The sequence below is a fragment of the Phycodurus eques genome, chromosome 14 (assembly GCF_024500275.1).
Source record: "Phycodurus eques isolate BA_2022a chromosome 14, UOR_Pequ_1.1, whole genome shotgun sequence".
In the NCBI taxonomy this organism is placed as follows: Eukaryota; Metazoa; Chordata; class Actinopteri; order Syngnathiformes; family Syngnathidae; genus Phycodurus; species Phycodurus eques.
This window is the reverse complement of record NC_084538.1, coordinates 5,509,747-5,750,619: the sequence shown is the minus strand read 5'-3', so window position 1 is coordinate 5,750,619 and position 240,873 is coordinate 5,509,747. Positions and strand designations below refer to the sequence as shown.

General features: G+C 42.0%; 12 protein-coding genes across 17 annotated transcripts in view; 7 read left to right on the top strand and 5 right to left on the bottom strand.

Moving 5' to 3' along the window:
* Positions 1 to 60,053: 60,053 nt before the first annotated feature.
* Positions 60,054 to 131,085, top strand: LOC133412606 (heparan-sulfate 6-O-sulfotransferase 1-A-like). 2 transcript variants are annotated; one of them, XM_061696056.1, is made up of 4 exons: positions 60,054 to 60,769; positions 124,872 to 125,094; positions 126,899 to 127,147; positions 128,188 to 131,085. In XM_061696056.1, the coding sequence occupies exons 1-4, from the start codon at positions 60,270 to 60,272 to the stop codon at positions 128,503 to 128,505; spliced, it is 1,290 nt and encodes a 429-aa protein (XP_061552040.1). In that variant the 5' UTR covers positions 60,054 to 60,269; the 3' UTR covers positions 128,506 to 131,085. The 2 variants fall into 2 exon arrangements, with proteins under 2 accessions (XP_061552040.1, XP_061552039.1); XM_061696055.1 differs by having other exon boundaries at positions 124,869 to 125,094.
* Positions 131,086 to 139,175: 8,090 nt separating this feature from the next.
* LOC133413162 (tandem C2 domains nuclear protein) lies at positions 139,176 to 151,805 on the bottom strand. Its single transcript, XM_061697176.1, has 12 exons — positions 151,727 to 151,805; positions 150,710 to 150,781; positions 149,865 to 150,050; positions 148,180 to 148,350; positions 147,731 to 147,795; positions 147,568 to 147,637; positions 146,483 to 146,577; positions 145,905 to 146,021; positions 145,115 to 145,306; positions 141,906 to 142,020; positions 141,631 to 141,833; positions 139,176 to 140,272 (listed from the first exon to the last, which is right to left on the bottom strand). Exons 2-12 carry the CDS (start codon positions 150,777 to 150,779, stop codon positions 140,168 to 140,170), a joined length of 1,389 nt encoding a protein of 462 aa, XP_061553160.1. The 5' UTR covers positions 150,780 to 150,781; positions 151,727 to 151,805; the 3' UTR covers positions 139,176 to 140,167.
* A 1,521-nt stretch (positions 151,806 to 153,326) lies between these two features.
* fbln5 (fibulin 5) lies at positions 153,327 to 162,487 on the bottom strand. The gene is made up of 11 exons (XM_061695650.1): positions 162,332 to 162,487; positions 162,185 to 162,239; positions 161,298 to 161,346; positions 160,671 to 161,036; positions 157,470 to 157,592; positions 156,752 to 156,868; positions 156,348 to 156,464; positions 155,024 to 155,146; positions 154,796 to 154,922; positions 154,517 to 154,712; positions 153,327 to 153,771 (listed from the first exon to the last, which is right to left on the bottom strand). The coding sequence occupies exons 1-11, from the start codon at positions 162,382 to 162,384 to the stop codon at positions 153,610 to 153,612; spliced, it is 1,488 nt and encodes a 495-aa protein (XP_061551634.1). The 5' UTR covers positions 162,385 to 162,487; the 3' UTR covers positions 153,327 to 153,609.
* A 137-nt stretch (positions 162,488 to 162,624) lies between these two features.
* Positions 162,625 to 181,538, bottom strand: trip11 (thyroid hormone receptor interactor 11). 2 transcript variants are annotated; one of them, XM_061695648.1, is made up of 20 exons: positions 181,106 to 181,538; positions 180,507 to 180,583; positions 179,117 to 179,227; positions 178,431 to 178,739; positions 177,493 to 177,561; positions 177,226 to 177,391; positions 176,530 to 176,906; positions 176,350 to 176,448; positions 175,847 to 176,050; positions 173,166 to 174,665; positions 171,169 to 172,479; positions 170,734 to 170,874; positions 170,057 to 170,250; positions 169,808 to 169,971; positions 168,735 to 168,838; positions 168,557 to 168,656; positions 167,790 to 167,871; positions 166,817 to 166,931; positions 165,282 to 165,404; positions 162,625 to 164,933 (listed from the first exon to the last, which is right to left on the bottom strand). In XM_061695648.1, the coding sequence occupies exons 1-20, from the start codon at positions 181,242 to 181,244 to the stop codon at positions 164,604 to 164,606; spliced, it is 5,715 nt and encodes a 1,904-aa protein (XP_061551632.1). In that variant the 5' UTR covers positions 181,245 to 181,538; the 3' UTR covers positions 162,625 to 164,603. The 2 variants fall into 2 exon arrangements, with proteins under 2 accessions (XP_061551632.1, XP_061551633.1); XM_061695649.1 differs by lacking the exons at positions 162,625 to 164,933; positions 165,282 to 165,404; positions 166,817 to 166,931 and having other exon boundaries at positions 167,821 to 167,909.
* Positions 181,539 to 182,557: 1,019 nt separating this feature from the next.
* On the bottom strand, positions 182,558 to 191,849 carry golga5 (golgin A5). 2 transcript variants are annotated; one of them, XM_061696063.1, is made up of 14 exons: positions 191,666 to 191,849; positions 190,536 to 190,618; positions 189,421 to 190,041; positions 187,848 to 188,054; positions 187,015 to 187,234; positions 186,796 to 186,919; positions 186,492 to 186,695; positions 185,654 to 185,824; positions 185,119 to 185,247; positions 184,939 to 185,037; positions 183,794 to 184,019; positions 183,614 to 183,713; positions 183,456 to 183,519; positions 182,558 to 182,920 (listed from the first exon to the last, which is right to left on the bottom strand). In XM_061696063.1, exons 3-14 carry the CDS (start codon positions 190,031 to 190,033, stop codon positions 182,840 to 182,842), a joined length of 2,238 nt encoding a protein of 745 aa, XP_061552047.1. In that variant the 5' UTR covers positions 190,034 to 190,041; positions 190,536 to 190,618; positions 191,666 to 191,849; the 3' UTR covers positions 182,558 to 182,839. The 2 variants fall into 2 exon arrangements, with proteins under 2 accessions (XP_061552047.1, XP_061552045.1); XM_061696061.1 differs by lacking the exon at positions 190,536 to 190,618.
* Positions 191,850 to 192,105: 256 nt separating this feature from the next.
* On the bottom strand, positions 192,106 to 206,863 carry rtf1 (RTF1 homolog, Paf1/RNA polymerase II complex component). The gene is made up of 18 exons (XM_061696785.1): positions 206,677 to 206,863; positions 204,108 to 204,218; positions 203,862 to 204,012; positions 202,235 to 202,436; positions 200,370 to 200,487; positions 199,304 to 199,415; positions 197,526 to 197,670; positions 197,267 to 197,444; positions 196,778 to 196,860; positions 195,884 to 195,971; positions 195,690 to 195,797; positions 195,516 to 195,593; positions 194,898 to 195,019; positions 194,765 to 194,822; positions 194,608 to 194,685; positions 194,406 to 194,507; positions 193,220 to 193,334; positions 192,106 to 193,120 (listed from the first exon to the last, which is right to left on the bottom strand). The coding sequence occupies exons 1-18, from the start codon at positions 206,758 to 206,760 to the stop codon at positions 193,014 to 193,016; spliced, it is 2,040 nt and encodes a 679-aa protein (XP_061552769.1). The 5' UTR covers positions 206,761 to 206,863; the 3' UTR covers positions 192,106 to 193,013.
* A 282-nt stretch (positions 206,864 to 207,145) lies between these two features.
* ndufaf1 (NADH:ubiquinone oxidoreductase complex assembly factor 1) lies at positions 207,146 to 210,846 on the top strand. Its single transcript, XM_061696467.1, has 5 exons — positions 207,146 to 207,878; positions 208,446 to 208,947; positions 209,358 to 209,543; positions 209,616 to 209,690; positions 210,387 to 210,846. Exons 1-5 carry the CDS (start codon positions 207,862 to 207,864, stop codon positions 210,525 to 210,527), a joined length of 921 nt encoding a protein of 306 aa, XP_061552451.1. The 5' UTR covers positions 207,146 to 207,861; the 3' UTR covers positions 210,528 to 210,846.
* A 476-nt stretch (positions 210,847 to 211,322) lies between these two features.
* On the top strand, positions 211,323 to 213,144 carry nenf (neudesin neurotrophic factor). The gene is made up of 4 exons (XM_061696562.1): positions 211,323 to 211,495; positions 211,574 to 211,634; positions 212,498 to 212,601; positions 212,808 to 213,144. Exons 1-4 carry the CDS (start codon positions 211,349 to 211,351, stop codon positions 212,982 to 212,984), a joined length of 489 nt encoding a protein of 162 aa, XP_061552546.1. The 5' UTR covers positions 211,323 to 211,348; the 3' UTR covers positions 212,985 to 213,144.
* A 103-nt stretch (positions 213,145 to 213,247) lies between these two features.
* ezra (ezrin a) lies at positions 213,248 to 224,616 on the top strand. Of its 3 annotated transcripts, none has more exons than XM_061696560.1 (14): positions 213,248 to 213,327; positions 213,585 to 213,618; positions 214,470 to 214,606; positions 215,651 to 215,734; positions 216,280 to 216,375; positions 217,022 to 217,296; positions 217,369 to 217,452; positions 218,269 to 218,415; positions 219,009 to 219,105; positions 220,361 to 220,655; positions 221,855 to 222,015; positions 222,095 to 222,187; positions 222,397 to 222,639; positions 224,010 to 224,616. In XM_061696560.1, the coding sequence occupies exons 2-14, from the start codon at positions 213,600 to 213,602 to the stop codon at positions 224,172 to 224,174; spliced, it is 1,896 nt and encodes a 631-aa protein (XP_061552544.1). In that variant the 5' UTR covers positions 213,248 to 213,327; positions 213,585 to 213,599; the 3' UTR covers positions 224,175 to 224,616. The 3 variants fall into 3 exon arrangements, with proteins under 3 accessions (XP_061552544.1, XP_061552543.1, XP_061552545.1); XM_061696559.1 differs by having other exon boundaries at positions 213,585 to 213,821; positions 214,402 to 214,606; XM_061696561.1 differs by lacking the exons at positions 213,248 to 213,327; positions 213,585 to 213,618; positions 214,470 to 214,606; positions 216,280 to 216,375; positions 217,022 to 217,296 and having other exon boundaries at positions 215,676 to 215,734.
* A 2,002-nt stretch (positions 224,617 to 226,618) lies between these two features.
* kcnk3b (potassium channel, subfamily K, member 3b) lies at positions 226,619 to 229,864 on the top strand. The gene is made up of 2 exons (XM_061696622.1): positions 226,619 to 226,901; positions 229,020 to 229,864. Exons 1-2 carry the CDS (start codon positions 226,619 to 226,621, stop codon positions 229,862 to 229,864), a joined length of 1,128 nt encoding a protein of 375 aa, XP_061552606.1.
* A 3,187-nt stretch (positions 229,865 to 233,051) lies between these two features.
* On the top strand, positions 233,052 to 237,931 carry marc1 (mitochondrial amidoxime reducing component 1). The gene is made up of 7 exons (XM_061696263.1): positions 233,052 to 233,330; positions 234,578 to 234,748; positions 234,844 to 235,006; positions 235,873 to 236,016; positions 236,132 to 236,193; positions 236,268 to 236,339; positions 237,657 to 237,931. Exons 1-7 carry the CDS (start codon positions 233,068 to 233,070, stop codon positions 237,781 to 237,783), a joined length of 1,002 nt encoding a protein of 333 aa, XP_061552247.1. The 5' UTR covers positions 233,052 to 233,067; the 3' UTR covers positions 237,784 to 237,931.
* A 1,412-nt stretch (positions 237,932 to 239,343) lies between these two features.
* stx11a (syntaxin 11a) overlaps positions 239,344 to 240,873 on the top strand; it is a 5,163-nt gene continuing 3,633 nt past the window's right edge. The window contains exons 1-2 of the mRNA XM_061696286.1: positions 239,344 to 239,364; positions 239,452 to 239,562. The gene's annotated coding sequence lies outside the window, so the exon portion shown is untranslated. The remainder of the gene's footprint in view (positions 239,365 to 239,451; positions 239,563 to 240,873) is intronic.

The following is a 240,873-nucleotide window of genomic DNA, read 5'->3' as shown; positions in this document are numbered from 1 at the left end:
ACTGTTTTTAGTCTGTGACGGAGTGATCTTCAGAGAACTGAAACGAGGCCCTCCGACGATAAGAATAAGAGTAGTGTGCGTGTCGGTGTATACCGGCATTGGGGGAGGTTCTGAGGCTCATTAGTTGATTAAGCGATGAGACCGTCTTCTCTTCTGGGCTGTCTTTAATTCGCTCGACTGGAAAAAAAAAAAGAAGTAATTAATCGCCAACTTCCAGGACCTCTCGGGGGCAGCCCCTAAACAATAAAGAAGCTTTTATTGAGGAAAATCTCTCCACCGGCTAAACGTCTCAGGGATTAAACCTGAGAACAAAACAATCCGAACTGAGTTTCCCCCCCCCCCCCCCCCGTTTTTGCCAGGCTTCACTTGCACTGGAAGAAGGGTTTGTCATTTGTACAGAGGATGAGACAACTCTTTTCAGGAGATGAAAGGAGGGGTGGGGAAATAAAACAAATGGGTGTTGCGTAATTGCTCAAGATGAATACAAGAGAGTGCAGTGGATGGGAAGTGAAATACATATAAGTATATATATATATACATACACACACACATATATATATATATATATATATATATATATATATATATATATATATATATATATATAAATTAAATGTATGTATTAATTCATTAAAAAAAAAAAAGCCCCATTTTCTGCTTCAATTAAATGGGCATTGTGCTGTTCCTTCTGGTGTGTGTGCCATGACCACCCAGTACGGTATAGAGTATAATACAGACATATATCACAGGTCCTCAGGAAACTGCCGTAATACTAGTTGTTCTTCGCAGAGGATAAAGAATATGGTAAATGGATTGCACTTATATAGTTCTTTAACTACGTTGTGCAAACGTTAAGGAATGTGGTTGCTTCAAATACACAATCTGTAATTCTCTTTGATTTGTTTAGTTGTCCAGTAAACCTCAACTGGGAAGAAGTGATCACTATCTGCCAAATTGCTGCTGGTTGTTAAGCATCCACAGTATCTCTCATCTTGTTCAAATGGCGACTACAGCTATTTTCATGAAAGCCTTGTAAAGGGTTTATAGGGGAAGCTTCTTGACAGAGGAACGGAACAGTGGGACGAGCGAAAGGACGTTGTCATTTCAGTCAGAGTAGATAACGACCAACAACGCCCCGTGAAATCGAGACCGCTTCGTTATCCTTTCACTTCCCACCCGCCCGCGACGTGCATCACTTTACACTTGCACAGCTCTTCAAGTTACACGGCTGATAAGGACATCGCAACACACACTAACTAGTGGATGAACACCTGCGAGATTGCCCGTACTGTGTGTGGTTACACTCATTTTTTTGGGGGGGGGGGCAAGTATATTTGAGATAAACGATGACCAGTCATCAGTCATCAACTCAAGTCATTCAAGAGATACTCAACTTGTATAAGTTTCCGTTTACAGACAACCAATAAGCAGAATTTTGACACGAAGGACGGAGCCCTTGACTGATATTAGCACACTATCGTTCAGCATTTTAGGTTTCACAATGACTATTTTTTTTCCCCTTTTAACAGCTTAAGTGCGTATAGGTGTTTGCATGGGATAACAAAAAAAAAAAAAAAAACGAAATGGCTTCTGTATGGAGAAAGATTTCTGAAAACAAAGAAAAAGAAAAACTACTGAAGCCAGATGAGCAGCTACAAAAATAAAAGGGAATTCAAACAAAATAAAACAGGATATCTATTTTTAAATTTGCGTATAACAATTGTGAATTCTAACACAAAATAAACATTTTTTAAAAATGACATGCAAACTGTTTTTTTTTTCTTGAGTGTTCAAGTAAAATTCTGTTCATAAGACTGTAAAATGAATGGGATACAAAAGGGGAATTCAAACAATGAAGCTAGTTTTATTTTTTAATGATTTTCTTTTCAAATTCAAACAAAAACAGTTTTTAAAAATTGATTGTAAAAAAGGTGAAAAAAAGGGGTAGGAAACGGTTTATTAAAATGGGAATACAAAGGTCAATTCAAACAAAAACAATTAAAATAACAAGGGAAGTCAAACAATATTGATTTTTGTAAATAGTAGTGTAAAAAGAAGAGTTAAACAATGAAAATAATATAAAAATATATAGGTGAATGCAAACAAAACATGAAAAACTTTGGTCTAAAAAGATTCTCATCCCTGTTCAAAATGGTAAACCATCAAGCGCTCACTGACAATGAAAGAGTAAGCATTAAAGCACTTTGTGAGGCTCTGTGCTTTCTTCGCGACAGACGGTCTCGTACATTTGTTAAGCAATGTCCGTGTTCTGCGTAAACGTGCGCGTGCATCCATATGGGTGGCGTTTCCTTGGATACGCTTACAGGTTTGTAGCGCTCCATTAGAGATCAATGGAATCTCCGCTCCTAATTCCTTCTGTCAAGACGGCTGTGATCCTTATCTGCTGTGTGGAGGATGTAGTCAAAGCCGCTTCATCCTACCACACGCACGCAAACACACACACACACACACACACACACACACACACACACATGCACGTGCACCCGCAAGCATGTATGCGCGACGAGGCCCGCTCGCCCCGTTGTGAGGATTCTTGCAGCGCAAAGACATTCTTCCAGCGTTCGGGTGCGAGAGTGAATGCAGCCGATATACCGCCTGGGAAAATACAGAACATTAAAGCTCAGGTCTCTCAGGACCAGTCCGTTCACATCACTTCTATGAGCGCTATTCTGATCTGGCGCTTGTATCCGTGCGTTTTACGTCAACAGTGCGAAACGCTTTCTTCGTATTGTACCACTTGTCCTAAAAACCAGAAGCATTTTATCAACTTAATTGAAAGTGTCAGAACATACAAAAGAATCAAACATGAGGAAAGAAGCCAGGGTAGAAAACACAAACTGCGCACAGGACGACCAGAGCCTGGAATCGAACCCCCGACCTCAGAGCTGTGAGGCCAATATGCTAACCACTGGCTCGTTTTCCTCCGTTTTAAAAACAGTCATTCAACTTTACAACTCCAACTCAGCTTGCCTCTGAAACGACACCGCTGCGACTCGTCGATGACCCGCGTTGCAAAAGAAAAACGGCAAATTATGAGCGTTTTAAGCCGCCTTTGTAATTAGCCAACTCTTACGCTCCATCCTCGGACGTCTTGGATGAACCCAGATGAACTCGGACGATGGCTTTCTTTCATGTCTGCGTCTGTTCTCGGCACAGAGAAAACAACAACAAAAAAAAACAAAAAAAAACCCCACCGGAATTAAGAGTTGGAATGTCTCCGCAATGGCGGCGCCGGAGGATCTTTGCGGTTGATTACCAGCTAATCCTTATTATTAGGGATTTAAGCATTATCCCAGTGTTATTCAGCAGGTTAATTGCTGAGAGCGGAGAATATTAAGTTAGATAGGGAAGCACGCACAAGTACTATTAGGAAGAAAAGATATTGTGCATTCTACTTGATTGCAACACAAAAAAGATTTACTTTTGTAAAGACGCGCTAATTAACATGGAGTAATATTACATCATCAAGAAACAGTCTTTAAGAAGCCGTGTCTGAAAACACACAAGAAGTCTGCCATTTTGCTTTGAATCCAGCCCCCAAACTCTGTTTCTCTTAGCAACTGGAAATTTGGAAAAGATGTCCATGATGAGTAGAGCCACGAGAAAGTCTTAACCTGTGCCTGTGAAGAAGCAGGAAGTCTGCCATTTTGCTTTGAATATGAGCATTACGGTTAGCTCGCACCCCCGAGAGCGTTTTTAAAAATCCGGCCTCAATAACCCATGTCCATAAAGACGCAGGAAGTCTGCCATTTTAGTTGGAAGTGGCCATTTTACAGCCATTTCCAGGGGTCCATCAAAAACGGACTCCTGCTAGAGATTATGTCTAATCGCTACCGAGACAGATCGGCAATGCTAAATTGGGAAGATTTGGGGGTTCGGTCGATGCGTGTGGGAATAACGTTGTCATTAACAGACTGACTATAGTCTTGCGCCATGCTTTGTTCCGCCTCCGCGGCTATTCTTTCTCTCACACTGAAGGCTGACTTCATTGAAGGCGCCAGTTGTCTCCTTTTAATTTCAGGGCAGGCTAATGTCGTTAATAATGTATGGATATTTGAATTAGAACCCGTCCCTGGGTCTCGCTGTACTGTAAACGGTATCGATCGTCCCTTAATAAAGATTTTAATAGCATTGATGTGTGTGTGCGTGTGTGTGTCTGTGTGCGCGCACGCGTGTGCTTGTGTGAGGCAAATATGAACATTTCAAATCGAGCCAAAGTCATTAGGAAAGAATAACGCTGAGCTGACAAACAGCCAGTGGCATGTTTGCCTAAGGGACCCTTCTTTCCCTAATGTGTTTTATATTTAATACAGAGCAGCTGCGAGATTGATATGTCTCCATAAACCTTATCCATTGTTTTGCCATTGTGCTGGAGTACTAGAAATAGTATCTGGTCGTACCTGCTTTAGCCAATGAAAAAGCATCAAGCGCGAGTGGACCGTTTCTGAGCCCAGTACGTGTGGATCTCCAACTTCAGGTACGACAGGATCCGGTCACCTTGGTAAGGAGGCAAAATACATTCGAGAGAAGTTTAAGGGCAGCAGGACAACAGGTGCGGCAGAAAGAAATGGAGACGCCACAGCAACAGGGTAAGCTACACTTAGCATGTGTGCGTATTTTTGTCATTTCGAGCCATGTATCGTCAAATATTACAACGCCGAATGTTCTCGACCAATGAGTGAGCAGATGTGGTTGTAACGTACCTGCTCAGCACTCAGCAGCACGGCTGACCGAGTACTATTACTACTACTACGTTTGCCAGTATGAAGCCGGTATTTTTGGACCTGCGATTAGCCTGGTGCTATGAAAACAGGTCCCCTTGCTAAGGAGATCAAATGTAAACAGAGCGCTACAGCAAAGTGGAGACTGTGGAGTACAATAGCTTAGCAACAAGGTAAGGTAACATTACTAAAGTACTGGCTCTGGCCAATTGAAAGTAGACCTCAGGAGCCCAGCACACTTAAAACTCACCCATAAGACAAGGTCAACATTCTAAGGAGGCAAATTGTATCCAAGAGGAGACTAAGGGCAGCAATTTTTTGGGAAATTGCAAGCCGGGGGGCATGTGAAGCCTTAAAAGAGCCGCTTCGCTATGCAGAAGAATTAGTACTTGGCGGCACACGGCAAAATAGGACAACATGCAAACATCACACAGGCAAATCGAACAAGTGCACATTCGACCATTACAGCAGCCGAGGATGAACGAGCGGAAAACGCTGCATACCAAGCAGGTGGGAACAGATGGCGACCTCAGGGCTAAACACACCCCGAGGACCTGTCTGGATGTGCGCGTTTATTTGCATGTGTTATGTGGGGCATGTGGCAAAAACAGCAAAATGATCAAGTGTCATGTTTCTTAAAGGGGAGATAGAGATTTAAATAGAATAACAACAATAATAATAATGAGTGACTATTGGGGCGGGGGGAGGGGGGGGGGGGGTGTCTGCCATCTCTGGCCCAGTCTTGATTTTTGAGAAGCCGCCATGCATGAGGAAATAGTGAGCGTGCAGCCTCACACTGACCTGTTAACTTGGGTTTCAGGAGCTTTGCTGAAACTATGGCAGAAATAATAGACCCGCTACCTTACTGGGTTTGTTGCTGCAAAGTTGTGGGGGATTCCTCTCCCCTCACCGTTTGGGCAGCTGGTTGCTTTCTAATTGGCAATTTCTTAAATGTTTGAATACCAAAGAGAAGGTTGATAGATGGAGTGAGGGAAGACCTGAGGGCAGTCGGTGTTGGAGAGGAGGATGCAGGAGATGGGATTACATGTTTTGCTTGCATATTACGTTGTAAGGTGACCTTGGGTGACATGAAAAGCGCCTCGAAATGAAATGACTTATTCTTATTATCATTAAGAAGTATCAGATTTAGTGATATTTTAAGCGGGTTACCCGAGCATGTAGGTGTTCGATTGTGCATCACGTACCGCTGTCCATTTTTAGCATCCCTTGTCGTATATTGAAAATGACAATTGACGCGCACTGTACTTCTTACAGGGTTACGTCACTGAGAAATAATATAATAAATAGGTTTTTTTGGTGGTTTTATTGGGATTTGATGCAGAGACGCAAAGAAACTGTACTCATGAAGAAGCCATGAATAAAGATCTGTTTCAGATGCAAATCGCGAGAATCACAGCAACGACACAAAAGAAGTAAACACTCCTTTAAAGATTGTCAACTTCCTATCTAAGTTGGGCTTGTTTTGGTTCTGAATGTGGAGATGTGGAATCTATTCGTTTACAGGGCTGCGGCGGGCCGCCTGAAAAATGACATTCCATTCCATTATTGGCTTTTTCGCCTTCAACGGAAAGCTGTGCTGCAGCAGGTTTTCCTGAAATAACTCCAACAGTACGGTTTGGTTTTAGCATGTTAAATGAATAAAAAGAATGTCAAAGTAACCCTCGTACCCTTTGAATTAAAAACACCCGTGGACTAAACAGTTTCATTTTGAAGAAGAAGAAGAAGGGAAAGAAAAACCACACACACAGCTCATACAAAGAAAAAATTAAAAAGAATTGCAAGCATTACAATATGCAATAAGAACAGAAATGATTGGCACTGTAGTATGCAGTACTGTAGGTCTCATTCGCAACATTACACATATTAGAATCAGAATCAGAATCATCTTTATTTTGCCAAGTATGTCCCAAAAAAAAAACACACACAAGGAAATTAGCCTGTAAATATCCACAATTTCAGATGCTGTACATATTTAGTGTATTATAATCCATCACTGTATCATATATCACTCTCATTAATATTATCCTTCCCTCTTTGCACATACGATATATTATATACAACAACATGCAACGTCAATAAGCAGTTTTTTTCTTGCTTAGAAATTCTAAGAATAAAATGTCATTTAATTACACTTTAATGGGTGCTCTTGTTGCTGTTCTCAATTTGTTGGTTGTTTCTACATTATTATTTCTAGAAACTTCATGACTTTCTCAGAAAACTTTTGCCGTGCAGCGATCGATGCCAGGCACTTGTGGTCATGGTTCTTCCGCACGCTCCTGAAATGAATACGTTGTAGCCATTTCACAAAGCTTCCCAAATGTTCCATAGAAGTAAATGTTAAGGAGAAATGGAACGGATTGGAATAGCATTGAAAATAAGTCAAATAAAAACAAATAGAAACATTGTTGGTCATTTAATGAGGTGGTTGGCTGCCAAAACTAATGAAATACAAGGAAAATAAAACAGGCTAATCTGGCTCGAACACAGTGCCTTTGAGTTAAGTTATAGCATAACAACACACCTCCGACTCAAACTTTGAAGGGATTTAGGCATTGTAGCATTTTTACCGCTGGAGCGCGACATGACCCGGCAGCTAATTGCTCGTAATGAGGAGTCGCTCTGGTGCTAAAACATCCAAAGTAACGTCACGGTGACCCCACAAGCACGGAAGAGCCTGGTCGGAAGATGTCGTTAAACCTGCAGGGAAAAGGTCGGATTGTTTTACAAGGCAAACATTTCGAATCCGATGAACAGCTCCAGAAGTGCTCCATACAATTTTCACGGAACTGAACTGGGGAGAGAGAAAAAAATAATAATGACAATCACCTATTCAATCATGCCCCCACCTAAAATATGAACATAAGCAAATGCTTTACTGAACAATCAGCCAAACACGGCGACTGCTTACACCCTAATTATCCATGTTGACTAAAGCCTCTTTTCTAGCCGTCACAAACCTTTTCTTAATTCAATCAATTGGCACACCGTGCACAGTCAGTGTTTACACCGCATATTAATCGGCTCCTTCCCCCCCCCTCTCCGACAGATGCTCCTCTCCGCTCTTAGCGAGGCGTTTATCCGCGCGAGCGTGAAGCGTGTTTCTGCGCACATGTTCGGGCTGAACTGAACATCCTCTGTCTCAAAGGAATCCTACTGATCCTATTTGCGGAGGAGGCGAAGTAAAACTTTTATCAGGTGCGAGCAGCATCGGCCGCTGTGAGCTGAAGTCAGCCGCCGGCCATGTTTTTTTTGTTTCATTTGGATGAGGTTTGTCTAAGCGGCGCAACTGAACATATATGTGACCTCGGCGGCCAAACGTCCAAGATGACAGAATATAAAAGAGACACACCAGACAAAAAAAAAATAAATGATTCGGCAAAGAGAATTTAATTGCAGAATTTGGATTATTTTGAATTTGTTTTTTTAAATGAATAACTGCATTACTTTAATTACATTTACAATGAAAGAATAATTCAGAATGAATAGAAAAATGACTAGTTAAGAATTGAATAGTGGATTATAGATGCAATTACATTTTAATGAAAATTTTAGCCCTTTTTCCTTGATCCCATATGAAGAATGAAAGTCCTGAGTCTACGACAACGACAATATTTATTGTCGAATATACACTATTTGCCACGATGGCAATTCAATGAATGTAATTGTGAAAGAATCTTAATCTGTGTACATACAGTATTAAGTTGATATATTCTGACGTTACGATACCTCAAGTTTTGATTTATGACATGAATTCTGACCCCTGAATTAAAAAAAAGGAATTTCTTCAAATATGAGAACTTCTGATACTTGCATTGGATCCCATTAGATTAGCTAATGTTGGATATCAACTAGATCGCCTCCCAGAGCTTGATGCACAGAATAACGTTTCAGATATACTGCTAAAATAGTAATGCGGCCTCTCATTTGAGGCTAGTTGTTTACGCGGGCTCACTTGTGCTTGAGGTGTATGAGGTCACATGATAGTTACCTAACCTACCGTCCTTGATCTCACGCTGTCCTCTCCCTCATCTCCCTCCTGCCCCTAACCCACAAATGACCTTTGCTGCTGACAGACGGACAGATGAGTCCACTCCGGCTTCTCCGTGTAGGTGTCACAGCCGTGACGGAATGCAAGAAAGACTGATGAGCGGATCACGTACATACGGGAACAGCGGGAACGCTCACATCAGCAGAGTGGGAAATGTAAAGTGTTGGAAAAGTAGAGAGTGAGAATTGTAAGATTGAAAAATACTGATTTATATTCCCCGTATAATGAGAATTGGTAAAAAAAACAAAAAACAGCTCCGTCGTTTCATTTTAATTTTATTTGAAATCTTGCCTTTGAGAATTACTGAAAATCTAACGATGTTAACACACAACGCATGGAAAACAAATGTCCTAGATGAGCTGAGCATTTGGAATTCTGAAGAAGGGGGTGTGGATTGTGGAAATAGTTTCAGAGATGTTCCGAACGAGCTGAACAGTTCCAAGTTGGATTGGTTCTCATTGGTTGAAAATTGTGGAAGGAGGAGCTAAAAATCTAAAATGGCTCTTAATTTGAGAACTACTTCATGGAAAATGTATAACACTGATCAAAATTAGGACTGGTGGAATGTGAACAATAATATCCAAGAGGTCCTGATTGAGTTAAACAGATTGAAGGTGGAATGTTTTAAAAAGGTGGAAACATGTGGGAGAAGATAAATGTGTATTATGACTCACAATTTGGGAAATGCTAGTGTGAAACTGTGGTATTCTAAAATAGTGGAAATTATTGGAATGTGAAAAATTGTTCCCAAAATGTCTTGAAGGGGCTGAACAGTTTGACGATGGAGTAGTTTGAATCGGTTGAGAAATGTGCAAGGATTAGGTGGAAATTGTAAAGCGTCTGCATTCATTTGGGAATTTTGGCTTGGGAAATGTGGAATACTAAAACAATGGTGATTGGGGTAAAGCAATACTAGTTTCATAAATGTTCTGAGCGAGCTGAACAGTATCCATTTGGATTGATTGGAATTGTTTGAAAAACGTGGAAGGAGGAGCTAAATATGTTTTAAAAAATAAATCAATAAAAACAATCTATTTTGGGAATTTTTGTGTGCAAATGTGGAATTGCAAAGTGGAAATTATTATCAGTATGAAAGAGGCTTAGTTTCGACAAATGTTCCCGTTTAGTTATTGTATATCCTCTTCCATTAGATTGTCAAATCAATATCTCATTTTCCGCTTCTCCTGCTCCGCTCCCCCCAAAAACATCTTTTGCTCCTGAACACCCCCACCCCAACCCCTCCACTCTGACAGAGAGACTTCATCAGCACTTTAAGGAAAAACACGCTTTTGCTCCCTGGGAGTGACAAGAAAGGACGACGCCGAGCCCATATTTACATTTCAGCCAATAGACGATTCACTCATGTGTTTGAGCGACCTTGTAAAGTCAGTAATCTCTGCTTCACAATGAATAAATACATAAACAATGACACTCACCAATCCAAAGCGACTCCAAGGAGAGGGAGGAAGGGAGGTGTGGCGCGGCGCATTAGGGTGAATCCGATTTTGCGTTAATTTGCTGATAAGTAATTGCATTTTCGTGTGGTCGCGACTGCAGTAATGGCAACGTCTATACTGCACTTGTACGCGCGGCTAACGATCAACGCGTCCCAGCTGGTGAGCTGTGTGTTGGCCACACTGGACAGTGAACCCCGCCATCATCAATAGTTTAAACCATAAATACTGTCAAACTCAACATAAAACAAAGAGAATTACACGTGTTTAATTAAACCACATATCTTTTCTTACAGAAAGTCTTCTAGCTTAATGCTAACAACACAAAACGCCACAGACAGGCTAATAAAACTAGCATCGATGTGGTTATTTTGAACCTTTAAAACAACTTAATTTTGAACATTAGAGGTAGCAGCAAGCAAACAGAACATTCAGCAATACCCACTGGCATATATTCCTTATCATTTGCGAAAAACGACTCATATTATTGCAGCACATTTGTGTCGGTCTTCTGTGTTTTATCATCAGGGGCAAAGACGATAATGACAAAGGGGCCGTCAACTATGATCCCGACACAATTCAAACATCTCTCACCGCCTAACTGAAGACAAGCGGAAATAAATCTGAAATTGTTTCACATTTAATACCTGGAATTGTTACCTTTGCTTACTTTAGGCAAAACAGCATTCGTCTATAGCCTAAAATCAGCCTCAAGGCTATAGCAGTTAGCATGGTGAGAGTCAGCTGTTATTCCTGAAATCAATCTAATTAATCTATTTGAACCCTTACTAAGGAGAGAAACTAAACGATTTGTTGGCATGGCCGCCATGGGCTTGTCCACAGGTGCGTGACATCACAGGAAAATGATCAGTACCCTGCAGTGGGTTGCCAGGTTTGCGCAAATGAAACCAAAAAAAATACTTTTCTTGAAAGAAAACGGCACACTATGATTCCTTAGTAGTTCGTGTCAGTCAAGTCAGCTCTTTCATAAATGAAGCCAAGCAAATTGAACATCATAAAATGATCGACTCCGTCTTTGAGTCAAGCCATGTGACTCGAGTGCCCCACCTCTGACCACTACAATGCAGAACATGTACAGACAAAGCGGAAAAACACAAGCGTTCAGGTTGTCAACTTGATGTTTTATTCAGAAATCAGTTAAAATCTTTGGTGATGTATACACATGCTATACAAACAGCTCGGGGCCCCACACACCACATAAAGACAAAGGCCAAGAGGGAGCCATTTGCAATTTGGGGCATCAATAAAAATGCAAATAGCGGGGAAAGCATTTATCAGCCGCTGACAAAGGAGGTGTCATGGCGGCGCTCACAGACAGATGGAGCGTGCGGAGAAGTCTTTATCGCCACAAATGTGGAAATGAGCAGTGCTTTTTATTCCCATAAGATATTGGACATTTCTCACCATGGCAGCAACACACGTGAACATACTGAGCTTGTGTGGCGCAAAAGCGAGGTCAATAAATTACCTGCAAAAGTGACTCTTCCACAAAGTGATGGTTAAAAGTGGCAGCACTGCTGGAATATTTGGTTTGAAAACTATGAAATCACTTTCTAAGAACTGATTGACTCCTGTTGTGCATGTTGAATGCACTCAATTTTACTGAAGAACTTGCTTTCCTGTGAAATACTGAAGAAATAGTTTTCTGCAAACTGCTTCACATCTGTGTTGCATGGCCTCCGACATTTTAGCACACTTTTACTGTGTATTCAGTTTACACAGAAGATTTTGCTTTCCTGTGATTACTGAACTAATATCTAAGAATCCAACCTTCATTTCTGAGAACCGCTTCACATCTGTGTTGCATGGAGTCAGCCATGACACCAGAGAACTGCTATTCCAGCCCAGGACTATGTACTCGCATTGACTGCTTGAATTGAAAATGCTTGCTTTCCTGTGAATCACCAGGGGCGGAGCTAAGTGGCCAGGTGGCCACCCTAGACTGAAAGATGGCCACCCTATTGTCCCTCCCACCTCTACTGTTACTGGTCTATTCTACTAAACCAATGACTTTTGAAGAACTTGAAGGGCGAGAAGTTACGTCTTCCATCCCACAGGAGTTCCTTGTTCCGGTTCCCAAGCGGCTTGAGAAACTGGTGGCTAATGCTGGCGCCCATATCGAATTTGAAATAACTCCATGCGATACACTTTCTTCTCATGTTCATTTCTTGTAAGAATTATAGTTCAGAAATAAATGACTCGTACTTTTCAATCACCCGGTACATGTAGATTTGCTGATAAAACATGAAAAAGACTGTCACTAAGCTGATGTTACTACCGCACCGTTGATGCTAGTTCCCTAAGCTCGTCTATGGCGTTTACCATGATGTGTTAGTGTTAAGCTAGCAGACTCGCGTTAGACAGTTACAGTACGTGGCTTGGTTCAAGTTAAGTCGAGGTACCACTGTATTTCATTGTATAACCACTCCAAAAAAAAAAAAGATTTGCTTTCCTGCGAATCACTGAATGAATATTTTGTTGTCAAACCACCATTTCTGAGAACTGCTTCCCATCGGTGTTGCATGGAGACCCACCAGCTTCAGGAAACTGTAAACTGCTTTTATTATATATGACCCCCCCCCACCTTTCAAAAAAAAAAGAAAAAAAGAAATAGGAAACAAAATACACTGCTATTATTCTGAACACAAGTGCACTTCCTATTCCTGCATCCTCGTGGCGAATCCGTGACTACTTGGCTCCGCCGCAGCTGCAACAATTTACGGTGCAGAGAGCAGCTGGGTGAGCCCAGCAGGACTTGGCGGAAGATGCATTAGCAAGCATGTGAAGCGAGCGAGAAGCACTTTTTCTTTTCCCTGACTTGGTTTTTCCACGCTCGCTGACTGTGCCTGCCAGCCGAGTAAGTGCACAGGTAAGCATCCATCTTATTGGTGCAGACTCTGATGGAAGAGGCTCCAGATCGACTTTGGCGTGTTGCTCATTGATTGGCTTTTCTTGTCGTTGCCTCGCGCCCTCAGCTAAACTTCACCGTCAATCGCCCGTTGAGCAAGTTCCCGCAACGTTTGGGTGTTCTCGCACTCTTTTTGGTGAGCTTTCGTGGCTTATCGAGATGTGACTGACAACGAACGTCAACTTTGAAAACATTCCGAAAGAGCGACCCTTTTGACACATTGTGGTGTGTAAACTGTCTTCAAACGCTTTTCTTGTAAATCACAGAACTAGTATTTTGCTAGCCACCGCCACCGCCGTTTCTTAGTCATTCTTCACATCTGTGTTGCATGGAGTCCATCAACTTCTGTGACATTTTTATTGTCTAAACCGAAAAATGCTTGCTTTCCTGTGATTCACCGAACCAATATTTAGTTGTCGAACGACCATTTCTGAGAACAGCTTCACATCTGTATTGCATGGAATCAACAGACTTCTGGCACACTAACTGTTCTGACACTTTTTGGTGTACAACCTTTTGTGCCTTATCAAGGCATGAATGACAAACAACAAACGCCAACTTTAAAAACGTTCCAAGGGTGACTCCCTTTCTCAAGGCAGACTTGGAGGACTCTTGAACCACAATACTCACAGGCATATATTGTTTATCTTCGGTGCAAAAAAAAAAAAACACTCACTGAGAATACTGGTGGCACTTCTTCTTTTATATCTGTATCCTATATATATTATTACATGCATTAACATAATAGATACAGTTTTGAGTATGACCCGGTAGACTTAACTACACCCACAATAATAAACATATAAGGTAACGTCAAACAAAGTGTAAAAAAATAAGCATTTTATTTAAGAAAAGCATCAAAATAAGCATTTTATTTTTTTACATCGCACACAAGTGAATAAAGAAGCCAACCAATGACATGATACGATATGATTCGTTCCAATACACTAGACTACGATAAGTTATGATACGACGTGTTGCAATGTGTTGTGGGAAAAATGATGACGCGTATACGTCATGTTGCGACAACTTATGAAACGTTTCGTTGCAGTGCGTTGCCACGTGTTCCGATATGATACTTTGGGATTGTGTTACATCATGATTTTATGCAATGTGTTTTATGCTTTTCTTGTTCTTTTTGGATTGCTTTTTATGCAAATTTTTTAAGATATTTTACACGATTTTTTTGTGTGCAAATTTAAGGCATATTCCACCTTTAAATTTCTGGTAGGTTTCCCAATTATGTGACTTTTGGGGCATTAAACGAATATCTCGCAGTCTGTGCCAATCCAAATTGAGCACTGATATCTCACCATATTACAAATATTCTTGCTATTATGGGTGAATTTACATTGTGCGAGTGTACTTAATATTGTATATTTTCCTCCCTGTGGTCACAGTGATGCCGCAGCATGCGAGTGAATGATGACTCAGTTTATATGGATTTGATTGCAGCCTAGAAAGCAGGCTGCATTCTCAGGCTGCCAGCAAGCAACAACATTTTACTCCCTCTTTCCTCATCTCGGTGTTCCTCACTCTCTTAATGCTTCCCCCTTTCCAATTCCAACAAAAGTATTTATTTATTTGTTTCCTGCCGCCCCCGTTCTCCCTCGTTCCCTCTCCGATTTCCCTGGAAACCTAGCCGCATCTGCGGACGTTTTCCAACTTGAACACCCACTTTCTATATCTACATCCAAACATGCGGGCCTGCACGCATAAACCTGATTATTTGATGTAGCCTACCTGGGAATTATGTGCAAATTCAATTATTTCTTTTACGGGAACTCCCAGTCCGTGAGTATGTTGCAACAGACGTTTATGAAACTAAATTAATTATCTGTGCCAGTTCCCACAGGACTGCAGAAAGAGGGGTGGGGGGGAGAAGAAGAAAAAACGCAAACACCTCATCGCAGATTTGTACAGGAGATTGGAACATAGGTCCCATGTGACGCGCAGCCATCCTCATCTGTGTATATGTGTGTGTGTGTGTGTGTGTGTGTGTGTGTGTGTGTGTTTGTGTGTGTCACTGCGCTCTCACGGGGTGATATATTAACACTCACTCTTAGTCTATGCGCTAAAATGTTGATTTTTCTTTGTCTTTTTTTTTTTTTTTTTTTTTTTTACCCTGGAGCTGTTACGCAAACTGGCCGCGCAACATCATACTTGATTTCAGATATTAAAATTGTGGTTGAATTCAGAGACAAAAGCAGACATCTCATTTGTTGTGAATTGAGTTTTTCAAATTCGAGTTCCAGTTAAAGTGAATAATTGTGATTTGGAGTCTAAGCTAATATTAATGAATCAATTAAGAGGCTAATTTGGAAAAATAATCTTCAGTCTTTCAAAGAGGTCTTTGATTGCATTTAATCGCAAAACTCCAACTAACTCTAACTCCAAGACAATAATTTGCTTAAAAAACAGACAAGTCCAAAAATTTCACATAAATAAAAGATTACACTAAAACAGTATGCCCGCGACCCTGGTTAGAATAAGCTGTACGGAAAATGAATGAATGAAATACTATGCATTCAGTTTTGTGGATAAAAAATAACAGGTGAGTGCACTAAAACTACAGCGTCTTCAACTAACCCTTAACCCTAACTCAAACCAATCCTTAATCCTAGCCCTTCACAGGGAGAGACAAGTCACATTGCTAGCACAGAGTCAGTTACAATATCTTTTTTCGTTGCAGCCATCGAGTTCATGTCGACCAACTTGACTGCGACCAACATTGGTGAAGGCTTCCTTGTAGAATCTGCAGCCCTGATCACTAATACCAACCTCACCGTTCTGACGAGTTTCACGACACCATCAATTGAGCAATCATCATATTTTGCGGTCACTTTCAAGGACAATCGAAGCTATATAAGTAGCGAGGTAAGTGAGAAAAACAGCCACAGGGGTTTCCACGCGTCGACAAGAGGTTCTAGCCACCGGCTAGCTTGTGAGCTAATAGGCTTGTGCCTGAGTTTTAACTTGCACCAATTAACCACTAGTCTTTCAAGTTCTTATATAGTGGAGAGGCGTGAACTCATGCCAAATGCCGAAGTGCGTCATTCAGTGCCCTTTTAGCCACACCATAGGTTTTTAACTAATATCCGTTTTAGTCATTAGAATAAAATATTGGACAGTTTGTCAAAAGTGACCATGATAGAGCCAAAAGGTACAATCTGATATAAACAGTATATATTGGATACTTTTTAAGAGCTAAGGTTGGCATTGACAAAATCAGACAAAAATCCACACCCTTGTGAAGTTTCCTTAAATTTGCATAAACACATCTTAAATAGTTAAAAACAAACAAACAAAAAAAAAGGAAGCGAGGTAGACACAAATGGCCAGCGTAGACCCTAAAGGGTTAATGGGTCAATATGAATGTGTCAGCCCATTCCCGGAAAAAAAAAGTTCACTTCCATAGACTTTGACAAGCTCAGCAGCCATCATCCACTCCTACTGTTCCAGAAATAGTCCAGCATCCCGTTCGGTGGCGTCTCAACGTGATGCACGAGGTTAAGTACAAAGACGGTTGATGCTGACGGTGCCTGGAAAGTGGGTGGCTATGGGGGGAGAGGTTAGCGGAGTGGGTGTTCCCAGTGATTCATACAAGCTGGTCCCGCTTTCCATGTCAAGAACATCTCTCTACGCCTGTGTTGGGGAGTTCAAAGTTATCGATTTGGCCCGAAATGCTCACTCGGAGGAGGTTTTCACATACCTGGCCCACCATCCTGTTTTTTTTTTCGTTTGTTGTTTTTTCCCTCATTTTCATTTTTTATCAAAGTAGGATATCACAGAAGGAATCAAACTCTCCTCCTTGTAGCATTGTGTTTCTTGAGATGGGTCTCACCATAATTATTGGATTTTTCCACAGTCAAAAAGTTATCTATTCTTACTTGATTTCTAACTACCTGGTAATAGTCTTGACTTGGTATAAGCTCCTCAAAGTCTTGGTCTTGACTTGGTCCCAATGCCTCAAAGTGTCTGTCTTGACTTGGCCTCAAACTGCATTGGTCGGAGCTCTTCAAAGTATTGGCGATTGATTTAGTCTCTTGGTCTTGGATCCTTAAAATGTTGGTCTTGACTCTGTCTCAGGCACTCGGACTTGGTCTTAACTCTGTCGAAAGCTCTCAAAGTCTTGGGGCTCTAATTTCACAGATGGCGCAGCTGCGCTTCAGTGTAAAAACTGCCGCATCTTAATTTTCATGCAAGCGCAAGACTCCCTGCAAGTGTTTGCCAACTTGGCAGACCCTGAGACCCTGTTTAAGTTTTGATGTATATGATCTAACGCGATTTTGGTGAATTTAATCAGGGCACATACAGGAAGATAGACACGCAAGCTCCTCAGACGTCTGGGGGATAACAGACTTATTTCAAGAGAGGGCATCCAACCCTCTTAATCATCATAGAAATCAATTCACTGAACAGATTATTATTATTATTGGTATCACATTTTTAAAATCATCCCATGTACTGGATGGAACGCAGCGGCGGGGGTGGAAATGAGCAATCATCGGAGGAGATATAGATACATGAGGTCCGTGGTCATATTAAACTCGCCAGCGATTTTCATCAGTTCATTCAGTGTTTAATAAGACTATCCGTTCAATGCTTCAGTCATGCATGCATAAGCTACGTCCTCTTCAGCATTAACGTTGGCTGCGAACATGCAGAGAGCAGAGCAGACGTCCCCCTTTTAAATGTGCTGCGAGTACGCCAGGCTACCAAACTACCAAAACCAGGTCGAACCTGCCTCCTCGCCAAACGCAGAGCTGGATCTAATAGAGCACTTGGTCGCAACCTGCCTTGGTCTTAAGTCTTGATTTGTCTTGACTTAGTCTCAACCATTCAAATCTAAAATCCTAAAAATCTTTGCCTTGGATCCTTAAAGTCTTGGTCTTGACCTGGTCCCAATGCCTCAAAGTCTTGGTCTTGACTTGGTCTCACTGGCTTATGCAAAGCACAACTCGTTTGTGGGTTTGGGCACATAAGAGCGTTCCTACAAGTCCAGATATACAGGATTTAACGTGGATCGTAATTCAAGTAGAAAGAAAAGTCGTAGTATTGCCTTTAAGCCTGCTCATCTGGCAATCTCCCCACTTTTGTGTTACGCCTGATTGGCCGCATAACCCATGTGACTACATCACAAGAAATACGCTGATGATTGGCCAATTGGCCCACGTGACCGAAATACTGCTGAATTGGAAGTGGAAATAATGTAGACACAATGCCGGCTGCTCTGGATTTTTCAACTAGATTACATAAGGGTCATATGCTAATCGTGCATTCAAGATTTTTGTGTTTAAGGGAATTTGCGTTAACGCATTAGTAACACCTTTATTTCGACAGCCCTCATACACAGTATGTATATGTTAGTGCCCTTCCAGCGAAAACCCCACCAGTCGCCACGAATCTCAACTCTTCAGAGTCTTGGTGTTGGATCATTGAGGTTTTGGTCCTGACTTGGCCTCCACCAATATACAAGTTCTGGTCTTGACTTTGGCTCAGGTCCTCAAAATATAGTCTTGAATCTGGGAAAAAGTTCAATTCAGCTGGAAATTTGCTCAATCACAGGAGATGTTTGCAAACCTGTTTTTTTTTTTCTCTATTAGAGTGGGGTCTCACAGAAGGAACCGCACTTTCCTTCTTGGAGCATTTTAGTACTTTTAAGACCGTTTTTCCCAGGGTATCGGTCTTGAGACCTGCATTGGTCTAAGTATTGACGAGGTTATCCCATCGTATTCTTGGTCTTTAACCCTATCTCAAAACCTCCCAACCCCTTAACTCAGTCGTAACTTCTCACAGTGTTAGTCTTGACTTGATCTCGGCTCATCGAAGTCTTGGTCCTGACTTGGTCTCAGCATCTCAAAGCTTTTGTCTTAACTTGATCTCAAGCCCTCAAAGTCTTGGTCTTGACTCAGTCTCAAGCTTTCAAAGTTTTGTTTTCAGTCTCCTGTGAACTTTACAACACCACCTCCTTGTTCGTCATAGGGTGTTTCCTCAACCTCTGATGGCATTTTTTCCCCTCTTCTGTAGTCCTCTTTTCAAGGTCTTCCATTCAGCATGTGAGATAATGAATGGTCCAGTCAAGTGGTGAGGGGCGGGGCTGCCAGGATCACAGTTTATGGACACCCATGCTCTGTCTGTGAGAGAAAGGTAATTTCACGCTTGACGGAACAGACTCCAGTCCCAATGTTGTCTCTATGATTAATTAGGCTTTTTAACAGGAACAAACCCAGAGCCAGGTGAAGATGTTAATTTTCTTACCGTTATGCAGACAATATAGTCACAGGGCAGTTTAACACACACGCACACGCACAAGCACACGTACACATGCAGTACAAATCTAGCTGTAAATGAGCAAGATTTTGCAGTGCTGTGGACAAGAAAGTCTGCAAAAAGTTCACAAAGTTATGACTTTTTACCTTGAGGTAGTCTTCTTAAACAATTTACATGGGTCAATGACATCATTATACAAATACAGTGGAAGCTCTTAAGTCAAATGCATGTGCAACGATGTATCACATCGTTACGTATTGTAACGCATGACATTGTAACAAAGCATATTGTCAGTAGTGTATTGTAAGGTAGCATATCGTAACGTAACGCATCGTATCGTGGCATATTGAAACATAGCATATCGTAACGTAGTGTATCGTAACGTACTTTATCGTATAATGTATTAAATGATCACATACTATAATGTATCGACTTGTATTGTAATGTAGCGGCGTGTATTGTAATGCACCGTAACTTAGCATAACAAAACGTAATGTAGCGTATTATAATATTGCGCATCGTAAACACACCGTAAAGTAGCTTATGTCATAGCTTATGTAATGTAGCATATCTTTACGTCCATCCATCCATTATCTGCACCGCTTATCCTCACTTGGGTCGCGGGCGTGCTGGAGCCTATCCCGGCTGACTCTGGGCGAGAGGTGGGGTACACCCTGAACTGGTTGATTCTGATTCTGCATCATACTATATACTATTATTGTGGAAAATAAAAAGAGCGGCACAGCGGCGGAAGGAAGTGGGCGGGGGCTAGGGGTTGACGGGGGTCAATGCTATATTAGAACGCAGCCAAACTGGTGCAGCACACACACACACACACACACACACAAACACACGCACACATGACTCATCCACTCACAATCATTATTATATAACCCCAACCTATATCTGCCTGGCTTTGTGGGTTCCATCGGAAACAGGGAAATTGACCTTGATGGATTCTTTGGCTACTTTTTCTTATTTTTCCAGTTTGTGTCACTGATTGACGAGAGTCAATCAAATTTATCAGATGTATTGCATTGTAACAACATCTGCACCACAGCTAGTAAATAGACCTAACGTTAGCAGCATAACATTAGAATGCAATGACTATACAGAATGCTATTCAGACGCATCATTATTGTAGAAAAAATATAAGTACTCATCTTGGAGCAGACCAAGTGTACCTATTGATTCTTGATGGCTTCAACTGAGCAGTTATCAGAGTTAGTTTTGGTTTTTGGACTGCATCCAAGTTCTGAGGTTCTGGGTGCCAATCCCATCTGTCCTGTGCGGTTTGCATGTTTTCTCTGTGCTTTTTTTCCAGGTAATCTTGCATGCTATGTTCACTGCACTCTCTAAATTGTCCATAGGGAATATGAGTGTAAATGCTTATTGGAAACTGGCAGGAACTGGAACACACTGTTGTCTACGCCAATCCAGAGCTTCCCAAATGTGCTCAATGGGTGACATGTATGGTGAGTATTGCTGACCATTCAAGAACCAAAATAATAAAATCATACTTGCGTTTCTTGTCCATAACATACACCTGCCCATACCATAATGCCATTGCCACCATGGGCCACTCCATACACAACATTGACAACAGAAAACTGCCCTGGACAGGGAAAACCGTGATTCATTCGTGAAGCGAATGCCACACAAAAGAACCAGACGCCATCGAAGGCGAGTATTTTGCCCACTCAAATCCATTACAAAGACTTATTGCGGATCCCAATGAGGACGACAAGCATGTGGATGAGGCTTTCTGACAGTTTGTACGGATCTTATTTGGTTAGACAAAACGATTGTGGCGGGTCGCAGATGATCTTGGAGACTGATGGATAAGGTAGTCTTGGGCTGGTGTTGTTCCATGTGGTGGATGCACTGCAAAATTTTCTAAAACGCCTTATGGTAGAGAAATGAACGTTGAATTCACGGGCAACAGCTCCGATTGTACGCTGCCTCAAAACTTGCAACATTTATGACATTGTGCTGTGTGATAAAACTGCTTATTTTAGAGTGGCCTTTAATTGTAGGCAACCTAAGGCACATCTACATATGCAGTAATCTAATCAGCATCTTGACATGCCACAAATGAGCTGGCTGGATCGGCAAAGTAGAGGTGCTCTGCAACAAATATTTAGACATATGTGAACAATATTTTCATATCATGAAAAATGGGCGCAAAAACAAAAGCGTTGCAGTTATATTTTTGTTCAGTGTCGATAGATAGATAGATAGATAGATAGATAGATAGATAGATAGATAGATAGATAGATAGATAGATAGATAGATAGATAGATAGATAGATAGATAGATAGATAGATAGATAGATAGATAGATAGATAGATAGATAGATAGATGTTAGAAGTACAGTGTGGTATGATCTTGATCATGAGCCTGTTCCCAAAGTCAGTTGATATTGGCTCCAGTTCGGGACAGTGCTGTGATTGGCCAGTACAGCTGACTAACTCCCGTTTACGCCATATATCATTCTGGAATAATCCAGCACTTGCAAAAGTGTTGGGGATGGCATCTTCGCCGGGGCGCCGAGGCTTTCTCCCCCGGAACTCTCCACAAAGGTATTCAGACGCAAAACACATCTTCCTTATCTGCGGCCCGCTCCTAACAAGCACATAATTGCTAATATCTTTGCTGAGCCGGAGAAGGAACACCCCAGAGACGAGCTATGTATATACAGCCTGATGGAGAGATAAGAGCGCGTTGCCATAGAAACTAAGATTTCTTCATGTGTTGGAGTGTGCGGCGCGCGCACACACACACACACACACACACACCCGCAGAGAAACTACTTAAAAAGTTTGTTTGCTTTTCTTTTCTACTCTACAGGCAAGATGAATGCGGCTAACATTGTTTTGAATAAAACGCGGAGCTAAATGAGTGCAGTAAAAGATGTTTGTTTACATATTCAGTGAAAAATGAGGAGTTTTAAGCACTTTTTAGGATATCTTTATTTTGACTGGCCCCATTTCAACTCTTTTGCTAACCAAAACAGGAGCATCTACAAACATATACAAAACAGTCTCTCAGTTAAATATAATCAGGTAGACTGGTTCATGAGCTGTTCATTTCCAGAGATACTGGTGGTGTGAATGTGAGTGCGCATGGTTGTTTGTTTGTATGTGCCCTGCGATTGGCTGGCAACCAGTTCAGGGTGTACCCCGCCTCCTGCCCGATGACAGCTGGGATTGGCTCCAGCACGCCCGCGACCCTAGTGAGGAGAAGCGGCTCAGAAAATGGATGGATATTGTATTACGGAAATGTGATGTGGTATGCTTTGGGTCATGAGATGTTTCTTTCCACAGACAGATATGTTGGAAACATGACTTGGTAGGCTTTGAATCAGGAGCTGTTCCTTTCCATATTTCAATTTCTTTTAAAATTTCTCTTTGTAGGTGTCCGTCTTTCTTTTAAATGTATCTGCACTATCTATTGAAAGGATTCTAGACAGACAAGTAATTGTAGATAACAGGTGGAAAAGAAATGCAATCTGAATTAACATAAATTAATATCCCAAAGAGGGCTCTTTATTGAATTTGTGATCTGTGTGATTTGTAAGTGCATTACCAGCTGTGTGTAATGTGTGTGATGTAAGGGAGGTAAGGCCATTAGTTGCAAATCCTTATTTTGAAATTCACAACCCTACTTTAATTTAATAAATGAGAAAACACACAGTTGTGCTCATATGTTTGCTTACCCCGGCAGAATTTGTAAGATGAGTACAATTCTTTGAAGGAAACATGAAGGGCCAGCCATTGTATTTTAATGGGATTCAAATTAAACTGTCAAGCATTTCAGAAAAGCATTATCATTTAACAAAACAAAGAAATTAATGATGGTTGGTCAGTCATATTTAAAAAAAACATTTTACAAATTCTGCCAGCGTATGTAAACTGACGAGCACAAGTGTACACATACACTATGCAGTCATACGGAACCCCTGTCATACTGGAATGAAAGTGTAGGCTACACCTTTTTCATAACCTCTCGGTGGCGGTGGCATATTGGAATGAAGGTGTGCACCTTTCTCCTAACCTCTAGGTGCCGGTGGCATATTGGAATGAAAGTGTACAACTTTTTCATAACCTCTAGATGGCGGCATACATTTATAAAATGCAAATGTTTTTTTTATTTTCCCCAATACCGATGTGTAACGCGCACTATTGGCTTTTGACTAGTTTTCCAGAAAAAAATGTGCATTATAAACGTGAAATTACGGTACTCGTTTCCACTAAATGTGGTTACTTATATACTTATTTACATATGCTTGTACAGGTACATCTCAATATTAAATAATATAATATTAAAAACATCATGAAATATTTCACTGTGCTCTACATGTGTTTCACTTTGAATTGACCTACCTAATTAAATTAAGCATTTGACACCATTCTAATTTATTAAGATGTACCTGTATATACAATATATTCGGATTACTGTTAATTTCAACCCATTCCTGTTCATTAAGTTCTCTGAATTGTTTTGTTCCCCTCTCATGCAGGGGGAATTCATTTAAAGGTATGACGACTCACCTGTTATTAATTAATGCCTGTCAAGGTGCAATACATCTTGGTTAACAAATGTGTGTCGCAGGGGTTCAGGACGTGTGTATGCGTGTGCGTGTGTTGTCCTCATTGCGACTGGTTCACCTTCCTGTCATCTTGAGCAGTGCGCCAAAGCGGGAGGCGTATATGTGCATGGCTAATGTAATTCCACTTCACCAGATGGCCCAGCTTTTCTGCAAAAGAAAAAAAAAAAAAAAAAAAAAAAAACACCTCTTTTTTTGAAACTCATCCACTCCCTCATTCCTCCTAAGTCTTGTTCCCCCTCTCTCTCTTCTTCTGCACCATTCTTTAATTCCTTTTTTAAAATCTCTCTCCCCTTTTCCCCCCTCATACGTAACTTCTCGTATTTTTCAGTGGAGGAGACTTTTCAGTCCTTCTTCCTTTCCCAGGCTGACTTGTGATCTTAAGCGACTGCTCTTTATCATTGCTCAATGATTCGGATTCTGACACAGCATTTGGGGCTCCTGTTCTGGAATAGTGATGGATCAGTCATATAGACTTTATGGCAGGTGTTAGACTGACATGTTTCCTGCTCTCTGCTGTAAATAAGAAGCGAGAGGGAAACAGTTGGTGTGACCCAGTGCAAGGTCTGACCAGGTTTGAAACCCGGAAAGATGGCAGTGAAATGATAATCAATAGACGCCGCCCTCAAATTGACGCGTCGCTTGAACCGTGTAGAAAAGAATTTAAATAACTGACAAAGTGTAATCATTGCAACACGGTGGATATGCAGATTAGATTCAACTCTAAACTGTCCATAGGTGTGAATGTGAGTGTGAATGTTTTTATTTTATGTGAGCTCCGATGGGCTGGCAACCATTCTAGGGTGTACACCGCTCACCCAAAATTAGCTGGGATAGGCTGATAATAGTAATGAAAGAATAATGCAATGAATTGATTTCTACAATGATTAAGAGGGTCGAATAAGTCCTGTCATCCACCACACATCCGTGGAGCTCATGTGTCTGCCTGCATGAGCCCCGATCAAATTCACCCAAATTTGCGTTAGATCAAAACTCAGACAAGGTCTCTGTAGGCACAAGTTTAGATGGATTTTTGTTTTGAATTGTCTGTCAGTGTGAATGTTAGTGGGATTGTTGTTCATTTGTTTGTGCCCTGCAGTTGGCCATTCGGCTCACACAAGGAGGACGCAAAAGAAAAGGACGGATGAAGTGTAATTGTCTTCATTCATCAAAGCGATCATTCACGTACGGAAGTTAAAAACTGCTGAGCCCATTGCTGTTGCTAACCGAAACAGCATCACCAAGTGAAGCACATTATCAGTCAGAGTCATTCTCGCTTACATTTTTTGGCAATTATGTCTTTGCTGACTACAGTCTTTCCTCGGCACTTCGCGCTTCACACTTCAGTGCTTCGCGGGTTTTTCCCAAATATGTTTTAAAAAAGAATTCATCCAAAAATACAAATGAAAAAATACAGCCATATCGGCAGCCATATTGCGGAAAGACGCGTTGTTTCATGTTGATGCGCGAGAGAGAAAGTTTCCCTGCATGCCAAACAAAGAGATGAGTTGACTCAGAGGCTTTGTACATGCCTGTACTGTACTGTACTGTACATGCCACGGGCACTCATATAACTTTTTTGGGATCGGTTAAGCCCTTACAATGCCGCCTAAGCGCTGTGCCCCTGCGGGGTGCCCGAGAGGAAGAAGAAGATGATGACCATCAGCGAAAAAGTGAACCTTTTAGATATGATCAAAGAGGGCAGTTCTCGTGAGACACAGCCGCATGCTGACAACGCTGCCAGTTATGGTCTCAACTTTGCGACACCTGCCCTTGGTCTCCTCTCGGGTAAAATGGGTCTCCTTATGCTGAGAAGTACAAACAGGAGAGGCTCGTTCTCCTCTGTTGTTCCCTTCTCTTTGTAAGAGTGTCTCATTCAATGCGGTGCGGTGTAAACAGTTTTTTTCGAATTCATCCGCACAATACTGGCGATGGGGTATCTCATAACCAAATTTGGCCATAGTACGTGCTGACAACACTTGTATTAATAGAAGCCCCATGGATATTTTTTCAGTGGGGGAAGCATTTTTGGCAGAAAGTGACCAGTCGCTTGCCAAGGAATGCAATTCCCATTTCCCATGAAACTTTTCACATCTTTGGAATTAAAACTTTAGAGCCAAAAAAAAAAAAACCCTCTTATTTTGAAGCATAAGAGGAGAACTTTGTACTTGTAATAATGCTATGCTGTCATTCGCTTGTTATTTGCTAAAGCTATGTACTTTATCATCATGTAACTAAACAGAATCTAAAGAATAAAACATTTTCTGTTTCAATTTAATGGACTTTATTCTTCTTCTGGTGTGTGCGTCATGGTCACCTGGGTGCAGTATAATATAGAGACACGGATGTGATTGTATTTTAAGGTACAAAGACTTTAAGTTACATGTATTTGGAACTGAAAAAATTGTACTTTAACATTAAATCAATTTATGAAGACCTAGGAATTATTACCACTCCATTTTCTACATGAGTATAATATTTCTCAAAATTATTCTTAGTCCCCACCTCCTCAACGTTTTGTGTATTTTTTCACGTTCAAATTCATCCAGTGGGCCGGATTGTACCCCCTAGCGGGACAGTTTTGGCCCACATGCCATATGTTTGACACCCCTGCCTTCAAGGGTTGTAACATCGCGACGCCGATGCTATTCATTAGCCCATCTATGGCGTATTGCTCATATCTTGAAAAACTCTGATCTCAAGGCACAACTGTATTATCCGTAAAATAATGCCATGTTGTAAGCTCGTTCATGGCTGAAGCAATGCTGCGGTGCCCTGCTTGAAATCCATTTTTTTCCCCGTCTTCTTGTTGGGTTTTTGCCGCATACGGAAGATGTTATTCCGGCCTTTTATCTTCCCTTCAGTGCGTTGACTCTCCTCTTATTAGAACAACACATCACATCTGGAGGCGTCAGCACAGGGTCAGCAGTGCGAGCTTTGCACAATACCTGCAATAAAGAATACACTGATTTATTGCTGTAAATATACCTTTCCAGTAATGTAGATCTCTTCTTTTTCACTCCTCTTGTTCGCAATTCCCTCCTTGGATATTTGGGCTTATTTTATACAGCGTGCAGTGTGTGAAGACGCTCCGCACACACGATTGCTGGAAGAAGAATGATGCCAGAAGAAACACACTTTACACAGTTGACATGTTAGACGTGATGTGCTACGCTTTGGATCATCAGTTGTTCACTTCCACTGACAGATGTTAGTTCTACATAATGATGTTGATTCTACAGCATGATGTGGTATGATTTGGATCATGAGCCGTTCCTTTCCATAAATAGACAGCTAGCAATACACACGTCTCCATTGTGCATTACACTTATTGCTGCACATGCGCACCCACCCACACACAAGCGCACGCACACACACGGAGGAATCTATCGAATCGCAGCATCATGCACCTGGAGACACATCAACCTTTTTAATATTCTCTCATATAATAGGATAATGGTGTCAGTGACCTCAGTTGCCTGAGGCTCTCGGGGGGCTTTATGGAGATGAAACAAAGTGGTTTACATCATCCTCGTGACCCGTCAAGTGTATTACGCTTTTGTTGTTTTAGACTATGTGATATGTAACCTTGTGTTGAGGAGTTATGATGTTTTTATACAAAGCTTCACACATGACAAGGGGAATTTTTTTGGGTGGCCACAAATTACATACAATGTGTGCACAAAACACTACTTAGTGGCCATGAAGTAGGTATAATGCGCATTCAAAATACAAATTAACAATTTTAAAATCATTCCTGGACAGTGGGCTCAACAAATCTTCTCTAGTAATGGGAAGACATGAGTGTCATCAAGTATTGCAGTTTCTTAGTGCAGGTGTCCTTCATTTGCTTACTCAGATGTCCAATTTGTTCACGGGAACAATATTAAACCCACAAATTATTACTTTACTTATTATGTGGTCACAAACTAGCATTTGTTTTGCACACAATACACCTACATCGTGGCCACAACTGCTTTTTTTTTTTTTTTTACCCCTTTGTCATGTCTGGGGCTTTCTTTCAAGCCAGTTTACCTGAACTGCAAAACAAAAATACAAGCACACTGCCTCTCTGGGTTTTTCCCTCCTGACGTGTGTGAGAATGAGATTTTTTTTCCCCCTCCTCCTCTTTTCCCTCTGCTACATAGTTTCAGGCTATTATAGAAGCAACGCTACCCAGGGGAGGGAGGCATTATGATGGTTGGAAAGGCCCCCCCCCCCCCCCCAGCGCACCATGGGCAGTGCGTCTCCATTCAGGCCGCCATCTACGTGCATGCAGGCAATGACATTTTTTTGAAGACAAGTCAGTCAATATCACCATAAGGTCCACATGAGACGTGTCCATTTCACACCAAAAAAGCTACATGAATGAACCAGTCACAATTGCTCAGTAAACTGCAGTAATATTAGTCATTCTTCGCAGAGGATAAAGAATGTATTTCTCTGAATGTTAGAATGTGTGTCTCCATGCGTTGCTCCACCTTTTGGGTTAAAATGTCCGTTGTTTAAGGGGTTAAAACACCACAATACTGATGCTATTCGTTAGCCCGACCATGGTGTTTCCCATTGTGTGTTAGCATTAAGTTAGCGGCAAAGTTATGGGGCTATTTTAAGTGCACATGTAACTCTCTTCGTTTTATGTTTCGTTTGACAGAAAACTTCAGTTGGGAGTTGCCATAAACAGCTGGCAGGTCAAAGCAAAACAAACATCCAAACAATCGCTTGAATTTCGAAAATCATCACTCGTGTCTCGAGGCACAACTGTATTTGCTTTTTTGGGGGGGCTGGGAAAAAAAATTGTCCAAGTCAGATAAGTCAACCACAAAAATTGATCAATGCAGAAATGTTGTTAATAAAAACATATTTGTGCCACCTGCAACCAATTTGCCCAGACCGGAACTATGTTTGGTCATTGTCCATGTTTACCACATGGACATTTGTTGCAGACGGACGCGTGTGGGGCCAGTGAAAAACATGATAGAGGAGCGTGTGTAAGTGATTTTTAAGACAGTGTTAGAGACTGTATGTAATGTACAAATAACATGACGTATACATGAGCTGAATGGTAGTTAGTGTTTTTAGATTTCAAATTGTAATCGCTAGCACATTCATGCTAATCGCAATTGCTACCCGTTTAGCATGGGCTAATTTGTAGTCTCAAATTCTGTACAAAGAATTCATACCATACACTCGTTACCAACACATGCATTTTAAGGATAGAAGTCCATATCTCATAAATGTTATGATGTACTGTATGTTAGGAGTTACAAAAAAAAAAAGAAATATTTGAATTATTATTTTTTTTTTTTATGGGGGGGGGGGGGGGTGATAACTTGATGGATCAGTCAATTGGATAGTCAATTCAAAAAAGATTAGATAGTGAAAGGCCTACTTTTTTCCCCTCCAAATATTTTGTTGATTATCTCGTCAAATTATGACGATCACTTGAAAGGAGCTGAAAACAGTTACAGTGGGACAGTAGAGTATCCTCTGGACCAATCTATGTTTTGCTAGGTAATCCAGATGAATCGACAATCCACACTTTGCAGCCAAAACATTTTCATTTTGTCACACTTTGTCACTTTCATTTGTTTGCTGTGAGCAATGAGCACACATTTGTATAAACAGCTGGGAAAATGTGCTCCCACTCTTTGTAGGCTCTGAACTGTAGAGGGTATAATTCATCACGAACATGACAAATTACTTCGGGTGCTGTTGAGGACTGAAGTGGTCGTCCGCACTGATGTGTGTGTGCGTGTGTGTGTGTGTGTACGTGTGTGTGTTTGTGCGTGCGTGCGACTTTGCCCACTTCAGGGGACACTTTGCACGAAAGAATAAGTAAATGGGGACAAATGATGCTCTAGCTAGGTTGGGTACTATTTTATTTGAAGTAAAACTAAACATAAAACAAAGAGCATTCCATGTGTATTTAACCAAACTACCAAACTAAAGGCAAATAACATCATAGTAATCGTGTGAGTTGCACAATTTACGTGTTGTTCTTCAAACTCTGGAGCTACAAGTGCGTAAATGATCCTAACTACTCATTAAACCCATTACACTCTTGTCTTTATACAATCGGTAATAACTGTAAAGACATACAACAGTTCCGACGCGTTCACAAATTCATACATATTCATTCCTTGTCTCAGAAATAACGGCATTTATTTTCCTGTCTACTATTGTGCGAATGCAAAATGGCTGCCTCATCCTGGCACTTCAGCTCACAGATCCCTCTAGTGTAGTGCAACAACATGAGGCTTTCTCCAGTGGCATTAACGGTAAAGACAGCGTGAGTGACAAAGAAGGACCGTTTGTAAAAAAGGAAATCTGAAGACAGCAAGATGCATTTGTGCTAGTTGTCATGGAAAAGGCATATTAAGTAATGGAAGAAAAATCCAATATATCCAGAAATTTATTTAGCATCTAGCACAGTAAAGACATTTTGGCATTAAAACAAAACAACATTGAAATACTTTAGAATATTTTTTTATAGAAACTGACATTTTGATCCATATTGATTGCCAATAATTCAAATACTCATATCAGTAAAATAAATAGATTTTCAAAAGGAAATTCAGTGGGCCATGATGTTTGATCATGTTATTGATCAAATCATATGGAAATGGCCCATTTGATGTAAAATAACTTTTCGTAACAGAGCTTATTTCATTGTAAAAATAGTTTTTTTCCCACCTTTCTCGTAAAACTTTTGCCCGTATTAATATAAATTATTTGCAACAAGTAACGATGCCTCCCCCCACCTCTTTCTCTGTTTCTCATGACACTTATATGTATGAATAGGTTACTCCTTTTTTGGCTTTTTGTCTCTCATAATATTTTGCTTTTTTTCCTCTTAATGTTATGTCGTTACTCTCAAACTTTTTACATTTTGTGTCTGATACAATTTGACTTTATTCCCCCAATATTTAGTTTTTGATCTCAAAGAATAATGTTTTCTCAAAACAATGCAACTTGATTCCATGAAAATGAGGTGCAAAGCACAGTACAGTAATATATTGGTACAAAAAAAAAAAAAAGAAAAGAAGTGTGTTTCGACCTTACGGAATAGTTTTTATAACAGAGTAGTAACAGAGTACCGATTAGCTCATCAATTAATATTTTTTGAAAGTGAGTGTGAAATGTTCCCAAACTTTCAACATTCTCTGTCTTCTACGGACTCTTTCCCGCTGGCTCGCTACCATGGTGGCAACTTATTTTTACTGTACACGGAGTGGCGCGTGCAGTAACTTTAGACCGTGTGGGAAAACGATCCCTGCGAAGCTTCCGGGCAGAGAGTTGACTTCAACCTGGTTGTGTAATCGAATTATTCAAGTTATTTGTTGCAGCCGTTGCTTGTGTTTGACTTTTGTCAGTAATCCCTTTGACATTTTCGACAATTCTATGCTTCCTACTTCTTGGGAACGGGCACATTTTGCATTGCTTTGAGCCCATGCATAATATGATCGTGTTCTGTGTATTTGTCAGCTTGTTTTAAAGGCCAATGACGTTATCTGATATGTAGTAACTAGGACAGGTGTGCCTTGTTTGTGTTTCCACTGCAATTTTCATTACATCCTTATTATCCAGTGCTGAGCTTTGCTAAGACTTGTATGTATTTCTGCGTGTGTGTGCATATTTGGTTCCATGCGGGCATGTTATTGAGCTCAAAAGGCAAGCAGGAGCCACAGACAAATGCATGATAAGGGATCTTTTGTGAAACACATAAGCAAGCACTTACACTGCAGTATTATGTTTTTCACGGTGAGTTAGTAAAAAAAAAAAAAAAAAAAAAAATTGACAGACATGGAATTATTTGAACTGTACTGGGTGTGTACAAATCAAGGCCGGGTCAAATGATATCCACGCTATACCTTGATTTAATGTATTGAGATGAGGAGAAAGAAATTTAGGTAAATATCACAGTTTCACAACATCATCTCGCGTTTAAGGAGAACATTGTTGGAAGAACGCAAATAGCTCAGGCATGTTAGCAGCAATGTGCATTCAATGTAGACTACTACATATAAAGATTTTTGTTTTCTTTTTTGGGGGAGGGGGGGGGGGGTAAATCTGTTGTGAAGATTTTGGGCTACAATGTCATGTTTTCACAAGTGATGCTGTACCTAGGCTATTTATCACGAGCGCCTGTGTTACGGGAAGTAACTGCTTAAGATCACACTGCCAGCTTGTTAAAATGGCATATAAGAAAACTAGCACTCTATAATATCGTACTTTATTAAAACATACAGTCATGACATTATAAACAGAATGTGAAAATGTTTTTTTACAACAATTTTAGCTTCGGTTCAACAGGTTCTTCAGGTGCACACACCCTGTATCTACTATCCATCCATCCATCCATTTTCTGAGCCGCTTCTCCTCACAAGGGTCGCGGGCGTGCTGGAGCCCATCCCAGCTATCATCGGGCAGGAGGCGGGGTACACCTTGAAATGGTTGCCAGCCACTCGCAAGGCACATACAAACAAACAATCATTCGCACTCACATTCACACCTACGGGCAATTTAGAGTTGTCAATTAACCTGACCTACCATGCATGTTTTTGGGATGTGGGAGGAAACCGGAGTGCCCGGAGAAAACCCACGCAGGCACGGGGGAGAACATGCAAATTCCACACAGGCGGGGCCGGTGATTGAACCCCACTCCTCAGAACTGTGAGGCAGACGCTCTAACCAGTCATCCACCGTGCCGCTCCTGTATCTATTGCTATTGCTGCTGAAACAATGTAAAGTTATGTGGTTGTTTTAAATACAAAACACCTAATTCTTTGTTTTGTGTTTAGTAAGCTTCAACTGGGAGAAAAAAAGCAAAGTAAGAAAAAACAAATAAGAACACAATTTTCGCGCTGTCATAAGGGTGAATTTTGCCAATTTGCCCGATAATACTGTCATCTGTGACTTTTCCTACTACAAAGAATGCTGTCCAAGGGGTTGAGACAGTACATTATTATTACCACAGATAAATGTAGAACTCTACAAATGCTAAGAGGCGTCCAGCGGACCTGTGCAGCCGTTGGCAAACAAATAGATTCAACACACAATCAAATGGACATGAATTGTCAGAGAGCAACTTCTACAGGAACGCTCCTTTATGGCGCCACAAAGCTGCTACAAATGCACTGAAGGAGGGAAAAACCCATCAGCAGCAATCACTTTATCACACAGGCCGGGGAAGGAGCAAAAAACAAAAAGAAAAAAAAAAGGTCTGGAGCAAAAGAGGATAGGCAGAATGGAGCAGAATCGATATTCCAATACTCCCTTGTCTGCTCCGCTGGCCCCCGATGTTATCCCGCATCATTGCAGAGGACACAGAGAAGACAAATGAGTACGGTGTCGGGGAAAAACATAGGGCCAGGTTGGACCAGTGGAATTGGGGGGGGGGGGGCAATGGGGACACAAGATGTACTGTACGTGGCTAATATTAGCACTGACAGTGACAGTGTCTTTCCACACATGATGGCACGAGATTGAGACACAAGTCCAATTTGCACTAAAGATCCTGGATTTCAGTAAGAGGGGGAGGGGGGGGGGGGATCAGCCTGCAAGGTGGGATGCAAGCAAAAATGACAGACAATACAAAGTGCATCTCAAAAGAGAATACTGTGAGGAAACTTTCCCAGTTGAAGTTTACTGTCAAATTAAACATAAAACCAAGAGAATTGCACGTGTATTTAAGACTAAGCCTCCTGCTAGCTTAATGCTAATACACAATACAAAATGCCACAGGCAGGGTAACGAATAGCATCTATGTGGCGGTAGTCACACATACCGACAGTCACAGGTATATTATATTTATGCGAAAAAAATGAACTGTAAGTACGGTAACAAAGTATTTGTACTGAATTATTTTTACTTTTTATACTTTGCACCACTGGAAACAATGACAACATACTGTATTTGCTTCAAGGAGTACTAAACCCCAAAATATTTTAAACAAGAATACATGGTTTTAGGTATTCTTCAATAAATACATGCTGCATGTCTTTTATCAGCTGTGTATCAGCGTTGGCACGAAATTACCCTGCCTGCTCCAAACCCTCAAGGGATGCACAAGCGCACCGCGGCAAACGCAGTCACATCACTTCCTCGCGGTAGTCATACAGGCATTATAGGGAAGGCCGTACTGAATATGTGGGGACTCACAGAGTGACGAGCGCGTTTCAAACAAAAAGGTGGCAGAATAATGAATGGTTGTTTGTTTATACGTGCCCTGCGATTGGCTGACGACCAGTTCAGGGTGTACCTCGCCTCTTGCCCACAGTCAGCTGGGATAGCTTCCAGCACGAGGATAAGCAGTACGGAAAATTGATGGATGGATGGATGGAATAAGTCAAAGGGGGAGAAGCGGGACAAACATTCCCTTTGTAGCACAAAGGTCCCTCTGTTGTTTTTTTTGATCTGTGCTGGCTTCAAAGTGACTGTTTTTTTTATTCCTGGCAGCAGCAGTCCCTCTGTTGCCTTATCACACATGTCTCTCTCTTTCTCCCAGACAGAAAGACAGACAGCAGCAGCACGGCCCTGCGACAGCCACGTTTGGACAAATTAGATTTCAGCTCGAACAAAGTGGAGGCAGAAGAAGGGTGGGCATTGTGAACGAGACAGTTTGGAGAACTCAAACATAAGTGACGTAGAGATAACAGACGGCAAACGCAATTTAAGACCTCCACGATATTTACATCTTTCGTCTGGCAATAAAATATAAAATTTGACCAGACACCTTCGTACTTTATTGACATTGCAAGATCACAGGCGCAATTTGTTGGCCCGTGAACTTGCGATAAGATTTATTGAAGCTCACATGCGTGTAATTAGAAGTTATTGAAATGTAAGGTCCCTGTAGTCAAAATATTGCTGCCAAGTCAATATCGAGAGCACAGCTCAGAGCAGCACACATAAAATGAGAAGAAATGAGCAGAAAAAGCTTGGTGGGTGGATGGACTACTAATGAAAGGAAAACACAAACGACGTAGCTAACCCAAATGGTCCGCAATCAACTACCTAACCTTAATCCTAACTAAACGCTAGCGTCACTAACTCCAACCCGAATGGTCAACAATCAACTACAACAGTCACTAACTAATGGTCAACAATCAAGTACTACAGTAGTGTCCATTCTGTGTTAGCATTAAGCTAGTAGACGTTTGTCATTTGCTTAAAAAGAAAATGTGTACAACAAAAGCAAAAACAACAATCAGCCTACGAGCATTGCTCACTCTCACAAGCATATTTACTGAATGTAAGAACCAAAAGAAGACAGACAAGTCGTACTTTAACCCCCAAATCCAAACCAAAAACCATGACCCTAAAACCTATGCAAACCCGAAAACAGATCCCTTAAAAGTCACCACAAAATAAGCCACTACCCTTACCTAACCAAAAACCCAAGTCTTAACCCAAACACCTAAACCTAACCCCAAACCTTAATTCCACCCCCGGAATCCCTACCAATATCCTTGACCATAATCCAAACCTCAACTCTTACTCTAAGGGTTTACACTAACTCCAACCCCAACTCTTAACCCTCCCACAAAAGCCTATCACTAACCCAAACTCCAAACCCTAACTCCACTAGCCCCGAAACTTAACCTGAGCCCGACACCTAACTCCAACCACTAACCCATTTGTCTTGTTACGTTTTCGGTGGGGTTCTCCATTCTGAAAGATCTTTATCTCCATATTTCCACTGCTGAATCATTCATTTTTCAATGGTCCACAACACACAGATATGCCCACCAACAATTGTGACTTCAACAGTTTAAGATTGAAGACGAGACCACTCTCTACCCGTCTCAGATCATAACTCAGCCTTTTTTTTTTTTAATGTTTTTTTTTTTTTATATACCTTCACAAGTTTTAAAATGGAGTGCCTTTCCACTGTCTCTGCTGTCACATACCATCTATCCAGTTATTTTCGAAAAGACTAGATGTGAGACCTGAAATTGCCTTCATTTGTGATCGTGGCTCTGTGACATTTACCGCAATATTGGACTAATTATCAAACAGCATTTGGACAGGTGTTAGTGATTTCCAAAGAATTAAGAACGTGGGCTGAATTTGGAAAAGCACAATGGCCATGAAAGACAGGGATGCAAATGATCTTGACTGCTCTTAAAAGGAACACATATCACATCACACGAGACTTTGAAATCGAGCGTGGCAACTAGAATGCAAGAAGATTTCTCGACGTGATGTGGAGTAATTGATTCCCTGTATTCCAATCAGCGTGGATGCCTGAGTAAAACTGTTGTAAACAGGAAGCGGGCTCACGCACACTTCCTTTAATGAGACCGCCACACGCGCACACATGCACACACCATTATTGTTGCGTGATGGTAGTTAGCTGCATTGCCAACCTTTCCCGCGGCCGTCTTTCCATCTCTCTTTGCCGAGCAAGGGGAGGGTCAGGGAGTGCGTCTATGTCCTTGCCGCAGATTATAATGAACAACCTGCTATGATGTCCCAGAAATAAGGCAGGTGTGGTCGACACAGTGGCTGCGAGGTATGCGAAATGATGTTACTGCTTTCAAACAAATAGCTGTTGCACATACAGTACAGTGGTACCTTGAGTTACAAATTTGTTCCGTGACCTAGCTTGTAACTCAATTCGCCCATCAAAAAAATTATTTTTTTTTTTAATAAAGAAAAACATAGTATTACATTGTATAAAAATGTAATTCAAGACAAGGTAAAGAAATAAGGTGGAACGGTGCGTGACTGATTAGCACATCTGCCTCGCAGTTCTGAGGACCGGGGTTCAAATCCCGGCCCCGCCTGTGTGGAGTTTGCATGTTCTCCCCGTGCCTGCGTGGGGTTTCTCCAGGTACTCCGGTTTCCTCCCACATACCAAAAACATGCACGGTAGGTTGATTGAAGACTCTAAATTGCCCATAGGTGTGAATGCGAGTACGAATGGTTGTTTGTTTATATGTGCTCTGCGATTGGCTGGCGACCAGTTCAAGGTGTACCCCGCCTCTCACCTGAAGATAGCTGGGATAGGCTCCATCACGCCCGCGACCCTAGTGAGGATAAGCGGTACAGAAAATGGATGGATGGTAAAGAAGTGAACTTTTTTTTTTTTCAAAGCCTAATTATGTCCGTTGGGATAAGCCGGAAGTCAAAACAACTGTGTGCCTTTAAGGGTCGTAGCCTAGCGAGTGACATCAGGAACGTAACCGGTTGGTCTCTGTGCACCTGTGCCTCCAGTATCCCTAAATAAACCTTACGAGGGAGGCTGAGGTGTGTAATCCCCCTGTAGTTGGAACATACTTACCGTTCCCTTCTAATCAAAAAGGGGGACTACCACCCCGGCCCGCCAATCTATAGGCACTGTCCCCGATGTCCATGTGATGCTGCAGAGGCATGTCAACCAGGACAGCCCCACAACATCCAGAGCCTCTAGGAACTCCAGGCGTATCTCATCCACCCCCGAGGTCCTGTGAAAGGAGGGCCCACCTCAGAGTCCAAAGACTGGTTCCCCATAGGAAAGCATGGCAGTGGAATTGAGGGGGTCTTTGATGTATTCTCCCTACTGACTCACAACAGGTCAGTAGCGCCTCATCCCCACTGTACACAATGTTGATGGTGAACTGCTTCCTTGATGGTAGACCAGAATTTCCTCAAAGTCGTCCGGAGGTCATTCTCCATGGCCTCACTGAACTCCTCCCACACACACACACAGAAAGCTTTTGCCTCAGTGACCACCAAAGCTGCTTTCAACTTGGCCTGCCAGTATCAATCAGCTGCCTTCGGAGTCCCACAGGCCAAAAAGGCCCAACAGGACTCATTCTTCAATTCACACAATTCGGAAAAAGTGAAGTGCTGTGAATGCTTTGTGGATGCACCTGTACTATATAATATGATGCAATATGTAAATATTGTTATCACATACTTTCAATATATTTCAAATATTTCTTTTTCAAATTAAAAACATAATGAAAATTAGGAAATCATTAAATTTGAGGAACAAAATGGGAAGTGCAATAAATCATAAGTCATACGGCACTGAAAAGTTGACTTCCTTCTGGAGTTTGGCAAAAAATGTCATAAATACCAAATGTTTAAAAAAAAAAAAAAGGAGTGACTAACTCAGTTTCACGGTTACTAACACCGGACACACAAATATGAGTATAATTGGTTGGTGTTTTTTTTGTTAATTGGTTGAATTTTCCAGATTTTGTGGGTGGGGCCAAAACACAGCTCCATGACATCACAGGGCTGGGGCGTATACGTTCTAGCACGAGTTCCCTCCCCCACTTTGTCAGTACGAAGTGACATCATTTCCTTTGGCTGCTCAGCTGTGTTTAGATTCCATAACAAGGCCCATTTACCACTTGCAGTTAGCAAACTAACGATGGCTGCACCCCGAAAATGAGTCTTCGCTGGATGCTTCAATTTACAGAACAGCTTGGTGATGTGTTTTTAAGCTCCCCCCCCAAAAACGTAAGGAAGTAAAAAAGCGATGGATTGACTTTTTAAAGACATGCAGATGGCGAGCTGAACATCAACACCACCAGCCTACTATGCAGGGCGCATTTTACGACGGATAGTTTTGTGAACTTTCACCAGAGTCAACATGGCTTCGTGGGTCACTTGATACGAGTGAATTGGGCAGTGCCAACCGTCTAGCAACCTGGGCTACCTCCTACCGTCCAGCTGTCGTCAGGTGCCATGTTCGGGTGTGGCATTATGTCACCAACAAGGAGGGTAAGTTGACTTGTGTGCTTATTTTTATGATTATAGTCCACAATAACCATACAATCGTACAATATATACACCATACAATATATATATTTTACATCGTATACGCGATCAGCCCCCTCAGTACGTTTGATTCCTTGAGGCGCATCCATTCGACACGCCCACAGCGTCTGAGAGCTGAGAGGTGGCCCTTATTGTTCAAGTTTTGAAATCTGATTTTATATACTCGGCGATTTTGTTTTATTCATTCAAATTTGGTAGGCTTGTTAACAATGCTCTTTTCCGTGGTGTGTCGAATTTACATGCCATTTTTTGGGGCCTGCTTAGTGCCACTTTAACAAGAAATCAGAGAAAATGATGACCAACTGTTGCATAGAAGTTCTTCTTTATTGACAATCAGCAGTTTTTGTTAAAGTGTAAAATCCTACAATGAATCATGTTGGTCAAAAATCCATTTCAAAAAACATCTAAACAGCTACAAAATAGAACCACTTAAAATACTTTGATAGTCTCATTTTGTACTTCTTTACTACACCACTAAACTGAAACTATAACTAAGGCTAGTTTATGGCCTTGGTGCTGAGATCCATTTTTTTTTTTTTTTTAGAGCTGTGAAGGAGTGGGTAACAATGAACCCTATCAACGAAAGATCCCAGGTTTGATTCCCCGAACTGGTAGCTAAAGGGGTATTGTCACATTTGGGGTTTAGAGCCTCTCCTGGAGGCGATTGAGCCACAGGGGAAGTGGGCAAGAATGCAACCTGTGACCAAGGCGGTCTAGGATTGATGGGGTTTGAACAGGGGAATTGGTATTTTTGGGGTCTAGACCCCAATGCTAGCTAGTGACCCATCAATCCCAGCTTTGATTCCCCCAACTGGGGTTCCAATGGGAATAACTATTCTGTGGGGTTCAGACACTCTACTTGAGGTGAATGACGCATGGGAGAGTGGGCAAGAATGTAGTCTGTAACCAAAAGGTTCCAGCTTTGACTCCCTAGACCATATATGTCAAACTCAGGCCCAGGGGCCAAATTTGTCCCAGTTTTTTATTTTGGCCCACCGTGAAATTGACTTTGACACCCCTGCCCGAGACTAACACATACAGGGTCATCTGCATTCTGGGTATCCAAACCCCATTTCCCGGTTACTTTGTGGCATGCAACCTGTGGCCAAAGAGTTCCAGGTTTGATCCACCTGACAAGTGTTGGCCTGTAACCCTTGAATCCCATCTTTGATTGACTGGCATTCACGAGGAAGTCTGTATTTTTGGGTTTTCCAAACGCTGATCCTGAGGTGGGGAGTGACTTGTGAACGAGTAAATATGGCCTGAGGCTCCTAGGCCATCTTTGTTTTGGTATGTGACAAACTGGTCTCACATTGATGTGACATATTCAAACTGCACAGTGATGCAAAAGCTCATACTCTCTAAGACATTGGGCCACAGAATAATTTGCGGGCGAGTGGGGCGCTTTATGATAAATAATGTCTTCATGACGGGCTGATGATGTAATGTCGAATCATCATCTCGCACCAAGCATTTTGAACCTGTTTAAAATGGCAGCAACAGGGGCCGCTTAGCCACCCATCAGCCTTCTCCTGTCGCTGCCTTTGCCTGGAAAAGCGTTTCACGGTGTTTCTTCAGAGATGCGTCAGGAACCCCCCCCCCAACCCTCCCTCCATCCCTCCCCCAAGATCCTCCACCGTCACACACAGACAGTCTTGGCTCTGGCTGCTACTTTTATAGAAAGGTGTTTTCAACCAAATTCCAGAAAAGTTTGCTTCTTCAAAAAGTGTCGCGCTACACTTTGCGAGGCACTTGGCACCTTTGCCGGTTTGAAACGAATAGCTGCTGCATATATGCAGCTATTAAATAACTAGAATATGTACTGTATATGTGACGGCGTATAAACAATTTAGCAATACCCATCACTCTAGGACAGTGTTTGGAAAACGTTTTTCACTAAGTGCCACTTCAAAAAATACTTTTCTCTTCAAAGTGCTCCATTCCCATGGAAACGGCTTCTCCATTCCGAGCGATTACTGGCTAGTTCTTCCCATTCTGTCCGGTTGATGTTGTATGCGTTCATGTTCCGTTTCTGGGGGTCTTTGAAACATTTGCTATGCCACACGGGTCAGCTTCAACCGCTCCGCCATTAGATGGCGACAGGAAACTTCGCAACATCCGACCGCCATTCAGTAAAAGTGAAAGTGCAGGTAATGCTACCTTCATACAAATGCTCTTCCCACCAAATTCCATAAAATCTCACTCCTGCCAAAAAGCATCACTCTACATTGCGAAGCACGCAGCCGCCTTTACTGGTAGAATCCAGGTGAAATTGCGTCCCAACAACTAATTTACATTTCTAGCACCAATTAGGCGGCCAATAAGGGGGATGCCTGGAGCGATGGCGGCGTTGTTAGAAAGTGATGAAAGAAAAAGGGTATGAATATTTTAGTCCATTGGAAGTCATTTCCTCATTGCAGAGTCATCTGGGCTGTCACTGCATGTGTGTCTGCGTGCGCGTGTGTGTGTGTGTGTGTGTGTGTGAGATCGGCTTTGCATGGTGATGAGTCCACATGGGGGTGGTTGAGTGTTGACATGCAGAGCACAACAACGGCATAATGAATGCATGCGGGATCCCACGTTCAAACACGGCAAACTGTTTACTCTTCTGGCAGACAGTGTTCCCTCTCTGATGTTCAAATTTCCGTGGCCCGAGCAGGTGCATGCTACCGAGCTGTGAGGCACACCATCTCATTTAGGCCTCAGCAAGAAGCAGTGGTGGCAAAAGTACTCATACACTGTACTTGGGTAAAACAAGAATCTGATTGAAGTGCTGTACTTAAGTTAAAAAAAAAAAAAAAAAAAAAAAGTACAGACTGAAATGTGAAAAAGACAGAATTTTTTTAAAACCAAGAGCTCAACTTTTATGCATCAAAATAACGTGTTCTCATAGTGTTCCTAAAGTAGAATAACACAAAATGCTAAACGAGCTATTGATAACAACTGAAAAAGCACACATTTTTCAGATAAAACAGAACTTTTTAATGCCAACACAATCCATTCGTCACAAATTATCCTTGCAGCCGACAACATTAAACAATTCTCTGAAATAAGACCATTAATGGGGAATATGTTGCCGACTGTGACCCACTTTTAGAAATGTTAAAGAAAATATTTTGTTTAAAAATAGTCTCTGCAAACACATTTACAGTATATATTACTAAAGGCCATTTTAAATGAGTCTGACATACCGCCAAAAGCATATTACTAGCCATGACGTCCACTAGCCAGAAGGAGAGGCTGTATTTGATTGCAGAGCAAACTAGTGGCTAGAGCGCGAGGCAGTTGCACTTCATGTTGCTTACCAAATATATTCCGTGTGGGAACTTAGTACACCTCAGTACTGTACCGGAAAAATCCAACTAAGAATACAAGTCATTTCTTACATGACGTCCGCGACCCGCTCAAAATGGGCCCGCGACCCACCAGTTGATAATCACGTTTTTACGTTGTGATGTCATCTGTGCAGGTTGTATGGGGGAGAAAGCGCATTTATCAGTTTGCACATGCAGGTGGTAAAAGTAAAAAGTCATCAGAAAAATAAATCCTCAAGGACAGATAAATACAAACTGAAAAAATCGAATGAAGTGCAGTAACATTACCTCCCACCACTCGCAAGAAGCCCACGGCTGCTGTGGCGTCTCCTTGCGAGGTTCCCCTGTCTGGGTTGAACCCACGTGGGAGGAAATCGCCAGCCACGTCGCACTTCCAGGCGAGTCATCGGAGGCATCAAAGAGAGTTGCTAGCCCGGGGATTTTTATACTGCAGACTCACATTAGCATAGCCAGGTGTGTGTTTGTGTGCATGCTAATCAACATCCAGCAGGGATACTTGCTGTGAGGTTTTGTGTGTGTGTGTGAGACGGGGGCATACCCAGTGCTTTGGTTTACTTGTATCGTGACCATCATCTGCAAAATGACACACAGACTGCAGTTCCGCAAACAGTGTCCGAGGGGCATTTATTTAAAGTTATTATAGTTTTTTTTTTTTTTTTTCCCCCACACAATCTAAAACGATATGCGGTGTCTGACCCCTTACATACTGTTCATTTTCCTCACTTCAAAATTGAATAGCTTGTCTGAAATGAATTAATAGATGAGTACACTAATGCTTAATCAATGTTTCAGAGTACAGGCGAAGTTCTTTTCCCCATTTGCTATGTTGCAGGTACAGTGGTGCCTTTAGCAACAAATTAAACACAATAGTTTTATTGGTTCCGTGACCACACTCGTAACTCAAAACACTCATACCTCCCCCCCAAAACTATATGGGTTAATAACATGTCTGTGACAAGCTTTTGGCAAAATACCTCAAGGATCAAGAGTTTCAGACATATTTTGACAGCATACTTCCTGCCATAGTGGAATTGGCTCATTTTAGGACCGGATCTGTCTCAGCCAGCCCTCATCGCGCCCCACATGCTGCTCGGCCATTGGCTTTCATTACCATGATGACCGGGGTGAAAATACCACATGGAGTATGCGGTCAGAAAGCAAATGCGGTTTATGCTGGTTTGGTGAGCAACAGAGTTCAAATGGGCACAACAGCAGACTTTAATATAGCATCTGTGAATTGAGTTACAGTTAGTACCCATTCTATTCGCGATGGTCTATTCGATAGAGGTGTTTATTTGTTTGAAGTGGATCCAACAACAAACTAGACTGCGTTTCTTATTTGGGGGGAAACGGCAAGCTTAATAAGAGTATAGTTTGTGCTATATTCACTTGTCCTCGTCTATTTCATATTTCACATGATGTGAAAATTGTGAACAATGACGCACGCGGGCGCGCACACTCACACACACACACACACACACGCGCACACACACACACCGTATTTATGACAGTACGGGAGTGCCAAGAGGATATTGGACTTTCTCTTGGGTTATCAGTATTTCCATCCTGATTGATGGCCTTTATTATAATTATTTATTGAAAGGCTGGGGAATGGGATAATTAGAAAAAGGTCTGTGAGGGAGAGAAAAGTGCTGATCTGGTGGGAATTCTGCAGGAGATAACCGGAAAGCATAAGGTGAGGAAGTTCATGGATCTCTTCTGAATTTGGTGTCAGCGGACAAAGGGATGGGGGAGGAAGAGTGGAATCTGAAATCCATAATCACTGCTAATGGCATACTAATGACATGAGTGCTCGCTATACAACACAATGAGGGAAGGAAGGACATTGCTGCCATTTGAAGTTACCTTAAGGAGGAGGGGGAAACTCGAAAATACATCTCAAAAGTCGCATTAAACTCACGAGAGCACAGTTCAGTGAGCAAAGTCAAATTCAGCGGGATTTCCTTTTTGCAGAGTTTTTACCCCATGAAGAATGGGGTGTTAAGCTGCTCTTCAAAAAAAAAACAAAAAAAACCTATCATGTCATAAAGTGTAAAACATATGGTGGGTTCATTTTCTGTTCAGCTTTTTGGTAGGAGGGGATGACTAAAAATCAGCAGCGGGTCAATTTGATCCTTTTTAAAACATGTATTTTTAAAATGTAAAAAAATAAAAAAAAAAAGGTTATTTGAAAAGTGCAAAACATTAAAATAACGTATTCATTTTCAGTTTCTTTTTTGGGGATGACCAAACTTTTAAATTGTTTCTATTTTAATGCAAAAATAAAAACAACCCAGAAGCTTATAATATTAAAAGTGTCAGTCATTAAGTGTGACATGGTTTCATATATAATTTCACCCATGTATTTTTAATGCAAGAAAATGTGGCTTATGTCCAAAGATCATTAAACAAAGGAAAAAAGTCTTCGGTGTTGATCGTTTTCTATGGGGAAACCATGACAACAAAGTATACGTGACCGCAACAATCAACCGACACAGACTGAACGAAAGCGGGGCACTAAATACAAACAAACTGAGGCGTCAACGACTCACACCTGGACAAGACTCCAGTGGCTGGAGGAAGCTGATTGATTGTCTGACACAAGGAAAAGGGATGATGGGAATAGGTGGAAACGAAAACCTAACGAGTTGACAAGACGTGAGCAAGGGACACGGAAAATCATGACACAACATCTAAACTAAGTCAACAAAAACAATGATCATGGCCTATTTTGGGTGACTAAACATATGTAGTGGGTCAAACGGAGCCGGATGTTAAATTATTGTCAAAAGTGTAAAACAATCTAACATGGGTTAATTATTTTTCTGTTCCTTCTCATTGTCTATCCCATCTGATTTTGGATCACACACACACAAAAAGCAGCAGCGGGTCAAATTGACCTGTTTAAAAAAAAAAAAAAAAAAAAAAAAAAAAAAAAGAAGCTTATAAGGTCAAAAGTGAACATCAGCAGCGGGTCACGGTGACCCATGAACATTTTTGTCTGCCAAAGAAAAACTGGTGAAAAAGAAAAATATAGTAAACCCCCACCAATTCACAAATGAACATATGTGAGCAGATCAGCTACTCGCTAATTTTCCTGTACAAGATAACTAAATCTATACAGTGAAAAATGCACCCATTCACGCCTATCCAGGTTGGATTGTATTTTACAAAACTAAAATAAGCAAAGCGTAGTATGACACTTTCGCAAAGGTAGCTCACTTTTCAGTACCAGAGGAGAATCTCTGAAATACAGACCACGTTTCAACTCGACTGCTTCCACGTTTATTATTGAGCCGACGTGCCGTACATACACCGCTCTCCGGCAATTTACCGACACGAGTAGCGAGTCATGAGTATTAATGACGGAATCATAAAATCAGAGTAATGCAGTTGTCACGGCCGACTCGCCGAGCGTCGATTGATGTTACCGGCCTCCCCTGTTCATCGCGTGGAACTGAGAAAAGATGCTGTTATTGCGGTCCAACAGTCCAATGGCGTCGCAAGATTAGGTGCATCTGCACACATACTGCATAACGTGTGAAAGGTTATGCCTTTTACAAAGTGAATGATGCATAGTTTTAGATATAAGGTATCGCACTATTCACGGGGTCAGGGACCGAGACCAGACAGGAATATCACAAATTTGCAGATAATGAGCAACATCCCTAAACGTGGTCATAATTGACTACAATAAAGGCTTAAACCCTAAATAGACCCCAAACCGCGATCCCCAAAAACTTCAATATTATTTTAAACAAATTTTAAAACATTAACTTTAAAAATAAATGTGGGTGATCGGTTCAAAAAAAGTAACCGGGGGGGGGTGTCGAGCAAAAACACTGCAAATAAAGAGAAAATTTAGAGGCACGCACTATAAATTGGCTTATAAATTAAATGTTCACAATTCCTCGCATTTTCACGGTTCACTTAAATACTTTGACAACAAAATGCAGAAACTGCAGTATTGTAAATTCACATTTTATTTTGCAAGCTTTGACTACACGCGAACATGATAAACAACTTATACAGCTTAAAGTCCCATTAAAGTGAAAATAAATGTCTTTTAAATTTGACGACGCAGAGAAGTTTGGTTGTTAACAACCCCGCCAAATTCAAACGATTATAAAAATCGGCAAGTATATAAAATGAAGCTCCAAAACCTTTTTTTGCGCCACGTCCCGGTTTCATGTTAAGACATACAGTATTTTGGACGGGCCGGCAAAGAAACAAATAAAAACAAATGATTACAAATATTACTCACCGTTACGCTGAATGTAGTTGTTGAGTAGGCACGAGTAGGCGGGTTTTTCAGCCAACAGTTTTCTTATGTTCTACAAAAAAACCGAGTGAGTGAGTGTGGGATGGCGATTCGCCCATGGGGTTCACGGTCTTGCGGTAAATAAGGTAACCCAAAAAATTCAAAACAGCTCTCAGTATGACAATAATAAATGGACAACATAATGACGAATAATGAAAGTCATCATGTCAATGACATCGCACAAGGTTAGCAGTAATGTAACGTCACAACTGTTTGGAAAATTGGACTTAACGGCTCCGCACAGTGCAGCTCTCGCCTGCTCCGTTTTGATACGACTTTGACAAATATCCCTAACGTTCAGCTTAAACCTAATTAAAGCCTTGTATTTCAATGTCACTTTTATTCAAACTTCACAAAGAATTATAGCGACAAGTGTTCTAAAGTTTTCCATTTCATCAAGACCACTTTTTTTGTCTGCAGCAACTCTGTCACAAAATGTCTTACCTCGGTTCTGAATTTACAGTTCACCAGCCACTCCGGTTTCCTCCCACATCCCAAAAACATGCATGGTAGGTTCATTGAAGACTCTAAATTGCCCGTAGGTTCAGGGTGTACCCCGCCTCCTGCCCGATGATAGCTGGGATAGGCTCCAGCATGCCCTCGAGCGACAATAGTGAGGAGAAGCGGCTCAGAAAATGGATGGAACATAATTGTTGCTGTGCTTTTACTTCCAGAAAAAAATGGTTTGTCTATTGTTTTGACTTGGATAAAGATCGGATTACACTTTGACCAATTTATGCAGTAATGCGGGTCATTTCAAAGCGTTCGCATACGTTTTTACGGCAACTATACATTAATTTCAACCAAACTGTGACCACCTGACCTTAACCTCGGTCGCGATAAATGTGCTTACCTTAGTTGGGACCACGTTTTTTTTTTTTTTTGTCAGTCCCCAATTGCCTGGCGCGAGTTGTGCCCGAAATTGGTCAAACAAACACTCACACACACACGACATATTATCATTTAATGTGGCTGTGGCACCAAGGGTTGCGCAATTATGTAGGCAGGTTATACATTTTCCTGACATTTATTAAAGCATATTTGAGCAGAGACCTGGGCAACGCGCTACATAACAATTACTCACTCTGTATACATTACACGAAAGTGACATTATTTTTCCAGTTGATAGTTTGTGCATTATTCACAGCTCTTCATTTTTTCCACATATTATGTTAGAGTCTTGGTCCAAAATGTAATAAAGAAATGATACCTTTTATACATTGTACACTCAGCAGCCAATTATGACAACATGCAACACAGAATGTCCAGCCAACAAGGAAACACAGTCTTCTTATATCTGCACGGGTTAATATATTAACACATAGCAGCTGTTCTGAGTGTAATAATTTCTCAGGGTGTGTTTAACATTTTAAAAGCCACACGTTTTCACAAGGCTTTTTCTTTTTCCCTCTTACAATTGGAATTAGAATGTTGTTATATAATTAAGTATATACTGTCGTATATAACTGTATATAGTATTATTATTTTTTCATGTGCCCACAAGACCTTTACTGCACTGAAAGTAAAGTGCAGTTCTTCTCTATCCTGCTTTGTGTAGTTATTTCGATGCTTTAATTAATTCCTGTCACACTTGCTTGGTGTACATAAGTACTTTAAATGTTTGGTCATTTAAGTACTGACATAAAATGACAGAGAACATGAAAACCTTTTTTTTTTTTTTTTTTTTTTTTAAATAACCAAAATAGGGAAAGAAGTGACATAAATGGGCCTGCTGGAATTTGATAGAACCTCGGACTCCAGCCTGTGTGAGACAGCACATATAAAGCTAATCTCGTTATGAAATGAAGTTTCCTCAGTGGAAATAAAGAGGCTCATTTGCTTCATCTACAGGGGCATCGCTGTTTTTGAATATTTCCCTATTACTTTCATAATGAAAAAGTGTCGCTTGCTGTTTAATAATGTGATCTTTGAGAGACTGGAGACATGCACACAATGCTAAAATTAGAACAGGGTCTTGGCACTTTCCTTTTCTCACTGCATTCAGAATAAACAATATTTCAGTGAAACAATTTCCTTTGGAATAGGAAGGTTACAATGGTGATACATGGTACATAACAACTATAAATTATTTATTGTTGTGCAGTTTAAAATAAGATTGACCACAAATCCCCCCCCCAAAATTGCCCAGGTTAAAATAGCAGTACTGCAAATCTCCCCAAAAGTTGCCCTCATTTTAAGTGTGTTTGTCTATTGCCGTAGATCCCTGCAAAATTGCGCTGGCTAAAACAAGATTAATGTAAAGCCCCCAGAAGTTGCTTAGGTTATAAGAACATTGCTGTAATGCCTCCAAAAGTTTCACTGGTGAAAATGTTACTGCATGTGCCCCAAACGTTGCACATGTTAGACTACCGTCATTCCCCCTAAATTTGTACTGGTTAAAATATGACTACCACAAGTCCTCCAAAGGTTATGCTGATAAAAATAAGACGACCGTATTTGACTCTAAGGTTTCTCTGGGCAAAACATGACTTCTGTAAGCCTTCCCTAATGTTGCATTGGTTAAACTACTACGCTATAACCCCCAAAATCTGCCCTGTTTCAAATAAGACTACCGCTACAGTTGCGCAGGTTGAAATGAGACTACCAGATAGCCCCCCCCCCCCCCCAAATGTTGCACAGATGAAAATAACGTATGTCCTCCAAAGGTTGTGCTGACGGAAATAAGACATCCTGTACATCCTGCCATAACTGCACAGGTCAAAATAAGACGACACTAAATCCCTCAGAAGTCGTGCAAGTAAAAATAAAACCACCGTGAATCACCCCAAAATAGCGCAGTTAAACGCAAGATTACTGTAAATCTCCCCAAAATTGCACCGGGAAAAATATGATTACCATAAATTATCCATAGATTGTGCTGGTAAAGATAGTAATAATAATGATAGCCGTAAATCCCCTCCACAACTGTGCAGTTAAAATGAAGACTACCCAAAATCCCTCAAAATCTTAAACTGAGATTACTGTAAATCCCCCCCCCCCCCCCCAAAATCGCATGGGTTAAAATACCTTAAATCACATTGTTGTGCTATCAGACGACATTACATTTCTCAAAGGTTGTGCAGGTTAAAGTAAGATTCCTGTAAAGCCATGATCGCTTGGCCACGATATCGCCAGCATTTCTCAAGAGTCATCCAGCACGAAGACTCCACCATCATGACCGCCAGACCTGTCAGCCCACGGTAGACGGTCACTATAAATTGGTAGTAACGACTCACACGGACAGGCAGCCAATTTTCTCTTTGTGCAACAGCTTTTAAAAAGCGAGCACAATGAAACACCTGAGCGCAGCGCAGGGTGGTAAAAATGGGCGAGATGGCTCGAAATAGATTGCCATTCATTTAGCAAGATGAGAAATGAAACAAGGAAATAAGGCCCCTTTAAGCAGAACCAGAGGCCTTTGAGCGTGTGTGTGCGAGGAAAATGAAATGTTTTTTTTGTACTTGGCACGTTCTCATGCTGTGGGGGGGTAGCAGAGGACAGGATGAAGACAAATTTAAAATGCAGCAAAGAAATGAGATGAATCAGTGTAGGGGTGTTTCTCCACCCCCCCTCTCTCTAATTTGAAGTTTATTATATAAACAGGTTTATCCAGAAGCTGAGTGGAGAGAGAAGAAGGATTTTTTTTAATAGTAATGAAAATAATAATCGGGGTGAATTTAAATTCTCAATCTCCAAATTGGTCCAGAAGAACTTTCCAAGGCCGGAGGGTCCCTGAGCCAACCTCAGCGTGACGCTTATTGTATGGTCCCGTTCAAACAGATCAGCGCAGAGTTATGACCTGACTAAACTAAGATGATAAGATGATTAAATATCTAATTCACTTTAGATCATTAACTTTAATCTGCTTATACTTGGGAGGCAGAGGAGGACAGTGTATGGGATGGGGCAGGAGGGGGGAAAGGGGATTCCAGGATTCCTTTTTATTATCCGTTGCAGACATTTTTCTTTAATTGATCGCATCAACATTGAAAGTTGGAATATCCTTTATGAATTGTTTTCTGTCCATCTGCTTCTAGGTTTGCTCTGCAGATAAGTGGAGGGTGTTCCAGATACAGTAAGCCTTCATGAATGGAGCCTGCACTCCATCTATCAAAAATACTCATATCAGATTTCCTAAAAAAAAAAAAAAAAAAAAAAAAAAAAGGGGGTTTTGCCAAGAGGCAACAATAAGTCCATGTAGAATAATTCTTAATGTATCTATTTGGTCATTTTTACGTGGACTTCCAGAACAGGACTTCCAGAACAGAAGGATTCTTATGTCCTCCGGGCCAAAGAAAAAAAAAAAAAAAAAAAAAAAAAAGACTGTCTGGATTGTTATCATGGCAAAGTTCAAAAGCCAGCATCTGTGATAGTATGGGCGCGTGTAAGTGCCCATGGAATGAGTAACTTGCAATTCTGTGCAGGCACCATTAGTGCTGAAAGGTAAATACAGGTTTTTGGAGCAACATATGCTGCCAGGCAAGCAATGTCTTTTTCAGGGACGCTCCTGCTTTTAGCAAGGCAATGCCAAGCCACATTCTACACGTGTTACAACAGCGTGGCTTTATAGTAAAAGAGTACTAGACTGGGCTGCCAGCAGTCCAGACCTGTCTCCCATTGCACATGTGTGGCATATTATGAAGCGCAAAATACAACAAGGGAGACCTCAGACTGTTGAGCAACCGAAGTTGTACATCAAGCAAGAATGGGAAATAATTCACCTACAAAGCAAAAATCGCTCTCCTCAGTTCCCAAACACTTATTGAGTGTTAAAAGAAAAGGTAATATAAAGCAGTGTCCCATCTTTTTGGGAATGTGTTGCAGGCATCAAATTCAAAATGAGTGAATATTTGCCCCCCCCAAAAAAGTTGTAAAAATAAAGCTTATCAGTTTGAACAAGAAATATCTTATCTTTGGAGTGTATTCATTTGAATATAGTTTGAAAAGAATTTGCAAATCATTGTATTCTATTTCTATTTAAATTTTAAACGTCTCAACAGAAATAAAACAATTTCAATAAAAACAAATAATACATATAGATGAACATGGTTGTAGATATCTCGAGTCAAATATCTTAAGTGATAAAATAAATGTGGGAAATGCAGTGGGCCATTATATAGTGCTCAATATCAATTTTCTTTGTCAGCATTTGCCTGCGGATCTGCAAGTTGCTACAAATGCAAGCGGCCTCAAATAACCAAAGCTCATTGTTTGAACAGCGTGCAATTGGATCTCGCGCCTGTGCGTACCGCTCCTTGGACGACGAAGACTGGCTAATGGAAGTAACCTCACATTTTCTATCTTGCCTTTCCTTGCCCTCCCCTTCTTTCTCACTTTTCATTTCCACTACCTTCCTTCTTTGCCGTCCATTGGAAGGCACTAGGCACCAGGTTCTACCACAGAGAAATCCACGCCAGCCAGTCCAAAAGGGACATCAGAATTACGGGTCTGTTGTGGCTTCTACCTCGAAATTCTAGCTTTTTGTCTCATCCCGCCACCCTTTTCTCCCCTCCAGCTCAACATCCACCTCATGTCACTCGTGCCGTATTGGCGTGATTTGATGGAAAATACAACTTTGTTCCATAGATAGCACCGGTATCTGGCTGGACGACTGTCTCCTTGCCATTAGTAGATGGAAGATTGTCACAGTAGCTCGTGTTTCATGGGAGCAACCGATGAGTGGCGAGATAAAGTGCACCTTAAGGGTGGTTTTTCCCTGAGGGATTGATTCCAAGGTAACCTTAGAGAAGCGTTGTCTCGTTCTTCTCAAAGTGCAGTGGATCTTTGCAATCCGTTTCAGGACCGACCAATTTGTTTGGATTTTCAGAGATATGTTCAAGACCCACCGGCAATAGCTGAAAAGCCATGATATAGAGACAATATCATTTTTGGGATGGCTTAAAATTGACCTCCCACACGCTTTTTAAACAAATTATAAAATATTATTCAACACATGATAGAAAATAAAATAAGCATAAAATGTACAGAAAATTATAAATATTTTAATCATAAAATAATTACCTTAATCCTTGTCCTTTTTCGAACAAAGTTTTAAATCATTTTACAAGGCAAGCCCAACTCACATTAAATCTGGGCTTGCAGCAGTCAGCAGACTTATTCAAAATTTCCGCAGGATTTTCCCCCTCATTCTACTATGCAGCCTCCCCCCGTTATAACAATTCATGGCAGTTTTTATTTTAATTTTAATTTTATTTTTTTTGGAGTGATGCGCATCTGTCTGTCTGTCGCAGAAATCCCCATTATATCCCAGAAATCGTCTACTTAATGCAATTGTTGATAGGGACCGAGCCCTGCCGTGAATAGCAGAAATTCACGTCCCCAAAAAGCCCAAAAGGTATGTCATTGCCTATAGATGCCACGAGATGGCAGCAAAGGGCATTCTTCTACAAGACAAGGCTACGGCCTGACTAAAAGAAGTTCCTCTCCTTGTTTAAGCATAATTACTTGGCCGCAAAAATGGTGCGAAAGCAATATTTTTCTATTAGACCTGGTTTTGCTTGAGCACAGCAATAAATAGGTATGTTTTACAGTGAATAACAAAAGATAGTTTCCCCCAAAAATCTGAATAGGGCAATTCGCAAAAGCTGAACCGCAAATATACAAGGATTCACAGTATGTGGCTTTTTGGTCCCCAATTGAAGTGTGGGCAGGTACTCCCGAGACCTAACCATATGAAAACAAACATTAAAAATTCAATTTGCTATTATACTCTACAGTATATGCCCTTTAAACAGTCACTTTTCAATAATATGTCCCCTCTAAAGATGCTCTCTTTACAGGTATTTCCTTAGCTGGTCTTCAACTATAATCTTGGAATGTCAATTTTACATAAGAAACATTTTTACAACAAATTCATCAAGCCTGCATAATCCCCACAAATCAATAGTGCCTCAACGGCCAGACAACAGTAGACAGTGGCTATGTGCAGCGTTTTAAATACAGTACCACCTTAATCATTAAAAACACATGATAATCCAATTCCCCCAGTGGCCGCTGGCCGATGCATTTTTAATCCCTCATGTCTGCGTGAGAGAGAATTAAACGTAAAAGCCGACACGCCCGTCGAAAACATATGTCCTCTGGCAGAAACAAGTTCAAAGGTCAACTTGTCACTGGAAAAATAACAAGGCATGAGAGAAAAGTCCTCTACGGCTACACAAACACAGAGGAATGCTCCAAGCAACATAACACAAATGACACGAAGGGGAGGGCTCGACCCCGAGGGGATGAACTTTGGTGAGCGTTGTTCAAATGCAACATAATAGATGGGTGAAAAAGTACCGATGGAATGATTTCACTTCAACTTGGAGAAAAAAATAAAATCAAATAAAAAGGATAGAATGTGTGAAGAAGTAAACAAAATCAAAGTGAAAATTCATTCCTGGAATGAAGCCTTTTAAAAGGCAAATACAATGATTGTTCCCAAAGTTGAAACAATGTTTGGCGGAACATAATGTTCCCCTCATTACTCTGATACCACCCCACATCGATTGACCAGCATCACTCTTCATGTAGAGCCACAAACTGTAGATGATGTTTCAAATGAAAATAAAAAAGTTGAAATTATTCGATTCCCATACTGGGCTGTTCTACTGGTGAAAACGAATTACAGTGCATACCAGGGACATATGGTTAATCATCGGTGCGACCCTAGTGAGGATAAGCGCTACAGAGAACGGACGGGTGGGTAGACAATTTGAACTGTAATACAATGAACAAAAATCACATCTACTGTAGGGATACTGCAATGAGTTTGGTGCACGGCCTTCAGTGACTTAATACACCACTTAATAACACCATCAGGTCACAAAAAGAATGTACAAAAATGTATAACTGTGTGTGGCAATAAAGAAGATAGTCATTCCCCATAGTTTAGGATGAATGTCATGATGACTAAAGCAAGAAATACAGTTAGCTTTATCTTCCAATACATCATCTCCAAACCTCTATAGTCACTGTTGTGTATAAAGTAAAATATAGCAGTTCACAATCAATGTTTATCGAATAACATGACAAAAACGTCAACATTTTAAATAAAATATATCGTACTCACTTAAGATGCTGATGGAGACACAGCAGACCTTTCTTTCCTCTTGTCTGTCTAACTGGGCTTTAACTTGTCAAATCAAACACTGTTGGAGGAGGCGTGCCCAGAAAACCTTTCACCTTTCACTGGAACCGGATGCAAGCGATACCATGGCAACAACAGGTTGTTGTCAAACAATGGAACGTTGCGGCAATGTTGGGGAAAAAAAGAACAAAAAGAGGGAATAAAATCGTGCCGTGTCATTGGGTGCTCGGGAGAGGACGTACTGTATAGGGCTATCCGTTCAAGGATTTCTTCAGGTATGTTCACGTACTTTTAATACGATACGGCCCACAAGCAGGCAATAAAATGTTGTGTAGCCGAGCAAGCTAGTGCTAACACTAAAGTTTGTACATCAACACGCCAGCGTTCTGTCGAATCATGCGCTAAAGCTTCGGTAAACATTAGTTTGTGCGCCAAAAGAAATGGCGACCAAGTACAGTTTGTTGACAACGGCAAGCATGGGAGGAAATAGGCAATCCTATTGGTCGATGGCAAGGTGCGCTGTCGGAGAGTTGTGGTTGATGTGTCATTCTACACAGAATATGTCCCCCAAAAAAAATCAAACATGCTAGACTTCTCATTTTGGCGTCGTAGGACTATCGTAAGGCCAAATCGTTGGTTGTGGATTATGTCACACTACAAGAAGTTTTGTCATTCCCGACAAATTATGTCGGGCCCAGTCTGGGAAATCACCTGCGATAGCAAATTGTGCCAAAATCCCTGCTGAAATCCTATAATCTTATGTAGGCATAAATTGTAATTGTAGGTCAGTGCTTTTGATAGTGTCTAGGCCAGCAGCGAAAGCTCTGAAGGCCATCACGCACACCACTGGTATACTGGAAAGGAAAAAATATTTTGAGTGACTATTACAAGCAGGAAAAAGGTGAGCTAGCCAGAGGAGGATATACTGTATACAGGTGTGTGTGTGTGTGTATATATATATATATATATATATGCACATTCCAAACATTTTGGCTGTTTTTTGGTTGCTGGAACAAATTACATTCATTGTGAACACTGACAGATTTCCATTCATTTCAATGGGGAAAGATGATTTTAGATGCAAGTGGTCACAGAATGACTTAAACTCGCATCGCAAGGCACCACCGCACTATTTAAAGTAGGCATCAAACAAGTAGAGATGGCATCAGTGGTTGAAGCCGAGCAGCGCGCTCCCTTTTTGCCTCAATTGCTTCAAGAGTGGCGATTAATCAATTCCACACCATCAAATTAATCTACAAATCGATTATCATGCTTATCCTTCATTTGAAATACTGCTTGAAAAAAGAGCAAAAGAAGACAGGCAGTGTGTGTGTAAATATAGCAAGAACAGGCAAAAGATACTGTGAATCTCCAAGCTGCTGGAAACTGGATGAAAAACCTCATTATGCAGAGGCAATAATAAACTGCTACTGATGATACACTAACTTCTATTTCTCTATAGTGGAGCCAGAGGGCGAGGCAGCCCGTGACATCCGTCTTCTTTAAGCAACGTGCCTCATTATGGCGCAACGCATAGCGGTGAACAATACACAAAACAACTCCCACACACTTAATATTCTGAGCCACTTCTTCTGTGTCTTCCCAACACAGCGAGAAGTCTTTGGTGATGCCAGGGGCGAGGCACAAAGTCGTAATCGCGAGTGTGTTTAACAGCGACTGTGACAGGCAGATGCTGCTTCACTGTAAGTAAAGCACAAAAAATAAGAGTGGCAATTATTCCAGACCACCTCGAGCCACAAGGCTCTCCGATCATGTCGGAATTACCTGCAGAAAGAGTTCTCACAGTGTGGTACGAGTACCAGTAGTGGTACGTGGGCTCTCACTAGAGGGGGACAACTACATCATGAGAAAAAAAATGTTCTATATTGTGCCATCATCATTACGGTTGAGCTGGGCCTTTTCCAGCTGACTTTAAGAAAGAGAGGCGAGGTACACCCGCAACTGGTCGACAACCAGTGTGGGGTAATTCCAGTATGAGAGTATAATTTAGCCCACAATATTTTGAAACAGTGACTATTTGTTTTAGAACTATTATGTTTTCAAGAAAAGCAGAACCATCATATAATTAAGCAATATCACACGGGAGGGAGTCATGTTGCACTGTAAACAGTATATCATGGCTGTGATTTGGTCATAGGCATGAGGCTACAGGCAGATACTACACGCGCCGTCTATTAACCGTAATAAATGACAACAGATGATTTGTTTACGTAAGCATTTATTCAGCTCTGCCAACACGAATAGTTCTGCAACTGTTTCCATTAATAGTGCAACCAGTGAAATACGAGTCTGTCAACAAGCTGATGAACAAGCTAGCTAGCTGGTGGTGACGCGAGGATAACTTGACGGTGTAATGTTGTGCCTTTTTTTTTTTTTTTTTTTTTTTTTTTTAAATTAAGGCCTCCCGTTTTCGCCATCTTTATGCACCTTATACAAGATATCAACACTGTGTGTTGTTTTAACATTAAGTACATTTTTATTGTTGCTGTGTGTCGTGTTCTTTGCATCGCTGAATCACGGGTTTTTCAAGAGCTGAGGGTCGTTTTGATAACGGTGAACAACCTGAAGTAAGTCCGGGTAAAGCTTTATCACTCTCAAAAGCAGCCGCTCAATCCATCTTTTGTTGGCGAGTTCCAGAGTCCCAGTGCAGCCGTACGGAGGAACTTTCACACGCTTTGCGAAAACGCCTGCTCTAGCAGTTTGTTGTTTTCACCAGTGGTGGCAGTCGCAGGCTTTCCGCTGCGTGGTTTGTCAAGAAGACCCTATTTCTAGAAAATGTCCATGAGTAGTGTAAATTGTGCCAGCACGGTGAACGACTGGTTAGCACATCTGCCTCACAGTTCTGAGGACCAGGGTTCGAATCCCAGCCCCGCCTATGTGGTGTTTGCGTGTTCTCCCCGTGCCTGGGTGGGTGGGTTTTCTCCGGGCACTCTGGTTTCCTCCCATATCCCAAAACCTTTTGTGGTAGGTTGATTGAAGACACTAAATTGCCCATAGGTGTGACTGTGAGTGCGAATGGTTGTTTGTTTCTTTGTGCCCTGCGATTGGAGACAGAAAAACCTCTTGCCAGGCGGTAATTTTGCAAAGCTGCTACAATGTCATTGGGAGAGCCATGGACAAGGGAATGAATGATGATAGGCTTACAAAAACTGAAAGGTCTGCGCTATCAAATGCCGATGGCCTCACATCTGTCTGAATGATGCCTAAAACGAAATAGAAAATAGGAATCGTATATTGACTTTTGGGACAGCGATACTAAAATTAATCATTGACAGAAACTGTGTTGTTCGCCTCTTTGGAGGCAATCCCCCTGACTTCTTATTAAAATAATAATAATAATACATTGATTTTACATAGGGCAGTGGTTCACAAATGTTTCACATACCACCTCAAAAAAGACTTGGCTTTTAAAGTATCAACGAATTATATTTATTATAGTAACATTATGCACATTTTAATCATTAACCTTGCTCTTAAGTATAGGAGAAAATAAAGTGTACTTAATGTTTGAACTCAAATGCACCATACGCAAGTTTGTTTTTAATGTTTAAAAATAAATAGTTCTTAAAGATGAAATACAAATGCATGATACTGTACTTTAAAGTCAAATATAACGGAACTGCTCTTCCAAATTTACTGTCCTAGAATTAAAAAAAAAAAAAGGTCTAAACAGAATTTATGCATAGCTACAAGCTTTTATTCTAATATGTTTGATTGTTTTGCATGTTTTAAATGTTGTCAATTTTATTTATATTTAATTCAGTGATTTATTTTTTTTATTTTTTTGCACTTACCACACGAGCACAGGTGTCAAACTGGTGGCCCGGGGGCCAGATCCGGCCCACCACATCCTTGCAAATTTTGTTGTAGTGTAATGACGTTCAGATATTGCAAAAAAAATGTTGGTACCAACCCCCAATTGAAAAGAAATGTAATATTTGAAAAACATGTTTTTATAGGCTTCCGATTTCGAAACTAGTTATTTGTCAATTTATTGTGTATACTGTATATGCTTATATGAGATGATAAGTCATTTATATGGGTTCACAGTCGTAACGACTCTCCAAGGGAAGTCATAAATAATTAGTTTGACACTCCTGCACTAGAGGAAGCCCGTTTACCACGACTGGTACTCTTACCACACTTCAAGAATCACTGATATAGGGCTTTTCTCGATTTGGAGAAACTACTTACAACTAAAATGTGACAGAATTTCTATTCGTATTGTTCTGATGAATAAAGATCATTCAGTTACAGCAGAAAACTGCATGAATCAGGATTGTTTGCTCCACTGCTTCTGCTTCTGCGCAGTACATGAGTGGGAAACGGGGCTGCTGTCCACTTCAAAATCTTGATAAATCCTTGTGTGTGTATATATATATATATATATATATATATATATATATATATATATATATATATATATATATATATATATATATATATATATACGGAACTGCAGTCCGACCCCCACTCCTGCATCGCGCCCACAGTGGACGAACGCCCAAGGACGAAGCAAAAGCGAGGCAAGTGTGTGTGTGTGTGTGTGTGTGTGTGTGTGTAATATGTATATATACACAACACCACCACAAAATGCCGACTCTTAACCGGTCCGCGGTGCAAGGAAGGTTGGGGGACACTGCCTTAGAGGGCCGGTATGACTGGGAAAACCATATAAATGTTTGACTTGCCTCATCATATTATTACATATACTCAACAAATTGATGGATAGCTAGTTTTAAAATCAGAAGTCAAGGGGAATAGTTTGATGAGCTATGGTTCAAGTTACTGTAAAAAGGGGATTGGTAACCAAAACAAAAAATCCTTGACTATAACTATTAAAAATGTTGGTACAGATTTTAGCAAGAATCACGGACGGTGACGCACATGATTTTCATTCGTGGGCCACATAAAATGATGTGGAGGGCCAGATCTGCCCCCCCGAGCCTTGAGTTTGAAACCCGTGATCTATACGATTCCTGCCATTGGCTGGTGAACAGTTTAATCCAAATGTGTCATTTTGGAAGCGTCTTTCCAGGTTGGCTAAGTAGAACGGGGGCGGTCTGCCTTGTGAGCCAATGAGAGCAGAGAGAGAGAGAGCGAGAGAGAGCGAGAGAGAGATAGAGAGAGAGAGAGAGAGAGCGAGAGAGAGAGAGCGAGAGAGAGAGAGCGAGAGAGCGAGAGAGAGAGAGAGAGAGAGAGAGAGGTTGCAAAAGGCTAGGGGCAGAAGGGAGTCCTCGCTTCATCCGGGACCACAGCTCCATGGTGATGCGACGAGCCTGTTGTGTCTGTCGGACGTCCATGCGAAATCAAGTAAGCCTGGGGAGGGTCGCTTGCCTGTCGGAGTAGGAGGAGGCTGGGGGGTGGGAAGGTGGTCTCGGCTTTTTCTTCTTTTTTTGTTGTTGTTGTTTTTTTTTTTTTGTGGAGTTTACAATGCGCCTTTCACACGCGCCACGCCGCGAACGATGAGACAAGTTCGCCGGACGTTTCGACGCTCCGCGAGCACCTCTTGATTCCCTGCAAAGCGAGTCTCGGTGAGACGGCGACGGCGGTCCTGGTAGCCGTGGGCGGGCATGAAGAAGCCGAGCGCCCCGCTCACCGGGAAACGGTAGCGTACTGCGGGCACCGCAACTGCACAGGAACATGGTCGAGAGGAGCAGCAAATTCTTGTTGATCGTGGTCGGATCCGTGTGTTTTATGCTGATTCTCTATCAGTACGTGGCGCCCGGGGTCATCAATTTCGGCTCGCCGCACGGCTACTTCGCCGAAGAGGACGAGGGGGACATCTTCCCCACGCCGGACCCGCACTACGTCAAGAAGTACTTCTTCCCGGTGCGGGAGCTGGAGCGGACCGTCGACTTCCAAATCAAGGGGGAGGACGTGATCGTGTTCCTGCACATCCAGAAGACCGGCGGGACTACGTTCGGCCGCCACCTGGTGCAGAATGTCCGCCTGGAGGTGCCGTGCGACTGCCGGCCGGGCCAGAAGAAGTGTACCTGTTATCGGCCCAACCGCAAGGAGACCTGGCTCTTCTCGCGCTTCTCCACCGGCTGGAGCTGCGGCTTGCACGCCGACTGGACCGAGCTAACTAACTGCGTGCCCGGGGTTCTCAACAAGAAGGAGAGCAAGCAAAAAAATCTAAGGTAAAAACAACAACAACAACGCATTTTAAAAGATGCCTTGCAGGTATTTACCATGATTGCATCGGTGCGACTTTTGAACCCGATGGGGCTTATGCTGATCATTTATCATAGACGAGCACCAATCGGTAGTTGAATTGAAATTCTTCAGCATTTTCCTCCCCTAACACCTTCCAAAATAATATTCACACTGGAACAAAAGGTCCAAATATAAGTGCTGCGATTCAAATCAAATCAACTGATTGTTATGACTGGGTGTGGTGGCATCATTTTAAATAAAGGAGTGGTGAAGATTTGGTGAGTTAAGCACTTGAATTCAAATGATAACAAACATGCCCCCCCCCCTTCTTTTTAATGTAGCCTGTTTGGGGGGGGGGGGGGGAATGCAAAAAGTCAAAACACATGCTACGATTACAATCAAGCGACTGTTGATGGCGTCCTTTCAAGTAACGGAGTGGAGAAGATGTAGCAATTTAAGTAGTGTAATTGGCACAACAGCTAACCATTATGCAGTCATTGTTGTTGTTTCCCAGCTTCTTACTGGAGCTTATTACGCAAAGAAACAGTATTGGACTGCTACAAATGGTCCGAATATGTGGTGCTATTCAAATCGAACCAAGCAACTGTTAGGTGTGGGTGTGGTAGCATCATTTCAAATAAAAGAGTGGCAAGAAATGCTGACGTAAGTAATTGGACTGAAATAATAGCAAACAAATTTGCATTGTTTGTGCTGTTTTCCATCTTTTTCCTGGAGACTGTTTAACAAAAGAACCACGACAAAGGCCCAAATATGTTTTGCTATTCAAAGCGAATCAGTCAACTGTTATGACAAATAAAGGAGTGGCGAGAATATGCTGTAATTGTTTGATAATGGCTCCCTTGAGAGGCGAATTATGATTGGCATTTTAATAGTGCGGGGGGAGCTGTCACAAACGTAATCCCCCGCCCCTCGAGCCGCCACAGTTGTTGATGGGGGGGGCCAATGTTGCGGGCGTGGGGAGATGCAGTCGTCTGTGTCCCATCCCACTGATAGATAATAATCTCGACGTGTTCCAGACCTATTGACAGTCGAATCAACTTCCATGTCAGCGCACCCCCCTTTGTGCTGAAAAGGATTCTCCTGTCGTGGGGTGCTTCTTTTGTGTAGCAGTTGGTATTTTATTTGGGGGGGGGGGGTGATAGGACAAAGGGGAACCTGAGAAAGTGTCCTGTCTGTGTACTTCGTAGCCAAACTAAAACGTCCCGGCTGCTCCGCTTCCCAGGGCCTTCCCCCAAAAAGTGGGGGATCAGGACTGGGTGAGGCAGCCAGGGGTGCAAGAGAGAGGGAGGAATGGGGGGAGTTGCCCCTGCAGGGGTTTGGCTCTGCTCTAATCCGGGTGATTATTACTGCTGACACACACACACACACTGGTATTCGCTGCTGGCGTCAGTCTGTTCCCACCCCCAACCTCCACGCCGGGTGGAGGTGATAACGCGTCCAAGCTGCGATATCAGCGTGGACGCAGGGTAATTGGGCTCTCATTCCTTTGCTGTTTTTTTTTTTTTTTTTTTTTGAGAGAAGATGCTGGAGTTGAGAGCTATAGCGCCTATTAGTTGCGAATAAAGCAAGGTACACCTAGGCTGACAACTGGGCCAAATTTGCGCTGTTTCCCTCTCGTGATCAAAGCCCGATTATTGGCTGTCCCACAAAGCTGTCCTGATCGATTATCCTGTGATGTTAGGCGTGTCGAGTGTTTTTTTTTGTTTTGTTTTTTTTTCTCTTCAATGATCTGCTTGAGGAAACGATTACGGCCAACAAACATAACCGTTAAACCTGTTCAATACCTACGATGGCAAGTTACCAGATAAAGCTGGTACACACATACTGACAAATAGGTGGAATTTGACCATTTCCCCTCTCGCAATCAAAGTCAGCAAAAGTCGGATTATTGGATGTCAAAGATGATCCTGAGTGATTATCCTATGGTGTTGTTGGGTGTGTTAAAATAGATTTTTCATTCCCGATCCGCTCAGAAAACAGTCGGGTACACCCATACCGACGAATGTGAGCATTTTTCCCGTTGTTGCAGTGAAAGTCACCAAATAGAAGAGTTTTAGATGTGTCTCAAAGATCATCCTGAGCGATTATCATGTGGGATGTGCGAAGGGTGATATTTATTTAATTTATTTATTCCCCTCCCACTGACATTTGTAAATGTTAAACCTGTTCAATATATATAATGGCAAGTTACCGGATAAAATGGGTACATAGATACTGACAATCGAGCCAAAGTTGAGCATTTTCCGTCCTTGTGATCAAAGTCAGTAAAGGGCTGATATATCAGATGTCTCTTAATGACTAAGACCGATTTTCCATCTGCGCTCTGCCCGGAAAACAGTCAGGGCCGACAATCGTAAATGTTAAACGTGGTCAATATTTACGATGGCAAATCCTTGTGTGTGTGTGGTCAACACCAAGTTCGGTGGAACAACGGACTCTGTGATTGTGAAACAAAACGATAGCCTTCAAGTCTTCAAGCGATTGTCGGGGGAGATATCGTTGTGTGTGGTTTGTGCTGTTTTAGTCATCTTGTGTACACCACACACTATAAGAGCAGGAATAACACACATGGGGATTTTTTTGGGGGGGGTTAAAAATCAATTGAGATTAAGGCTGCGCAGTATATGTGGTCGATAGTATAGATTTGGCCGATGGTGTAGATTAAGACTGTGATTGTGAAAATGGCTTCAAGCATGTCTGACCACGGAGCTGGAGGAGATGACAGCTGCCCACGTGCGTCTGAGTCTAACGGTCCCCCATCCTCCCGGCTTTCCCGGGCTGTTCAGAACTACCGGGGGAATACTAGACGCTAAGCTAACAGGCTCCGGTGGCACAGTACACTTTTAACAGAAGTTTGGCATTAGAGCAGGAAATTATCAACTATTACAGTAAATTGGCAAGGAAATTAATGTCTATAGAGGAAAATAATACAACAGCTACTCAGTAAGCACACGTCCGAAAACCGTAAATGAATTTATACCGTGATGTGAATTTTAGGCCGTATCTCCCAATCCTAGTTACTATGTTAAAATCTGCACACAGGTACCCCACTTAACGTGGGGACGTAAGCCTAACGCTGCTCATTAAGCATGATTCCGTCTAACGGGAAGACAAAGTGAATTCTGGCAAGTGCACTTGCAGCACTTTCTTTTCCCCTTTTCTTTGCCTTTTTTAACCTCCAGCAAGGAGGTTACGCTGCTACGTTTGAGATTTCACCCTGGATTCATTAATGAGTCAACATTTGTCATTTGTCACATGCTATACCCTAACAACACGCTGTGAAATTAACCCCGGTTTACCCCTCAATGTTAATGAAATAATACGCTTTCCCCAACTTGGGGTTGTGACCATTTTTGGCTCAATTGTTGGGTCAATTACAACCCCAATTCCAATGAAGTTGGGACCTTGTGTTAAACATAAATAAAAACAGAATACATGTTCAACCTATATTTAATTGAATACACTACAAAGACTAGATATTTAATGTTCCAACTGATAAACTTGATTGTTTTTAGCAAATAATCATTAATTTAGAATTGTATGGTTGCAAGACGTTCCAAAAAAGCTGCGACAGGTGGCAAAAAAAGAATGAGAAAGTTGAGGAATGCTCATCAAACATGTTTGGAACATCCCACAGGTGAACAGGCTCATTGGGAACAGGTGGGTGCCATGATTGGGTATAAAAGGAACTTCCCTGGGCGGCACGGTGGGCGACTGGCTAGAGCGTCAGCCTCACAGTTCTGACGACCCGGGTTCAATCCCCGGCCCCGCCTGTGTGGAGTTTGCATGTTCTCCCCGTGGCTGCGTGGGTTTTCTCCGGGCACTCCGGTTTCCTCCCACATCCCAAAAAAAAAACATGCATTAATTGGAGACTCTAAATTGCCCGTAGGTGTGAATGTGAGTGCAAATGGTTGTTTGTTTCTGTGTGCCCTGCGATTGGCTGGCAACCAGTTCAGGGTGTACCCCGCCTCCTGCCCGATGACAGCTGGGATTGGCTCCAGCACGCCCGCGACCCTAGTGAAGAGAAGCGGCTCAGAAAAGGGATTGATGGATGGAACTTCCCTGAATTGCTCAGTCATTCACAAGCAAAGATGGGGCGAGGTTCACTTCTTTGTGAACAAGTGCGTGAGAAAATAGTCGAACAGTTTAAGGACAATGTTCCTCAACATACAACTGCAAAGAATTTAGGGAGTTCATCATCTACGGTCCATAATATCATCAAAAGGTTCAGAGAATCTGGAGAAATCACTGCATGTAAGCGGCAAGGCCGAAAACCAACATTGACTGCCCGTGACCTTCGATCCCTCAGGCGGCACGTGTTTGGAACTGCATCAAAAACCGACATCAATGTGGAAAGGGTATCACCATATGGGCTCAGGAACACTTCAGAAAACCAATGTCAGTAAATACAGTTCGGCGCTACATCCGTAAGTGCAACTTGAAACTCTACTATGCAAAGCAAAAGCCATTTGTCAACAACACACAGAAACGAAAAAAAAAAATCATTTTTAGTTTATCCCATTAGTACAGTTTTCCACATGTATGCAGGATCAGAAGCTGTAAAGGTTGTCGCTTGTTTTTCACCCATCGGCACCTTTCTGGTTTTTATGTTGTTTACACCTCTAGCTAGCAAAAATGCACTCCTCACAGTAGAGTTGCACAATTAATAAAATTTTAATCGTGATCGTGATTTTGGCTGCCACGATTAAATGAGCCTGATCATTGCTGATTTAAAATAGAAAAAAAATATATATATATTTTTTTTTCTTTATGCATATGTTTAAAATGCAGGCACTGCTAATCCGCCAGCCACCAGGGGGCGATCGTATGGTTAAGGCTTCATTAAGGGCCAGCACCGCGCTCCGTGGCCAACTTTAAAAAATACATTACTGTTTTTGCTTCCATTAAGTTGCAATTCCTGATTGCACTTTATAATAGCATATTTAATCAGTTAAACTCCTGCAGTTTCTGTTTAATGTTTAAATCTCTTCGCGGCCTACCCAATGAGGTTTCGTCTCACCTTTTCATCAATATTACATTACTGTCGTGACTGTCGTCACTATCTGAAGTTTGAAAGTTAAAATGGCAGTTTAACATGGGTGTGTTTTTATTTACACATATGGCAGTGAAATGCCCTCAAATCTGGTTGTAATTTGCCGTGCTTCTGTCTGGTCTTATTACTCTTTGTTCTCAAATCTGGATCTGGATGAAAGTCTTAACTGAACTTTCAAGATTGTCGATCAAAGCTTTTTGCAGGTGAGCTAGCCTCAGCCTGAGTGCCCGTGTTGTCCACATGTGCGTCAGTCCACGCATGTTTGTTTGCACTCTTGCAGTAACTTTCGTCTCCAGGGCAGTGACACCAGTGTGATAGAGGCCTGGGCGAAAGTGCGACAAAGAGTGTGCTTGTTTACAGGCATTTCTCTGCAGTGTCAGCATACTGTAGTTCTCGGCTCATCTGTCCGTATGCTATATGTTTGCCGCGGCAGGCGTTAAACAGCCTCTAGCCTTTTTCTCTTGCTCAAAGTGCTTGAGAGGTGCGAGAGGTGGCAATAGTACTCGCACAATGTCATGGACGGGGAATATCGAATATCGTTTGTGTATCATCATCGTTAATGATCCCTGGTTCACGTTCCTCGTTTTTTTCTGCCCTATAAGTCCCCCAAATTTTAATCATTCAAGTTCTTAACCACCGTGGACTTAAACCCTCTGTCTTATTTTTACGTTGCTTCGTCAACTGTGAAGATTGAAACAAGTTTTTTGACCAAGTAAGGAGAAGTACAGACAAGGAGTAAGGAGTAAAAGCGAAAAGTCTTCATAAAAATACTCAAGTAAAGTGCAGAAACAAAGTATTTGTACGTTGTTACTTCCCACCACTGGGAGCTGCCTTGTTAACCACCAGACCGATCCAGAAGAAGCCGCAGTTCCTTTTTCGCCGACGCCGCTTTCTCATCCGGCTGTCAGTGTTGATTTTACACATAACCTTTTAGACGCTGCAGAAATAACATGGATCAGAGCCATCTCCGTTAGTCGGACGGGGGTGCAACCCACTAAAGAAGCCAACTTTAGTGTTTACAAAAAAAAAGGCCCTCAAGGAAAAAAGAATGATCAATGCTGGGAAAGCTGCAGCTGACAGTATTTTGTGTTTTTATTTGACGGTATAACCGACATTTGCTGAAATGTAGGCTATTTATTTTCAGGGCCTGCGCACGAGGCAGTGTAAAGGCCCTCTTGGAATTCCTGTTATTATTTTTCAGACAAATGAATCTGCTTGCTGGGGGGCTCAACATGCCCAAATTCTTTTTTTCCAGCGAGTGTATCCTGGTGAAAATGCAAAACTCACTCAGGAGTGCACCCTATAAATTAGCCCCATCACACCAGTTTTGATTTTCATTTGTTGGAGAATTTACTGCTTGTGGTTTGCAGTTTCATTTTAAAATGTCATTTTGCCAAAACATAAGCAGCAACTATTAATATTGCACTTGCCTAAAAAGAAGACTTAAGCTGTAATGTACTTCATTTGAGTATCTGTCATTTATTGAAGAATTTACTACTTGAAGTTTACATTTTGTTTTTGTTAATGTCATCTATGTATCCAACTGGGATTTTTGGGTTAGGCTAGTGAGGATCTAGGTATCTTGTAGTACCTATTTGCAGGCTGGCCGGTTGGCAGCAGAAGACGGGCGGCGTGACATTTGCGAGATTGTCCGAAGCCAGCATTGATCCGCTGCCTATTGAAGTTGTTACAATGACGACCTTTAAGAGCTTTATTATTTATTGATTTCTCAGGACGTGTGTCTCCCTTTCTCTCTCTTTCTGTGTGTGCGTGTGCACGTCGCCGGAGAACGAGTCTCTGAAAGGAAACTGGGATGAGTGTTCTTCGCATTCAGCAAATGCGTATTAGACTTGGTTTTGGGGTCTGGCGACAAGTGTGTGAAGCGATTAAGCAGGGATGAACGGGGAGGCTGGCCGCCTCCTTGATCACCGGCTGATGTGCACATAAGCGGCGGCATTATGGAACACGAACACGCTTACAATTCCTCCTCCCCAAACCCGCGGGTTCGACCGGCATACATCTCGCTCCAGCCAGCTAACGAACACCTGTAACCCATTGACATACGATTAGGCCTGAGCCGCTATCAGATTCTGACGCTATGATGACCGTGAGCAAAAATATTGCAATTCTACGCTATTGCAAACACAACTCTAAAATGTATTATTTTGAATTATTAAATTTTTTTCTGTTGGTTGTGCTCTAGGTACATTAGTACACGTACAAAGAAAACAATGTATTTTTTGGAAATAAGATAAAAAAAAAAATAAAAAAAACAGTAGCCAAACAGTAAAAATACTTATCAGACAATGAGGAACTACGTCTGCATTTCGTGGTTTTGTCAAGTAATGTCAGAGTGGAAACGAACTGATGTTAGCCATGCTAGCTAGCTAGTTGTCTGCCTCGTTAGCGAGTCTACAGTATTGATTTCACCAATTGTAGACATGCTAACTATTGTAGCTGGTTGCAAACATTCATTTCAAGACTGCGTTATACTAATGTATTAAAGTTCCCTTGAATTTTGTTGAGGAGTGATGGGTGGCATGCTCGTAAATGTGATATTGTCTTGGAAGTAGTGCCCCGTCTAGCAGTTACTCTTTTTTTTTATTTTTTTTATTTTTTATTTTTTTATTTATTTATTTTTTTTTTAACTTTTGCATATCATTCCTCTACAAAGCTGCAGCACCGGAAAAATTCCCAAAAGAGCCAACTTTTCTGACAAGTGGAAAAATCATCGGGCTCGCACTAACAATGGGAGGGGCAGGGGTCGTGTCACTTTCTCTGCACTCAAAAAAACCAAAATAATAATAACACTTTTAAACCATCAATCCATCTAACTTTTTAAAACCACGGTCTACCTTGAAATCGGTACCTGGCCGATGCGTACATACGATGTATTTTTAATTTGCTTAAGGAGCTTCCTGTCAAATTAGCCACACTTTTCCGACGGCGAATACCATCTGTCCCGTGCATCTCACGCCTGTCTGTGTTTAATCCCGGCGTGTCTTCGTAAAGATAGGACAGGGCTAATTTTACTTCCCTCCAATCGTAGCCTGTTCCTCCACCTCCTTTTCTTCATCTTCACCCGCCTCTTTCTCGCTGCCACCATCCCTCCATGGTGGTGTCACTCCCTAATCAAACAGCAGGCCTGCTTTCCGCTCGGTGGCTTTATGGCCGGGAGGGGGCTTTTTTTTTTTTTTTCTTCTCTTTGCCCCGCTATCTCCTTCTTTCACGTTTCTCCCTCTTCCTCCCGAGCGTGGCTAGCGCATTACAGGAAATGTCTTTTTCATGGAAGATTTGCCGCAATTTCCAAAATGGCTGCGTTGCCTAATGGACAACCGACTTGGTTCTAATGAACGATTACATGTGCGAGTGTGCGGCGTGGGAGGAGGACGGCGAGGAGACGGAGGAGAATGAAGAAGAGGAGGCCTGTCAGGGAATGATTGAATATAAAAGCCGGAGGGCTGAAAATGTTTAGTTTCATTGGCGGGGAGGGGGCTAGTCAATTAGCACGCTTGTCAAGCAGTGGGCATTACTCTTCTTTCAATGGGTCTGTTTTGGATTCTCAGCACAAATCACCGCACTCTGCCTGTGTGTGTCGTTGCATGGTTCCATCAGCATGGCGGCATATCCCGGAATCCAGATGAACTCCAAGAAAGGGGCCACAGCTGATTGGCACGGTGCGTGTTGTTTGTGTGTGTGTACAGTGCGCGTGCGCGCTCACATGTATCCGGGCGGGTCGGTGTTAATCCAATCAGATTAGCCGCCTATAAGCGCCGGCGGGCCAGCCGCTTCCAAAGCCGGTTTACGTCCACTCATCCCGCGAGTGCGCCGCATTCCGGCGTCGCCCAACCCAAACGTTCCCCGCATCCGGTCAAGCAGTCAATCCATGCAGGTTTCACCGCAACCAAATTAGGATTGGCTGGTTTCACCACCGTAACCTGCTTTTTGTAGCCGTTTCATGGTGATAAATGTTTTTTTTGTCTGATTAACAGCCTCTAATCCTAGTCTCATGATGGCATGGCATTCCGGAGTAATTCTCGTTTCCCATTATAGAAATTCCCACTAATCGGTCAGGGCCAATGCTAGGGCTAATCAATGGAGGTTTAGCCGGCTAGATGAGCCTAGTCAGATTAAAATCGCGGGGAAAATAATCAGTACGGTGTTGATTTAAGGAATTATGTCATCCAAGACCCCAAAACGGTTTGTAATTGCCTATAGAAGCCACAAGATGGTGATAAAACACTTTTTTATCAAAAACAGGACAAAAACAGTGAATAGGAAAGTTTTTCAGTGAATAACGGAGGATAGTTTCCCATAAAAATCTGTAAATAGGCGAATGCTGACCCGTGAATACCCGCGATTTCGTTGTACAGTGGCACCCCGACTTCCCAGTTTTCAAAGTTACGAGCCGTTACTCAGTTGATAAAATCGCCTCGGTGCCCTACATATCATTCATGACAGACAGGGGCGTAGCATCAGATTCTGGGCCCTCGTACAGCACCTTCGTTGCGACTCAGAGCGGAGAGAGTGAATTGATTTTTCAGGATTTTGAAGCCTCAATTTGTATGCTTATTTATTTTTTTTAAATTTTTTTTAAAATATATTTAACATTTGTCAGGGCTTCATTCACCGTCATATTTATTTTCACATTACAGGGACTTAAATGTAAAATGAGAACTAATAGTCTGAAGAAATTCATCCTTTTCAAACTGGGTCAAAATCTCACGTCCCTAAACAGGGTGCTGATCCAAGGTTTGGAAACCACTGTGCTAAAGCAATACATTAATCCATTAAAAAAAAGCAGTGGATAATTTAATAGAGACCCCTTGGTGGTCGTTGAGGCCAACACCACTCAGCCACTGGCTCTACAAGTGTCATGTTCTCACATTGTAGTCAAAAGAATGGTCGTGACATGAAAGGGTGAGATAAGGCCTCCCGTGTTCCTGCCTGTCTATAGCTTGAGGCGAGCGTTGACAGGCAACACCGCTGCTGCTTCGTCTCCAGGAGTTCAACTCCGGTTCAGCCTAGGGTCACTGCAACGTGCCTACTCGCACTTTCGGGAGCGCGTAAAAGCTCAAGAATGGATGCTGGCGCCGGGGGCCCCTCTTTTTGGCTAAACATTCCAGGTTTTATTTTGACTCTGCAGCCATTTTGCGGCCCACGGCGTGTGAAGTGGGATGACTAAAAATTAATTGCCAGTGCTGGAAAATTTGTGTAGCGAGATTTATTATTAAAATAAGGTAACAAAAAATAATAATTAAATAAAGAAATCTGGTACGTGCTGGCTGTGACCTACATGTGACAACAATCTCCCATAATCTTCATACCTCCCATTTCCCACAACAGCGGTTCTTAAACTTTATACACCTAGTGCTACCCCCCCACACCCCGAAAAAAACAACTTCAATATACTTTAAATAGTGGTTCAATTCTATTGCACGTAAACGTTAATAAAAGGTGTGCCCAAATAAATGTTTAAAACAAACAGCTCTTAAATATTAAAATCAAATGTATTGAACTTAAAAGATAACTCCATCCCAACTGTGCAATGGGCAGATTGAAACAAAATTCCCACGGCTTGAAAAAAGTGTTTAGAGAGCTACATAAATGGTTTTCCTTTGGAGAATAAAGTCACAAAACTGATCGAAAGACGACAAGAAAACAGGTTAGGGAGATGGTGAAGTGTTACTGACAAGTACTGGCTGTGTCCTACATGTGAAAACAACTTTCTGTATTCTACATATGTCTAGGCTTAAGTCCAGAGTCCACGTGACAGTTAAAATAGAAAAGTTTGGACATCTCTTGTACATTGGGAATAGTTCTGTGCAATAGGAACAAATATAAAATATAGGTACGGTGGGTAGGGAAAGTATTCAGACCCCCTTACAATTTTCACTCTTTGTTATATTGCAGGCATTTGCTAAAATCATTTAAGTTATCCCCCCCCCCCCCCCCCCTCATTCATGTACACACAGCACCCCATATTGACAGAGAAAAACAGAATTGTTGTCATTTTTGCAGATTTATTAAAAAAAAGAAAAACTGAAATATCACACAGAAGCACCCTTTTGAGCTTGTACAGCCATGAGTCTTTTTGGGAATGATGCAACAAGTTTTTCACACGTGGATTTGGGGATCCTCTGCCATTCCTCCTTGCAGATCCTCTCCAGTTCGGTCAGGTTGGATGGTGAACATTGGTGGACAGCCATTTTCAGGTCTCTCCAAAGATGCTCAATTGGGTTTAAGTCAGGGCTCTGGCTGAGCCAATCAAGAACAGTCACGGAGTTGTTCTGAAGCCACTCCTTTGTTATTTTAGCTGTGTGCTTAGGGTCATTGTCTCGTTGGAAGGTGAACCTTCGGCCCAGTCTGAGGTCCTGAGCACTCTGGAGAAGGTTTTCGTCCAGGATATCCCTGTACTTAGGTGAATTGAAGACTCTAAATTGCCCATAGGTGTCAATGTGAGTGCGAATGATTGTTTGTTTATATGTGTCCTGCGATTGGCGGGCAAGGAGTTCAGGGTGTACCCTGCCTCCAGCCTGATGATAGCTGGGATAGGCTCCAGCGCTCCCGCGACCCTTGTGAGGGTAAGCGGCTCAGATAATGGATGGATGGATGGCTATCCCTGTACTTGGCCGCATTCATCTTTCCTTCGACTGCAACCAGTCGTCCTGTCCATGCAGCTGAAAAACACCCCCACAGCATGACTCTGCCACCACCATGCTTTACTGTTGGGACTGTATTGGACAGGTGATGAGCAGTGCCTGGTTTTCTCCACACATGCCGCTTAGAATTAAGGCCAAAAAGTTCTATCTTGGTCTCATCAGACCAGAGAATCTTATTTCTCACCATCTTGGAATCCTTCAGGTGTTTTTTAGCAAACTTTCATGTGTCTTGCATTGAGCAAAGGCTTCGTCGGGCCACTCTACCATGAAGCCCCTACTGGTGGAGGGCTGCAGTGATGATAGACTTTCTAGAACTTTCTCCCATCTCCCGACTGCATCTCTGGAGCTCAGCCACAGTGAATTTTATGCACACAAGTTTGTCAGCTGGTTTTGAAGGCCCTGGTTTACCCGGCCATTGTTTCTCTGTCTGAACCCTGGCGGCACCATGTAAAAGGACTACGTAGATAAGAGACAAAGCTGAAATAAGAGATGAAGAAGAAAGTAGAGTCGTGTTGATGCATACAGTATACGAGTAGCTATGTAGATGCTTTTTTAGTGCTGTGTGCTGAGCTGTAAATGAAGTGAATAAAAAGACTGCCTCTTGAGAACAGGTAGCCCAGTGAGCGACGGCCGGCTCGAGCGACCCAATTAAACTGTGACAGCTTTTATTGGCGGATGATTTGGCTCGTGTGTCGGTGAAGAATGCAGCGAGCAGCGAGAACTAATGTGAAGTAAAGGGGGTGAAAGAATTGCGTAGCTTCGTGTTGTTGAACCGCGCTGTCAACGTGCCACCATCCCGCTCCGGTCAACTTGAGCTAAGGTCACCATTGATTTCCCTCCCCCGAGTGATTGCAACGACGGGAGCAAGCCCAAGAATCAGCTCGGCCTTTGGCAGGGTTATCTCCAGTCGACCTCCCAGCCCTTGCCATTGATAAGTCGTTATGGAGCTGCATGGCTTTTTCATTGATTGATAAGCCTTGAATGACACGGACACAGAGCAAAGCCTTACTCTGAGACTGATGCGCCCAACAAAGCCGAAAGACAGAGCGAGAGAGAGAGAGGGTGTCAGAAAAAAAAACGAGAGTGACTTGTAATCATTGCGCAGCATCACTGACTCGCTGTGTCACCCTGTCTCTTTCGCCCGGGCCAGTTGGCCCTCAAACGTCCACCCCCGCCTCGCACGTCCGCGGCTCGTGGAAAAATAACCCATGATTAGCAGACATTTCTATGGCCCGTAATGAGGGGGTGCTTCGCGGCTCCTCCAACAGGATTAGCCTCTATTGATTAGACTAGCCTAGCATTGGCCTCACAAGTGAAAATGGTGGGGGGTGGCATTTCTATAAATGGGTAATGAGTGGTGCTGCGGAATGCTACGCCATGACATGAGAATGGGATTAGGGGCTATTAATCAGACAAGAGGCTCGCACAAGTCATTAGACGGCCCGGCGGCAAAGTCAGTGCATCTGTGGGATGATTCCTGCGTTCTAAATTGGTTTTGGCCGTGTTGTTGTCATCCGCTGTCTTGCTACAAATCGCCCCTGAAAGTCTTTTAATACCCTACCCCGTGATGCCTCGTTCCTTGATGGCACCCCTTGTCCTTTCCAGTCATCCTCTTCAAAGACAGTGCAGAGCAGAGACCCGCATAGTCGTGCAGCTTGCAGGCGCATCACGTATAATATTAATAGTATCCATCCATCCGTGCATTTTCTTTACAGGTGAGATGAAGCCTATCCCAGCAGACTTTGGGGAAAAAGGTGGGATAGACCCTCAGCCAGTCGCCAGCCAATCATAGGGCAATGGACCGTATATATGCACAGCAACGCATTCAGCATGTTTGGTGGCCGGAAGTTAACACGCCACCGTACCCCAAACGTGGAAGCGTTGCGTGGATAGAGTCCATATCCAGATCGCCATGGCATTTAGATAAAGAAGCTTTTGGGTTTACAATCACACCAATGGACAATTTTAAGTTTTCAAAGTGCAAACGTACATGCATGTTTTTGTAATGTGGGAGGAAGCCGGAGTACTCTGAGAAAACCCACAAAAACATAAAATTAAGATTAACAAACAATACTTTAATGGACTACCGTAGGCACTGTTTGCTGGGGAAAAGACTGGTTGGTGATTGGTGATCAACCAGGAAGTGAGTGTACGACAGTGCTAGCCTAGAGCTACACTTAGAGGGATAAAGAGGGTTCGTTGTTGTAGTTGTCGTAGGTTAGGGCCGCCAGCAACCTGTTTTAGTTTCCAAATTAAAAGAAGCAGCCTGTTAGTGCCTCTGTTGGGAAGCTACAATATTTAGTAGCTAGATACATAAGTTGTAGAATCTAAAATCAGAGCAGGACCAGATATATTTTTCTTGACAACAGCCTGAAAAACCAAGGCAGGACTGTGCTGCCCAGAGTTTCCAGGAACGATCCGCCTTTTCCAATGCTGTCTTTTCTTGAACTGGTTGGTGTTGAAGTCCATGCACGATGCGATCCGGGACCTTGTCGACGTCTTGGTCCGAGGTCCTCTCGTTATTCGCCAAAAAATTCAACACATCGTTTACCGCTTGCGGGCGTTTGTGAATAAAAGTGTCTATTCATGAAGCAGAAGCTGTCTTTCCTCGATGGCCAGAGAAGGCATGTGAACTAAAAGGGAGAAGGCTGACAAGCGTGTTAATTGAATTGTGGGAAAAATGCAAATCCCATATTGCCTCTTTGAGATAGTGGGAGGAGTTTTAACTGATAGGGGATGCTATCTTTTAGCAAATGAATGATTGTGTTGTTTCAGTATCCCTCCATGCCTCACCCAATTTTTTCTTTTCTTTTACTCTTTCCACGCCGTTTTCTGCCCATCACGCTGTCGCCAGATGCAAGAGTTTTTTTTCCCACAGTAAAAGCTTTGGTTGCGATGCCATTCATAGAAAGACAACGATGGGGGGGGGGTAGATTTTCATTCTGCTGCACTTGTCTGTGTCGCTTCAGGGCAGAGCCTGTGCAGATCACCACAGCTTAGCCTCTCAAGCTTGCCTTTTTTATGTTGTGCATTCAGGCAGTGGTCACATGCACTATGGTGTCTGTCATGTCCTTCACAAATCATTACGATGTTTTGAGGCATGCGTTTTAGGTAAACCACAGGGCTAAAAGTGGCCGCTGCAGCCGCGTTACTTGTGCAAAATCCTTGTCCAAAGTTTTGATTCAGAAAAATGACTAACTGAAGAGTATATCTGTCTTCTGTAGTCCCTGTTTGTTTTTTGTTGCGCCACATTTGGTAACCACGGAATGGTGTATAAGTCTGGCCTATTGTCCTTGTTCATAGTAACATTTTAAAAATATACCTACCAAAATAGTGCGTTGGTTTCAATTGACCCTTATTGAATTTACGGCCATCTAATTTCAGTGTGGCATGCTTTGCTACTTATTAAGATAGCTAGCAGATGATTGCAAGTTCTGTAAACGTCGGTCCCCAACCTTTTTTGTGCGAAGGACTGTAGTATAAACAAATAAAAACAAATGATTAAAAATGAGGGTTAAGAGCAAGTCAGTAGCAGATTACTGAACTGAACTGACATTTTGAGTATAGCTATGTCCTGTTTTTATAGATATTTACAGTTTTACTTTATGATCCTGTCAAACAAAATGTTAATCCAGCAATCTTTTTTTTTATCCGTCTAAAAATAAATATGTTGACATGGGATTTTGTTGTTTATTTTTACGATGTCAGAAAGCAACAATGCTCAGGGATATGTCGTCGTCTATGGATTTGGCTTCCTTATGATTGACATCTACATTACCAAATGTTAACTGTTACATTGTTTCCACAGTGTATCAAATCGCAACACTCCCAGCCTGAAACGAATCCTATCGAACCGTTCCACTCTTAAAGACAGTTTTTTTATTATTATTATTTTTTTTTTATTTTTTTAATCGCACCCCGTGTAGCTAGAATACTGTATGTATTAAATCAACCTCATGCCAGAGATTTCCAATCCTAGTGTGAAAGTATCTTGAGCGTATTAGGCCAGGCCAGTCCACAGTAACGAACATGGGACTTTCACCCCGTTGAATGAGGGTCATTGTTAACGCTAATCCAGTTATGGTATTCTTAGTGTCTTCACCTCTTTGTCCCTCTCTGATCTGTCTCCTCACCCGACACGGATCCTCGAGATCGTAAATATATATTTTTTTAACCTCACCTCTGCTAACCCATTCTTTCCTTCTCTCCCATCGTGTCTTTCTTTTCTTTTCTTTTTTTAACCGCTGTCAAAAACCGCCTCATCCGTCGACCGCCTTCGCCACCGCTGTCATTTTGGGTTCCCAGCGTGTGTCTGCTTCCTCCAGAGAGAGGAAGTGATGTGCCAGGAAGTGCTTTTATCCGGCGGTGATCTGATCCGATGTGAGATTGAAGTCTTCGCCTGCTTGCCCACGGGGAAGCACATGACGAAGAGGCGTCCACCTCACAACCCCACACCCTTCATTTTTCTTTTAAATATCCAACAGACAGAACAAGTATGGCAGCCTTCTGGTGACGGCTACATTACTAAAGCAGTACTAATTACCTGCTACAAAATGATGATATGTTATCGTTTTCTTTAGCGGTAATTGATCAATACACAGGTGTCAAATATCAATATTATAGTAGCAACGTGACAAGATCTGTCAAAATATGGAGTCTGGTTGGAACAGCCACTTTAACCAGAGTACAACGCACCAATAATTCTGAATATCGAAAGATTGGGAAATTGTTTTATTTTCCTTTTTACAGGAAGGTTTTTGTGCGATATCACCTATAGAAAGTAGAAAATCTTGTCAAAAACGCCTCCAAATTAGTGTAAAACAGTAACTCTTCCTTTTTTTTTTCTCATCATATCTCCTCGGCCCTTTCCTTTCATCTGCTACTTGCAGAACTCCTTCTCTGATTTTCAATGTATAAACGTACATGCATGGTTTTCTAACGTGGGAGGAAGTCGGAGTACTTGGAGAAAACCCGCACAAGTGCAGAGAACATGCAAACTCCACACGGGAAGGCAGAGATTCAAGGAACTCAGCAGTCTGAGGTCGATGTGCAAACCACACCTATCATACTGCTGCAAGGCAATAGTATTAGTAAAAAGAAAACAAAATTTGGAGTTATAAACAATGCCGTAATGGACTGCCATAGGCACTGCACTGTATGCTGGGTGAAACAGTGACTGGTGATTGGTGGTGAAGTGAGGAATTGAGTGATGAAGAGGGTTTATTGTTGTATTTGTCGTCAGTTATTGCCGCCAGCAACCTGTGGTGATTTCCAAATAAAAAGCAGGCTGCTGTCAGTGCCTCTGTCGGGAAGCTACAATATTTAGAGGCTAAGTACATAAGTTATAGATACTAGAATCGGAGCAGGACCAGACATATTTGTCTTGACAACAACTTTATTAAATCCAGGTTTTGGGTCAGTTCGAAGGTCGTCGTCGTGCTGGTCAAGTTGGGTAGCTGTACTAATGGGTGAAATAGCCGGGTATTCAAATATGGAAAAAAGAAGGAAGGACTCTCTTGCCCAGAGTTTCCAGGAATGATGCTCCTTTTCCCATGCCATCTTTTTTTGGACTGGTAGGTGTAGAAGTCCATGCACGATGTTATCCGTGAGATTGTCAGCAACTCCTCCGAAGTAGTGTAAAACAGTGGAACTTATTTTTTTTCTCAACATATCTCCTCGACCCTTTGTGAATCTCAGTATTGTCCTCATTTACTTGTCAACACCCCTTCTCTAAACGACTAGAATTGTTTTTTTTTAATATGCATACGGTTTTCTTGAACAATGAATTAACACAAAATGTTAATTACCTTGTTTGTGTTGTCAGACTTGCACAAATGAAATTTTATTTCTTACGACCTGCGTAAGTCCACTTAAACTTTAGCTTTTAAAAACAAATGTGATGACTGTGACAATAATAGATTTTAGATTTGTGTTTCTAAATTTAATCTAATTACTGTCATTTGTGTGCTGTTTCAAACTCTTAGCTGCAAAACAGTTTTTTCCTGGCCCAGAAATCGGTATTTGGAAAGTTCGGCCGGGTATAACATTTTTTTTACTGTATTCTTCGCAACTGGTTTTATTCAATGCATTTCCCTTCTTCAATTACATTTATATTGTGATAAATCACAGATGATTTTCTTCCACTAGGTCAATCATCGCTCAGTCGATGTAAAGCGATATTATCGGTATGTTTCATTGTTGCAATAGGGTATCACGAGTTACTCGGCCATTCCACATCCTAAACTAGAAGTTTACATGGCAGACTTGATTTGTATGTGTCCCGACAGTTTTGTATTATCGACCAAAGCATCTGCGAGCGAAAACAAACCTCCACCCGCTCCCGTTTTCTGAGGCACAAAGCGCCCTTCTACATGACTAAACTCTTGATAAATCACAGGTCAAGTCTAAGGAATCGATAAAGGTTATATGAATCTTTCACAATTTGCCTTGGGTTGCCCTAACAAGCACATAGATTGTCTATTTAGGATTTTAATAGGAAAGGAAACCCCCATCCCTCTGAGAATAGACTATTTTCCCAAGCCAGTGTAGGATCTATCATCGGAGAGGCTTCTGTGTATTCTGGTCCAAACGCGATGATGCTAATTCCTATGCATCCACCGCTCATACGATTCATTCCAGAGCCGTGTATCTATCTATCTATCTATCTGTCTATCTATCCATCTATCCATCCATCCATCCATCCATCCATCCATCCATCCATCCATCCCTCCCTCTATACTGCTTATCCTCACTGGGGTGAGCTGGAGCTTATCCCAGCTGGCTTTGGGCAAGAGGTGGAGTTCAACCTGAACTGTTTGCCACCCAAAAGCAAGGCACATATAGGCAAACAACCACTCACACTGACTTTCACACTTACAATTTAGAGTAGTGATTCTCAAAGTGTGGTATGTGTACCACTAGTGCTACGCGGGCTCCCTTTAGTTGTACGCGATAGTGTCCCTGAATTAAACGTTCAAACTGTTTAAATGATACAGTGTCTTAAACTTTTTAATCCAGTACAGGAGGACATTTGTGAAGTAGAGTTCAGTTGTATTTAACTTGTAAGTACACTAAATTTGCATTTCATCTTTAAGAACTGTTTGTTTTTACACTATTTAGGTGTGTAATGTTAAAACTGTGCATAATATTAAAGTGGATTACAATTATTTTAAATACTGTATACTGTACTTTTTAATAACTAAATCTGAATGAATGCTTTTTTCCTGGTATGAAAACTATTGGAGTGTTTGCCCATATTGTCCTGGCTATGGAAATGTCCCGCCTGGTCATGTTTAGCTTCCTGGGGGTGACGGTGGGCTAATTCACTATATAGCAAGTATGATCATGTCCGTGCATAATCTACCGTCTCCATTTATGGAATGTGTGTTAATAATCCTAATAATCTACTAACAGCTAACTATGCGGTGTATTTAGATCCTTATTATTTGTATTTCTTTTTTTTTTTTTTGCTTTGTAGATTCCTTCGTCAATTTTAAAACCGAAAGAACCATCCCTCTGAATCCCGTCAATACAACTGCCACGCTACATATTTATATAACGTATCTATGTATTTCCATCCATGTCACTGGTGTCATTCTCTGACAGATAGCTTCCAAATAGCAGTTTTTAGCCAACACAACTTTCCAGACAATGGCCTCTAGGCAAATGCTTTTAAATCAATCTGGAAAGAGTGAATGCACATGCCAAACTGTTATTAGATGTGGCGGAGTCGCTTTGAGGCAATGTGCAAAAAATTATCAAGTGTGATTATTGTGACACATAGCTGAGTCATTTGCTATAAAATAGAAGTGTAGACGAGGACCCTAACTAGTTCATTTTGAAATTCTGCTCTTTGACTTGTGTAGTAAATCAATTGTGTGGTCATCTATGGATAATCGTATCATGTGCAAAGTATTAGGTGATGGGATATGTCACAGGGTTGTGTATTCCTGTGGGATCTCTTCCTTAATTTAACTTGGACATTTTTTTTGGGGGGGGGGGGACTATTTTAGACATTGTAGTATGTAATGTAATCTGAGATCAATTTTGCACCAACACTTTTAGGGCTTACATCAAAGTCTTGTTCTGGACTCAGTCAAGACCAAACCTTTGAGGGCTTGAGACTGAGTCCAGACCAAGACTTTAATGACATTGAAGGGTTGAGACTGAGTCGAGCAGGTTAAGCCTCATAAGGCCTCTACATTTAGTAAAGGTTATTCCAGGTCAGCAGCGTGATCCTGGAACAAATTAGTTCCCTTTCCTGCGGGGTAAAAATTAGTTTGTGTTTAAACCCTTCTTTTTTGTGCAAGTAGACCTTTTTATATAGTTCTCTGCTTCAGCTAACGTATGAAGAACAATAAAACCAACAATAATACTGAAAGGCAGAAGAAATTAAGATGCGGTGGCTTGGTTGTGGAATGTGTTTTGAAAATGCACCCCAGAAGCATTGTATTGATTTGGTGCTCACAACAAAGAACTGTGGGGGGTATCTGAAACCCCTCAAAAGCCAAAAAGCTCCAGGCGGTTCCTACAGACCATCAAGGGTTCGTTCCAGAAAGTCAGGCAAGCAGGACTTGGGCTGCTCCCCTCCCTCCCCCATCTCACGTTCGTGATTCTGGCCTTTTTGCATGTTGAGCGCCACGATGCAAATACTCTGAGGCACTCATGCAAAATTGCACTTTCCTCCCACACACACTCTTTGCAGTGCCTCGCTGACTTTATGGATGTTCACTGTTTGACATTTTCTCTTGTTGAATATATACAGCCCCCGCCCCACCCTTCTGCCGTTATTCGCATCCTCCCCTTCCGTCCTTTCGCTCTCTGTTTCTGCCGTCTTTTGTGCGGCATCCCTTAACGCTTGACCGGCCGTGCCTGGAGTCTTGACTTCAAAGAGCCACTTTATTCATCAGTCACTCATCGGAGAAAGAGCAGGCCGCTAAAAGAGAGGGAGGGGATGGAGATTGAGTGTATTAAAAAAAACGAGGTGGGGGATAAGTGTATGAAAATGGGGCACGAGAGTGCGAAAGAGAATCTGCATTTGACCGCTGGGGACCTGTGCAGTCAAAAGAGCCAAAAAAGGCTAAGTTGGGACCAAGACTTTAAGGGGTTACGACCATGTTGCGACCAAGACTGTGACGGGACCCAGACTTTGGGGGGTGAAGACCAAGACTTTGAAAGCTTGAGAACGTGAAAACCCAAGGCGTGGAGGGCTTTGATCCGTGTTGAGACTCATAATTGAGAGGGTGAGACCAAGTCCAGACCAAGACTTTGAGAAGGTGAGTCCGAGTTGAGACCAAGGCTTAAGACAGTATATTGGACTTTAAGGTTTAAGGAAGGACTTCAGACCAAGTATAGACAAAGACTTCGTGGGGTTGAGACCAAGATTTTGAAAGATTCAGACCAAGACCGAGGGGTTGAGACTGAGACTATGAGGCCCGACGACAGCCGAAACCTCCAAATATCCCACTTTCTTTTTCTTTTCACCCACATCCCCTTTCAGCTTGTGTTCCCTATTATTGGGCAGACAATCTAACGCTCGGTGAATTCTGCTTTACAATGATAGAGCCCTCATCGAAGCATCCAAACGCCACGTCGCTATGAATGCTTGGCCACCACGAGACACCTTGATATCGCCAAGGACCAATCAGAGCAAAGCTGTTTTCCCTATTTAAATTTCAATAACAGCGATCCAATCAGAGCAAAGCTTATTTCCATATCTAATATGAATGACAAATCCGGCCGTGTCAAATGCCGGGCGCAAAAGACCAACTAGAATACGAATGGCGAATCGTAGGCATTTTCAACTCAAATAATCTTGGAAACTCGATAGGACATCAAAGGTGACGAAAATGAAAAACGGTTGGCATGGGAAATTTGAGGGGTTGAGACAGAGTCGAGAAATGTATGAATAGTCAACGAAAGAAAAAGGATCTTCTCCTTGACTACAGGGAAACTCTGCAGGAAGGGGGGGAAAAAAATAAAATAAATGTTTTCAAAGGTTTTGACCTTAGTGGTGTTTGCTGATAACGTGATCCCTCCTCCTTTTCTGACTATCCTCTTTCCATCTCATCTTCCCATTCTCTCTCACAACAAAGCCTTGCAGTAATCTGCGCCTGCCTGTTTTTGGCACGGCCTTCTAAAATCTCACCTTTTGTGTTCACTGACATTCTCACTCCCCTTTTTTTTTTTTTTTTTTTTTTTTTTATCCCCTTGCCACATATCGCTGCTTTTCTCAGATGGCTTGCTAGTTTTCAGGTCATTGGGAATCGCTGTTGTGTCCCCTCTCAGCTGGAGTCCTACTCGTACTCAGAAAACAGAAATGTCACCTTCGCGCTGTGCGTGAAATGCGGTCAGTCAGCTAGCGAAAGATGCCTTGTTTATACCTGCGCCTGATTTTCCGGAGGGAAATGTTCTTTATTGCTCTGTGGAAGTCCGCATCAATGTACGAATACAGATTCTTATATTTGGGAGCAAACATCGAATTCATTTCTCTCTTCATTTTTTTCTTTTCATTTTTTTTTTCATTTCTCTTTTGGTTTGCTTCCCACAGAGACCAGGTGTTTTAAGATCAGTTGAATTTGCACCAAATTTTGTGTACAAGACATTACGAGGTCAATGTTCCATAATATGCGCCCTTTAAAGAAAGAAACGGCTGAACCCTTACACCTTGTGCTCACTTCGAGCCGCCTACTTTGGCCATGCGCCAGCAGCCACGAGAACCATCGACATGGCGCAGCTGTGCATGAATCACAGGTCTTAATTGAGCTGTAGAGGTGTGGAGTAGTTAATGAAACACCTTGTTCTTTTTTTTATTCAATTGCCAGTGACAACCCATCTGTACGTTTGCTCATCTTTGCGGTCGCGCATGCAAACACTGTAATGAGACTTTGACGGTTTGAGCCTGATTCGTGACCAGGACTTTGAGAGCTTGAGACCAAGACTACAACAAGTTGTGATCCAGTTGAGACCAATACTTTGAGGGGTTGAGACGAAAACAAGACTTTGACGGGTCAAGTCCGAGTTGAGAGCAAGACTTTGAGAGGACCAAACCAACTCAAGACCAAGACTTTGAGGGGTCAAGGCTAGGGGTTGAACGACTTGACATTTTTTGTTGTTGACAGTAAGGGAGACCAGTCGAGTGGACTTTGACTAATCGATGATGTCATTATTTTCTTTTTCAGTCTCAACGCTATGTGCGTGCTAATTAAAAACAAAACAAAACAAAACAAAAAAAAGCCCCTGTGCTCAATTGCTCACTCACTCACGCTCCCTTTCCTCCCTGCACAGACCACTCTCCTTAGACTTGTATTTGAATGTAATTTCTTTAAATGCATCAAATTTGCTAACCTGTCACTCTTTCAACTTTTTGACGATACCGTTCAGCTATTTTTTTTTTTTTTCACTTTGTAGATTAGTTCTCTTTGTTTTATTTATTTCTATTGTGCCCGGTGGTGGATATCAAGAATAACTAGCAAGTGGAGCAGTTGAGTTATTTTTTTATTTCTATTGTGCAAGTAAGCGAGTGGCGTGGATGTATTTTGGGCGTGTGCCTTAGCCTGTGCTTGCGGTAGACCTTTTTTGACTTTTTGGATTGTTTGTAGTTCTGTTGATTTCCTTTGTGCAAGTCCTTTTGCATATATATATGTATATATAAATAACACACACAAGAGGGGGCATTATTGTGCCTGTTTAAAACTTGCACATATTCACTCTATTATCATCATAACCTGGTTTACAGTCATACATCACACGTTCATTTGCTTTGCAGCTGTCCTCTTTTTCCCTGTTCTGCCATTAATTTATGCTTTCAGCAATTCCAGGCTTTTTTTGCCGTTTCAAGGCACAGACTTCTTTCCCACAGACTTCTGAGGGGAGGACTTGTGTTGCTGGAGAGGCAGGCTTTGGCATGCAGACAACGGGCTTTTTAGATCACACAACAGGCAAGAAGTCAAAATGCGTCAAATATTTAGAATACGCTTTTATGAGCGCAGGCTCCACGAAGTTCCAGAAAAAGGGCCACCCCGCACGGCGTTTGCTAAAAATTAACATTTTTGTTTTTTGTTCTGGGGGAATCGGGCGCTCGGCGCCCTCGCAGTGTGCCGCTTTCTCGTTAAATTTGCCTTTTAAAGGCAGAGAAAGCCACAGAGACAAACGGAATGTCATAAATAATGGCCTGCTGAGCTATTAATTGTATAAGCTCGACCTGTTTTTGCTTAATCAGAACAAAACATGAATGCCGCGTCTGTGTATACGTTGTATTTGTCAAATTCTATGTCAATGTGAGAAATTTTGTCTCGTTTGTTTAACTGGGTTAAGCTAAAAAAAAAAACTACGTAGCCGATTTCCATAATATTACTTACAAAGGGGGGGAACATGAGCTGAGGAAGAAATTACCTATTGAAGAAGATCTGGGTAAAATTAGGATAGAGGAATTATTTTGATTCAGCAATCTTTCAGTCACAATGGAACTACTCCCGCCAAAGTAACTCCCTCTTTTTAAGTACGTGTAATTTATTTCTGAACTATAATTCTTGCAAGAAATGAACATGAGAAGAAAGAGTTTTATCTAAAATTCGATATGGGCGCCAGCATTAGCCACCAGTTTCTCAAGCCGCCTGGGAACCGCATTAACGGATTTCACAAGGAACTCTTGTGGGATGGAAGACATAACTTCTTGTATTTGCCCTTCAAGTTCTTCCAAAGTCGCTGGTTTGGTAAAATAGACTTGCTCCTTTAATCATGGAACATACACAAACAAATTGAGAAAAATATTACAACATGAATAAATTCTAAGTATTTCAAAATAGGTAGTTACTTTTCATTCACCCTGTACAAATAGTAGAGTCCCTCTACTAATTGTACAGGGTGAAAATGAAACGTTTGATACCACTTTAAAATACAGTACATTGTGCATTGTCAGTTTTCCTATGCCGTAGATGATTTGGTTTTAAATTAAGTTTTGTCCAAATTTTACCCAGTTTTTGTACCAAAAAAAAAAGCGATCTTTCGCGAGCCACCTGACCACATCTCGCACAAAGAGGGCCATGCAGCTGCGTATGAGCAGGACTCCAGCTGAGAGGGGACACAATAGCGATTCCCAATGACCTGAAAACTAGCGAGTCACCTGAGAAAAGTGGCCAAAATGTTAATACATTGAACCTGACTGAGATTTAAAAAAAAAAAAAAAAAAAAAAAAAAAAAAAAAAAAGAGAATACACTGTTGTGACGACGCTGGTGTGTGTTACCATCTGCAACTCACAAAAATACCAATTGCTACTTTCCTCTTAGGCATTTTTGTTGCTTTTTTGGTTCACAGATGCATAGAAAATGATTGCTCGTGACACAAAGCAAGAACATCTACCGATGGACGGCTCGTAACAAAACAAAAACCTCTAAAGCTAAAATCGGTTCAAACGAAATTGGGTCACTCGTAAGGTCAAGGTAACACGTACAGTCAGTAAATGTAAAGGAATTGGCCTAAATGTTGCAATACTTGGTTGTTTAGTAAATACTTTGAAGTGAGCCGCATCTTTTTCCAGGCTAACCTGCCGGCTGCTGCGTTACCTTAATAGAACCCTCGCATTTTAATGCATCGATGCATATGCATGGCGTTACACGCGTCTGTTGTCAGCCTGTCTTTTGATAAATTTAACGTTGATGGGGGAGAATAAAAGACCCCCCACCCCCACCCCACCCTCGCCGCCGCTTGCTCACCTTCCACCGCACACGCATGCGAACATGGAGGAAATATGCTTCCTGACAGCTTTGGACTGCTGAGGGCGTCTCGCGGGAACGCCGACCCCACGGAATTTGAGATGCCATTTCTCATCTTTTTCCTTCCCTCTCTTCGTCTCACCATGTCTTACCTTTGCCCCCACCCCCCTCCACACACACACACATTCCCTCCCTTCCCACTGTTGTCATCTCCTTCGCATCTTCTCCCGTCCGTCTGATGGAAGGCGACAGATGCCAGCAGGCTTCTATCAGGCATGGCACACACCCGCTCGCTTGTCTTTCGCGCCTCCCCTCCGTTTGTTGCCTCTCGGTGCAATTTCATTCGTCCCTCCTCCCCACCGGTTTTACTTGAGTCGACATCTGAAAAGCAGCTGACTCCCACCTGGAGGAAGATTTGCCTATTAAAATGAAACCAGCATTACGTTCTCCAACAAAACATTCTCAAAATAATAAATACAACATAAACAAGAAACAGCTTCAATCGTTTATTTTTAGCGCTGATATTTACGTTGGTGCGATTGGTATCAAGCTAAACAAGTGACATACACTAGCCAGAGGTTGAGCTGCACTGTGCTTGATTACCGAGAGGCAGAGTTACACTTCCTGTCCTTGACCTAATATGTTTGGGTGCCGGTAAGCCTCGGTACCATTATTAAAAAAATAAAAAATAAAATAAAATAAATTCAAAAATCTGTATACAAATACTGAGTACTGTACTGTTACACCCCGGTTAATTACCACAAGGTTTTGCAGATATGTCGCATTTGGAAGAAGAAAATCTGTTACAATCTGCTTCCATTAAAGGGAATTTTTCAAGTAAAACAACAACACACTTTATTATGTTAAAAACTGTCTGTATAAACCTGACGATAGTACATCAAGCGTGACCGACGAGGTTTCAATCATTTTCGTCGTATACTCATAGCTGGTCACTGGCACACGCTGCATTCTTGGAACTGTTGACCCGTTACCTTGGGATTCAGGAGCTTTGTTGAAACTGTGCTGAAAGATCGACAATCGAAATAGAAAAAACAACAACTGGGCAATACTGTAAGACTAGCAAAAAAGCTCTCAGGCAGCTGAGTATTCACAAGCAGCGCAAAATTAACAATTCTGCATGGCAGGTGCGTCGATCACATCTTTTTGAATTGTAAATGATTGTACATTCCCAAAAATGGGGGTGGGGGTGGGGGGGTCATTGATGTAATGCTACATTCAAAGTTTTAAAACTGCCAACTCTCCTTTACGTCAGTGCCTACCGATGCCGGCAGGCTTCTGTCAGGCGCTGGCACACATCCGCTCGCTTCTCTTTCGCACCTCCCATCCGTATGTCACCCCCCCCCCCCCCCCCCCCCCCCGGCCTCAGTTTTACTTGGATCGCCATCTGAAAATCGGGTGCCTCCCACCTGGCGGAAGATTTGGAAAGAGACGAAAGGGGCGTTTGGGAATCATTCCTCTGTGCTGTTTTTCTCTCCTACCTGTCCATCTGCTGGGCTCATCCAAGGGAGGCAGGGAGCACTTGCTGTGTGTTTCTCTTTTCCCCCAGAGCTCTCATCCATTTATAATGACATGTCAAGCCATCCTCACCGCCAACAACAACACCACCCTCTCAACACTTTTATTTATTTTATTTTTACACAGTCATGGATTTTGGCACGTTGTCCCAGCATGTCATGTTTACCTCACCTGCCAGTTTATACACCTGTCTGTTTGCTGCCCTCCCCGTTGTACCTTTTGTTTACTAAATAGGTCGTCTTTTTTGTCCTGGCCTGCCGTGCGTTGCTTTGCCAGTCTGCAAGGAACTGACCAATGCCTGTTGTCGCCAAGGTTCTGGCTATTTGCACACGGATTACACCGATCTACAGGAAATTATTCTTAAACCACCCTTGTTTTCTTCTATTTCTTGTTAATTCTAATGCCCGGTACCACTAAAGGTATATTACCTGAAGAATACAATGAAAAGATAACACGGAATGCCTCAAAGCAGTGTTTTTAGCAGTTTAATGCCATAGCTATTCCTTTAAGAACCTGATTTTGGTTATTATCAAGAAAACCATGGGAAATGGCTTTTAAATAAAACTCCTCTGAGCTATTTTTGTTGTCATCATTATATTTGTCCAAACAAATGTACCCTTTAGTTGTACAAGGCATTAAAATGAACAAGAAACTGAAGAAACAAGGGGGGTCTAATATTTGTTTTTCCATGACTGTATTTCTTTTTTATTTTTAAAAAGTTTCACTGCAAGTTTCCCAAATACACACATTGCCACGAGTGCGTGAACACGTAATTTAGCACCCGTTATTGGGGATCTTAGTAAATCAGACCCTCACTGGGGGTGGAGGCGAACAACTTCTCGTCGTTTATTCCTCTCATACAGTTTGTATGAGCATTCCAGTCTTGGATTTGCACTTAAAAAGCAAACCTTTTTTTACGTTTGACGTTTTGCCCGCCCCCTCATCAACGTGCCTCGTTATTTACCCTCCATGTTATCTTTCTTTCCTCTTTTTCATGGTCGCCCACCACCGCCGCCTTTCTCTTGAACCTCTTCCGCAACAGGTAAGACCTTTTTTTTTTTGTCTTGCTTGTTTATCTTTGTGCTTTTTCACACACTTTCTCTAGGCGCTACGCATACACACACGCACACTTTGATGATTTCACATGCACTCACAGTCTGAGATCTCACGCACAGTCAAAATGCAAGTGTTGATTTGCGAAGCTAGTTAAACGTTAGCTCGACTTTTTGACGGGCCGAAGGTCTGCGTGTCGTTATTTGTTCTCCCCAGCAGAGTGTTTGTGTGTGTTTGCTCTCCCCCTGTTGGGACGTCTGTGTTATTCCAGGCGGGATTTGGCTTTGTCCTTCTTTCCTTCCTTCCTTTCATTCTTGCTGCTTGTGGGCCCTGTTTGTAATCTTGTGAATTAATTTTTTTATTATTTTTTCTGCTGGCAGCTTCTATCCTTCTGTCACTTGGCTCTTCCTTGCAGCTTTGCTAACCAACACCTGTTTGGACATGTGTAAATGTCTGTAAGTTGGTGGTGCCTTGAGATATGAGTTTGATTTGTTCCATGAACACTCTGGTAACTCATAACTATTGCATACCAAATCATATTTTTCCATTGAAATTAATGGAATGCATTTAAAAAAAATGTTTTTTAAAAAAGACAAACATTTTTGTATTTTTTGTTTTAATGAGGGAAAATAGCACTCTATAATATTGTACTATTACAGTACTATTAACTTACTATTGTAACGTACAGTATTGATATAATTAAATAGAATGTACCGAATTAAACTGTTTTTGTCACACTTTTTGCTTCAATTCAATGGAGATTATGCTGCTCGTCTCGTTTTAGTCTTTCAGTAATTTGCATATCGTTAACCCAATAGCATACATGTTAAATACCAATGCGCTTGCTAAAGATGTTGATTTTTTTTTTTTTTAATAAATTATTTGGGGTATTTTACATTTTTTTTTTTTTTTTCTTTAAATATGATTTTGTTTTTCTTTGTCTGTGTCGATTGCCAGTCATCCAGGTCATGGTAATCCGCAAAGGTTGAATCGAGGCAACTGGACTCTTCGTTTGTTCAATTTATTATTATTTTTTTTCTTGTTTTCCAAAAACTTTCAAAAATAACTGTTAGGTCAATGGTATTTAAAAAAAAAAAAAAAAAAAACACGAGCAATAATCTTAATGCCAGAATTCATGTATTGGCCTCTCTTGAAGGTGTATAAATTAGGATTGTTCTCCTATGGCGAAAGTTTGCGCATTCCTACTTTCTTTTTGTGCCTCCCTAAGCCCCCAATTGTACATGCTTATTATGTCAAGGAGAATTTGGGCCTAGTTTTGCATCAAGTGCCTGAGATAAATGGGAGATCAGATTTGGACACTATTGCTCCTGGAAATGTTAGAAATCCATATTTTTGAGTTAGCATTGATTCTGATTGATGCATCGTTTCTCCTTGTGCCATTTATCATTTGTTTTTAATCTCATCTCTTGCTTCTTGCACTTTTCCCTTTCACAATCTGTGCAAAGTATGTCCTTGCAGAGACCGGCATCCTGCTTCCTCCCACACAACTTTGTGTGTGTGTGTCTGTATACAGTCATCTGTCTGGATGTGTTTTTGTGTTTGTCTTTGTTCTCTGACGCATGGGAAGGGGTCCCACTGATGTTGTCGTCAAAGTCTGTTTCTTCCTTCTAAGGAGCAAACAATCTTAGACAAAACAGCGCAGCTTCAAGCACAACTTCGTTCTGAGTTTCGATGTTTTCCGCTTTAAAACAATATCACGGCCAACCGGGAAAACCGTGGTGCATTGAACGCATGGGTCGGAAGAGACGCTACCGCACAAATGGAGGACAAAGAGGGTAGCTCCTGTATCTAGTTGTCCAGGGAGAGACATTTTTATTCGTGTAGAGACTGAGGGCAAGGAGCTAATGGAGCATTGCAGCAAAGTGGAGATTCAGGAGTACGTGGGGCCCATATTTAATATTCCATCTTAAATAAACATGTATATTTATAGGATGCCGTTTGATGAGCATACCTGCTAATAGATGGATGCATTTGATATAGCTCTTCTTTTCTTTTGTCAGTCAACTCTACCCATAATGCTAGGTAACGTGTGGTCTCCTTTTTTTTGGTTCATGTATGAACAAATAGGTGCTGAGCAACAGGTCTTAAAAAGTTCCAGTTTGAATAAACGACAATTTCTTGGGGACTCCGAGCACTCATGTGGACGTAGTTTTCTGCCACAAGTGGTCAAGGACAGACACAAGCGGCGGTGCACTTTGAATTGCTTTATTGAACAAAGGGTAACCAAATAAACACACCGGTAGATGACACACTATATGATTGGCTAACCTCAGTTAACAAGAGCCAAGTACACTCTCATTCGCTGACTCAACAGGTCAGGCGCTGCCTCTTAAAGCCACAGACATTTAAATTTGCAGATACTACACCGAACGTGAGCATGGTGACCCTAAGTGGACAAAAAATAATACCTGCATCTCACATGCATATTTTGTATCGGTATTAAGCGTAAAGCTTTAAAATGTATCCTGTAAATAATAAAATAAATGTATTGTTGCTACTTCACAGATTTTTGTCTGTCATGGGGGGTTCTGGAAGGTTAACCCTCTTGATAAACTAGGTACTACTCTATAGGCGTTTTTACAAAATTTTAGGGGGAGGCGTTATTAAAGTACTATTTGGGGTAGGTTTCGTTCCCTATCGCCCAGGAGCGGCTGTATCGGTGTTTAGTCGTTGCCAGTAATCACATCGTTAGCTACTCTCCCCTTTGCTAGCTACTCTCCTGTATCTCTAGTAATTGCTGGCCAGGTCGACGCTACCTATTGGAAAGGGGCTAAACATGCGCACTGCCTGCATGTCACTAATGGGAACTGCGGACACTTGCGGCCGCCCTTTGCCAAATATCCGAAGGTCGTTTTTTTTTTTTTTTATGACCACCGCCAGCACCATCCTTTGATCATTTTTGTCTTCACTCCCGTTCCTTTTTCCCCCGTGCCTCCTGTACACCGGCCGCCGGGAAGGAGAAGAAAAGATGACCCAGATTGGAGGAACAAATGAAGGTGGGGAGAGAAAGAGAAGAGAGCTGACAGGTCGATAGATTTACGGGCTGACACCTGTTTGGCGCCGGCGCTCCATCAAAACATTCTTTCCTCCGCCGCCTCAATTTGTCTTTTCCTCTCGCTCTCTCGAAACAAAAGGACAAGGGAGCGGGAGGGGACAGATGGAACGCGCCATGCAGGGTGCCGGGGAGGGAGGGCTGGCCCGTCTTTGCATCACTTTGATTGCATGTGCACGCCTTTTTTCAAGAGGGGCTCTCAAACCGCATTATGAACTCATCTGGGTTTTGCATGAGTCGTCTCCCCCATGTTTTCAGTCAAAGCGCTTTTAATACACACCCACACCCAGACGTACACACAAAGCGGCGCTGTGCGCCCTGACAGCTCCCCAGGCTCCGATCCTGGAAAGGCGAGACACAAGTGTGCAGTGGAGCATGCTGGGAGAGAAGAAGAGGACCCGGACGTTCATCTCGGAGCCCCCCCAGCTCGGTTAATACTTAATATCCCAGCACACACACAAACTCTCTCTCTCTCTCACTCACACACAGGCACATAAACACACACGCACACTTTATAAACACGATCATACATACAAACCTAAGGGCACAGATGTGCGTGCACGCACTCACACACACACGCACACACACACACACACACGTGCATGCTCACCCACAGTACATCAAATATTCAAGAGGCCATGAAATAATGATGAACATTGATGGAATGAAACTTGCTAATTTAACGCCGGCGCACTCCTTCCTTTGTTGGAGAACAAAAATCGGAGTCAAGGGTGTGCACACACACACACACACACACACAGATGCAGAATGGGCCAATAGTTAAAACTTAAGAAACGTCCGAATTGCTCATGCATTCTTATTATTATGCGGCCAGATTTATTTAATTTTTTTCTGTGTCTCCGAGATAAAGTAACAAAAACCACAGCACGTTAAATGCGTCGGTCTGAACGAGACGCATGAAAAAAAATGGCAAGAATGGAGGGCAAACAGGATATTTACTCTTTTAAGGAGACAATTTTTAGTCAAGTGAAGAAAATGTGCCACTGCAGCAAAGCGGAGACTTTGGAGTCTCAGGAAATTGAAACGGCTTTATTTCTTTGTCATTATTATTACTGGAGCTAGTCTTTATTTACATACTCACCAGTCCACCATTTTGGTTTGAAGATGCCATTTCGAGGGCTCCTTCAAAATCAAATTCCTCATAGAAATTGTATTTGATTGCTACCAAAGTTTAACCTGGACCTAGACAGATGGAAGAGGCTAAATTCAGACAAAGATTAGTTTTTGTCACATGACATTTGGTAAAAAAAAAAAAAAAAAAAAAGAATTCTATAAGACTTGCTTGAAAAGCTCGGGAAGTCTGCAATTTTGTTTGAAAAGGCCAGTGCAAAGATTAATAAGATGCCCACCACTGCCGAAAAAGTAAGGTATTGTAGGTACCGTAATTTCTCGTGTATAATGCCCCCCCACCTCCCCCCAAAGATTGTCAAAAGTCAATAGTGCGCATTATACATGGGTACAGGGGCAAATGGAAAACAACTTTCACATTTTATAAATGTATGCCACCATCTCGTGGTTATGAAAAAGCTGTACACTTTCATTCCAAAATTCCACTGTCATATATAATAAAAATTATAATATAATAAAAAATAAAAGCGTAGCCTACACTTTCATTCCAATATGACAGGGGTACATATGACTGCATATATGTACAGTTGTGCTCATAAGTTTACATACCCTGGCAGAATTTGCGAAATATTGTTTATTTTTTTTTGTTAATACGACTGATAACTGAACAACAACCATCATTAGTTTCTTTATGTTTATGTTTTGTTTACTGATAATGTTTTTCTGAAACGCTTGACCGTTTAAATTGAAATCGATTAAAATAAAATGTGTTTTGCCTGTACCTTCATGTTTTCTTTAAAGAATTGTACCCATCTTACAAATTCTGCCTGGGTAATCAAACATATGAGCACAACTGTGTATTTCTAATTTACTAAATGAAAGTAGGGCTGTGAATTTCAAAATAAGAGCAAGTAAATTTAAAAAAGGATTAAGTCTTCAAATAAAGTGCTTAACTTCAGAATAATTCTTTGAAAAAAAACTAACAAAATACAGATACTTTGTTTTGATCATATGGGTAAAAGCAAAATCATGCATTGTAAAAATGCATTATCCATAGGTAGAAGGGTTTTCCAGAATTTTGAGGTCAACTTTGGAGGTGCGTATTATACATGGGTGCGCATTATACACGAGAAATTACAGTAATTGGAAAGTCTGTTCCTGACTTTCCGATAACCTCCAGACTCTGGATCCTCCATTTGTTTAACAGTATCTGTCGCATTAGGCTTCACGCACGCTGATATGTGTGTGTAAATGTGTATAAATATAATATCCTGTGTAAGTAGGGCAGCAGCCCTGTTTGCCTCAGTGCAAACAGAGTGGGAAGTGCAGCTATGTTGCCACATTGATTAGAAACGCTGGCCACTATATGTAGCATTGAAATAGAAGTTTGTTAATCTGTTAATTAAATCAGCTAATTAAATCATTGTTTGGAGGGGGGGGGGTGTTTTTCTCAACTTCTTTCGCGGCCAGCAGCGGGGAGAACTTGAGTGTGCGAACATGGGGATGTTCAAGAGATAAGGACACGTAAGGTGAGAAATAGTCTCTTGTACGCCTTTGTCAAACTCATGTTTATTCTCTTTTAGCTCTATTAAGTCACCCGGATTCCGTCCCCTCGCTCCTTTGCACGCTTACTCCCGTGTGACTTTAAACCGTTTCCAACATCTACAGCGTCACATTCCCCACGTGGCAAATTATAAGCGTGCGTGGTGCATATTTTACACTGATGTCAGAGTTTGGATGCCAAATCGCCGTCTTTGGAGCGCTGCGATGCTGGAGTGTTTTTCTCGTTAAACAATCTGCATTAGTGTTGCATTATCCAGCACAGTTTGTGCTCTGCGAGTATTGGAAGCATGCGAGAATGTTTCTTCTGGTACGCATGAATTTCAGTCCAAACAATTAGGTGACAATTATTTGAATGACTTTCATGCTTGGTATCAGAACACAGTGAGGTGCTACTAAATGGCCGGGAAAAGGGAAGCTGTGATTTGGCGAAAATTGGAATCAAAATATGAAGAGCAGCACTCAGGAAGTGTGCGTACCCCTGCCAAGGTTTATGCAAAAAGCCTAGTCAAAAAATGGAAGTGTTGGTCAAAGTTGCTCTCGAGCCCTGCGGGAGGCAGTAATTTGCATAACAAACTGATTGCGAATTGGCAAATGTATCAAGAAGTGTCCTCCATATCTGAGTTAAAAGAATGATAACGAATGGCTCTCATTGGAGTGCAGACTTCCCCCAAGGCCAAACTGAAAAGTCATGACTTGCCAGGCAACACTGGTCAACTCCCTCAACAATGATACATTTATGAGTAAATTGAGATGAGGTCATCATTATTTCGGTACATGTACTTTTTGAAAATGTTTATTTATTTTTTTATTATTATTTTTTTTTTATTTTTGTCCTTTTCGGCTGCTAGGTCAAGCAGAATGGAAAATCTGTATCCCTTTTATCCCGGAACAGTTTTACTGTGTCAGAGTGGCTTTTTTAAGCTTCCGCTGTGGTTTCTTAGTATTATAATTGAGGTTTATTGAGAATCAGAGTCGATCAGATTTTTGGAACATTTTTGTTCAGTGTTCCATGACAGTTTACTAATTCAAAATACGTGCATGGTCTCAATCGAGGTTGAGAAACATTGTCCTAAACAACACAACACAAAACAATTCAAATATTCCTGGATCCATATGAAACAAAAACATCCCAAAACTTTACCTACTTGGCAGAGGCAAATATGTGAAAGGTCACCCAAACAGAAACACATTTGTGTATCCAAATGTAGCACCCACTTTCCAAGTCGTAACTCCGCAGACGGCACCCTCAGTTGAAACCGAGCCAAGGCATAACATCCAGACCCCGGCCTCCTCCAGCTTTCAAATTACAGCGCAAATTGAGATAGCAAAGTTTTGTTTCGGCACCACTGTGATTTGTTGTGTCATGACTCAGGGCTGTTTTGGCGAGGCCTCGGATGGTACGGGAAGAAAATTACGCAACGAGCCTTTTCGTGTAGACGTGACCGCTCACAACAGCGAGACCTGGGAAATTGAAAGAATGTGACATCGTCTCCTGCGATGACCCCGGATGGAGGGCGGCGTGAGTGCTGGGTTGGGATGGGATCCCTACTGCTCAGCGGATTGGCAGTCCAGATCTCTCTTCGCTTCGCACTTTAATCTATCCCCCTCGCCCCAGGCTCTGCGTATAATCCCCCCCCCCCCGGGGTCCCCGCGCTGACAGGTGGACGCTGGGCCGGGTCGTCCTTGACCAGCGTTGCGCGGTGGCGTGGCACGATGCTGGATCAGGCTGGATCAGAGCCGAATCACCCTGAGCCTGCGTAGTTTGGGGAGATGAGGGTATCAAGAGAGGCTTTTGGGGAGTTGTGCGACTCTCCGCGCACGCTATTGGAAATCGACTTGTTCAAGCAGCTGAGCTTTAACCAGTCACCTACTTTTATCTGTATAAGATACTAAGGGATTTTACTGCATGCTATATAGGAACAGAATATGTATGTATGTTGTCGTAATTGACGGGCAATTTTATTCAACGTTTGAACCTTCCCTTGCCTCGACAGGTGTTCCAACTGTAAGACTCAAACAGTTTTTGAGTTTGTTGAGCGTAACTGGAAACTTATTGAAGTTAATTGATCACAATGAGGGAGTTCAGAAAAGTAAATGGACTGCACGTTCAACCGTTAAAGTTTGTCTCAAACGTTTAGTTCGTCACAAACCGTAACAAACTGTCAACTCTGGGTGCAGCGTCTCGGTGGCTTAAAGCGTTGGTTTGGGCTCGGTGCTCGGACTCTATTTGCAGAAGTTGTATGATAAAAGCCAGGACAAACAAAAAAAATCGTTCAGCACTGAATTTTAGGATAACCGGGGCAAACTCAAACCGAGATTTCACTGTACGAGTGAATTGAATTGAATGAAACTGATAAGTCTAGAAAAATAACAATCAGTCGGTAATTTTCCCAAAGAATAGATCAAGGAGTTATAGTCAAATTGCCATGCCTAACTGCTTATGTTGGTTGCTTGGAGTTTACTGTCCTGAAATACAAATTACAGTGTGAGAGAGTGTACAGTCTTCTGTCCGTGGACATTTTCAAAACAACATTTTTACAAGAATGCTGTGGTAAACATACCGTTTAGTTGATCAGACCTCTGCGTTAATCTTCCTTTTGAAAAGAGTAATTTTGACACGCTTAATTTGCTTAATAATGCCTTTGCAGTGGTTTTAGACATTTAACTTTTTCTAGGAATTCAGTCATAACATCCAAGCCGAGGCTAAATGAAGAGGCCGAGCCTTTCCACCTCTATGTGAAGAGAGCTATACATGCCAGAGCTAATTTGTTCAAAATACAGCTTTTTGGTATGAAGCCCAGTTTGAGACTTGCTCCCCAGACCCTCCCATATAAGAAAACATGGTTTGCAGCATGCATGCCTCTCTCCTGGCAAACGTTTCTGGATTCATGGGAATGTCAAGTGATTGACATTGAAGCAGCAGAAAGGAATGCAGCAGTCCTCCATCCAGACACGGTGCAATAACAATAACTTGCAGAAGAGCTGGCAAAAGCAAATTAAAACCTCATGTCGCCTCACACACGCGTCGTCCTGCACTGGAAGTTGTTTTTCATTTGGCGCAAAGTTGAATGGCAGATAATGGCTTCCATTGAAGGTAGGAAATTGGGCTTCGTACGGCGGTGTTTTATGCTGGCTATGTTCACATGTTGGCAGGAGACGTATAAACATTTGAGAGAGTCATTGCCTCGGAAAAATTTTGCTGGAGTAGCCACAGTGGCGCCATCTGCTGATCTAAGGAAATAAATCAGCAATAGGCCTACAATATTATGTATGCATCAATGCCATTGTACTCAATGAAAAGCGTACATAACTCAAAAATGACTCACACTCATTAAAACATAAGGTTTTGGCCCAAATATTCCCAAAAATATTACTACAAATTAACAGAAAAGAAAAACAAGCAGCTTAGTTTTAATTTACTTGTAGTATTCGGGCCACACTGAAAAGAAAAAGGTTAAACTGCGAGTGCGAGAAGAGCCTCATTTTTTTCAAGGAATTGTCGTACTTTTTTCCCCCAATTTAAAAAAAAAAAAAAAAAAAAAAAAAAAACATTTTTTTTTTGGGGGGGGGGTTGGAATACAGCAGTCGTTTTTTTGAATTTATTTTTTTATTTAATTGTTTTAAAGGAAAAGATTGCAATATTCCAAGTTAAAAGTTGAAATGTAATGAGTGATTAAAATATGTAACAAGTGAACTCCAAAATATTACATTACATACATCATTATGAATTTATTCCAATAATACAACTTTAATCTTATACTATTGTACCCTTTTTTTAAAAGACATTATTTTCATATTACACCTTTTTTCTTGTAAAAAAAAAAAAAAAAAAATTGCTTAAAAATACATTTATGTATATTTTTTCATTTTGGTATGGTCTTAGTACTCCTTTCTAAATATTCTAGAAATGCAATCATTAATTTTTTTTTAATCAGATTTAGTTAGCATAAGCTAACAAAGTGTTGCCTCATTGAATGTTTCATTTATTTTACCATCGTAAACATTGGTGCTTCAGAAAAGGAAAGTCTTGACATTGTGAATTATGACATCACTCCCTTAAAAAGACTTTGGAAACACATTGAAGCCTCAGGGTAGGACATGGCTCCAATGGCAAATCAAATCCAACCATGACATCATAACACTGAATTTGTAAAAAAAAAAAAAAAAAAAAAGTAAAGAAAAAAAAAGTGACTGCAGTGTGGTCCTTGAGGTCCTCCAGAATCCATGTCATTGTTTATTCAGCTACAGGTGGACTGCAGCATGTGCATGACACTTCATTGACAAGGAGGACATTTGTTTGAGTTAAAGCTTTGGAAAGCATGGCGTAATGTGGAACTCATGGGAGTATGAATTGTACCGTTACGTACTTGAATATCTCAAATGATTTGGACAGCGTCCTTCAGCTAGAAGATCGTCCCGTTGAAATCATACTCTTGGCACGGAACGTCGCAAATTGCCCTTATCGAAATGCCTTTGGGTCACTACCTGTTGACCGTTGGAGATGGACCTGGAGAAACCACAATACCATAATGAGGGCCCAGAGGCTCAAAGGCTTTAGACTGAGTTTAAAACATTTTCTACATATTTATGCTAGCGTGCAAAACAGTGTTATTCTGGCAATTGGCACTGGCCCAATTCTCAGTATCTGCGTAACCTTCTTAATTGGCAGGATTTGCCATCGTGAATATTGAACAGGATTAACATTTACGCAGATCAGGGTGAAAAACAATCACTCCTTACCTCACGCCACATCTCAGGGCAATCGCCCAGGATAATCTTTTCAAGATATCCAAAAATTAGGGCTTTTGCTAACTTTAATTGTAAGGGAGGGAAAATGCTCAAATTTGGCCCGATTGTCAGTATGTGTGTACCCTGCTTTTAACTTATCATGTCATCTCACTTGGCATTTTATTGTGCGACATCACCCTATCATGCCACAAAATCCCTGGAACACGGGAGTCGCTATAATACTGTATATTGCGACACCCACCCCAGAAGATTTCGTTCATCGCACTTGCCATCTATTTTTCCAGCGGGTCTCCCCACGCGGTTCTTCCCCGACAGACCGGTTCCAGTTCAGCGGCAATGAATCTATCAAAGCGTAGTCGATAACCTCCTGTCGTTTGGTACGCGTGGTTAACCTGGTGGTCAGACTTATAGATCTCCAAACGTATCACACAAACGCGAGATGATATTCAAAGCCATCATGAGGAGGTTTTATGTTAAAATGTTGTGTCGTGGGGGGGTGGGGGGGTTATGTCTTAACCTAGTCGGTGAGCAGATCTTTCCAGCCACTTACAGCCTCACTTTATTTACAACTGATGTTAAATAATTTTAAGCAACCCTATGAGAGCTTAAAACAACGTTGAGCTTTCAATCGTGAATATAGTCGCTTTCTACGCTAGATTAACTGTTCCTTTGCTCATTGCACAGTGTTACCAACGAATGCCACATTTTGGGAATCTCTGTGATGATTAGACAAACAAATAATAAAGACAAATAATCAAACAAATCTACCACTTGTACAAACGCGTAACTTGAGGACTTAATCATCAACAGTCTTCATCTTGAGGCAGGTTTACATACATTATGATGCTAATGACTTTCTTTCTCTATTATGACTTTATTCTCGTAAGATTACATTTAGGGCTGCAACTAACGATTATTTAGTAATTGATTAAACTGGCCTTTTTTCATTAATCGATGTAAAGTTATGACTTTCATTATTTTTGTATTCCGTTGTATGGTTTACTGATATTTTGTTGTATTTTCTCGTATTGTACATGACTCTTCTCAAGGGTTGCTCTATTATTATTTCATGACATTTACAATTTTACTTAAAAATACGACTATTCTATTTTCCTCAATTGTGACACTCATGATTTCATATTATGAATTTTTTACAATTTCTCCAAATTTTGGGGGAAAAAATAATGTTTTTTCTCGTAACATTGCAACTTTTAACATTGTAACCCTAATACACTCTAGTACAATTTGTTTATCAAGTGTATTTTTTTCACAATTTCAGATTTTGTTTCGTTAAGTATGGCCTTAATATTGCTTTATATATTTTTTTTCTTGAAAAAACTTGCAACTTTTATCTCAGAATATTGACTTTTTCCTCTGTAAATAACAATTGTTTTCATTGTAACATTGTGACTTTATTCTCAAGTGCGACCCTAATAGTCATCTGTACAATTTATCGGTTATCAAGCATATTTGTTTTTTGACAATTTCTTTTTTTTTTCCTGAAAAACTACTTCATTCTGACATTACGATTGGATTCTTTCTCTTTTTAATATTCTTTCACATGATTCTCTTGAGAAAAAAAAACCTACCTCCTACTTACAACTCTTAGTATTCCCCTTTTCGTCGGAAATTACAATTTTTTTTTCCCTCTATCCTTGCGACTTTATTCTCCTCTGTGACCTTAATATTCCCTCTTACAATTTCCATTATCAAGCTTCTTTTTGTCACATTTAGCACCGGTGTTCGAAACAAAGTTCATTGATCGTCGCTATTCTTTTTCCCTTTCGTGCGCTTTGGCTCAGGACGCGGTGGTGTAAAAGTTCATCCTGGTCCTTGGAAAGGACCCCGTTGGAGAAAAACAAGGCATAGATCATGTCGTATCATAGCAAAGCCCTGGAACTGACTCCATAGACCTTGCGATGAGCTTGTTTAATCAGCTGCCATTTTCACCGCCACGGATGAGTCTCCATCTAAAATTTGGAGAAACCTTTCGCTTTTGACTCCCGCCATCAGGCTTTCACATTTTGAGCTATGCGCTGATATTTGTTACAAGGAAAACTAGGCTAGAATTTGTTTTCAATGGATCTTGCATATTATATTATATTATATTCCGTGTGTTGTCTTTCATGTGCTGCCAAGTGCTGATTTATCAAGGGAGCATAAGAGAATGGATGGAGATTAGAGATCGACAGTAGAATCCTAATTCTCCTCTTCTAATGGCCTACAGTCGAGGCAGAGTAATATGAAAAGGATTAACGGTGGGATGAATGCCCAAGAGGCGGGCAGGAGAGCCTGCGATTACAATGAGGGCTTTGTTTCTCCCACTATCTGGCTTAGGTTTCCCGCTAGGATCCATTACTCTTGCTTTGACGCCGGCTTCTCGATGAGCGGCGCTTGTATTGTTGCAACGGTGAAGGGAAATATCACCGGCGCGCCATTCGACATCAATTCATCTTGCGATATAAAGCGGGATTTCGTGTGTACTGGGTTTTTAACACCTTAGCCGATTTTTAGCACGCGGCAAGGAACAAATAGGCAAGTACTATTAGAATAAGAAATAGAATTGTTCCGTTTCACGTCACAGTCACGCAGTCCGTGACTCGGCCCAACTCGGTGTTGACCGCACACGGAAAGATTTGCCGTTGTAAATATTGAACAGGTTTAACATTTTCGAGCGTCAGCCGTTTGACCGTTTTCCAAGCAGATCAGGGAAGAAAAATCATTCTTAACACACCCCACACCGCAGGATAATCGTTGAGAGAAACCCGATAATCAAGCCTTGATGACCATGTTCAGAAAAGGAAAAAAAAATTTTTTTAAATAAGATCCGATCATCGGTATGCACATTTAACTTTGCTGTTATTACCTTTGGTGTTCAGTTAGTTTAGTTTTGGCATTCCAACTTATTGGAATGCCCCCCCCCGCCCCCCCCGATAAACACTCAATTACCCTGGATGCTTGTTGTCCAAGATGCCGTTTGTCAACTATACGGGCCGGTTGACAAGGAGCAGATTGTCAGAGAGCACGGAAGTCAGGGACAATTAGAAGATGGCTGATTTATAGCGTGCAATAAAGAGAAGCCCTCGGCTCGGCGGGGCGGGTCGGGTCGGCGCGAGTCCTCGCTCGCGCGCGGCCGTCGGACAAGCTGACGTGACAGAGTTTGACGGATATCCCTGGGACGGCGTTCGCAACGTCATTTCTCCCGTTGTTCCTCGCGGCGCAGATGTTTTGGTGTGCACGCCCGATCCCGACGCACGCTCGCGTAATGGGCCCGAGCGCCGCACGCATCCTGGCTCCAGCTGTTCCGTCGGGTCGTGGGACACGCTAGATGCCTCTATTAGAGCGGCGCAAACCCCCCCCCCCCAGAGGTGGGAGAGAGAGATGAACGATGGCTGGGGAATGAAAACCGGGGAGAAAACATGAACAATGATCTGAGCTGTCATCACCGGATCGCTTTCCAGTTCTGGTCTGGCCAGTCTCTCCGTAAGACATTCGGGGAGAGAGAATCGGCAGAGCTGAGGGGTGGGGGGAAGTTTTGGGGAGGGGGTCCACAGAATGGGTGATGAATGTCACTGGAATGCTCTTGGAATGCTGGGATGGGGATTTTTTTTTTTTTTTTTTTTTTTTTCTTTTTTTTTTTTTTTAATAAAAAAAGAGTCATGGAGGCCTTTTCCGTAACCAGGGCAGATGTGGCCCATAGGCAAATCACAGGCTCATCTTTCCCGCTGCTGTTTACCTTCTTTTCTATGCACACACACACCTCTCAAAGGTCTACACACACATTCCAGTGGAACATTCTCGCCGGTATGACCATCAAGGGAGGTGTGGGGGGGGGTTAAAAGTGAGATTTAACCTCCAGCTGGTTACCTCCAACCTTTGCAGATGGTGTTATTTACATTTACAAGGATTTACGTTTGCACGTTGGAAGTTATAGCCAGCTGCCGCGTGTCCCTTTTCGGAGGTGAAGCGCGGGGTCTGCACAGAAAGAATCCTACTGTGGCAGCCGGATAGCTTTAGCTGAGAAACTCATCGGGCCTTCCAGTTGCGCAACGCTTTCCTGTAATCACTCAAGGCGTCATGAAGTCGTGGGGCCGCGGTATAAGCAGGGCGCACACATTCCGATGTGCAAGGCTGAATTTCAAATTTATTCCCCCCCCACCCACCCCCGTCCACAAATCCCGTTTTGTCGGATTTATCTGAAAGTTTAGCTTGAGTGATTATCCTGTGGAATGGAACGATACGTGATTGTTTGTTTTATTTATTTTTTAATAGTTTGTACAGTAAATTTTTTCTAAAACTACATTCTTTCGGCATCTTGTCTGGTAGTGATCGGACTTTTCTTTTAACTTTCCGACTTTTCACCACAAAACTGTCATACAAATTGCTGATTATCACGCATATTTTTTCACACCAAATTCCTCATTCTTTTCTATTTTCCATTCACAAGTGGGGCCCTATACGCCTTTGTACAATTTAGTGATTATCAAGCTCTGATTTTAGTAAGTAGTAGAAGTAAAACAACTTTATTCTCATAAGATTCCGATGTTTTTTTTTTTTGTAAGGTTCCAACATTTTCTTCTCGTAATATTACAACTTTATTGGCAAGTGTGGCCCTCCTTCGTACAATTGACAGCTTATCAGGCATGTTTTCTTCAGAATGTATATTTTTTTCTCAATTTATTTTTTTAAAATACATTTTTTTACGATGTCAACTTCTGGTAATACGATTTTTTTTTCACAACTTTATTTTCATGTGTTGCCCTAAAACTCCGTCTGTATGTACAGTTGACCTTTCAAGCACATTTTTTCCAATGTATAATGTTTGTATAAGAAATACTTTATTTTTGTAAGATTAAGATTTTTTTTTTCTCGTAGTTACCACTTCATTCCCCAGTTTGACCCTGTTAATGCTCGACTGAGGGAATCATATGACCTCTGGCTTGCACAAGGCTTCCTGTAATCACTTTACCGTTTTGCGGATCGGCGAGTCCGCCATCCGCACCCTCGTGAAGGCCAACCGGAAGATGAGACGGCGGCGGGTCAAGTAAGCAGACCGGTCCTGCGGGCGTTTTGGACGACCGCGCGTCAGCAGTTAATAACTTTTCTGAGGGATGCACCAGTGTGGGTGGTTGAACCGATAACACGAAGCGGTAGGACGGAAACCGATGGTGACCCGGCGCGTAGGAGGTATGCGTGCGGGCGGAAATGTTTGCTCAGCTTCTCGCAGAATGTAAATCAGGGCATTTCTCCAATTTCCTCCATTGAGCCTCTTCCTATAGCCATCCATCTCCATCCTGTCCTTGCATCCTGTTTTCCTTTTCCACGTCTCCTACTGAGCGGTACTACATCAGAGCTACAGATTTTATGATAAAAATGTGGAAAAGCGCTCAGCCCTGCGTCGGGGACTCGGTCTCGGTTTGTGTTCGCTCCACTCGCCAAATGGAGGAGCCTCGTTTGTATGGCCTATTGTTCCCCTGGCGCTCGGTCCCTTGTGAGGTTCTGCTGCAATATACTTTGTGACCAGCCCATCATCACTGGCTTTCCCAGCCATTTCCGAACCCTTGACTGGGGCCGCGCACAGAAAAATCGAAGGGTGCAAGAGCCACTTTCACATTCTTCAACTTGAATTCATTACACACACAAAAACCAATCCATCAAGCAATTTTTTTACATTGTTCTTGTATAGAAGACAAATCATATTTTTTGCCATTACACCCACGCAGGCACGGGGAGAACGTGCAAACTCCACAGAGCCGGGGCCGGGATTTGAACCCCGGTCCTCAGAACTGTGAGGCAGACTCTCTAACCAATCGTGCCGCCCAGAATGCAAAACATAAAACTGCTTATCTTTTGTGTAAACGAGCACAGGTTTAATTGAATTTAAGATGAAATTGCAAGCAGTAAATTCGGAAGAAGAAAAAAAGATTCTCAAAGAATGTGGAGAATACAAAAATGCATGTTTATTAACAGATTACATTCATACAACTCGAGTCCATAAAAACAAACTCAAATGGTGCATAGCGTGAACGCGCCTTAAAACTTCTTTCTTTATCCGATTTCTGGGTTTGTTGGAGCTTCACATATGCTCGCCGAGACTTGTTCCCTTAGACTGGGCGCATTCATTTAATTACATATCAGCCTCCGCCCGCACCGCTTTTGATAGCTTCCGAGGAGACAAAATCTGCTATTGTTAGCATCGCCGAGTCGAGACATTTCACTTTATGTTCTTTCCATTCAGTAGCGGCTCCAAAGCCCTTTATGGCCTCAATACGTTTGCTCAAGAGCAACACGCCGGCACGCTAAAGAGAAACGCTCTTAAGCCCGCCGCGCACTGAACAACGCGGCCGAAACCGACTGAACTCTCGCGCAGTGGGCGGTGCTCGGCATTGAGAACTCATGAGTGGCCGGCAGGCGGCCGCTGGTTTTGCGGCGATTCAATATTTGAATCGCTGTGTGACTGGTGATTTGTGAGACAAACCCATAACACAATCAGTTGCTCCTCTATGTGTGTCCAGCAAAAGCGTGAGCCTGAGCAAGCTTCCTTATTGGCTGACAGGTCACAGTCGACGATGTCCGTGGCTCGGCCGAACTCTGTGTTGGCCGCGAACAGAAGGATTTGCGATCGTAAATACTGAAGCCGAGCTGATGTGGCAGAAAAGAACATCAGTCTTAGCACGCCCCGAACAGCAAGATAATCACTCAGAATAATGTTTTTGACATCTGCTAATCAGGCCTTTGCTGACTTTGATGGCAACAGAGGGAAATTGCTGAAATTTGGCTCGATTGTCCGTAAACGTGTACCCCGCCTAATGTACTGCGCACAGCCAATAAATGAACATTTATTCCTCTCCTACAGTAGTTCTGCTGGCCAAAGGGGAACCTTGTGCCTCTTTTGGTTTTTTTGAAGGCAAACAAGTCCACTGCTTTCCAAATCTACCCAGATGGCAAATGCAACAGATGCTACTTAGGGGATCCAGCTTTTAGATCCGTCCCATTTTTGAATTGCGTAGTAATGGCGTTCCGGTTGGGGAGGTTCTTCACCTCAATGACAACACGTTAATAAAAGTTGGCTTGTGTCGTCTTTTTTTTTTTATTATTATCCCGTCGGGGTGCATCTAACCCTAATGACAGCTGCTGCAACTCCCGAATACACCTTTCGTACAATTTACTGATGTTTTTTATGTTTGTTTTTTTTCCGCCCATAATATTACAGGATCTATCTTATAAGATTATGACTTTATGTGCCAGTGTGAGCCTCATACTCCATTTTAATTCGATAATTGATGATCTAGCATACTTTTTCATAAATATGTTCTTGTACGCTTCCATTTTTTTATCTCCCAATGACTTTTTTCATCAAACATTACAACTCTATTTTCAAGTGTGGCCCTGATTCCTTTTTGTACAATTTACTTGTCAAGCATATGTTTGACCATTTATGTTTCCAAAGCAAATGTAAGATCGAAACTTCGCAATGCAACTTTTTTCTTGCCACGTCAGAACTTTGAGACGTGCATTGTGTGTGACCTGGGCTGGACGATTAATCGATTTTGATCAATTAACTCGACACTTAATTTATTGTGTATTTTTGTTGTCGTCGTGGCTTCCGTAGTTCAAAGTGTGTCAGTGCTGACATGCACTGCTTATGCTGACAACACAGATGCAAACAGTGAGCTGGTTTACAAAAGCAGTCAGTGTTGCCAACTTAGCATTTTGGATGCTATACTTAGTGATTTTTCCAACTGCTCTGGAGATTTAAAAGGAAAAAGGACTACTGATGTTATTTCCATCTTAGAAACCGACAACGTGAACGAAACCATTTTGTTTTCCGTATGACAAGAAAGGAGCTCAATGGTCAGCAATTGCGCTAAAGGTCGCCACGGGCAATACCGTTTCGTGAATCGGTCACCCAGAGCCTCACGAAGGCCCAACCACAAGATGACGAGCGAAATGCTGGCAAGTCGTTTCTCGTCGGTCGTCGGGGAACGTCACCGGGCCAACGGCTGCTGCCACTCGGCATTCCTCCGCGTGTCATCCGGGATTAGCAAGTGGCGGGAGACGATGCCTGGGACGGGCATGCATTCAAAGAGTGGAACACATGTTCTTAAAGGCACACACACAGATGTAGCGCGGGGGCTGATGCGCTGTGGAGGCCAGATGTCACAAGGCTTATAATAGAGGGATGCCCTCTCATAAGCTGCTGCGGAAAATCAAAGTGTCATATCAATGAGCAACATGCCCCCACTTCACACACTCCTTTCCGCTGTTTCCAAAAGCAGTTTTGAAGTTGTGTGGCGGGGATGAGAAGGCTTTTCAGTTCTTATCGCCGTCATACGTAATGGTATGAGAAAAGCGCAGAGGCAAGCGAGATGGCGGTGCGGCGGGAGTGTGGGGGGAGGGAGGGGAGGGGTAAAAGAACGAGGCTAAACAGAGATCTAATACAATCCTCGTGCCAACCCAAGGCCAGAATTCTATTCCTAAGTGCCTGTTTTGATCAAACGCAAGCATCGCATCACTTTAGTTAATCCCTTTCTTGTTCTCATCCAAAGAGGGTAGACCACCACCAAACTCTCCCTTTCCCCAGGTGGTTACATTTCTCTCTAATGTTTAATTTTTTTTGACACTTTGTTTAGATCTATGTAGAATTCAAAGTGGGCTTTCAAATCGTTGTAGTCAATGTGCACCTGACAGATGGTCTCCGGGCTCTGCTACTTTTTCTTCTTTTGCTCTTCCCCCCCCCCCCTCCTTCCTCACCCCCTGCTTCCTATTCGCAAGCCGGTGACAAAATGTTCATTTTTGCTGCGTGTGTTTGTTCTGCTTTGTCCCAGATGCGCTCTGAAATCGTGTTCGTCACACTGGACTTAATCCCGAGGTTAGCAGCTGCCAATTGCGAGTGCGCATATGCGTTTGTTTGCGTGCACGTTAGCGTGTGAGTGAGGGCTTCTGTGCAAAATCTATGCAATTATCCTCATTGTACCGGTCACCTGGATGTGAACTGTTAAACGAGTCATTCTCAAAGTGTGGTATGTCTACCACGAGCTCAAACATTTGGACATAGACAAAAGAATAATGAGCAAAACATTAACTGCATGCACCTTGCATGTACGCCATCATGAACCCATGTTACATATTCAGCAGTTCAATTGTTCAACACAAACAAAGCACCTTCACATGAGGCCCATCGATAGTATTGGCTAGCCTACTAGCCTAACTAACACGCTAGCACAAACTGACGTTACATCACACATGGGCAAACAAATATGCGCACTAGCATTTTACAGAAATGGTGTCATCAAAGTCATCCTTTGCCGTTATTCCTTCACATTTATTATTGTGTGTGGATGCCAAAGTAGACTTGACAAGTTGCTTGTAACTGGATCACGACTGAAGCCAAAAACATACAGTTTGACTGCGCATGAGATGCATTTAAGGATTGCCAACGACACAGCGAATAAGGGAGGATAGAAAACAATTCAGGACTAGGCCAATTTGCGAATGCCAAACCGCGAATATGCGGGGGTCCACTGTAATGTCATCTGCTTGGAGTGACGCGGGAACGAACGACGGCAAATGAAAATAATTGAAGACTCGAGTCATGACTTTGAGGTCTGCTGGACAATGAGCTTCTTTCAGCAGCACTCGCATGCACACACCACAGAGCCGTTGTTGTGTTCTCCCCCTCCCAAAACTGTTGTCGTGCCCGGTGCACAATATTTGGCTCTCGGCATTTCATTAGGGTCCCCTTTTGGTCCTGCCGTTTTAGTCATTGTTAGGGCTGCTTGAGGAAAATACTCTGGCGTGGTGGCGGCACGGTGCAGCTGCATAATGAAGCGGAGGATGTTATGTTTATGCTTTGCTTCCCTGGAACTTCCTTTGCAGTTGTCTTTCTCTGACCCCCCCCCCCCCCCCCCCCCCCCCCCACCCCCCCATTCCCTGCTTCCCTGCACGGTGTGCTCATTAGTCCCTTTGGCCTTGTCTTAAAAGTTCCTGTGAAGCAAAAAATTAAAAAATTAATGTAAATTTGACACAGCACAGAGGACAGTGTCGTTAGCAATCGCCAAGTATACAGTCGCCCTGTATGAGGCTTTAAAGTTCTGAGAAATCAAGCCATTGTCTCCGCTCTCGAGCACTGTGGGCGTGTCCGCTGAGTGCGTGAAACCACGCCCCGTTGACGCATGGATCCCACTTGGCCGAGCATCTTTCTTATGCCCACACATCCCTGCGTTTGATGCGCAAAAAAAATCTTTATCAAAGGCTATGGTAGCTGAAATATATCCCACGGCGATGAGCTGGATTAGCCACCAGCTAGCTTGTGAGCTAATAGTCTTGCGTAGGCTCCATGCTTGGTGTTGTCGCTGTGCAGGTCCATATAATACGTGGACGCGCACGTCATTCTGTGTCTCACGCTACATGATAGACATTTGAGCACATACTTCCTGCTAGGTAGATATGCACAGTGCTTTGCATTTCGAACATATTACGATAGCGTGAATATCTCGATATACATAACACTTGGGACTTTAAATAACAACACCTAGCTGTTCTGTAATTTGTGGCATCCAGGGAAGATGCATTTTTGGCATTTGTAGGCATACGTAACTACCTAACTGCACCCTGTAGTGGTAGTAAAGGACCTAGTAATGACAACTAAGTAACTCGCACTTGAACATAACCACTAATGCGAACGATGGTGCTCGAGTTCTTATATTGTAGGTTCGGGGGAAACTCATGCCGAAGTGCCTCACTGGGCTCCGTTTTAGTCACACCTGAAAAGAAATCAGGAAAACTGAAATAGTGAAAGAGTTTAACGCTATTATCTCCACAATTTAGTACTACATACCGTAATTTCTCATGTATAATGCGCACCCATGTATAATACGCACCACCAAAGTTGACCTCAAAATTCTGGAAAACCGTTCAACCTTTTCCTAACCTCTAGGGGGGCGGTGGCATATTGGAATGAAATTACAGCTTTTTCACAACTTCTAGATGGTAGCATACATTTATAAAATGTGAATGTCTCATTTTCCCCTATGCCTATATATAATGCGCACTATTGACTTTTGACAATTTTTGGGGGGGGAATGTGCATTATACACGGGAAATTACGGTAGTTCTCAGTTGTTGCAGTTTTCAGCAAAGATCTTCATACATGTATAATATATTTAGAAACAGATCACTGAATTCACTTTACAGGGTCTTTAACAGGTGGAGCATATTTGGCATTCTTCGTCCGGGGCAGGCAGCCAAAACTGGACTTGGAAAGGCCCCTTAGCCCCCCCCCACACACACACACACACACACTCATATCAAAGCCAGGCCCCTTCACCCGCTTCTGCCTGGCTTCAGATGTTTTCCTCATTTTAAAGAGACAATTGTCCTCCCCGCTTTCCTATTCCCCAGGGGGAACTTGTGGTTGGTGGGCTGGTCAGTGGAAATGCTCGCCGCCGGGACTGGATGACTGACAGCGGCCATGCTGCAACGCTCCTTTTCTCTTTCTAACTAGAATGTTACAGACATAGGAGAGTGTATAGCTTGCGGCTGCATATTTGCATATTGTATCTTTGAACTTCGCCTTCAAGATTCATGCGTTATTTACTGCAGAATGTCAAGAAAAGTTGCACAAAAATGATAAAATTAATTTCTGGAGTTCACAAAATGATTGGATTTAAAAAAAAAAAAAAAAAACTCAAATGTTGTAAAAATACAAAAAATATTAGGGAACTGAAAACTTTGATGAAAAAAAATATTAGAAAATAATAAAAAATTTTGGGACAAAAAATATAAACAATTACAAAAATGTAAAAATATGGAAAAAGCTCAGAAACATTTAAGGTAAGAAAAACAATCATGCGCAAAAACAATTAAAAAAAAAAAAAAAAGCCTATTGGATAAAGCTAAAACATATTTAAAAGATATTCGGGAGGGAAAATAGCAGGGGAAAATATCTGAAAATAAACAATATATGCCAATACACAGAAATATGACCAAATAAATATCCAAATATTAGGCAGATAAAATAAAAGTATTGTACGAAAACAGCCAAAAATATTAGAACAAATACACAAACTCTTTGACAAAATATTAAAAATGTAATAATGTCACTCTGTGAAATGCACGCACTTTTGCGGTAAATATTCCACTTTGTGACGTCCGGATCGATTCGGATGCGCCAATATTGCGGCATCAAACATCATGGAACGGAATAACCTTTAAAGGGAAACATAGCAGCTCCGTTGTTGTGCAGACATTTAAATGTCAAAATGTGAGCCTCTTTGTTTGATTTTGTTTGACCTGTGTGACCGTTTATCTTTTTGCCCCCTCCCCTTTCTTACTTGTACTTTTTCAAGGATACTTTGCCACAGAGAAGAATCCTCATGTGACTCCGCTCTGTGTTTTGTTTTTCCGTGTTGCCGGGCATCTATTGAGACTACTGCTTAGCTCTCTGTCAATAGGAATCATCGCATAACGAGATGAGACAACATGAGATTTGGTAGACATGTCTATCGTGAGTAGACCCACAAAAAGAAAGTCTCAAAAAGCCATTCTCAAAAAGACACAAGAATTCTGCCGATTTGGGGTCTGAATCAAATCCTGTATGTGGCTTGAAGCAGCCATTTTAGAACGCACCATAAAATGTGTGCACCAATTAGACCCCCAAATTTGGTAGGCGGGAATGCAGGATTCCATTGTCACTGCACGTCGAGAATTCCGACAAACCTCTGAAGCGGATGCAGTCATAGCAAAGTAGTAGGGGAAGGAAACAAGTGTGCGCGTGTGCATTGGCTTCAGTGGGGCTGCAAGAGGGCTGGTGGGGAGGTTTGAATGTTAGCTACCTTATCAGTATAATTTCACACTCGCTCCTCCAGTCGCGCACACACACGCGGTGAACAGTTGCCTGCAGTCTTGTATCTAACGACTGATTAGTGGGGGGGGAACGGGTGTCACACACTTTAATCCCAGCCAGAGGGGAAGGGGGGGTGGGGGCAGACCGGTATCCTCCTCATTAGCCCCCTTTTTACCCAGACTTTAATGGCTCCCCGAGCTCTGAATGGCCTCTCTCCCTTTTTTCCCCTCTTCCTCCTCTCTGCTTATTTTCTCCTCATTATCTCCTCCATCTCACAGCTAAACGCGAGCTACGGGGACGTGGCAGTAAGTGACATCATCACGTCGGGAGAATGAGGCCATACTCTGCAGGTGCATCTTAAGTGGTGGTCCCCGGGTGGGCTCGTGCAGCACAGTCCTCGCATTATCTCAGCGATGATGGCTTTGACCTCGCTATCAGGCGGACCCCGTTGACCGAGCAGAGAGGAATCGGCATGCAGACGGGCCACTTGATTCTTTTTACATTTTTTTTTTTTTTTCATCTGCTCGTGCGTGTGTGACGAGTAAATTTGCCAATTTTTTTGTTAGTCGTAGCCTATTATTGGGGGAAAAAAACAAAATTGTTGCTGGCAAACTGTTACTCCACATTTCAGACCAATTCTTGGCGATAATGCACAAATGAGGACGTTTGCCACTGTTAACGCTGACAACAGGGGCGCTAGTTCACTGAAAAGGCACCGCTTAGTCAGTCATTTGGAATTGCTTCGCAACGTCACACTGTGAGCAACAAACTGCAAAGTATATACTGAGTGTGTGGGTATAAACGCTACAGATTTTGAGACAACAAAATCAGCCTTTGCTAAACTGTTAGCATACGCATTATTATGCTAGCGATGACCGTTTTAGGTGAGAAAAACAGACAAACGCTATCTACCACTCAGCTCACTCATACATCATGTTATATGTACATTATAAAAAGCACTTACAGATGTGCCTCTGTCATTTTTGGCAAAGTTTATCACTGGCCCAACACTGTGTCCGTCTGTAATAAATTTCTTCCGGAGGTGCGAGGCAGAAATTCTGCGTCGATCTATTTTTGAAGTCGACTTCTATTGATCTACTTGAGTTGTACAATCTGTCCTCGGGCTTATCCATACGAATTACACGTCCACAGGTGTTCTGTTTATTAGTACAGGACGTGTTTTATCAAGTGACGGTGGATCACTTTTTAACCAACTACTTCCGGTTATGTAACTTCAAAATAAGAGCGTCTGGAAGTGTAAACATTATACCTTGTACGTCAAAAAGGGTTTTCAATGTAGGGGTAACATTGTAACAGTATATGCGATTTAAGGCTTCATGCTGTAGAGAAGCTTATTTTATTCTTTTTTTTTTTTTTTTTTTTTTTTTTTAAATCAAAACTAGGTAACATACGTATGAAAAAAAAAAAAAAATGCTCTGGCTTCACTCCAGTAGTCTTAATATAAATATTGTTCAAATATTGAAATTTGAATTTTTTCCCATAAATAATTATTACGTAATATAGACACTATATTAAGTCTACTGGATTGTATACCACGATTTTCTGAAAATGTATTGATGTTGCTCCTCATGAAGCAATAGCCAGAAAATAATGAATGCATTTTTGAGCTTGGGCTGCCCGCCACCTCTCAAAGGCAAAGCTTAGCACACAATCACTCGCTATTATTTATGACCTTCTGGCTTCAAACCAGAGATAAAGCCCAGTGCTTAAGCAACAAAAGCTTTTCTTTCTTTTTCTGTGGGGCCAATCATTTCCTTCTTCTGCTCGAATCAAAGCGGCTAATAAGGGAATAAATAAAATGTTAGATGTAGCACAGATTAGAAATGATTACTGTCCATTGAAGCGACACAAAACCCGATTACCTTGTTTGTTGAATATGGTTGGAGATTTGATGAGATTTCGATGACGGTCTGCGTTAAATGTCATCATTACTAGTTGAAACCCAATCAAGAGCTTCTCTGCCGGTTGCCACGTTATTGCTTCAAGGCATGAGTAATCAATTCAGCAAAATGGACTGATAGACATACTGATCAATTAATTGACTGTGCTGGGGTGTCAAACTCATTTTTGTGCGGGCCACACTATAGCTATGTTTTCCTTCAGTGCACTTCCAGCGGTATTTATTTATTTTAATTTTTTTTAACCTCCTCTTATCGGCGGCAATCACGGGAAACGATGTTTTGTTTGGACACCGTGGTGCAACCAGCCGTGTTACGTGTTTTTTTTGTTATTGTTGCATCTGCACGACAAGCCTCGCGAACGTTTTTAAACCTTGAGTGGAACGCTGCAATAATGGAAATATGTGACAATACAAAATATCTCATACTGATGGTTGATTAGTTTCAGGGCCCATTAAAGGGAAACTAAACCACATTTGGTAGGCATATCATGAGCAGACCCACAAAACCGTCCCAAGAAACCATATCTGAAAATATACAGGAAGTAGGCAGTTTGGTTTGAAGCGGCCATTTTAGGATCTGACTGTTCATCAAGTCTTAATCACTACATCATCAAGCGTAAAGGCGATTTGATTTTGGTGTGACTTTATTGGCGTATATTTGAACCTAACATTCTGGTTGAATTCCATCTTGTACCTCCCCCAGAGGCATTTGCCTCTAAAGGTTCCGCTGATTTTTGTCTTGGGAATCTGTCGGGATTTTTCGACTGGAAAGAAAACGCGAACATCTTCACATTGCCCTCGGCCTTTTCTTTTTGTGTCCGCTTTCTTTTTTCCACACTCGTCTGTGTGTTTAAGAGGAAAATAATAAAACACATCTGAAGCGGGCGAGTTGTCTGAGCCTGGAGGCCGCCATCGATCGACTCGGAGGCGGAGAGAGGAAGAAAAGATGACCTCGGAGCTTGTCTGAGGCCGAGGTGTCTATTTCTGTCCGTCTCTGTGCCTCATTATTGGACAGCAGACTCTGGTGGTCTGTTGCTGAGAGTCGTTTACTCCTATACTGTATTCGTGTAAAGTAAAGTTATCACTCGACGACTTATTTTGCTGTTTTCATGGTCGGAGGTTTCCATACTTTACGCTCATCGTCGGCTCGAACGTCGTATTAAATTAGGGCTTTTACAATTTCAACGATTTCTTAAAACTATAGAAATATAGTTTCAATATCCCAGCAGCGAAAGAGGGGACCTCGCGCCCCTATTCTTCGTGGCCAATCTTCAATCCGATGATCAAACTTTGAGCCACAATAGACAGTGTAGGCAGAAAAAGTTTGGCAATTTAGAATGGCATTGTCGAGTAAACCCGCTTCTGATTGGGCCTCACTTGGGCTAATTAGTAGTTCGTCTAAGTACGAGCTCTGGAATTCTCTCAAAATGGCCGAGTTCCCGTTCTATTTTGGGTGTGGGCCCTTGAGACTTTTTCAATTTTGTGTCAATGGATGAAACTGGTGTTGGGGTCGGATTTTTGGAGGGTTGTGATCAGAACCCCTAAAATACATTCATTTACCGCTAGTACTATGCAGGCCCTCTCTAGTGGTATCGGTTTTCCCCGATATGAAAGCATCATTTTATACAGTATACTTGGCAAATTTGATTGATTTATTTTTTAAATGATTCAAATTTGGGATGCTTGTTAACAACACTCTTCTCTGTGGTGTGTCCAACTTAAAATATGTATTTATTTCCACTTTACAGGGACTTGAACTTTTTGGGTGCGTGCACATCGCTCACAAGGCGATGACGCATTTTCAAAAAGAAAAAAACAAAAAGAGACAGGTCTACGTGTCGGTTGAGCCACCAATCAAGTCCAGACGTGTTGCTGCTCTCCCTTTTTATTTTATTTTTTAAATTTTAAACACACGTACGCACACGCGCGCACACACAGGGCTGATATCATCTGCACTCCCAGCCAACACATTCCACAGGGCCATTCCCCGGGAAGCCGAGGGAGTGGCACAGCAGTCGGTGGGCTTTCCCGTCCAAAAAAATAAAAAACGCGACACTTGAACACCTAAACAGATGCTGTGTGCACAGGGCAAGGCTCCATTCATTCCATCCATCCATTTTCTGAGCCGCTTCTCCTCACGCGGGTCGCGGGCGTGCTGGAGCTTCTCCCAGCTGTCATCGGGCAGGAGGCGGGGTACACCCTCAACCGGTTGCCAGCCAAGGCTCGTGTTAAATAACAAAATAAAATGGAATAAATCTAATTGTATTTAGGGATCAAACCTCAAGCACCCCTAAAAAAGGTTTATTATTGCCTGTGTTAAGAGTTTAAACCTCAAATATGCACTTCATTTTAATACTACACTTTAATATTGTTTCAAACTCATTTTACAACAATACCCATAAAAAGAGTGTGGCGTTTTGCAATTTAGCAAGGGATTCCTTTCCCTTTTCAATCAGTTTTGTGTCGACGTAATTTGCTAAAACATCATATTACTCTGTGGTTTTGAAACAGCGGGCGACTGCCGAGTGTTTTCTAGCCCACCGCGACCGCCTCCTCCAATGCGTGAAACGACGTCCTCGTTAGCCTCCCTCGCCAAGACTCACGACCTTACGGAGATGTTTCCCGCGACCCTGGCAGCTGCATTTTGGACTCCTCAAGGCAATTGGCTCCCAGTGCACTTAGATTTTCGGTTTCCACGCATTACTGCATGTAAGGGGCCACTTCATGTCGTTTTCATCACAAGAGGGTGCCCAGGTATGAATTACTGCCTGTGCACGGATGCAAATGCCCAGTTTTGATTGACACGGGCGTGGGAGTGGGGGGGAAAAAAGTTGTTATTAAAAAAAGATGACGTATTTTTAACAGGCGAAAGTCGGAAAATTACAACAAGCAATTTTGCTAGAATAACGTACTAGAACTATTATGTGAAGCAAAGCGGTCGGGGTTGAAATTATGAGCGTTTTAATTTTTTTTTTTTAAACTTAATTATATAGTATATTGATAGAAGCAAAGATTGTAATTCTCAGAAAGAAAAAGGCTGAATATTAAAAAAAAAAAAAAAAATTATTCTAGGATTAAATTTGCTCAGTGTTACAAGAATAAAGTTGTATTTTTTTTTATAGGTGAGAACAACATTTACATCTGCAAGAAAATAGTATTTAATTTCACAAAATACCTGTAGATTCAAAATGTTGCAAAAAAGTTGTAAAGTTGTGTGAGAGACAGACAGAAAAATGGTCCTCTTGCATTGTATTGTAATATTGAATGGAAATGTGACTTTCAACCCGCTTAACCGCTCTTGAAAGGATGCCATTTTCAGCACGGTATGTCCGCCAGGTTTTTGCGTGCAGACTTTGCCATTGTTTTAGAGAGCTTTGGCACTTGACTAGGTTTTCTTTAGTGAGTGAGAATGAGCTTGTTCTTGGAAGGTGGAGCGATAGTTTGGCGGTGGTCCCCGCTGAGAATCAATAAGTGCAACAAATCCCTCGGCTTAACAAACGGGAATGCCCACCGAACCCTTTAGAAAGTGGTTCCTGGTACCCCGGATTTAAAGCCATTTATAATTGTAGCTGTAACGCGGGTAATCGAGGGTTGGCACATTCTGCTATCTGGAAACACGCTACCAATCGCACAGACTGCCTCGGTCACATTCTCCCATCTGTGTCACATTTTAAAATGTATAACACCCTAAAACTATTTGAGAGTTAAATGCGCTCCATGGTTTTTCATTGCATCTAAATAGCCGCTTTAAGGTAAATAGCACTCATCCATATGTTAACTGGACACGTTATTCGGGAAGGAGAGTACGGCGGCTTTAAAAAAAAAAAAAAAGTTTTCTTTTTTGTTTTAATGGTTTGTTTTAACGAGGATCGACGTCGTACTGTGGCCAAAGGTAGATTCCGCCCGAGCTGGTTTGCACCGGTCTCTGTGCGGTAAAATTGTCGCTGCCGCCGTCATCTGCCACGCTCAGATGGATCCCGCTCGTCGTCCACCTTCAGCGCTGGCTCCTTTCCGGCTTCGGTTGTGGCGCTGCCATTTTCATCCCCGGCTCCCACACTTCACGCTCAACCACGTTTATACTGTTTTTCGTGTTGTGTAAAATCACCTTTGTGTATCCCGAAAAGCGCTACATAATTTTCACATTTCATATTTCATTTTATTATTGATAATAATTATTATTGCCTTTACAAAGACAAAATACTAAAACGATTGATGAGCGCCATGTGAAGGTGATTTGTTAATGTTGAATAATTGAACAACTGAATACACTCATTTATGTAACATGGGTCCATGACTGTGTGCATGCTAGATGCGTTGCCTTGATGCTTTGCTGATTCGTCTTCGTCTGTGTTGTTACTATAGGCCGCAGAAAATACACAATCCAAACAGACTACCACTTTCCATTTTAAGTGATTTTCCGTCACCTGGTGGCATCTATATGGAATTACAAACCACTTTTAGGGGGGCGTCAATTATTGTTGGATTTTACCTCTTGATGGCAAGGATCTGTCCCTATTCCTGAAGAATAGCCAAGATTCACTGTACGTCCATCCGACTCATTTGTTCCACCCCAGTCCTGTAGTTGGCGGTAATGCTCATTGCAAATTGGATGCCAACTGTCTCACACAGCAAGCTTTTCTTTACCGCTACCATTGCCTTCATTTGGCCTCGCTGCAAGTGGACTGTAACTGCGAAAGGTGCGAGAAATATCCCAGATTTGCACATTTATCCGGAACTGCCCCCAAATTCTGTGGCTTATTACTTGCTCCATGCGCCACCCTTAGTAAAGTTTGATGAAAATTGCCTATCGAATTGATTAGCTAGCCCCCAGTCGGCCCTGATGCAAGCAGACTGTAACTGTGAGAAGAAAATAAAATATATCCTCAGTGCGTGCCAAATTTTTAAAAGTTTTTCCTTGGCCACCCTTTACAAAATGTTTGTGAAAATCGGAATTTTATTCACGAGCTGATTAACACCTTCATCTGCCGGATCTGGTGGATCGCCGCCTCTCTTGGCCGCGATGCGAGTTGACTGTAATGATAAAGAAAAGTAATACTTTCATCATTCTGCACCAAATGTTAGTTTGTTTGGGTTTTTTTTTTTTCCTTGTCGTTTCTCGGTTGATAACTAACTTACAGCTCCGTCCGGTGAGTCGCTGCCCCTCTTGGCCTCGATGCAAGTGGACTGTATACGGCACAAAAGCAAATGAATTACTCAATACGCACCTTTATCTACTGCCACACGCAAATTTAATGGGTTATTCCTGGACCCATATGCATAGCCTCTAGAAAGTTTTGTGGGAATTGGTGGTAGTCGTAGTAGTAATAGTTTTTGTCATACGGCAAACAAACAAAATATACTTGGTGGCGGTAATGCTTTTAAATGACGCTGTCAGAAAGGTATTCATTCATGAACAGCAATAAACAATTCATGTTTATTGCTGTGGTGATGAAGTCCACTGCATAGCGTGGCCGCAACACATGTACCTAATGTTGCGGCCAGTGAGGTAGATCGTCTGTCGCTCTCCGGTGGTCAAGATGGCCACCGTTTTTAGACAAGCAGTTATGGTTTCAGCAAACATCCGCGGACTATTAATAAATGCTGGCTTCGCCGGCCGGCGTCACCGTGTTGTTTGCGTGTCTGGTATGCGCAGCCGTAACATCACTCTACTGGCCGGACGCTTAAATTTAAACACGACTCCCAAACAAAATGCCACTTTTGTCTGCCAGTGATTTGTGCAGACCCGCAGGTGTTCTGCACTCTCCTTCAGAGGTCGTGTTAATTATTTCCCGCAAGAAATAATATAACGTTAATTATTTTCCAGGCTCAAACTGTCACCCTCATAAAAGCTTTATTCACTGTGCAGACAAGGTTTTTTTTTTTTTTTTTTTTTATTAACATATTAACCATCACAAGAGTGGAAATTTTGTCGTAATGCACTGTTTCCCAACGTTTATTGAGCCAAGGCACTCGGCGGGCCATCCCTCAATTTGCAGAACGCACTTTGGGTCCTGCTATCACAACAGGATTTGAACACAACCCAATGCCTGGAAGGGCAAGTGCGTGGTAATCTAGCCATACACACACACACACACTCACTCACTCTGAGTTACACTAGTGGTGGAGGGAGGGTGTGATTAAGAGAGACTTAAAGCCACAAGAGGAGAGAGGTTAAAGAGGTTTTTGAAGTAATCATTTGGGATTCTCAGGAAAGCCTCCTCCTCGAGTGTGATTTCGCTTGATAGCACTTCTGACATAGCCACATGCAAAGTGTATTTATTCAGAATAGTGGCCAGGAAAAAAAATAAAATAAAAAAATAAAAAATTCCTTCCTCAAATAAGCCACCCGTGATTTATTTGCCGGGAAAACTCGCCTTGTCCCAAAGTAGCCATTTAGGCAGCTGTTGCAGGTTGTTTCATTGCGATCATTAACTGCGCGGGGATGTCAGTGCAGCAGACAATCGCTTTAAACGCTCTAGGAAAAATAAATGCCTCCCTCAAATAAGCCACTAGAATCTATTCGCTGTTAAAAACTCCCCTTGTCCAAAAGTAGCCGTTCAGGGAGCCGATGCGGTTTGCTTCATTGAGATGTGCGGCGACGTCAGCCCAACAAGGACAGTTGCGTTCAACACTCAGGAAAAAACGAATACCTCCCTCAAATAAGCCACCAGATGAATTTGCAGACAAAAAAAAAAAAAAAATCGCCGTGTCTGAAAGTGCGCATTCATTTAGCAGATGCAGGTTGCTCAATTAAAATCATTTAATGACAGCTGCGTTCAACACTCTAGAAAACCTAACGCCTCCCTCAAATAAGCCACCGGTGTTATTTCTCCAGCAAAAGTCGCTGTGTCTTAACGTGAATGTTCAAGCATCTCATTCGGGTTGCTTAATTCCAATAATTCAAATACAGGCAAATCCAAAATTAATAATGGCCAATTATAGAGTATGTGATATTGTTATTATTATCAGTCTGACTCTCGGCGAGTGCGATTCAAGCCCACGCATGCAGGTTAGATTCTGTTCAGTCGCGGCAAACAAAACACAAAAACAAACCAAAAAAAAGACAGGACAAGAAATAAGTGGGCTGGAGTCGTAGTGGCTCAGACAATAGCCGCATCGCACTCGTCTGTGCCAAACACCCACTTTATTATCAGCACGCTGTGCCAAGCGAGCGCTGTGGAAAGGGAAAAAAAGAAAAGAAAAGATGAATCGATACTGTAAAGTGCCGGCTGATTTACTTGACACGTCGCACATGCACGCACACGCTCCTGCCAGCAAAAAAAAATAAATAAAAAATGCACACAAAAGAGCGCTTTATTTCGGTTGACAAATCGGTATTCCCAAAAACAAATTGTTCGATGAATGACGCACAAAAAGTAAATGAGCACTTAGCCGCATAATCGTATGTATTCTTTTTATTATTATTATTGTGGGTTACAGCTGTTTCTACTTTATTTTGTATATAATAGGAGTAAATGCAGCATCCGAGGCAGCTCGTAATCCGGAAACATCCCACTTGGACTCACTTTGAAGTGTTCCAGTAAATACTAAGAAAATTAATACAATAAAAATATAACTTCCTTGGTTATTTTTAATGAATACAAGTGTATACAAATTTATTTAAATTTCTTCTTTTTTTTTATGTGATGTGATGTGTATCTGATTGTATTATATTAGTACTGCTATAGTTTTTTTTTTTTAGTTTTTTTTTTATCGGTTCTTTTTGGAAGGCATCTTTGATCATCTTGCAAAGTGCGGCATGCAGCCATTGTTTTGACAAACAATACAGTATGAATCCAAATTTTCCATACTGCTCTCAAATTGGATCTCGCGACTGAACGGCGACAACGCGTCTGATGTCATCTTGAGACGAGCTAATGTGTTTATTGTGCATAATGAGCCTCATCACCTGCAGGCGTGTGCCACATGCTTCCGGAGACGTCTGACGTCAGCCAGCCGCTGAGAGAATGTGTGTGTGAACAAGTGAGACCCAGCAGAGTTTAGTGTGTGTGTGTTTTATTTATTTGTGCCCGCTAATATGCTCCTGCCTTCATTATAGCCGCAGCCATAACTTTGATGAATCACTTGGGCTCAGGGCCTTCGCTGCTTTCACAAAAAAACTAATTGAAATTCGCATCCGTCCAACCTCACATTAGCTCCCTCTTTCCCTCTTTTTTCTTTTTTTTAATCCCCCCCCCCGATCCCCTGCTAACCTTCCTCCTCCTCTTTGCTAAACTGTGCCGAGTTCCTGCAGGGGTACGCAAGCCGAGGAAGGGAAGGAAATGTCATCGCTGATTTAATAGCCATAGTTCCACACACACACACACACATGCAGTGCACTCTGGGGAGTGTTAGTAATGATGAAAATGTCATCACAGGAATCTCTGCAATGCACCCTGCTCCCGTTTTGATCGTGCCTCCCTCCCCTCCACGCTTTTTTGTTTTCCGTCATTAGATGGGAGGACAAGATTGATGGGATTGAGAGTTTTGATCTTCGCCCTCTTGCGCCATCCTGGGATCCAGGGTGCGTTCGGCGACTTGGCCAGGATCTCCCAGCTGCCGCTGGATTTAGGGATTACTCATGAGAGTCAGTGATATCCCTCTTTTTTTTTTTTTTTTTTTTTATTAAGACTAGGAGGGATGCATTTGGGTAGTGCTTGTTTTGTCATCTGGGATCAAACCCAGGCTTGACTGATGGACAGGATAGATAGATGAATAGCCCACTACATACAGTAGCTTTGCTTTAGCTAAGTCAGTTTAGCGTAATGCTAACAAACAAGGCAAAACGGCGTCGACTGGCTCGCAGATAGCATCGGTGTTGCGGGATTATAATGTGTCAGTTGTGAAACTCTTCTTTGTGTGTGTCTCGTTGTCTGCGTTGTACTGCGCCCAGGTGGCCAAGGCACGCACACCAGAAGGAGCTGCACGATGTCCATTGAATTGAAGCACAAATGTGGCAAAAGTTGTTCTATTAATTATATCATTACTACATGTGTTTATGAAGTAAAATATTAGTGCTGTTTGTCTTTTTTAAAAAAAGAAGGAAATAACAGTTAAAAAAAAAAAAAAAAAAAAAATGTTGTTTGTATTCGAACGGATCTCTGGCATTTCCATTCTTTTTAAGACGTACCTCAAGGCACCACTACATTGATTTTACAACAGAGATTGTGATTTAAAAACAAGCTTTTATTAAAAGTGATCCCCGGTTGTTCGGCGACACCACTTTTAGTCGTACGCGCACGTCAGCACAACAAATTGTCTTTCTCTCCTCTGGCATGATGCAGGAGAGCGCGTGTGTATGTGTTTAAGGATGAATCCATACCATCACTTACAGGCACTCACACACACGCATTCTGGTTGTGTGTGTGTGTGTGTGTGTGCATGTGGTTAATGAGAACGTGTTGACTGATAACACTGGAGTAATTAGGTGGAATTTGAAGGCATGGAAAGGTATCCGATCTGGTGGGAGGGTCCTTTCTGGAGGCGTATGATGTGCTCCATTTCCACACTAAAAACACAAAAATAGACAAACAAAACACGCACAAATTACACGAAGAAAAGCTCAAAAAGCAAAACAGCTCACATTCGGACAAAAGAAAAACTACGAATGTAGACAAAAACTCACACAAAAAACAACACACTCAGACAAAACAAAAAAACAAAACAAAAGCTGAGCTGCAGCTGTTTAATGCTCTTTTGGGTAGGTGTCCAGTCAGAAGACCATTACAATAGTCAAGTCTACTTGCGATAAAAGCATGGATGAGCGTCTCCTGGTCTGCTTGACACATGCTAGCCTTCACTCTGGATATGTTCTTCAGTTGGTAGAAGGATGTTTGAAGGAGGAATGATTGATTTTATATGAAGACTGAAAGTCAGGTCGGAATCTATCAGTAGATTTACTTTATTGAAACAAAAAAAGAGTAAAACACTACAACACGACAAAAACACACAAAGACTCAGGCAAAAAAACAAAAACACATGACCACACAGAAGCAAAACACTAAAACCTGCACACAAACACGCACACCACAAGAAAACAACACAAATGCACGCAAAAACACACGAGCGCACGTGCCAACAATGAGCAAACACCAAAACAAAACACAGTCACTAACACACACAAACGCAAATCACACACGCAAGCAATAAAAAAATACAGCATAAACACACACAAACACATCACACACGCAAGCAAAAAAAAAAAAAAAAAAAAAAAACCTGCATAAACACACAGAGCCTAAAAGAAGAGTAAATGTGGGATGCAGCATGAGTCATCTCTTTGTGGGGCAGCCCCAATGCTTTCGCTACCAGAGCGAAAATGTGCTTGTGCCAGCATTTTTCTTTCTTTTTTTTTTCTTCTTCTTCTTTTTGGGTTTGCCGCAAAAGTGAGCTGAAGACTTGACCGTACGCACTTCCTGCCGAATGTTGTTTTCCTGTCTGCTGCTCACATTTGTTAGATGCATCATCATCCAGCCTCCTCTTTCTTTTGTTTGTATATAAATAATATTTTATGTTCCCCTCGCGCAGAAGCGGGCGGTCCCCGTGTCTTGTTATGCGGTAAACACCGCCGCCACTCGGCCAGGAGCAGAACTACAGGCGGTCTTCTTATCATGTCACCTCTCGGTCGCCCTCCCTGCCTCATCTCCGCTGTGCCGCTCGGTGCGAGTAAAGTCATTAATTTAAATACCACCCTCTTGTTTTTACTCTCTCTTAAATGCGTCCGTTAGCTTAATGAAGAAGCTTTTTTTTCGTCCCAGGCAATTTGCTCACCTCGCCGTCTCGTCTTGTGTGCGTTTCCTCCAGCAGGAAGTTCTATTACATCACGCTTCTGAGGGACCCGGTGTCGCGTTACCTGAGCGAGTGGCGCCACGTGCAGCGGGGGGCCACGTGGAAGACCTCGCTGCACATGTGCGACGGGCGCACGCCCACGCCCGAGGAGCTGCCCTCCTGCTACGAGGGCTCCGACTGGTCCGGGTGCACCCTGCAGCAGTTCATGGACTGTCCCTACAACCTCGCCAACAACAGACAGGTAAAGCTAATTTCCTGCAGCCTTCCTCATTGCCTTCTTTCCTTCATTCTCCTTTCCTTCCTTATTTCCTTCACCTTCCTTCCATCCTTCATTCAGTCTTTTCATTCGCACTACTTTCCTTGCTTCCTCCCATTCTCACTCCCTCCTACCTTCCATCATTCCTTCTTTCTTTCCAAATTTCCTTCCTTCCTTCCTTTCATCCATCCTTAATTCATTCTTCCTTCCCTCCATCTATTCTTTCTTCATTCTTCCTTTCTACCTTCCTTCCAGCCTTCTTTCACATCCTTTCATACACCCTCATTTCCTTCTTTCCACCCTTCCAGTCTCTCTCCCTTCTACCTTCCATCGCTCCTTCTTTCTGTCTTTCCTTCCTTCCACCTTTCCTCTTCCAGCTTCTGTCTCACTCAACGCCCCCACATAAAACTGTGCTGGCAAGCTCATCTCATCTGAGCTTGAGTGCTGTTATTACTTGGAGGTCCTGTGAGTTGGAAATGTGAGTGACATCAACACACAGACACACACAGTTGCGCGCTTGCCTACTGAAGCATCCTGTTGGCCCAGCAGGTGCATTCGGTGAGAACACATCAGTATGCAGCGGCCTCGCCCCAAATGTAACACAACACTTCCTCAATGCACGCCGGCGTGATCGCTGTCCAAATCTTACAATTGCATTATGGTGTGTGTGTGTGTGTGTGTGTGTGTGTGTGGAATGCATTATCTTCAAAACATTTGAGTGGTCAGCCACAGGGTACATTCACGGTTTACGGATAAACCGTGGAAACCGTCGGAATTGCCGTTTCACTTTGGAATCATCGTTACTACCGTATTTAGCGGGGCTCTGAGAGTCGTATTAATCTTCGGCTTTTCCCAATTAACGTGTGCCGCAACGGCAAACAATCAGGAAACACGAAGACACAAACCGTAGAAGAAGAAGAAGAGAATGACAGTTAATATTTCTCGTATTTTTATCTAATGCAGTGCTTTTGTATAAGTTGTGATATTTGTTGTTGTTGTTTTTGAGGGGGGCTGATGGGAAAATATTTTGGGATTTGTCCTCCAATGTATTTTGTATTGTCTAATATTTTTTGTTTGTTTTTGGATATTTCTTTTGTGTCTTTTTGTAATATTCTTGTATTTCTGTTATTATTGTATGTCTATATTTTGTAATGTTTTTGAAAATCTTTCTTTCAAAAACTTTTTTGCATAATACTGTATATTCCTACTTTTTTTTTTTAATAAATTGAAAATTTGTATTTGTTTTCCTAATATTAATGTAGTTTTAGTCCTTTTTAGATTATTATTTTTTTTGTAATATTTTGAGCATTTTTGCATATTTGGCTGTCATTAAATGTTGCTGGTGTACCGAATGGTTTAACTTGTGTGTGGTGAAGCAACATGTGGCTCGTTACCCATGGGTATTGTGCACGGCCTGTTCCAAGTAATAACAATTGTTTGTGAACACGAGGCGAGTCAATGTTCATTCCCTGCACCTGCTCTGCCCAAGCGCTCCTCTTTTCTTTCAAGGAATAAACTTACAACTCAATACAGCTATATTTATAGAGGTACACTTAAAAAAAAAAATATATATATATATATATATATATATATATAATTATACGTAAAAATGATTTTTTTTAATATTACTGTAAGCGCCTGTAACATTATGCACAGTTGAACTTTACTGCTTAAATTTTGGGGAAAAAACTACTTTAATAATGATTCAATTAAAATGCACTGTGCAAAAGTTCAACGGTGCAAAGACAATACCTTCACTGACCACATTGTGTCACTTCCTGTCCCGCAGGTGCGCATGTTGGCCGACCTGAGTCTGGTGGGCTGCTACAACATGTCCACAGTGCCCGAGAAGAAGCGGGCCCAGCTCCTCCTGGAGTCGGCCAAGAAGAATTTGCGAGACATGGCCTTCTTTGGCCTGACGGAGTACCAGAGGAAAACCCAGTTCCTCTTCGAGCGGACCTTCAGGCTGCGCTTCATCCGGCCCTTCATGCAATACAACAGCACCCGCGCCGCCGGGGTGGATCTGGACAACACCACGGTTTGTACTCTAAGAAGTCATTTAGAATTGTCACGTCTGCCATGTCAGACAGCTAATCTGTCAGCCAATCACATTCTACTAGCCACAGCGTAAATCTCTTTCAGGCTTTGTTGATGATGCAATAAGTGTCTGCGTGGCAGATCATTATACATGTAATACACTACAACAAGGAACCAGTGAGAGTTTGGCTTTATCATGTTTGCCTGTTCCTGTCCCCATGGGTATGGGGGCGGGGGGTTCTGCTACAAGCTTAGCAAGGTCTGAGTTTCCCTGTTTTTACCCTCTGTGAATCGCGGATTAAGACATCGGTGAAATCTGTTTCCTGACCTGCTATATATGGATTGCGGAACGTTGCATCACCTTGGCCATCCTCAAAGCCTGACCCTCTTAACTCTGAAGCGAACTGCACTGTTGACGTTAAATTGATTATCTTCTTGTTGGTGCAAGCAGTCAGTGTGCCCCTATGACTTTTCCCCTTGTCAAAAAAGTCAGCTATTTGTCAAAATAAAACACCCCAAAAAAATAATAACCTCCCACATTCAGCGTTCATGCACACGCAAACAAAGTTTCGCATTTTACAGCACCGAGACAGTCTTAAAATAGACCACGGCCACGATGCTGTGAAGGGATCCTGGTTAAAGTAAGCCTTTTGAAAGTGTTTTGCCAACAGCTTTTTCCAAAGGGAAAAGCGTTTCCTCGCACCAGCCAAAATGTGTCTTTCTAGCGTTGAGACCAAATCTGCGACTCCCAAAAAATGTCGACCAGGACTTATATAGATAGATTTCAAATAATCAAATTAGATCATTTTATTTTGGAATAGTACAGGGAGTAACGATTCGATTCGATTGTGATTCACTATTCAGTCGTTACAGTCAATGCGAATACCGATTGGGGATGTAGATTTAGATTTGTTTTTATGAAGTACAATACTTATACTGAAGAGTGCTATTTGAGTCTTTGAATTAAACACACGAGTCCAGGTATCATTATATAAAGGAATCAGTGTATTATTTTGTACATTTGCCATCACCCCCGTCCAGGTGCAGCGCATTGAGGAGCTGAACGAGCTGGACATGGAGCTGTACGACTACGCCCGCGACCTCTTCCAGCAGCGCTACCAGTACACCAGGCAGCAGGAGCGCCGGCTGCAGCGCCTCAAGAACCACATGCAGCAGAGCCACCAGGGCCCGGGCCTCAGCCTGTGGCCCTCGGCCCGCCGCTGCCCCCCGGGCTCCGAGCGGGACGACGACGGTGACGAGGAAGAGGGCGGCCGGACGGAGGAGGCGGCGGCGGCGGCGGGGGGCGGCGGGCGGCTCCCCACCGAGGACTACATGAACCAGATCATCAACCGCTGGTAGCGACCGATCCGCCGCTGCTGAGACTGCTTTTGCATTTCAAGTGACCATTTAAAAAAAAAAAAAAAGAGAGAGAGAAAGAAAAAAAAAAAAACTAAGTCGGGTTGCGCCGTTACTATGACGACCAGGGGCCGTCTGGCTCGGGGTTCGCCCATTTATTAGCGCTCGCCCATCACCCCGCCGCTGAGTTCCTCTGTATCTCCCGCCATCATTAGCGACTGATATTTTGAAAGACGCTGACATCCATTTGTCTCTTCCTCAAAAGTGTGAATTCGTGGATCAGACGGCGATGGATCCGCGATATTTCCTGGACAGTGTGCTCCAAAGCCCACATCGCCCACTTTTCGGACCATTTTAGCTCATTGTGTCTTCTGTGTGGGTTGATGCTTTTTTAAAAGCAGAATTGTAGTAACACTGAGACCAACATGGCTGCCTGAAGATTCCTTCTTTACTATGGAAAGCTGGTTGAGCATTTTGTTTTCCATATCCTCAATGTCCAGCTTAAGGTCCATATACTAGTACACTCGCAGACAATAAATGCTCAATCAGATTTATGAAAAACTGTTTGAGCATTTATTGGATATACTTTACCACTATTAATGCCACTTTGGGTCTTAGTATGCAATCAAATCTAAGTTGTAAACTACTGTGCTGCGCTATGTAACACTCCTTAGCCCAGTTGAAGGCACTAGTTTGAACAATGATACTAGTGAGACAGTCGTTCTACTAGAGCGCCAAATAGTCAAGGATATCGAATAAATGCTCAAACGGCTTTCCATATGTACTTTCTTTTTTTGTTGTGGTCGTTTGTTTAGTTTTAGTTGGCGTCCGAGCGTCCTTGCCCGCTGGAGCGAAGCTTCGCCTCGCGCCGGCGTTGAGGGACCTCTCTCCTGTTTCACCTGCAGATTTCCGACAGCCAATTAGCACGGCTCACTCCCGTCGGTCGGGAAGGCCTCAAACTCCGCGCACGAGGGAGGGAAGTGGCGCTCGCCATGGCGGCCGCTGCCCTTCATTTTGCGAGGGGCATTTTTCAGTTTCTCTTATTTTTGTTTTGTTTGTTTTCCTCTTATCTCTCCTCCTCTTTCAGACCAAAAGGGTGGTTCATTAGCTATTTAACAGCTTTGAAGCGCAGAGGCGGCAGTGCCTCCATGCGTTGCGCATCGGGGACGGGGAACCTGCGGTGTGGGGGCCATATGTGGACCCCCCGCAGAGGGCGTTAGGTCCGAATCTGATGTCCTCTGCCAAAAGAAAGGAAGCCGCTCCTCATTGAATATTACACTAGCTCAGTGATTCCCAACCTACTGTACATACTGGGTTTGGTTATAAAAAGTATATACAGTGTTATCCTACATATGCTGATTTTTATTTTTATTGTTTTTTTTTGGGGGGGGGGGGGCTATCCTCCATTTTTCGCTAAACAAAATGCATATACCCAAAAAAAAGGTTTATAATTGCCTATGGCTGCCACGTCTAATAGAAAAGTAGTGATTTGGCGCCATTTTGCGGCATCTGAAGGCCAAGAAACTATGACGGAGTGGCGGACCTTCCGTTAGACAGGCTAGTCGCTGCGAAAATGCTAAATTTGACCTCGTGACTTTATTTTATTTCTCGTGAAAACCACTTGCTGTACTTATTTTAAGACAGTTTTGACTTCTTTAAAATTTTTCAGCAGGGCAAAAAGGACTTCCTACTGTAAGAATCTTATCAAGTCGATTATTGAGTTCCATTGGCAGATTTCTTTTTTTTTCACTTATTTTAGGAATATTTTTTTTACGTTTTGAGGTCTCACGGAAATTCTAAAGCTTTTATGGAGGCGGGGTGTCAATTACAGTTTTTCGCTATTTGCGGTGTTGACACCCACCAAGAAAGGTTTATAATTGCCTATATTAACCTTCTAACCGAGTTTCAATAGTAACTATACCACAAACTATGTATTAGCCAAAATCACTGATAATTTTCAGACTCAACTCAACATTACCATTAAAATTAAATGTCTTACAGATGATTGGATTAAAAAAAAAAAATTTTTAAAAAGATACACCAGCAAAAACACGCATGTGCACCGAAGACTCGACGTAACTTCTAACAACCCAGGCTAAACTTAGCTCCTCCTTGATTGGCAGGAGCCAATCAAGTGAAATTGGATCATTTCGCACGGCGCAGTGGTTGGGAATCACCGCGCTAGCTTCCCCGACCGACCCTGGTTTCCATAATACGATTGCCAGTTAACAATGCCAGTTCTTGACTCGTCATACCGTGATTGGTGCGTGTGTGCGTGTGTGTAAATACGATATACAGTACGCCTCCTACTGGCGTATGTGTATGCCTTTGTAAATAGTGTGCTTGACTGAATGAGCGACGACTTTCATGACTAATAATATTTGTGTTGTTTAATCAGTGGCGGTGGTCAACCTTGCTGCTATAGCGACCAATCGCCCCCCCCCCCGCCCCCCTGCAGGGGATTGTCCTGCTATAATCCTTATTTATATCTTGATTTAGTAAATCTGGCCCCTAGTTTGCATATGTTCACTCTTAGAAAATGACAGGTTGGGTTCTGATGGCATTTTTGAGGAATTTATAATTATTTTAGGACTTTTTTTTTTCTTCTTCTTCTTCTCACCCCCCCCCCCCCCCCCCCCCCCCCCCACACACACACACACCTCCCCTCCCTTCCGCCTCTCAATATGGCATTCTGGTGTTGGAAGCAAACTCACAGCCTTATCAAATTAGAATGCCATTTTTATTTATTTAATTTTTATATATATATATATATATATATATATATATATAAAATACTGGATGAACTGGGGTGAAAGAACTAATTTTATTATTTGTTTTAATTTTCAAATGACCTCATAGCTGTAAAATCCAAATTTGGGAAATAAGCTATATACTCAAATTTTTGTGACCAAGTGCCATATTTGGTTAAGTTGGGATGGTGCAAAATTTTAGTTCTAATGCTAATGAATTTTTGTTGGCTGTTTTATCTAATTCATCATTTCAAGATGGTTTCCTCAAAAGTTTTTTTTTTTTCTTTTTTTGTTGATGAAGAAGCATTGGACAAATGCTTTGGCCAATTAACAGGCAACAATGTTTTATTCATATAATTGCATTCTGCTCTGAAAATAATTAAACATTGACTTAATATTTTTTGTCAAGTGGTTCCACACAATTTTATATATTTTTTTAAACTAAACATCCCCCAAAATGTTTCCAGAAAAAACATATCGTTAAACAAGCTACTAAATGTAGTTGTGTAGGAGTTGTTGAAATACAAATATTAACTCAAACAAAATGAACTTTTTTGTTTTTGTTTGTTTGTTTCACCAATGAAATTCAATAGTGTGGCAGTGGCTAGATAAAAAAATCTTGATATAGGAAAACAAGAAAAATATTTTGTGTTTAACTGACTATATACTAATATTTTGAACTGGCTGTCATTAAAAATACTAACAAATATATACTATTTAATTTTTTGTGTTCAACTTTAAAATACATGGATATTTTAATCTTTAAAAAATATATTTTTGTTTTTAACTACAAAATACAATTGTGTGGGTTCAGTTGACATACAACAATATTCAATATTAACACAAAACATACATAATGTCAATATTTTTGTGTTGCGCTGTGTAAACTCAAAATACTTGTTTAAATTGTTAAACGGGGGAAAGTGTAGAATATTTTTGTGTTCAACTAGAAAATATATTTGTGTGTTTTCACATGACACAAAAATATTTAAAAAATAATGCAGAATTTTTTATTTTAACACCAAAATACAATTGTGTTGGCTTGTTGTTCGACAAAAAAAAATATATATAAACTGTATTTTGGTGTTAAACTGACAAAATACAAAATACAATTGTGTTGTAAAAAATTAACAAAATATATCAATATTGTATATTTTTTGTGTTCAACTTCAAAATACCAACTGGGTGACTTTATTGACCTGAGAATGTTTTCATATTTTGTATTTTGTTTTTCTGGTGCAACAGCCAAAATAATTGCATTGAACAGGTTTACATCCAAATATTAAGTCAATGTTTCATGATTATTTTCCTCCTTTTTTAGTGTTGTACCATACCAACTTGAACCAAAAGAGGCGTGAAAATTAAAAATGTTGAGGAGCCATGATGTAATCATCCATCGTTTGCATCTTTATGACTGAAACCTAATGAGAAGATTTGTATTGCGTCCAATACAAGCTGTCAAAACTCAACCCTGGCGTCAAAAAAGCGTTGAGGCAGGACAACCAATAAGGGCGAAAGGGAGAAGCGAATGTACGATTGATGAGCGGTCGTGACACTGAATGATTGAGGGCGCTTCCCTCAAACTGTTATTATCAATCAAAAGGGATACATCCAGAGTGGATAGGCTGGTTTTTTTGGTGGAGCACATTTTTTTGTTTTGTTTTCACGTTTGGGTCCCATGACTGATTTTTTTTTTTTTTTGTGCTAAATTTACAGTGGTGCCTTCAGATAACAAATCTAAAATCATATTTCCCCATTGAAATGAATGGACATGCTATTAATCTGTTCCAGCCTCCCCACAAAAGACTTTTGTTTTGTTTTTTAAATAACGAAAATAGCACTAGTAATATTGTACTGCGTACAAACATATATTAATAGCGTCATTAAATACAATGTCAACAATGAAACATTTTGCGCATCATCATTCATTGCAGCTCCTTCTGGTGTGTGCGACTCGACCACCAGGGGGCAATATAATACAGTCATGCAGACGCAAACGAAGAAGACTTTCACAACTACTGCAGTAAAATTAGTTGTATTTCCGCAGATGATAAAGACTATATACCCGTGAGTATTGTTGTGTTGGCTGTCTACATGTGTTGCTGCACCGATTGTTTTCAAATATTCGTCGCTTAGAGGGTTATTATAAACTTCAATTGGGAATGGCAGAAGCCTTGGAGCCTCTTTTTTGAAGAATTGCTGCTTGTTGTGAAGCGAGTTGAGTTCACTGCCACCGTACAGCGCTCGTGTCTCAAGATTTTTTGCAAAAAAAATAAAGCAAAACATATATATATATATATATATATATATATATAATCGACGAGTCTCTCGCTCAAGGCACCACTGTACAATTGTTCAACCTGAAGCCAAACTCTCCTTTCGAAAAGATCCCAAATGAATTTCACTGAAATGATTCCCGAACGATGTCTTAACAAGAGTTTACATTGTGACGGTAAAACAACCCGAATGTCGCGATCTTGGGTTTTTTTTTTTTTTTTTAAATTAATATTGTTTATTTTGATGTTTTCGAAGCGCGGGATTGAGACTTTGTTTAAATCAGCAGTCTGTCTCAGGCTCTTTTGTGTACGCGTAGTCATTCTGGCGCTGATTCTTATGACTGCAACCGTGAATCATCAAGCCACCGATTAAAAAGATTTCCTTTTTACAGGCTTGTCTGTGTCGTGCTTGCAACTGCGGGGTGATTACAGTGATACTGATACTACCCGTACATTTATCTAAATAAGATATGAATCCAACAAAAACAAAGGAGGGGGAAGCGGAATACTGTGCTCTGTATTGTATAGAAAACGCATATAGGCATTGCCATGATGACTGATGTCCTTCAAGGACATTATCAGTTACTTCCATTTTGCTGAAAGGTGCTTAACAGGAGAGCCGTACTTACAGTCATAATGATTGTGAACTAGATGGAGTAAATATCCGTTTTGTGAACAGATGTTTGGGGAACGCGCGGTGCTTATGGCTCGAGGTGCTGTCACTTTTGTGACTAATAACAACCCGAATGTGTCGTGACGGCAGGGCGACTTTGAAATTGGAAAATGTCAAAGCTAGGTCACTTCTTGTCTTCTTTCCCTTAAAAAAAACGAAATCTAATGAAAGCTACAAAGGAAGTTGTATGCGATTTGGAATTACATTTTTTTTTTTTTAATAAAAGAAAACTGCCTTGGGAAATAATTGCTCCCATGTCAAAGATTATTGCTTAGGAGGCAAGTCACTTCACATTAAGTCGTAGCTGACTTTTTGGTTGTTGCTATTAGTGACTACTTTCGCGACTTTGTACTGTATGTGAACCCCTGAACGTAATGACAAGGTTAGAGATAATCGGAGTCGCGAGTCAGCCAACCTAGAGTCCAATCAATGTGACGAGGGTTGGGGGTGTTGGTTAAAGCTGCCCGGCCCTAAAACAAAACCAAAAATCAGTTTTGAGTTTTCTATTATCAAGAAGACACTTTTTCCACCCTGCACTGTGACGTTTGCATGTTGTGCTCAGTAAAAAAAAAAAACAGAAAGCATGTTGTTAGTTAAAAAAAAAAGAAGAAAAAAAGGCATTTGTCTATTGTTGTAATTTAGACAAAGATCAGATCAATTTCAGCCAAGTCATTCTAGAGGGTTCTTTGTGCTTTCTACAATTTGTTATATTTCAGCATTATTCCAAAGAATAATTTGGAATTATTTCCCCCCCTCAAAATTCTACACACACCATCCCGCAACGACTACTATACGTGAATCATCCATAAATGGAAGAAGTGGAAGTCACCAGGTTTTGCAGTTTGAGCTAAATGTTTTGAGAAATGCACTTGATGTGGTGCAAATAGTGATGCTGATTGGCGAACTGCGTCAAAGCTTTTGAGGAGAAAAAAAAAACAAAACAAACTTTTAACAGGACGTTGTGTGGGCAAAAACGGAACCCGTCTTTGTAACATGACAGGAAGTGGAGGAAAAAGTGAACCGCTGTGAAAGGTTTCCGGATGCACTGTACTTTTTCTTGCAACTGTATACTATAACTTAATTTGCATGAAGGAATATATTTTGAATGTAGATCTCATATTCTTTTTGCACTTACAGTACGTGATACTGACATGCGGCTCAGCGGATGGAGTGCGACACATTTACGGGTACGCAACAATGACGTACACGCACGCGCACGTTCGTCCCATCTCTTCGACGGCAGCTGTGTGCGATTCTAAAATATGTTTGGCACACTTTGACAGTTGTGGAGCAGTTGATGTCATGTCGACGGAAAAGCTTTTAACACGCACACGGGAAGAGAGAGAGAGAGAGAAGCGTGTGTAATATTCATAAGGAGCGCCCCGCGCTTCCCGCGCGGTGTACTCGGACCTGACGCGCTGCTGATATCGTATTCACGACGCTTGTGTGTGAGATGGCTTCCACTCTGTTGTTTTCTTCTGCCCCATTTCTTGCACAAATGTTCAGCGGCAGCTGTTTAAATGTTGTATACGGTCCAGGAGGAAAAGGAGAATTACCCGAAACTCAATTAACTCACCATAAACCACTTTTACCTGTTTCGTTGCCCTCCCGTTTGACTGTCAAACGGGGGAAATACTGTTCCCCATCTCCACTAGTTGCTGATGGTGGAAGTAGAGGATGCAAAGATTTTGCTGTAAAAGCAATATTATCATGCCCAGGGAGCTTCGGCAACACGAACGTAACATGGCAATCTACCGTTGTTGTAAATGCTGACGGTGTTCACGCACGGTTATGCGAGAAGTGGGACAACCGCGTCATCGTTTCAGGAAAACCAGAGTCACGGCTCCCTCTCGTGGACAAACGGTGCAACGACATCATTCTGCGGGACACTTGACAGCGTTTACTGTTTCATGAGAAATTAAGAATTTATCGATGTTTCATCGGCAAAACTCTGACTTACTATGATTATTTTTTTAAAGGGCTCAAATCAGCCAATGAATCGTTTGGGCCCGCAATACATACATAATATATTACAAACGGGCAAACCCGCTCTGAAAACTAATAAAAATAGAATTGAAAATACAAAATGTCAAAACGAGTGAAGTGGTTTAGCTGACACGTCCTTGCGTTTGACCTTGTTGAGAAGCTCTGCCTTTGACTATCTCACACACACACACACACACACACACACACCCTTTATGCACCCCACCCCCATGCCTACCCACACAGGCAAAGGGAGTCACGCATCACCTGCAAAGACTGTGAGAGTGTAGGTTATTAATGAGTGCATGTTCTAACAACCTCACAGAGGAGAAGGAGAAGAGGACACGCTGGGATAAAAAAAAGACGGACTGAATTAAGAGAAGCGTCAGGGAAGGTGAAGTCTGACAAGCGCAAGATCGAGGGATGCAATATTAATATGACTTGGAGAACTCCGTCAGGGATCAAACATTTACGTCCCCCCAGGCAGTGTGCAAAGGTCTGCAATTTAATCCTAATGTAAATGTGAAATTTAGAATAAAAACGTGTGTGTGTGTGTACATATATATATATATATATATATATATATATATATATGCACAGTATATGGGATTTCATTTATTTACTGTATAAATAAACTAATAAATTCTTTATTATTATCATCATATATGTGATTTCATCGTATATTTATTTGTTCTAAATAAAAATATTAAGATTTTTTAAGTCACAATGATATCGGGTTTTTGGGGAGGTGTTTTCCATTTTGATATTACTTTCATCATGAACAACAAAGATTGTTTTTACAATTTAATTGTAAACATTGTTTCACAGTACAAATGTCAAATTCAACTGAGCAATGATTTTTTTTTTTTTTGCCTCGTCAAAATATTTCTTCAGATATATGTATTTTTAAAAGCTTAATTATGATGTCAAATTGGATAAATGTATTCTTATTTTTTTTCCCCCCAAACATGTTTTGTCGCCAACGGAAACCGATTCTCCTTGTTTAAAAAAAGAAATTCCCGAGGTGAGCGGCACACTGCTGAAGAGACATTACCATCTAGTGGTTGCTATTTGAACTGCATCAACAAAATCTCAACCTTTGTGCCTTCAAGAAGACCTTGCTTGACATTACATGGACCAAACCCTTTAAACATACCTTTTAAAGGGAACATATTATAGAAAGTTGACTTTTTAATGTTTGTCTACAAATAGTCTGGCCTCTGGAAAGCGTGCCCACCCATCAACTGTGAAATTAAACACTCCCAAAGAATATGGGATTTCTTCACCAACAACTTGGTTTCCGAAGCTAAAGAACCACTTTGGCTGAAGCGCGATCATGTCATAGCCTAAAGGTAAGCAGAGCTGCAGATTAATGTTAGCTAACAGCATGAGCTTCTTATAAGAATTATTCTCTCTCTCTCTCTCTCTCTCTCTCTCTCTATATATATATATATATATATATATATAGTGCATTTCAGAGGCTTGGTAATGAAACCCTGCAAGCACCCGTCATAATGCAACAAAATCTCGATTGGGTGATCGCTTGAAGTGAAATAACAACTTTAGCTTCTTAGGAGCAACACTCGTCACAAAACGGTGTCATCACGGTGTCTACTCGAAAAACTTGGAAGCAAGCAAGGCTAATCCCCTCAACGCACACACACACTTTGTGTGTGATGAAGAGTGTTAAGGATGGCTGGTAATTGAATAATGACACTAACACCTGTGATGGATGAGCTGACACTCAGCTCATTCTCTCCCTCCATCACTGTCATCCTTTGCTCAGTGCACAAACCCAACTGAATGACCCTCTCCTCACTTACAATGTGTGTGTATGTGCATATATATATATATATATATATATATATGTTGTCACGAACCAAATATTGTCAGACAGTAGCGATATTTGGTTTATATCGAGTAACCGAATAAGCGATTAATCGGCTGATTCATTTAAAATTTATATATAATGAATAGCATACTTTATTTTCTGTTCCCCTAACGCTTACAACAATAAAGACATTTAATTTTTTTTACAATTTTTTTTTTACAATAAACAATCATGTGTTTAACGTTACAACAGAGCGAAAAATCAGCAGATTTTTGCACATTTCAAAAAATATATTTTATGTTACACTGAATGTTTTGATCGTCAGTTTATGTTGGAATGTCTTAATTTATTTTAAAAAATAAAATAAATCGACAAAAATCTTCAATGAATCTGACAATGTGTTTGACAATTTGAAAAGGGATAATATCGGCCGATTAAATCGGACAGCCAATTAGTGGGTCAGGTACTAGTTATGATATCATGTCATACTGATTTAAAAAAACAATAACAGATTGAATGTCACGTGACACGCCCACGCACTGAGTGGGTTTGTCTTGTCCATCCTGAACATTCCGCTAAAGACCACACGGGGCTGAGGGTGACTTTTATTTTTATGCCTCACCCCCAAAAAAGAATAAATAAATGAAAATAACAACGTTCAACAAAATAATAAAAAATAATTGGAAGATATAATCACACACAAAAATAACTAAAAATAGTGTGATATCTGGAAATTTCAATATTCTTCTGCCACCCCTACTCTTACTGTTACTACTACTAATACATGCCAAATATTCAGTCAGTATCTTGAAATGAAAATGAATTAATAAATAATAATAATAATAATAGTAGAGAGGCGGTACAGAAAAAAATGGATGAATGAATAATAATAATGTGTGTCGCAAAATGAATCAATTATGATTATGACTATGATAATGATGATTATTATTATTAATACATACGTACATAGTAAAGCTAATCTCATAACTGGAAATAAAATAGTGATGTCTTACAATTTTTATATTAATACACATAATAATAATATATTACCGTGATATCTTGAAAACATATATTGATTAGATAGTGTCATATCTTGCAATAATAATAAAACAATAACATGTTATAATACTAATAATTTAAAAAATGACATCAGTGCCATGTTGAAATAAAAAAAGGGATCAAAGATCATGATTTAATAACAAAAGTGAATCAGTTCTTTATTGTCTCACGTTACACTTTTGAGACAAAAGTAAACATAAATGGAAGCAATTATCCGGTGTAGACGAGTGCGAGGCTCTCTGGTGGCTGTCCCGGTGTCACGCTTGCAAAAGAGCGCTCCGCCATTTTGTGCTGCGTCACTCTCGTTTGGCCATCTGCACCGTCGCCATTCTTGTGCAATGATTGGTGCCCATTTCCCAAAATCTCAAATGAAGCTGAAATTGGCGCTTTGATTTGCCGTTGTTGACCTCTTTTACGACAAAGACGTGTCCTGGTCCCTTTATGGCCGCCGACGCGTGACTAACGCTTCCCGTCAAAGTCCCGCCGACGGCGTGTCCGTAACCTCTTGTCCGGCTCAAACATACACAATGACGCCTATGCTTAATTGCGCAAAACTAATACAAATATTAAATACAAAAAAAAAAATGTTAAAAAGTGCAAAGGTTTGCATGTTACACAAAAACAAATGAACACGATCTTCAATAAGTTACAACCAAAAAATAGTACACACAATATTTAAGTGACAAGGGAATGAAATGTTTCAAAATCTACTTCATAAGTCTATTAGAACGACCAATAACTCAAACTGTTAGTATTAAACTCACCAATAGATTCAGCCGATTAGTAAGTTATTACAACGACCGATAACATGAACCTGTTAGTAAGTATTAGACTGACCAATAACTCAAGTGTAGCAGGACGACCAATGCCTCGAGGCAGTCAGTAAGTCATTAGAATGACCAATAACACCAAACTTCTAATAAGTGAATTAGACCGACCGATAACATGAGCCTGTTCGTGACCAATAACTCAAGTGCAGTAGGCAGACCAAGGCCTTGAACCAGTCAGTCATTAGAATGACCAATAACTCCAAAACGTTAATAAGTGAATTAGACCAACCGATCCCATTCCACGTGTGCAACAAAAGGTGACTTTATGTCACAGTATGCCACGCCGCCACCACTTTCTCGGGATATTCCACGGTTTCTTTCCACTGCTCGGCGGCTTCCTGCGTGGGTGCGTCCAATCCCAGCTGGACCTGCGGGATCGTCCAGAAAAAAAAAAAAAAAAAAACCCATCAGCAACTCCAACCGCTCACTACGTGTATTAGACTGATCAATAACTACAACACGCCCGGAAGTGTATCAAAGTGACCAATAACTCAAAACTGTTGATAAATGTATTAGACCGACCAATAACTTCAACATGTAAGTGGATGAGACCAACCAAAAACTCAAACATGTTATTAAGGCTATTCGACTGATCAACTACTACTACTACTACAGACCAGTGACTCAAACCTGGTAGTAAGCGGATTAGACCGACCAGCAACTTGAACACGTAAGCGTATTAGACTGACCAATAGCGCAAGTGGATTTGAGCAGTGGTTCTCAAACTTTTTACACCAAGTACTACCTCAAAAAATACAAAACAGTAGCTCTCTGTGTACAACCATCATGGCAACATTAACATACAGTAACGTAGTGGGCCTAATTGTTAAAAAAAAAGAGCGGTTTTATTATTAAAAAGTATATTTATTATTGTAGCCACTAAAATATTAGCACTGCTCTTAAATATGGGAAAATACAAAGAGGACACACATGAAAATTTATAAACATTGGATAGTTGTTTAAAAAAAATAAAGCCGAAATGTGAATGTATTGTATGTATACAAATAAACTGGTCTTAAAAATTTACTGCACTTGAAAGGGGGGGGGGATGTAATGTACATCAAAAGTAAAAAATGTACTCTAGTGGATTAAAAGAAAGTTATAGCTATAAATATGCTGTATACATAGTTACAAACTTCATTCTGACATTTCATTATATTTCAAGTTTGAAATCTTGAAAACTTTATTTGTATTTAATTCAGTGATTTCTTTTTACCATACCACTAGAGGGAGCTCGAGTACCACTTGTGATACTTATACATTTCTTTAGTTTTCATGTACAGTCCATTCTTGTGTACAGTCCATTGCAGTAAAAAAACAAGTTTTGTTGCAATTAACCTTTAAATAGAATACATTAGCATTTAATTTTTAAGATTTTTTTGAAACATCTATCAAAATTGTATTAACTTTTTATGTGCAACACATTTGAATTGAATCAGTCATTATTTATTTATTTATTTTCCTATATTCAAGAGCGGTGTTTATATCGCAGTGGCTTACAATTTTAAAAAAGTACTTTTTAGGAATTAAAAAAAGCAAATTTTTGATAAACACGGGCCTACTTTGTTCCTGTATTTTATTTAAAACTCATTGACTGCCAGCCCTCCCAGTTAACATGGATATTTGACTTCTAAATCCGTCAATGGCAGTGAACGAGTACACGGACGGAGAGCCAAGTACTTTTCCAAGGTGGTACTTGGAGTAAAAAGTTTGAGAACTACTGCACCTGTCCGACACACTGCTTCCTCTTGACCGAGCTGCAGCTGAAGACTTTGATTGAGAGCGTGCACGCGGCCGGGTCCAGGTCGTCCAAGTCCAAGAAAAACGTGGCGTCCCACTGACACTGCCCCCTGTGGGCCTTGAGCACTCGCGTCTTCATCTTGGTCGGCGGCCGGTCGGCTCCGTGTATTTCCACAGTCACCGTGTACCCTGTGTGAGAAAGACGTCGCGAGAATATTGTTTAATTTTGGGTGGATGTGAAAATGATGCGTTGCGGATTACCTGGCGGGAGGGGCGAGGAGCAGGCCGGCAGGTTTTGGGCGGCGAGGACTCGGACTTGCAGGCGTCTGCAGACGGGCTGGAAGCAGGTCGCCAAATGGAGCTCGCATCCTCCCGCCTGCGAAACAGTTGCAGCAACTTTGACTTGCAAGCTAAATTTTTTAATGATTTTTTTTTTAATTACCCCTGCCAAGTAGGTTATTATTGCTATTAATTACAATGTAATTACTTCATCCTGAGTGGACTGAAAGGTTCCCATAAAATAAAATCTGAACCCGATGACTGACCATAATGTAAAAAGGGCATGGGAAAATTCCATTCAACGTATTGACATGACTATATCACGCTCCCATTTGTGGCACGTATGTATTTTTCCGCAGTCCGAACCTCAATTTCGCTCAGTTGTGACTCACTCCCCTTTGAAGCTTTAACAGAGGTCTCCTGCTCTTGTTTTGATGTTTCTCGGTTGTTTTGTGAGAAGCAGATGGAAGCAGTCCTTGCATTTTGTGCTCGTTCAAGACTGCAGTGATTGCAACAAAATGGAGGCTTTGTGTGTGTTGGGGGACAGATTGAGGGGAGGGAAAAAGAAAAACACTGTTCCTCAGAGTATATAATGATGATTCACCGGGTGTACAAGCAGCGCATATTTTACCCCCGCTCGCCACAAATTGCCCCATTTATCAGGACAAAAAAAACTACTTTTGTGTACTCTTGATGTGCTTTGAAGTTGAAATAACAACACATTTCCTCTTCGAAATACACGATAGCAGCGTCAGGCCTCACGCACAGTTTAACAACCAGTAAATCCGGAATGTTCCCTCTCACACGTAAGGAAACGGGAAGGAGTGTTTGGGCTCAACAGCTGCACAGCGAGTCGAACCACATTTCGCCACAGCCCAGAATAAAACTGGTTTACGAGGGAGGCCCATCATGAGCGCTGATTAGGTGACACACACTGTGCAAACAGTAGCCCGTAATCTGTCCGTACCGCGTGACATACTATGATAGGCTGCGATGTTGGCAATAACGCTATGTAGAAATGTAGACTATCATGTTCACAATTCAGATCAGCTCTGGATTCAATTTGAGTTGAATGTAATCCGGATAAATTCTGGATTCAACTGGATCTTACCCAGAGCCTGCATATACAGTACATTTTTCAATTTACAAGGACCATGAAACTGCATACACATACTGTCATGGGTGTGTGTTCTGGTTGTTGTCTTCCCCCGGTCTCGTACACACCTGCTCCTGAGCGCGTCTTCGCCACCTGTGCCTCGTTTGCCCTAATTACCCCATGCATTTAACCTCGTGTCTCATTCTTCCTGTTGGCTACTGCTGAATGGAGCCGCAATTCTGCCGCGTGTCATTCTCGGGCTTCTTTTGGAAAGACTATGGAGCATGATTTTCAGTATTCCACACCAGATCATGAGGCAGCTCGCTCCCTTGTCACCTTACAACAAGGCAAGCGCAGGGTTTCAGATTACGCGATTGAGTTTCGCATTCTAGCAGCTGAGAGTCAGGGGAATAACAGGGCACTACTCAATGCATTTTTTTTCAAGGACTGTCCCCCGCCGTCAAGGATCATTTGGTCCCACTAGACGTGCCCACCGACTTTGACACTCTCCTCGCTCTCGCTGTAAAGATCGACAAAAGGCTTTTGGATCGCGAGCTGGACGGAGATCGGCGGAGGGATGCATCACTGCGCACTTGGAGGACGAGCCTCGGTGACCAGCCAAACCAAGGCAGATCCCCTGTTGCCAGTCTCAATCCACTGGCTGGCGTCACCACGGATGAACCCGTGCAACTGGGCAGGTTCCGTCTCTCCCCTGAGGAACGTCAATGCCGGCTGAAGGAAGGGCGCTGCTTCTACTGCGGGCAGTTGCGTCATTCTGTGAGCAAGTGTCACGTCAAAGTTGCCGGTGCCGGTAACAAGGGCACGGGAGCGGTGAGTCTAAATATCATTAAGGAAGACCCTAACCAGGTTCTTCCAAAAGTAACACTATGCTCTCCAGATCAAGAGATTCATACATCTGTATTTATTGACTCTGATCCTAACTTTTCTCAAGTGACCACCTGTTACCATGACATTAAAGAAGTTTTTGTCCAAGTCCAAAGCCAAATCCCTTCCACCCCACAGACCTTACGACTATGCAGTTGACTTGTTGCCTGGAACCACACCTCCACGAGGGAGGGGGTTTCAATATCTGGTGGACTGTGAGGGCTACGGGCCTGAGGAACGTTCATGGGTGCCGTCTGGGTTTATCGTTGATGACTCACTCATTCGGGACTTCCACGTTGCGCATGCTGGGGCTCCGGGGCCGTGTGGGGCCGGCCGTTAAGGTGGGGGGGGGAATACTGTCATGGGTGTGTGTTCTGGTTGTTGTCTTCCCCCTTGTCTCGTACACACCTGCTCCTGAGAGCATCTTCACCACCTGTGCCTCGTTTACCCTAATTACCCCTTGCATTTAACCTCGTGTCTCATTCTTTCTGGTCGCCAGTTTGATGTGCCTTGTTGTCACATTCCAGCATTCCTTGTTTCCACATCACCGACTCATAATAAGACTACACCCTGTTCTGATTATTGACCTTGCCTTTTTGCCTCACTTTTTTTGGATACCGTTGCCTCTGCGGATTGCCTGCCTGTGTACTGACCTCTGCCCGTTTTATTAAACCTGTCCATTAGAATTGGAGTCGTGCATCTTGGGTCCAGTCGTTTGTTCCGTTCAAAACACGTACTAAATTTCATTTAAAAATGTTACCAGCAGACTGCTACATGTAATCAGATAATATAATCTTTGGTGAAGCAGCATGTGGCGTGACACCCCACTAACAAACAAACTTAGCGTTTGACTTCAAAATTAAATTAATAAACAAATAAATACATCTCCAATGAAATTGGAATATGTGGCAGTGTTCAACGTGATTTTCCATATTGCGGTGAAAGTGTCATCTGGATTCAATTTGATTTGACCCTGCATTAGACATGAAAAACATGTGCTGACTGACCAATCGATTGACCGACCAACCGACTAACTAACTGAAAATAGAATCTGCTCATGTAAAATCGCAATATTTGGTCAAGTTTCATGGGGTTTGCCATGTTGCGCTTCCATTTCAGCAAAAGCGCGATCTGGATTAAACTTGATTTGACCTCGCACAAGTGTGATTTCTCCCACGCTCGTTTCCATTTTTGCCCTGTCGGCACTCACGGAGGACATGCCCGGGGCGCCGAGGCTCAGCCACCACTCCGTCTCTTGCGGGCCGAGCCGCCGCAGCGACATGACGCACTCGGCCGCCGTGCGCTTCTTGGCCCCGCGCGTCTGCAGCTTCAGCAGCAGAGCGCTGTGGCATAGGGTCTGGAGGCTCAGCGTGAACACAAAGGTCTCCATGAAGGATACATGCTGTGTGACGACAAAACGCAAAGTTGACTGAAAAAGGTCAGGACGTGGTGTAACAATAGCGGTAACAGCTGAGTGCACACCAAGGGTTAGCTTAGCAAACATCTTGAGCCGAAAGCTACGTTGACGCACACATGCTGGAATTACACAAACAAGTACAACAGGGTCGTAAATAAATTGTCACAGCAGCAGCAATCTCTGTCTACGTAAAAAGATTTTCGCAAGCTTTGAAGTTTAACTATAAAGTGCAACTGTAAGACCATTTTAGCCAATCAAAACCTTGAAGGAAGGCATTACTGGAAAAGGCAAAAATGGCAAATCCAAGAAAATGGCAATCATTTAATGGGGACAGAGCATAACTTTCATCTAAACTCTTGGAAGTATTTGAAAAAAAACAATCAGAAGCCTAAAGAAACTTGTTAATGGAGAAGGCGCAATAATGAAAGTAATTGAATAAGATTTATCGGAATTATTAAGAACAACAACAGTGAATTGAGGAAAATGGGAATCCTCTTATGTGGACAGGTCATAACATCAGCATTAAAATCTAGGAAAACCCTTTTTAAAAATGCCTTTGAAATGTCAAAAATGTTTTTCGCACCTGAGAGTATTCCTTGGTGGAGGTCTTGAAGTGGACCGGTTTGGGAAGTGTGATGACACCTTTGATTCGGATCTTTGGCTTTTGTGCTTCGTTCACTGGCAGGTTGAGTTGTGAACACTGATGAGGAAAAAACACACGAAAACTGCCTACACTTATTGAGCTATTTTCACATTAGGGGCAGTGCCCCACCCGCTACAGTAGATGGTGTTGGGATTGGAATATTAATGTGGGTTTAACGAGTCTTGCCATATAAAACTCAAATAGCTTTTTATTGGAGTCATTGAAGCATTTATCTGCTCGGCAACAGGGCTCTTTGCCGCAATTTGCAGAGGAAACAGCGTAGAGAGAGAGAAATTTTAGATGTTAAAGGGGTTCAGGCACAATCCAACCTAGTTTAGATTTCTTTTTACAGATTTCACATACGAAAGCAGCGCCTTGTCCTTAGAGCCAATGAGCTTGCCGTTAAAGCATCATTGTGTGCGTTGACGCACACTTCCTGTGGTCACACAGAGGATTCATTGACTGGGCGCACAAAGGACGTCATTGTCCCGGTGAGGACCCAAACAACGAAACCTTACCTGGTCCAGGGTGATCCACACCTGCTCCATCTCCTCCTGGTAACTCAGTCGGACACACAACCTCCCTAGGTCGTCACCCAACAGTGAGAAAGACTCTGCAACGCAACAGAACGCAACGTCACCTACATGTGTGTGTGTCTCAGGGGCAGAAATACTTCCGCCCCATCTATTTTGCCTAGCAACCCAGGACATTGTCAAGAACAGAATCAATAAATACAAGAAAAAAATGACTCAATGACACTACGAGATAACGAAAAAAAAGTCCCTTGACAACACTAATGATCATGAAAAGGTTTTTCAACAAGTCACTCAATGACACAAAAAAGTGCACACAAAAACAATGCTAAGGATCAACACAAAGTACTAAAGTGACTCAATGACAGAAAATAATACAAAAAAAATTACTCAACACTAAAGAGCACCAAAAAGTGACTCAACAACAAAGTCACACTAAAGATCACAAAACATGAACATAAAACAAATGTGATCAATAAAAAGTGACCCAATGAGAGAGAGAGAAAAAAGCAAAACATAAACAACACTAAAGAATTAGCAGAGTAACTCGACAAAACTCCAAATCAACAAAAAAGAGTCAAAAAAGGTGACTTGACAACAAAACTAGTCTCAATGACACTAAACAGAAAAAAAAATCCTCAATGACTAAAGAACAACAAAAATGACGCAAAGTGGCTTGACAACACTACAGATGAACAAAAACATAAGCCATACAAATACAGAACTAAAGATCACAAAAAGTGGCTTCAGAACACTAAAGATCAACAAAAAGTAAAAAAAAAAAAGACTTAAATATACAAAACATCAAAAGTATTAAAAAATGAGTCAATGAAAGAAATATCAACAAAACGTCAAAAGGTGACTCAACAACAATGAAGACACGACTACACAATGGCTCAACAAAAAGTACAAAAAGTCACCTGAAAACTAAAGATAGACATCACTGAAGATCAACAAAAAGAGCAAAAATTGACTCACAGTCATTCACCAAAATTAAGGATTAACAACACTAGTAAACGTGTGACTCCACAACAACAACGATAAAACAAAAAGTATATGTTCATTTGTACCTGTGCTGCTTTTAATTGAGTCAGTGATGGAGGGCGGAGTGCTGAGGAAACTGGATATGGAATTGAAGCTCTGCAGGGGACAAAGTATGTATGTAAATACGCGTCATGTGATGATATGCGTGTATTCCTTTGACAGGAAAAGACCAAACATTAGGAGTCTGACCTGCTTGTGACGATCGTGAGAGCTGTCGAGCTCGAACGTGGACTGACTTAATCGCTCATCAACACCTGCAGCCAGACAAAAAAGCAAATATTCCATGGCGAAAACAAACACAGTGGCAAAATAAAAAGCTCATTCACATTAGGGGCAAGTGGGAAAGTGCCCCACCAAATGAAATGTTATCTTCGCATGACCAGTTGGGAATCCTCGCACCTCATGAATTCTGCCGAGCAACAAGTGATATTGCAAACGTTATATATACGTATGCTGTAAAGTGCTTCATAGCTTTGGAAAAAAAATAGCTAACTTGCATCTGGGGCAAGCTGGGAAGTGCCCCACTACATCTGACAGACAGTGACTAAAATTGGAAATGGACCCGAGGAGCAGAAATATTTGTGCCCCACAAACGAATCACACTATTAGTAGTTAGTAGTTTTAGCGGGTCTTCAAACCTGAGGAGTTTTTGTTGCTCCCAATGTCTCGGGGGTTCTGGCCCGACGAGGCCCTCTCAGGACCCTCGGCTATAGCGACGGCGCGCAGGTTGGACTCGCAGCTGTACACTAACGGAGCGGTGGGGGTCAGGAGCTCGGCCTTCCTCTGAGCGTACGTGCAGCGGGCCGGACCTTGTAACACAAAAGAGTAGCGAAGGAGGTCAGCGTGTCGACCCGGCGACCACACGGAGAGAAGGTAAACGTCCAATTCTTGTCCAAACAGGACATCCTGCTTGCACCGATGAGTCACACCTCAATGACTTCTGAGCACATTTTAATCAAAGTCAGACCCATGAGGGCTTTGTTGGACCTTAGCATCTCATTGACCCTGTCTTGTGAAGGTTTTGGGGAATAAAATTGCTTTTTAAAATGTATGTAATAATAATAGCAGTACTTTGGTGAAAAACATAAAACACACCAAAAAATACTATTGTAGTAGTGTTTACTGCACCTAAAAAGTATTTTTTTTAAATCCTGATTTGCATTAGGGGCAAGGAGGGAAGTGCCCCACCACATCCTGATGACACTGGGGCGATAAATCGAAATATATTTAAAGCTACTGATGTAATTCTCTTTTTGTTGTGCTGTTTTGGAGACTAAGATTACTGAATTTCATTAGGGGCAACCAGGTAAGTGCCCTGCAATATATCGCAGATGGCACTGTTGCTATTTTTAAATAAATTGCTAATTTGCATTAGGGGCAAGTGGGGAAGTGCCCCATCACATTCCAAAGATTGCACCATGGTGAGAAAAAAAAAAAAAAAAAAGCCCACGGTTGTCCTCGTGGTGTGTTTGTTTTTGGGATTCATCTCCTGTGTGTCCCCGACGACTTGTGCTGAGTGAATTCCGCCCAGCGACAAGTAACATCCAAATGTGTGAACAGGAAAAAGAATCTGGGTAAGGAAATGTTGAAAGCATTTGAATGAGGGCAATAAAGTTTTTTTTTCTTTTTTCTCTTTCTCTTTTTTTTCTGTGTTCTCTTCAGGCACTGTCCATTAATTATTTGAACCTGAACTCTTTTTTTTTTTTTTTTTTTGCTATTGTAGATTTGGAAAAAGGAATCGTGACAACATCCCCAGTGATTATGTTGCCTTACATCACTGCAGCAAAACCAGCTCTAAAAAAAAATGTTTTTTTAAATGCTCATTTGCATAAGGGCAAGCGGGGAAATGCAAAACCACATACAGCAAAGCCGAGCTTGAGGCTTTTTCTCAGAGAGTCTGGGTGGAGTTGTTGAAATAATGTACATGAACAAAAAGTGTCACTCCCTGTCCTTTTTCTGCAATGTGAGGCAGCTGAGCCCTGTTCCAACTTTCTGTGTTGGGAATTTCCTTTTAATGGATTAAAAATAAATAAATAAACTAATCCGGCCTCCACTCAAACCCACTCCTTTGCAACGCCCCCCCCCCCCCCCCTTCCCCTTTTAAATGCCCTTCACGGTGTGTGATGGTGCGTAATTAAACACAATGGAAGCTGTTTCCAATAGACTTGTTAAGCCTGTCTGTAGCGCTAAATGGAAAGCTGACCTTCCCCAAGGCTCAATAGGTACTCCTGCTGTAACTTTGGGGTAATTTGACCCATTTTTGACATTAGTTGGCGAGAAATCACAGAAAAAAGCAGGAGAAATGCCACCCAAATGTACGTACCGGGCATCCCGTACTGGAGGTCGGGGTACGTGGCCGCTCCCAGCTGCACATACGATGCCTTCAAGGTGGCCAGGACAAATGGGACCTCCTTGCCGTTAGCGGGCATCCTGGACAGTAGGTAGTCTTCGCCAACCCCCCATCTGTTGGGGGCTGCTGCGCTGCCGATGGGCATCTGCACCGCAACGCCTTCGAGGGACAAATGATCATGATTTCATTTTTTTATTTTTTTTTTATTTGTGTTGTTTGGTATTGCGGGCAAGTGGGCAAGTGCCCCACCAGCAGCAGCAAAAGTGTGATGTGACCAGGCAAAATAACTTGAGATATTTTGTAGAATGCTCCACAGCGGCGTGCATGTCTGGAACTCGTGTATGCCACATGCCAATGTGAAAGGAGCTTTTCTTGTATATTTTAAGTAGAAAAATATATTTTTATTCATTTTATAATAATTATTTGTTACTATTATATGTAACGTTTATTTTTTTGCAGCATTCTGAGTATGTTAATTAATAAAGTAATATAAACAAATCCTATTCAACATAATGTATTTTTTACATCAAAAATCGCTTTGAAAAACCTTTTCAATAAAAGTTAGATTTTTTTTCAAATGAGCCTTTTAGTTGCTTAAAAAAATAGCATCTGAGAATCCCCTAAATAAAAGTTATTAACTTTAGCTTGGAACCAGAAATTAAAAAAACAACAATTTTACTCAATTTGCAAAAAAAACTTCTCAAACATGCATGGATCCAATGTGTGGCCGCCAGCCCTCCCTGGCCTTTTTTCTGCCTTATTGGGCAGCGTCGCCCTCTGCCCCCGAGGTGCACAATCACTGCAGTGTCGGAGTTTACCTTGCGTCTCCTCCGGCTCCTTCCCTCGCTTTTTAACGAGCCTCTTGCAGCAGTTTTTGATGCACTCCATGCCTGAAACAAAACAACAATACGAAGTTTCCACAAACACCCAACGTTTTACAATATACCGAATTTGTGTGTTGGACTTGTAAGTTTGCATGACTAATACTAAAAATATGATCTCTTTCTTGACTATAAACTACATGTTGTCCAAAGTAAAAGTAGATGTAAATGTATTATTTTGATTAAACACAAAAGATAAGTGGCGGACTCCTTCATGGAGGACTACAGAAGATCGGAGAATATTTATTGTCGAGAGGCTAAAATTCCAAAGATTTGGACAATTTTAATTTAAGCAATGTCTCTCAACGATTGATCGATAATCAAAGCAGTTGTCCATTAATTTTATAAACGATTCGTTGTTCGATTAATCGTTGCACCTCTACTATTAAACATGGGTATATTAGTAAGCTCTCTATGAAATGAGTTAAAAATGCTGGGCCTTTTATTGTTAATTATTAAATTAGTAATATTAGTAATACATATGTAAAAAATAGTAATACAAATGTGTGTTTTGCTGTCTATTACTAGTAATTCTTTTATAAAAAAAAAAAAAAAGAACACAGATCATCAAATAACTGACAAATGACCGTTGCCATATACTGTACAGTACATACTGTATGTTAAAGCTGCAATATCTGCAGACAAAATAGTAATAGTACAATAAAATATAGCCTAAATAGATGTCTTTTTTATGTTAAATGCAAAGTATGTAGTTGTTGACTCAACATTCCAAGAAGTCATCAAAATTCCTCAAGTTTGTGATGAATCCACTTTCGAATTCACACATAATCAAGCGTGCGACTTTATTAACTATAACAGCAAGCATTGATCGTTCAGGTCTCACCAGAGAAGTGAAAGCGGAAGAAAGTTGAGCCCAGTAATTAATTAAAGGAATTTGTCAGGCATAAAAAAAAAGATGGTAAAATGGATATGAAGATGAAGAAAAAGTCTTACCCGGACTGTGTATGCTTTTTCATTGAAGGATTTTTGTTGTTGTTGTTGCGCCTCCAAGCCAGTCGAGTCCAGGCGAGAGTGACGAGAAATGCCAGCCGATTAATGTTTATGCTCCTCCTTCCTCCTCCACACACCTCCTTTCTTCCTCCTCCCTTCATCCTATAATAGCATCGTTTTATCCTGTCCACGGGAAAAGTGGAGGAGTCTTGTTTTGTGGAACTCGGTGCACAGTACTGCTCACGACTGCATAAGACAAATTGGATAGGTCAAAAATGACAACGTGGTTCCTGGAGGTGAAATACACTTCAAATTATTTCATTTGAATTCAACTGTTCTGTTCTTGTTTTCAGGTTCAGATGTATCTTGAAATTGTCGCTTTTGTTTTATTTTTATAACTTCGCACCCCCCCCAAAAAAATGACAGGTCATATTTGTAAAAAATAAAAAAATAAAAAATAAAAATAACAATACAGAATAATCATCATGTATAATATATGCCTTATTACATTAATTAAAAAAATTTTTTTAAACGTATAATATATACATATATTGCATTATATGATTTTATAAATTATTTTGGGATATTCATTACACGTTAAAAATATATTTTATATTTTATCTTATATTTTATGTATATTTCTTATATTTGTATTATTCATAATTGATCCTAAAAATACATATTTATAAAAATGCTTTATCTTTTAAATGTATATAATGACATTGATGTATAAATATTTTTTTAAAAAGATCTTATATATTGATTCTAAAACCACCAAAATATTTTAAAAAATACATCCAATAAAAAAAGTTACTTAATACAAAAATAATACGTAGATTTTAGAATGTTTTCAAATTATATGATAATTAGATGTTGAAATTGTAAGCTATAAATATATATAGATATACACCTACATACATACAGTACATGTACACATGCATGCACTCTATTATATAATACATTCTAAAAAGACAAATTTGACATTTAATCAATTGAATTATTCTTGTTAGTTATCAGAGATCAAAGGTCCAAAGCTCCTCCTCCTCTCGGTGTGGACGAGTCTAAATCCCGGACTGATGACGTGTTTGTGCTTACTTCCCTGAAGTGCAACGAGCGCACATTTACTTCAAGCAAAACTTCTTTCATCTACCTCTATGCTGCCGTCATCGCATTATTTGTTTGTCTTGAGATGAAGTGCGGCAGCACAGTGTGCGAGTTAGTGGTTAGCATGTCTGCCTCGCTCACCAGCAACCCCAATGACGATAAACACTACAAAATGGATGGTTGGATTATTTTATAGGGTTACTCCTTTCAGGCAAAAATGCATTCGCTGTAGGGTTTAAGTCTGCCTCACAGTTCTGAGGTTCTGGGTTCAAATTTCAGGCTTTTCGGTGTTTTCTGTCTGTTCTGCCTACATTCTGAAAACATGGATGTTCAGTTGCTTGACGACTCGAAATAGTCCATAGGTGTGTATTTGTGTGAATGCTTGTTTTCTACTGTGTATGGGCCCTGTGGCTGACAACCAGTTCAGAGTGTACCTCGCGGGATAGAAAATGGATGGATGTGATGAACTGAATAGGAATTAAAGCAAGAAGGCGCTGCAGTGGTTTCAGTGGCCTGCTCATACAGACGTTTATTGTAATCAATAATTCATATTTGATGATACACAATAAAAGTCTTGTTCACAGCTGATCTGAAGGGGAAAAGATGCAGCGGCGGAGGTGCTGAGAATACAACATTTGCGGTACTTCTAAGAAGAGGATGCCAGAAATTGTACACCGGCCGCATCCCGCCATAGCGTCCATCTTGCCGCCTTAAGAGCTCAGAGTCCATTAAGGCGGGGCGGGGTGCGTTCCGTCGGGCTCGTTCCCGACCGTGACGGCGCGTCAGAAGGGGTGCTCCGACACGAAGACGGTCAGCCGGATGATAGAGCTGCCGCGGAAGTTGATGACGTTGTTGACCGTCACCATCTCCAGGTCCAGGACCACCTCTCTGGGACCCTTGATGGGCCGCGACAGCACCAGCGTGGCGCTCATGTTGCTGGTTTGCTAATACAGCAAATTTAATAATGTGTTAAAAAAAAAAAAACAGAACATGCACTACCAAACGTATTTAGAACGATTCTGGATTATATGCAAACATGAAAACAGTGAGTGGTTTTGGCGCCACCTCTTGGTGGTTTTCTGTAGTCACAATATTTTATATTGTATATTGTTTTTAAACTGCCAGATTTAAAGCATCTGTATTAAAGACTAAACAAAAAACAACATTTATTAACACATGAAGTACTGTAAATATAAACAAATAAAAAAGATGAACATTGGAAAGAAATTGTGAACGTTCGAAAAAAATATAGAAAACACAGTGAAGTATTTTATACTCTTGAGTGTCTTTGAAGGCCATGTGTGCTTATGTTTCATGTCACTATTTGTTGAAGGGGAAAAATAGAAATTACGGTAAAATAGGGTGCAATGTCTAAGTCCGACCAGCAGAGGACAGCGTTCACTGCCTTACAGCAGGGCCAAGTAAGAGCCAAGCGCAATGTTGGAACAGCGGTGTGACGGCGAACATCATAAACAAAAGTTATAATTTTGTCTTTTACGGATCAAACAAAAGAAAGACGTTTTAAATCAAATGTGCAGCGACACATTGAGACAAATCCTCTCTGCACCACTAAAGTTGGACTTTTGTCACGCACATTTCCGTCGAGTTTGAGCAAGTAAGTCGGGTCACTCGTATCTCCAGGCAAGACCACTTCAAGCGGCCGACGTGACGTGTCGCCGTGTTACTCACCCTCATGTAGAACTCTTGGCCCTCGTTGCCCGACTTGATCTGGAAGATGTAGAAGGCGCCCGGGTAGCGCGTGGTGGCCTGCATCTGGAAGATGTCTGCGGGCACGCTGCGTCCGGACGACAGGTCCATGTGTCGGTACAGGATGGTGAAGGGCTGGTCCCTGCACGCGGGGTGGCCCGTGGTGCACATGCACTGACTGCGCACACCGGAGAGCAGAACGCGTGAGAGCGACGCCGACATGCTGCCGCGGCACATTAAGAAGCGGGACGCCGCACTCACTTGTCGCCCACTTCAACGTAAGGAGGCGGACACTGTAAAGGAGCCAGGCATGTGTGGCCTCCCTGGAAATTGAAACAGACTCGTTCTGTTGTACAGGTGTTGTTACCACTCTCACATTCATTGATATCTTCAAAATCAAGCACACGACAACACCACTCGGGGTCAGTTCAAACATCGGAGGGCGCAGGAAGAGCATTTGATCGGTTTCCGAGCGGCTTTCGAGTGTACCTTCGCAGCTGCGGCCGTCCTCGTAGACGTAATAGCCGGGCGGGCAGATGCAGTTGAAGGAGCCCGGAGTGTTCACGCATCGGTGCTGACACAGGAACTCGGAGAAGCTGCACTCGTCCACGTCTACAGGGAGTTGCAAAAATAGGAATTCATTTCAAATATCAATGACAAAAATACAAGTAGAAAGACTCCAGGAAAGCAGGCATTGAAAAAGAGATTGTTTTTCAATGAAGTTCACAAGTGCCATACTAAAGGCCCGCAGGCCAGATCCTGATTTTTCTTCTTTTCTTTTTTGTAGCCCACAAGTGTGCCTACTTCAGGTTTCTTGCTAAACAGATTTGTTCTTTTCATTTTGGCAGAAATTGTGTACAAAAACTGAAAATGTGCATCACTTTTGACAGATGACGAGCAAAAGAAGCATTTTTTTCAGCATATCCTGTCGCACAAAGGTTGTCACTGTTTTCTAGGACTTCTGATTTGAAACTGAATTCATTACAAAAAAATTGTGGCTGCAGTATGTAATAATAACTACGATGTTGGCCATTAGTTTGACAACCCTGACGTAGCTCATCACAATACTTTTGTGATGCATTTAAGTAATTTAGTAAGTAGTTTTGTATTTAAAAAAAAAAAAAAAAAAAAAAACCAATAAAATACTATATTATAGTGGTGGCTTGAGACGCAAGTTTAATTTGTTGTGTGACCACGCTCGTAACTCAAAGCAATTGTATCTCATATCATCTTGCCCTATTAAAATGAATGGAAGTGCCATTAATACGTTCCAAACCCCTCCTTTTTTGTAATGTACATTTTAATAAGGAAAATATTGCTTTATAATATAGTTATAACATAATTAAATAGAATGAATTTAACAAAATTGTGCATTATAATTAATTAACTGCAACTCCACTTGGAGGCAGCCTAATACAGTCATGAATAAAAAACAAAGACAACTAGGGTGTACTGAAAGTGACTCAGTAAACTGCAGTAACATTTGAAGAGGATAAAGAATATATGCCTGTGACTATTGTTATATTGTCTATCTACATGCTGATGGATGCACCATTTGCCTTCAAATATCTGTTGCTTTAAGGGTGAAAGGAAATATTGATGCCATTTGTAAGCCCGTCGATGGCATTTTGGATCGTGTATTACCATTAAATTAGCAGAAGGCAAAGTGGTGAGGTTGTGTTAAACACACGATGCATAATTCTTTGTTTTGTGTCCTTTGACAATACACCAACGAACTGGGCGTATGTGTGTGTGTGTGTGTGTGTGTGTGTTGTACTGCAGGTGTACCTAATAAAGTGGCGTCGGGGCTTACCGTTGCACGAGGTTCCGTCAGCCGCCAGTTCGAACCCTTCGTTGCAGTTGCACATGAAGGAGCCGTGGTTGTTGAAGCAGCCGTGGCTGCACGGCTCGTCTGCGCACTCGTCCACGTCTGACACGTGCACGCGCGCACGCACACACACACACACACACACACACACGGTTTGTGCAATAATTCCGGGAACTCTTCTTTTTCTGGAAATGTGTCCAAACAGATGATGTGCATTTCCATGTCGTTAAGGTTGCGTAAGAGCGATTCTCTGGAAACGTCCCGGAAACATCAGAACCTTAGACTTTATGTCCGACAGTTAATAAAAAGCATCATAAAACCTCACACGCCGGCCAAGATTCAGGTTACAAGGTGGAGGTTGCGGAAATACGTGATGTCAGCGAACGCACCTTGGCAGCTACGGTTGTCCGGGTTGAGGACAAAACCAGAGTTACACGAGCAGGAATACGAGCCCGGCACGTTGGCGCACAGCTGCTGGCAGTAACCATAGCGACACTCATCGATATCTGCAAAGAACATGGTTATCACACATAGTGTGAATTAATCACCTATTCCCCCCCCAATTGTGATCATTAAGTTGGCAAGAAATCTGCATTTACATAAAACTACCACAGGAGGCCGTTGTTTTCCTAAAACAGCCAATGACTGCCCCTTGCATTTGCAATTTATATACACTTGGAAAAGCAATCAAATAGTATTGTTTTTACCATTTATAAAATAACTTGTCAGCCAAAAAAAATACAGTACAAAATAAAATGTAAAACATTTAATTATCAAAAATTTAAATAGAAACAAAATCCCAGAATGTATAATATTCATTATGTCAGGTATGCATATTAGATTTGATACAACTATTGTCAGTACTGTGAAATGTTGATTAGCAGTAAACTGCTGTTTAATATGGCATCTGGGAATATGCTAAGTTATGGAGTTTACGGAGTAATATTCAAAAAAATAATAATAATGTGTACTTAAAACACTAATGTCAAATTTAAAACAATTAACATGATTTGGAAAATGTGAACTGTAACAGCAACCAATTTGGATGCCCCGGCTGCGGGCGAGGCCACCCTGGACACGAAGGCCGACCGATGAAGATCCACTCACCCTGACACTGGCCCCCGATGAGCCAGAAGCCCTCCGTGCAGGAGCAGGTGTAGCCCCCCGCCGTGTTGATACACACCTGGGTGGGGTTACAGTGGTGGGAATTGGTCTCGCATTCATCAATGTCTGAAAGAAGGAAAACAGAGCCAAAAGATGGAGTAAAAAGTACCTGTGTCTGGTGTGAAAATATATTGCTTTCAACGAAATACCTGCTTCGCAGGGATCATTTTCCCCCACACGGACTAATGTGCAAGGTGTACCACAACAGCACGTCTAAGATCGCCAACGCATACTGAAGGTAACATCGATAGTAGCTTATTTTATATAGTGTACCACCACACACGAGAACATATTGTAATGCCCGCAAGTGGTCTAGAATACACACAGCCGCAGGGGCACTGTCAATTGCTTCACTGAAAAAAAGAAAACAGCCAGCCAACGCTACCCTCTCATTCGCTGACACCCACGTCACTCACCAGGCCAGGCCCCGCCTTTAAGGCCATACACATTTAAAGTCACAGGTACGAGTGGAGAACGTGAGGACGGTGACCCCAAATGAACCAAAATAACACCTGCACCTCACGAACGTTTTTAATAATGCAAAATCAATTTTAATCCGATTACACAAATAATCAATGGGATAGTCGATAAAATACTTGATTCTATAACTATTCGATAGTTGCAGCCCTACAAAAAATTAAAATCCCCCAAAATTAAAATAGCAAATTTTAACAAAATTATAATTAAATATAAATATTAGTTTTAATAAATAAAATCAATTATAAACAAGTGAATTAAACAGCAAATTATTAGTCCTGTGTGTAATGCTGTACAAATACAATTTGATTGATTGATCAAATGATTGACATGTAGACTGACCAATAAAAGCAAATGTCAATAAATGCAAAATCTGAAGCAATTCTGCGGCGTCAAGAAAAACATTATTTAGTGTCTGTAAAATGGTGACTTTGTTTTTTAAGGCAGCGTGAAAGGGGCTTTTGTCAAAATTCCTTGTGGAAAAAGTGATTGTAGCATGTAGCATGTTTGCAGTAGCAGTAGTAGTAGTATTCTTGGAGGAGTTTCGCTTTCTTCCAAGTAATCCCAGAAATCTTCCAGCTGCCCTCGCCCCCCCTTCTTTGCCGTGTTTTTTTTCCCCCCACCCTCCGGCCTTTGTTTCAACAACATTCCAGGTTGGAGCTGTCAGCTATCGGCTCCCATTTTGTTTTTGCTCCACATTAACAGATCGCTCCGATTACGTGCACAATTCCTTCGAATTCCTTAAGAGGCAATGACAAAAATCGAATGGGCCCGAGGGAAGCGGGGGGGGCGGAGTCCGAGGGGGCCTTTTGTTTCCTCAGGCGGCTCAGACCGGCGATAAGTGGGACACCGCGCTGCCCTTGAGGGAACCGAGTCGACCCACCCAAAATTAAGTCAAAAAGCATTAAGTGACAGACTGGTGGTCGCTGGACGCTTGAGTCATTTAGACTAGACTTTAGGGAAAAATCCCCCTCATGACTTATTACAGTCAGTCCGTTTCCGGGAGTACAGAATTTTTGGGGAATAATGGAAAGAGGAATATCAAAAAATATTATTTTTAATCCGCTTCAATTGAGGCAATGTTTTAAGTAACATTTAAACACTGTCATACAAGTGTAAAAAGAAGTTAACCAATGTTCAAATTAAATCACTAAGTCTGAACTTTAAATGTAAAACAAAGTTAAATACATTTTTTTAAAAACAAGATATAAATGAGGATTTTGTTACTGGTATTTAAGTTAAAATTGTAATGAATTTAAATGAATACAATTTTAAAAAATGTAAATGTAATTTTATATTTTAAACAAATGTGGAAAAAAATATTTTGAAATAATTGTAACAAAAATAATTATAAAATCTTTTTCATTTAAAAAAACTGAAAAGATCTATTCTTCATTCTTCAAAATACATTTTTGTGTAGTTATTGAAACAAATTTAAATATTTAACAATCTTTCTGGACTATTATTGTCAAACATTCAAAATAACATTAAAGAAATATATTTTTAAACCTTTTAAATTCTTTTAAAATATTTTATATACTCTTTCGAAAAACATTTTTATGTATGCACCATCGCTCACGTCAAAGTCGCGTTTGTTCCACATCCAGACAGGAAGTCGCAGTCTGTAGGTGGCGTCATTACATCATAGTACGTTGGCAGGGAGGGGGCGGGGGGGTCTAACTACACACATACACAAGCGGGCCTGTTCTACACAATGCAAATATGGCAACATGACTTCATGTTTGGTGCTGGCACCGTGTCGTGCCAAAACAAGGCACTCTTTTGACGAACACTTTATTAGGTACACTTGCACGCCCTCAATAACATCCAACAGAAAAACAAGAGTGCCTTTGTCTAATAGAGTATTAATGTAACAATATTCTTTATTGTGGTTGCAGTTTGCAATGCATCATACTCCGAAAACAATATGAAATAAATTTTGTACACAGGACCGGAATAACACAGGTGTGTTGAAATGTCATTGTAAAAGAAAATTTAAATTACGGATTTTTCTAATATAATTTTTGGAATTTTTAATTTATTTATTTATTTTAAATATGACTAAATGTTTTAAACCAAACATTATTTATTGATTTTGTTAAAAGCTAAAATATAGATAATGTACTTTTCTCTACCATCATGACCAACAATAAAATACAGTAATGTTGTAGGCGTACACTACCCTACAGGTGCAGTGTAAGTGTTCATCAAAAAACAGGCATAGGTTTTATTACTAAGTATTAAGGATTTAATACTTTTGTGAGCTACTGTAACATTATACAGTTTGACTATGAACACTTTGCATAAATAAAGGTTTAAAAAATGATACAATTAGAATGAATTGCTCATAAAAAGTTAAATACAACTGAACCTTACTTAACAAAAATACTGTATGGCATTAAAAACAAGATTAAGCCACGGTAACATTATGGAGTTTGAGCATTTAATTAAGTGATTATTTCACGTATCACTATTGCGAAGCCGTATAACACTAGTGGTACACAACCACACTTTGCAGATCACTAAACTCTGAAATTACATTTGATGGAAAAAATATTATTCACAAAACATTCAAATTAGAACCTCCCCCAAATGTCTTGGTCGTGCTTGCACATGCAAACAAGTGACAACAACAAGACACACAAAGAACAAAATAAAAGCACTCACCATTGCAGGTGCCGTCGTCAGCCAGCGTGTAACCCAGGATGCACGGCACCGGGTAGCTCACCTGCGGGTAGCTGGGTTCGGCCGACCTCGGCGGCGCCGGCACGTAACTGTCCGGCTGGCCCGCGGACGTGCTGCTGGCGCCGCCGCCGCCGCCACCGCCGCCGCCGCCGCCACCGCCGCCGCCGCCGCCGCGCCCCTGGTAGGCTGGCTCGGGCTGCTGCTGCTGCACCTGCGGCACCTGCGCGGGATCGGGGCCATAGGACTGGCTGTAGAGACCGTGAGGCAGGCACAAGTAGCCCCCGTTCTGGTTGATGCAATGCATGTCCCCCCTGCAGGGGTCTGGAAGGGTGCGACACTCGTCCACGTCTACGAGATGGACACATCCGTGCTCACATTAGCGCATTTTGGTCCTCCCATGCTTAAAAACACTAGTTTTGCATAGCATGAGTAAAACCACAAAAAAGTCTCAGGAATCCATGCCCGAAAAAACACAGGATGTCTGCCATTTTTGTTTGGCTATTAAATTTGAATCACGTACCGTATACTAAACAGACAGGCGACACTAAATTGTGATTTGGACATTGTAACTGGTAACGTAGCTTAAACGGCACAAGATAAAGCACTTACCTATGCACTGTCTTGACCTGCGATCGTATCTGAAGCCATGTGTGCATGTCTGTGTGGACAAGAGGTGACTTTTGCATTCAGTTTATTACTGTGAGCTGCACGCACACACCATTCTCGTCATTTGTCAAATTCTGCTTTGAGTTGCTCACACATTGAAGCATCTTTTTAATGCGTGATAGGTGAAAATTTCAAGCTTTTTCCAGCAGCCTCCAGCTACACATTGACACAGTAACATAATGTACATACTGTTTCACATTAACAAGAGCTAATAAAATGCTTTAAATCACCCTTTTCCAAAGTTAAGGTCTGCCTGGTCAGTTCTACTGTTCTACTTCTACGAATAATAATGTTGAAATTGGCTTTTCTGATTCACATTTGTTGTCATGAATCAGAAAATCAATGTCTGCTGTGCTCCTGATCATTAATTTAAATACGTATGCCTTCTACATACTGTATGTAATTTTATACATTTTGGGGGGTGGAAACACTACTGTAAACAAAATAATTGTTTTTTTTTTTTTTGGTAAGTGAATTCAACTTCAGGAAAACACAATTTAATGGAAATATGATTAATTTCTAACAACTATTTATCGTGGAAGAAATAATCCTTAAAAGCCAGTATTTTATCCACGTTTTCCAAATGTGCAACTTTAAAACAGGCATTTCAAGGTTCTTTAATAATTAAATTCACCAGTATTGTGTGCACTAACCTCCAGAATAGATCATGTTCATGATCGTTCGAATGAATGAAAAATACACACACAAAAGAGCTTTAAAAGGGGCTTTTTTTTTTTTCTTTTAAAACAGATTTTTTAAATGTAAGATGTTAACGGTGCATAACTGGTTGACTTGATTTTTGAGTGAAATCCATGAGGAAAAGTGCTTACCTGGCTGTGTGCGGACTGCAGGCAAAGCAAAATAAATAGCAGAGCTGCCACCATCCTGCAAGTACAGGAGTCAAATGTGTTTTTGTTTATTTCACCTTTAGCGTGCAAAACAACAACAACACTCATGCAGCAAGATCCAATACTGACCTTGTAGAGGAGCAAAGCGTCAAGCCACGTATGTCACCGAGCGCGTTTTTCATTTCCTCCCTAGCTCCTTTCACTTCGACGACCCTTAAAACGTTGAGACCCCCCCCCCTCCAGTCAGTTAAGACCCCCGCCCGCACGATGTCATACACCACAACTCCCCCCCACCCCCCCAAAAAAAGAAAAGTGGACTGAGGCGCTGCTTGTGTCGCCTCTTTTTAAAAAAGATGATTTTGCAATGCCCCCCGCCCCCTGCCTCACTCCACAGCTGGATCCCATCAGACTGAGAAGGGACGGCCCCCCCAGACACCCTCCTTTCATGCCTGGCCCCAAATAAAGCTAAGCCACCAACAGGGGGCAGAAGTACTTTTATTCCCCCCTTCCTCCAATTTACAAAAAAAGTCGCTGATTTACAATAAATGTACAAACAAGTCTGTAAATATAAATATCCCTATCAAGCATGTACACTCCAGATTATACAAGTTATTTGCACAAAATAACAGGCACTTTGATGTCCTACCTCATAACCAGTGCCCATAAATCCAAGAAAAACAATCCCAGCCAATAAACGTGTATAACTGTGTAATAGTAGCGTCGTTGACGTACGCCCGTCATGACTCGAGCATGTGCTGTTGGGTAGACTCTGCGGGCTACCGCGGCCACAGAATGCTTGGCAACTACGTGGCTTGCATGCTCGACATCATTTCCATCATCATCAGAAAATAAAAAGTTTACCCCCCCCCCAAAAAAAAAGAAAAGGCTGAAAATTGCGATGTTCACAAGGTCACTTGGGTTTAGAAACAACGTGGTGGGACAAGTTTGAAAACCAAATTGTTTCCCTTCCAAAAGTTCGCGGTAGATTTTTGTCACGTAGTGGGGTCGATTCAAATACCCTTAGCGACATGAAATTTGGGAGGCATGTCTAGTGTTAAATGAAAATGGAAAATCTGCTTCTTCTTTTTTTATATAGTCACGTAGTAAAATGATTCAAATAAGCCAGTTCCCCACAGCAACATGAAATTTGGTATCATTATGAAAATTGGCTATCATTAATGAAAAGGAAAAATCTGCTTTTTCCCCCGCTTCTAAATGCGGCCTTTGATAGTAGATTGTTGTCATGTAGTGGGTTGATTCAAGAAAGCCACTTTCCCTCAGCAACGTGAAATTTGGAATGTCATTCATGAGGAGACCCCTAAAAAAGTCCCACGACGCCATATCTAAAAAGACATCCACCATTTTGGTTTCAAGCAGCCATTTTAACAACAGTAGAGCAATATAGATGTTTTTTGTTGTTGTTTTTTTTTTTTAAATATTCAGCCCACAAAGCCAGTTTCCCTAAGCAACGCAAGATTTTAGTACATAAGATCGTTATGAACAGACCAGCAAAAAGGTGTCAATAACCTATACCGGAAAAGACACCGTAAATCTTTCATTTATGTTCGTTTTGGCGACTTTCAGGGGTCCGTCAAAGATGAACTTGTCCCATAGATTTTGTCCAATTGCTACCAAATTAGAGTCACGTATACTACAGATGGCTGACGCTAAATTGCAAAGAATTAACTCATTGCTAAATTAGATGTCTCGCCCTCCAATGCAAAACTCTTAACACACGGTCAGCCATATTCACTGAGCAACACCAAATTTGGCAGACATGTCGATCACTAGTAGACCCACAAAAATGTCAGCAATGTCGGGAAAAAACACAGGATGTCGGCCAATTTTGGGTCATTTCTGCCATTTCCAGGTGTCCTCAAAGATTAGACAAGACTGTGACATTTTACCTGATTTCTACCCAAATTAAAACACGTATAATTAACCGATGGGAGAAGCTAAATTGCGAAGTTTGAGGGTGGCGCATGGCGGCAAAGTAAAATTTTTCATTCTAATAACCGAACTCCACAAGGTCCACACCAAATGTCTTATTTCGGATGAAGGCGAGGACCTGTTTATCCATACTCTCAGCTTTATTATTATTATTTTGGCAACTAAATAGCCTTTTAAGAGGGTTTTATCTTAGGTGGCCAAGTTTTACCGAATGACGACAAATTCGGTAGAGACGTTTCACATGACAGGACGCATGAAGAAGTCGCAGGCTATGTTCGGAATCGACTCAGAGTGAACGATTCTGAACAAAAACAAACAGGAAGTCGGCCATGTTAGTTTGAAGCCACCATTTAGGGGGTTCAAATGCTCTCACCCAGCTCTGGTTTATGTAAGGAAGCACTTTGATGAATCTGCATAGGACAAACACATCTTCTATGCACACATGTCCACTTCACTGCTTCAACAGGTCCTTGAGCACGGCACCGCCGCTGGCCTCGGCCGACACGGGCACGGGCGTGAAGGTGGGCAAAGCGTCCGAGATGGGCTTCATCAGCAGGTGCCCGCCCGGCCCGCCGGAGACACCGGCGGCCAGCAGGGGCACGGCAGCGGAGCGCGGTGCCAGGAAGGGGTTGTTGGACTTGGCGGCCGCCGCGCCGCTCGTCGGCGCTCTCCTGGAGGGCGGGGCGCTCAGAGGCCTGATATCCATGACGGGAAGTTTGGGCGGAGGGAGCGACGGTGTCGACTCCGTCTCCAGGAACTTGACAAACATCTCTGAGAAGGACTGTGACAGGAAGAAAAACAGAGTTTTACTCCATAAAACTCTAGTTCTAAAAAAAAAAAATAATACAATAAATGTCATCATATCATTTGAAGAAGAGCATACAGCGGTGCCTTGAGACACGAGTTTAATTTGTTCGTGACCACACTCTTAACACAAATCATGTCTCGAATCATCCTTTCCCATGCAAATGAATGGAAGTGACATTAATCCATACCAGCCTCCCCCCAAAAATATTGTAATCAATTTTTTTAATGAGAAAAAATACTTTGTGACTTTTGTTGTTGTTATCAGAGGGGTGGTGAAAGTAGTGAAGTCACTGTAGAGTGTGTCAGCGTTGTTTCTTCTGACCGTGTTAAAGCTGTATCCGCTGGTGGGCCTCTGGGGAGTGCCGGGGACGCTCTGAGCTCCTCGGCCGCCGAGCCAGCTCGACACCCAGCCGCTCACGCCGCGAGCCGTGTCCTCCTCCAGCATCTGGACCGCAAAAGACCACATCTGGAAATCAGCACTAACTAGGGCCGGGCGATATGGCCTTCAAATTAAACTGCATAGAACTCTGGCAGTTGGAAATTTTGCGGTTCTGCCATTTCTAAGGCGACACACGTTCTTGTCTCAGAGTATCGCAAATTTTGGTTTCGATACGGTTACAGGCGTAGGGAAAAAAAAAAATTGCACATTTCAGTTTTCTGTGATAAGAGCAGGGATTTCGGAGACCAAAAATCTTAACGATGAACCGGGAAACACTGTAATATGTCACACCAGATGCTAACATTGGTGTCATCTAATTATCTGATGGTGGCATGCCGTGTTGCTGTGTGAAAGCGAGTCAATATTCCTCCATATCAGGTTGTGTGTTAAAAAACAAAAACAAAAACCACACAGCTGACAAATGCCAGATCTTCTGTCGTGGCAATTTTGCGGCAGAGGCCTCAGACAAGTTGACGAAGACTTAATGGTCTTCATTTCCCCCGCGCTCTGTCCGCATAATTAGATCCGCTGGGTATTTTTTCGCTGACTTGACACGTCGCTGCAGCCGGAAGCGGCCTCACCGCGCTGTCATCCTCCCTCGTCGTAGACGTCGCTCGCTCGCAGCTGGATGCACTTAGAGCGCGCTGTGATCCCGTAAGGGGGATGTAAACACAAGCGGGGAGGAACATTGGTGTTTAAAAAATAAAAAAAATAAAAACACAGGAGGCGAGGGACACACCATGACAAAAGCGCACCACCATAAAAATTTTCTTTGTCTTTGGGGGCACAGTAATCCAAGTTGCCATATCTGCTTCCCTTTAGGAGGGTTGGAATGGTTCCTCTGGGCTGCTGCCACATCTTCTTTCCACTTTTGTGGAAGTTTTTTTTAGGGTTTCTTGGGGTCAGAGAAGAGCAAATTTACATTTTTAAATGTGCGTTTCAAGCTCACTGCAATGTTTGTTCACTCTCAGACTTAACTTTAGCTTTGCAAGATAGTGGACGAATCTAAGAGATTATATTGAGACACCTCCAATTTTCACACTTTTTAATAATCACGCATCAGTCACTGTTGTTTGGACAGCGTGAGCTTACAGAATTTGACATTTGGAAAATCAGTTCTTAATTAGTCGCACTCTCTTTTCCATGAGTGCTTTGAAAACATGAAGACAAAAAAAAAAAGAAAATATATATATATATATATATATATATGTACTTTGTTGTTTTTGAACTCCTCCTAAATACAGTATATTGCGTTAATGCATGGGACATTAGTGAAAGGCGCGTTTGAACACACACTACGCTTTGCTTGTGCGTTTACAAGCCACGCTGCAACAGGGGCGGCGTTATTCCGGTGTGCAAATTCTGCTACAATGATGTCGCTCATTTGAAAGGAATACGCCTTTCAATTCATTTCTGACCTTTTCCACGTCCTCTGGGCTCAGCCCCAGCACACTACCCATGAGCCTCAGCACGTCCATGCGCTTGGCTCTGGGTGTGTGGAAGTAGCCCTGGAGCAGGTTACGCATCAGGGCCCTGGGGGACACAAAATTTAAATGTCATTTGGTGTGTAATGAATGTACAATGTCCATCACTGCATCAAGGAGCGCATTGAGAAAATAAAGACTCATTTGATTTGTATTATTATTTCCTTGGGGAATAGTAACTATGCATTTTTAGTTATTTGCCCCAAAGGAATTATGGAATATTACTATCATTTGAGGGAAAATGGCGAAATAATGCATCATAAATCATTTTAGGCTCACTTTCCAATCTTCAATCAAAAAACAAAAATCAGTTGAACCACAGCTCAGATCTGAAAAAAAATCAAGTCATTTCACTTGTATCTCAAGGCAACACTATATTATGTATAATTATTTATAATTTATAAAATTATTTCTTTAATAAAACATAAAATGTTAAATGGATATAGAGATTTTTATTTAAAAAAATAAAGGGAACAAATGTTTTAATTAACCAAATATTTTTGGGGGGGGGGGGGGGGGCAGCTAAATTAATGCGACAAATATTTCAGGACACTGGCTAATGTGAATGCCCCAAATTAAAGAACAGAGCCATTCTTTGCCCACCACTGAACTAAACAAAAAAACATCTATAACATTTCAGTGGTGTTGTTATGATGATTGACACTCATTCAGTCCAATAATGCGTCACCGGTACCTGAAAAGTCAGCAAATGAAGGTACATACAAATGAAGTTATGGGAAGGTAGGACTTACGACACCAAAGTCATAGAGAGAGGAGTAATGAGTGCTGACTGAGTGATTGGTTAAAATCCATCCTAACAGGTCTAATATTACTTACAATTCATTATACTTCATAATAAACAAACATAATTGAGCTGCCAAATTCCGCTGTCAATCATGTCACCTACTTGTCAATCTTGCCCTCGGTGCTGTGCAACAGGTTCATCAGTTTCTTCTGGGCCTCCTCCAACATCTCTTGTCTCACGTCCACTACAAACACACACACATCCATTCATAGACGCCACGTACTGCACATGTTCCATAGGTGGCAGTTAGATAAGAAGCAGGGCAAACACATGAACTCATAGAGCAGGTCTAGAATAACACAACCGACCAAGACGGAGTCATATCAGATATTGCATTCAAGAACAAACAAAGGCGTGGGAGAAATATTTCATCCCAGACAGCCTTCTTAAGTGATGTAGGAAAAGTCCTCGGGTCATTTGTTTTCAATAAAACAAATATCAGGTTTAACAACGCGATAGTTTAACAACAACAATCCCTACATTAAAAGGAACTCCAGGAAAACACTACATTAGTCTTGATCGATCCATCTATAGACACACATACACAAATATACATACACTTGCCCCTGACACAAAGAGGCCTTCATGTGTGTTGTTGGAAAAGTCTGTGGGACGTTTGTTTTATTCTAAGCAAGAGGAAAATAACTTTACTGTTGTTAAAAGGAAGGCCCAATGGCAGCAAGGGCGAGGTTAGGGTCTGGAGGTGGACCAACCATCATCCAAAAAAAGTACGGAAATTGGCTGCTAACGTGTGAAAGTTGAAAATTTCCCTTCAGGGGGCAGGGGACAATAAAGGCTTTTGTTCTTGTTCTTTTGCTCTGTCGTTTATTACGTCGGACATGAAACGTGAAGACTGCCCATGACCTCACCTTCCTGCTTCAGCTCCTCAATCTGCTCCTCCTTATAGTCCAGCTGGTCGGTGAGGCGAGACGCCGAATCCAGAGCGGCGTTGGCCTCGTCCAGGTTCATCTGCAACGTGAGCGTCATTTCCACATTTAGACCCACTTTATGTTAAGGTGGAATGCAACCATGAAGCGGTTAAACCACCTGAAGGGCAGACGCTTGGTCTTCTAGCTTGTCCGCCTTCCTTCGCCACTCCTCCTTCTCCTTCCTGAGCTTGTCCAGCTCTGCAGAGTACATGGCTTTCTCCTCTGAATGGCAGCAAAGGAGACATTAGGACACTTTTCCACCCAGAAAAAAAAATTAATAATAATAAATCAGTTCCCAGGTCAAAACAGTCAAATTGTGACGCACGAGGAATCAGTATCTACGCTCTACTCATTTTGAAAGCAGACAATTTGAGCGGCTGTCACTGTACACCCCAGGTAAGAAGTTGTACAGTCATACCGACACAACAGGACTTTATAAAATGCTTGCTTATAAACTTTGTGTCACTTCTGTTTGTACGTAGGTACGTGCTGTAAATAAGCTTCAAAAAGGGGGTTTCTGGCTGTGCTGGATTTGCTTATAAATGGTGATGCTAACCTGTGCACCCAACAAAAGTACAGCTCTGCTTAGCTTTTGGCTTTGACGTGATAAGTGTTCCCATGTAGTCCAAAAAAAAAGTAAAAAGCGGAACATCGTACAGTTAGCCGCTAAGTCACGGGTGGAGAAATTGTGTGTGAAGGCAGTGGAATCAGAAGCTCACGCTAATCTATCAGAATCAGAATCAGAATCATCTTTATTTGCCAAGTATGTCCAAAACACACAAGGAATTTGTCTCCGGTAGTTGGAGCCGCTCTAGTACAACAGACAGTCAATCTATCTAACCAACAGCACAGCACATTGGTTTATGACTGACGTGAAATTAAAAAAAATACTCCTACATTCAAAAATGTTATTATAACAACAGTGGTGCCTTGAGACTCGACTGACCTAACCTACGGGTTTTGAGATGCAGACGATTATTTGCTTTGACTTGCAAGCGCAAACTTGAGATATGAGCGCTGTATGGTGGCAAATTACACAACTCACTTTACAGCAAGCGGTAGTTTGGCAATTATAATTATTAAAGATTCTTAAAAAAATTTTTTAAAAAAGAGGCTTCAAGCTGTTTATTGCCGTATGAGATGTAAAAGAGATTTCACTTGGACACATGTTGCATTGACTACGGTCCTTGCCTTGCTGGAACTGCTCTAGCACCATCTGCAGGTTGGAGAGGGATACAGCATACTGCTTGACCTGTTCCTGGGAGGTCCTGAGCTGCAGGAGGGCGTCATCCCGCTGCTTGACCACGCCGCTCAGCTGCTCCTGCAGAGACTCCACCTGCATGCTGGCCTGCTGGCTAAAAACACAATGAAGACGTGAAAAAAAATTAGCTTAATTAGCTTGGTGCTACTTGAGTCCACTCAGTTAAGTTTGATCCAGACCTGGCGCTCTCCACCGCATTGGAGGACGTGGCCAGCCTCTCGTCCAGCTGGGCCACGCGCCGCCGCAGCTCGGTCTCGCGGTCCTCCGCAGCAAGCGCCTCCCGCGTGTACGAGTCCTCGATCTCCAACAGGTGGTTGCGCAGCCTCTCCAGCTCCAGGTTAAGGCGCTGCTCTTTGTCCCGCACGTGCTGCAGCTGTCCGGACGCACAGACAACTTGTTCAGCTGCTGTTGTTCTGCCCATTGTTTTCTTGTCCCTCCCCCGGTTGCTAAACCCACAATCCTGTTCTCTCGCTCTCTCTATCCCTCTACTGTCTCTCCATTTAAACCCAACTCGCCGAGGCAGAAATCGTCAACAATTAATTTCATAGTTAAAGTCTTTGGTTTTTATTTTTAACCTTTGTTCTTCTCTCAAGTGTCTGATTCCCCCCGCTTGCTCGCATTCGGGTTATAGCACGTGACGTACCTGGAAGAACTACGGCTAACTAGCGTTAGCAAAGGCGCACGAAAGTTAAAGCATTTCACCAAAAATACTAAAGACGAATACGATGCAAAATCTGCGAGACAGAACTTGCCTTTCATGGCAACACGACAGCAATATATGAGCATCTAAACACCCCCGTCTGCAAAACATGTTTCCCTTTGGGACTTCAAAGTATACTGAAATGAACATTCACACCTCGGTCTGTAGCGCCGTGGTTTCCATTTGCTTCTGCTTGAGTGCCATCACCACCTGGTCCCGCTCCTGCTGAAAGGCCACCGCTTTGTCCTGCATGGACTTGATTTCGTTCAGGAGTTGATTGAGCTCACTCGATTTACCCTGTGCCAGTGAGACAACAGTAAAAACCACACGTAGTTTACGGAATTTTTCTTTGACAAAAAAAAAAAAAAAAACAATGAATAAGACGTAAAAAGAAATTTTAAAAAATGGGCAAAATTACAATTTGGTTCTGATTTGATGAGCATTTGAGATTGCAGAGGTTCTGGCCCTGCATGCACTGTTCAAATGTAATGTTGAACAATTCTATGATTTAACAAAAATACAAACGCCACTAACTTCCCTGGTGAAAGGTAGCACAACGGCCTTAATAGTGGCGATGGGCCGTGAACTGACCTGTTCTTTGTCCTTGAGCATCTTCTCCACGGTGGCGGCTTTGTCCCTCATGGCGCCGAGCTCAAACTCTCGCTCACGTAGCAGCATGGACACCTGCATGTTGGTCTCTTGCAGCGCACGGAACTCCGACTCCTTCTCCCGCGAACGCGCTGCCACCCGCTCGTTCGCCTCCTTCAGCGTCTTGGTGTCCATCTCCAGGATGACGGCACGTTCCTTCAGGTTGGTGACGGCCTGCTTCAGGACTTCGTTGTCGCTCTCGCGGTTGCGCAGCGTCTCGCCGACTCGAGCCAGATGGTCCCCTTTGGTCTTGATGAGCAGGTCCTTGTCCCGGACGGACCTCTGTAGCGCCTCCAGACTGGCGCGGACCTGCTGGAGCTCGGTGGCGTGGCTCCTCTGCTCGCTCTCGGAGGAGGAGGCCGAGCAGGAGAGCCGGTGATTGTTCTCCTGGAGGGTCCGGATCAGGTTCTCCTGCTCGGCCAACCGGGCTTGAAGTGACGTCAGGTCTTGGCTCGGAGCGTCGACCGCGCTCGACTGAGCTTCGCTTTCAGGAGCCGCGTGGCCTAGACGGCCCAGTAGGAGATCCTTGGTGGTGTTGAGCTGGGTGAGGGTCTGCTGGACCTGGGCCAGCTCCACACTCAAGCTGCCCAGCCGTTGCTCCTTGTGCTCATAGCTCTGAATAAGCCTGGCGTAATCCACCGAAAGTTTGGAGCCTGCGTCGCCATCGGCAGACACCTGAGCCCGGAGGTTGACCAGTTCCTCCTGAAGCTGCGCCGACTCGTGTTGCATGTTCTTGACGGTAGTCATCACCTGCTGCTTCCACTCCTCCATCTTCTTCACCTGCTGCTTGAGCGTGTCACGCTCCTTAAGCAGCTCCTCGAACTGGTTGCTGCTGACCCCGCCGGCACCAGCGTCTCCGCCCGACGACTGCAGCACCGTCACCAGCGTCTGACACTTCTGCGTCAGCGCATCAATCTCGATGTCCTTCTCCCGGATGATGCGTGAGAGATTCTGGATGGTCTCCTTAAACATCTCCTGGCTCCCCGATGGGTCGCCGGAGTTGGAGAGCCGCTGGTTCTCCTGCTGCAGCTTAAGCAGCGCCGCCTCCTTGACCGCCATGATGTCCATGAGGCGGTGGTAGTCGGAGCGGAGCTGACTGTTCTCTCGGGTCTTCTCATTGAGCACGGCGAGGATCTGCTCCCTCTCCACGGCGTAGGCCTGCAGCTGCTGCTGGAGGAAGAGGACGTCCTGACCGCCACCCATAGTGACTCGTGTATGAAGGGCCTGGATCTCAAGGTCCTTCTGCAGGATCATCTGAAATACCAAAAAACATTAAATTAAAAAAATATAAAATGGTAATAAAACATAGTAGATAGTATCAAAAAAAATGTCTTACAATAATGCCTGCATAATCGCGGTTTAATTTTAGCAAACTGATCTGGTATTCGATGAAAAACACACCTCACGTACCAAAGCCCATTTATTAGGAAAGTTGTAATCTGTGTACGAAGAATGCTGAAGTGACAAATGAACCGTTCAAGATCTTTGGATGTCAGCGAAGGCCAAAAACAGCGTGGATTACTGTTCATTAACAAAAATACAGTAAGTACGTCATGAAAAAGAAATACTTTATTAAAAAAAAAAAAAGAATGATTTAAAACAAATACTACTAGATAAAAAAAATAAACACCACTACATGCTGCGAATAGCAAAAATCTGCTATCAGCTGATACCCCACCCAAAGATTTAAACTCCACTGTAATTGCCTAGGGATACCACAAGACAGCAGCAAAGGACTATTATCTAAATGAAGCACCTCAACAGTTCCTTGGCACCAAGATGGCGTCAAAGCAATACAACATCGCCAATGCCAAACCGCGAAAATGCAGGTGTTTCACTGTATTTGGATGTGTTGCTGATATAATATTGTTAATGAAGGTCAAGGGGGTAGTATTAAATACGTGAAGGGCCTGGTTCTCCAGGTCCTTCTGCAGGATCACCTGTGAGAGCTTCCCCACTTCATCACGAGACACCGCCAACTGGTCCAGCTGTCTGGTCAGAGACAGGTTCTTCTCGTTCAGCTGGCTGATTTCCGTCTCTTTCTCCTTCATGCCCATCACTAGTCGCTCCAGTTCCACCTTGGAGAGGTCATGCTTCTCGTTGCCGTTCTCCTGGTTCAGCGACACAGTCTTGTCTTCCTGCAGGATAACATCACCCCGCTCCGTCGGGGACTCGACGGGGCCTCGTCTCTCCAGGATCTGTCGCAGTCCGGCCAGCTCCTGGTCCCTGGCCTGCAGGAGCCTGTCGAAGTCTAGCGAGGCCTGCTCCAGCTCGCTCCGAGATCCGAGGAGCGAGGCCTGCTGCTCCTCCAGGCTCCGCCGGAGATCCCGCACCTCCTCCTCTAGGCTGCCTCTGGATGACTTGAGCTGGGTGATCTCAGCCTCCAGCTCGGTGATGATGTCCAGGGTGCGCGGAGGTCTGCTCTGCTGATCCCGTGCGCGGTCCATCTCCTCCTTCAAGTGGCTGTTGTCCTCCTTCATGCCCGCCAGCTGTCTGTCCTTTTCCTCCAGCGCCTGTCCGAGCACGTCAGCCTCCCTCCTCGCCACCGCGACGCTCACCTCGAGCTCGGCACGCGCGTCCGCCACATTCTGCTTCAGCGTCTCGGCGAATGCGTCCTTCTCCTGGAGCAAGTCTGTAAGCTGCTTCTGCCCGGCGACGGTGATGGCGAGCATCTCGTTGGTGTCCCGGTGGTCGGCCGCCAGCTGCTCGCCGTCGCGGCGCAGCTGAGCGATCTCCGTGTCCTTCTCCTGGTTGAGCTTAACGGCGCGCTCGTGCTCCTTCTGCAGAGCCGAGTCATCCATGGAGTGGGCTCGGCTCAGCTCGTCCACAGTGCGCTGGTACTGTTTGGTCTGTTCCGCAAGCGAGCGCTCGGCCCGCTGCAGCTCGCAGTCCAGTTGGTCTTTCTCCAGCTTGAGGGCTTCGATGCGGGTGTCCTTCTCCTGCAGCGTTTTGCTTGCCGCTGTCTGGCTCTGTTCCAACAAGTCCTCCGCTTTCCTCACGGCCTCCTTCAACTTCCCGTTCTCCATCTTCAGCTCGAAGTCCACCGACTTCACTTTCTCCAGCTCTCCTCTGAGATCCAAAAGTTCTCCGTCCTTCGCTGCCAGCTCATCTTCATCCGTTCTTGTCCTTTCACCTCGAGCGAGCTTTTCTTTTGTTGCCAATAGATGCACCTCCTTCTCCTGCAAGCTCTTCTTCAGCTCCAATATTTCTTTGCGGGCCTCCTTGGCCCGCTCTTGAGCTTGTGTCAGTTTGTCCTTCAGCTCCCGGATGATGCCCTCCAGCTGCTGCTTGCTCATGTGCAGGTCGTTGAGCGTGAACGCGCTCTGGCTGATCCTCTCTTTCTGGGCCTCCAGCTCCTGCTCCAGCGCACTCTTCTGGTCTTTGGTGGCGCCATGCTCTGCCTCGGCCTTCTTCAGCTGCTCTTTCACGGCGATCAGATGCTGGGAGAGGAAAGCACAATGACAAGTGAAGATGAGAGAATTGCAATTCATGTTATAATGGTGCATGAATGATGAAGAGCTGATGAACTGAAATGCCATAGAATTAGTTAACATAGAATGTAGAATGCAAGCGTTGGAGAACTTAAAAATACTTTAATTTCTTTAGATAGTGGCAAAACACCTTCCTGTTTGACATCTTGTCACCTACTTCACTTTGTCTGACAGGTACCATTTAATTTATTGATTTCCTGATCCAACAAATCTGGCTCGCAGTTCTGAGGTTCTGGGTTCAAATGTTCCTGTGTGGAGTTTGCATGCTTTCCCCATGCTCACGCAGGTTTTTTGCGGGTATTGCGGCTTCCTCCAACATTCCAAAAACATCTACGTTAGGTTCATTGAAGACTAAATTGTCCATAGGTGTGAATGGGAGTGTGAATGGCTGTTGGCTCACCCGGAACTCTAATGAGGAGAAGCACTACAGAAAATGGTTGAATTAATTATAGTACCAATAAAGTGAGAATAGCTCAAATCAGTGTGATCGATGAGGATTTTATATCTTGTCCTGTATTTATGTACTTTTTCTAATGAGAATTGCTCAAATGCTAACATTCTAACAGTAGGTATGGCTACATATTGCAAAATTGCAACCTGAATGGAAAGCAAATGTCCTTCGATTATGCTGAACAGTTGGAAGTTGGAATGGTTTGAACTGGTTTCGAAATGTGGAAGGGTTAGGAACATTTGTAAAAGGTCTCCATTCATTTGGGTATTTTCTCCCAAAAAAAATGTCCAATATTGAAAAATGCGAGACTTTTGGCAATGCGAACAATACTTTCCGATACATCACAAATGAGTTGAACATTTTGAAGTTGGAATGGATTCAATAGATAAAAGTGGAAGGAAATACGGAATTTCAATTCGATCTTTTTCATGGAAAATGTGGAATTGTGAGGGGAAAATTGGGAATTTGGGGACTGTAATAAATAGTTGCCCACACGTCCTGAAGGAGCGGAATATTTTGCGGTCGAATAGTTTTAATCAGTTGAGAATTGTGAACGTCTTAGAAGTACAAGTGGCAGAAGAATAATACAACTATTTGTAGCAGAATAGCACATGTGAATGCAGCATTCACATAAGAATTGTTCATATTTTCTAATTTGGCACTGGAAGTTCAGTCGGACCTGCGTCGCTTCCTGGTTTTGCCAGTCCAGCTCCTCTAGTTCAGTCAACAGAGTGTCACGTTCCTCCTGGGTGGCCTTCAAGGTTTTCTCTATTGTCTCCAGCACCTCCTTCAGGTCTTCCGTCGACTCTGTTTCAGCTGGTCGAGCTACGCTCTCCCCGGCGACTTCCTCCACGGCTGCGCTCAGTCTCTGCTGCAGATCGAGCTTTGAGAGGGAAACGAACAAAGCATTAATCTAGTGTCTGATGATGAAAGGCCAACTTGCAGAAGGCCATTAGAAGCTTGGATCAATCCCAGTCGTGTTTGTATTTGTGGAAATTGGCAGTTATCATGAATATCTGGTGAGAGGAGCAATTGCATTTATCATATGACAGGAACATTGTGCATGCGCATGTGCCTACTTTTTGGATTGTAGATGGATTCTAGTCATTCTGTTCATTTCAAGGAATTGTTCAAATGACCTTGTACGAGTACGCCCATTACACAAAGATGACATTATCCCACCTTTTCTTGCTCCAGGGCCTCCTTCTCTTCTCTTAGTGTACCGATGATGGTGTTCAGTTCTAAGATATCAGCATGCTCAACCTCCTCCTTTGGTTCTGCCTGATTGGTGAGAATAAAGGCAGAAAGGTCATTATTTAGAAAACAATAATTGTGCGCCGTCAGAGCCACGGACTCACTTACCACAAGCAAGCTTTTCAGTCTCTCCGTTTCCTTTTCGGCACCGGCGAGGTTGTCCCTCAGCACTTGGATCTCATGCTCCATTTGGGCTTTCCGCACAGCTTTGCTCTCCTGCTCCCGTACCCGTGCCTGAAGCTCCTCCACGGAGGCCTGTAACCGGGCGTAGTTCTGCAGCAGCGCCGCGTTCTCCTCTTGGACGTCGTCCCTCTCCGACTGCAGCGAGGCCCGATCCCTCCGTGCCTCCTCCAGGCTTACGGACAGCTCAGAGAGACGCGCCTCGCGCGCCTCCCGCTCCTCCGCCGCCTCGCGCAGGACAGCGACAGTGGTCTGCAGCTCTGGCTCTTTGGATGGGTTTGATGGGGAACTGGCTGCAGAGGAGCCTGAAAAACATTTGGAGAAATTAGTTGACGCCTGTACATATATATCGAACCCATCGCCATCATTGATGGTGTTTTTTTCGTCAGCATTTGCGATCTCTACTGTTACTGTATGTAACATGGGCTCATGATTGTGTATTTTAAGTTCTTTGCCGCCTTCTTGTGACATTGAAAGGCAATTACTCCCCCCCATTTAGAGGGGTGCACCAATTATTTGCAGATATTCGATTCTCGCAGCAGGGCTCGGTCCCTAGCTACCATCAATAAAGGGGGTTCACTGTCATTTCATTGGCTTAGGTCACATATAGAAACATCAGATGACCATTCTGCAGCTGGTCCTCGAGGTCCTCGATCCTCTCCTCGTATTCGGCCAGCTCCTCCCGGTGGCGCCGGCTGAGGTCAGACATCTTCTGGCGCTGGGCGTCCTGCAGGGCGGCGAGCTCATGCTGGTGCTCGTCCACCTCGCGGTTCATCTCGTCCCGCAGCTCCTGCAAAAAACAGAAACAAAGGTCAAGTCTAACAGTTTTGCTAAAGTGTTGGGCATTTTTAGCATTTTATTGGGACACATTTTTTTTTCACGTGAATTTACCTTAACTGTTCTTTGAAGCTTGAGAATTTCACCCTGGTCAGAGTTACCTGCCCCCACTGCTGTCGATGCCTAAAGGAGAAATGCAAAAACTGTGACATCAGCGGTAAAATATTTAACAGAGTTTAATATGTTCAACTTAGTGTGTTTTCACTTTCATTTATAAGTGTAATTAATTGAATTGTAATTCATCAGAATTGTTTTTCAATTTAAAGTGAAATGAATGAAGTGACATTTTTGGATTCAATTTAATTTTTAGAATTTTTAAATCAAATTTTAACTTGAAATAAATGTTTTATTCATTGGAAGTAACCGTTATTTTAAATGTTTTGTATTAAATTTAATTTTAAATGTAATCTGACATGTAATTTGACATTTAAATCTCATTACCTTGACATTTTTATACGTGTTAAATTTTAATTCGTCTTTTTACATTTTAGTTGCATTTCCTTTTCATTTCAATTGAAATATAAATGTTTACATTTTTTATTTTATTATTTAACTTGAAATTGAATTATACATTTGACTTTTTTTAAGTGAGGAATTAATATAAATTTATTTGGAAATTAAACTTTAAATTGGGAAATTATTTCAATTTTTTATTTTTTTTTATTCTTTGGAAATTTTATTCTAAATTGGATAGTGTAATTTTAAATGTCTCTGGAAATATAATTTCAAATTGGCAAATGTAATTTTAAATTGATGTAGAAATAAAATCTTAATTGGGAAATGATAATATTGTGTATATGATTTGGAAATGTAGTTTCTTAAAATCGATTTGGAAATTTAATTTAAAATTAGAAATTTAAAATAATTGAAGCAAAATCAGCAACTACAGATATAACGGTCGAAATGTTTTATTTTTAAATGTAACCAGAGAAGCTCAGGAAGCCAGTCTTTCTAACTCACTAACAAGCAAACGTCATCAACCTCATCTTCACCTGCGACATGCGCCTCCAGTGCGCCACCTCCGCTTCCAGTCGCAGCACCTCGGTGGACAGCCGGTTGATCTCCTGCTGGGACGAGATTACTTCGCTGAGATCCATGTCGTCGCCATGGAAGCCGTGATGGTGGTGGTGGGACGCAGAGGGCCGTGATAGGAAGGACGACACCGTGGTGGAGACGCTGGAGGACGCCGTGGTGTTGGGCAGCAGGGCGGGGCCGGCAGAGGCGGACTGGGCTGAGCACTGAAGCTTCTGGACGTCCTCCTGCAGGCCGCTTTGTCGGGCCTTTAAGTGACTGATCTCCACCTGGAGGACACACAGTGTCAGGAGTAATGGTTGCGTTTTAGCTGTGATTCTGTAATCTAAGGCAGTGGTTCTCAAACTTTTTACAGCAATTACCACATTAAAAAAACAAACAAAACAAAAAACTGAACTCTTCAAGCGTTACCATCATTAAAACACAGTAATGTTGTAGGGCTATAAAGCATAAAATAATTAAAAAAATAAAGCAAACCTTGTTTTGAATAATGTTGTCATTTGCTAGTGGTGGAAATAAGGGTTGAATATAGGAAATTTGACTTTTCTTAGAAAAAAAATAATAATAATTTTAAAGCAGTATCGCTCAGCCCAAGGGGGAAATGAACGAGAATTCCATTCCAACCAAATGAAGTTGATGCTCGTACATCTTTCTGCTGCAGAAGCGTCCTGTACTCGGCCGACTGCTGCTTGATTTGGATCTCTGATGCCTCCAGTTTCTCTTCCAGCTCGGCGTGGAGTTTTTTCAACCTTTCGCACTGCAAAAAAAAAAAAAAAAGACACAGTTGCTCATAAACCGGTCCCATTCAAAAACAATGTCAACAGGAGTCAGACGTCCGCGGGCTGTTAGCCAAACAACAGGTAAGCAATCAGACGAGATGCTAAACATTCCTGTCATGTCAACAACATGGTAATAATCGAATTGCAAAACACCACAACCAGTCAGCGTGACGCCAACCTGTACCGCGTGTACCAAAGTTCCGTTAAAAATAAGTGTCTAAATACTGCCTTACAACAATATGACCGTCACCACCACCAGTGTACATGTCTTTGCATTGGCAGAGCATCAGGTGGCATCTGTAAAGCTGTCTCACTTATGGAGCAGTTAAAAAAATAATAATCTGTAAACATTTGAAAGTCTGAAATAAATAGAAATAAAGATGAAGCTTACCTCGTGCTTCCATATTTTGCCAGTTTTTCCTTTTGATGTAAAGCACGACCAAAATAAGCGATAAAATATACTGTACAAATATATCTATTAATAATGAATACATCAATATCAAATCTTTGCTGATAGTTATTAAAACAAAGCGCAAAATTTGATACCATAAATACTATTAACTACAGTTGGATCTTTTGTGGAAAAATAAGTAAAACTATATAAGTAAAAAAAAGTTTTCAGAAAATTTTTAAGAGCTATGTCGCTGTTGAGTGGAATAATTACATCCCCAAAACTTTTATTTTTCAGGAAATTATCATTAAAGAGCGCAAGTTATTTTCAAAACTTTAGCTTGGTTAATCGTTTGTAAAAATAACAGAGTCTCCTGAAGACTAACCAACAGTATCAATTAGTGATTTTTTTTAATTATTGACCAAATTTGGACAAACGTTTCCACCTGACACCAACAATACATTTTTATTAAAATTCATTATATATATATATATATATATATATATATATATATATATATATATATATATATAAAGTATAAGTTGGACTCGGTTGGCATAAAAAAAAAAAAAAACATTTTGAGGGTTTTTTTTTTTTTCCCCCCAACGGACAGCAATTACCCTGTAACATTTGAATTATGTGCAATTATTTATTTTGTGGCAAATTTTAAGAAATAATATTCAGTACAATAATATCGTACAGTTGAGTAACTAACTCCTTGCCACTACATGTGGAAATACTGCCTATGTACACCACCTTACTGCATTCTAGTCAATATCTGAATTTTTCAAGCAGATCTATTTGATTACAAAAGTAAGATTTTATCAAGGGGGGCGGGGGGTATAAAAATAAAATAATAATCCAACCTCAAATTTCTGAGAGGAAAAGGCAGCCTCCAGGTCCGCCAACTTGGAATTGGACAACTGCAGCTCTGTGGCGGCATCTGCATTTCCAGCAAACAATCAACATATCTTTGTTATTTTCCACTCAGAACTAAATGCATCCACATATGTACGATGTGACGACATGCATTTCCAGAAGGGGAACACAAACAGAGCACGTGTCCCTATCACATGGCGAGCAAACAAACAACACATTGACTGTCCTGTGCAGTCAATATATTGAACACTCCTGTTAGTTTCATTGGCCGATGTGTTCCTGCTTGTGCGGTATTCGTTTAAGCAGACTGTTAATCTTATGATTTAGATGAAGATCAGGCTACATTTATGACCTATTTATGCAGAAATGTAAGAAATTCCGAAGGGTTCAAGTACTTTTTCCTATCACTGTATCTTCTACCTCACTTTGGAAAACAATTTAGTTACTAACTCATTAGATAGCCATGTGATTCCATCCTCGACGTCACCCATTAATGAAATAAATTTACGTATGCGTTGATGGAATACTCATTAGTTGGATTAGCGAGTAAAGTGGTTCAACTCCCGATGATGATGTGGCGATTTACCTCCGACCTCTTCCACTCCCTCCAGCAACATATCTTTGGTAAAATTGGAGAGCTGTCCGGTGAAGGACGACAGGCTGCCGCCGACCTGACCCAGCGACTGGCCGAGGCCGGAGCCGATCCCGCCGAGCCACGATGACATCTTTTTGGGGGTGGCTCAACAACAACAACACCGTCAAACCAAAACAGACAACGGGGGTCGGTGAGGGCGACCCGGGCGGGTGGGGGTAGTTTAGCCTTGCTTCGGTTAAGCCCGCAAGATAGGTCATTAAGCTAAACTGTACAAAAATACAAATAAAAAAATATGAGTTAATTTAGCCCCTCAATAGTTTACCTTGACAATTAGCAAACAGCTTTCACTCGTTCGGTTCATTAGACTGCCAACTCGGCCGCGGCAGCCATTATCGGGCCGGCTGGCTGTCAGCTGTGACGTGGACACAACCGCCGCGGTGCATTGTGGGACACGACGTGAAACAACCACCAGTTTTTAAAGGGCCAGTGAGCACATGCGAGGCAAGCTGAATGGGACGTTCCCGTCGTAAATTTGTGAATTACGTCGTTACGGGTACGATTTAATCTCAGTTTTATCGTTAACTAGCAAAATGACTCTAAAATCATTTAATTAATCTCGCCGAATCATTGTAGAAATTGTGACATGTGGGTGAAGGAAGAAATAATTAAGATTACGGTGCGGATCCGGTTCCAAGATTTTGTATGATGCCTGTGTGTATGGGTGGTGACAATCCATGTATGAAACATAGTTGAGAACTATAATATCAATCAATCTATCCATATACAACACTTGTGGCTTGTCTTCATAAGGGTCCCTGGTGAGCTGGAGTCTATACCAGCTGATTTTGGGCCAAGTGGCAGGATACACCCTGAACAGGTCGCCAGCCAATGTCAGGACACAAATAGACAAACGACCAGTCACACTCATACTGACACACGTTGAGATTAAGTCTTCAATGAACCTAAAGGTAGGGCTCAGGGAGGCCAGAAAATATTAAAATAATGACGGGTTAATTACAGATTTCTGACACCCCTTTTTTTTTTTTTTTTTGCAAAGTGTATTATTTGCCATTCATATAGTTAAACAACAAACACCCTAGTTTACCCCAAATTTACACACACACATATCATCACACAATGTGGGGCAAAAAAAAAAAAGGTTTTAATGTCAAAATCCCAAACATTTTAATACAACATTTTATGTATAACTAATTTCTGGGATGTTCCATTTATCACAAACATTGAAAAAAATGTTTTTCAATGGTTAAATACAGCAGGTCACATTGACCTATGAACATTTTCAGTGTACCAAATACCCATGTAAAAAAAAAAATAATTATGATCATAAAATACAAAACCGTTTAAAAAATTGCATAATTGATATGAGGACAAATACTTACCTTGAGCGCTGAATTAATTTCAGTACAACTCTTTACTGTTTAAGTCATTTATTAAAATAATCTTTTTACATTGTTAAATACAATCTCTAAAGACAATGAAAGCAGGGGAGGAAGAACAGCTACCGGGGAGCTTTTATCCCAATTACCGTTCATGAGACAAAACTTGAATACCTCTCAGCAATTTTGTATAAAACGTAATGCCGTTGTCAGTTGAGTAATGGGAGAATGAATAAATCAGCAAGTGTCTGTATGTGCAAAAAATTTTAATAAAAAAAAAAGTCAGATCCCAGAGCCCCCGCAGTTCAGCAGCCAGTGACATTTTCATCTAGCTTCCGTCAGGACGGCCATGGTGCATTTCCGGAGAGTAGGTCAGGAGCACAATCATCACCCAGAGATGTAGTACCGCCTGTTAAAAAAAACAGTCAACAGGTTAAGGGGTGGAAACCACAGCTTTGATCCAAGAGTCTTAACGCTCCTTTGTTTGCATTTACGTTTCTCTGCTGCGCCAAAATGTGCTCACGGGTCAATGTGACCCAAGGCACGTTTGCAGTACGCCATAAACTGGTTAATGAAACTCGCATCGTCACAGTAGCTCTAATCCTTTAAGCAATGGATATTTCATCACAAATGGCGCAGCAACACATGTAGACAGACAATGTAACAATACTCATATGTATTCTTTCTATTCTGCAAATAACGACTGCTATGACTGCATCTTACTGACCAGTTGTGACCGGCTTCTTCGTTTCTATCATATGTCTATATTATACTGTATATCCTATGCTGCTAAACTACTACCAGGATTCATACAATAATTCACGAGTACTGAACACAGAAAAAGTTTTATCATAATTTTTTTTTTTCAATTTCCAAAATATTTTTCTAGAATTTTGACAAGGGTCAATTGAAGCCTGGCAGAAAGGTTTTAAACAAATACTTGCCATGTACAAGATGACAAAAACCCTGGCCATGGGGTAGCGTCTCAAGAAGATCCCCAATCTGATGCTGGAATGAGAGAAAGCGAAACTATACTGAATCACCAGGCACAAACCAAAGTGGACTGCGGGTAATGCAGTCTGTTCAGGACTCGCGCTTTTACCTGAAGCGGTCAATGGTGCTGGCTGCCTTTTGCACTTTCCCATACATACCAGGACTCTCTTCATTGTTGAAAAGCACCGGAATGTTCCTCTGTCTGGCCCCTGAAAGTTTGAAAAAAAAAAAAAGTTTTGAAATATGACAACTTAATTGGTGGTCAAAAGTGGCGAGCGCGAGAGGTTACCCGGCCCCTCCACGCCGCTCATGTTGATGGCGGGTCCTCCAGTGCTCGGACCCCCCTGGGTGTTCTTCAGCTGCTGCTCCAGGCGCTCCAGCTGGAAGACAAGTGAGCTTTTCTCCGTGCCCAGAGCCTCCAGCATGGTCTGCTTCTGGATCAGCGTCTCAGTCAGCTGGTGCAGGCGGTTCTCCAATTCCGTTTGGCTGCTGCTGCTCAGCGTCTTGTTGGTCAACTGGAAGAAAAGAATAAGCATCAGCATGCACGTGGATATGAAACTGAAGTTGGGGTACACCATTAAAATTCTTTATTTTATTTTTTAATTACTGCAAGGGGTTGACTCCCCCCCACCCAGAAAAAAAAAACACAAAAAATGAAAATGTAAGTTAAAAATTAACTCATTCACCGCCAGCCCTTCCAGTTAATAAGCATATTGCATAATGGCACATTTGACATACTGTAGCTGTCAGTTGCAATGAAGGAGTTTAACAAAGAAGAAAATAATAATACAAAGAAAATGAAAATATAAAACAAATAAATTGGACAAGACATTTTTGTGATTGACTTAAAACTCTTTAAAAAACAAAAACAAAGAATTACAACGAATAACAAAATTCATTGTCAAATAAACATGCGGATAACTTGTTTTGCAGTTGAGTACTGTGAAACTACACACAAATTCAAAGTACAATTTGAAATGATCAAAATAAAAACAATCTATAAAATAATTCAAATGAATAATATACTAGAACATGGAGACCTTTTAAGATCTTTTTGTGGCTGACATCTTGGGAATAAAAGTTTCAAATTACATACATTCTGAATAAATACTAAAAAAAAAAACAAATAACATTTGAAATTATAAATAACAATAATAAAAATATAGACAATTATTTAAAATGAATAATTATAAAGAATACAGGAAAAAACATCTAATAATACAATTTAAAAAATACATTTTAAGATCTTTTGTGGTTAATTTCTGAAAAACCAAAACAAGTTTTAAATCAACAAGAAAATAATTAAAGAATAACAATTGAAAATGAGTAATAAAATAGAAGACAGGAATACCTTATGAGATCTGTTTGTTGAGGGGAAAAAAAAAAAAACACACCACCAAAATGACAATGTGAATGGAATGTGTTCAGACCAACCTGATTCCTGAGTTTCTGAATTTCATCTTCTCTGTCTTTGACTCGGGTCTGCAGGGTGGTTTTGGCGTGGTTGTGCTCTTCCTCCACATACTGCAGTTCCTGGGAAAAATACGAAGAGTTTGACAAAAACCTCAAAAGCTCCATTTTGAGACGACGTGACATCATCAATCCCTTTTCCACCTGCTTGTGCCGCTCCACTTCGGCTTCCAGCTCCTGTTTGACGCGGCTCAGCGCCGCCTGCTGTTCCTCAAACTGCGCCGTCTGCTGCCGCCACGTTTCCGCCTCAGCGAGGGACTGGCTCTCCAAATCCTACAGGTTGAAGCCATACATCGAGTTCCCCATCCATCAAGTTAATCATATCAGACTAACTTTGGGAGATATGGCCTTAAAATAAAGGTTTTTGTTTTGTTTACCACCCCCCCCCCCCCAAAAAAAAAATCTGATTTCCAATTTGAATTGCTTTTCCACCCCTCCTCCCCCCCATATAGAAAAAGCAAATGACAAAGACATGATCATGATAATGATAAACTCTTTTGTCCCCTTCAGGGAATTGCTTTATTTCTGTCAACATTTTTTTCCAGCAAGTGTTTTTTTTTTTTTTTTTCCCCCAGGATTAAGTTGCTACTTGCGAATTCACCTATTCGCATATTTTTTTAACCCGTTTTCCTGAATCTCCCACTCAGGTCCGTATATCAGACGTAACTTTTTCTCTCACTTGTAATTCAGTCCGGAGAGAGTGCACTTGGACTTGCAGCTTCTGGATCTCCTCCCTCTGCAGCTCGTTCTCGTGGCGCAGCTCCTCCATCTCCAGAGCCGCCGCGCCGCTGCCGTCTAGCGTGTCCAAACCGGAGCCCTCCTTCAGGCTGCTGATCAGCTTCTCTTTGGACTTAACGTTGATTGCCATTAGACACACACATCCTATAAATCAGTGGCTCTCAACTGTTATCACCCTGTGACCCGCATTGTCCTACTTTAGCCAAGATGAGAGTACTCACTTTAATAGAGGTAAAGAACAATAAAGAAAATTACAGGAAATATTTGCATAAAAAGACTTCTCGGCCGCAAATATTGAACAACCCAATGAAAAACAGAAAGGCACTAACTGAGCAATCCTTCTTGCACTGCGTGTCCCTGGATTCTGCCGCCGCCGCCCAAAGTAGCTCCCTGCGTGCCATTCGTAACCTCCATCTATCCATCCATTTTCAACACCGCTTATCCTGGTTAGGGTCGCGGGACACTGGAGCCTATCCCAGCTGACTTCGGGCGAAAGGCGGACTACACCCTGAACTGGTCGCCAGTCAGTCGCAGGGCACATATAGACAATGACAACCATTCGCACTCACTTTCACACCATCACTGAGTGGGAACTGAACCCACGCTGCCTGCACCAAAGTCAGGCGAGTGTACCACTACACCATCAGTGACCTCCCATTCGTAACCTCAAAATGTAATTTTTTATTTATTTTTTTTACTCCCTGACCGTGATCCACTTTTGGGTCCCAACTCCCCAGTTGAGAACCACTGCCATATGAAATGAACCGAGTGCTGCTTACTTGTAGGATGCGCGACGCCTTGTGCTTGTAGTCCTGCAGCTCGTCCTTGGCGGCCTCAGCGGTAGCCTTGGCGCTCCTCAGCTGCTGCTGGAGGTTGTCCACGCGGAGCTTCTCCTCCACGGCGCGCATCTCCGCCACAGTCAACGCCTCAGCCAGGCTCTGACGCTCGCACTCCAGCCGCGACTGGCGGCCGGTGTATTCGCTCTAAACCAACAAATCAAATTGGTCTGTCCATAAATGAGCCTCTCGGCTACAAATGCACAGTTGTCGCGTCAAAAAGTTAAAGAGAATGAAAATGCATCACCTGCATTTGTCGATAGTGGTCCTCTTCCCTCCTGACGGCCTGCTCGGCTTGTCGCAACCTGTCGTACATGCTCTCCAGAGCTTGGGAGTGCATGCTGCTACCTTCCGTGTGGTCCTCCAAGATCCTAAACAGAACAGTGGTATCCTAGACACTTCTTTTATATAAAAAAAAATAAATAAATAAAAATAAATGCTCCTGACATAAAAATAAATATCGTACCTGGACTTTTCCTTCTGCGCCTCCTCTAGCGCCACGCTGCGGCTCCTCAGGAGCTGGTCGGCCTCGTCTAGTCGAACCTTGAGCACAGCGAGCTGTCCGTCTTTGGCGGCCAGCGCCTCGTTCAAGTCATCCACCTGCGAGCGCAGGCCACGCAACGCACGGTCGCTCTGAGACTGCTCTGCGTTCCGTTTGTCGGCGCGTAGCCGAGCGTGGCTCAGTTCTGCGTGAGTGACAACAGGGATCAGATCGAAAAAATTATTCTTTAAAATTCACCATCGCTTACCTTCTTGTAGGTGTCCTGCCTAGAACTCAGTGGGATTCATAATAACGCCTCAACTCCTCTCTTCGATCATCAGTACGGCACTGATATTAGTAGTTCTACGCAGAGGATAAAGGATATATGAATATATGTGAGTAGTGGTATATTGTTAGGGTACGTTGTTGCTGCACCATTTGTTTTCAATCCGTTGTTTAAAGCAGTTGTTCTCAACTGTTTTCACCTTGAGACCCGCATTTTTGTATTGTCTCTTTGGCAATGATTAGCGCGATCCAACGGGCTCCTACGGAAAACAATGTGACAATGCTTCCGTCCACCTAGTCTGTTTCTAGTCGTGTATTTGAAAAATAATCGCGAGAGGGGTCAGAAGAGTCACTAAATTTGGCAACACTGACAGCTTTGGTAAACAAGTTCCACTCTGTTCGTAATTATGTTCCTCCTGGAAGCAGCGCACATCAGGGGGGACACCCTTTGAACTAGAGAAGCCACAAATAAATAACATACATTTTTAAAAACTCCCTGGGAAACTTGTATTAATCAATAAAATGAGTCTTACCTTCTTGCATGTCCTTTGATCTCTGGATAACCGAGGCCATCTCCTGGTTGAGTGAGGCCACCTCACTACGCAGGAGTTGGTTCTCCAGACGCAGGCTGGACAGAACCTGACCCTGTGGCTCCTCTGGGGGACCACATAACTCCGGTCGGCTGGACTCCTGAGGGGCAGCCAAGCCCGAGTCGCAAGTCTCAGCTGAGTCTGGACTGGCTAAGATGACAAACAAATTAATTTAACCTTTTTGTTGGACTGCAACAGTATTTTATTGGATTTTATTGTAATATATTTTAAGTTTTGCGGATTTTTCTTATCTTATTTCAAACGTTATGAAACTTTTATTTTTCATTAAAAAAAAATTACAATGAAAAAAGGTCTTTGGGATACAATTTGGCGGCACGGTGTACGACTGGACCGGGGTTCAAATCCCGGCCCCGCCTGTGTGGAGATTGCATGTTCTCCCCCGTGCCTGCGTGGGTTTTCTCCGGGCACTACGGTTTCCTCCCACATCCCAAAAACAAGCATGGTAGGTTAATTGACAACTCTAAATTGTCCGTAGGTGTGAACGTGAGTGCGAATGGTTGTATTGTTTGTTGTATTGTTTGTATCTGCGATTGGCTGGCAACCAGTCCAGGGTGTGCCCCACCTCCTGCCCGATGATAGCTGGGATAGGCTCCAGCGCGCCCGCGACCCTTGTGAGGATAAGCGGCTCAGAAAATGGATGGATGGGTGGGACACCATTTTGAGATTTTAACCTTTTTGTTCTCTTGTAATAAATACTTATTTAAGTTTTAGTGTTTTTAAATTTCAAAATATAAAGAAAAGTTTTTCTTACAAACAATAATTTGTCTATTTAAACTCCCATGTTTTAAGTTAAATTGTTTTTGTGATTTTTTTTTAATTTTAAATATTTTTTAAAAATTGCTTTTTTTGTAAATTTAAATCACTTAAAAATTTACTTTTGGATAAAAACTAAAAAACTGATCAAATATGGAGATTACAATATTTTCTTGCAATACATATACACCAAGTACATTTTAGTAGAATTTTTTTTATTATATTTGTATTATGAAATACTGATTTAAGTATCTTTGTTTCTGATTTATGATTGAGTCATTATTTTTTTTTGCATTTCTCTTACAGTGGATATAAAAGGTGTACACACCTGTATAAAAGCCAGATTCTTGTGATATAAAAAAATAGATCAAGATAAATCAGTTAAAAAAAAAATTTCACCATCTATAACCTGTACAACTCAATTGAAAAAATAATGATGTAGTTTTACTGCTTATTTGCATCAGCTAAATAAAAAAATAATAATAAATTGCATATAATCTAACATGTATGTTAGAAAAAAACATGGTAAACAACAAGAATCAAATAGGGTTTTTCATTTGTATGTTTTAGAAATAATTCAATGTTTTTAAAATTGTATTTTATATTCTAAACTGGGTGAAATGTTATAAATTCACTTGCTTTTGAAACCGTATGTAAATAGCCCATGGAGAGGGCGCCACGTCGGGTAGGGCAGGCTCTGACAAAAAGGAAGTCCACGCCTTTAAAAAATGGTGTGCCTTACCGTGGCTTTGCTCGTTCGTGGAGCTCTCCTCTGATGGTTTCATGCTGTGAGCAGACAGCGAGCCGAGGCTGGACGCCCGGGACACGGCGCATGTCGAGGGCGGCGTGGACGGGAGCGACGATTCGGCGGTCGGAGGAGTCGGAGCCGGCTTTTTAGCCTCTGCGACCGCCACTTTGACGCTAGCATCCCTTCTGGGGTCGCGGCGGGCACTGACTGGCGGCTCCGAGCTGTTCAAAAAGTCAAAGAGCATATCGTCGTCCACATCGTGAGCACTCTTTTTGCGCTTCACAAAGCCAGAGGAGGAAGATGAGGAGGCAGAGGTGGGGGCCTTGGAAGTTCTGCCCGGTGCTTGATTGTGCACAGAAGCGGTCACAGGAGCAGACACAGACTTCTTGATGTTGCCTGCTGCTGAAGAGATAAAGCTTGACGCATGGTGAGAAGTGGCGTTGGTCTCCGCCTCGCATTCAGGAAGGACCGCCGCGCCGTCTCCGTCGTAGTAGGACCTGAGGGACGATGTATTGGTCTGACTCTTGCTCAAGGCGGTGGCAGCACCCTGGTCGACTTGATTCAGGAAGTTTTCGGCTTTGCCGGCAATCTCGGCAAACCAGGACATTTTGCGTGCTGATGGAAATGAAAGAGAAAATCAACAACACAAAGTGAAGATGCCATTGAAAAGGAAACAAATATATAATAATAAAGAACACGACAGAATTTTCCTTAAAATGATCAAAAAACAGACTGCATATCGTGCCACACTTTGAGATTAACTGAAATAAATAGTAGCAGACAAAATAATCATAATAACCGAGGGACCAAGCCCTGCCGCGAACAGCGAAAAAATGTGACTGACACACCCTCAAAATGTTAATAATCCCCTATATTAATTGTTTAAAAAGTAAATAAGACCCCCCCCCAAAAAAAATAAATAAATCAGGAAAACTGAAATGGTGAAAATCAGTTTAACGCCAGTACTGCATAGTTGTTAGTTTTTGCACTTTTGCAGCAATGATCCTCAACCATGTGTAATGTAATTAAAAACAAAGCAAAGGATTCACTATACAGGGTATTTAACCTTGTTCCAAAAAAAGTTTGTTATATATTCCGGGAATTTTCACCTATCGCATGTGGGTCTGGAAGGTAACTCCCATGATGAACGGGGGATCACTGTATGGGTTATTAGGAGAAGTTTGAAGAGGGGCTGCAAACAATAAAGGCAAAAAACAAATAATCCAATTACAAAAGAATGTCAAGGCAAAATCTCTGCCTTGAAGCTTCTCAGGGATGTTTTTGTCCACACAGACTATAATGTTACTGCAGTCACATGCATCACTTGAGTCCATAAACGCCATAGAATATCCAAAGTTTGGGATCATTTCACATGTAACAAAGAAGATGAGAGTGCAATGTGTAACACAACAGCACATCAACCATCACCAACACAAACTAACATTACGATGATAGCTGATTTGATATAGTCTAAGTTTACCGTCACGAGTTACCTCTTGTAATACCCCTGCAAATAGTCAAGGGATAAACACAGTCAACAATGCACTTTCCAATCGCTTTATTGAAGACAGCTCTGTCACTCCTCTGGCTAAGCTCTGCCTTTTAAACCCATAATAATAGTAATGCATCGCACGTATAGTGCTTTTTCAAGACTCTCAAAGACGCTTCACAATTGCACACATTATCTGTTCACTCCAGTCACACCCCAGTGGTGGTAAGCTACTTGTGTAGCCACAGCTGCCCCGAGACAGTCTGAAGGAGGCGTGGCTGCCATTCTGCGCCTACGCCCGCTCCGACCACCACCAACCATCCAACTGCATTCATCCAAACACACTCAAAGTCACAGATTCTACGGTGCAATGACACAATGGCGGGCCCAAGAAGACAACAATAATAGCCTGCAACTCATAAATATATGTAATTGTGTTCAATAATGAAAAAATCAACTGTAACTGATTATTCAATTCATCTATTGGATAATCAGCAGGATACTCAATTCTAAAAATATTCAATAGCTGCAGGCGCAGCCCTTGAAGACTAGACTTGGGAACTAGCGAAAGGTGCATGAGGATGTGCTGCCAGGGCGTTGAGCTTCTGCAAATTCCGGCAGCAGAACTCTGGACATAGGTACTAGACCCTGTCCAGGACAATTATAGGCACCAGAGAAAAGAATCCGGCATGGATGCTTGTACTTAATACGTTTAGCTGTCTAGCTTAAGCTACACTACTTGCAGCTTACCGTTTAAAACGACGTCCAAATGTCAAAAACGTCCTCGGCCACCGAGCTATCGCTGAAGCTGAAGTGATGAACAAGTGATCGCAGTGTCGTATAGGTACAAATAAACAAGTGTCATTGCGTGACAAACTACAAAAACGGGAAAAATTATCTCCTCGACGTGGACCAGGAAGCTACCTGCGAGGACCCCGCAACACGAGTGGCTACAAAAGTGCCTTATCAAAAACAACCACCACCAAAATAAAACACTTAAAAAAGGAGTTACAAGCTTAACAATGAAATATCGTTGAATTAAAAACAGGAAAATGTCATTGCATTATATACAAAAAATTAATTATATGAAAAACAAAAATTAGCACAGCATTTCTCTCTCGTCACAAGTGTGGCCACAACGATGCCTGATTTCTTTAATGAGATTTATAAATACAGGTCCGGTCAATGCCAAGGATAGATTGTGCGCATTTGCTTTGACAAGCGTTTATAAATACGAGCTAAATAATAAATGTGAAATTACGTCCTTTGCATAACATTTCCAGGTAGTGCATGGCAAATAAAAGCTTTGAGTATAGTAGCCTACATGGGATTTTTAAAAAATGAGTATGAAACAGTGCCTCTTTATTTTTTCTCTCCTCCCGAACTCACTCCAAAATGCATATTTACATGGCATGCCACATCAATACAACAACCGACTATTGACAATCAATAACAAATAGAATCTGCTCTGGGAGTTAAGGGCGAGGGTGTTTTTTTGTTTCGTTTTTTTAATCGTTTTAAGCAACCTAATGAGAGATATACAAGAAGAATGAAGCAACATCCATAAAAAAAAAACTAAACAGAAAAACACTTTTCCATTTCACCCTTTGCCCAATTCATAGCATTTACAAAGTGACAGATGTCATAATGTACCCAAAAGTATCTGCTCCATTTTCCTTTTTGGTAGATACTTGACAAACATGGAGGACGGGCATTGTGAGGGGGGGAGTACAGAGGGCATATTTTAATTGCTGGTCAAAAGCTACAAACTGTCCAGTAACTTCAAAACACAACAATGTAGTATAGTGAAGTCCAGCGCCAGTGAGTCCTCTCAGTGGGAAAAAAAAATTAAAAAAAAAAGCTCCAAGAGGATTAAACATTTATAAAATAAACAATGCCGAAAAATACTAATGTTTTTACGTTTCTTCAGAGACAAAACCTTTGAGAAAAACGTGTCTGGATCAGTATGTCCTCTGATAAAAAGTCCATTGTCGCACACACACCCGACGAAATCTCTCATACTCATACACACACACGCACACACACACGCACGCACACGCTTCTTTCACAGCCTGTTCCTCATGCAGCGTGTTGGTCTTCAGATGAGCCCCCTCCTCTTTTTGTAGTCCTCCAGGTTGAGAGACCGGCGGGGGGCCCCGTCCTTCACCGGGAGTGCGTTGGAGCTCACCGACAGCGACTTTGCTTCTAGCATGAGGGGGGAGACGGGCACACGTTAGCATTGTTCATTAGCATAGCATCGATTGGGGAAGTGAGAGAGGGGGCGGTGGGGTGTCCCTCACTCACCTGCATTAGGAACTTGAAGGTCAATTTTTACATCGAAATCATGAACTTTGAATAAGTCTTCAGAGAGGTCAGTGGTTGGCTTGGTTACGTCTTTGTCCTTTGGGTCCGTGGGACCCTGTGGTAAATGAGGCGCGCGTTATTATTCACAAGGTCTGACAAATAAAGAAGACTGCGGCATCCGCGCTCAACTTGACGTCAGTTGGCCGACTGGCTTATATCACGACTTCTCGCCAACCGTCGTACATAAATTGTTCCCTTCTCGACTGTGCGCTTCTTTTCAGGCTCTTGAGAAGTACACTGACTTCACAATGTCACTCTGTGCTTCTTTTCAGGCCTTTTGTGTGTTTTGTGTAGCAGACCAATTGTGATAGTCACTTCTCTCACTCTGTGCTAGGAGTTGAACCAATGAGCTAAAAGAAGTATCAATGACATCATTGATTGACTTCAACTCGAATTTTCATCCCATGGTCGACAACAAAATCTTTTGTTCAACCCCTACCCTGTGCTTCTTTTTTTTGTGGCAGGCTGCTGTCCTGCTCTCGCTTTGTGCTTCTTGTCAGGATCATATGTAGGACACGGTTGTCCCTTCTTTCCATCTGTGCTTCTTTTTCAGGCTTTTGTGTAGCACATTGCTGTCATGCTCAAGCATACTCTCAGACTGCTTCTTTTTCAGGCTTTTATGCAGCACAGTCTCACACGCTCACCTTGCGCTTCATTTTTATGATGTCATGCTCTCATTCTGCATCCTTTTCAAGCTTTAGTGGCACACAGTGCCATCACGTTGTGCTTTTTCAGATTTTTTTTTTTGTGGCACACTCTCACTCTGTGCTTCTTTTTCAGGATTTTATGTGGCGCACGATCACACTAATCCTGTGCTTATTTATCAAGCCTTTGTGCCACACACTCCTGTTATGCTCGGTCACACTCTGAGGCTGCGCTTCATTTCACATAGTGAGAGATGTGACAGTGTGAAAGCAATGCGTTACACAAAGTCCTGAAAAAGAAAGATCGAGAGAGAGAGAGGTGACCAATGTGACGAGATCTTATGCAGCATTGTGACATAAGCAGGGAGTCATTTTTTTACCCACTGTTTGGTGTAGCAATTTTCACTAAATGTCAACACAGTCTTTCAACCTACCGGTGATTAAAAATTTCAAGAATTATTCTTGGGGGCAATGTCTCTGACCTGTTTGTTCTGCTCAAGAGCGGTGGGATCCGGCGTGGATCCGGAGCCGTACTTCTGGTTCAGGTGAGCAAGAATGGCGGCGTGCACTGACGGGTCTCTGGCCTTTGGAACACACGCAAGCATGAGTGTGATGAGTTCATCCAAATATAAACATTTATAATGGATATTCAGCAGGACTGTTGGGTAAGAATGGAAACCTTACGTTGGACACCATAGTGGGTTTGCATTGTCTCCGAGTGAATGGGTCCATTTGTTGGTTTTTGGCATTTTGTCCTTCAGCCTATAGGAACACACAATTTAAAAGTGACTGCTCTGTTGTTATTGGAACGCACTTCCTCCTATTTGACGAGGTCACCTACCACCAAAGCTTTTTCCGATTCGACAATGTTCCAGCTTCTGTTCCTCTGATTAATGTAGCTGCATAATAAAATATAAACAACAGCGTCAAATTTACAGGGAAACCAGCGACACGGTGAATGACTGTCTTCAAACCTGATGGCAGAAATGTTCTTGGTCCGCTGCCTGTCCAGCGCCTCTGCACGCTCCTCCAGCTCATTCAACTCATCCTGGATGACCTTTACTTTGTCGCCGTCGCCACTCTCCTCCGCCATGGCCTTTAGGCAAAAAAACAATTCTAGTTAAAATGATTCATTTATCATATTAAAATTCTATACATCTCTACTGTATCATATTTACACCACAATGAATGGTCTACAATACAGATCTACTATATCATATTTATTGTTGTAAATCCCCAAAGTGTTTTTCATCTCTTGGCAATTACCAACTTTTTTGGGGTGGGGGCCAAGTACACAATATTTAATGCTCTATACACCTGTTTGATATTTACATAATTAATTATTTAATGTTTGCTGTCTGCAAAAGGTACATTACTGCTGCTTTGCCACAATGTTCTTCTTTGTGTCGTTTCATCAAATCTACTTGTTTTCTCCATCTGTGCGCCACACTGCCCACATTTACATATTGCATGTTCTATATTATCGTATTTGATGGTCAATAATGGTAATGGTAAATGAAGTTGAACCGAGGCTATACACCTCTAATGTACCATCTTGGGACACTTAAGAGCATGTAATGTGACTTCGTTACCTTATCTTTAAGTAACTGAGTTTTCTTCATGGCGTAGTTTGGTGGCGCTTTTCGAAATCTGTCCTTCTCTTTGACGATCTGCAGAGAGGGAGAGAGAGGGTGATGGTGGTTTTAGTTGCGAGAGGTTCGTGAATAATCAAAAGTGCGCCCCTTCCCCCAAAGAAAAACACTTACGTCCTCTATGTCTTTGTCATTGAACTTGTAGTTCATGGCTTCTTTGATGGACTGCTCCTTTTTCGTGATCTCGTCCAGAGTTGGCACTTGCATGCCGGCAACTATCATCTGCATACGGGACAGACAGCGAGAGAATGAAGCAGCGATCTTAGGTCGTCCTGGTGGTTTTGTCATTCATGCGCGTGTCGACTTACTGCCTCTTTCCACTTCATGAACTCGTTCTCTGTGAACTCCTGATTGGATACAAACTCCAGCCGGAAGACGCGCATGTCACCACCGTGCCTGAGGAATACAATGATAGGATAAGATCACACTGTAGCACTATGCTAAACTTTAACAGTCATGCCTTGACTTACAAATGTAATTAATTCCGTGACCACGCTCATAACACTCTTAGCTCAAATCATTTTTCCTCACTGAAGTTAATGGCTGTGCCATTAATCCGTTCCAGTGGGGTTTTTTTCTTGGTCAGAAAAATAGCCCTATATAGCATTGCACTTTATAAAAACATACAGCAATAAGAGATAGAATGTAAAGAACTGAAAAGTTTGTGCATCATAATTCAATGGGTATGGTGCTGCTTATTCTGGTGTGTGCATTGGTCACCAGGGGGCAATATAATACACCCAGGCATATTAAACGTAGAGTAAATGATAAAACACAGACCAACGTTGCAAGGCCACAGTAATATCAGTCATTTTTCGCAGACATTAGTATTCTTATATTATCTGTCTACATGTGTTGTTACTGTTTGTGTAAAAAAATAAAATAATAAAATCAACTGTATAAAGGTTTATTACTAGCCTGACCGATGCTAGTTTTTTTCTTAGCTCGTCTACACTGGCAATAAACAGCTTGAAGCAAGCACTTTGCCTCTTTTCTTTTTTCTTTTTTCTTTTTTTTTAAAGAATTGTTCACCATTTGCCAAACTGCTGTTTGGCGCCACCATAGCTACTTTTTGTAACTCAAAATTTGCTCGCAAAACAAGAAAAAGAAAGACGGAAAAGTAAACTCAGCCTAGCAACAGCTTGTATCTAAGTCTGGTCATTCATTGTCGAGATTCCACTGTTCCACTGTAGTTTACCTACCGTAATTGTAAGCCTTTGTTGGTCCGCGTCGTGCCCAGTTGGTAAACTTTTGCAGTCTCCACCACATCCATAATTTCAGCAACCTTAATACACAGGATTAAAAGTACCTTAGAAATCTGCCATAATGTGTAAAAAGGTATCTGCAGGTTTAAGGAAGCCACAGCTTAGGTCCAGAGAGCTACGCAGCCGAAACCGAGGAATCTCCTGCCCAGTGTGCAGGGTTTGGCAACTAGTTTACATGCGTAAGTGGGTGACTGTCAGCTACTGGAGACTTTGCGGCGAATTTGAAGGGTTTAATAAAAATGAATGGATGGATTATACAAACAACAAGAACTGATCTTAATGCAGTAAAAGTATCAACAAAATACATTTAAAAAAATACTAAAAATTACAGACTGTGTGTGGTCAAAAATGGCCACGAACATGCTGAAAGGGTAGCAAAACCGAACAAGGCCTAAGGGTAAAGAGTGTCTTTTTTTTTTTTTTTACCCTGTAGACTGGTTTACTGCTGCTGTTCCCGATGCCGATCCTGACGAAGCAGCCAGTGACAGTTTTGGCAAAGAAGGGCATGTGGCACCACCGTTCCAGCTTGTGTCGGGACAGGCGGATCCGGTTGAGTTCATCGGGCAGCGACACGGGCTGAGACTTAGGCGGCGTTTCTTCTTTTCTGTCAAACAAAGACAGCCGTACGTACGTGCTTAACACACAGAGGACTTTGCCCAGCGGGGAGATCAGGAATGACACTCACTCGTCATCATCGTCAAATGAGGAAGAGCGCGAACTCCTATCGCTTTTGACTGATGACTTGTCGTCATCTTCCTCCTCCTCCTCCTCTTCGTCGTCGGAGTACACCTCGCTGGTCTTCAGGGGTTCACGTTTGGCCAACAGTTCTGCTGCTCGGCGAAACAAAATGAGTGTCAATGCCACACAAACATGCACACCCGACAGTGTCCCTCGCGCTTGCTGTAGTAAGAGCGTTCGAAAGCGGCAATGAAGACTAAAGATTAGTCGATTAATTGCCAACTATTTTGATAATCAATTGTTCATAGAGACCTTGCGCAACGTAAAACAGTCCAAATCCTTGGAATTTCAGCCTCCCAACAGTAAATATTGTCAGCTGTATGTCGTTCTCCATGAAAGCAGACAAGGTGATCTTTGTGGTTAATCAAATTATGACATTTTCAAACATTTTCTTCGACTTTGGTAAACAAAGATCGACAGTCTCTCGGGGTTGGACTCATCCTCAAAATCCCCGTTCGCTATTCATATTGACAGTAAACAAATGACTCCAGAATTAGTATTGAATCGTTACTCCTGTATTATTCAGAATTAATAGTCCAATAAATTAAATGTGTTGCATTTTAGCCACGTCACCCTCCGGAAAGGTTTTTCTTTTTAGTTTAAAATGGCCTACAGTTTAACCAGGATCCCTGGTCAGACCATGGCCAAAGGTAGAAGCTCGAGTCTGTTGTGTGCCCATCAGTGCCATAAATCCTCGCCACCCTGGCCCAAGCGACCGACTTTATATGTAGCCTGCTGGCTACCTACCTGGCTCTCGTCATCGTTGATGCTGTGTTGGATAAACATTCGCCCATTTTTCAGCCACGGTCGCCGCCCACCTCGGCGATGGCTCAGTTTTGGCTTTGTTTGTAGCACTGCCATGAAGATCTGTGAAATTACTCAGATCTAGGCTAATGGACGCCTTCCTCCGCAGAGATCTTGTTTTTCCGCTCTCTATTTTTATTTTTAAACAAATTTTATGCAGAGATATCAGTGGAGCTACAATGCGTACATCCGCAGAAACTATGCACAATAAGTTCAAATGAAGTCGGCCGTAAACAAAGGCTAAAAATTTTGAGATATTTTGTACTTTATTTAAGTCAAGGCAGTGTGGCAGCATTACAGCTCGTCAGAAAAAGTAAGTTGTATGTTATTCTTTCATTCGTTATGGTTCGACTCCAAAAACTCTGATTGGGCATTGTTTTTTTTGTTGTTTTTTTTACTACGGATTCGTGCGTATTCCTAATTTTTCTGACATGCTATGGACCAAACCAGCAACTAAATCATGTTAATCAAGTTATGTTTGTGCATTTTCTGCACTGTTGAAATTATGTCCAGTTTTTGTAAATCAAGGAATGGAAATTTAAAAATGTTTTCTACCCGTTTCATCAGAATCAGCTTCATTGGCCAAGTATGTTACAAGACACACAAGGAATTTGCCTCTGGCAGTTGGGGCTACTCTTGTACCATCAACAGATTAATCAATTGTACAAATAATTGTTAGTTTCAGCCCTAAGTAAGACTACAGTCTACAGCAGGGGTCCCAAACCATCGGGCTGAAGTGCTATACCGGGCTGCACAAAGAGACTGAACAATCTTTCTTTCTTTTTTTTTTTGAGTGGAGCAGAAGTCAGGGTTCAAGAAAGTATGTGCTTGCTTTTGGATCCCGACAAGCCAAACAAACAAACAAGACAGACAGACTGACAAACACACACACACACACACACACACACACACTGCACTGACCAGTTTTGTTCTTCTTTTTTTCTCTTTCAGCTTTCAGCTCTTCCATAGCCTGAGACTTTTTGTCGAGTTTCTCATCACGTTTGGACCGCCGCTCCTTGTTATGTGACATGACCTAGAGACACATAAGAGACATGACATGAGCGCTGAACACTTTTCTTTACAGTCGCTGTGCATTTTTTTTATTGGGGAAGATGGCTTTTCGGACGGCTTTATTTGTAGTCCTTCTGTTTATTTATATTGTGCACAAATTCATATTCATATATATTCATAATTCATATTGTCGCTGTCGGGCGGAAACCCCGAATGTCCAATGTTACATCTCAATACGATTGCTGTCCCCACGTCATCTGTTATTTATATGCATTATTAACAAATTTAAAGTGTTGAAAATAGCTAGAGAAGAACTCTACACTCCTGGAACGTTCAAAATGTCTGAGGAGTGTTGTATAACTCTACCTCTTCCCTCATTCTGCGGAAGCCATGCATCTTAATTGTCACCTAGATTAAAATTCGATGTTTTTTAGACAATGACGAGTAAAAATACTTAGGTTGGATACATTTGAGTAGATCTGTTTTGTTAAAATGGATTGCTGTAATGCGTTGTTGCAGAAGGAAGCTGCTGAGTTATGTAGGCAAGCTTGCGTGCATGATTAATATCCGCCTAATACGCGGAATTCGTCAGCTCATCATTTTATTTATTGCATTGCTCATGGCTCTAAAACCAATGAAAAAGAGTTTGAGAAGATGACGTAACACAGGGCTTTGCTTTTGTGAAGTATTAAATGCTTTTTGTAAAGTCGAGGGCGCTGCGTAAGTGCAGTATTCTACTATTTTAATAAAAATTATTAGTATTAAAATTGCGATTTAACATGATTTTGGAGTGCTGTTGTGTTGATGTTAGTGCACAACGGTATATGATATCAATATAAGGTATAACACCAACTTCAACAAAGCGGTGTCTGGGAAATTGGGATTCCGCCCGACATGGACGATTTGCTCCTGAAAATTTTAGGTCAAATGTAAGTTCAGGGTCGGTTGGTAAATAATAGCTTCGATTGGTACTCACCACTTGGGTGTCTTGAACCTGAGATAGCTTGCGTTTTTCTTGCTCTTCCTCCTGCTTCTTCTTCTTCTCCTCTTTCTCCTTCTTCTTTGCCGTCTTCAACTTCTTCTTGATTTCAAACCTTTTCCAAACAAATGTCAAGTGAATAGACCTTTTTTTTTTTTTTTTTTTTAAATCATGACTTCACTCCTACTACCGGGTGGCAAAAGTTCAAGCCATCTCCGATTCCACCACTAGTAAACAAACCCTTGTTTGTTATTTCAGCAAGGCAAAACAATTCAGAAAACATGGTAAACTACTTGAATGACCATTTGAGTCTTCTTTTGAATGTGTGAAGTATCAGCTGAAAAAAATGGAACGTGAGGTCATTTAATTTAAAGCGAAACAGAACGCTAGCCGTAGTATAAATATCAACAGCTAAGTTGATTCAAAAATAGACGTGGCGGAAACTCAGACATAGTTAACATGATCTTTGAGGGACTGGCTGATTAATTGACTTTTTTGTTGCTCTGATTATTGGCACAGACGTGGTTCTTTTGATGCTGAAAAGGATAGCGTGCTATTGATGTTAGCTAGCAGGGTTGCCATTAAAGCTTTTCTAAATTACTTAATGACAACCCAACCAAACGTTTTGTACAAACCTGTAAAAAAAAAATTTTTCCAGTAACCCGTTGATGGTTTGGTAAAAGTGGCTACTCCGCCACCAGGCAATCTTGTAATCTTCTACTATTTACAACATTCACTCAATTTATCCTCATCACTCACAGGTTCCGCTTAGGCATGGGCACCGGTTTCACAATATACTGCAGTTTTAAAAAGTCACGGTTTCAAATCTGCTAATACTTTCCATCACCGGTATCAGCTGTATGTGTTTTTGTTTTTTCATGTAAGAAAGTGCCGACTGTCTATTATGAATCCCACTTGAGTTCAAAGCAGGACGTTGCAATATCATATTATCCAGGAATCCTGGCTTCAGCCAGCCAATAATATTACAGCGGGGCGTGTCCTGCTTTGAACTCAAGTGGGACTCATAATGTGCTGTATGGCGAGAGAGCGTCTGTGTATAAAGTAAAGACTCAAGTCAACTCGACACTAATTAATATTGCAGCATTAGTTGATATTATACGGCTATACTACTACTAATAGTAGAAGTGTGACGGTATATGTTTTTACATAAACTCAATTAGATCATGGAATACTGTGTTCAAATGTATGTTTAACCCATGTTTAATGTAAGTTTATTTGCAGCTGAGGTCATTGTTATGCAAATTCAGAGTAAATTTACATCTGTATTTTTTTTCCCTTCTTAGGGCATTAGTAGCACTGGCTGCAATGTCTCCAAAAACACTTGAGCAGTTGGATGTGTAAACCAACTTAAGTTACTGCATTTCATTTTGAAGTGTTGTTTTTCCCAGAAGAAAATCGATTGTTTTCGTTGAGATGATTGTTGTGCTGCGGATTTCTCTCACTTAAGGTACAGTACTGTGGTTTTTATTTATTTTAACACAAAACATTCTGTATTTTTATTTACCCAAATATTTCACAATAATACATTGTAGAGCTTCAATTGCAATACCATTTTATTTTTATCATACTGTTAGAATCTGATACAGGCCCATGCAGAATTCCGCAGGATTCATTATTTTTTTTAAGGAAATTGAAATATAGCCTACCTAAAACCTTTGGGGTAAATCTGGCGGTGCAACTCCAAACAATTTTTTTGGTCTTCATTTTCAGTTCAAGTTAGCAGTAGTCAATCACTTTCTGCCACCCATCGGTACCCTGGCATCTTTTGTTTACAAAGATTATGAAAGTGTCTATATAAAAATGCGCAAGAAAAGTACACCGTGCGAGGGATGGTGTCTCACCGTCTCTTGAGCACCTCTCTCTTCTCGATCCTGTTGAAGAGCTCCTGCTCGCGCTCCTTCTCCGTCATCTGCTCCAAGCGCGCTCTGTCCTCGGCGTCGCCCATCAGGTCGTCGTCGTAGCCGTCCCGGAAGACGTCGTCCTCTGACGTGTCCGAGTCCGAGCTGGAAGAGGAGCTGTTGCTCTCCGAGTCAGACACCTCGCCTGAGAAAGACATGGACTGTCATAAATTTTCTTTTAATGGTTATATTTGAGTCAATGAGTAGTGACTTCAGTGTATAGACGTGTTCAGTTCATGTTGTGAGCCAGGTACGGAGCAGCCATCTTAAAGATGAGCTGAAGAGTATCAAAGAGTGACCTCTGTCAGCTGAGCCGATTCGGCGGCGATCCGGTTTGTCACTTATTTTTATTTTATTTTTTTTCGGGTTGTTTGTACATTGCACAAATATTTTGTGTTAGATTAACACTATTATGAGTAAGTCAGTCTACCAATATAGATCACAGCAATGCTTTTCCAGCTTTTGTTCAATGGTGTGACGATAACTCCTTGGATATTAGTGTTCTAAAAACCAAGGAGCTAATTATCGATTTTGGACAGAAGAAAGAAACACCAAAAGCAAGCATTAGTCCAATAGAATAAGTTGAGCTTGTTGATTCGTATAAATACCTTGGCAATGAGTTTAATTCCTAGTTAGACTTTGACTTGAACACAGATGCGGTCGTAAGGAGAGGTCAACAATGGATTAATTTATTACGATACTTCTTGTATTCAAACTTTTCTTTCATCCGTCGCTTCAACAGGCTGTCATCAAAGACAAAAACAAAATGCTTAAACGGCATTGTCAAGGGATGCACCAAGGAAATTAGGGTCAATCAAAAAGACTGTCACTGGAACAAACGGGTGGCTGGAAAAGCCATATAAATGATCAAACAAAAGAAAACATGTTCTTGCCACAGAATTTGTCAAGATGCCCTCCGACCGGCGCTACTGTGTAGCTTTGATGAGGACTGATACTCAAGTCTTTAATTAATTAATCCTAGTACCACTCTTTTTAAATAAATAATGTTCTTTTTAAATAAATAATGTTCCCCCCTATACTTTACATGATGGGATTTTGTGTTGCATTGCTCTTATTTCATTGTTCTTATTTATTAACTTCTCGCAAGTGTTCCCATGTGTGCAATGTCATTTACGACGCTGTTTATTATGTGTTTGTCTGTTGAGGCAGCGCGTGCACTTGGACCTGGAAGCTGTAAACGAATTGCCCTCACTGGGATCAATAAAGTTGTCTGAATCTAAATCTAATTAGCAGTGGCTTGTTTGGAGTGCCAATGCTAGCTTAGTATTGCTACGGCTGCTTTTTTTTTGTTTTGACAGTATCGGTGACAACTCTGGACATCAGTGGGGGACACAGCTTCAGTCAGACTCAAGCGGAGAGTGGGATTAGTGAAGCTGAAAACGACCACTTTAATTTTGAGGGGGGAAAAAAGAGAAAAAAAACACTTGCTTAAATAAACTAGCAATTCCCCAAGAAAATTTTATGAATTTTCTAAAAACGTTGATAATGTAATTAAAAAAGGTAATCTTACATTATTAGGTTTCTAAAGTGATATTGTTTATCAACGTACCCTCCTCTGGCGCAGAGCTCTCCCCTGAGCTGTCTCCACCAGAGCTTCCGGACGCTGTCGACTTATGAAGCTTCTTCTTAGTGGCATTCTTCTTCTCGGGACCTTTGCCTGGTCTCCCCTTTTTTTTGCCTTTGGTGCCCCCAACAGTCCACTAGACAAAAGCAATGGTAAAAACCGTTTCACATCAAGAGCTTTGTTTTGTCACATAAAACGAAAGATGAACTAGAACAAACATGACTGTCCAACCTCATCGTCGCTGTCTGACGTCTCGGAATCAGTGGACGCTGCCGGTTTGCTCACCGGCTCCTCCTGTTCGCCGGAATCCACCCGCTTCCTCTTTGCCAGTGACAGCAGCTCCTGAGGGGGAGAGGATGTCCATGTCAGCAGACATGGAGAGGTCTTCTTCCCATTTGGTGATTGATAAGTGCATTGATTTAGTACATGGAATTTATTTATAAACTTTTAAGAGATTTATTTTACTTTGCGGGAGAAGCTTCATTATTTGCTCGGCAAACTCCGGCAGTTCGAGGGTGCTGTGGAGTCTTGGTATTCTTTTTTTTAAATTGCTGCTTTTAATTTATTGTATTGAAGAAAGTTTCCAGCTGTTATTTGGAATTCTTAGAACAGTTCATCACGTGTTCTAAAAACATTATTGTTAAATAGTTGTTGTAGGTGGTTAATTCCATGCTGTCCCCATGTACTAAAATGAAGGGGCATATTATTAATTTCGAAATCTGGATTATGACAGATTGGGGAGAGCGTACTGGGAGCTAATTGAGATCGATACTAAACTTTGCCATTAAGGTGGATGCGATTACTGGATTCTTTAAACATTTATGCCATTTAAGACTAGTCGAAATGAATGGGAGTTTTGGTAGTTTGATGTTGTTGCAGTCTGTTTGTTCCAATTCTAGCCAAGAATCACACTCCTCACTGTGGTGCAACCATTTGATGAGGTATTGTAATTGGTTAGCTAAATAATAGTGTTTAAAGTTGGGCGCATTTACGCCTCCCTCCTGTTTACTTTTCTGAAGAGTGGATAGACTGATTCTATTTTTCTTATTTTTTGAATAAAAACTTATTACAACAGAATCCAAGGTTTGAAACCATTTAAATGTGAGCTTAAATGGAATCATTGAAAATAAATAATTTATTTGAAGTTTATAAAAAACTTTTTATAAAACTCATTAAAATTCAGCGGTATACACCTTGAGACCACCAACAGGCCGCTGACGGAAAAGAAGGCAGCCAACTTGAAGACAAAGATATGTTGTGAAATAATCAAGTTACACCATTTTACTCAAATTTGAAGGCTTTTTTTTTTTTAAACCAGATTTTCTATAGGCGATATCACGCAAAAATGTTCCACAAAAAGCTAATGTTTTCCAACACCAAAATCTAAAATTCGCTGGAACCCATCATTTGATTTTCAAAAGTCTTGGTGCGTTGCACTCAGGTTGACGTGTCCATTCCAACTAGATTCCGCATTTTGACATTGTTGTTTTTGGGAAATCTGCTAATAGCAGTACAGAAGTAAAAGCAGATGTTTGCAAACTTCTACCATCTGAAGAACATATCCAGAGTGAAGGCTTGCATGTGTCAAGCAGACCAGGAGAAGCTCATTCATGCTTTTATCTCAAGTAGACTTGACTATCTTAATGGTCTTCTGACTGGACTCCCTAAAAAGAGCATTAAACAGCTGCAGCTCATGTTCTGACCAGAACAAAGAGGTCAAAGCATATTAGTCCAATTCTAAAGTCTTTACACTTGCTACCATTCACCTTTAGAAAAGATTTTAAAGTTCTGCTACTGGTCTATAAATCACTAAACGGTTTAGGGCCTGAATACAGGAATGAAATGCTAATAGAATCTAAACCCAGTCGGGGTCTGAGATCGACAGACTAAAGGTCAAATAGTGGAGCACAGAGACCAAAGCAAACATGGTGAAGCAGCATTTAGCTATTATGCTGCACACAAATGGAATAAGTTGCCAACAGAAGTCACGTCAGCCCCAAGTGTGCATGTTTTTAATTCCAGGTTAAAAACTAATCTTTTTCCCCCATGCTTTTTTTTTTTTTTTTTTTAAGTGATCTATAATTAAAATTGAGAGTTAACTTGACTGACTTGACTTTCTTGAGACTTGGAAGTGTACGATTTGAGACTTACTTGAGACTTGATCCCATCTCTGAGCAAGGATATCGAATAAATGCTCAAACGGCTTTCCATAGTTGACGTTTATGCCGACATGCAAACGGGAGCTTTGACGGATTACGACTCGTTCAAGTAGTCGCTCGCTCTTGTTTGACAACAACGCACCAAAATAGCACGTCAGTGACGTCACCAGGGCGATAAGGTTTGCTATTTAAGACGAGGCGCCGCCATCAGCAGCACTGGTGGTAGTAGTAGTAGTGGTGGTGGTACAACGCAGCACCGCAAACATGTTATATTCAAGCCCGCTCGGTCACGACACTTAAAAACTAAATAGCAGACTTAAAATATTAGCAATGATCACCACACGGGTGCAGCCTATGTCTAAACTCAAACGTTCACCTTAGCGTTAGCATTACGGCGCTAGCACTGACCTGCTGTTCTTTATTTGTTATAATGCATACAAACTGTCGTAACACGTGTCAAACAACAAACAATTTGGTCAACTTTATGGCTCCGGTGTGGAAGAATTTCAACAAGACGAGTCTACTTTCGGTTGTTTCTCCTCCCCCGCTGCCTCCCAGAGCGAGGCCAAGTGAGCTAACTACTAGCATACATTGGCTTCACATGAGCAAAAGTGTTGACAACTTGCCCGGACCGTCCTCACCTGGTCCAAGTTGTCGTCGCTGGCACTGTCTTCGGAGTCCGAGTCGATAACGACGCGACCTTTCCGCTTCTTTACGTTCACCATGCTTACAACGTGCAAAGCGGGCCAAGCTAAGATGCTAGAACCACCACTACCGCGGTGGAGTCGCCTTATGTTAGCTGGGAGGGAGGGAGGGAGTCGGGGAGGGTACTGGTTACCGCTGTTGCTACTGCTAGCGTACTATGGCCTATTATGAACCCCACTCGTGTTATAAACAGGACACGCCTTTCCACAATTTTATTGGCTGTAGAACACATCCAATGCAATATGATAGACTGCTCCAGCTGTACAACAGCCAATAATATTTTATTAGGGCGTGTCCTGCCAAGAACTTGAGTGGTATTTGTAATAACGCGACACCGAGTGTGCGAGCTGAGACAGACGTCAAACCTGTCGCGAGAGTCCATTTGTTTTGTTTGAAATTATTAATGTATTAATTTAAGTAATTTTAGTAATTATCTAAAAATATTTTTTTTAATTACATATGTAACATTTGTACATATGTATGTATCATTACCTGGATTAAATCCCGTTTTGAATAAATGTAATAATAGCACAGAAACCAAGGCACCACTGAGCAGGCGCGCTCCCGAAAACGTAATTGCGTTAATATGTCTGCGTGTGTGTGTTCGGTGGAAATTAAAGATATTTTACATGTTAAATAATTGGATGAGATGTCTTAAATTATTTCCTGGATAAAGTAAATAGATAACGATCTTTTCCTTGCCTCGATGAATGCATCCTTCCGGACACAAATCGTCGGTGCACACATGTCGTCCACGTGAGCATTTATCGACGTAGCCAAAGATTCAAAAGTGAATCCTTATTTTTTGAATACGTATCGTGCAGTTAATTTGATTAACGTCCAGAATAAACTAAATACCAAAACATAATGGAACCATCACCATCAGTCAATGCATCATTCCGGATACAAATAGTTGGTGCACACACACCGCCCACATTACCGTCAAACCATCGAAGTCACTAAACCTTTCCACCGGTCCTCGTCACTTTGAGAAGTTTTGATAATTAATTTGAAGTTTTGCAGAGTGTCCTACATGGGTTGCCGTTTGGATCACGGACGTACAAATGTAAATTATTTTAAAATAAGCCAAGGACGACCTGACCCACACAATCCTGAGTCATATGAAAGCATCAGAACGGTAAGTGCAAAAGAATGTCAACATTTACTGTCTAGTAGTACTTGATTGTAACAATTCAAAGCTGTTTTATTTTTTTTTCATCGGCGTTCACCAAATTCTTAATGTGCAACTTCCTTATTTTTATAATAAAATGTTCACCTTCAATTTTGGTGACAGCTGTTTAGATTCAATAGCAAATTAAAAAAACGTTTAAATCAGATTTGAGCCAGAAAGGACATTTAAAGGGTGGGGGGGGGGGGGGGGGGGGGTATGCAATTAAAACAAAAAACAACATTTTTGTCATAACCGTTAAAACTGTCAGTATGACCTGACAGTAGTACATGAGTAAAATGATCTGTGAAAAAGATCACCCGACTCTGGCCCCATCTTGTGCCTTCAATTTGGTTTGCAAGAAACAACCGCGCATGTAGAACGTCAAATTCCTTGCATGCATTCTTGCCATTAAAATTTATATTCTTTACGTAGTATGAAAGCATTTATTTTATTTCAATTTTCAAGTTTTTTTTTTTCTGAACTCTCAACTACTATAAGTTTTGCCTCCCAGCAGTAAACTGTCTATGTCACTAGCACAATGTCCAGCATCCTTCGTCTTCCTTGGATGAGGCTGCTGGGATCAGGATGCCTCCACCACCAGCAGCACCTTCTCCGTCTTGTGCTTAGTCGAAGCGTGACGCAGGGCGAATACAGACGACCCGGCAAGCCCAGAGAAGACAAACCTCCGTGGCAGAAGATCAACTTCAGCTTCTCCAAAGGCTTGGACGGCATCTGGAAACATATGACGCTGCTAAAAAGGGAGTTCTTGGAGCGCTGGGTGGGGCCCCAGGGGAAGCCCATCTTGGAACACATGCTGGAGCAGAACCAAGTGGTGTGGGAGTTCCGGGGGCCCGAGAGCCTGGAGCAGTGGACCGTGTCGTCGGATCGTGAGATAGGAGGCCAGAGCGAGGCCTACTTGAAGGTCGGGAGGAACAACAACACGTGTTTTCTCTACGGGACGCTGAGCTCGACGCCCCCAAGGGACGGAGAGACGCGCTACAGCGGCTACTGCAGTATGCGTTCCAAGCAGCCACTGGTTAGCGCCTCCATTTTTTTTTTGTGTGTGTGTTTTGTGCAAATGCTTAAAATCCCTATCAAGTGAAAATACTTATAAAGATAGATCATGAGAATTTTGACACACTACAGAGAATGATGTTATTAACAACCCTGCCAAATTTTAATGGTTAAAAAAAATGAATTGCCAAGTATATAAAAAAATTTGGCTTCAAAATCACGAATAATCAAGTGGTTGTCTCCGCTCCTCAACACTGGAGGTGTGTCCGCTGAATGCGCTGAAACCACTCCCTGTTCAACTGTCAGTAAAATACCACTAATGTGACCTGGAAAATGGATGATGCCTCATCCAGCATGACAAGTTGTTAGAGCCGCAAAAATACATCCGCCGTTTATTAGTATTCTGAACATGATAATGACATCTGTCCCAAGGCATCGTTTGACCGAAAGAAGCACTACGACTGGTCCAGCTTCAACACGCTGCACCTGCGCGTGCGAGGCGACGGCCGGCCGTGGATGATCAACATTGCCACGGAGACCTACTTCTCCCACCAAAAAGACGACTTTTATCACTATTTCCTGTACACCAGAGGGGGGCCCTACTGGCAGGAGGTCAAGGTGATTGCCTAGAGAAATAAGAAATAGCACAGATGTTGTCAGTAGTATAAATAATATCAATTGTCTTTGCAGATACCCTTTTCAAAATTTTTCCTCACACATCGTGGAAGAGTTCAGGATGATCAGCATCCTCTCTGGCTGGACAAGGTAGACGTTACTGTCAATTGCAATGCCAATCAGTTACAATAGATAGAATCAAAACATGTCCGTCTTTGTAGTTTGATATTTATTATTTTGTTTCACATTTAATGTTTCATAAAAGTTAAGATTTTAATGACCAAAATGTTAGTTTAATGGCTTGTGTGTGATGGCAAGTCAATTTGTACTTGTATACCAGCTAATACTATTGATGAGCCTCATGTTTGTTTGTTTGTTTTGAATAATTTAATGACTGGATGCAGCAGTTTATGTAACATCGGTTCATGCTTAATGTGCATTGTAGGAACATGGCAATGATGCTTTATGCCCGTTTTCAATTATTTGCTGCCATCTTGTGGCATATGTATGAAATTTTAAAAGATGGGGGGGGCCTTCATTCTCATTTCTATAATATTGTGTTGTTAAAAAATGAAGTGCCAATGTATTGAACTTAAAAGTTAAATACAACTTAACTATACTTATTCTTTCACTGACCACTAGTGACACGATAACACTCTTGAGGATCAGTCATAAAGTAAAGGTTACTTCAGCCATAATTCCTGTTGTTTTTCCTGATAGAATGTAAAGCCGAGGCATTTCTTTATTCAAGCGAACGTAATCATTCATAACAGTATACTGACATGTCCGACCTTAAAAGCATTAAATTCTTTTTAACAATATATATATTTTTTTAATAATGTACAGATTAACACAATCGGATTTACCCTGGGAGACAAAGCGGACGGTCCTTTCCAGCTGGAGATCAACTACATTGGCGTCAGCAAGGACTATGCTCACACAGAGGAGTTTGCCTATGAGCTGTATAAGAGGAATCCGGAAGTTTGATTGTTATTTCATTACATTTTCAGGACAATAACTTATTTTTTTATTATTATTATTTTTTTTAAACCAGGTAAGGCAAATGAGAACAGTTGCTCATTTACAATGCCGACATGGAGGCAATTTAGGGTTCAGTGCCTTGCTCAAGGCTGGTAGTTTTGAACCTTTGCTTTTTGGAAAATTGGAATAAAAGACGCTTCTCAATTATAGTAGTGACATTTTTCATTACATACACGGATATGATCCATAATACTTATTTGCATCTTTTTGCACAATTGTAAAAAAATAATAATAATAATAATAAATGTACTGGCATTACCAGATAACTAGCAACCCTTTCCTGCTCAGTGAAGGTTTTTTTTTGTCAATGTCTTCATGTCTCAAAAGTGTTCTCTGTCAATTGACTGTCTGTTGTCGTACTAGAGCGGCTCCAACTACCGGAGACAAATTCCTTGTGTGTTTTTTGGACATACTTGGCAAATAAAGATGATTCTGATTTGGAGAGATCTACTCAAAACGTAGCCATGGGGAACACTTATGCACACTCGTTGAATAAACAATGTATTTTTCACTGAAAATTTGCCACCCTCCGACAACTAACTAACACAAGGAAAATTTCCAAGGAACAAATACGCTATCTGTCGTTTTGACTAGTCACAATTCTGTTACAGATGAATAAAAATTCCAAAACATATTTAAGCCTATTTAAGAGTAGTTCCTACGACCATAAACACACCGGTGACCGTATATGGAAGCGACCAGGAAGTAATGGTGAGATCTTTCTTCCGCTTCCGGCCCGAGAGGCGCAAACAAACAAGAATCCTACCATGGCAACAGCAACAACCGGTGGTGCCTTCGTGCTGATTGTGGCGCTATTAAACGTGACTTTAGCGGACAAGTTAAAGTACAAAGCGTCCACAAAACCTGTAAGGTTATTCACCGAAGAGGAACTCCGGAGGTATGACGGCAACCGCGTACGTACAACTTGAGTGACCAACCGGTATTGGAAAGATACAATAAAAAATGTAAGCTAAAATGTATCACTGTCACAGGAGGGCGAACCCATCTACTTGGCGATAAAAGGGGTGGTGTTCGACGTGACCAAAGGAAAAGGTGCGGAAAAGTTCACACAGGAAACAATAATAGTCCTTATATGACCTCACTTTTCAATAATATACACGTTTTGAGATCTTTTTGTTATTATTCAAAGGTGGAGTTTGCAATGCCCCCGCCCCCCCCCCCCAAAAAAAATTAAGTACTTCATAAATGCCATATTTTGTTAAAATGAAATTATTTGTAAGAAATATCAAATAAATTTGATCTTATCGCTCTAATGTGATTATTTAAGAAACAACCACACCTCGTAAAAAAAAAAAAAAAAAAAATGGAAGGCTCGACTGACGAGGTGTCAATCATTTGCAGCTGACTGTGGGCTTGAGGAGCTTTGCCAAATCTATTTTGGAATAGCTCGCCTCGGGGGGAAAAATCCCATTCCATTGTTTGCCAGCAACAAGGAATAAGACTAGCAAACAGAAAAAGAAGGAATTGGATAGACACCAAGACCGAACAAGTCATGGGAGTTACCTTTCACTTTCAGAGGTGGAGGAACCTGATTAAGGCAGCTGAGAGGATTCAGGAGAGAAGCAGAATTCTGTTCAACAGATACATTTATCACCTCTTTTTGGCTTTTTTTGATTGATTGTACATTGCACAAAATAAAACTTCAAACCAATAACAGTGAAGGAGCCACAAAGCAAAAACATTGTTCGCTTTTAACGACTTCAAAAAAACTTCGCTGTCCTGCCCCTGTTACAGCTCCACTACGGTTCCGATACTACCTGGGGAGCTGGAAAATCTCAATGTTGACTTAAGAACGCCCATATTCAGTATCAGTACTTAGGCAGAACAAAAACACAGCAAAAAAAAAAAAAAAAAGGCAGAAAAATGCGTTCAATTTTAATTTCCCCTCCTTTCAGAGTTTTACGGCAAAGACGCGCCTTACAACGCTCTGGTGGGCAAGGACTCCACTCGAGCCGTGGCCAAGATGTCGCTCGAGGCAGAAGACCTAACGTCGGATACCGTGAGTGTTGCACAACTTCACCGCACCCGTTCCCCACATTGTCCAGGTTCAATTACCTCCGCAAAGGAGAATTTGTCAGTGTCCGTGAGCAGGATTAATGCTGAAAGACTCACACAAGGCCGCATAGGAGCGGGGGCTAGGGTTTGACCCCGCCGATGAGTAAATGTGTCTTGGGTTTTCGTTTTGTCCCGTCTTTTCCGTGACAGTCGGGCCTGACGGCGGAGCAGCTGCGGTCCCTGGAGAGCGTCTTCGAGGGCACGTACAAAGCCAAGTACACCATCGTGGGGTACACGGCTGCACGCATCCTCAACCAGGACGGGAGTCCCAACGAGGACTTCAAGCCGGAGGACCAGCCGCACTTTAATATCAAAGATGAGTTTTGACCTCATCTCCCCCCTTTTCTAATTTTGAATTTATTAGCATTGTTAGGATGATGCTGTTGCTGTATGTTAAGAAACACACTTGACGTGTACATTTGAAACGTGATGACTGACTTCTATTGAATAAACACACCAAGCACTTTGAAGAAAAAAAACAAATATATACTTTTTGGTCACTTGTCTTTAAATTTTCATAATTTTTTTTCTGTCAAACGTCTTCAAATAGCGGTATTGAATTTTGATGGTTGTCTGAACCAAGAAGGCCAAGGTAGCTGAGTATTGGATCAAGAACCCTGTCAACCTTTGAAGGCCACCTGAACCAAGATGGCCAAAGTGCATAGGTTAGGTACATGTTTCTGGTTATTTCTTTATGAGTCACAACTCTTAACTGTGCTTCCTCAGACATTCGGAGATTGTTGTTCAGTAGAGGAAGAACCCTGAAAATTTGTTTTTTGACAGATATCTAAAACAGGAAGGCCAAAGTAGCTGTAGGCGCATGTTTGTGGTTATCTTTTTACTCGTCACAACTGTTAACTTGCACCCCTCAAATATTCAGCGATTGTTGTTCCATGTAGGATTCATGTACCTTTTTTTTTTTTTAAGGGTAACTGAACCAAGATGGCCGATGTACCTACAGGTATGGCTTGGTACATGTTTGTGGTGTCTCTCTTACTAGTCGCAATTGTGAAGTGATCATCCTTAGACCTGCAGGGATTGTTATGAGGAACAAAAACACTGTTTTTGACGAGTATCTAAAACAAGAAGGCTTGTTGCTCTGTACATGAAAAACAACAGTGTCAACTTTCATCTGAACCAAGAAGGCCAAAGTCGTAACGTTAGGTACGTTGGTCCTTTTTACAAGTTATAGATGTTAACATACATTTCTCAAATATTTAGAGATTGTTGTTTTGTATAGGAAAGATTTTTAAAGGGTATGTTAGTGCTTACAAGTATGGCTTGGTCTAGTCCTCTGCTCTCTTGACACAAATTAACTGATCTTTCGTAGACCTTAAGGGATTTTTGTTCTGTATAGAAACAAGAACACTAATGATTTTTGATGATGGTGTCTGAAACAAGATGATTATAAAGTAGCTGAGATCAAAGCTCATGATGTTACTTTCTACCTGTGACGGATCATTCCTGAAACGTGCCTAAGTTGTTGCGTTGTATAGGACAACGAACCCTGTTGATTTTTAGGAATGTATGTTTCTCACGACTATATCACGGGTGTGAATAAATAGCCGATTGACTGACTAGAAACATTTCTTGTCGATATTGTCTTGAGCCCTCGATAAGCCTCCATCCCTCTGAACCTTCTGCGTACATAAAGCAGCGCGTCACGCTTATGGACGGCAGCTCTGATCGAAGGTCGTCCTCGGCTGCCTTTTGGACGGACGTCTCCTTCTTGTTTGTGCGATAGTAACCAAGTCAAAGGCGCTACGTCACAGCCCCCGCAGTTCAAAGGGTACACGCCCTGTCCTCCCACAGCCAGGCTAGCCAGCCACAGCCCTGCCACCTTCTTTAGCAGGTGGACGCTCCGCTGCTTCCACAGTCCTCTTGGGAAACACCCTACCTCCTTCTTCTACTACCGGACAACCATCACCACCGCCAAGATGCCGAAAACGGTAAGAACGGGGAACTTTTTATCGGTCAGCAAATAAAAATGTTTTGCTATGTTTGCTCTTTGTTCAAGCTTGCAAGAGGTCCCTTTCCTTCTTGGCTTTTTACTCATTAACCAAAAGTAGAACTTGACCGGTTGCCACACACATTCCAATCTATCTAGAATTTGTGACTCTCAAATAGTCTCGTCACTTGTGACGGTCTACGTGAAATCAGTTGATCTGGAGAAAAACTTGCTTTGCCTGCTGTCGTTGGTGTAATAAGACCTCAAATCCAGTCCAATAGATTTTGATGCTCCAAGGAGAAACTCTTGCTCGAGAGGTCACAGTGACGTCAAGTCATGAGTCACGTCGCAGGTATTTCCTGCCGCCTTCTAAAATGTCACTTAAAGATGGATTTTTTTTTTTTGTCTTGTGTGGAATGATTAACTGGAAAGAATTTGAATGTACTTATCTGTGTATGGAACTAAGGCGGTGATGGTGAAAAACGTTCCACTTTTTGTTGCCCAACTTCCACTGGGTTATCTTTATGGCGGCCCGGGGCGTGCTTAAGCGCGAGTTCATAAAACCATTGCGTAAGCGAATCCGGCACAGAAGGGGACGGCGGGGGTCACGTGCTGTTTCTCGTCGTCCTAATTTTTTTTTTTTGTAACCCTTTTTGGCGAACAAAATTCATCGCCTTGTGGCACAAGTGAATGCAAGGGGGGGGAAAGAAGAGGAGCCTCACGCTAATGTTGTTGAGGTCTTGCTAGCGATCGCTGTGCTGCTTTCCATTGGTGACTGCAGTCCAAAGTCTAATGAGATAGTGAGGAATTATTGTTTATGAGCAATCCACTTCCACATTAAAAAGCAATTATTTACACCGTTTGTCTTGCTTTTCATTCAGCATAATCAGTATTTCCACTGAGGTCAATGGGGTGTGTGTGTGTGTGTGTGTGTGTTGGAGGTTGAGGAAGGTGTCTGGTCTAAATAACGATATCAGGAGTTGCATATAAAAAGAGGGTGAGGAGTGTCACTGTGTCACATGACTAAACAACCTTTCCTCCCCAGGTCAACGTGCGAGTCACCACGATGGATGCTGAGCTGGAGTTTTCCTTCCACCCAAACACAACCGGGAAGCAACTCTTTGACCAGGTCGGGGGCCCATAATGTTACGATAGAAATTAGGGTTGGGATCCAAAAATTTACACACACTCCAATGTCTTACGGAAAGTCTTCCCAGAAGCTGTATTTCCTGTAGGTGGAATTGCCAGGTGTCCCAAAAGCTTTTCATACAGGATTTTGAGTGGCATTCCTCAGGGATATGTTTGAAGTCCCAAAATACTTAGCATTTTGTTATAATACTTTTGTCGTCAGTAATGCGTACCACTTACATGGCGCATTCAAAGACTCTTTTACAATGGCACATTCATTCACTCCTGTCACATCCAAGTGGTGGTAAGATAGCCTTTTGTGCAGATGCTAAAGGTTTGTTTCTCAGTCACTCCCGTTGAAATAATAATAAGTTGAAATAATCACTTGCCTTTTCCTTTTCATCACTTTTCCTTTTCCTTTTCAGGATTATCAAAAAATGGATATGGTTTATTGTATTCTGTTGGCAAGAGCTAAAGCATCGATTATGAATAGAAGGAGTAAGAACTTTTAGTTGTTTTTTTAAAATATGTTCTTGTTTTTTTTAGGTGGCCAGGACAATCGGGCTGCGCGAAGTTTGGTACTTTGGGCTCCAGTTTGTTGATGGAAAAGGTTTTCTCACATGGCTCAACACCGGCAAGAAGGTTATTTTGTTTATTTTGTGTAAATTGAAACACCAAACTCTGTCTAATAATCAAAAAATCATTTGAAAACCTGTTATGCAGGTAGAGTATGTGAGAGAAGAAAAAAGCAATTGCAAATGACCTACCTCCTGGTAGTAGAAGGGACTTCTTAAAAAAAAAAACATCCAGCAAATATAATAACACCTAGTATATTGAGAAGAGATAGACAGTGACAAGAAAAAGCGCTAACAAACATTTTTGTGGGTCCTCCCACTAGGTCATAGGTGTCAAACTCAAGCCCCGGGGTCCAGATGGGGCCCGCCACATCATTTTATGTGGCCCGCGAAAGCAAATCATGCTCGTCAACTTCCGTGACTTTTTTGCTCAAATCTGTACCCAAATTCCAAATTGTCATAATAGTAAACAATAATGTTGAGATACTGCATTTTTCTGTTACAAAACCCTTCTTCTACAGTAACTTAAACAATACTTGAACAAACTATTATCCTTGTCTTCTGATTTCAAAACTAGTTAGCCCTCAATTTGTTGTGTAATGGTAATAATAGGATTTGGTGATTAAACATTTCACTGTTCTAACGGCCCTCTGAGGGAAATCATAACTACAATGCTTCCTGAGACAAAAATGAGTTTGACACCCCTGCCCTAGGTGATGTCCCAGGACGTACGTAAGGAGACACCGCTGCAGTTCAAACTACGTGCCAAGTACTATCCAGAGGATGTGGCGGAAGAGCTCATCCAGGATGTGACGCGCCGCCTCTTCTACCTGCAAGTGAAGGAGGACATCCTGAGCGAGGACGTCTACTGCCCGCCCGAGACGGCCGTGCTGCTGGCCTCCTATGCCGTCCAGGCCAAGTACGGCGAATACAAGAAGTCGGTGCACCACCCGGGCTACATGTCCTCGGAGCGCCTCATGTCGCGCAGGTTAGCGAATGTAGGATGCCTAAAGACAACAACAACAGGAACACAACAATGCTAACCTGCTAACTTCCTCAGAGTCCTGGAGCAACACAGCTTGTCCAAGGAGCAATGGGAGGACAAGATTCAGGTCTGGCATGTGGAGCACGGATGCATGCTCAAGTAGGTCCAGTCGGAGACCTCCGCCCTGTTCAAATTTTCACAACTGTTGGTTTATCTGTTTGTCTGCAACGTACTACAGTAAAAAAATAATCCCCTTCCTGGTGTCAAAACAATCACTTTCTCATGTAGTTAAAACAATCACTCTCTCGTGTAGTCAAAACAATCACGCACTGACGTAGTTGAAAATAATCATTCTTGTGTAGTCAAAACAATCACTCGTGTAGTCAAAACAATCACACAGCTGTGTGGTTGACAATAATCAACGAGTAGACAATCGAGTAGACAAAGCAAATCCTCACTCTTAGTCAAAACAATCACTCATTTGTGTGGTCAAAACAATCACTCTTGAATAGTCAAAATAATAACTCTCAAGTCGGCAAAACAATCTATACTTGTGTGGTCAAAAAGTCCCTCTCTGGTATAGTCTAAACAATCACTCTCACATATAGTCCAAACAATTACACACTCATATAGCAAAACAATCGCTCTCTCGTATAATCAGAACAATCACTGACTCGTGTGGTCACAGAAATCACACACTTGTGTAATCGAAACAATCTCACTCATGTTGTCTAAATAATCACGCTATCGTGTTGTCACAATTCTAACTCTTGAATAGTCAAAAAAACCATTTCTCATTAAGTCGAAACGATCGCACACTCTTGTAGTCATTACAATAACACACTCATGGGGTCAAAACAACCACGCACACACTCCCACTAAATGCACTGATGGAAGTCTTTCCTCGCATCTACCGTTTTGCGCGAAGGCATATCATTTTTTGCAAAAGTGTGAACATTTTTGCTTGCCGCGCAGGAACGAGGCCATAATTGAGTACCTGAAGATCGCCCAGGACCTGGAAATGTACGGCGTCAACTACTTTGAGATCAAGAACAAGAAGGGCACCGACTTGTGGTTGGGCGTGGACGGCCTGGGCCTCAACATCTACGAGAAGGAGGACAAGTGGGTTTGTTTGTTTGTTTGTTGACAGGCTCATGCGCGCACACACACACACACACACACACACACACACACACACACACACACACGGCGTCATCGCACCTCCGGTTGTCGACCTCGTCCAGCTGACTGCGTTTGTTTGGCGAGGTCGTTGAACTTACTCGTGGCTCTACAGTACAGCATGCATCTGTGATGGGCTGTCCAGACCAGATCTGTATCAAAATTTCAAAACATTTTTCATCTCACACCCCCACAAAGTGTCATTGAAATGCCATTTTTGCATAATGTTGCTAAATAACAAGCCAACGAACAATCGGCTTTATTAACAAACACAATATAACCCCTTCCTTTGTGCTTTTGTTACTTAAATATAGATAAAATCTTTAAGGACTAGTACCTGGATCTGTCCCAAAATGTATTGACTTTTTTCCCTTTGCTCACCTCCCCACTCCTCCACAAAGTTTGTGAAAATGTAATTTTCCCGTAATCGTGCTAACACAAGATCTGACTAATAAACGGCTTCATGAATTATTACGATATAACCATAGTGCAATACAGTTTTATGGTGAACAACAGTTTTCATTTCATTCCTTAAGGATGACTCCAAAGATCGGATTTCCCTGGAGTGAAATCAGGAACATTTCCTTTAACGATAAAAAGTTCATCATCAAGCCCATCGACAAGAAGTCTCCTGTAAGTACTTTACTCCCGGCAAAACATCAAAGACACAGCTACGCTAATCACATTGATAAGATAAAGGCGGGTCAGAAATTGGGGATGGTAATGAGCTAATTAGCTGGATCCGATTAAAAGGAATGAGCACGGTGGGCAATGGAGTGATTGTCTTGGTAGGCCAGAACAAATGTTATTCAGCAGGGAACACATCAAAGATGCTCCTACACAAATTGACGCAGGTGGGTAGGATACAAGGGCAGGTTAGGAGCTAATTGGCTCCAGCTAATTAAAATGAAAGAACAGTGGGCAGCATAATGATTGGCAGGTAGGAACAGGAGCGATTCAGTAAAAAAATAAAATAAAAAAATGTCAAAGACACCGCTGTACTAATCACACGGGAGGCATGAGGGCGGGTAATAAGCTAATTGGCTGAAACAAAAGGATCACCGTAAGTGAGGTCATCATTTGCTAGAAAGAAGACACAAAAGGGATTTACTTAGAATAACATCAAAGACATAATCACACAGGAAAAACAAGGGTGGCTAAAACAGAGACAGTTTGGAGGTGATTGGTTGACACGAAAGGAGTGCATAGGGCAAAGGTTTGATTGGCTGGCAGGTAATAACAAAACTGCTTCAACCGGGGGGGTCAAAGACATGACTAGACTAATCACAGGGACCAGACACATCGGTAGAACATGGGGGCAGCTTTTTGGCTAGCACAGAAGTAGTGCAGTGGCCAAAGTAGTCAACGGCTCCCTGGAGAAAAAAACATCAAAGACACAGATAAGACAATAGGTAGAAGATTAGGGCAGACAAAAGAGCTGATTGGCTACCATGTAAGGAGAACAGTGGGTAAAGTAGTGATTGTCTGACTGGCTAGCATGTAAGGAGAACAATGGATAAAGTAGTGATTGGCACCATCCCCTGGGGAAAAACAAAGACACAGCTACGCTAATCACAAGGTGAGCAGGATGTTGGGGGCAGGGCATGTCAGGAGCTAATTAGCATAGAAGGGGCACAGTGGTCAAAGCTTTGGCAGGGTCAAAAGCGATTTAGCTGGGAAAACATCAAAGACACACAAGACAAAGGTGGGTATGACATTTGGACAAGCAATGAGGTAATTGCTAGCGCCGAAGGAAAACACAGGTCAACGTAGTCACTGGCTGTAAGGAACAAAATTTACCTGGAAAAACATCAAAGACACGGCAACACGAATCAAAATAGGCAGTTCCCCTTGTGTGCTTACTATTGTCTTCCCCCCCACCCCAAAGGACTTCATCTTCTACGCGCCGCGGCTGCGCGTCAACAAGCGCATCCTGCAGCTGTGCATGGGCAACCACGAACTGTACATGCGCCGCCGCAAGGCGGACACCATCGAGGTGCAGCAGATGAAGGCCCAGGCGAAGGAAGACCGGCTCCAGAAGAAAATGGAGCGCGACCAGCTGGACAGTGAAAAGAAACGGAGGGAGGCCATTGAGCGCGAGAAGGAGCAGATGGAGCAGGAGAAGCGCGAGCTCATAACTAAGCTCCAGCAATACGAGGAGACCACGAAGAGAGCCGAGAGGGGTGAGAGTACCGAGCAAGCTTTGCTTCGTCTGACGGCACCTACTCTGTCCCGATGCAAGCCGACTGTAACCGGATCTGCACTGAAATGTTACGACCTTTTCCTTTGCACATTAGCTGTCCTTCTGAAAAGTTTTGAGGAAATTGAGTTTTAGCATAATTTTGCCAAATAACAATCCAACCAACAGCTATAAAAAAAAAAAAAAAGACATTTTACCTTTTGCTTTTACAGATCCATCCATTTTCTTTGCCGCGTATCCTCACTAGGGTCACGGGCTGCTGGAACCTATCCCAGCTATCTTGAGGCGGGAGGCGGGGTACACCCTGAACTGGTCGCCAGCCAATCGCAGGGCACATAGAAACAAACAACCATTCGCACTCACGTTCACACCTACGGGCAATTTAGAGTCCTCAATCAACCATATACCTTTAAAGACTAGTCTTAGCGAGATCTGCACCAAAATGTAATGACTACTTTTTTCACCGGCTCGCCACTCCTCCACAAAGATTTGTGGAAATGTAGTTTTAGAGCGGCTGAAGGCTCGGTGATGTATGATGTATGATGAGTAGACGGTGATAGTCCTTGTGATAATACAGGTGATAGAGTTCTGGAGAAGCAGTAGTTTTTGTAGTGTCTTGTGGGGGAGACCAAATAGAGAGTTGCAATAATCCAGTCGGGAAGTGACGAGGCTGTGAACAAGGACAGCAGCAGTGTTGGGGGTGAGGGATGGACAGACGTGACTGATGTTTTGTAAGTAAAGTGTTAATGTATGTAAATCAGGAAAACTGAAATTATGAAAAACAGTTTAACACTTGAGTACTACGTAGAGTATCAGCAATTATCTTCAAACGTACGTAAAATGTATTAAGAAACAAATCTCTCAATCAACAAGAAACCCCACAACAGATGAGTCTGTTGCACGTTAGCAAGATCTGCACTTTAAATGTGATGACTTTTCCCATCACCAACTCACCACCAGGCGACAGAGTTTGGTGGAAAGATACTTTTTGCATAATCCTGCTCAGTAAGGGTCCAAGCAACAAACCGCTATCAAAACATGACCAATTGTCATGTGCCTGTCATACTAGTATAAGGTGACACACATCAAACATTCAGGGGAGTAGCGATGCGGTGATGCCGGTACACACAAGTTTTTGGCGCACTGTGATGACAAAACATATGTACCGCTGCCGCCTTGCAGAGCTCCAGGAGCAGCTGGACCGGGCCATACGACTGGAGGAGGAACGGAGGAAGGTGGAGCAGGAGGCGGCCCGGCTGGAGGCCGAGAGGATGGAGGCCATCATCGCCAAGGAGGAGCTGGCCAGGCAGGCTGAGGACCAGATGAAGAGCCAGGAGCAGCTGGTGAGATCCCGGTAGATCCTGTCGCATTGTGTCGCGTTAGACGAGCGCTGTGAGATGTTCCTGTAACCGTTTTCTTCAGGCCACGGAGCTGGCTGAGTACAGCGCGAAGATCCTGCTGCTGGAGGAGGCCAAGAGGGTGAAGGAGGAGGAGGCGGAGACGTGGCACTGCAAGGTGAGCTATTAACAGCGGCATCTGTACTTTACTTGAGTACAGTCGTCCCTCTATTGCGGGTTCAGTGCGTTGCAATTTTTTTCCCTTGTACAGTACAGTACAGTTCCTCAACTGCACATGCAAAAAACGTGTGAATGATGTGTTTGCGGGCTGAACGTCGTCAACTTTTGTAGTGAAGGCGGCCTGTAGACGAAGTTCCCTGTCCCCAGGCTAAAGCGGTCGAGGAGAACCTGGTGAAGACGCAGGAGGAGCTGCGTACGGTGATGACCAGCTCGGCCCCCGTGGCCGCCGCCTCCTCGTCCTCGTCGGACAGCGAGAGCGACCACGAGCACAGCGAGGAGAACAGCACCTGCAGCGCCGAACTGCACTCGCAGGGCATCAACGACCACCGCCGCGAGGAGGACAGGCTCACCGAAGCCGAGAAGAACGAACGCCTGCAGGCCAAGCTCAGGGTGAGCTGACGTGCGCGGGACACGCCGCTAAGTATTTGAGAGGATTAGGGTTTCAAGTCAGGGATAGGGTTTCAAGCCAGGTTTGGGGTTAAGGCTTTAGAATTAGACGTTCAAGTCAGGGTGAAGGTTTCTAGCAAAGATTAGGGTTTTAAATTTGGGTGCAAAGCCTGGGTTAGGGTTTCAAACAAGGGTTGGGCTTTTGTATTAAGGGTTTCAAGCCAGGGTTAGGGTTTTAAATTAGGGTTTCAAAGTAGTGTTGAGGTTTTGTAATTAGGGTTTAAAGCCTGGGTGAGGGTTTTAAAGTTGAGTGTCAAATTAGTGTAAAGGTTTTAATTCAGGATTTAAAGCCTGGGTTAGGATTTCAAATTAGGGTTTCAAGATATGGTTAGGGTTTTTAATGTATGGTTTAAAGCTTGGGCTGGGGTTTCAAGGCATGGTTAGGGTTTTGAAATAGGGTTTCAAGCTAGGTTTAGGGCAGGGGTGTCAAAGTTTTTTTTTTTTTTTTTTTCTCCTTTGTCTCGGGCCGCATTGTGGTTATGATTTCCCTCAGAGGGCTGTTAGAACAGTGAAACCATATAAATGTTTAATCATCACCAAAACATATTACAATTACGCAACAAATTGAGGGATAACTAGTTTTGAAATCAGAAGACAAGGATAATAGTTTGTTCAAGTGTTGTTTGTTACTGTAGAAGAAGGGTTTGGTAACAGAAAAATGCAATATCTCAACATTATTGTTTATTATTATGACAATTTGGAATTTGGGTACAGATTTTAGCAGAGATCACGGAAGTTGACGAGCATGATTTGCTTTAGCGGGCCACATTAAATGATGTGGCGGGCCGCATCTGGCCCCCGGCCCTTGAGTTTGACAACTATGGTTTAGGGTTGTGAATAAGGGTTTTAGGCCATGGTTAGGATTTGAAATTAGAGTTTAAAATTCACGTCAGGGTCTTAATTTAGGGTTAGTGTTTCAAATTAGGGTTTCAAGACAGGGTTAGGGTTTTGAATTAGAGCTTCAAACTAAGTTTCAGAATAATGGTTTCAAGAGGTTTAGGGTTTCAAACTAGTGTTAGGGTTTTAAAATGAGGGATTAAAGCCTGGGGTAGGGTTTCAAGCAATGATTTCGCTTTCAAAGGAGGTTTTCTAACCAGGAGGAAATGTTTCAAATTAGGGTTTCGACCTAGTGTTTGGGTTTTAAATAAGGATTTCAAGTTAGGATTAGCCTTTCAAAGTATGTGAGTTGAGGTTTGAAAGTCAGGTTTCAAACTCATGACTCAACAGGAAGCGCGGTGCGTTCACTGACCCCCCCCAAACCGCCCCCTCAGTGTGGTCCTTTTAGCTCCTCTTACTCTCTTGGTGTTCCTCAGGCGCTGAGCTCCGAGCTGGAGGAGTCGCGCGACCACAAGAAGAAGACGCCCAGCGACCTGCTGCACGCCGAGAACGTCCGCGTGGGCCGGGACAAGTACAAGACGCTCCGGCAAATCCGCATGGGCAACACCAAGCAGAGGATCGACGAGTTCGAGGCCCTGTAATGTAAAAGCGGCCCTCCGCCAGGGAAGGGTGTGATCAAGCCAAGCACTCAAACATGGAAAAACCACAAACACGAGTACTGTACACACAGTTGTGAGCATGCGTGTGCTTTTATGTAGTCTGAGCAGCTCTTTTTAATCCTTCAATGTAGTTTATTTGTATTATTACGTTTGCCTCACAGCATAATTGCTTACGTCATTTTTTAACGTTATCGGAAAATGAGGAAAATACTGCAACATATTCAACAAACAAGTCCGGTTGCCTTCATTCAAACTTTGCCGATTACCATGACTTGGATGCCTGACAATCTACGCAGATGTCGGGGGGAAAAAAAACACCCTTTTTTTTTCTTTTTTCATTTTTCTTTTTTTTCTTTTTCTCTTTTTGCTCCTTTTTTATTTTTTTGCCTTTCTTTTTCTGTTTGTTGTCTTAAAAAAACCTTTTTCCTTTCCTACTTTTTTCTTGTTTTCCTTTTTTTTTTTCCATAATTCTTTTTTCTTTTTCTTTAAAAATAACTTACTTTTTTCCCTTTTCTTTCTGTTTTTTTCTTTAAAAAAAGAAAAATATATTTTTTTACTCTATTTTTTTCTCATTTTTTTCTTTTTCTTCATTTTTTAGTTTTTCCCATTTTTTTTTACTATTTCCTTTCTTTACAAAACGAAAAAAAATACTTTTTGCAAGCATATTGGTATATATATCGACAGTGGGTTAAAAATGACTTTAGCTATTATGCTACTAGGCTAACGTTGAGTCAAAGAATCGCCTCACATTTAAATAAAACTTGACTACTTATTCCAACTTGTTTTAGTTGTCCTCGCCTTTGTTATTGGAACAAGAACGTGATTGAATTAGGGTCGTGTATGTTTCTGTGGTCGTGTCAGCGTTTCTTTGGAAACCCTGACCATAGTGTGAGACCCTCATTTGAAACCGTATCCCTCGTTTCAAACCCTAAGCCAAGCTTGAGACAAATTTGGAAGCCTCACTCTGTCTTAAAACTAGGGCTGGCACTATTGAATCTTTTTAGACTATTGTCCTGGTAAAGCATGATAATGCAGATGGGCAAGATTTTTAAAATGAACCAGACTTGAAGACCATCGATGTTGCGGTTTTACAGCCCTTCCCAGTGAATATTTGTACGTAGACAAATAATGTAACAATACTATACTCCCAGGCATATATTATTTATCCTCTACAAAGAAAGACTCATATTCCTGTGTAGTTTTGACCATCTCCCTGTACAGCCGTACATCTGTATTATACTGCCCTCAGGTGATCAAGACGCACCCACCAGAAGAAGCAGCACGATGTCCATTGAACTGAAGCGAAAAGAAAATACAGCAAAAACTGTAAAAAAAAAAAATAAATAAAGGATTTTTACATTCCATTTGTCATTGCTGTTGTCATTATGAAGTACAATATTATAAGTGCTATTTTTCTAATTATAAACACGTTTTGTTGGCTTTTTCGGGAAGGCTGGAAGGGATCAATGGCGTTTGCATTCATTTCAATGGGGAAAGATGATTCGAGATGTTATGAGCATAGTCACTGAACCAATTAAACTCATATCTGAGGGCACCACTGTTTATTGTAAAACGTTATTACACATTGATCCGTCCATCTATACTGCTTAACCTCACTTCCATAATATTTTTGTTTTGTCTTCAATACAAGAAACCACGTCAAGCTCAAGGCCCAGGGGCCAGATCCGCCCCACCATATCGCTTTATGTGGCCTGCAAAAGCAAATCACCTGCGTCAACTTCCATGATTCTTGCTCAAATCTGTGCCAAAAATTGTAATTGTCATATATAATATGTAATGTAAAATTATAAATATTTCAATTATTTGCTATCGATCCCGTTTTTTTGTTTTTTTTTTACCGTAACTGAACACCTACCCTTGACTTCTGATTACAAAATTTGTTATCCATCAACAAAAAATGACTGACACTAAACATTTCATTGTGTATTTACATTCAGAAAAAGAAAAGGGGGGTTAGAGTTGGCTGCCCTTTGTGCCCCCACCCGAGAGAAGCGCCCCTGGCCCTTAAAGGGAGAGTCGGGTTCGTGCAAGTTTACCTTCGGTGAGAAAAAAGAAACGGGAGTGTCACTTCAATATTGACTTGGGCGTCGAGTTGCGCTCTGCTTGTCATATTCACGTCGCGAGACAACCTGCACGGTCAATATTTGCTCTTGTTTGAAGACAGTCAGAGTGAGTGAGACCTTCCTCCTCTTCATCCTCCCGTGTGGGGTTGCCCACTCGTGTTATCCTCCAAAATAGACGCTGATGACAAACAATCCGGTGACGTGTGGCGGAGGGCGAGGGAGGAGGAGGAGATCCTGAAGGGAGAAGCTCCGTGGCAGCGGCGGCGGTGCTGCCCGGACGCGCACCCCGACTTCGGGGACACTTTTCCGCTCCCCTCTCGCCTCTCCTCCTCCTCCACCATCATGAAGAAGCAGAACTTCCGCACCCTGGCGCTCATCATCAGCATCCTCACCTACCTGGTGGTGGGCGCCGCCGTTTTCGAGACGTTGGAGTCCCGCGAGGAGCGCGGCCACAAGCGGCGGCTGGAGGGACGGCGTCAAGAGATGATGCGCAAATTCAACCTGAACCGGGCCAACTTCGACGAGCTGGAGCAGGTGGTCGGACAGCTGCGCGCGCACAAGGCGGGCGTGCAGTGGCGCTTCGCCGGCTCCTTCTACTTCGCCATCACTGTGATCACCACCATAGGTGAGTGAGGGGGGGAAACTGTTAAGGGTTTTCATTCAGATTCCAAAGCCACAGTTGGGTTTCAAGCAAAGATTAGGGCTTTGAATTAGGGGGAATGTTTCAAGCAAATATTAGGGTTTCAAAGTAGGATTTGAAGCCTGGTATCCAGGCATCCTCTAATAATTGGATGCTGCATGTATGCCATATGTACTATAACCCCAATTCCAATGAAGTTGGGACATTGTGTTAAACATGAATAAAAAACAGAATACAATGATTTGCAAATCATGTTCAACCTATATTTAATTGAATACACTACAAAGACGAGATATTTCATGTTCAAACTGATACATTTGATTGTTTTTAGCAAATAATCATTCACTTTGAATTTTATGGCTGCAACACGTTCCAAAAAAGCTGGGACAGGTGGCAAAAAAGACTGAGAAAGTTGAGGAATGCTCATCAAACACGTGTTTGGAACATCCCACAGGTGAACAGGCTCATTGGGAACAGGTGGGTGCCATGATTGGGTAGAAAAGGAGCTTCCCTGAATTGCTCAGTCATTCACAAGCAAAGGCGGGGCGAGGTTCACCTCTTTGTGAACAAGTGCGTGAGAAAATAGTCGAACAGTTTAAGGACAATGTTCCTCGACGTACATTTGCAAGGAATTTAGGGAGTTCATCATCTACGGTCCATCATTTCATCAAAAGGTTCAGAGAATCTGGAAAAAATCACTGCATGGAAGCGGCAAGGCCGAAAACCAACATTGAATGCCCGTGACCTTCGACCCCTCAGGCGGCACTGCATCAAAAAAACGACATCAATGTGTAAAGGATATCACCACGTGGGCTCAGGAACACTTCAAAAAAACAATGTCACGTAAATGCAGTTCGGCGCTACATCCGTAAGTGCAACTTGAAACTCTACTATGCAAAGCAAAAGCCATTTGTCAACAACACCCAGAAACGCCGCCGGCTTCTCTGGGCTCGAGCTCATCTAAGATTGACTGATGCAAAGTGGAAAAGTGTTCTGTGGGCCGACGAGTCCACATTTCAAATTGTTTTCGAAATTGTGGATGTTGTGTTCTCCGGGCCAAAGAGGAAAAGAACCATCCGTGATGGTCTGGGGCTGTGTTAGTGCCAATGGCATGGGTAACTTACACATCTGTGAAGGCACCATTAATGCTGAAAGGTACATACAGGTTTTGGAGAAACATATGCTGCCATCCAAGCAACGTCTTTTTCATGGACACCCCCGCTTATTTCACCAAGACAATGCCAAACCACATTCTGCACATGTCACAACAGCGTGGCTTCGTAGTAAAAGAGTGCAGGTACTAGACTGGCCTGCCTGCTGTCCAGACCTGTCTCCCACTGAAAATGTGTGGCGCATTATTAAGCGTAAAATATGACACCGGAGACCCCAGACTGTTGAACAGCTGAAGCTGTACAGCAAGTAAGAATGGGAAAGAATTCCACCTTCAAAACTTCAACAATTAGTGTCCTCAGTTCCCAAACGTTGATTGAATGTTGTTAAAAGAAAAGGTGATGTAACACAGTGGTAAACATGACCCTGGCCCAGCTTTTTGGGAATGTGTTGCAGCCATAAAATTCCAAGTTTATGATTACTTGGGCGGCACGATGGGCGACCGGTTAGAGTGTCTGCCTCACAGTTCTGAGGACTGGGGTTCAATCCCCGGCCCCGCCTGTGTGGAGTTTGCATGTTCTCCCTGTGCCATCCCAAAAACATGCATGGTAGGTTAATTGAAAACTGTAAATTGCCCGTAGGTGTGAATGTGAGTGCGAATGGTTGTTTGTTTGTATGTGCCCTGCGATTGGGTGGCGACCAGTTCAGGGTGTACCCCGCCTCCTGCCCGATGATATGCGGGATGGGCTCCAGCACGCCGGCGACCCTAGTGAGGAGAAGCGGCTCAGAAAATGGATGGATGGATGATTATTTGCTAAAAACAATCAAGTTTATCAGTTTGAACATTAAATATCTTGTCTTTGGAGTGTATTCAATAAAATGATGAAGGTGCACATAAACGTTCTCTCCTCTTGGAAACATGTGAAACAGGTCCGGAATCGGAATTGGAAGGTTTCGCTCAAGCTGTGTACGTTGCGTTCTGTCCCCCAACAGGCTACGGCCACGCGGCCCCTAGCACCGACTCAGGGAAAGTCTTCTGCATGTTCTACGCGCTGCTGGGCATCCCGCTCACCCTAGTCATGTTCCAGAGTCTGGGCGAGCGCATCAACACGCTGGTGCGCCACCTGCTGCACCGAGCCAAGAAGTGCCTGGCCCTGCGCCACACCGAGGTCTCCATGGCCAACATGGTGGCAGTGGGCTTCCTCTCCTGCGTGGGAATCCTGTGCGTGGGGGCGGTCGCCTTCTCCCACAGCGAGGGCTGGAGCTTCCTGCACGCCTTCTACTACTGCTTCATCACGCTCACCACCATCGGCTTCGGCGACTACGTGGCGCTGCAGCGGCACGACGCGCTGCAGAATGAGCCGCGCTACGTGGCCTTCTGCTTCGTCTACATCCTGACGGGCCTGACGGTCATCGGCGCCTTCCTCAACTTGGTGGTGCTGCGCTTCCTCACCATGAACGCCGAGGACGAGCGGCGGGACGCCCTGAGGCACGGGGCCCCGCGGGGCGGCGGCAAGCCCGGTTCGGAGGTGGCGTGCCTGGTGCCGCCTGCCGCTTCCGCGCCGTCCACGCCCAAGGCCAAAGACCTCTACACGGAGGTGCTGCACTTCCAGACCATCTGCTCATGCCTGTGGTACCGTAGCGAGGAAAAGCCACGGGATCTCTCCTCCGCCGTTTCCCTGGAGCTAGGCTTCTCCGATGCCTACTTGCCAAGGGACAGGACGCGCTATGCCGAAACGGCGTCCACCGGCTGCGTGTGCACGCCACGCCGGCGTTCGGGGAAGCGCCTGGACATTCTCTCGCCGTTCAGAATGTTTAGGAGACGCAGCTCCGTGTAGAGGCAAAACTACGCCAAAAGCGGACGACTCGTACGCAGTTGGAGGGGGATTTCCCCTTGTGGTGCTAACAAAAACAAACATGCAGTCGACTTAGGTATTCTTCAGGTGTACAAACCTAAGCAGCAAAATTTGGGGTCTTTGGTTCGATGAAAAAAATGAACAGAATGACTCAAAATTGGCGACAGTTACAGTGTTCTAGTTAAGTGTCATCAAGTTCTCAGTCGGTGCAAGTGTTGGTTTGATGATGAAGGCCCTCCAAAAAGAGCGGACCAACTCAAAACAAGCAAAAAAGTTGCAGTCATTCTGTGTTGTCAATTGATACGACACAACAACAACGATTTGCGAACAATTTAAAACAGGTCTCCAGAGTCTTTGAGACGCTGGTTCGAAGATAACTACCCAAATAAATGCTAGAACAACTCAGTGCTGCAGTGTTGTAGTGTCATGAAACATTCAAAAGAGGTCTCAAAGGTCAGTTCAATGATAACCCCCCCCCCCCACCCCCCCGCCCCCCAACACTAAAGAAACAAACTCAAAAAAAGCGACAAAGTTAGGAAAGTCTCAGTCAGGCAGTGTTATATCGTGAAGGTGCATATTAACGTTCTCTCCTTTTGGAAACATTTGAAACAGTTCTCAAGGGTCTTTCAGAGGCTGGTTAGATAATACGCATCCAATAAAATCACAGAACGAATCAAAATAAGCAGCAAAGTAGCAGTGGTGTAGTGTCAAGTCGTGAAGGGACATGACATGTCACTGATGTTCTGGACCCTGAAAATGCAAACATTGGAAAAGAGGTCTCAAGAGTCCCTTGATGATAAATGCCCAGAAAGAAAGAAAGAAAAAAAAAAACCTCAAAAGAGGGGGCATAGATGTGGTGTTGTATCATGAAGTGATCATTATTTCTGAAGGGGAAAAAAAGGTGGGGTGAGTAGTAGATGGTAAGGGGACTATTTTTAGGGACTATCTTTAGCGTCGGTCTACACTAGCAGATGGGAGGGGCTTTGTCATGTTAGCACAAAGGATAATTATCAAGCTGTCAATCACAGGCTGACATAGACTCCAATAGAGCGTGATTAGAAAAGTCCACTATAGGCATAGGGACACTTTGTACATCATGTTTTGCTATTTTAATACCAAAAATATTCATAATCTGTTATAGTAATCCCTAATGACAAAGAGAGGCACACTGTCTATAGTCAGTTTCTATGTGTCCAATGCTTCTTATGCAGAACGTATAGAACCCACTGTGTGCTCCAGATGGTTTCTCCTTTGGAATTCTGACCCCGGTCCAGTTCCGGAAAACCTACAGCACAGTCGTTATATGTAGCGGCGTGACATGGTGTCCCGCTAGAAAATCAGCACGTGGGACACCTGAGGTGGGGATCGTTTGACAAGTCGGAGTGCTCGGTCATCTTCCATGGCTTATATTGCAAAAAAGGTAGTGGAAGTGGAAAAGCGCTCAGTCAGTATGTGTGTGGGTCAGGGCGGGACAGAGGTGGGAGCCTGGGGTGGGAGTATGCTACCAAACAACTAGCCAACGACTCGAAACAAGCCACAAAAAAAAGGAACGTTGGAGTAGTGCCAAGGCCTATTATGAAGTGATCTCGCATGTTCACGTGTTTAGGCCAGCGGGTGGACAGCGGAGTGATGGGTAAACGTGCTGAAGCATGGTACGACATAACCGACCGACGTTGAGTGCCAGAGGCTGTTTTCACCGTGTTTTTTTTTACAGGGTTATTTTCACGTGTACATACCTCAGCATTTGCACCGTAGGCGACTGCGCTCACCCAATTGACTGGAAACCGTTAAGAACGCAGTCGGGACATACGAACACCCCGCATTTCCGCCGCGTCCGAGCAGCTTGCGAGGCCTGGCGTTGCGCCCGCGAAGCCCACCTGCGGCCATTAGACCGGCGAGTGAAGGAGCATCCGTTGGACAAATCCCCGTATTGGACCCCCGCCGGTCGAGCATCTGCTGTTTGTGATTTGGCAACCGACTTGACTATCTATGTCAGAGACCAAAAATAGTCCCCCTGAGAAGGTCAGCCTCCGAGTTACGTCAATTGGACATTGAACGCACCATCGGGTCCCCTAAAAAAAGGAGCTATTTTAAAATGTACCTGGCAGCACTTCTTCCCGGCACACCTTTGCTGAGCCGATACACCTTTTGTTGAGTGATGGCTGGTGCTAGTTCTTCTTGTGTAGCCTCCACATTACACTCTTCTTCTTCCAGAGCCATGACGGATACAATAAAGACATCCACCAAAATGGATGTTAAATGCAGCCCTCTCCAAAAATGTCCGAGAGTCACTTGGTGTCATGTTGAATCTTTTATTGTTGACAATATTGCAATTACTCAACTGTACGCTCACATTTAGGGGTCAATAAAAGTTATATTTTTTAGAGCTGTAGCGATTTATGATGCATTAATGGGATTAAATAATCACTTGTTTTGATTAATAAATCCTTCTTCCTATTAGTGATTTGCTGCATGTCTTATTTTACTTGGGAGAACATACACATGACTATATACATTGAACCCCACCTTGCAATTTGCATTTTTCCCTCTTTCTATAATGTTCTAAGATGCCACAAGACGGCACCAAAGCCATAGATAATAGGGAACTAGTAATTGGTGTCATGGAAGTACAGTGGTGTCTTGAGATATGAGCGCCTTGACTCATGAGTTTTTCGAGAATACGAGCCGTTGCCTGGGGGTTCAGGGTGTTGGGGGGGTTTACTGTACACTATATATTCGGTAATATCAGGGGGGGGGGGGGGGGGGGGAAATAACAAAAGATGGCAGCCAGGTCATTTATTTATTGACAAATACTGTAAACTGCTTTTTTCTTTTTTTTTTTTTTCTTTTTTTTTTTTTTTTTACAACAATAGGAGAAAACTCCCAATTCCCCATTCAAAGCTCCATTATGGTGATATTTTTCACCTGAAAGTACCAATATAAAACATTCTGAGATTTTTGAGGCCAGGAGGGAAAAAGTAAGATAAATGTCATCAACAACACATGGACGACGGCAACTAAACTTAAATCTGGAAATTTCCCATTCAAAACTCCGTTAACGCAAAAGCTTGTTTGTGTCCTTGAACGTAGCACATGCGGCAACCGCGTCATTGAAACACTGATAAAACCGACTGTTCATTGAACGTAACACCTTCAGTTTCCCCGCGGAAGTCCGAAGTTCCAAGATGGAGCCGAAGGAGGCCGTGAAGGCAGCGTTGTCCCACAACAACAAGTTCAAACCTCTGCTGGTCGGCGGGGCAGCCGCCGCCGCCGCCGCGGTGGTGGCTCTTGGTGTCGGATACAAATACTGGCGGAAGCCGGAGACGCGTGTGCGTGTGGGCGTCGTGTCGCAGCTCCTCGTCCACCCGCTCAAGTCCGGCAAGGCGGTGTCGGTGCCGCTCGCCGAGTGCCTCACGAAGGGCCTCAAGTGCGGGCAGATGCAGGACCGGTGAGTCGGTAACCTTCACCCTCCAGAGGCTTCGGAGCTGCTTGAGTGGACTGTCCAACCACTAAAACAGTTCGGATTATTCAATTTGGGAGTTCAATAAAAAACAAAAACAAACATGAAAGTGTAAACGCAGGAAAAAGAAACGAATAATAAATGACATTTTGGATTGATCGCCTGTCAATCACGGTGTGTCGTAAAGCAGTGATTCCCAACGGTTATTGAGCCAAGGCACATATTTTCCTTTCAACTAAAATCTTCTGGCACACCACCAAACAAAAGTGTCACAAAAAGTGGATATAGAAGTCAATTATTTACTTTATGGCATTGACTAGAAGAACATGTATTTGTTCTGTATGTCACTATACATCATTGGCATAGATAGATGAAAAGAAAGATCTAATATTTCTTAATTTTCTGACCGATTCAGTGAAATTTGATAATTTGGCACGGCGAACAGGGAACCGCGTAGCTTTGTGCAAAAGGGGACTATTATTATTTTCTTGGCTGCATTATTTGACTCCGGTTTGCAACCAAAGTTAAACAGAATTGGACAGCTCACGAGGCAAATTAAGGGTAAAACGGTGGTGTCGGCTCCATATCGCCGGGCCTGGAAAGTCACCGGTGCAGACGTCTCCGTTCTCACCAGGTCGTCAGGAAGGTTGATCACCTCTCTTATATTTTTGGTTAATTGTACATTTCATCAAACGAAAACAAAAAAAATAAACAAACATCAAACTGGTAACATTTCATGTTTGGCAATACGCCATCACGAATAAGTCATGCTAGCAATGTATCACCCTTGGCATGCACGTGCGTTTGTGAGCTGCAAGCGTTTCTTTGGGCAGGGGTGGGGAGTGAGTGAGGCTACGTTCAAATCTTGCTAGCATTTTGAAAACTGCATACTCCACTTAAAAAAATAAATAAATAAATAAGTGTAATGTTTCTTAATAAGTAAAAATAGCACTCTAAGGTATCATAGTTTATAAGAACATTGAGTCATAACAAGATTAAATAGAATGTAAAGAATTCAAGAGTTTGTGCATCATCATTCCATGCTTCAATTCAGTGGGCATTTGTGTGTGCATTGGACACCAGGGGGTTATTGAGATGCACCTGTACATGTTTTTGTAATTGTCAAAGACTATTTAGAGTCATTAACAAAGGTTTTTGTTCACATCCCAAACTGTTTGTTGATGAAGCTACCAAAGATGAACGTTAAAAGACGATTCACAGCGTTGCGCTTGCAGTCACTGGTTGGTGGTGACGGAGGACGGCCACATGGTGACCGGTCGGCAGGAGCCTCGTCTGGTCCTGGTGTCTTTGACGTGCGAGGGAGGTCAAGCGTGCCTGAACGGGCCCGACATGACCGAGATGCGTTTCCCCATCGGGCAGCCCGACAACGCCGTCGTGGACTGCAGGTCCGCCGTTCGTGTTTGAATGGCATCCTGTCCTGGTCTGTCCGTCGCGTCGCGTCACGCAACGTCTTTGTTGTTGTTGTTTTTTTGTGATGCAGAGTGTTTGGCGCTGACATTCAAGGGCGGGACTGCGGCGACGAAGCGTCCCGTTGGTTGGTCCGCTATCTGAAGGGGGAGAAGACCTTTCGCCTGGTGCACTTTGAACCCCACATGAGGGCCAGGAGGGCGGTGGACGCAGAACCTCTCTTCTCTCCGAACGAGGTCAATTCACAGAAATTACAGTGAATACGTGTTTTCGTACACATCAAAGATATGTTTGCGTCTTTGACAAACCAAACTTTTTTTTGTAAAAACATCGTGTGCAATTAAGTCTTCAATGAACCTTTTTGTAAACATCAAAGGCCAGTCTTTCACTAAATGTTTATAAAACATCGGAGACAGATTAGCCAAAGGCAATAGTGAGCTTTTAACAGACCTAACTTGCGCATTTTTGTAAACTAGAGATTATTTTGTGAGTCTTTTAAAAACCCAACCCCATATTTTCATATACATCAAAGACCTTTTAGTAGATTTCCTTAGTCTTAACTCATTCACTGCCAGCCTTCCCGGTTAACATGGATATTTGACTTCTAAAGCCGTCAATGGCAGTGAATGTGTTAATAACCTTATCTTTGTGTTTTGGTTGACAATTTGCATTTTTCGCAAACGTCAATGACGATTTATAGTCTTTGAATGAACCTAACATACTTTGTTTTTGTAAACATTGAAGACAATTGTGAAAGTGAAACTTTTTTTCAGAAACATCTAAGACTTTTGTCTTCAACTAACCAAATGTACAGTATATGGATTATTTCATAGACTGTTTGGGATCTTCAATGTACATAAAACATGTATTTTTGTAAATATCAGACAATTTTAAGTCTTGTTTTTTCGTAACCATGAAGGACGATTAATGGTGTTTAATGGACGTCGTCTTTACCAAACCAAGCCTCTGCTCTTTCGCAAACATTAAATACAGGAAAGATCGAAGGCAAACCTGATGTGTGAAAATATATATATCTATTTTTTGCGAAAATCCACGACACAATTCGAACTCTTCAATGAACTCATGTCTTTTTGTGCTCCAGGAGGTGGTGTATCCCGACTGCGGTCCGGTCATGCTGCTGTCCGAGGCGTCCGTCAAGCACCTGAGCGGCAAGCTGGACAAGGACTTGACTGTGGAGCGATTCCGGCCCAACATCGTCATCGGCGACTGCGAGGCGTATGACGAAGTACGACGAGCCTCCTTCTGTCCGGAATAGGAAAAAGTCACCATGCGCTACGGAGGCGGAGGGCTAATTATACTCCGGACTCAAGCGGCAACCTGCTTTTTTTCTCCGCGCGCAGGATTCATGGGAAGAGATTCAGATTGGCAGCGTACGTCTGCGGCGAGTGATGTCATGCGGGAGGTAACGTCGTTTTCCTTTGGGTGAGGAACTCGTGTAATTTTTATTAAAGTCTGCAAACTTTGTCCTCTCGTCAGGTGCGTTTTCACCACGGTGGACCCCGAAACTGGAATCATCAACAGGAAAGAGCCTCTTGAAACACTTAAGAGGTACGCAACCGTTGCAGTTTGCAGTCGGAGCCGTTTCGAATATTTTGACCGCTCTACTTTGCCACGCGTATTTAGGAACAGCTCTTGGTGTGCTGCCGTTGCAACCAATTAGATCTCTGAGCCCTCCCACCGCCTCCTTCATGGGCGACTTTAAACCCTGTTGCATTTCGTGAGGTTTTTCCGCTAAATGCCGTTCAACAAATAAATGAATAATCATCATTTAAATAAGTAGGAATGTCATCAAGTACAAACGTCATGACATTATTCAAAGGTCATGAAATAAATGATGATTAAATGTTTGATATATAATTGTTAAACATTTCGCAATTGAATTGAATGAATTAGTTGACACAATTTACATTCATATTGTAATATTAAAATGTCCTTTCATTTCATTGTGATTTATTAATTTGTACAAAAATGATCATCCTGTTAAATAAAGATGCCCTTCAGTGATTAAACAAGATGATAATAATAATAATAATGATTTAATAGCTTTAGTAAAATTATTAAATACTTTCAATAATTTCAATGCACTGCAGCGTCATAAAATAAGACTCGTTATAAATTGAAAAGCCTTTAATTAAATGCAAATGTCATTAAATAAATCCAAAGTTCCATTAAATCAATGAAAGTACAAAACCAATTAAATTGAACGATGTCAAATTAACATGAAATAATAAGACATACTATTCAATAAATAAAAATGCCATTCAACAATTATTTTCTAAATCGATTAATAAGGGTCAATAAATCATTATAAATAGGTTCAATATAATATAATTCTTAAATATTACAGATCACAATTTAATACATTTATTTTGTATTTTAATTAATTTGTATTTTAATGTAATACCATTTGATTTCTGATTACATTTTTAATTCTATGTAGTTATTTTGTTCATTAATATTGTTAATGTAATGACATTTTTACTGCTGAATTAATTTGAACCCCATCAAAATTGTAATTGCAATTCTTTTTAAATTGGAATGACAAAAAAAAATATTTTAATGACCAGATTTAATTTTGGCACATACAACCTTCCATACCACACATCCCCGAACTAGAATATTTAACATAATTCAGTAAAGGAATACTATCATTTTTTTTTTGTTTTATATATCCAGCTCTTATATAGGACATCTTGCGAGTGTACCGAACAAACAGTCCAGTGAGTGTATTTCATATTTTGACAGTTTGCACCATCTCCCAGAGTGTCCAAGTAAACAAAATTTCAACGTTATGCAAGTTTGAAGCGTTTTTTTTTTTTTTGGGGGGGGGGTGGGATAATGGTTGTCTGGTCTTGGCCTGTGTAGCTACCGGCTGTGCAAGCCCGACGAGAAGCACATCTACAAGTCGGCGCCGCTGTTTGGACAGCTGCTAAGCGTGGAAAAGACGGGCGTGATGCAGGTGGGCGATGACGTCTTCAAGATCAGCCGCTGATGGAAAAAGCACTTAAGTAATCACGGAAGAGCACTAAATATATATATTTTTTAAATCACAAGATTATACATTACTGTGACTACTTCATGAAATATGTCTATTAAAGTTAAATTGTTTAATATAGAGGAAAATAAACACATTTGCAATATTTGTTTAGTCATTTGTTGTTTGTGCGTTGACAACATCCTTGGACAAATTTTTGTAAACGTCTTCAACGAACCTAATAATGAAACCAATATTTGTATTTTTGTGAACATTGTATGGATCTAATACATTATTTGTTTTTGCGACCATCAAAGACAATTTAAAGCCTTAAACGAACGCAACGTACCTTTTCTTAACTGTCTTTTATCTTTCCTTCAACGACCGTAATGTTTGTATTTTTTATGAAGATCGAAGTCGATTCAGTCTTTGACAAGGCTTGCGAAAACCTCAGTGACCTCAGCAAACCTGATGATTGTGTTTTTTTTGTCCACATCGACGATGATTTAGTCTTTTAACAAGCTTCGCATACATTTTTCGTAAACGTCAATGATGATTTGGTCATTCACTCATTCAATGCCATTGACGGATTTAGAAGTCAAATATCCATGTTAACTGGGATGGCTGGCAGTCATTTAATGTTTTGTAAACTTACAATTTAGAGCCTTCAATTAACCTACCTTAACGTATGTTTCCCTAAACATCAAGGAGTATTTTGTCTTCAATGGCCCCAAAGGACCGCTCTAATACTGTGACCAGTGGAACTTATTCCATAGTTCTGGACTTAAAAACTAAATAGTAATTTCAGTCATTTTCGGCTTGTTTTCTGGAGAGATATTAGATTGTTATTAGCCTTGGAAATGACTGCCAGTTTCATTTTGTTGAGCATTTAAAAAAAAAAGATAATACATGGAGAACCTGTTAGTGAAATATAGGCCCTCTGGATGCTGCAGGTCCTTTCAGGATTTACTTGCTGATCTTCAACACCGCGAGTTATTTGCAAGCAGTGTAAACATGACGCAGCCATAAACCTCACTCAGCAAGTTCTCCAAACTAACAAAGAATCCACAAATCCTGCCAACTGGAACTGGCTTTATTAATTTTTTTTAACCTTACTTTTAAACTAATTGGGCATTGAAACCTCAAGGCTTGTTTAAAACCATTATCCCAGACTTCTGTCTTAATTTGAAACCCTAATCCCTTGGTTAGAATTCTTAGCAAGGCTTTAAACGCTAGTTTGAAACCGTAACCGTGGCTCGCATCCTATTCTGAAACCCTAACCGTCGTTTAAAACTATAAACCAGGCTTGAAACCCTAATTTCAAACCCTACTCTTGTATCAAATCCCTTGCTTGATACTCTAATCCAAATTTAAAATCCCATTACGTCTATTCTTATTGTATAAACGACGTGTTAAATGACTGTGCCTAATGAAATGGTCATTGAGTGAATCTATTAGGATTTGTCTCCCCCTGCTGGCCGTGAAAAGACGACACTTTCAAATTGTTTTTTTTTTTTTTTTTTTCTGGAAAAGAAAATATTTTCAGTGGTGCGGTTAGAAGATGTTGACGTCGCCGCTTGCTGCTTAATTCATCGCAGGGTAATGCAATGGCATATTTTCAACTAAAGCACTAAGAAAAATGTTCTAAAAATAGACTCTCGTCTCATCTTCCGCATCTTTGTTTAGAGCGCACATGTTGAAACGCGCTCGGGTTATAACGGAATCTACCCAAAAAAAAAAAAAAAAAAAAAAGAGGAAACCAACACCAGGAGACTTGTTGCTGTCGAAGAGAACAAGGTAATTTCATTGCAATTCATTTTGTCTTTATAATCATAATCGTTTTGTCTGCTAAAAAAGAAAAACGACGAATTTCTCATTCACTCAAACTTGAAATACGTCTAGGTTGAAAGTTCTATTCAGGGTTTCAAACCAGAATTAGGGTTTCAAACTAGGGCAAGGCGAAAGGATTTATTATTATTATTATTGTTGCAAGGTAACAGTTTCAGGTCTAGTGGCACATCGAGATCGGTAAATGAATGCTCGTGTACCTAATGAGGTGTCTGTTCGTGATGTGTGAGGAAGTACATGTCCAGTGGAGTCTTCAAGTAACACGTCAGTTTCCCTTTTCAGCTCATTGCTCACAATGGAGTGCGTTTGTACTGTATACAAATGTTCATTACAGCACACAATCCACTGTTTGGGACACATTTCCAACGAATTGCCTTTTGCCTGTTGGAACTCACGCAAAATAAATTGACATTTGTCCTTTAACAAAAAAAAAAAAAAAAAAAAAAATTCATAATAACTTTACATCTGATAATACACATACTGACTGACCTCAGTAGTGCTTTGAGATACAAGTTTTGAGACCGCACATGGAATGGAAAAACACAAATCATCTTTCCCCATTGAAATGAATGGAAATGACAATCCATTCCAGCCCCCCCTAAAATGTGTTTAAAAAAAGAAACAAATATAATAGCAGCAAGAATATTAGGTAACAGGGCTGAGTTTCGATTTCAAACCCCCCGCAGTTGAAATTTAAATATACAGAAAAATAAATGTATACTTCCTTTTGGCCTTCCAGTGGCCTGCAGAGGATCTGAATGAAACCAAGGTGATTGGATTAAAGTTGAAACGTCTTCTTCAGCAGTCCCGTTGCCTTGATTCAACCTTTTGTGGAGGAATGAGTGAAACACCCAGGGACATGACCAAAGTGTGAATTTTCAATGAAATTGTTTCTTCAGAAAAAATCAAGGAAGCTGATAACCGATATTTGGAGCCAGTATTCATTTGCGGTAAATGGGGAAAATGTTGGTGTCGAAATTTTGAATAACACGAACCCAGACACCTTACTGTGTAAATTGGCAAACGATATGTTTATTCAACTTTTGTTTTTGTTTTTTGTCTTAAGACAATAAACCGCTTTGTTTTAAATTTTGAACAGGCTCTGCAGCATGTCTTGTCTTTCATGTTAAATGAAAACAACCGTATGACAGCTGGGATAGGCTCCGGCACGCCCGCGACCCTAGTGAGGAGAAGCGGCTCAGAAAATGGATGGATGGATGGATGGATGGATAGTTTTTAAAAGGCAGATGCCGATATGCA

Bases quoted from the DNA above. Each gene is read 5' to 3' on its own strand.
- LOC133412606 (XM_061696055.1), top strand. From the start codon at position 60,270: ATGGTCGAGAGGAGCAGCAAATTCTTGTTGATCGTGGTCGGATCCGTG. The intron at 125,095-126,898 runs GTAAAGCTAATT...CCTGTCCCGCAG, and splicing joins ACCTCGCCAACAACAGACAG to GTGCGCATGTTGGCCGACCT. The intron at 127,148-128,187 runs GTTTGTACTCTA...ACCCCCGTCCAG, and splicing joins TGGATCTGGACAACACCACG to GTGCAGCGCATTGAGGAGCT.
- LOC133413162 (XM_061697176.1), bottom strand. From the start codon at position 150,779: ATGGAGTGCATCAAAAACTGCTGCAAGAGGCTCGTTAAAAAGCGAGGG. The intron at 146,578-147,567 runs GTACAAATGAAC...GTTGCGTTGCAG, and splicing joins CTCAATTAAAAGCAGCACAG to AGTCTTTCTCACTGTTGGGT. The intron at 142,021-145,114 runs GTGAGTGCCGAC...ACTGTTTCGCAG, and splicing joins GCGCCCCGGGCATGTCCTCC to GCGGGAGGATGCGAGCTCCA.
- fbln5 (XM_061695650.1), bottom strand. From the start codon at position 162,384: ATGAAAAACGCGCTCGGTGACATACGTGGCTTGACGCTTTGCTCCTCT. The intron at 162,240-162,331 runs GTCAGTATTGGA...CTGTACTTGCAG, and splicing joins ACGCTTTGCTCCTCTACAAG to GATGGTGGCAGCTCTGCTAT. The intron at 161,037-161,297 runs GTAAGTGCTTTA...TCCATCTCGTAG, and splicing joins CAGGTCAAGACAGTGCATAG to ACGTGGACGAGTGTCGCACC.
- trip11 (XM_061695648.1), bottom strand. From the start codon at position 181,244: ATGTCATCGTGGCTCGGCGGGATCGGCTCCGGCCTCGGCCAGTCGCTG. The intron at 170,875-171,168 runs GTCAGTTCACGG...TCACTGGCACAG, and splicing joins TGCTCAAGGACAAAGAACAG to GGTAAATCGAGTGAGCTCAA. The intron at 168,839-169,807 runs GCAAGGACCGTA...GCTGCCATTCAG, and splicing joins GCTAGAGCAGTTCCAGCAAG to AGGAGAAAGCCATGTACTCT.
- golga5 (XM_061696063.1), bottom strand. From the start codon at position 190,033: ATGTCCTGGTTTGCCGAGATTGCCGGCAAAGCCGAAAACTTCCTGAAT. The intron at 185,038-185,118 runs GTGGAAAAGGGA...TATTTTTCCCAG, and splicing joins AAGTGGAGCGGCACAAGCAG to GAACTGCAGTATGTGGAGGA. The intron at 184,020-184,938 runs GTTGGTCTGAAC...CTTTTCTTCCAG, and splicing joins TTCAGAAACTCAGGAATCAG to TTGACCAACAAGACGCTGAG.
- rtf1 (XM_061696785.1), bottom strand. From the start codon at position 206,760: ATGGTGAACGTAAAGAAGCGGAAAGGTCGCGTCGTTATCGACTCGGAC. The intron at 195,594-195,689 runs GTAAGTGTTTTT...CCCTCTCTGCAG, and splicing joins ATGACAAAGACATAGAGGAC to ATCGTCAAAGAGAAGGACAG. The intron at 194,823-194,897 runs GTTTGAAGACAG...TTTATTATGCAG, and splicing joins AAGAACATTTCTGCCATCAG to CTACATTAATCAGAGGAACA.
- ndufaf1 (XM_061696467.1), top strand. The intron at 208,948-209,357 runs GTTAGCGCCTCC...ATCTGTCCCAAG, and splicing joins TGCGTTCCAAGCAGCCACTG to GCATCGTTTGACCGAAAGAA. The intron at 209,691-210,386 runs GTAGACGTTACT...AATAATGTACAG, and splicing joins ATCCTCTCTGGCTGGACAAG to ATTAACACAATCGGATTTAC.
- nenf (XM_061696562.1), top strand. From the start codon at position 211,349: ATGGCAACAGCAACAACCGGTGGTGCCTTCGTGCTGATTGTGGCGCTA. The intron at 211,496-211,573 runs GTACGTACAACT...TCACTGTCACAG, and splicing joins GGAGGTATGACGGCAACCGC to GAGGGCGAACCCATCTACTT. The intron at 212,602-212,807 runs GTGAGTGTTGCA...TTTCCGTGACAG, and splicing joins AAGACCTAACGTCGGATACC to TCGGGCCTGACGGCGGAGCA.
- ezra (XM_061696559.1), top strand. From the start codon at position 213,763: ATGAAAAACAACAGTGTCAACTTTCATCTGAACCAAGAAGGCCAAAGT. The intron at 217,297-217,368 runs GTTAGCGAATGT...TAACTTCCTCAG, and splicing joins GAGCGCCTCATGTCGCGCAG to AGTCCTGGAGCAACACAGCT. The intron at 217,453-218,268 runs GTAGGTCCAGTC...CTTGCCGCGCAG, and splicing joins GAGCACGGATGCATGCTCAA to GAACGAGGCCATAATTGAGT.
- kcnk3b (XM_061696622.1), top strand. From the start codon at position 226,619: ATGAAGAAGCAGAACTTCCGCACCCTGGCGCTCATCATCAGCATCCTC. The intron at 226,902-229,019 runs GTGAGTGAGGGG...GTCCCCCAACAG, and splicing joins CACTGTGATCACCACCATAG to GCTACGGCCACGCGGCCCCT.
- marc1 (XM_061696263.1), top strand. From the start codon at position 233,068: ATGGAGCCGAAGGAGGCCGTGAAGGCAGCGTTGTCCCACAACAACAAG. The intron at 233,331-234,577 runs GTGAGTCGGTAA...TTGCGCTTGCAG, and splicing joins TGCGGGCAGATGCAGGACCG to TCACTGGTTGGTGGTGACGG. The intron at 235,007-235,872 runs GTCAATTCACAG...TTTGTGCTCCAG, and splicing joins CTCTCTTCTCTCCGAACGAG to GAGGTGGTGTATCCCGACTG.